This window comes from Pristis pectinata, chromosome 1 (genome assembly GCF_009764475.1).
Source record: "Pristis pectinata isolate sPriPec2 chromosome 1, sPriPec2.1.pri, whole genome shotgun sequence".
Lineage (NCBI taxonomy): Eukaryota > Metazoa > Chordata > Chondrichthyes > Rhinopristiformes > Pristidae > Pristis > Pristis pectinata.
Window position 1 is genome coordinate 34,972,848 of NC_067405.1, and position 288,358 is coordinate 35,261,205.

The window sequence follows — 288,358 nt, forward strand, 5'->3', positions numbered from 1 at the left end:
ACATAAATTATACATAATTTTTACAAGAAAGAACACAGTTAGAACAAGAAAAACAGAGTCCATTTTAGTGCAAAGTGATCAAAGTGGTCATAGTGTTGCTAAACTGTAGTGATTGGGGTTTTGCTGGTTGGTTCAAGAACTGAATGGTTGAAGGGAAGTAGCTGTTCTTGAACCTGGTGGTGTGGGACTCCCTTTGATTACCTCCAAAATTAATTGGCATTTTAACTGCCACATTCCTATCACTGGCTTTGATTGTATGGGCAGGTGGCTTGGGGTGCAATATGTTAAAATTTCTCACAAGGCAAGGCAAGTCACAGTTTCAGCCTTACATTCATCCCTAGTAGAAATCAGAGCTCACTGGATGGACAGTGGAACTGATTTCTTCACTGCCCTGCTGTCTGTTGGAACTTGCTTGCTGATTGTAGTTTTCCTGGATCACCGCTTTGCATGAGTTACTGAGGCTACAACTTTAACAGCAGACAATCCTTCTACTCATGCCATCTTCCAGACATGCACATGACGTCAAGTGTTCAATGTGGACCACGTTATCCACCTTGATGATCTCCTCCTCTACACGTGGTCCTCATAGCCACAATCACTTATTCGTTACAGTGCAGAAGGAGGCCATTCAGCCCATCAAGTCCATGACAGCTTCCAGCAGAACAATCTCATCGATTCCATTCCCCTTCAGTCCTGTAACATATTCTCTCTCATTTGCAAATTAATTCACCTTTGGATTTTTTTGCCACTTAGCTACACCATGGGGTAATTTACAGTAGTCAATTAATCTACCAGCTCATCTTCAGGAAGTGAGAGGAAACCAGAGCACCCACCCAGCAGACACCCAAACAATCAGAAGTGGCATATGCAAACTCCATACAGACAGCACCCAAGGTCAGGATCTAACCCTGGTCCCTACAGCTGTAAGGTAGAATCACTAACTGCTGCTTTGCCATGCTGTCCACTATTACTATTCCTTAATCGTCAGTGCTCTGTGTTTTTTTTATATACTGCATATCACTATCTAGTTTTCACAGATTATCACTGGTGCTTGGTTCAAATCCTATTGTGGGTAATCAGCTGAGTATTTCACAGTGGAGTGTGTCCTCCTTGCTTTGTACAACAGCAAGCATTTTGGCACATTAACACACATCTATTTGGATGCTTTATGGCCTGCAGAATTAGCATACATGGTCATGCTGTTGTAACATGCAAGTTATAGTCCATGGTACAAACGTGTTAGGTTGTGTAAATATCAAACTTTAATAGTCCAAGATCTCCAGAGGTTTCCTCATAAGAGTCCATATATGTGTCCATATTTCCTTACAAAATAGGAGGCCATTAAGCCCATGAATTCTATGCTGAATGCCTGTAGAATTCTGCAGGTAATATTTATTTAAGTAAGCATACTTTTGTCAACATTACACTCTCCCTTCTTCCTCAGTTTGAAGACCGTTTTCTTTCTCTCTCTCTCTCTCTCTCTCTCTTTCTCTCACAATATGACCCCTGGTACTTCAGCATTTTTCTACGTAAAATTCTCCCCAATTATATCAACAGAAGTGCACAGACCAAAATTCATCTGCAGTGTGAATTTTCAACTTCGCTTGTCTGAAAAACTCTTAATCACAGAACAATTCGAGTTTATGAACCCTTTTCTTCTGAAACCATACTACATAAAGGGCCAACACTCAAATTGCATTCCGCATTTTCACTGAGGTCTGTGATCTCCTGCAACCTCAATGCCTTGACGACTTTGCCTGTGTAGGACAAGCTCATTGTCACTCCCAGTTTTCTAGCCTCAGGATCATTCCAGGCTGCTGCTGATCTCTGCCACAACTCACGGTTCGCTGGTCACTGCTGCATTAGGGAGGTCCCCCATGATCCATGCTCAAAAAGAGAAGACTTCATCTACTTCTCCTTCAGTTCTGCTTGGGAACAGGCAAAATAGCCATAGACATTCAGCTGCATTGCAGGCACCCACAAAGTGCAGGCATTCATTGACTGCTTACATATAGTATTGCTCCTTACAGTCAGGAGCACATGAATACGAGCCTGGCGAGTGTCTCTGGCCTCCATGCACAAATATGCCTCATGCAAGCATTGATCCTCATCAGTGTGTCCAGGTTCCATTGATCCTTGGGAGCACTCTCTCAATCCTTCCCATCATTGTTGCTTTCATTAGGTAGCAACATCCCCTCTGACTAGAAAAGTGCCGACAGCTGCAAAACTTGCAATAGGGCAACACTGCACACTAGATATCCTTGAAATAGAGGAAACACAAAATGATTCCTGCAATGTGGGTGAGGGGATTGTTCAGTGAGGAGAGATTAAGCAGACTGGTCCCAGAGCTCAGAAGAATAAGTGACTTCAATGAAGGCTTGACATGGTAGATGCAGGGATGTTTGCCCTGGCTGGCTGAATGTCACAAACTAGGGATCACTGTCGGAACCTGGATTGCAAAGTAAGAGGTCAGTCATTCAAAACTGAGATTGGAAGGAATTTCCTCCCTTTTGTATTGTGAATCTTTGGAATTTTCCACTGAAGAGGATCATGGAGCCTCAATTGTTGATTATAATCACGACAAACATTGATAGATTTTTTGGATATTAAGGGTTATTAATGGAATTGTAGTGCTGAGGTAAGATCAACCATTATCATATTGAATGGTGGAATGGGTGTAGGGGGATGAATGGCCCAGTCCTGCTTGGATTTCCAATGTTCTTATGATGGTCTGAAACTGATATAGTGCAGCAAATACATGGCAAAATCCAACAGTACTCTTCTGTGACAACTAAAGATCTCAGTCTTTATGGGGTTTTCACAGTGTTAGGGTGACCATTAACACTATTTTAACTCCATTAAAAAATAGTAAAGCCATTTCTGGACTCTTCTGTCAAATATTTGCTAGATCTTTTGAAGAAATGTATGAAGTCACATTTCCTTGGGTGGTTAGCCTGCGCTTACTTTTGCTGCCAAGAAGCTGTTACTTTGTGACTCTTCCTTGCAGAGTGAATTATCTGCGATTTGACAGATATTTAGAAAGCAAAAAAAAAGACAAAAGCTGACAGAATGTTATTTTTTCATAAATGTTAAAAGGCAGATAATCAATAATAATTTTAATCACAGATAGATACAATGAAAGGCTTAAGATACATATGCTCGAAGGGATGTTAATGATGCATATCAACAAGAGGAAGAGGAACCCTTCCAGATTGGCAATTAAACCAGTGCCTGGGAAACTACAATGTTCCCAGGCCAGGTCAATGCCAGAGGCCACAGGACCCTGTGTCTCGTGTTGTATGTTATTTTTCTATAAATATTTGAGTCTGTTCCCCAAATGCAACCTTAGCTTCAGTGTATTGAAACTGTTAAATTCAATGCTAAGTCCTGCTGACCGTAACATACCATCATTAAACGTTAACTTATTTCAATTTGTTTCCTTTTTGATCACACTTTGCGAACCTGGTTTACACTATGACTTCTCTGTCATGGTATTTAATGCAGCTAAATAAATTTGCCAAGACCACAGATTCATACCTTGCAGGTCTCTGCAATAAATGATTCAACTGGACTCAATCCTGCACCCATGAAGAATGGCAAGCAGCTTGCAAGCACAACTGCTGAGGGTGTTGTGAATGAATCTTTGATCTAAGGTTAAACCTTCCCAATTATAAGATTATGTAACACGAAGCAGGTGATGATACCATATGAAACTCCTGTGGTGGTGCAGACACCAGACTGCAAGGGAAGTCTCCAGCAGGCTTCTGGTGATCCTGTGGTTATCATTGTAAAGGTGATCTACTACACCAGCCAGATCATAGAGCCATAGAACCATACAGCACGGAAACAAGCTCTTTGGCCCAACTGGTCCGTGCTAACCAAGGTTCCTATCCAATCTAGTCCCATTTGCCAGTGTTTGACCCTGTTTGCATCTGATCATGAAGTTGACTCAGAATCCAAGGAAAGAAGGAATATCCTTTCTTCCCTCTATACATAGTACCCGATGTATGGTCGGAAAAGCAGTCAGGCTAAGGATCATGCAAGCTCACAAATGCGTGGCATTGGCTACAAATCTTCTCCTCAGTGTTGCAAACAATTTGGACATTCAGGAAATGAAAGGCCTCGTGATTTACATAGGACTCCAGGTTTACAAGGGGAGCCACCACTAATTGCAGTCTATCACCCCCTTAGTCTTTGGAAGCCAAACAATTCCCAGAATTCCATGTGCCCCTTATGTCTGATGGTCTCTGTTCCAAGATATACCTTTTTCCTTGAGTAAAGAGCATCAGTGACCACCTAAATGCTCATGATGCCTGTTTTATAGTTGGTGTGGCACATCAAGTGGAACAGTCACAGAAGACACAAGCACATGCATTGACAGTGCACCTCACCCAAAGTCACTGAGCAGAGTTTTTCCAGCCCTTGATTCTCCAAGCAATTTAAAAGCAGCAGTGCAGCATACTGCAAAAATGCATCAAATGACTGAGTAGCCTTGAGCAGTGTTATAAAAATATACTTCTTTATGAGTTCACAATCATGCTTCCAAAACAGAAAGCATGATCTTGTTTCAGCAACTAATACTCTAATTGAGTGTTGTATGACACATAGCATCACTCCATGCATGCTTTGCCAACCAAATACTTTACATGTACAAGGGAGTACAGTGTCCTGTAGTGCTGGGTTGAATTCTTCTAATTGCTCACTTTGTACAGAATGACCATGTTTCTGTGATGTACGTCTAACACCAACATTCAATTACGTAGTGCTGAGAAAACACAGCCCCAGGTGATCTAGTTACAAGGCAGACTTTCTAAGTAATGGGCCTATCAATATTTACGATGACCAGGTGCAGTTACTTTCGGTCAGCTGTAGTCTCATGTCAATAGCTGCAAGAGTACTGGAAAAGATGGGAATATTGCTGGGGTTATCATGAAGAGTGTCCAGTAGCAGCAGTAACAATAATCACTTCAAGCATAGCAGCACAATCCTGCATACCCGAACGAGTCAAGAGCAAAGCAGGTCTCATCACATGTGAGTGACTTTCAACAGGGTGGGCCAGTTAATGCTCAACCTGACCCACTGCCCACTTTTGGCTCCTGCTAATCCCATGGCTACGCATAACTTGCTGTGGCACCTGCAGGATCAGGTGTTCAGGGAACCTCCACTCTCTGGCTCTTCCGTAAAACAGAGAGGTGACTGTGGTTCTGCTCCCAGAGCAGCCTGTTATTCTCAGAGGCTTGTTTCAGGGAAAGCTGGGGGGCCAGATGTGAAGTGCATCCAGCCCCTCTGCTCAATACATTCCAGAGCCACCACTGCATGCAGTGGTGAGTCTAACGACAGAGCAGGAGATTAGATCCACCGGCACCCAACCTTCAACACATTTTGCAGGAACTGCCATCATAATAAAACACGACCCAACCCAATGTGACATAGGAGCAGAGTAAAGGAAGCTGCATATTAGCCACTGATCTACATCATCCAACACAGTAGGAAATGCAGGAAACCAACAGTGGCCTGTTTCTGGTTATGACACATTCAAAACTGCTGCGTGTGACACAAGCAGTATCAGAATGTTTGTTTTCCTAGTGGTCACCAAGCAATCCGAGATCCCAGAGAAGCTCTTACCTCAACCAGCAGCATGCTGGGCTGCCTGAAATATTCACAAAGCTAATGCTTCCTCCGTTGTTGACGCCGTGATCTCAATGTCATGCTCAATGGCCCATCACAAGATGATGTAGACACCTCCATGCATTCCACCATGCCTGCTTGCTGACAGACCGCCAGTGCTCTTAAGGCTGTTGATCCATAAAACGTATTGTTTTAATGTAGAATGTATTCACAAAGACTTCGTCTGTCCCCTTTGCAGGACAACTAGAAAGCAAGTTCCCCACCCTGCAAGCTGCTTCCTAAGCCATCCTTGTATTTGGCAATAAACTTTTAGTCTATCTTCTGAAGCACGAATTATGTCAATCTCAGCACTAGCGTATGCTAAACCATGGTAAAGTGGGGTTAGAACTTGGCAGCTTCTAATTTCTCAGCTTCTGGATGCTCTATCAATCTTTTTGTTATTTATTCCATTGTTGGGATATAGGCATTAGCCAGTGTTTATTGTACAACCCTAGATGCCCTTGAGAAAGCAGTGCTGAGCTACTTCTTTTTGAACAGATGCTGTCCCTGAGGTGAAAGTATGACCACGGTGTTTTTGGGTAAGGAGTTTAGGAATTCGACCTTTGAAAGGGAATAAAAAAGATTAGCATTTGGTTCAAAGGATAAAGAAAGATAGATGAATAGTTTCTGAAGGCATTGCAGTTTGTCAATCATCATGTTTCAAGGAGGAAGAATAGAATGTAAGGGCAAAGTCTATTGAGCTAATCCTAAAGCCATACTGCACCCCTAATACTGATCCATCTTTGTGAGCTCTGTCACATCTTACTCCTCAAAGGTGATCGCTAGTGATAGACAAAGAGGTACCTTGAGAATATAGAAAGTTGTGCTAGCTTAGCAGGTGGCAGAGTGTGCAGAGAAAGAAGTGATAGCAAGGATAAGAGGCATAGATCGAGTGGACAGTCAAGACTTTTTCCCAGTGCAACAATGGCTAACACAAGGGGACATAATTTTAAGGTGTTTGGAGGAAGGTATAAGGGGGGTGTCAGGGGTAAGTTTTTTCTCACACAGAGAGCGGTGGGTGCGTGGAACGCACTGCCTGCAGAGGTTGTGGAGGCAGATACATTAAGGGACAATTAAGAGACTCTTAGATATGACTGATAGAAAAACAGGGGGCTATGTGGGAGGGAAGGGTTAGATAGATCTTAGAGCAGGATGAAATGTCGGCACAACATTGTGGGCTGAAGGGCCTGTACCGTGCTGTAGTGTTCTATGTTCTATGACAGCAGAAAGTGCAGAACAAATCACTATTGCAAAAACAAACTACTGGAGGAACTCAGCAGGTCAGGCAAAATCTCTGGAGTGAGAGGAACAGCCAACATTTCAGGTCGAGACCGTGCATCAGGGCTGAGAATGTAGAAGGAAGGTAGATAGTATAGAGAGGTGAAAGGTTGGGGTGAAGCAGGGGCTACTGGTGATAGGTGGAGCCAGGTGAGGAGGGAGTGATAGGCAGATGGAACCAGGTAGGGGAGGGGGAGGGGTGAAATTTGGAGACAGCAGCTGGTGGGTGATGGGTGAAGACAGATAAGGAAAGAGACAATAAAGGGACAAATGGAACCAGGTTTGGGGGGGGGGGGGGGTGGAATTGTTGGAGGTAGAGGCTGGAGAGTGATAAGAGGCTTCAGATGCTGGAATCTGATAAGTAAGGAAGCCAATGAATGCCACCAGATAAGGGAGGGATGACAGGCAGATGGAACAAGATGGGGCAGAAGATAGGAAACCCAGTAGGTTAAGTGTGTAAGTGATCGGCAGATGGAACCAGTAGGGGGAGGGAAAAATCTAGGAGAATGGGCTGGGTGGGGAGGTGATTAGATTAAAGGGAGTGAGAGGATCAGAAGGAGAGAGAAAGGAACACAGGGGGTGCAGGTTACCTGAAACTGGAAAATTTAATGTTCATACTATTGGGTTGCAGACTACCCAGGAGGAATATGAAATGTTGTTCTAGTTTGTGTCCGGCCTCACTCTGGCAGTGGAGGAGGCTGGTGACAGACAGATCAGTGTGACAATGGGAAGGAGAATTGAAATGGAATGCAACTGAGAGCTCAATATGGTCATTGCAGACAGAGGCAGCTGTTCCTTAAAACAGTTGCCTGGTCTACCCTTGGTCTCGCGAGCATGACATGCAGAAGACGAGGTTGTAGGAGATGCATGTGAATCCACGTCTGAAAGGGCTGTTTAGGTTCCTGGGATGGTGGTGAGGAAGGAGGTGTAGGGGCATATGTTGAACTCCTATGGTTGCAGGGAAAATGCTGGGGACAGGGAGGGATGGATGGGTAGGGATGAGTGAACGAGGGAGTCATAGAGAGAGTGGCCCCTGTGGAAAGCAGAAAGGGGTGGGGAGGGGAAGATATAACTAGAGATGGGATCCCATTGCAGCTGGTAGAAATGACGAAGGATAAAAGGATGATGTGCTGGATGTGGAGACCAGTAGGTTGAAAGGTGAGGTCAAAGGTCTGGAAGAATTCCTAGAAATGGAGGAAATGCAAGTGAGGGCTCCACAACAACAGTAGACTAGTGTGCTACATTGCAAAGATTGCACTGACAGACCGCACACACTTTAGTTCACTAAAAATCCTGAATCAAAATGTGGCATTAGGAGCAGCGGGATATGGAATGGTGTACTGCAGTGACTGGTGGCGAGAGCTGATATTTGGGAGAGGGAAGGATTACAAGTGCTGGAGAACTGGAAATTGGGTACAACGGACTTTCACAGAGAATGATACAAGTAGAAATTACCTATCTTATCAATCTTGGTCAGGCAATTAAAATTCTTTTCCATGTATTAAAATCAGGTAAGTAAGACAGTTCTCACTCTCCTGAACTTCTTTTGCACCTGCATTCACTGATGCTATATATTTTCATAATACTCTTGTGTAATCACTTACCCTCAACTGCATTGCGTCACAAAACTTCTTTATGGCTTTTCTTCTGATGTATTTCTATGAGCAAATTACCTCAGAGTATATACGTTACAGGAATAAATAATTTCATCAGATTGTCGTCCTTGCAATGTATTGGTGAGATCTTTCCCCTCTGGCATTTATAATTTAATAAGTATCAAAGAATATCAGTTTTGAAACAATTAAAAGTGAATAAAGCCATAAATCTCAAAGTAGCTGTGGATCACAATAATAATATCAGAAAATGCTGGAAACACACTCAGATTAGGCAGCATCGGTGGAAAGAGAAACAGAGTTAATGTTTCAGGTCGAAGACCCTTCATTCAGTTTTTATTTCAAATTTCCAGCATCTGCAGACTTTGATTTTCAAGCACAAACAATAAATTGCTGAGAAGATTCTTTGTGACAACTCATATAGGAAGAAGACTTTAAGAATGATAAACCAGAGGTTTCAGAAAGCAGAATTTTTAAAATATATGCAACAATAGCTAACACGAGGGGACATAATTTTAAGGCAATTGGAGGAAGGTCTAAGGGGGATGTCAGGGGTAAGTTTTTTTTACACAGAGAGTGGTGGGTGGGTGGAATGCACTGCCTACAGAGGTTGTGGGGGCAGATACATTTAAAAGAGTCTTAGACTGACACATGAATGATAGAAAAATAGGGAGCTATGTGGCAGGGAAGGGTTAGATAGATCTTAGAACAGGATAAAATTTCGGCACAACATTGTGGGCCAAAGGGCCTGTACTGTGCTGTAGTGTTCTATGTTCTATATTCCCTATACCTGATAACACAGGAAATTTGGACAAAATAGAGTGGAATGCTTTACTTCAAATGCATCCTCAAGGAAAACATCTCATGCTTTACCGTCACAAAAGCATCTACTTGACTATTGGTTAGATAGACTGATTCACTTGCAGGTTCCCAAGAGCCTTGGTCATCAGAAGCACATATACTGAACAATCAGTATTCCTTTTGATGTAAATTAAGATTAAATGGCTTACCCATAATTTACTGATTTCATAGTAACTGCTATAGACACCAAATGGCATATTTCATTTGAATCATTTATTTCAAATTTTATGCATCAATTCCCTAAAGAAAAAAATGTTTTGCTCCCTCTCATTAATGAATATTTCAGTGCAGCTCTTCTAAACCAGTTTAACAAAATATAATTTTCTATTTTATGTATCTAATTAAGATGAACAGAGTTATGATAGAGGATTACTCAGTTCAATAACCATTTTAGAAATGTTGCTGATGATGCCTTGGAAACAGTGAAAAGATAATGTGGTAATGGAGAAAGCTAACCTGGAGACTTTTGCTTTCAGATTCCCATTTTGCACGACAGCATAAAAAAACACAGCACTTAACAATCTGATAAATCTTATATTTGAACTAAAAGAAAACCTGTTCATCTGATGTATTTCATTATTTGTCAGTAAAGCAATGCCCCCATAGAAGAATTTAACACAGACAGTGCTGCACTGCTATTTTCATCTGTTTTTGGTGATGCTTCAAAATATTGTCTACACGTTTCAGATTTATCAATTAAAAAATGTAGTTTTTATTTTAATTGGGCAATGTATAACCTGTCCAAATGTAGTTTCTGGCCCCCACTAACTTTCTTCTGCAGTGTTTAATTACTTGCTGTTGAGACATGGGAAGGAAGGAGTTAAGTTGAAAAAGGAGCAGTTGACACTTGGAGTAAAGGTGATGTGTAGGTGATTAAATTAAAAGCCCTCATCACCACAGCAATTGATTAAATGAGCAGCTTGAGAACTCAATTACCACAGCATGGAACTGTGAGTGGATAGGACTGCTGTGGACAGTAAGACCAAAAACTAAATATTGCACCATATAAGGCGATGTACAGCATTGTAACCAATTGCAGAGTTAAGAGAAATAGTGGGAGATTTGATTCAGCATGGTATTGTTTGACAAACTGCATCCTGCACTTTCTGCTTATTGCCCCATTGAAATAAAGGCAAAGCAAAAAGCAGGGACTGAGGTTGTCTGTCATTTTACAATTGTCTTCACCTTTCACCATTCCATCTTCCCAGCTTCTGGTTTCTGGCCAAGTGAGCTTTATTCTTCTATGGACCTTGACATTAATGGCCATTTGGGGTTATCATAGAGGTTATCACATCAAACGTTCACAAATTCATACTTCCAGCATCTGTCACTGCATAGCAGTCCAAAGTAGGAACCTTGGATGACTTAAGCCTCCGTACTGGAGTGGCTGGTGTCACTGAGGAAACCACGATTACTCTGAATGACACAATTTAATATAGCATCAGTTTTGATAGAGTTTGAACCCCCTTGGTCTCTTCAGCTCAGCTCACTCCATAAGCCCTCAAGAAGTAGGTTAAAATTTGCTGTTTAATGTACAAGTTAGTATTATACAGACAGTTAAAAATAATCAAACAAATTTTAACAATGGGTTGTTACCACATCAATGACAGTTTCCTTTCAGTGGGCATTTTTTTTATATTCAATTGATCACATTTAGCTTAATTGTAATGACACAGAAGGAGGCCATTCAGCCCATTGGGCCTATGCTAGCTCCCAGCAAAGCAATCCTCTCAGTCCCATTCACACTCTCCCTATTTCCCATACTCCTGCAACTTATTCTGTCTCACATGCCCATCAACTCCTCTTTGGTTCTTTTGCCTCTTACCTACATTAATGGACAACTTACAATGGCCAATTGATCAACCAACACCATTTTGGGAAGTTAGGAAAGAACATTCAGCAGAAACCCAAATGGTGACAGGGAGAATGTGTGAACTCCATGAAGACAGCACCCGAGCTCAGGATCAAACCCAGGTCCCTGAGACTGTGAGGCAGCAACACTAAACACTACTGGGCATTAGGTTACATGACATGTAAAGCTGAACTCATCTGCTAGTTTGCCTCATTAAGTCATTCAAGATGCTCTTTGCAAAATAGGCATTTGTTTATCTAAATAATTGAAATCTGCTCTTCAGATCACAATAAGGAATTTATTAAGTGGTTAGAAGTTATTTCTATTTATTTTTTACTTAAGTAATATGGGCTGTAAATTTGTGTTCCCAGTGACGACACCCGGGTGACAATTTACTTCTGATAACTAGGAATTGCCTGATTTATCGACTGTATGCAAGTTCAAGTCACACAGCAGGCTGACTAATAAAATATTTGTATGTGGTCAATAGCTGTGTTGGCTCTAATTTAGGATTTCCAGAGGCAATGTAAACTGTAGTGTCCTTGATTGGAGCAGAAATTAAGATGCTTCAACTTTTACAACTTCTAGATTAATAGAGGGTTTTTGACTAAGCATGCTGCAGGAATGTTTTACTTCTATGGAGAACCCTTGGCAAGAAGGATAGATGCAGTGAGACAGGACAGAATGTATGCTATCAGAAACATCAGAAATACATTGATCTGAATGCATTAGTTGAACCCCTCTGGAAGAAGCTATTAAAATAAAGCTAAAGAATATATTTCTCAGCCAAATAACTGCACCAATAACATGTGCCACACTTTTTTTAAATAGCATCTTTAGCATCTTACTCTTTTATTACTGCCAAATCCAACACTATCTGCTACTTTACTGCAGGCCTGTAAATGCTTACCATGCCTGATCATATTACAGCAATATTTTCATCTGAAACAAATATAAAATTTGCATCAGAAGCTTCTGTTTCATTGAAAGCTAAAATTTGCTTCCCACAACCAAGCCTCTAATGAAATCAAGCTGCACAAGATATGCTGGCTTACTGTACATCGCCATATGCTTGCTGCTACGTGTGCTCCTCAAACTTCCATTTATATAAAATAACACAAACGTTGTTGCATGTATTCAGCAGGGTAGGTGGCATCTGTGTAGAGAAAAAACAAATTAATGATTCAGTTTGATAATCTCTCCTCAGAACTGAGAAAAGTTAGATAGTGACCTGAAATGTTAACTTTATCGACTCCAAGCTGGTTTTACAGAATATCAAGCTCGACAAGGCTGCATTAGATTGGAATAATTGGCCTTTGTCAATTTCACAAAAGCCATCAGCCCCGTCGTCTGAGAAGTATTATAGAGAATCCTTCTCAGATTTGGCTGCCTCAGCAATTCATTACCTATCTACATCTGTGATGTGCTGTCGTGCAATCTGTGATCTTTCCATTCTGATAGAAGTTTATAAGATTATGAGGCACATACATAGAGTAGACAGCCGGTATCAGAATCAGGTTTATTATCACTGACGTGTCATGAAATTTGTTGTTTTGCAGCAGCAGTACAGTGCAAGACATAAAAATTACTATAAGTTACAAAAATAAATAAATAGTGCAAAAGAGGAATAACGAGGTAGTGTTCATGGGTACATGGACTGTTCAGAACTCTGATGGTGGAGGCCTGAAATGTTGAGTGTGGGTCTTCAGACACCTGTACCTCCTCCCTGATGGTAGTAACATGAAGAGGGCATGTCCCGGACGGTGAGGGTCCTTAATGATGGATCTTTTTCCCAGGGTCGAAACGTCTAATACTAGAGGGCATGCATTTAAGGTGAGAGGGGGTAAGTTCAAAGAAGTTGGTATTGGTATTGGTTTATTATTGTCACTTGTACCGAGGTACAGTGAAAAGCTTGTCTTACAAACCAATTGTACAGGTCAATTCATTACACAGTGCAGTTACATTGAGTCAGTACAAAGTGCATTGATGTAGTACAGGTAAAAACAGTAACAGTACAGAGTAAAGTGTCACAGCTACAGAGAAAGTGCAGGGCAATAAGGTGCAAGGTCACAACAAGGTAGATCGTGAGATCATAGTCCATCTCATTGTATAAAGGAACCGTTCAATAGTCTTATCACAGTGGGGTAGAAGCTGTCCTTAAGTCTGGTGGTACGTGCGACAAAGAGTTATTGAAGACCAAGATCTTAATCCCTGCACCAAGATGATGGCCTATGGACCAACAGTTGTTCCTATTCATTTGTGTGCTTTGGAGATGCAGATAACCAGTAGAAACACCTCAAGGCATTAGAGAAGTATCACCAACACCATCTCTTCAAAATACTCAGCTCAAAATCCACAGAACTGCATTGGAGGTCAGTCAGTCTTGACCTATGAAGAAGAATCCAGTCTAAAGTTAACAAAGGCATGGATGAGGTTTGAAGCAGAAGAGGGTTTGAGGTAGAGGAGTTAGGCAATGCTATAAACATGGAAATCAATGATTTGATGTATAGTTAGATTGATGTATACGGTTAGATCCCCAATTAATAGAGAACAATGGTGGGTACATGAAGTGAGTATGGCACAATTGGTGAGATATACAATAGGATGATGCCTCTCATATGAGTTTATTAAGCTTCTTCCAGCACTGCGTTCAGGTGCTTGAGGCCTACACTTTTGGAATTAACTTCAGCAGCTATCTGTACCGAACTCCATCACATTGTGTGTCTGGGAGTGGTGGGAGGTCCACTTCTGATGACACTGGATATATTGTTCTTTTCTATCTCCACCTCCAAGACCTTCAACATAGCACCTGAAAATCTGAAGGTCTTCCCTTGGCGGGTCTTCTTTCTCTACCGGGCCAGATTCAGTTGCAAAACAACTCCAACCAACTTTCTGTTAAGAGATGTGGACTGGTTAAAAGTAATGCTTGTTGCTAATGATGCATGAAGACAATGAAAAGTACTTGGATAAATGGCTCCTTGCAGCAACCATTATAATTAGCACGTTGCTCAAGTTATTATCCTGCCTTTATTCCACACAACAAACATAAGTTAAGCACGTATTTATAGCCTTTGGTGACCCTGTAGTCTTTGCACACCAAGCAATAGTAATCATTCCCCAAATTTGATTTCAGGTGTAGGCCTTTTAATTGAAACTGGGGGTGTTACAGGGAATGAGAGCAATTAGGTGGAATTTACTCACTATTAACAAATGTATCCTCATCTCTTTGAAACTGGCTTTGACTATCTATGCGTTTTAGGTAGCAGCCACTCCATTCCACTTAATTCCACACTACTATGGTTTAGCTGAAAACTCTAAACTCCAGCTTTAATCAAAGCAACAAATGGAATGCAACAGAGTCACAGGGAAGGCATTAGAAAATCTGATTCCCAAAGCCTGATATTCTGGTAACATGCTCTTATGTCATTAACCTTTTCCCTTTATCCATTACATGTTATCAATCTTGAAATTAAAACAACAATTGACCCAACATCACCTCCCATCCTTTATCTGCAGAAGTATTTCCTAATTTTCACCGCTGACAAGGTCTTGTTCTAATTTTTGGAAGCTGACCCAGAACTTCATTGGGGGTATGGGGAAAGAAGGAAAAATGCTGGGAGCTATATGGGGTGGTTGGGGAAACATTGTATTAGCTTTGATCCAGGCGAAGGACAGTGGGCTACAGTGAGGGGTCAGCCACTAGGGGAAGATCACAGGGTCAGCATGGTTTGTGGAGAGACTCTGTGCCAATGTGTAGAGAAGGATGGGAGAGGCACCTTGCCAGCATGGATGAAGATAGAGGAGGGATTTGCATTGGTTTCAGCATGGACATTAGGTGGAAAAGTAGGGTTCCTGCATGGACAGGAATCAATAGAGTACCCAGCATGGTCTTGGAAGAAGGGAGTACCAATATAGACCAGGAGTAGAACAGGGAACCAGCATGATCTGGGAAGCACTGAGTGCCAGGATGGACTGGAATCTTGAGTAGAGAAACATTTCATTCAGGCATGTTTCAAAATCCAAGGCCCATATGGCCTTAGATAGAAGCTTGAAGCCTGACGGTTTTCTCCAGCATTTCCTACTAAAGTGAGCAGTATGTTTTCAATCTTGGATAACCTAGGAAGAGCACCTGTCAGTTTTCTACAAACCCAGTTAGTAATTTTTGTAGCAATTTATCTTTGCTGTTTGGTTTACAATTTCTTTCCAGACCTCCATCTCATAACCTACCTCTTTTGGCTCTGCATCCTATTGATCGACTTCTTGCTTTGTTGCTGGACCCATTCAGATACTGGCTGACTGCTGACAAATGGCAGGAGGCTGGCCACTGGTGCCTGGCTTGAGTGTGAATGGTTGGCTGATTCTACTCCTGTTGCCTGACGATGAATGGATGGCATCCTGTGGCTGAAGGTTTGATAGTTAACTTCTTGTTGATAATGGTAGTTGGCTATAGTTTGGCTGGTCACAGGTTGGCAGGCCTACTTGGGGCTAGCAAGCTTGTTAGTTTTCCTGGTATGTCTGGCTCAGCTACTCTTTTAATATATATCCTCACAAGGTTTGGTTGGTTTGACTGTGTGATGTAAAATGAGCATTTTATTGCAGACTTAAATTACATACATAAAAATAGTATCTTTAAACACTGAAGAACGTATTGCCTAATATCAAACCTATCAGGGTCAGCATGCTGTCAGACTCTGCCACCCCACTCTTCTCAAAGCCCACACCATTGACTTAATAGTACAAGCATCTCTAAAATTACCTACTAGATAGTTGATTGCAATGTTGTAAACAAGTGAACAATTAGATTGTCAACTCTGGCAAGACTCCTGCTGCCTCAAAATGAAAGATGCAAGCGATATCCTATAATGGTACCAGCCTTGTCATTCTCTAAACTGTTGTTCAGAGACATAGTGCTCACAGACTCATACAGCATGGAAAGAGGTCCTTCAGTCCACCAAGTCTGTGCTGTCCATGAAGCACCCATTTACACTTATCTCACTGCATTTTCTTTCAACTTTCCCCAAGGTTCCACTACACACTAGGAGTAATTTTACTGCAGCCAATTGACCAACCAAAGTTGTGTTTTATTTTCCGTTCCAACAAAAAATATCTCTATTCTTGGTTGCAGAGGGGAGGCTGGATGTAAAATGTAAATGAAAAATGGCCCTGCAGAGAAATTCTCTATTGTCATAGCCTTCCTACTTTCCAGGTCAACCTCATTCATTTACTACCTCAATCACAGATGAAGACTGTAGCAGGAGCTTCCTTTCCGACCTTTGGTTTCCATTGCCCTTTTAACTTTTTGGGTATGGCAGAAGTTTTTATTTGCATTGCCATTTATTTGTTTATATAACTGAGTTCTCTTTTGGCAGTGGGAAACCCTCTGAGATGTGCAGGAAAATTGTTTGGAATCAGGTAGAATGATTCTATTGTTTCTAAAATAAACTTTATTCATAACAAATATATACAAGAACAGTGCATGACTCTCTTTACATTTATAATGTCATCCAATCTATGCATCCTAGTGTTATCAGTTACAGTGTTATTAACTAACATTTGTAATGTTAGTACATTCTATGTACAAAGCACCATTGCCACTCATGTGGCCTCTTTGGATGATCCACACTTCCATGTCAGATTGTACTGCAGAAAGGCTACAGGTAGCACAGCCTCCCAGAACCTCCTGTCCTCTATCATGGGGGTTTTAGACAACAGCGAGCTGGAGAGCCAGTCACCCTGGAAGACCTGACAGGACCTATCCGCGCCCTTGAGATGAATAAAACTCTTGGAAGCGATGGCTTATCAGCTGATTTGTACTTGACTCTGTGGGGCTGGCTGGGTCCAAATCTGCTGGAAGTATACAACACTATGCTTCTGGCTGGCAAAATGTCAGAATTCATGAGGAACAGCATTATCACCCTCATCTTCAAGCAGAAGAGGGAGAAGGCATGCATTAGGAACTGGAGACCCATCTCACCATTAAATATAGATTACAAGACCCTGTCCAAGGTCATTGTCAATCAGATTTGGAATCGGGTAGAGAGTTAAGAGTAAACAGAAGTCCACCCTCCAGTGGAGAGTTTTCCTTTCTTATTTCCAAGAAACAACCTACTGGATGCTTAAATAAGCCTGAGATTTGGAGACTGCAGCTTTCAATCAAATGCTGCACTGTTTGGTGAATATCCCTCTCGGGGCTGTCCAAAATGTGGTTCATTTTCTGAAGAACTGTAGCCAGATCTTAATCTACTTATCCTGACTCAGGTTTTTTTTTTTTTTCAAGGTCATATCCAAAGTAGACGGGTGGGAGGAGAGGCAGCATTTCATTTTGTATTGAGGCAAAAATCTTTAAGATTAAGTCCAAGTTTTTATCTCTGTTGGACTCACTCTGCTGCTGTTCATAGGTTTGATTCAATATCCCTGGTCTCTTCCTGGAGCCTACACACTTCACATACAGTTTGCAGCTTTTAAATCTCTTGGGTCTCTTGCTGCTCATGTCTTCAGTTATCATTTGGTGGGGGGAAGTAACCCAGATCACCTCTTATCCTATTTACCAGTAGCAAATTGTTAGGCAATCCAGAATTGATGGTAAATGTCTTAAGAGGCAAAGGCCTAAAAACTGAGGGTAACAGCCACCTTATCTGTGAATGACATTGGTATCCCTATGCTAAGGTTGGCTGCAGGTCTTATTAAGTAGGTGATCTCACTCTGTTACTGCCTTCCTGTAGAAAAGTACTCTTCAGTCTTAACAAGGTGATCAATGGCTGGTGCAGAGCATGCTAAGCACATACATACCTTTTATAAAAGGTATATATGTGCTTAGCATGCCTGTCCAAAAGATGACCACTTTTGGAGGGACACATTATATACACCCATACTGTATACATAATGTATACATCCCTCACTTTTAAAGTGCTCATTGATTACTGGGAGGTGGGGGAGAGGGGCAAATCCCTGCTGCACCTCATCCCCTCCTGCACACACCTCTGCAGGTAATAACGATACCATTGCATGAGTCTTGTGGATAGGCCACCCTATAATCATAAATTATAGCAATTTACATAATAGAAGGATATCATTTGGCTATCGTGTCCAGGCTAGACAAAAATGGAGGTGATATTCAAGTTACTTTCAGTTCTTCAGCTTTTGGTCCAGAGCCTTGTATGTAATGACTCTTATGTTCTCATTCAGCTGCTTTTTAAATATAACGACAGTTTCTGTCTCCACCACACTTTCAGACAATAAGTTCCAGACCCCCAGTACACTTCAGATTAAAAATTGCTTCCTCAGCTCCCTCTAACATTTCCACTAATTAACTTTAAAACTATATTCCCTAGTTATTGATCTTTCTGCCAAGGGAAGCAGATCCTTCCTTATTCACCCTGCCAGGATCTTTCATCATTTTGTAAACAAATAAATCTTTCTACAGTTTCCTTTGTTCCAAAGGGAATAATCTTAGCCTAGTCAATCTCCCCTCATAACTATAATTTTCCAGTCATGGCAATCTCCTCTACATCCTCTTTAATACTTTCACATCCTTGTAATACTAATTTTTTAAAAATCCTTTTCAATTAAATTCTAAAGTACACATTCAGTGCCTATCGTACTAGTAGTTAACACTCTGGATGAACTGTATGATAAATGTGCACAGTACAGAACATGCATGAAAACAAGAAAATATGAAGTTTCTGCACTGTAGATATTTTTTCATAGTATCATTGGAAAACTTTGACACAATCTGTAGGAGCACAGTTGGGAAGCAGCACAAGGACTCGTAGAGCTGTGCTTTACTGGAGCGTTGCAAGAGCAACATCTTTCCATTTTTGAGCTCCTGCCTGAAACTTGTATGCAAACAGAACCACAAGAATTTTAATCAACATTTTCAGATACCTGACGTTGTCACTGGAAAAAGTGAAAACTGTGAATCATAAACTAAATGCCATTATTTTAGGTTAAAACCATAAATGAAAAATAATTTTAACAATTAACTTTCAGATGCCTCATTACAAATAAACTGTTGGCTAAAGGTGATATATGTGTTACCAGTACGAAATCTAAACAGAATTTAGTAACAATCCTTATAACTCACACAAAATTTCTGCCTTTGAAATTGTGTTAAAACTTGCATTCAATATATGGTTTTTAGGCCACATGAATGAATAAAATGAATTGTGTCATGAATGAAAGACCTATGCATCTTACATAACTTCTTGAAGCAATAAAGGGCAGCACATGCTTCTGAAAATCCACGATGCACAGCAATGTCATAAGCAATAAGGAAAATTAAAGTGGAGGTTGCCAGTTAGATAGAAAAAAATTGCCTCTTCAGCAAAATTAACATGCCGTGGGAGCTTTGTGCTCCATTAGTGGCAAACACAACTATACTGCTTGTTTCCAAATGGATGGCATTACTAGGATAGGCATTATTTTAATGCAGACCAGATTTCTGATTTTAAGATAAGCCAATCTATTTAACTCTGGTCAATCATAATTTTCCTTTCAGTGTTCTTCAGAATGTAGGATTATAAATTTTGCAAGTTGTGTATTGAACAAGGAGGACCATCAAAGAATTATTACGGAGACACAAACTGTAGATGCTGGACATCTGGAACAACACGCAAAAAGCTGGAGGAACTCAGCAGATCAGGCAGCATCTATGGAGGGAAATGGACAGTCAATGTTTTGGGTTGAGACCTTTCTTCAGGACACAAAGGACACATTCTTAAAAGAATTATTAAATGGCTCCCTATTTCCTCTAGTGGATATATATCCAAGTGAAATTAATTCATTTGATTTTGCATTTTTCTTCAGCTAAATACAAATATAATCCGGTTTCCTTATACAAATATTATTACTGTGTTTATTATTATAGCTGCAGTACCTGCTAATAAGATCCATTTAAAATCATTTCTGCAAATCTGCACCACAGCCATTCACATAATACTTGTCAAAGGCTCCAAAAGTGTACTACATAAGGATCTAATTTTAATACTTTATAAAAAAAATTGGATAATTAATATTAGATTGTTAATTTCCACACTAAACATTAGTTCGAGATTGGAAATAAAACAGAGGGATGAATTTCTTTATGTGGTTGATATGGCAGCTATGTTCTGGTTATGATTTCACTACAACTAGCACACTAGTATTTGCTTCCATGGTGGAAGTGAATCTTCCACCACAAAGGGTCTTTAACTTGAAATATTAACTCTCTTTCTTTCAATGCTGCATGGCCTGCTGAGTGTTTCCAGCTTTTTCTGTATTTTACTTTTTCCACCTTGATGCCCCTACTAAATCTTTAAACACTAGGATATTCTTTGAATGGCATCAGTTTTTTTATTTAAGAAGTGCAGGAAGGTTAAAAATCTTCAGCTTGGCACTAATCTTTGCATAAAACCAAACTCAAATGCTTTAGTTGTAACTGTAAATTCCAGTATTTTGAAATGAGTTATTCTTTTGCTCTAGTCTATACTGATGTGACACAAGTTCATTTGTACTGTAATCTGTATTCACATGGAGGCCCCTGAACTTTCTATAGTAAGCATTAATGGTTTTCATTATCACATTGCACACAGCCCCTACAGCATGCAACCATTTCAACCAGTGCACATAAAAAAAAGCCAATGAACAGCTGTCAATCACTCTAAACTGTTTGAGCACTGTAGTAGTCCTCCTGGATCCAAAGAAAACATAATAATATTGCAATTAAATGTTCCACATTTATTTTCACTTTGTAATGTGAATATGTGCTGGTAATTTTGTTGTTCACTGTTCTACAGCTGAGACCTGGATATAGTTATAGGGGAACAGAGATGAGGTAAATACTTATGCAGATGACTTTTTGGGCCATCTTATATATGTTACCTCTCCATAAAGAATTTATATATGGTTATCCATTCATTGTTTCCAGCTGCTTTTTAAATGACTCCAGGGCTTTGCTTCCAACATTATCTATCTATTCCATCTGTGCGCTTACTCTTTGTGAGAAAAACTTATTGAAATCATTTATAGATCTACTTTTGGTCAGTTAAAAGTTCCTTTTATTTATTTCCTTAAAAGGCGAAGCAGGTTATTCCCTCTATTTTGACTGAAGCTCAGATTGGATTTGATGGTGTTCTTCTTTGTTGTTCTAGAAATTTGGTAGCTTGTAGTCAACAAGTTTTTAAATATCACTAGAGGAAACCTGAGTGACCCCAGGTTGGTATCCGTTGTCCGGCATGGGGTTAAAATAGACCTCATTGACTCACTTTTCAGCAATGTCACACTTGTGCCAAACTTAACTGTAACAAAGATGCAGCATTAAATTTCATTTACAATAATAATAGCAACAACACAAGTAGCATAAGGTGAATGCACCATTCTGAGAGCTCTGCACTTTTATAATTTGGAACATCTAACCTATCTGTATCTTACAAAGATTAGGCCTCAATCATTATTCAATATGAGCTCCTGAGAAATACAGGTTCTGTACGATCCATCTGCGGCTAACTAAGGAAATTAAGGATGGGATCAAATTGAAAATAAAAGATAAGATAAGATAAGATATCTTTTAGTCACATGTACATCGAAACACACAGTGAAATGTATCTTTGAGTAGAGTGTTCTGGGGCAGCCTGCAAGTGTCGCCACACTTCTGGCTCCAACATCCCACAACTTCCTAACCCAAATATCTTTGGAATGTGGGAGGAAACCCACCTAGTCGTGGGGAGAACATACAAACTCCTTACAGACAGCAGCCAGAATTGAACCCGGGTCGCTGACACTGTAATGGCGTTATGCTAACCGTTACACTGGTGTGCTTGCCCCCAAAGCATACGATGTTGTGAAGACTAGCAAAAGGCCAGAAGTCTGGGACTTTTAAGAAATCAACAAATGATGACTAAATTATATAAATTGGGAGAAAATAGACAATGAGAGTAAGTTAACTAGAAATGTGAAAACAAATAGTGGGAGCTACTAGAAAAGTAATAGCTAAGGTATACATTGGGCCCTTGGAGGAGGAGTCTGGGGACATAAAGAACAAATAATTTAAATGTCTTCATAGTAGAAGGCACTAAAAGAAAGAACATCTTGGAACAAAAGGGGCAAGAGAAATTATGATACTGATGATGCAGAGAAATGGTCCTAAACAAAATAATGGACTAAAGGCTGACAAGTATCTGGAACCTGTGAGTCTGCATCCTGGAGTCTTAAAAGAAGTGGCTGTAAAAAAACAATTGCATTGGCTGTGATCTTCTAAAATTCCCCAGATTCTCTAAAGAACCAAGCAGATTGGAAAACTGCAAACGTAATATCCTCAATGAAGAAAAGAGGGGTAAAGGCAGAAAACTATAGGCCAGTTAACCTGATATCTGTCATTGGGAAAATGCTGGAATTCATTTTTAACAAAGTAGTAGGTGGAGATTACTATATTGGGTGGACATATGGAGTGGGGGGAGGGGGGGGGGGGGAATGTCAACTCTGGTAATGGAATAAAGCCGAAAATGTAACAGATTCAAAAGTTCTGTAGCAGCAGTGGAGAAGAACAGAAATAGGCTATTTAGCTCCATATTCTCTATTCAATGAGATCTGGTACCTAACTCCATTTACTTGACTTTCCCCTTTTCTCTTAATCTATGAAAATTAAAAAAGAACAGTACAGCCTGGCAATCTGAAACAAAAAAACAGAAATGCAGGAAATACTCAGCAGGTCAGGCAGCATCTGTGGAAAGAGAAAGAGTTTCAGGTTGAAGATCTTTTGTCAGAACTGAAAAACAAAAAGTTACAGAAAAGGTAGAGAGGGGAATGGATAGGACAAAAGGAAAATTTGATTAGTTGAGGCCATGGTTGCTGTAGGAGTAGGTTGTTAATGGGGGCAGTTAGAAGATGATTAAGAAGAATGATGTGTTGCAAATCAGGGTGTACTAATGGAGAGGAAAAAAATGCTGAGCCAATTTCACAGATAATTTACAGCATAAATGGCCAGTTCTGATGCACACAAAGCAGGTGATTAAAAATTGAAAAATTCCAGAAGGCTGCAATGAGGCTAGATGGTAGATGATATGCTATTCCTCAAGCTTGCATTGGACTTTCTTGTAACACTGCAGGAGATCACGTTTAGGATAAAGTGGGATGGAAAATTTAAGTAATAAATAAGAGGAAGCCCAAGGTTGCCCTGTGGACTGAACACTAGTGCTCAGCAAAGCAGTCACCCAATTTACGTTTGGTTTCTACAAGGTAGATGAGACACTGTTGTGAGATTTAGAAAGCTAAAATGCAAGAAGCAGAGTCAACATGGTTTTAGGAAAGGGAAATCATGGTAAAACATTTATTAGAATTTTTTGAGGATGCAATGAACAGGACAGATAAAGGGGAACCAGTAGATGTAGTGTATTGGGATTTCCAGAAGGCATTTGATAACGTGTACCATAAAAGTCACCGCACAAGATAAGAGCTCAGGGCATGGGAAGGTAATATTTTATCTTATTTCATTTTATACTCATTCATGACACAGAAGGATACCATTCAGCCCATTAAGTCCAAGCCAGCTTCCAGAGGAACAATTCCATTAGTCATATTACCCTTCCCCTTATTTCCTTGTACTCCTGCCACTTAACCTCTCTTACACATGCCCATCAACTCCCCTCTGATTTTCTTCTTTTGCCATTAACCTACACAGAGAGTATGAGCTCAGTCTATTTAATCTCTCCTCCTATAACAACCTTCCTTCCTATGAATCAATCAGGTGAACCTTCATTGCATTCCCTTCCAAATACACTATTTCTTAAGAAGGGAGACCAGGCCTTTCACAATATTCGAAGGACAATCTCGCCAGGGGTCTGTAATTGCAACTGGGTATGTGTTCTCTTATATACAAATCCTCTTACAATAAAGGGCAAAAGACCCATTGCTTGCTTGGTTGTTTTCTGAACCTGCATGTTAACATTCAGTGAATCATGTATAAGGATATCCAGGACCCTTGGGACACCAATGCTTTTCAATTTCTCACCATTTAAGGAAAAAATCTGCCTTTCTATTTTTTCTATTAAAATGATGACCTCACATTTTTCCACATTATATTCCATCTGCCGCCTCCTTACCCAGTCACTTAACCCTAAGCCTACTTGCATCTTCTACACAGCTTCCACTGCCACCTAGTTTTGTTATTCCTTATTTGCATAAAGAATCATAGAGTTATACAGCACAGAAACAGGCCCTTCAACCCAACTTGTCCATGCCAAGCAAGTCGTCTACCTGATCTAGTCCCATGGCCTGCATTTGCCCCATATCCCTCTAAACCCTTCCTATCCATACACCTTCTAAGTGTCCTTTAGACACGATTGTACCCAGCTTTATGACTTCCTCTGGCAGCTCGTTCCATATACCCACCATCTTCTCTGAGAGAAAGTTGCCCCTCAGGTCCCCTTTAAATTTTTTCCCTCACCTTTAAAATTGTGCCCTCTAGTTTTAGACTCCCCTGCCAGGGAAAAAAGACTGTGACCATTCTCCTTATCTATGGCCCTCATGATTTTATATACCTCTATAAGGCACCCCTCAATCTCCTATGCTCCAGGGAAAAAGCCTCAGCCTATTCAGTTTCTCCTTATAACACAAGCCCTCCAGTCCTGGTAACATCCTTGGGAATTTTTTCTGCACCCTTTCCAGCTAATGACATTCTTCCGACAGCAAGGCGACCAGAACTGCGGCACACAATGCTCCAAGTGTAGTCTCACCATCATCTTGTACAGCTGTAACATGACCTCCCAACGCTTGTTGTGAGGTCATGTTGTGATCCATGTAGGGACCAACGCTTGTTGTGAGGTCATGTTGTGATCCATGTAGGGACTAACGCCATGGGCAGGAAAAGAGAGGAGGTCCTGCATAAGGAGTTCAGGGAGTTAGGTGCTAAGTTGAGGGGCAGGACATCCAGGGTAACAATCTCAGGATTGCTAACTGTGCCACATGCAAGTAAGGAGAGGAATAGGAAGATTAGGCAGATTAATACGTGACTGAGGGGATGGTGCGAGAGGGAGGGCTTCAGGTTTATGCATAATTTGGATTTGTTCCAGGGAAGATGGGATCTGTTCCAACGGGACGGTTTACATCTGAACTGGAGGGGTACTGACATTCTTGCAGGAAGGTTTGCTAATGCTGCTCGGGGGGGGGGGTTTAAACTAAATTTGCAGGGGGAGGGGATCCAGAATGAGAGAGAGGATAGCGAGATGGAGGGTAGAGGACAGGTAGGAACTACACAATTTTGGAACATTAATACAAATGGAGAGAGGAGAAATGGGTTAAAAATCCTATATCTGAATGCACGGAGTATCAGGAATAAGGTAGGCGAGCTTGAAGCTCAGATACGAATGGGTAAGTACGGTGTTGTTGGGATAACGGAGACATGGCTGCAGGGAGATCAGACCTGGGAAATGAATTTTCAAGGGTATACATGCTATCGTAAGGACAGGAAGGTGGGCAGAGGGGGTGGGGTGGCTCTGTTGGTGAGGAATGAGATTCAGTCCCTTGCAAGGGGGGATATTGAATCAGGAGAAGTAGAGTCAGTGTGGATAGAACTGAGGAACTGTAAGGGCAAAAAGACCCTAATGGGTGTTATCTACAGGCCTCCGAAAGGCGGCATGGATATTGGGTGCAAGCTGAATAGTGAGTTAATGTTGGCATGTGGCAAGGGTAATATCACAGTAGTTATGGGGGATTTCAATATGCAAGTGGACTGAGAAAATCAGGCTGGTACTGGACCCCAGGAAAGGGAGTTTATAGAGTGCCTCCGGGATGCATTGTTGGAGCAGCTGGTACGAGAGCAGACCAGGGAGAGGGCTATTCTGGATTTAGTGCTCTGTAATGAGCAGGATCTGATAAGAGAACTCGAAGTAAAGGAGCCATTGGGAGGTAGTGACCATAACATGATAAGTTTTTATCTGCAGTTGGAGAGGGAAAAGGGCAAATCAGAAGGGTCAATTTTGCAGTTGAACAAAGGAGACTATGGAGCCATGAGGGAGGAGCTGGCTAAAGTTGACTGGGCGGCATCCTAGCAGAATTGTCAGTGGAACAGCAATGGCAGGTATTCTTGGGAATAATGCACAAGGTGCAGGATCAGTTTATTCCCCAGAGAAGGAAAGACTCAAAGAGGGGAAAGGGGCCACCGTGGCTGACAAAGGAAGTCAGAGATAGCATTGTGTTAAAAAGGAAGAAGTATGGCAGAGCCAAGCTGAGTGGGAAGATAGAAGATTGGGAAATTTTTAAGGTGCAGCAGAATTTAACTAAAAAGGTAATTCGGGAAGAAAAAATGAGGTACAAAGGCAAGCTAGCCAGGAATATTAAGGAGGATAGCAAAAGCTTTTTTAGGTATGTGAAGGGAAAGAAGTTAGTCAGGAACAATGTTGGGCCCTTGAAGACCGAATCGGGTGAAATTATTACGGGACACAGGGAGATGGCAGTTGAATTTAAAAAGTACTTTGGATCTGTCTTCACGGGGGAAGACGTAAGAAATCTCCCAGAAGTGAGGATGGACAAAAGGCAGAGGGTGACAGAGGAACTGAAGTGGATTGACATTAGGAAAGAAATGGTGATGGATAGACTAATGGGGCTGAAGACTGACAAATCTCCAGGTCCAGATGGTCTGCATCCCAGGGTACTAAAGGAGGTGGCTCTAGAAATTGTGGATGCATTGGTGATCATTTTCCGATGTTCCTTAGATTCGGGGTCAGCTCCTGAGGATTGGAGAATGGCTAATGTTATCCCACTTTTTAAGAAAGGAGGGAGGGAGAAAACGGGGAACTATCGTCCAGTTAGCCTAACATCTGTGGTGGGGAAGATGCTAGAGTCCATTATTAAGGATGAAATAGCGGCATATTTGGATAGCAATGATAGGATTGGGTCGAGTCAACATGGATTTACCAAGGGCAAATCATGCTTGACTAATCTACTGGAGTTTTTTGAGGATGTAACCAGGAAAATAGATGAGGGAGATTCAGTGGATGTTGTATACCTCGACTTTCAGAAGGCATTTGATCAAGTGCCGCACAGGAGATTGGTGGGTAAAATTAGGGCTCATGGAATTGGGGGGCGGGTATTAACATGGATAGAAAACTGGTTGGCGGATAGGAAACAAAGGGTAGGGGTGAATGGATGTTTCTCAGAATGGCAGGCCATGACTAGTGGGGTGCCACAGGGCTCGGTGCTGGGACGGCAGCTGTTTACGATCTATGTTGATGATTTAGATGAAGGCATTGTGAATAACATTAGCAAGTTTGCTGATGATACAAAGTTGGGTGGCAGTACGACATGTGTAGAGGAAGTTAGGAGAATTCAAGGTGATTTGGATAGGTTGGGTAAGTGGGCAAATACTTGGCAGATGAAGTTTAATGTGGATAAGGTTATCCACTTTGGGAGCAGGAACAGGAAGGCGGATTATTATCTGAATGGTGTGGAGTTAGGTAAGGGGGAAATACAAAGGGATCTAGGAGTCCTTGTTCATCAGTCACTGAAAGTGAATGAGCAAGTGCAGCAGGCAGTGATGAAAGCTAATGGAATGTTGGCCTGTATTACAAGGGGAATTGAGTACAAAAGCAGAGAGATTCTTTTGCATTTGTACAGGGCCCTGGTGAGACCACTCCTGGAGTATTGTGTACAGTTTTGGTCTCCAGGGTTAAGGAAGGATATCCTGGCTATAGAGGGCGTGCAGCGTAGGTTTACGAGGTTAATTCCGGGGATGTCGGGACTGTCTTATGCTGAGAGGTTGGAGAGACTGGGATTGTACACGCTGGAATTGAGAAGATTGAGAGGGGATCTGATTGAAACATACAGGATTATTAAGGGATTGGACAAGATAGAGACAGGAAATATGTTCCAGATGTTGGGGAAGTCCAGGACCAGGGGGCATGATTTAAGAATAAGGGCTAGGCCATTTAGGACAGAGGTGAGGAAAAACTTCTTCTCCCAGAGGGTTGTGAATTTGTGGAATGCACTGCCTCAGAGGGCAGTGGAGGCCAATTCTCTGGGCACTTTCAAGAAGGAGCTAGATAGGTTTCTTATAGATAGGGGAATCAAGGGATATGGGGACAAGGCAGGAACAGGATATTGATTGTTGAGGATCAGCCATGATCTCAAAATGGCGGTGCAGACTCGAAGGGCCAAATGGTCTACTTCTGCTCCTATTGCCTATTGTACTCAGTGCTCTGACTGATGAAGGCAAGCATGCCAGCCGCCTTCTTCACCACTCTGTCTACCTGTATTGCCACTTTCAGGGAACTTCCTTGCTCTCTCTGTTCTACAATACTCTCCAGGACCCTACCATTTACTGTGCAAATCCTGAACTGGTTTAACTTACCAAAATGCAACACTTCACACTTGTCTGAGTTAAATTCCATCTGCCAATCTTTGGCCCATTTTCTCAGTTGATCTAGATCCTGCTGTGATCTTAGATAACGTCCTTCACTGTCCACTAAACCACCAATTTTGCTGTCATCCGCAAACTTACTAACAAACGATCTGCAAAGGGATTGACTATGGAAGTGGGTAATAGTTTGATAGTTGGAGTATAATGTGGAGAAAGACGAGGTTCCCAACTTTGTTTGCCTGAGTAGAAAAGCAGAAGATTGTTAAGTGAAGGGAGATTCCAGAATGGTGTGATGCAGAGGAATGTGGATGTCCTAGTACATGAAACACAGCAACTAGCAAGTAACAAGGAAGGCAAAGGAAATATTGGCCTTTATTGCAAAGAGAAAATAGAAAAGCCTTGCGCAGGGCAAGACTAAACTTGGGGTGTTGCGTACAGTTTTGGTTTTTTCATTTAAGGAAGTATGCACATGCTTTGGAGCCAGTTCAAACTGATAGCACAGTAGCACGGTTCGGAGGACTTCAGAGCAGCTAAGTGTTTTCTCTGGTTATCACTTTTATTAGGGTTTTTGGGTGTAAGGGTTAGTTTTTGTTAGGGTTTTTAGTGTAAGGTTTAGATTTTTTAATAAGTTTTTTAAGTAGTCGAGGGGGGGCTGGACTGCGCAGGCACGGCGCAGTCTGCTTAAAAAGGAAACAGCCTATAGATCGGGCAGCGTCAGAGCGGGCCGCGGAGCGAGTGGCAGCAGAGTGTTCTGGGCTTTGGCTTAAGGGGCTTCGGCGTGAAGGGGCAAGTAGCTGGTAAGTAGGTAAAGGCAAGGTTTAGCTTTTGGTCATTATAGATTTGTAGGTGGGACTAACTAGGGAAAAAAAAGGTAGTCAGATGGAGGACATGGTGGTGTGCTGCAGCTGTTTGATGTGGGAACTCGTGGACCTTGCTGCGGTCCAAGATGGCCACATCTGCAGTAAGTGCTTGAGGCTGGACGAACTTCGGCTCAGAGTTGATGAGCTGGAGTCGCAGCTACAAAAACTGCGCAGCATAAGGGAGGGAGAGAGTTATGTAGACACGGTGCATCAGGTGACAGTCACCCCCCTTAGGGTAGGTACATCTGTGGTTCAGGAGGCAGATAGAATGGTGACGGTCAGGGGAGGGAAGAGGAAGAAGAAGTCAGGCAGGCAGACAGGACAGAGAGCCCCGGAGGCTGTTCCCCTCAGTAACAAGTTTTCTGCCTTGGAAGCTGTTGAGGGGGATGACCTGCAGGGGCCTAGCTGCAGTTACCAGGTCTCTGGCACTGGGGCTGGTACTGCTGCTCAGAAGGGAAGGGTGGGAAAGAGACATGCGGTAGTGATAGGAGACTCGATAGTCAGGGAAACAGACAGGAGGTTCTGTGGCAGTGAGCATGAATCCCGGATGGTATGTTGCCTCCCAGGTGCCAGGGTCCAGGATGTCACTGATCGGGTCCACAGAATTCTTGAGTGGGAGGGAGAGCAGCCAGAAGTTGTGGTCCATATTGGCACCAATGACATAGGTAGGAAGGGGGATGAGGTCCTGAAGAGTGAGTTCAGGGAGCTAGGCAGAAAATTGAGGAACAGGACCTCAAGGGTAGCAATCTCGGGATTGCTGCCAGTGCCACGTGATAGTGAAGGTAGGAATAGAAGGAGGTGGCAGATAAATGTGTGGCTGAGAAGTTGGTGCAGGAGGGAGGGTTTTAGATTTCTGGATCATTGGGATCTCTTCTCGGGAAGGTGGGACCTGTACAGAGAGGACGGGTTACACCCGAACCAGAAGGGGGCCCATATCCTTGCGGCGAGATTTGCTAAGGTGGTACAGGAGGGTTTAAACTAGTTTGTGAGGGGGAAGGGAACCGGAGGAGTAGGTCAGAGGAAGAAGGGAATGGGGAAAAGTTAGATCAAACAGGTAGAGAGGCTTTGGGGAAGGAGAAGCAGAATACAGGCTGTAAAAGTAGTAAGGTAGATGGACTGAAGTGTGTTTACTTAAATGCAAGAAGTGTCAGGAATAAGGGGCATGAACTGAGGGCTTGGATAAGTATGGGGGACTCTGATATCGTGGCTATTACATAGACGTGGCTGACGTCAGGAGAGGAGTGGATATTGAATATTCCTGGTTTTCGGTGTTTTAAGAGGGATAGGGAAGGGGGGAGAAGAGGTGGAGGGGTGTCGATACTGGTCAGGGACACTGTTACGGCTGTGGAAAAGAGGGATGTTGTAGAAGGATCATCTCTAGAGTCCGTATGGGTGGAGTTAAGGAACAAGAAAGGAGCAGTTACTCTACTAGGAGTATTCTATAGGCCCCCCGGTAGCAGTAGAGATATAGAGGAGCAGATTGGCAGGCAGTGTTTGGAGAGAAACAGAAATAACAGGGTTGTTATAATGGGAGACTTCAACTTCCCAAATATAGACTGGAACCTGCTTAGTGCCAAAGGTTTAGATGGGACAGAATTTGTTAAATGTGTCCAGGAGGGATTCCTGACGCAGTATGTTGATGGGCCGACTAGAGGGAATGCCATGTTAGATCTAGTTTTAGGAAATGAACCGGGACAGGTGAAGGATCTATTGGTGGGTGAGCATTTGGGGGACAGTGACCATTGCTCCATAACCTTTAAAATTGTCATGGACAGGGACAGGTGCAGAGAGGACAAGAGGTTTTTCAATTGGGGAAGGGCGAACTATGAGGCTATAAGGAGAGAACTTGGGAGTGTAAATTGGGATGTCCTTTTTGAAGGAAAATGTACCATGGGGATGTGGTCGATATTCAGGGATCTTATGCAGGATGTTAGGGATAAATATGTCCCGGTGAGGCAGAGAAGGAATGGCAGGGTGAAGGAACCGTGGGTGACGAGAGAGGTGGAACGACTTGTTAGGGAGAAGAAGGTAACATACGTGAGGTATAAGCAGCAAGGTTCAGACAGGGCCCGTGAGGAATATAGGGTAGCGAGGAAGGAACTTAAGAAAGGGCTGAGGAGAGCTAGAAGGGGACATGATAAGGCTTTGGCTAGTAGGGTTAAGGAAAATCCCAAGGCCTTTTTCAAGTACGTGAAGGGTAGGAGGATGGCTAGGGTGAAGGTAGGTCCGATTAAGGACAAAGGTGGGAGAATTTGCCTGGAGGCGGCAGAAGTGGGAGAAGTTCTGAATGAGTACTTCTCTTCGGTATTCACCAGGGAGAGGGGTCTTGATGATGCGGGAGTGCTGGTAGGGGTAATGTTCTCGAGGTTGTTGATATCAAGAGAGAGGATGTGTTGAAGTTGTTAAATAATATTAAGACAGATAAATCTCTGGGGCCTGACGGGATTTTCCCCAGGCTGCTTCAAGAGGCTAGGGAGGAGATTGCTGAACCGCTGGTAAGGATCTTTGAGTCCTCGTTGTCTACGGGGGTGGTGCCGGAGGATTGGAGGATTGCGAATGTGGTCCCCTTGTTCAAAAAAGGTAATAGGGATAGGCCAGGGAATTATAGACCGGTGAGTCTCACGTCTGTGGTGGGTAAGCTGTTAGAAAGGATTCTAAGGGATAGGATTTATGAACACCTAGAGAATCATGGACTGATTAGGGTCAGCCAGCATGGCTTTGTGAAGGGAAGATCTTGCCTCACAAGCCTGATAGAGTTCTTTGAGGAGGTGACCAGGAAGATTGATGAGGGCAGTGTGGTGGATGTGGTTTACATGGATTTTAGTAAGGCATTTGATAAGGTTCCTCATGGTAGGCTTCTTCAGAAGGTCAGAGGCCAAGGGATCCAAGGAGGCTTGGCTGTGTGGATTAGGAATTGGCTTGCATGTAGAAAGCAGAGGGTTGTGGTGGAAGGAGTGCCCTCGGATTGGAAGGCAGTGACTAGTGGTGTCCCGCAGGGATCGGTTCTGGGACCTCTACTTTTTGTGATATTTATAGATGACTTAGATGAGGGGGTGGAGGGCTGGGTTAGTAAGTTTGCAGACGACACTAAGATAGGCGGTGTTGTGGATAGTGTGGAGGGCTGTCGGAGCTTACAGAGGGATATTGATAGGATGCAGAGCTGGGCTGACAAGTGGCAGATGGAGTTCAATCTGGAGAAGTGTGAGGTGGTACACTTTGGAAGGACAAACTCCAGGGCAGAGTACAGGGTAAACGGCAAGGTACTTGGCAGTGTGGAGGAGCAGAGGGATCTGGGGGTTCATATTCACAGTTCATTGAAAGTTGCCTCACAGGTGGAAAGAGCAGTTAAGAAGGCCAATGGGATGTTGGCTTTCACAAGTCGCGGGATTGAGTTTAAGAGCCGCGAGGTTATGATGCAGCTTTACAAAACTCTGGTTAGACCACACTTAGAGTACTGTGTTCAGTTCTGGTCGCCTCATTATAGGAAGGATGTGGAGGCATTGGAGAGGGTGCAGAGGAGATTTACCAGGATGCTGCCTGGATTGGAGGGTATTGAATATGAGGAGAGGCTTAAGGTGCTAGGGCTTTATTCACTGGAAAGGAGGATGAGAGGAGACATGATAGAGGTATATAAAATATTGAGAGGAATAGATAGAGTAGACAGCCAGCGCCTCCTTCCCAGGGCACCAATGCTCAAGACGAGAGGTCATGGCTTTAAGGTTATGGGTGGGAGGTTCAGGGGAGATGTCAGAGGGAGGTTTTTCACCCAGAGAGTGGTTGGTGCATGGAATGCACTGCCTGGGGTGGTGGTGGAGGCAGATACATTGAACAGGTTCAAGAGCTTGTTGGATAGGCATATGGAGGAACGTGAGATAGAGGGATATGCGGGAGGAAGGGGTTAGATAGTGTGAGGGTGGTCTGATGGACGGCACGACACAGTGGGCTGAAGGGCCTGTTTTGTGCTGTATGGTTCTATGGTTCTATGGTTCAAAGCTCCAACTTTACAGGTTCAATTCCAAACTCTGGTACTGTCCGTGTGGTGTTTGCATGATCTCCCTATGGCAGCATGGGTTTCCCCTGGTACTCTGGTTTCCTCCCACATCCCAAAGATGTGCAGGATGGTAGATTGTTTGGCCTTTAGTGTAGATAGCTAGTGAGAAAATCAGGCTGGTGTTAATGGGTACGTGAGAGAGAATAGATTATGGAGAAATAAGTAAGGAATGGGGTTGATATGATTGCTCTGAGAGCTGACACACATTCAATGGGCCTTTGCTTCAAGTAATAACTCCTTTATTCAAACTCTGTATAGGTGAGTGCTGCAGGTAACCCTACCCATCATAGCAAAACCACGTTAAAGCCTATTTTTGTTTTACTTTCTGCAAATTATGCAAGGCCAGTTTAGAGATCCATTCTAAAGATTGCTAATAGGACTTGTTCAGTGTGAGGGGCAGTGATAGGATCCCATACAACACACACACACACACACACACACACACACACACACACACACACACACACACACACACACACACACACACACACAATCAATGAGACCAATCCTATGGATGAATCCCATGGATATCCCGAGCAGCTTCCAGAGTTGGTACAAAACAGTCCTGGAATCTAGTATTGCTATTATCCATTATCTTAATGTATTCAGAAGCCAACACTGTCATAGACTTGTACTGCACCTTCTCCTCTCTTTCATGTAGTTCAGGTACACGAGGCAGTAACAACACACAATGTGACTGAACTCCTCGATTAACAGAGTTATGCTGCAGAGAGAAATAAAATCTGAAATTAGCAGATGGTTGAAGCTTCAAATCTGACTCACTAATAAGCCAGCTAAGTATTCAATGTGCTTGTTTGTTAAAAGAGGCCAAGTGGTCGTCATAGAGATGGCTGTCACTCTTCATTTCCATATGAACTACCTGCTTTAAATGCTTTCTAAATATGAAATACAGTGCTCTGTCAATACCTCATGTTATAATGAAGCTAACAAAATTAATGCAATGGGCAATCATAGCACGTATCAGTTCCTGCCCTCAAGAACAATTTTACTTTTTTGATCCAATAGTAGGCTGCAGGTTATAATTTATGTCAGGAATGAACGACTGGAGGTTGAGTGGGTCAGTATAGATCTAGTGTTCAATTGTTCTCTTGGCATCTGCACAACTTATGATGAACATGTGTGTAAGGACATTGTTTTAATGTGGGCAATGGTATTGAAATGACACTACAACAAAACATGTAACAAAATGCAAACCATAACGCAGACAGTCACACTGCTCTCTTGTATCATTCTCAGGAGGGACAAGCAAAGCTCCATGCCGTGTTCAGAAGCTTTTAACTATTGGTGAAATTTGTGTGGACAATGTGAATTCTCTTTAAATGTGAATTTTAACAACTCTTTGCACATCAGGTATGATTATGCTTAATTTATTAATTGTTAATTTCTCTTAAACAATCCACATTATATTACATATGAAGGAAAAGATAATCCTGCACAAATGTGAATGCGTATCATAACTAGTATTACTCTGTTCACTTAAGTTTCAAAAATGATTTAAAGTTAACACTAGCAATACCTCCTCTGTTACTAACACACATGACTGAAACTTCTGTGAAATAGTAAAATGTAAAATTGAACATTTAAAGTCATAGAGTCATACAGCACAAAATCAAGTCCTTCAGCCCAACTGGTCGATGCCGACCAATATGCTCATCCAAGCTACTCCCATTTGCCAGCATTTGGCCCATAATCTTCTAAACCTTTCCAATCCATGTACCTGTCCAATTGTCTTACGAAAGTTGTTATTGTACCTGCCTCAACCACTTCCTTTGGCAGCTGATTCCACAGATACCACCCTTTGTGTAAAAAAGTTCCCCCTCAAGTTCCTCTTAACTTTTTCCCCTCTCATCCTAAACCTATGCCCGCTAGTTCTTGACACCCTAACTCTGGGAAAAAGACTGAGTGCATTCACCCTATCTATGCCCCTCATGATTTTATACACCTCTATAAGATCACCTCTCAGTCTCCTGCGGTCTAATGAATAAAGTCCTAGGCTGTCCAACCTCTCCCTATAATTCAGTCCCTCAAGTTCTGACAGCATCCTTGCAAAGTTTTTCTGCACTCTTTCCAGCTAATATATGTTTCCTATAGCAGGACAACCAAAACTGAACACAATACTCCAAGTGTGGCCTCACCAGTCTCCTGTACAACTGCACCATGAACTTCCAACTTTTATACTCAATGCCCTGACTTATGAAGACCAGCATGCCAAAAGCTTCTTCACCACCCTGTCTACCTGTGACACCACTTTCAGTGAACCATGTACTTGTACTCCAAAGTCTCTCTGTTCTACAACACTCCCAGGGCCCTGTCGTTCACCGTGAAAGTCCTACCTGGATTTGACTTTCCAAAATGCAACACCTCACACTTATCTGAATTAAACTCCATTTGCCATTCCTTGGCCCACTTACTCAGCTGATCAAGATCCCCCTGTAATTTTTGATAACCTTCTTCATTGTCCACGATACCACCTATTTTAGTGTCATCTACAAACTTACTAACCATGCCTTGTACATTCTTATTCAACTTGTTGATATAGATGACAAACAACAATGGGCCCAGCACCGACCCAAGGCACACACCAGTCAGTGGCCTCCAGTCTGAGAAACAACCTTCCACCATCACCCTCTGTTTTCTACCATCAAGCCAATTGTGTATCCAATCAGCCAGCTCCCCCAGATTCCATGCGATACAACCTTCCAGAGCAGCCTACCATGTCAAAGGCCTTACTGAAGTCCATATAAACCATGTCTACCACCCTGCCCTCATTAACTTTCTTGGTCACCTCATCAAGAATCTCAGTCAGGTTTGTAAGAAATGATCTCCCACACACAAACCCATGCTGATTACCCCTAATCAACCCCCGTCTTTCCAGATGTACGTATATCATATCCCTCAAATTCCTCTCCAGTAACTTACCTACCACAGATGTTAGACTTAGTAGTTCCCAGGTTTTTCTTTGCTGTCCTTCTTAAATAAAGGCACAATATTCGCTACCCTCCGGTCTACCAGCACCTCACCCATGGCTAACGATGATGCAAATATCTCAGCCAGGGCTCCCACAATTTCTTCTCTAGATGCCCACAGTTATCTTGGATATACCTGGTCAGTCCCTGGAGATTTGTCTACCTTCATACCTTTTAAGACATCCTGCACCTCCTCTAGTGTAATGCGGACTATCCTCAAGACCTCCCTATTTACTTTTCCTAGTTCTGAAGTCTTTATGTCTTTCTCCACGGTAAAAACAGAGGAGAAATATTCATTAAGGACCTTGCCCGTCTCTTGCAGCTCCACACAAAGGTGTCCCATTTGGTCTTTGAGTGGCCCTATCCTCTCTCTAGTTTTTCCCTTCATATAATATCTCTTTGGATTTTCTTTAATTTTCTCTGCCATAGTCATCTCATGCCCCCTTTTTGCCCTCCTGATTTCCTTCTTGAGTACACTTATGCATTCCTTATACTCCTCCAGGGATCGACTTGATCCCAGCTGCCCTGTACCGAACCAATGCCTCCTTTTTTTTCCTGGCCAGCACCTCAATATCCCTCCATCATCCACGATTCCCTACCCCTACCAGCCTTGTCCTTCTCTCTAACAGGAACATGCAGACTCTGAGCTCTCACTATCTCACCTTTAAAAACCTCCCACTGCCTGTGGTCCCTTTGCCCACAAACAACCTACTCCCATCAACGTTTGCAAGCTCCTGTCTCATACCATCAAAATTTGCCTTGTCCCACTTTAGAACTTGAACCTGTGGACCAGTTCTGTACCTTTCCATAACTATTTACTTGGAACCTAATTAACTAAAATCTCAGCATTAATTTATTCATATTATATAATGTGCCGAGTAAAATAGAACACCTTAGGTTTTAGCACTTCTAAGTAATTATAAAACTTTATCCTTTAATGATCAGAATAATTTTTACAAATACTTATTTCTGCAATAAATTCAAAGAAGAAAGCGAGAAGTATCTCACCAACTTCCAACTTCCTCTTTGACAATCACCAATTTTTATTGATGCACCATAGAAAGCATCCTATCTGGATGCATCACGGCTTGGTATGGCAACTGCTCTGCCCAAGCCTGCAAGACACAGCCCAGCACATCATGGAAACCAGCCTCCCCCCCAGGGACTCTGTCTATACTTCTCACTGCCTTAGTGAAGCGGCCAGCATAATCAAAGACCCCACCCACTTGAGTCATTCTGTCTTCTCTCCTCTCCCATCAGGCAGATGATACAGGAGCCTGAGGTCACATACCACCAGGTTCAAAGACAGCTTCTATCCCAAGGTGATAGGACTTATACGATGAGAATGGACTCTTGACCTCACAATCTACTTTGTTTGACCTTGCACCTTATTGTCTACCTGCAATGCACTTCCCTGTAGCTGTGACACTTTACTCTGTATTCTGTTATTGTTTTTACCCTGTACTACCTCAATGCACTCTGCACTACCTCAATGCACTGTGTAATGAATTGATCTGTACAAATGGTATGCAAGGTAAGTTTTTCACTGTGCCTCGGTACAAGTTACAATAATAAACCAATACCAATATCTGAAGCTGAAGTCTAAACCAAAAATCTCACCTCAGTGGCAGCTTTTAAATCAGGTTGCTCTCTTATGGATAAGATATGCAAAGTTATCAGCTGACATCTAACTTTCACTGTCCTGAGAGTAGGTACCTTAGCCTGAGCCAATTTTCCAATGGTATAATTTCATCCGGAAACATTTACTTGCACAATCTAAACAGCGTAAAATGTCTTCTATCTGCAATTTGCACAAGAGAGAACAGGGACTAATGAAATCAATTTCTAGGCTTTCGCTGTCTGAAGTAGTATAATTTGATCATTGTTTCTAAAAAAAAATCAATTAATCTGTTATTAAAACAATCATATTTCAAATGAACAGTAAGTACATACAGAAACTTCTCAGGTCCACTGCAGGGGCATCTTCGTAGTACTCAACTGCAAAATTACTAAATTTTAACATCTATATCAGATCGTGTAGCTTGTGAGGGATATTTATAGAATTTTTTGGTCAGAACTTTGGGTGAAGGTGTAGCGACTCACCGCACCGGCATCGAACCGGCTCCCGACATCGTCGGAGGCCCCGATCCAAGATGGCGCAGGGCCCTCCTTCTTCCCCAGCGTTGGGCTGGGAAAGCCCGCACGTGGGAAGGTCGGGTGACCTGCGCGTGACGTCAGCACGGGCAGGTTTACGGCTATGAAAGGCACACTGCGCCCCGGTCGGCATTCGACCTCTGATTTTGAAACCAGCGACTCTGTGTCTTCATTTCGTAGTGTATAGCTAGCTGCTACAAAGGTATAATTCCCCTTGTGGTGATGCAGGGCATTTCCTAAGGATAAGGGGAGAGACTGAATATGAGAGGCCTACTCTTACTCAAGAATAATAGATCATATTGCAACATAAGAAGACAGGAGGATTGACAAGGCATTCTCGGTAAAGCTGCTTTCTTTGACAGATGAGTCTGGAACTACAGGTTATGTTTCAAAGCAAATGTTCATCTATTTTAGTCTTAAGTGAGGAGAACATTTTTTCATTCAGAGTACTACAAATCTTTAGCTACCTCTGCCTTCAAAGTGCTGTGGAGGCCTCAGTTGTTGAGTATACTGAAGGTTGTTGATATATTTTGTTTTTGCCTCACTGAAAATCAATGAATATCCAGATTGGACAAGGAGATCAACGAGATAGAGAATTACCAATAATCTTATTGAATGTCAGAACAAACTCAAGTGGTTTTCTCACCTACTCTTGATCATAATTCTTGCGTTCTCACGTAGCAGTCAGATAGTCTGCACATTGAACCAAGTTGTTTGAACACCAAACCACAATGAGACTAAAAGCTCTCAATAATGTCTGTGAAATTTTATGTATGTGTCAGCATCATGAGTACACTGTCTACAAATGATGACCAGAATAACCCATGATTTTTTGTTTTGAATGCTTAGAGATCATTGTTCATATTCAATGTGCTGTAAACTGCTCTTAATTGCCAGATGCAAACTAAGTCACAAAGTAAGTGATGATATTGTCCAGTCCTTTGTCACTTCATCACCCATGACTTTGCATGGCACACAATTCACAGCTCACAGGCCTGATAGAAGTTCATGATGTCATTCTTCATGGCGTATAAATATACCGCATCACGGGGGGAGATCTTCCTTTTATCTAGCATGTTGAGTCATTACTAAAATTGGTGCTTGGAGATAGATTATGCTATAAATTACCTGTGCTAGCTGTGAAATGCCCCACAAAGGCTTTGCCTATATTTCTGTTGCAGGTGGGTTGTACTTTGCCACTTTGGTCATTTCTTGCAACTAGCAGTAACAGTTTTATTAGATTATCAGTTGCAAGGGAGAGCTCCTCCTCCAGCGAAAAGGCTGAAGGGCACAGGGGCAAGGTTGCATGAAGTGCATGTTCCATCATACCCGATGTGTCTTCTTGGACTTTCAAACAGAAATGCTAAATGCAGAGGCATGGCAAGCATGTGTTTAACACTGACCCTTTCTGAAAGCAATTCCTTTAACAGACATCCACCAGAAAGGGCTGGAGTCTGTGAAGCAACTGCAGTGTGTGGTACACTTCATGTCTTATTTTAAGTTAACTGATCTGGATTCTGTGGCAGGCTGTGGATATGAGAGTTTTCTTTCACAGCTGTCTTCATTCATTCCCTGTTTTCATGATGTTTCAGTTCTGGGCGTTACAGTCTCTTGTTTTGTACATCGTGGAGGATTTTCATTTGGTCTCCTGCAGGGAATTTCACATCTATCTGCCTTTTCTTGGCATAAATCACGACTTCTTCTCTTTAATTGGATGGAAAGGCCCCTTGATAGTCTGAACTTTACCCACTGGAAATAAACACGATCCTGAGTGATATCCAAAGCCAGGGGTTTCCCATTTTCTATCCAAAATGCTGAGGCTCCATGATCGAAATTGTCTGGATAAAAAGGCTGTTAGCTTGTCCCGTTAGTATTAGAATGTTTCACAGAGTTCACACAATCCAAAAGTGTTTTCTTTCAAGCCCTTTCCCTAGTGCTGTTTTTGAAGTAGGTTCTATCTCCTTTACACACCTATCTTTTAATTTCCAATTTACCCTCTTTGGGAAAATGTCATATTGGTGGATAAAGAATGCCAAAGATTTGTTACTTGCCAGTCCCCTTTAACCTCCCCAGTGCAGTCAGTCTGTTATGAAGCATAGAGATTTGCTATTGACCAATGGTCTGCTCCAATTCATGCTTATTTCAGTGGCCTGTTGCTTTTTCATTAACATTTAGTATTTTTTTCCATTTCATTGTCTAGTTCAATGACAAGTGCATACAAAATCTATAATCACTGCACTGTTACAGACAGATGAAGGCCATTTTGCTCATTATATTTATGCCAGCTCTTTGAAGGAGCTAGACACTGATATTTCCCACTAACATTTCCAATATCCTTTAAAATAGTCTCTTAAAATATTTATCTACTTTGCATTAGGAGGCTATTATGGATTCCACTTTCAACATATTTGCCAGTAAAACTTTTTATGTGCTAAAAACTTTCTATGTAAAAGCAATTACCTAACATCCATTTTCTTTTGATTATAAAGCTTAAATCATAAGCGAGAGAAAATAACCTATTCTGATTTAACTGAGAGGTTATATACATTGGTAGGAAGAATACAAAAGCAGAGTATTATTTACGCGCAAGACTGTTGACCATTGTAAAGGAGAATGAAGTGCAGGAGGAAGGGTGTCTTACAGCATGGTTTTGATTAAACCATAGCTGGAGCACTATGTACAGTTTTGGTTTCCAATTTAGAGAAGAGGAGCCTAAGAATATGACGCATATGCACGTTTTCCATGCGTACACATAAAGCAGACAAATGGTTAGGTCGTGCCTGCAATCATTTTCAGGTAAGATCACATCTACCAGGAGGTTGGCCTGGACACAACAGTGTATGATTATTCTTCTGTCCTGGCACAAGTGACACTTTCCCAATGTTAGTCAAGCACATTATGATGTTGCAGGTCATGCACCAAACATTTCTTCCAGTTTCTTCCATAAATTGGGTGCAACCTACAATCATTTATCAAAACCTGCAGCACATCATGCAGGGATTGACAATGAGACTTTGATTAAAAGGTCTGCCCTCTGACATCAATGTTTTACAAGCAGCATCTGCCAGACTCAGTTTTCAAGGTTCAGGACAATGGAAACTTCATCACCGGTTGTTCCAGCACTGATTATAGCCTTGTTATACAAATCAAATTAGAGCTGCGAGATGTGATTTTCTTGGTCAACCTGCACCTCCCAGTGAACTGGGGCCACTTGCAATACTTGCTTGTGTTACGTACCAGCAACAATAGAAACACAAAGAGCCATGTATAAGTGTTAGAATCTACTTATTAATAACTACTTGTAATAATAAGAGAAATAAAAACATTAGATATTAAACATTGACCCCAAAAATAAACTCGAAGTGTGTGTGTGGGGCAAATTCCCAAACCCCAAGTCTAGGAATAGTTCTCAAAGTTCAGTTCAGTAAGTCATAAGGTAGAATGATGAGCAAAACCACAGTAGACTGCAGAGAGAATGTAGAGAGAATTTACAAAATCCACGAGTTCCACAATGGAACCCATACGACACCTCAATCGCTGATGATCTCCATTGCTTTGTTCTGAAGTATCTGCCACACCAAGGGCACTCAATTCGTGGCCGCCCACAGATATACCTGCTTTCCAGTACAGGTTAACGACAAAGTGGACTCCACAGATTGCTCCAAAAATCCATGCATGGATTGTATAGTGACAGTCACAGCTATTGTTCTTCATCCATAGATACAGAGACCGGCAGTCAGTCAGTCTCTCTCGGACTCTCAGACTCTCTGTGCAACAACCAGTACACTCCAGTCATCGTCTTGTCACCTTGCAGATAACACCACACACACACTACTCCACTACTGTCCAGGTACCTTAAAGGGACATTCACCAAGTAGCAACCTGGCTCATAACACTTGCAAGATTATTGTGTCCCCCTTCTCCCATGTCTTTTTCACGTCTATGGCAGCCTTTTATGCAGCTAATCCATTGCTTTCATGGTGATGGTACCTGTAAAATCTGACACAGCTCCTGATCAGTGGCGCAGCATTTCCCAAGCTCTTCATGCAGTTCCCATTATTACCAATAGGTCCTGTTCTGGCACATAATTCTCAGTGGATCATGTGCTTATTTGTGCTTCTAACATATTTTTTGTTTATATTTTGAAAGAGATTTCAGTTGGGCATCAGCATAGGGCACAACACATACTGCAACAAAAAATGGTGAAATCCAATTTCTATTCATATATACTTGTGGAGCCAGGGCAGTGAAAGTTATCTACACTCACTCCTGGGATGAGGAGAGATTGAGAGAAAGGGTCTGGCTGGAGTTTAGAAGAATAGGAGATCATAAAACACTCAAATAAGCATTGTTGCTGCACAGGAGGAGGCCATTTGCCCATCGAATCTGTGACAGTTCTGAGCAGAGCAACCCCATTTCTCTTTTCCCATGGTCCTGCAAATTATTCTTTTTCAAGTGCCTGTCCTATTCCTCTTTGAAGACAGTTTTATTCTGTTTCCACCAACCTCACTAGCAATGAATTCTGTATCCTAACCACTCTGACTAAAGAAAGTTTTCCTCATATCTCCCTTGATTCTTTTGCCCACAATTTTAAATGTGTGTCCCTCGGTCCTTGAAATACCCACTATTTGCAAGGACTTCCCTCTACTTACTGCCTCAACAGTTGTAATTTTGTATACTATTATCAAATCTCCTGTCAACTTTCTGCGCTTCAAGGGGAGCAATCCAAGCTTCTCCATTGTAACAAAGTGAAATCTCTCATGCCTGGAACCATTCTGATAAATCTTTCCTGTATCTTCTCTACATTCTTCCAGTATTTTGTACAGCTTAACAATAACATCCCTGATTCTGTACTCTATGCCTCCAGGACCCCACATGCTATACAGATTGTTCAATCAACATTTCAAGGATTTATTCATATGGCCACCCAGATCCATTTGTTCTAGCATACCCTTCAGAACTGTGCCATTATCTCTATATTGTCTCTCTTTATTCTTTCTGCCACAGTATATCAGAGCTCACTTCTCTGCATTAAATTTCATCTGTCATTGGTCTGCCCATTCAACCTACCTATCCATGTCTTCTTATGGAAATTAAATCCACCTCATTATCTACCACTTATCCACAATTTATGGCATCTCCACATTTTGGAATCTTGCCCTGAACACCCATACCCAAGTCATTAATATATATCAGTGAAGTGATCCCAGCACTGATTGCTGGGCAACACCACTGTCCACCATTCTCCAATGTGAAAGAAAACCATCCAGAGTGCAACCTTGATATAATGCAGTATCAAAGAACAATTTTGACACACATATTGTAAGCTACCCGCTTTATAAGTGAAACCCCTTTTTCTCTTTATATATATCATACAGTACCCAGATACACACACAGACACACACATGGGCGCACACACAGAATTGATTTCCCCAACGTTCATCATCTTTTCTCCACTCAAATTCTATTGCTGTATCCCATATCTACAATTTGTCAAACAGATCCCTTCTGCTGGATTGCTGATCCTTTCCCAGAATTTGTTACTTCTTCCTCAGTACTGTTGTTATCAGAGGGAATTTCTTAAACTAAAATCTTCTACATTATGCTTGGAATATTACTATCTCCGTGATGTGATCTTGGAATTGAAAAAAAAACACATCCATTTTCTGTGGGGAGTGGGTCCCATGAACACTGACTCTTCCTGGGATACAGTTCCACACACTGATAGATTCCACACACAATGACTCTCATTGGGTAACAGGTCTGCATACTTTGACTCACTGGAGGACAGGTCCTACAGACACCAATTCTCATAGCGCCATATTTGCCTATATTAGAATCCATTTACCACAAGCCTTCTGAATTGTTTAATTTCTCTTTATGAATCTACTACCTTCCAAAAATGTTAATAAAGCTAGACAACCTAACTACATATTCATCTCAGGAGACATGATAATAATTATAGCATATCCAAAACCATGGTATTAGAGATATGTTTTACAAAGTTTGCACTGCATTACTATACTTACTTTCTGTCCATAAGCCAACTATTTATCCAAATTGCTAGTGATCTTACAATTTCATGGGCCTCAATTTTGTTAACCAACCTTTTGTGTAGGACTTCATCAGATGAGAGCTTTGGTTAAACTTCATGGCCACTATTCAGTTCCATTGAAACAACACATTTAATGGGAATAGATCTATTATTGCCAGTTTAACATCATCATCCCTGAGATAAGATAAACTTCTACTTTCATGCCTCAACTTGATCAGTTTCCAAAATGTATGGCCTCAAATTTCCTTGAGGTACATTTAATCTGACATCCTGTAGCCAATCTACAAACATGTTTATATCAACCTTTACCACTGATGACCATTCCTTATCAGTGTGCCAGCTTCATATCTCTGTACCACGCCATTATTCTTGAGCCCAGATCATCAAAAGACCCCAAGGTGTCTTGACAGCCTGGATATGGGGAGGATGCTTCATTTGGTAGGAGATTCTAGAATCAGGGTTCAGTGCCTAAATTAAGGGGTCTCCCACTTAAGACAGATTTATCTCAGAAGAATTTTAGAACTTTCGTCCTCCAAGGGCAGTGGAAGCAGAATCTATGAATATTTTTAAAGCAGAGGTTGATGGATACTTAATCAGCAAAAGGGTGAAAACTTTATGTTGAATGTGGAGTTGAAGTTACTGTCAGATCAACCATGATCTTATAAGATGGTGGCAAAGGCTTAAAGGGCCATTTGGCTTACTCCCATTCCTAATGTGTGCGTTTGTATGGCTGTATATCATTGAGAAGAACAATGATTAATTTTTGAAGGATACCACTGTTTAAATTGTTCCAGTCTAAAAATCATTCATTAACCACAACCTAGTTTCTGTCCTTCAACTTGCTTCCTTTCCCTGATACCATACTTCCTTCAATAGTATCAACTAGATTTTATCAGCAAAGCTCCCCATGTGACACATTATCAAATGTCTTTTGAAAATACATATCCTCTGTTTTTCATTATCAATAAACTTTGTTATTTCCTTAATCAGTTAATTCATCAGATAACATATGTTAGTGAATGACCTCAGTTATTTTGGAACTAGTTTGCATACACATTAAAAAATACTTTTAACAAATGTTGAAGTAATGCTACACTGATTTTGCATCTTTCACAAAACCTGTCACTCAGTGAAATTAAATACTGTACCTTATAAAGTCAATGGAAACTAACTTGTATAGAAAAATTATTCCTTTTTTGACTAGTTACCAGAGGTCAAAACCTGGTTAATGCATGATTTATCATGGTCAGTCTCCATGGAACTAATTGCAGCTGCTGTTGAATTCCTGTTTGACATCTTCAAGGATGGCTATTAAAATGACTTAACACAAACTTTGCAAAACAACATACATGCCTGTGATATTCCCTCTAATTCTAAGCTGATCTTTGACCTGTTGAATGAGAAATATCAAGATGTATCATTAGAACTGCATTGTACTGCTTTACAGCAATGAAAGTGTGGATAAAAACGACATGATTATCCCCAAACCTGATGTGCTATTTCACTGGAGGTACAGTTGCTAAACATTTAGATTTACTTTCCTCTAACACCAAATAGTAATCATATGCTTAGGAGGTTTGCGCACAGAATCTAGTCCAGCAATGCCATCTTCCTTGTTGGGCAAAAAACAAATTGATTATACTCCACTGATTTCCTTTTTTGTGGAGCTTATCAAAAAGGGGAATTCTTCTTTCCTGTACCTTTGGTAGTTTATCCTCTTATGAAATATCAACAATGAAAAGTCCATGACCTGAAACATTGACTCGTTCCACAACCTCATGAGCTGCTGGGGGTTTCCAGCATTTTCTGGCTTTATGACCTCTGATGATTTTGCCAAAACTGAGGGGGTGTTTCTCTCTGCCATCAGCATACAAATTCTGAAAGCAAGTCTGAATAATACCAAAAATGGCTCTCTTTATTTTAATGACAGGAAGCAAACTTCTCAGATAAGCTGCCTACGCAGATTTTGTAATTTCAAAGCACTTGCTCTGCAAACCTGAATCCCTATAAGCATAAACAGAGGGCAGAGGGAATTAAGGAGCAGACTTCAGAAAATTCAATGAAATCACCCCTCTGTTTGCCTTCACAATAATGCCTACAGTAGACACCGGCCTGATTTTGACAATCTGACAGATTTGTGGATTATAAATTTATATTTCCTTTTCTCTCTCCTTTACAGTTAATGTAACTACATGATATGTAGAAAATACTGATATAATGTTGTCTATTTCAATGATCTAGATGATAATGTGGTAAATTGGATCAGCAAGTTTGAGGATGACACTAAGATTGGAGGTGTTGTGGAGAGCGAGGAAGGCTTTCAAAGCTTGCAGAGGGATCTGGACCAACTGGAAAAATGGGCCAGAAAATGGCAGATGGAATTTAATGCAGACAAGTGTGTGGTGTTGCATTTTGGAAGGACAAATCAAGGTAGGACATACACAGTAAATGGTAGGGCACTGAGGAATGCAGAGGAACAAAGGGATCTGGGAGTTCAGATACATAATTCCCTGAAAGTGGCGTCACAGGTGGACAGGGTTGTAAAGAAGGCTTTTGGCATCCTGGCATTCATAAATCAAAGTATTGAGTAGAGGAGTTGGGATGTTATGGTGAGGTTGTATAAGACATTGGCGAGGCCAAAGTTGGAGTATTGTGTGCAGTTCTGCTCACCTAACTATAGGAAGGATATCAGTAAGATTGAAAGAGTGCAGAGAAGATTTACTAGAATGTTGCCGGGTCTTCAGGAGTTGAGTTACAGAGAAAGATTGAACAGGTTAGGACTTTATTCCTTGGAGCGTAGAAGAATGAGGGGAGATCTGATAGAGGTTTACAAAGTTACAAGGGGTATAGTCAGTGTTAATGAGAGTAGGCTCTTTCCACCTAGATTAGGAGAGATAAGTATGAGAGGTCATGGCTTTAGGGTGAAAGGGGAAAGGTTTTGGGGGAACATTAGGGGGAACCTCTCCACTCAAAGAGTGGCGGGAGTGTGAAACAGGCTGCCATCTGATGTAGTAAATGCGGGGTCACTCCTAACTTTTAAGAATAAATTGGATAGATACATGGACAGGAGAGGTCTGGAGGGTTATGGACTGGGTGCAGGTAAATGGGACTAGTGGAATAACGTTTCGGCATGGACTAGAACGGCCGAATGGCCTGTTTCTGTGCTGTAGTGTTCTATGGTTCTGTAATGGTGCATTTTATATTCTTTATTACATTTTCTTGAATTTTAACACCTGTGGCAATTCTTCCATGGATTTTCAGATTACTGAATATCCTTCTAATTTTGTTTTTGATTACCATATTTCTGCACTTGCTATTACCTTATAATAATTACTCTTTAACCTCCACTGTACCTGTTCTATTCAGTAGTCTCTGAGAACTCACTTTGGACAGTATACACAATGGGAATTAAAAATGAAAAGATATGTAGAGATAAATAAATGCTCTGCACTCGAACCTGCAAGCTTGTCAAGAAAATGTAGAACCTATTTATTTTAATTATATGATTTGTATGTTCCATTAAAGGCCTAACAGATTTCAAAGCTATCATTAGTATGTGATTATAACCTATACAATGCCAACCTATTAAAAGAAAACTCCCTATGAAATGCCATTGACCTGATATGGCATAAGAGTTCGAACACAATGCAGACCAGTAGGAACCCATTGCATTTAGAAGATGACATTACTAGTAGTTTAATTATAATTAAGCCATGTAAAAGTCAGTTCCAGTTTCTCCTTGCCTTTATAATTCTTACATCTGTTTATGAAGAGACAAAATCATTTTCTTATTAATGGAGCTGGAATCCTGGAAATTTTGTTTCAACAAACTAATTCACTATAGTCAAATAAAAATATAAAAAGATTGCTTTTCTTGCACATTTTACATGTGTTTGAATGTAGTGTTACAATGGCTCAACTTTTTACAATCTAGATTAATGATGTTGGGACCAAGTGTGTTTTGACCAAGTGTATTGCTGACAAGAAAAAAATTGTGGAAAGCAAGTTATGAGGATGCAAAGAGTCTGCAAAGTAATATGGTTAGGTCAAGCAAGTGGGCAGAAATTTAGTACATGGAGTATAATGTGGAAAGATGAGAGGTTACCCACACTGAAAGGAAAAGACCCCACCCACCCGGGTCATTCTCTCTTCTCTCCTCTTCCATTGGGTAGAAGATACAGGAGCCTGAGGGCACGTACCACCAGACTTAAGGACAGTTTCTACCCCACTGTGATAAGACTATTGAATGGTTCCCTTATACGATGAGGTGGACTACGACCTCATGATCTACCTTGTTGTGACCTTGCACCCTATTGCACTGCACTTTCTCTGTAGCTGTGACACTGTACTCTGTACTGTAATTGCTTTTACCTGTACTACATCAATGCACTCTGTACTAACCCAATGTAACTGCACTGTGTAATGAATTGACCTGTACGATCGGTATGCAAGACAAGTTTTTCACTGTACCTCAGTACAAGTGACAATACTAAACCAATACCAATATTGTTTAAATGGAGAGAACAGGGAATGCTATTGTACAGAGGATCTGGATAAAGTGGTGTGCATGTATATCAGGTAATTAGGAAGGCAAATGGGATAGAATCAAGGAGTCATAGAGAGTTACGGCACAAAACAGGCCTTTTGTCCCAATGAGTCTGCACCTGCTATCAACCATCCATTTACATGAATCCTACATTAGTCCCATTTCTTTTTTTATTCTCCTCATATTCTCACCAACTCCCCTCGGATTCTACCTCCCACTTACTCATTAGGGGCAATTTACAGTGACCAATTAACCTGCCAGCCTGCACGTCTTTGGGATGTGGCAGGAAACTGGAGCACCTGGAGGAAAGCCACTCAGTCACTGGGAGAATGTGCAAACTCTACACAGACAGCGCCTGCTGTTATGATTGAACTTGGGTCTCTGGCACTATACCACCATATGTTGACTTTTAATGCAAAGTGGATGGAATGTATAACTAGAGATTTGCTACAGCCATAGAGGCCACTAGTAAGACCACACTTGGAAAACATCACAGTTTTGGTCTCCCTTTTTGAAAATAAACTTGCATATGTGGCAGTTTAAAGAAGGTTCACTGGGTTGATTTCTCAGATGAAGGAATTCTCCTCTGAGAATAGGTTGAGTTCTACTCATTGGAATTTAGAAACAGCAGAGATAATCTTTTTGAAAGGTAAGTTTCTGAGGTGGCTTAACAGGGTAAATTCTGAAAGGACATTGTCAGTACTGTGGGCATAGTTTCAGAGTAAGGGATCACCCAATTAAGGAGATGAAGAGTAATTTCTTTTCTCAGAGGGTTGTAAATCTTTGGAATCCTCAAACCAGAGGATTGTGGTGGCTGAATCATTGAATACATTCAAGGTCAAGATGGACAGATTTTTTGGCTTACCAGGAAATCAAGGGTCATCAGGGACAACTAGGAAAGTGGAGCTGAGAACAGGTCAGATCCATTGTGATATTTTAGAATGGTAGTGCAGGCTCAAAGGAATATATGCCCCACTTCTGTTTCTTATATGCTTATCTTTTTACATACATCACAGAATAATACAGCAGTATTAAAGACCAGAAACCTTTCTGAAAATCAACTTTCATGGCACATCATTAAGTCAATCGTACTAGTCTTTCTTATTACCAGATTCACATTAACAGATTGTTTTTCCATCTGGTAAGAGAAAAGCAAACTCATCTGGCTATTTCTGACTCATCAACTGATTAAAATATTGTGAAAAATACTAGTGAAATGTTATTATCTCTTCCCAAAAGCAGAGCTTTACTATTAACATTTTATATATCATATTTTGTCATTACAGTGAATATAACTTTCAAACAAACCTGAAATTGCTGAAACTGCTGTGACCATCAAGGCATATTGTAATGATTTATTGCTTTCTCCTTGGTTGATCCTGTTTATCCACCCATTGGAGCTGAAATTACTGGCCTGTTAACGCAATCTGGATGATGGGAACAATCGCTGCTCATGGTAGGTATGATGCCATCATGATAAAGGATTCCATCTTGTTTAAATTGCCTTACAAACTATTTGGAGTGTGTGAACACACCTACCAATTACAATGCAGATTGGAAGTACCTCAAAATTATTTCAGCTGTGTCCATCCAGTTAGTTAGTTAAAGGGATGATAAGAATGGTTAAATTGGTGAAATGCTATTTGCATAAATGTAAATTTCAGGCTATTAACTCATTAAGCTTTTTACATTAATTCCTGCAGCTAACTCAAACAGAATGTTAATGCTCGTTATTCTTCCATTCTACTTCTTTATGAATTCATTTATGCAACCTAGTGTCACTGATAAGGCCAGCATTTATGACCTTTCCTTATTTACCCTTGAGAAGGTGCTGGTGAGCTGTCCTTTTGAACCACAGCAGTCCTTCTGATGAAGGTATTCCCACAGTGCTGCTGGGGTGGGAATTCCAGGATCTACACCCAGCGATGATGAAGGTTTGGCTAGAGATTTCTAAGTCAGGATGGTGTGCCTACCTTGCAGCTTTTTGAAAAGATCTGTTCTTGCGCTATCTTGTGGGCGGCTTCTTGTTTTGAGTATTTATGGATTTGCTCTTAAAAGCAGTAACTGACCTGGAAACCTTATCTGATTCATTAACTTCCCTTATATCTTCAGTCAGGTTTTTCATTTCCCCTTATTTTTTCCCTGCTACCTTACTGGAGGAATGACAAACATTTAAATTTTCATTTTAATTTTCTATTTTATTGTATATGCTTCTTCAGTGAAGTTCTACACTATCACCAAAATGTAATTGTTCCTTTTGAATCAGAAGTATCAAAATGTGAAATGCAGCCAAGAGACATTGCTATAAATCTCAGAAATCTGTTGCTACCACATTTCCTCATCAGTCACTTAGTAATTTACAACTGATTATAACTCAATAATTTTGATTATAATATGTTGAGTATATATTAATTCTTATCAAAGTACATTTTATTTACTCACACAGCATTTTTAAGTATCATGTATATAGTTTTACAAAAAAGGTAACCTTAAGTGCATTGCCAGTGGCCAGATGCTGCCTGACCCATTGAGTTCCTCCACCAGCTCATTTTCTGCTCCAGATTCCAGCATCTGCAGTCTTGTGTCCCCAACCTTAAAGTGAAGCAGAAGCCTGCATGTGATACAGTGTTGCAGCAGTTAGTGCTGCTGCCTCACAGCTCCAGGAACCCGGGTTTGATAATGACCTTGGGTGCTGTCTGTGTAGAGTTTATATGTTCTCCCTGTGACTGTGTGGGTTTGTGGCAGGGTTTCAGTTTTCTCCCAGATCCCACTGCTGTACTGGGAGGTTAGTAGTTAAAAAAGAGTTAATGGACATCTGAGAGAGAATAACTTGCAGAAGTAGAGGGAAGGAAGGAAGACAGGATTAGGACTTCTGCGATTGCAATGTTGGGAGATGGCATAGGCCTAATGGGCTGAAAGGCCTACTTCTCAGTTGTCATTAGTAAACATATTCGGAAAATAAAAATACTTAAGCCATGTTAGTCTGACACCAAACTTTCAAGATAACTTGGGAGGCCACAAGTTGTCTACAAACAAACTCCTACTTTCTTTAGTGGACAGTTAGATTGAATGGTCAGGGAGAAAGACAGCTGCCTTTAAAGAGTCTAGGTGAGCAGAAAACACCTGGGCAATATTGCCACCTGTCATAAGCATCCACAGTTAATCGGCATTTAGACACATTGGTGATGAAGGAGATGTCTGCAATCTGCATTTGCTTTATTCCTGGCTGATGCTGTTCATCAGTTATTTTGTCAGTCACACATGAAATAAATGTCAGAAGCATTGGTTAATATAGCTATCTGCTTTATCTCCTTGCCCATTGAAAAACAACTTAAACCTATCCAGTTTCAAACACTTCTATTTTCCAATGGTCAGTTGACCATCTAGCCTGCAATTTATAAGATAAGATATCTTTATTAGTCATATGTACATTGAAACACACAGTGAAATGCATCTTTTGCATGGAGTGTTCTGGGGCAGCCCGCAAGTGTTGCCATGCTTCCGGCGCCAACGTAGCATGCCCACAATTTCCTGACCCGTACGTCTTTGGAATGTGGGAGGAAACTGGAGCACCCGGAGGAAACTCACACAGACACAGGGAGAACGTACAAACTCCTTACAGACAGCGGCTGGAATCGAACCCGTGTCACTGGCGCTGTAAAGCGTTATGCTACCCGTTACATTACCATGCCTGCCACTCTCCTTCTTTCTAACTTTCTATTCAACAGATCTCTATTAAGCATCGCGGGTGCTATGTCCTTAAGACCTTCCATCAGCTGAATAAGTATAGCTGTGTAAGGGTTTGCAGATGTCAATAGGAGGGATCCAATGTAATATGAAGTGCTTTATTATTTTGGTCTACTCAGAGTACTGGCATTTTGAACCATCAGGTCACCATAAAGAAAGCAACATATATTCGTGCTATTGACTGTTAATCAGATTTTCAAACAAAATGTTAAAGGTGGTGTCTGTATGTCTGTAGACATGCCTTTGAATGAGAAGGGAGGTAAGTAGAGTTAGTGCAGCTCTTGGGCAAGGCCTGTTTTTCAAGTTTCATTATTTCCTTTGTTATCCTGCGTGCCAAGATGACTAGGATGGCCAATGATTCCTGATTGCTACCACATACTGTGTCTGTTGCTCTGTATCAAATGACATCTTGTTCTGTGAATAGCATAGTAGTCTGGACATATTCTAGGTGAAGGAGAAGTGGACAATCACCATTATGCAGTTAAGTTGTGCTGCAATTATTTGTTCACAATCAGAATAAGATTTATTATCACTGACATATGTGGTGGAATTTGTTGTTCTGCGTTAGCAGTACAGTACAAGACAAATTACTATAGGTTACAAATAAATAAATAAATAGATGTTGCGAAAGAGGAATAATGAGGTAGAATTCATGGGTTCATGGACCATTCAGAAATCTGATGGCGGAGGGGAAGAAGCTGTTCCTGAAACATTGAGTGTGGTTCTTCAGGCTCCTGTACCTCCTCTTTAATGGTAATAAAGAGGGCATGTCCCAGATGGTGAGCGTCCTTAATGACAGATGCCACCTTCTCGAGGCACCACCTCTTGAAAATGTCCTCGGTGGTAGGGAGAGTTGTGCCCATGATGGAGCTGGCTGAGTCTACAACCCTCTTCAGCTTCTTTCGATTCTGCACATTGAAGCCTCCATATCAGACGGTGATGCAACCAGTCAGAACGCTCTCCACCGTACATCTGTAGAAATTTATGTTCTGTGAAACCCAATGAAAATGTGAATGTGGCAAGACTTTTAATTGTGGATCGCAACGTTTCTGACCCTACAGAGGATGTTATTAATGACACAGCTGTAAATGATTAAGGCTAGGAAATTGCCCAGGAGAAACTCCTGCAGCAATCTCTCTGCACAGAGTGCTCTCATTTATCCAGCATTACTCTGTAAACGGCAAGATGTTGCTAACATTTGCAGCAGAATACAGAAAAATTGTAGCCATAGTCACTTTAAGGTTTTCCTCCATCCTGATGCAGGGTTTCCATCCAAAATGTTGACAATTCCTTTCCCTCTCACAGATACTGCTTGACCCACTGTGTTCCTCCAGCAGATTGTATGTCCTTAATATGTCAGGCAAGAAGGGGCACCTACTGAAAGATCTTCTCCCTCTGCTTCATCCTCCAGCAATCTAACTCCCATTGCTTGGCCTCAGTTCTTTCTCCCACCCATGGCCAATTCTGAGATGAAAGTTGAGAAGACCTCCCTTGCTTGGAGTTAACCGGTTTGTGCACGTCTTTAAGTTACCAAAGAAGATAACTGAATATCAGCCAAACCACTCCTCAGTAGGCAAATGAAATTTTCAAAGTATGATAAAGGACTCAAAGTATGTAGAGTTGGACAACATTTAGAATAAATAGTTCAGCATCTAGTCAGTTTGTTATCCATTTAAATAATACTGGATGGGTGGGGGAAGTGGTGTGGTCCTTCATGCCCTTTAAGCCAATTCAGCAATGGGACTAGAGACCATGGGCTTCCCCTTTTCCTGTCTTCAGTCCTGAAGAAGGGTCCTGACCCAACATGTTGACCACCTGCTTTCTCCACGGATGCTGCCTGGCCTGCTGAGTTCCTCCAGCATCATCATGTTTTCATCAACCATGGGACATTAGAGAGGGCATATCTTGTACCATGAGAGGTGGAGCTCTGGTATCTATTCAACAATATGTCCCTTTGACATCATGAACTGTCTGCTCTGCTCACTCTGGCTGATATTGGGTGTAACTGTGCTAAACCCTTTACCAATATAGTGGCCAGCCTATTTTTGCATGCAATGTGCATCTCTTCATTATATAAAACACCATTTTAGAATCTTAAGGGACCTCACACTACCCAACAACAGGTCCTTTACAGCCTAATTCAGCCCAAGAAAATATGAACATGTCAACTGTTGGCACTACCCTTGCTGACAAGCTGCAGGATGAAACTACTATTCACGTTACAGAAGAAAACTATCTGGAAACAGGAAAATGTAAATTATCACTAATTACTCAACATGCTCGGCACAGCTTTGTGGGCCGAAGGGCCTGAATTGTGCTGTAGGTTTTCTGTGTTTCTAAATAATTGAATCAGAAAAACTGAACTTTTATTCTGTTGATAAGGGAAAAAAATGAAAGCAGAATCCAAATAGCTTGCATTGTGGCAGATACATCTCCAAGTGTCCTAGGCAGTCAATATAACAAGTGTATGAGTTTTGCTGTGAATTGTTCCAATAAGTGTTCCTTTTTCAGGTAGTGAGGGCTGTGACTTGGAGCGAGAATGGGGACTCTTGGTGCAAGAAGTGGGAGCCATATAAAGAGGTGAGTGACGGGACCCACGTCTTTTCAAGATATTTCCAGACAATATAAGAGGCACAGCTGTGAATTGTTAAGTGAAAATTGAATGGGAAATTAGCCCAGAGGCAACAACCAATAAAAAGAGGGTAGGGTCAAGTAGAGCAGCTATTGTTGCAGCGGACTAATGTTAGAGTGGGGAGCTGAGGCTTTGGCGAGAAGAGGCTAAAGTAAATTTCTTTCTTTGTCTATTAGTGCCTAGTTAAAGTGATATCAATGGATCCAGCATCAGTGGTGTGTTCTTCCTGTCAGATGTGGGAGATCTCAAGTCTCCCTGATAGCTATATCTGCAGGAGGTGCATCCAGCTGCAGCTCCTTACAGACTATCTTGGGAACTGGAGCTGCAGCTGGATGTCCTTTGGCTCATACGGGACAATGAGGAGGTGATAGGTAACAGCTACTGGGAGGTAGCCACACCTAAGTTGCAGGAGGCAGGTAGCTGAGTGACTGTCAGGAGAGGGGAAGGGGAATAGGCAACAGTGCGAAGTACCCCTGTGGCTGTTCCCCCTCAATAACAGTATACTGCTTTGGATACTGTTGGGGGGATGACCTACCAGGGGAAAGCTGCAGTGGTCAGGTCGCTGGAACTGAGTCTGGCTCTGTGGCTCAGAAGGGATGGTGAGAGGAGAGCAATAGTGATAAGGAACTATCGTTAGGGGAGCAGACAGGAGATTCTGTGGACATGGAAGAGACTCCTGTATGGTATGCTGCCTGCCAGGGTCAGGGACATCTCAGATTGGGTCCATGACATTCTGAAGGGGTGAGCAGCCAGAAGTTGTGGTACACTTTCCTACCAATGACGTAGATAGGAAAAAGGGTGAGATCCTGAAAAGTGAATATGGGGAACTAGGTAGGAAGCTGGAAAAACAGGACCTCAAGGGTAGTAGTGAGGGTAAGAATAGGTTGATTTGGCAGATGAATGTGTGGCTGAGAAATTGGGGAGGGGGAGGGAGGGAGGGGGGGCAGGGTTTCAGATTTGTGGATCATTGGGATCTCTTCTGGGGAAGGTATGACCCATACTAAAGGGATAGGTTACACCTGAACTGGAGGGGGACCAATATCCTTGCAGGCAGGTTTGCTAGAGCTGTTGTGGAGGGTTTAATCTAGTTTGGCAGAGGGATGGGAACCTGAGTGATAGGTCAGTGGATGGGGTAGTTGACGTGCAGATTGATGCAGCATGTAGAGAGACCATGAGGAAGGACAGGCAGTTGATAGAGCAAAATTGCAGTCAGTTGGATGGGCTGAAGTGTGTCTACGTTAATGCGAAAAGTATCAAGAACAAGGGTGATGAACTTGGAGCATGGTTCAGTACGTGGAACTAGGATGTGGTGGCCATTACAGAGACTTGGCTGTCGCAAGGGTTCAACAATGAGGTGGGGGAGTAGCTTTGCTGATCAGAGACTGGTATCACAGCTGTAGAAAGGATGTCCTGGAGGGATTGTCTACTGAGTCAGTGTGGGTGGAAGTCAGAAACAGGAAGGGAGTAATCACTCTATTGGGAGTATTCTATAGATGTACCCCCCACCCCCGCCCCTGCCCCCCCCATAGCAACAGAGACACTGAGGAACAGATCATGAGGCAGATTTTGGAAAGGTGCAAAAATAACAGGGTTGTTGTCATGGGTGATTTCAACTTCCCTGATATTGATTGGCACCTCCTTGGTGCAAAAGGTTTGAATGGGGTGGAATTTGTTAGGTGTCCAGGAAGGATTCCTGATGCAATGTCTAGACAGGCCGACTAGAGGAGAGGCCATTCTGGATCTGGTACTAGGCAATGAACCTGTCAGGTGTCAAATCTTTCAGTGGGTGAGCATTTGAGACAGTGACCACAACTCCCTGACCTTTATCCTTGCCTTGGAGAGGGATAGGAGCAGATGGTATGGGAAAGTATTTAACTGGGGGAGGGGGAACTATGATGCTATTAGGCAGGAACTTGGAAGTGTAAATTGGGAGGTGTACTCTGGGAAATGCACAATAGAAATGTGGAGATTGGTTAAAGATCAATTGCACGTGGTTCAGGATAAGTTTATCCCATTGAGACAGGAAAAGGACGGCAGGGGGAAGGAACCATGGTTGACAAGAGATGTGAAATATCTAGTGAAGAGGAAGAAAGAAGCTTAAGGTTTAGAAAGCAAGAATCAGACAGGGTTCTAGAGTTGCAAGGTAGCCAGGAAAGAGTTTAAGAATGGACTTAAGAGAGCTAGAAGGGGGCATCAGAAGGCCTTGGTGAGTAGGATTAAGGAAAACCCCAAGGTGTTCTACTTGTGAAGAACAGGAGGATGACTAGGATGAAGGTAGGACTGATTAGGGACTGAGGAGAAACATGCCTGGAGTCAGAGGAGGAGGTAGGGGAGGTCCTTTGCTTCAGTATTCACCTGTGAGAGAGACCTTGACATTTGTGAGGACAGTAAAACTGGCTGATAAGCTGAAATATCTCCATGTTAAGAAGGAGAATGTGCTGGAACTTTTGAAAAACATTGGGATAGATAAGTCTCTGGAGATGGACAGGATATATCCCAGGATACTACAGGAAGCGAGGGAAAGGATTTCTGAGCCCTTGGCAATTATCTTTGTATCCTCACTAACCACAGGAGTAGTAACAGATGGTTAGAGGGTGGCAACTATTCAAGAAAGGGAGTAGGGATAATCCTGGGAATTATAGACTGTGAGTCTTTCTTTAGTGGTGGGAAAATTATTGGGAAAGATTCTAAGGGACAGGATTTGTGAGCATTTGGAGAAGCATAGTCTGATTAGGGATATTCAACATGGCTTTGTGAGGGGCAGTCATGCCTCTCAAGCCTGATTGAATTCTTTGAGGATGTGACAAAACACATTGAGGGTAGAGCAGTGGATGTGGTGTATACGGCATTTGATAAGGTTCCCCATGATAGGCTCATTCAGAAGGTTGAGAGGCATGGGATCCAGGGCAACTTGGCTGTGTGCATTTGGAATTGGCTTGCCCATAAAAGGCAGAGGGTAGTTATAGATGGAGCGTATTCTGCCCCGAGATCAGTGACCAATGGTGTTCTGCAGGGATCTGTCTGAGACCCCTGCTCTTTATGAAGTTTATAAATGACTTAGACGAGCTAGTGGAAGGGTGGGTTTGTAAGTTGCAGATGACATGAAGGTTGGTGGTGTTGTGGTAGAAGGTTGCCAAAGGTTACAATGGGACATTGATAGGATGCAAAGCTGGGCTGAGAAGTGGCAGATGGAGTTCAACCTGGAAAAGTGTGAAGTGATACACTTTGGAAGGTTGAATTTGAAGGTAGTATACAGGGTTAATGGCAGTACTCTTAGCAGTGTGGAGGAACAGAGGGATCTTGGGATCCAAGTCCATAGATCCCTCAAAGTTGCCACACAAGTTGATAGTGTTAAGAAGGCATATGGAGCATTGGCCTGCATTAGTCAGGGGATTGAGTTCAAGAGCTGTGAGGTAATATTGCAGCTCTATAAACCCTGGTTATACTACACTTAGAGTATTGTGTTCAGTTCAGGTTGCCTCACCATAGGATGTGGATGCTTTAGAGGGTGCAGAGGAGATTTACCACGATGTTGCCTGGATTGGAGAGCATGTCTTATGAGGATAGGTTGAGTGAGCTGGGGCTCTTCTCTTTTGATCAAAGGAGGGTGAGAGGTCTCTTGATAAAGGTGTACAATATAAGAGGCATAAATCAAGTGGACAGTCAGACTTTCTTCCCCCACAGTGGAAATGGCTAACATGGGGGGGGGGGGGGGTGCATAATTTTAAGGTGATTGGAGGAAAATACAGAGGACATATCAGAGGTGAGTTATTTTACAGTGGTGGGTGCGTGGAACATGCTGCTAGGGGTGTTAGTAGAGGCAGATACATTGGGGACATTTCAGGGACTCTCAGGCACATGGATGATAGAAAAATGGAGGGTATGTGGGAGGGAATAGCTAGATTGATCTTGGAGTAGGTTAAAAGGTCAGCACAACATTCTGGGCCAAAGGGCCTGTACTGTACTGTACTGTAATGTTCTATGTTCTAAGTGACCTCAGCAAAATCCTGTAAGGAATATCAACACCCTGTAAAGGTTGAGTTTGCAAGTCTCACTTAACTCTGCAAACCTAACTCTGAGTTTGCAAGAATAAATGAAATTAGTTTTGTATTGCTGTAATTTTAAGATATCACATAAAATGAGCTGAATGTTCTCATATGTCTATTGGTTTTTTTAGTACTTGCCTACACAATTACATTACAGGTTCACTTGCATCTATATATGGGAATGAATCCATTGTCTTGATTTAAACCTTGCCAATTGACAGGAATGGCCCAGGAAGTGGATTATAACAGTGGGCATGCCAAGAAGTTGGATGTAAATGGTATTAAAGTGGTAGCATGGGCAGACCAAGTGATGTTTTAAGTCAGAATAGAGCAAAATTCTGAAGTGTGTAATGTGAGGTCATGATGGGTTAAAGAATGGATATTAAATTCTCAAAGGCCTTACTTTCGTGCACTGTCATGATGGATTGTGGGGGAAAACAATCAGATAAGTGCCTCAGCCTCAGATAGCTGTTATTTACTGTCAATAAAATGAGGCCTGAGAATTTAAATGGCTCAGCCCTTCTTCCTGCTGGTACTGGCAGTGAGTCACTCTCTGCTGCACTGACTCTCTCTCATTCTGCTCCTGCTTTGAGTTAAGATGTTTTAGATGAGAAATTGACAGCAAAAATGCTGGAAGAACCTATTTCATGAGAGATGCTTATCACTCTTAACAGTGCTGACAGCTCAAACATGGTATAAAGGCGACCTCTTGTGGCAATGCAACTTCATCTCTCTGCAGATAAACACCTTTATATAAAGGACTTCCTCTTCCCATCTCACTTTATCATATTCCTGCAAAAAAAAATTCCAAAGTACATCACTTCATTACATGAAGATAAAAAGATGGGGTCATAGTATTGATCAAAGAATACTGCTACAGCTTTGGAGAGGTGCTACCCCTTTATTATGCAGCTAGGAGGAACAAAAGCACTCTGAGTTACTAAGCAAAATCCTATTTATCCAGTGGAGCACTTTTGAGGGGACTAGAGAAGTCAAGGCAGTTGATGTCATATTTTAGGGGAGTGATGTAAGGACTCAACCCAAACGTTGATTACCCCTTTGCCTCCACAGATGCTGCTTGATCTGCTGAGTTCCTCCAGCAGTTTATTTGCTTGTTTTTCCAGTGACTGCATCCAATGGTCTGTTCAAAAAACATTCTGTGGTCAGTCACAAACCAACTTCTCAAAGTGGATTCTCAAATTGTATTTCCCTTTTGGAAAGACAATAGTCTTAGTGCCAGAATTTAGCACATGACTTTATAGAATCAAACCCTCAATTGTTAGACTTGTGCAGTAGATGTATGGCCCTTCAGTCCACCATGTCCATGCCAACCATCAAGTACCTATCTATACAAGTCCTATTTACCAGCATCTGGTCTGCAGCCTACCATGACTTGGTAATTCAAGTGCTTGTTAAGACTTTTTTTCAAAAGAGTACTTGCCTCGTCCTTCTCAAGCAGTGTTCCAGATTGCAACTGCCCCTTAGGTAAAAAGATTCTTCTCAGACCCTCTCTAAACGTTACTCTTCACCTTAAACCTATGCCCTCTGGTCCCAGACATTTCTGCCATGGGGGAAAGTTTCTTCCTCTCTGCCCTATCTATGCCCCTCATAATTTTGCACACCTCTGTCAGGTCCTCCCTCAGCATCCTCTGCTCCAAGGAAAACAATACAGCCTTTCCAATTTTCCCTCATAACTGAAACATTCCATCCCAGGCAATATCCTGGTGAATCACCTCTACGCCCTCTCCAGTTTAATTGCACAGAACAGTACAGCACAATACAGGTCCTTTGGCCCACAATGTTGTGCTGACCTTTAAATCTCACCTAAGACTATTTAACCCCTTCCTCCCACATATCCCTCTATTTTAAATTCCTCCATATGCTTATCTAGCAATCTTTTGAATTTGACCAATGTACCTGGCTCCATCACTGCCCTAGGCAGTGCATTCCATGCCCCAACCACTCTCTGGGTAAAAAAAACCTTCCTCTGATATCTCTCTTGAACTTCCCACCCATTATTTTAAAGCCGTGCCCTCTTGTATTGAGCATTGGTGCCCTGGGAAAGAGGCATCGGCTGTCCACTCTATCTATTCCTCTTAATATTTTGTACACCTTTATCATGTCTCCTCTCAACCTCCTCCTCTTCAAAGAATAAAGCCCTAGCTCCCTTAGTCTCTCCTCATAATGCATACTCTCTAAACCAGGCAGCATCCTGGTAAATCTCCTGTACACCCTTTCCAATGCTTCCACGTCCTATAATGAGGTGACCAGAACTGAACACAGTACTCCAAGTGTGGTCTAACCAGAGTTTTGTACAGCTGCACCATTACCTTGTGGCTCTTAAACTCAATCTCTCGATTTAAGAAAGCTTATGGTGTGTTAGCTTTCATAACTACCCTATCCACCTGTGAGGCAACTTTCAGGGATCTGTGGATATGGACCCCCAATCCCTCTGCTCCTTCACACTACCAAGAATCCTGCCATTAACTTTGTATTCTGCCTTGGAGTTTGTCCTTCCAAAGTGTACCACCTCACACTTCTCTGGATTGAACTCCATCTGCCACCTCTCAGCCCAGCTCTGCATCCTATCAATGTCCCTCTGCAATCTTCAACAATCCTCTACACTATCCTTCCTGTTGTCATACAGGTCCATGTTGGCTGCTGAACAAGTTCAAGCATATTGCATGTCACTCTCCAGAATTGATCCTGGCACACATCTTGGGCTTGAAAATGGGCTCAGAATGACCTAATTTCTAGATATTGCTTTTCTGCAGCAAGAATGAGAGAGATTAGAAGAAACATCGCCACCTAAAGGAGCTGCAGCATTATGCAGCACACCAATGGCCATTTTGGTTGTGGCCAGACACTCTTAAAGTCAGCAGCACCCAAGGTACTGAGTGCTACTGAATGGCCCTGCATAATGAAAGCCCTTTCCTTCCCATTGTGTTCCAGTATAGGTAAATCTAGAGACTGCTATGGGAGTGTTCACTGAAGAGAGAAACCAAGAGATGGACGGGAGGTTCTGGATCTGGGGGGGGGGGGGGGGGGGGGGGCTGGTCAGAGAATTGGTTGGCTGCAAATGAGTAGCGATTTAGCAATTATTGGAGGGGAGTGTATGGGTGCGCAGTCAAGGGACTGGTCAGGGTGTGATCTGTGGTGGTTGCAGGGAATCAGATTAGGTATACAGGACATCATGCCAAAATCTGCAGCTGAGAAGTATTCAGAAACAGTTATCAGTGGAGAGGATGGCAAAAGGTTTCAAAGGGGCATAGGCAGATTGGTGAAATGGGTAAATGAAATTTGATGCATTTTGGTAAGTAATATAAGAAATATAAACTAAGTGGAACAGCAGATGCTTTAAGGTATCAGGCTGTTTGCTGAAATATAGAATACTTGGCTATGTAATTGAGGCTTAGAATATAAGACAAGAAAGAAAATGAACTTTTAGAAATTACTGGTTAGGTACCAGACGAAATATTGTAGTAAATTCTTGGCATTGCTTGCAGTGGCAGAAGGGAAACTGGAAGACATATACTTAATGAAATTGGCCAAAGCATCAAAAACAAGAAAATTACATTACCATGCAACAAGCTACTATTATCTGGAATGAATTGCCTGAAAGAGTGGCTAGATCAGATTTACTACTTAAAAAAGCTAATTGGTAAATATTTGAAGGGATAAAACATTCAGGACTGAAGGGAATGAGGAGGGGACAGGATTAATTGGAAAGCTCTTTCAAAGAATTGACAAAAGCACCAAGGGCCAAAAGACCTCTTTCTGTGCCAAGGTGTGGAGGACCATTTGACCCATCTTAATTCATTCAACCAGAAAATATTAGCATTTCACCACTGTGGCATCACATTGTTTCCTTTAATCATTCCAAGTCTCTTATTTCCATTACCCTGTTAGAAATTTATTCTACATGTTGACCATCCATAGAATAAGAAAAATGTCTGCCCTAAAATTCTTTTACTCCCATAACTTAATTGAAATAAACACATGCAGCTTTCTCTGTATTAAATTAACACCATGTTTAGAACCAGCTCAGTTTTCAGCAGGAATGTGATATGTGCAATTGTAAATTTGTACAGTCTACACATTGTTTGTAAAATGACAAAGAAAAGCACTATTGGAGCACTTAGACGCAGGGTACAGCCAATTGGCCTCTATCTGTTAAAAGTATACCCATGAAATGGAAAACCAGCACTGGGCTTGTTTTAGTATTGCCCCTGATTATTTTGCTCCTCCTTCCAGGTGATCATGTTACTAAAAACAAAAGTTAATACCAATGTGCATGTTCTTGTTTATATGCAATATTTCTGTTGGCCTAAAGGAAGAGCAACAGACGGAACTAATAGCATGAAGGCTCAGTTTGAGATGTTGTTAAACCTTGCCTCCACTAGAGGTCAACGGAGTATAGAACATCGTAGCGGCTAGCTACACACTACGAAATGAAGACACAGTCGCCGGTTTCGAAATCAGAGGTGGAATGCCGACCAGGGCACGGTGCGCCTTTAATAGCCGAAAACTTCCCACGCTACAGTTCCCGCGCTGACGTCACGCGTGGTTCACCTGACCTTCCCGCGCGCAGGCTTTCCCAGCCCGACGCTGGGGAAGGAGGGCCCCACGCCATCTTGGATCAGGGCCTCCGACGACGTCGGGAGCCGGTTCGATGCCGGTGCAGTGAGTCGCTACAACATGTTATTAAACCAATACAAATAATTCCCAATGTTCATTCTTCTGTTGAAACAAGATTCCAAAGACCACCAGTTACCCAATATTTCATTGGCAACATATGTTTCCAGCATTCATTTTGCATTAAATTTTTGCTTTTTTTTATTTGACTTTTGCATGTTGCAATTGCAAGGATGGCAAAACTTATGTTGTTTGTCCATAAAACTTACAGATTTCAGTGTTTGTATGGTTTTTAAATGGTAATCTTGAAGCAGGTGCAGGTTGTATTGCATATTGAGATAAACTTGGAAATTTCCATGTCAGAGGAACTTGCATTGATTTTGAAGGTGACTAAACATATTTCAATAGGCCTTTGGCAATATAAGGAATGGTATGTACTTAAAGAATTTTTTCTTTATTTTTTTTCATGGATTTAATAAAAATATTGTAGAGTACATGCATCAAAAGAGTAAAAATACTACTGAATACATTGTCCTAAATCATATAGGATCATAATACTCTAAATTAATAATCACGTGTAATAGTTAATAAAGGAAAAATTGGAATATTTTATAAAAATCTACTTCCACTACCAAAAACTGAAGCTGTTTAAAAAAAACAAGGAAAAACCCTTGAAATGTAACAATGTCAGCCAATGTCTGTATTTTAGTCACCAAATCAAAGGTTTTGAAAATAATTCAATAAAGGTCCCCACAGGGTTTGAAAGTCTAAGTTAGATTCAAAAACTGAACAACAAATCTTCTCTAGATTCAGGTATGACATGACATCCCGCAACCATTGATCATGAGTAGGCGGAGTAACTTCCTTTCATTTAAGCAACACAGCTCTCCTGGCTATAAGAGAAATAAAAGCCAGAATGCGTAAATCAGAAGCCTTCAAAGTTATCTTTTTCTCCAATGATCCCAAATAATGCAGTCAAAGGATTAAGTTGAAAATTTATTTTGAAAAGTACAGAAAGTTTGAAAGACCTCCAACCAATATTTTTTAAGACTCTGACATGTCCAGAACATGTGAATTAAAGAAGCCTCTCCATTATTGCATTTGTCACAGTAAGGAGATATATCAGAATAAAAACGGGATAATTTATCTTTAGACAAGTGAACTCTATGGACCACTTTAAATTGAAGGAGAGAATAATGGGCACATAATGACGAAGTATTAACCAATTTAGAAATTTCATTCCAAGTTTCCTCAGAAATTGACATCTGCAAATCTTGTTCCCAAGTGTTTTTAATTTTACCTAGTGGCACCTTACTCATTCCTAGTAACCTGTCAGAAATGTTAGATATTGAGCCATCGTGAAAAAGTTTCATATTAAAGATTACATCTAATAAATTCTTATCAGGACTCATAGGAAAAGAATGTAATTGAGATTGAAGAAAATCTCGAATTTGTAAATATCGGAAAAATGTTTTTGGTAAATTATACTTGGTAGACAATTGTTCAAATGAAGAAAGGTTTCCTCGAACAAACAGATTCTGAAAACAAGTAATACCTAATTTGTCCCACTCTTTAAAAACTACATCAGTCATACAAGGTTTTAAAAAAAAATTAGAGAAAATGGGACTGGACAAAGAAAAACTCAATATACCAATATATTTTCTAAATTGTAACCAAATCCTCAAAACGTGTTTAACTACTAAATTATCTGTTAGTTTATTTAATGATAAAGGAAGTGAAGAACCAAGCAGAGAAATAATAAAAAAATTTAAGAGTTAGCTTCTGAAGAAACCCATACTGGACAAGCCTCATGATTAATGTAATGTAACCAAAACGTAACATTTCGTATATTGACTGCCCAGTAATAAAACCTAAAGTTAGGTAAGGCTAAATCTCTGTTCTTTTTAACCTTCTGAAGGTGAACTTTATTTAGTCTAGGATGTTTATTATTCCATATGTAGAAAGATATAATTGAATCAAGAGAGTCAAAGAAAGACCAAGGAATAAAAACAGGTAAAGCCTGAAATAAATACATGAATTTAGGTAAAATATTCATTTTAATAGCATTAATTTGGCCAATCAATGATATAGAAAGGGATGACTAACTTGATAAAATCCTTTTCACACAATGCAGTAAGGTGAAAAAAATTTCTTTAAATAAATGTTCATAATTTTTAGTAATTGACACCCCCAGATAGGTAAAATGATGTCTTACGAATGTTAATATCAAATGGTACCAGGTTATTCAGAGGAAAAAGTTCACTCTTGTGTAAGTTCAATTTGTATCCTGAAAAATGACTAAAGCAAGAAAGTAAAAAGCGTAGGAGGTAACGAGGCTTCAACATTAGATATAAAAAGTAATAAATCATCAACATATAATGAAACTTTATGGTTAATACCTCTTCTGGAGATACCAACGATACCTCTAGATTCTCAGAGAGAAATAGCCTAAGGTTCTAAGGCCAAATCAAAGAGCAAAGGGCTCAAAGGACATCCCTGTCTGGTTCCATGTTGAAGTTTAAAAGATTTAGAATTTTGAAAATTAGTAAGAACTCGAGCAGAAGTGGATAAAGTAATTTAATCCATTGGATAAAATCGGGCCCCAAAGTTAAATTTCTCTGAAGTTTTAAATAAGTAATTCCACGCAATCTGATCAAAAGCCTTCTCAGCATCTAGAGATCACACATTCCGATATTTCCTTAGAGGGAGAATAAATAATATTCAATAAATGACAAATATTAAAATGAGAATATTGATTTTTAATAAAACCAGTCTGATCATCAGATATAATTGAAGGTAAAATATTTTCCAATCTATGAGCTAGAACTTTAGATAAAATTTTAACATCCACATTAAGTAATGAAATTGGTCTGTATAAAGCACATTCCATTGGGTTCTTATTTTTCTTAAGAATGAGTGAAATAGAGGCTTCATAAAAAGATTGTGGTAATCTACCCAATTTAAAAGAATCTGAAAAAACAGCACATAAGTGAGGTATAAGCAAAGAGGAAAAGGCTTTATAGAATTCTCCAGGAAATCCATCAGGACCCAGAGTCTTTCCAGAATGTAAAGATTGCACAACCTCTGCAATTTCCTCATATGTAGTAGATTGATCCAACTGTTTTTGGTTTTCAGTAGAAAGTATAGGAATGTTTAATTGGTCAAAGAAATTATTCATTACAGTATTATCTTTAGGAAAATTAGAACTGTAAAGTTTAAAATAGAATTCTCCAGAAGTATCATTTATTTCTAAAAGATCAGTTGTTCTTTCACCATTGGCTTTTGAAATTTCTTTAATTTGCCGTCCAGCTCTGGGGATTTTTAATTGGTTAGCCAGTAACTTACCTGTTTTATCTCCATGAATATAAAATTGACTTATATCTTTTAAAAGCTGACTTTCCATTGGATATGTTAAAAGAGGATCATATTTAGTTTTAATTTCAACTCTCCTTTTATATAAAGCCGGATCTAGATCCAAAGTGTATTTTTGATCTAATAGTTTCAGTTGATTAACTAGATTGGCTCTTTCTCTGTTAGCTTTTTTCCTAATGCTTGCCGTATAAGAAATAATTTGACCTCTAAAGGCTTTTAAAGCATCCCAAACGATAAGACTAGAAATCTCTTCTGACTAATTCTCTTCAAAGAAAAGAGTAATTTGTTTCTCCATAAATTTTTAAATTTTTAATCAGATAATGAAATTAGGTTAAAACACAAATCTGTTTGTCTGAGGGAGCCCAGGGAGATTTAAAGATAGAAGCATGGGAGCATGATCTGAAAGAGCAATCTCTTTAGTCACAGGATCAAACTAATGGAATCATTTGATTATCAATAAAAAAAGTAGTCAATCCTGGAATATGGTGAACATGAGAGAAAAAAAGAATATTCCTTATCTTCTGGGTGCAAAAAAAAACAGGTGTCAATGACACCAGTTTTCATTAAAAACGATTGAAGAAATAAAGCTGATTTATTAGGAGCAGCTAATTTAGTGGATGACCTATCTAGTTTGGGATCTAACCAGCAATTTAAAATCTCCTCCTAACACCAAAGAGTAAAAATTCAAATCTGGTAGAAGTGGAAAAAAATCATTCAAGAAATCCTGGGTCATCCATATTTGGAGCATAAATATTATCCAATACCATTGGTCGATTTATTTTCCCTGATACTATAACAAAATGACCATTAGTATCAATTATTACCTTATGTTGATCAAATGAGACTGTCTTATCTGTAAGAATTGAAACCCCTCTAGATTTAGCTTGAAAAGAATGAAATTGGAGCCCATTCCATCGATTAATAAAAACGTGAAATAGCACAGTTACAAATGTGAGTTTCTTGTAAAAAAGATAGAGGCTTTTTTTTAATATAAGCAAAAATCTTATTTCACGTCAAAGGATGATTTAAGCCTTTCACATTAAAACTAAGTAAATTAATAACTCAATCCATTATAATATTTAAATGTAGGTAAAAAGAATGATGAACAAACCATTGGAATGTACCATCAAAAAGTACTACAGTAGAGTTCCAGATAAGGTAACTAAGCAATAGATTTGGCTGGCAGCCCAAAACAGCTTCCCAGGAACCCCACCACCCCCCCCCCCCAGCACCCAAAGAGAACAAGCCCTCTAGATTAGAGATGCATGAAGGCAGTTAAAGAGAACAACAAATACAAAAGAACAAGCTGGAACTTCAAGAAGCAGAGCACATCAGATACTGGAAATCTGAATAAAGAAGGGTCTCAACCCAAAACATTGACTGTCTATTTCCCTCCACAGATGCTGTCTGACCTGCTGAGCTCCTCCAACATCTTATTTGTTACTCCAGATTCCAGCATCTTCAGTGTCTTGTCTCCAAAATTAGCAGATCTATGGAGAAAGAAAAAAACATGAGGTAACAGTGGGATTTGGATGGAAATGGAAAGGGATATTGACTCTGGAAGCTCAGGATCACCTTTGCTGAACACACCATCACCCAACCTGCATTTGGATTCTCCAGTGTATTGGATATCACATCATGAGCACTAAATGCAATAAACTGGATTGAAGTAAGTGCTGCTTCACCTGGAAGAGCAGTTTGGGTCCCTATAAGATGGGAAAGGATTTGGTAAAATGGCAGCTGTTGCTCCTCTTGTCGTTATGTGGGGAAGTGATATGAGAAGGGAAGTCGATGGTGGAGATAGAAGTGCAAATCATGAAGTCACAAAAGGTGCAGTCTCTCTGAAAAGCTGGAAGGGAGGGGGAAGATGTGGCCAAGTGATGGCATCTCATATTGAAGATGGCAGTATTTAGAGGATGATCTGTTGAATGTGGAGGTTGGAGGTGAGGACCTCTTTGGCTGGAAGGAAAGTGGATGAGAATAGAACTCCAGGGAGTAGAGGAGATGCAGCTAAGGGACCTGTTAACTATGGTAGTGAAGAAATTGAGGATAAAGAAGAAAGACAGTTTAGAGGCACTGGTGTAGAAAGTCTCTCTTCAGAACACGTGATGGAGAAACTGGAAGAATGGGGCAGAGTCCTTGCAAAAAACAGGTTGGGATTTGGAACACTGGAGAAGGCCGTGGGAAATCTGTGGTTGTAATAGATGTTGGTCATAAGCTTATCCCTGAAGATGGTGATAGAGAAGTCAAGAAAGGGAAGAGTCAGAGATGGACCATGTAAAAGTGGGAGCAGTGTAAAGGTTGGCAGCAAAGTTAATGAAGTTTTGAGTTCTATGTGTAGGAAGCAGCACCAGTACAGTCATCAATATAATCAAGAGCTGGGATGATGGGGGGTATGTGTAGGATTGAGAAAGGACTATTCCAGCCATCCCAAAAAGAGGCCAGCACAGTTTGGGCCCATGTGAATTCCCATCGCTATATTTTTGATATGGAGAATTAAGTTGAAGTTGTTCAATGTGAGAATGAGTTTATTCAGGTGAATGAGTGTGGTGACGGAGGGGGATTGGGTTGGTCCATTGTTCAGAGAAGCTGTGAAAGTCTGTCACCCCACTCACGAGAAGGATGGAGATGTAGAGGGACTGGACACCCATGATGGTGAGTCAGTTGCAACCAGGAAAATGAAAGTGACAGTGGACATCAGATGTGTTATCAATGCATTTGGGAAAGGGGCTGGATAAGGGGAGAAAGAATATTATCAAGGTAGGAAAACATAAGCTGGGCTGTAGAGGCTCAGTCATTGTATTCGTTCAAAATGGAGATCAATAGATTTCAGGATATTAAAGGAGTTAAGGCAATATGGGGAAAGTGTTGGAAAATGATGCTGAAGTAAAGATCAGCTATGATAAATGGCACAGCAGGCTAGAAGGGCTGAATGGTATTTTCCTAATCTTATTTCTAATTTTCTTATGTTCCACCCATCATCTCTAAACAATTAAGACACAAATATCTGGCATGAATAAGTTATATCACAGTATACATTCCATACTGTACATCCTCTAAAGTGCAATGAGGTGAGTTTTACCAGGGCCCTTGGGGGCCAGGGTGAGTGGGCAGAACAGCAGGAAATGCCAATATTTGCCTCAGGCTCCTGAGTACTGATTCGGTCTACTTGTGTTATAAACTGGTCCTTGCCTCAATGCTTATTGTTTCCAACTTGAACTTTACCTGTCTGGTTTAGTTCACAAGGACTCTGAACTTTGTACAAAAGCAACATTCTGCAATGCTGGAAATCTGAAGTACAAACAAAAAATACTCAGCAAGTCATGTAGCTGCTCTGGAATGCAAAAACTGCATTAATAATTCAATATTTACTGTTTTCCTTTTTACATAACTTATCAGGAAATGCTAGAATATTTGATTTTTATAACTCTGAACTTTGTCCCTGATTGTAAGGTAACTCTCTCTCTTCTAAAGTGTCCAGGTTATACTGGCATTTCCCCCTCTTTTGAAATGTGATTGTTCCTCTCTTCCTGCCCCTCAGTTTATGTAGCACACTTCATGTCGAGCTGGTGAAGGTTCCGATTTGAATCATCAAGTGAGAATCCAAACCCCAACACAGGAGATAATCTTCTGGGGAGAGGGTAGAATTATGAAGTTCAGAAAAACTACAGAATTCAACATGTGACAAAGGCTGTTGACAGGAAATTGGGGGAGGTCCTGTTTTATGGAGTAGCTGATCCAGTTATGTTGAAGGATGGAGGCTATTTTTGAGCCTCATGGTTGAACCTCATGGTTGAACTGCAGTGTGGTACCTCTAAGAACTTTATCATGTGGCCTGGTTTCTGATATGTTGTTGTATCGGCTACAACAATTGAGTTAAGGAAACAAAGGTATAAGGGACAGGTTGGATAGGGTAGATTGGGTAACTACATAAAGGGGAATGACAATGGACAGGCAATGTTTATCATTTAAAGAAATAACATATCACTGGCATTCCATTTAGGATTAAAAATATAACACATTTGTCTAACCAACTGGAATTGAGGATATCTCCACTAGAGTAGATAAGGAAGAGCCAGTGGATGTCGTGTTTTGGATTTTCAGAAGGTTTTTGATAAGGCTCAACACAGGAGGTTGCTCGTGTCAATTGGGAGTTTGTTTTTTCTTAACTAAGTAGGAATAAACAGGTTGTCAGGCTGTGTCTAGTGGGTTACTGCAAGGATTTGTGCTTGGCCCCCAGTTATGTCAAGGATTTGGAGCATAAAACAATCTGTTGGAGGAAAGGTGGGTCAAGCAGCATCTGTGGGAGGAAAGGTATTGTCGATATTTCCAGTCAAAACCCTGCATTAGGACTGAGAAATGTTGACAATTCCTTTCCTCTCTCAGATGCTGCTCAGCCTGCTGAGTTCCTCCAGCAGCAGTTTTGTTGCTCCATATTTCAGCATCTGAGTCCCTTGTCTCCATATCAAGGATTTGGCTGAGTTTGACATAAAACTAAGTGGGGATGTGAGATGATGAGAAAGCAGAGGCTTCAAAGGGATATGGTTAAGCTGAGTGAGTGGAAGATGGAGTATGATGTGGAAAAATGTTAGGTTTGATTTTTTTTTAAAAAAAGCAAAATGCTGAGTATATTTGTTGAGGTGCAGGAGGCAATGTTGAGGTGCAGGAGGCAATGTTGAGGTGCAGGAGGCAATGTTGAGGTGCAGGAGGCAATGTTGAGGTGCAGGAGGCAATGTTGAGGTGCAGGAGGCAATGTTGGCCTTTATTGCAAGATGACTTGAGAATAAGAGTAGAAATCACTACAATTTTGCACTACATTTATATAGACAGCCTTGGTGAAACCACACCTAGTGTACTATGTCCAATATTGGTCTTAGAACATAGAACAGTACAGCACAGAGCAGGCCCTTTGGCCCACAATGTTGTGCCGACATAGCTATTCCCTCCTGCCTACAGAATGCCAATATCCCTCTATTTTCCTCTTTCATGTGCCCATCCAAGCCCTTCTTGAAAGCCCCAATGAGTTTGCCGCTATCACCTATTCTTACCTAAATAGGTATATACTTGCTATAGAGTGAGTTCAGTAAAGATTTACTAGACTGGTTCCTGGAAAGGGGTGTCTGACATACGAGGAGAAATATGAGAAGAACAATAGCCTAGGCCTCTGTTTTCCATTGTTTAGCAGAATAAGAGGGTATCTCATTGAAATCCACAATTATTTGTGGATTCAACAAGATAGATGCAGAAAGGATTTCTCCCCAGCTAAAGAGCTGAGGAACAGGATTTACAATCACAAAATAAGGGGACAGAAATAAGGAGAAACTTCTTACCTCGACAGATAGCAAATTTTTGTAATTCTCTACCCTAGGAGACTGTGGAGGTTCAGTCAGTGATGGCATTCAAAGAGATTGATAGGTTTCTGCATAAAGGAATCAAGGGATAGGGCAGGAAACTGACGTCTGAGAAAGATGAGCCATGGTTTTGCTGAATGTTGGAGAAGACTCAAGGAAACAAATTACTCATTCCTGCTTCCATTACTTGTATTTTGATGCAAAGCAAAGGGTTAGTAAAGATGAGGTAAATACAAATGTAAAAAATGAATTTATCAAAAAAGAAATCATAAGAACTTACAAAAAGGAGCTATCTTGTCCCACAACTCCATTGCACAGTTCAGTAAGATCATGGATGATCTGTGCCATAACTGTATCCGTCTTGGCTTCATAAATTTTATGCCTGTGGCTAGCAAAAATCCATCCATCTCCAATTAGAAATTATTGATTGGGCCTCCATCTTCTATTATTTGTGAGGAATTCCACATGTTTACCACCCTTTCAGTGTTGAAATGTTTCTTGATTTCTGCCATGACTATATGGACCTGATTTTAGGGTTAGATTTTAGATTCTCCTCACAACAGGTTAAAGTTTGCCCTCTACCCTATTGATTCCCCTCAAAACTCTAAAATAGTGAAGGAATAATTTACAAACTTTCTATATTTCATGAAACAAGTCTTAGAACATTAATAAAATTCTGGAAGGTCAACGTTTCAGTCTTTTCAAGCCCATTATATTCTTTCCAAGATAGAGTGCCCAGAACTTTACACAATACTTCCGATGAGGTCCAACCCGGCCTTATTACAGCTGTGTCCTCTCTAGACCTTCACTTTTCCTAGATAATAATTCAGATCTATTCTTTGATGATCCAAATGATTGACTTCATGCTTTTATAGGTTGAAATTCATCCATCACAATTTTTCCCATTCTCCTAATCTATCAAAGTCTTTCTGTAATTTTATGTCCCCATCGACAGCTCTTGCATCACCAAATTATGTATCATCGGCAAACTGCGCTACGTGGCTCTCTACTGCATTGTCTAAGCCACTGGCAATTAATGGTGTGAACCTTCCTCAGAAATGGCAGTGATTGGGAACATTAATTTCATACCTCTGCAGAATATCAGCCTTTATATTTAAAAGCAGAAGTACCAAACTTCTGCACAACTGTGATTTCTGATTATCATCCAATGTTGGATTCTTCATGGAGTCCAGAGGAGTTTGTGAACTTCCAAAGATCCCCCAACTCTTAATTCTGGCCATCTGTCTACTAAACATATAGTAAACTTGAACTGGCAGAGTAGCCCATTCATTTGCATGGAGAAGAGCAGCTGTGAAGCAGTGAGGCAACTATAATTTACACTTACATTATTTGACTGATTAATTTCAATGTATTTAACTGTTTGGTGTTTCAGTGATAAGTGCTTTATGTAATTTATGTTTATTTTAATGTTTTGAATATCAGACATTTGCAAACATTTAAACCTCTTTAAATCCATCATCAATTGCACTAGCATCATCTCACTGATCTTACCTGATGTTGACCACTCCATCATATTTGTGCCTGGACATTAAACAATAGTGTCCAAGTTTATTTTAGGGTACGTTACATGGGACTGACTCTCCGAACTTGCAGCACCGGACCAAATCTCTTAACTCACCTTTTAACTTTTCCCAAAAGAGCAGTCACCGTGAGATACATCTGGTGGTGCAATTCTGTCTAAAACGCCAAGATTTTTTTCATACATAATACCTGACTTCAAACTGGCATTGAAAACGTTCAAACTGACTGAGACAAACTCCCGTTAGATACAAACTTCTCAAGGATAAATGGTTCGGAGCTGTACCAGCCCTTTGGGAGCACCTTATAATTATTTCAGAACCGGTAATGGGTTAAAAACAAGGTTTCCCTGGGAAATTTCACCACAATATGATGTCACTGGTACTACCTGGAGGAAGAAACATCGTCAATGGCCTCATACTAACCTCATTGTAAACTGCATTAAAGCAGAGCCGTTTCATAATTTCAAGGTACTGCATCTGCAGAGCCTTTGCTCTTACTCGTTCCACAGCAGCCCGCACTGCTCAACAACAAAAGCACAGTACACACGTGAACTATCTAAGTGCCTCCTATATAGTTCAGCGGAGGCTTCTCGGATTGGCTCTGGCGAGTCACGTTACAAGTGTGTTGCCATTCTGCCGATGCGGAGCCGCTCCATTGTTTCGCTTCAGAGGCGGAAGATCTTTCCCTATTTCCAGCTGGGATTATTGTGTCAGTGTCGCTGCTTCTCTTCATGTGCACGCAGCGAAGTCTGGTAGAACAAGGGACAAAAAAAATTGCAACTGTCACGCTTTGCAAACTAATGCTTCTGCACAATTTTCTTTAAAGAAAGGCAAAGATCGGGTGAAAGGCAGACTGGATCAGCAGCTGGGAAGTCTGGGGCTTGCCTATACGTCGTGACCCAGCCCCTGTTCAACATTTGATCTTCAGGATTTTCTTCAAGGGGAGGGAAAGACAAAAAAAAAGTACGTAATGTCGATTAAGGCTCAGATACTTTTTATCTTTCAATGTTTCTATTTCTTTGGGTTGCTGCCATTTAAAATGTTATAGAGGAGGAAGGTTATTTATCCAGGGCTGCGTTGTTGCCGGTGACTCCTGGACGACTTGTCAAACTGGCCATCTGGTGCTAATGAAACTCACAGGTTTTAGTGCGTAAATGATTGGCAAGTGTGTCAAGCTGCCGAGGACGGAGAGACACCAATTCACCAAGTGATTAGGGAAGGGGTCAGATTAGCTTTATAGTTATAAACATGTTCTGATAAACTTGCTTTCAACGAAAAAAACCGAGATTAAGTGACGATAATGAAAAGGATGAAAGTTGAAGGCAAGGGAAAGGAATGAATCTTCCAGTGAACGTTTTTCTCCCCCAAAGCTTTTAAATACATGTTTAATTAATTGAGAGGCATATTCGCGTTACAAGTGCACGAGTTTGGAAAATATTTTCTTTGACATTATTTTAAAAATAACAAGCCGGCAGGGTGTTAAAGATATCTCGCGATTGAAAGCGCAAGATGTTTAAGGCGTAGACACAAAAAATTCTGCGTTTTGTATTAAGTGCGCCTGCAACCGGTTCGCATGCTTTGCTTCCTGGAATTAGGCAGCCTCGGCTTCACATGCCGTCTAACCTGCAGACTGGAGCTGGATATTCTGGGAATAATGCAGCTTTATTTTCAGTGCTGCAGCAGTATAATTAGTAGGGCGGTTTTATTTTTTTCTGCAGTATATTTTTTCTCAGTCCGGTGAAAGCATAAAAAGATTACCACGAGAACTGTATTTAGCTGGAAATTATCTTCAGTAATACCGAAGGCTTTAAAATTATGGTCCCTGCTTTATAAATGGACTGTTTTTAAAAACCTGGGATGCGGGCAATGGGACATTGGATTATTGCCATTACCTATTCATCTCTGCATTCTGTTGATACTGTGGCAGAATAAACTAATTGTAATTTGTATGATATGCTGTTAGCACTTAAATAGTTACACCATAATTAACTCCATTATTTTACATTTTTGATTTAAGACAAATGATAAAAGATTCATAAATGAATAGCAGCTGTGTTATTCATTAAGTATTAAATGAGATGAACTAAAAGTGCAGCTAATAAAAGAGTATTTCTTCATAATCTTAGCTTCCAAGCAGAAGCACACAATGTTTTTGTAACAATATCGAATTGTCCTCTGAGCTGGTATGAGCCTTTTGACTCGAATTGCAACTTTGTTAATCAGGTAAATGTGTTTTAAGTAAGCATGCTCTTCATTTCTACCACCCTTGTAGTTCATGTTAAACATGCCTCTGAGCAAATTACAATGTATGTTTCTGACTAATATATGAGTTTCAGTGCTTTGAAATTTGATGTTTGGTTTCTATTTTGACATTGATTATAACATTAAATATCTTAGAGTAGGTTATGAGAATTGACTTGTATGATGAGATCATTCATGCTTGCATTAATTTTTGGCAATGCCTGTAATATAATTGAGAAGTAGAATGAATGATCTGATAGAATGCATTGCAACAAAATATGGATCCAAAATGTAATTTAATTGCTTTCCATTCACCTGAATGTGATGCTGTTGAATTGTTGAGCTGGCTTTTAAAGTGAGTGCAAGAAGGCAATTTGTTGATTACCATTCTGTCAGTGCAGGAAAAAAAGGCCTGGTTCTGCTTAGTGCCTTCTCTTAATAACTGAAAGGAGAGCAGGAGCTTAAACATGCAGGAAATTGTAATCTTGAGGCACCATCTTAATATTTGTAATTTTTTTGAAAAACTTTATTTATTTCATAATTACTCTCTCCTGTTATTTACAGATGTTTGGAACTCAAAGGTACACAGGAAAGGTTTAGAGGGATTTGGGCCAAACATGGGCATATGGAACTAGCTTAGATGGAAATCTTGGTCGGCATGGAGCAGTTGGGCCAAAGGACCTGTCTTCTTGCTGTATGACTTTGACTCTAACTGTTTATTAGTTACTGTGGTAGCACTTTTTTGCATCATGTAGTTGCTTATTATTCTAATGTGGATTTTTATTGTGCACTTTTTACATGAAGCAGATATACTATTAATGATCTTAATTAGCAACTAATCTTAATATACTAGTAGTGATCTTTGAGTAATGTCTGACAATTAAGGTCAGAAGATGTCTTTCTATTTGTAGAAACTACAGGTTCAGACATGGAAGTCAAAGACAAAGGTTTATAAAGGATTACATGAAAATCTTGGACAACATCATAGAACACACATTTTTCTATAGATCACACTTTAGGCATTAACTTTCTAGTTCATTCTGTTCCACCTTCAAATTGTGCTTTTCTCTTCTTGCATATTACTTCACATACATTGTATAATCTTTATAAATTCTGTGCTAGTTAGTACCAGCCTTCATCATGGAGTATTGGCTATCCAAATATGTCATATTTTGGTCTCGGAAGCTAATAGAAACGTGTGTATCTAGGTTAAGCGAGGACTTTTGTACCCCATTGTGGTTGTACTACTGCAGGTAACAGTCTCTAAATATGTATGAAGTTGTGAGAGAGCTTAGAAGTAAACATAACCCTAACAAATGTGCATAGCATCTTGATCAGGTTGCATGTGATCCCTGTGAAGACTTCCGGCAAAATTCTGCGGGTCTTTAATTTTAAAAGTTTAATGAAAATGGATTCCTGCTTATAGTCCTGACCACCTAACAATAGCATGCGTATTTTCCAAAATTGTGTTTTGTTCAGAAAGTTGAATATGTAGTTTTGCTTTTGTAGACATTCCAAAGCATTCCTCTCCATGACCTCTGCATTCCAATTTTGCCCCCTACCTCTTGAAAGCCCAAAAGTTATTTGGTGCCTGGTGTTAGTGTTTTTATGCCAATGGCCCTTTTGACAGTAAAGACTGATACTTTGACCTTGTCTTTCTGTCCATGGTGTTCACTATAGCATATTAGGTTTCTGGTACTCTACAGCTGATGATGTAGTAGTGAGAAAGAATTTCTTTTTCGATTAACATTAGTATAGGGAATCTATGAACGAGCAAAATTGATGGGAGGAAAAGACCTGCACCATTTGCAGGCACTTTCCCCACTGATAATAAGGGTCCTAGGAGGTAAAGAGACAAAAATGCAGGTAGAGACATGTTACGCTGGACCAACAAAAGAAGGAAAAAAAAGAAATCCTTCAATCACCTTGTATGATATAACACGGTGCAGAAGATCACTGACTAGAAATTGTGCATGTGTTGTATGTGTAGAAAGCTATTTTGCACACATTAGACCACACTAGTGATCATTTCCAGGCTGATCAGTTGCCATCTGGAAATTAGCATGGATACTTCCTGGCTCAATTCACCTTAGCAAGCTTGACATCTCCCGGCATCAGATGCTAATCTAATGACTATCTGGTGTGTGGCAGCCATTTCCAGGTTTTCCAACATTAATTACTGTTAAAGTTACAACTTGCAACCAGTAAAATTCATAAAAGAACAAGGAGCAAGTCCCTTAGCAGAGTGGCAAAGAGATGCAACTTAAAAGTTCCCCACTGCTCCATCATTGTTTTGCTTTTGGTGTCCATTAGCCACTGTTCCCACTCATCAACAATGCTGGGTATCCCATTTTTAAAAAAAAGTAGTAGGCCATGTGTCCCCTCATGCATCCTGCCTTGGATTGTGGTTGACATGATCTTGGCCTTAGCTCCACTTCCCTGAGTGTTCCCCATACACCCGTGGACAAAAAATGTGTTTATCTCAGGCTTGAGTATATTCAATGATTTGGTCTCTACCACAGTCTGGACTAGAGAATTCCAAAGATTACCAATCCTCTGCCTTTTCAAGGGTGACCTTTTATCCTGGAACAGTGGTGTCTGCTCTCGATTTCCTCATGAAGCAAACATTCTCTCAGCATCCACCTTGGCAAGCCCACTCAGAATCCTGCATGTTTCAATAACTCACAGCAGCCCTGCAACGTAAGTCACTGCACTGAAATGTGCTGTGAACCCTGTCAGAGTGATATGCTGGTGCTTAGCAATGTGGAGGAACTCAACTTGTCAAGACGGTTAATGAGGGTGGGGGGATGGTAAACGTGCCCCACTCTCCCCAGGTGTTTGTCTCGCCTCCATAGCAGCCTTTTCTGTAGATGCAGAGAGGTTCTTAAAGCTCCAATAATGTTCCCATACTTAGTGGCAGCTGTGATCCCCGCAATCAATTGCCTTTGGGAACTATACACAATTCAGTAAATTCCACCCTAACTTTTATAACCTGGCAATGTAAACAGGATTACTCAATTCTAAAGAGACAAAAATAGATCACTGGGGTGCATATGCACAATTTGTTGGCAGTGACAGAAAGATTGAGAAAGTGATTTTAAAATGAAACGTAAATGCAATAGTGCTGAAGCAAGGAAGTCACGATGAACCTTCTGAGTTGAATCAGAGACCTGTGTAGCGTAGAAACAGGCCCTTCAGCACAACTCATTCATACCGACTGTGATGCCTATCTACGTTAATCCCATTTGCCCACATTAGGCCTCTATCCCCTACTCCTTTCTGATCCAAGTACCTGTCCAAATGTCTTTTAAATGTTAAATGTTTCCACCTCTACCACCTACTCTGGCAATTTGTTCCATATAACTACCACCCTCTCTATGATATAACATGCTCCTCATATCTTTAAATTTCTCCCTGCTCACCTTGAACCTATGCCCTCCAGTTTTAGGCTCTCCTACCTGGTGGGGGGGGGGGAGAGAGAGAATGGGGACTCTGAACAACTACCTTATGCCCCTCATCTTATAAACCTCTTAAAAAGGTCACCCCTCATTCTCCTACATTTCAGTGAGAACAAACTCAGCCTATCCATTCTCTCCTTATAACTGAAGCCCTCCATTCCAGACAACATGCTCGTGAATCTCTTCTGCAATCTTTCTGATGCTACCACCTATTTTGTGTAGTGTGGCATCCAGAGCTGTACACAATTTTCCAATTGCAGCCTAACCCAGGTTTAGTACAGCTGCAACATGACGTCCCAAATCTTGTAATCAATGCTTCAGCCTATGAAGTCCTGCATGCCAAGTGCCTTCTTTACTACCTTTCTTACAAACAATGGTTCAGCCATAACTGAGGCATTTACTGAAATAATTCCATGGAAGAGTGACTTAAATTATGTGGATAGACTGGAAAAGTTGGTTGGTTTCCTGGAAACAGAAGGCTGTGAATATTTAAAACCATGAACAGTATAGGCAGAGTATATGTGGATAAGCTGTTCCCATCTGCAGAGGAGTCAAGTAGTAGGAACTGGGATTGAAAATGACTGACAAAGAGAACAAAGTCAAAAGAGTTGTACAGCACAGAAACAGGCCCTTTGGCCCAACTTGTCCATGCCAACCAAAGTGCCTGCCTGAGCTATTCCCATTTGCTGGCATTTGGCCCATATCTCTCAAACCCTATGTACCTGTTTAAATGTCTTTGGAATGTTATCATTGTACCTGCCTCTACCACTTGCTCTGGCAGCTTGTTCCACATACCAGCTGCCTTCTGTGTGGGTGGGGGGAAATGTTGCTTCTCAGATACCCCTTAAATCTTTCCCCTGTCACCTTAAACTTCTGCCCTCTAGTTTCAGACTCCCCTACTCTTTCGGGGGGGGGGGGGGGGGGGGGGGGGGGCGGTGGAGGGGTGGAACTGTGACCATTTACCTTTTTGCCTCTCGTGATTTTTGTATACCTCCATAAGTCACCCCTCAGCTTCCTACACTCCAGGGGGAAAAAGCCCCAGCCTATCCAGTGTCTCCTTGTAACTCAAGCCCTCCTGTCCTGGTACCACCTTTGTGAATCATTTCTGCACCCTTTCTAACTTAATGACATCCTTCCTATAGCTAGGCAACTAGAACCACACACAGTACTCCAAGTGTGCTCTCACCAACATCTTGTACAGTTGCAACATGATGTCCCAGCTCTTGTACTCAATGCCCTGACTGATAAAGGGACGTGGGCCTAAAGGCTATCTTCTTTGCCCTGTCTGTGTCGCCACTTTCAGGGAACTATGTATTTGTACGCCTAGGTCTCTGTTCTGCAGTACTCTCCAGGGCTCTGCCACTTACTGTGCAAGTCCTGCCCTGGTTTAACTTGCCAGAATGCAACACCTTCCACTTGTTTGAATTAAATTCCATCTATCATTCCTTGCTCTACTTTCCCAGTTGATCTAGATTCTGTTATAATCTTAGATAACCTCTTCACTGTGCACTATTCCACCAATTTTGTTATCATCCGCAAACATGCTAACCATGCCAACTACATTCTCTTTCAAATCCTTAATATAACTGACGAATAACAGTGGACCCAGCACTGATCCCTGCGGCACACTGCTGGTCACAGGCCCCCATACTGATAAACAACCCTCCACCACCACCACCCACTGACTTCTTCCAGCAATCCTTCTTTGTATCCAGTTGGGCAGCTCGCCCTCAATCGCATGTGATCTAACCTTCTGGACCAGCCTATCATGTGGGACTTTGTCAAAGACCTTGCTAAAGTCCATGTAGACATTGTCTACTGCCCTGCCCTCGTCAATCCTCTTGGTCACCTCTTCAAAAAAAAAACGGAATGAAATTCGTGAGACATGTTTACCCACGCAGAAAGCCATGTCGACTATCCCTAATCAGTCCTTGCCTTTCCAACCTGTATCTCAGGATTCCCTCCAGTAACTTTCCCATCACTGTTAGACTCAGCAGCCTGTAGTTCCCTGGCTTGTCTTTGCAGCCCTTCTTCAATAAAGGCAAAACATTAGCCACCCTCCAGTCTTTTGGTTCCTCATCCATGGCTAATGATGAAATATCTCTCCCAGAGCACCAGCAATCTCTTCCCTAGCTTCCAACAATCTCCTAGGATATACTTGGTCAGGCCCCAGAGATTTATCCATCTTTATGCACTTTAAGATGCTAATGCTAAGTGACATGAGGAAAAATATTTTTACAGGGATGGGTAGTTGTGGGGGTGAGTTCATTTATGACATTCAGACAGGAACTGAATGAGTATTTGAAAAGAGAATTTTCAAGGCTCTTGGGGGGGGGCGCATGGGAATGGCATGAGTTGAATTGCTTTTACAAACCCAGCATGGGATGAGCCAAATGGTCCCCTTCAGTACTGTGACCATTCTGATTTCCTCCAATTCCTCCATTTGTTATATAGCCATCTGATTAGATGTGAGAACTACATCCAGCACGAGTTTGCCACGAAAGGGTGATATTGCAATTTCCAGGCACATATGTCCATATATACATTTACTACCAGAGGTTAGTACACTATTAAACTGCTTGCTTTTGATAAAATATGATCTCTGCCTCAGCCAAGAACTGATTGAGGTTTATGTTGAAGGCCTGCAGAAATAAGAACAAACCAAGGAAGGTGATAGCAAGTTGGGCGGCTCAAATCCTGGTCAAAAGATGAGGTTTAAAAGAGAGAGTAGTGGAGAGCTTCAGAAGGGACATCAAAGGTCTGGGAAACAAAACACAAGAGGCAAAGTTGAAGAAAATGCCACAGGGAGAGCATTTACTGACATAATTCCAAGGATGAGGGTCTTAAATTATGTGGGCAAACTGGAAGGGTTGAGGCCATGAAGAGATTTCCCCATGGGGATGAGAATTTTTGATTGGTAAACCATGGAGCAGTATGGAGTACAGAATGACAGTCTCAAAGCAGTGTGGGTTTGGATACAGACAGTTCTGAATGAACAAGGTTATGGAGGTGGAAGATGGCAGATAGGTCAGCTGGGTATTGGAGGGAACAAAAGCAGGTGAGTTGAGCCAGAGAGGGAAATGGTCATTATGGGGGTCAAGGGTCAGTTAAGGTGCTGAGCTTTTAGATTTTATTAATAACAAAATATTGCTAATCATTGAAAGATGTTTGTATCTGTTTGAGTGTGTTTGCACTGTATATTTGCATTTGTGATTGGTTGTGAATTCTGGTCTATTGAAATTGTCATGCCAAGCATCACTCTGGGTTGTCACATTTGGGAAGTGATAACAGCAATGCTTCTCTTAATGCTGAGGGATTTAAATGTTTGGTATCTTGTACTGTCTGTTGCCATTAACCTTTTTTAGTAAATGTACTGCAGCATGCCCATCCCACTACTATGCTCAGGATTTAGGCTGCGTGAAACCTGATTAACTGCAGAGTCTCTGCTCTGCAGTTTTGAAAACCTCCAATAATGCCAGCAGGACGCCTAAACATATATTGCCATCCTTCTTCAGCTGTTCAGTAATTCTTGCAAAAAACTGTGATTGATTGGTCTGTGAAGAGTACATGTGGTACAGATGGGAAAGCTTTCAATGCGTGCTAATTAATGAGGTCAGGTTTACATCTTCTGGATGAGCCATTTTATACAATCATGTAGACTAGAAGTGTGTAGAGACATTTTGTATTCATCATGAAAAGCCGGCACAATGAAGACAGCAGTATTGTTAAAGTAGTAAAAAGGGAAATAAAAATATGCTGTAAAATTTCATGTAAATGTAATACTGCAAATTTTGTTGAAAATTAATGACCATGTTATGGAAGTAATACAGCAGATTGCTTAACAAGTACAGCACTTTTGAGATGATCGTAAAGAATGTATCTAATGTGTGATGACTTCCAGGACGAGAACCTTTTTAGCAATTGACATTTCCCAGGAGAGTGAAGAAAATGTCAGGAATTTTCTGACTGGCTTGAATATTGTGGCAAGTGTGGTACTGCACAAGGAGTTTAACTGTTGGTAAGATGTAAATATATAACTAATTCACTGCATTGGTCCATGTTTTCCTGGGAAGAATGCCTCCCAAAATGTTTCACAACTACAGCTGCTAAGTCAGTTGCATAGTGGAAGAGGTTCAAGCTTGGCCAGAAATGTAAATTCTTTGATACCAAATTGTTTTTGTTTTGTAAGTCTGAACTATGTTGCTAAAAAGCTCCCATTGCAGCAGTTTGTGGGATAATGTTAGATTATCACTAGCAATTTGTTTCATTATTTTTACATCCTTCATGATTCATTCTCCCTTTTGCATTGTTTACATAGTGTCCAATTTTAATATTTTTAATAATTAAAATGACTAACAATAACCAACTCCATTCTGTTTCAGTCATCCCAATTTTAATTCATGCCTGGTTCATATTGAAAAATGCATTAAGAGGATGTACCTAACAAATTAAAGTTGTGTCATCCGATCACTTAAAAATCTCTGGCGTAAAATGCTGCATGATGATAAGGGGTTTAGATTATAATACAAATCAGTGGCTTTTTATTCATGGTTCAATCTATTGAACATGGTCTGTCATGGAAGGAAAACTACTTTTATACCAGGTGTAAATTAGAGTTAACTGAGGAGCACAAATGATTGCAGACATTTAACTCTTGGCATTACCCGGGCTCCGCAGTCATCTGCCTTCTGTTACAGACTCGATGGCTAGGCTTTTGTGTATGTGCTTAGGCAGGCAGGCGTGATTAAACTGAGGAAAATGCTATGAGCTCTCAAAAGATGACTTGAGTTTTAAAAGTCTTAATCCAATTTTGAATATATTTGGTGAGGTTGTAAATCTGGTAAGATGCCCAGTTACTGTGTGCAGGTGTTACTTCTGGTATAGGTTTCTTTTTCAATATTTTGTAATTGTTCTGACTTTGTAGCTAATCCCTGATATGTTTATTATTTTAACAATTTTGCAAATTGTATATCATCTCCAGATATGTCCTTTTTATCTTGCTTTCATTCCTGGTTTGAGTTCACTTTCTGATCGGTTCCTTGGGGACTGCTTATTTAATATTTTAAATGTAACTGCTGAAATAGTTCATTTAAAACAAAGTACTTTGCTGTAATATACTATGGAGAAGAGGTTGGATTTATTTGGTTTCTTGACCAGCATTAAGCCCAATGCTTGGTGCTAAATTCCAGAAATGTTATACAAAATCAATTCAGAATTCAATGCATTTCAACAATATTCTGCTCGGATTAATGGAAGCTCTAAAGCCTCTTAATTAAGCAATCATTCTTTTTCCCTACCACAATGACTGCTAAGCTATTATTTGTTTACTGAGTCTTCCCAGTGTCTGCTCATCTGTACATTGGCTTCTGTTTTAAAATGATATTGAGCAGATCTGTTTTTTTCCAAATTGGCTTTATAGATTTATTATTGAGTGTATATTTGCAAAATCCAAAGCAAGAGATGCAACGTTCCAGTAATCTTTTTTAAAATATAGCCCTGTTAACATCTAATGAATGCCAACTGCATAATTATCTTCCCAGTATTTTTTAAATCAAAGAATTCTGAACTTAATTGCAACATTATGTCAAGGGCATGGCCTGGAATAAAGACAAAGCTTATGCTATGTAAAAAAAAAACACAAATCATCATTTTTATTTGTAAAGCAAATTAAATTAAGTTAAACCTTGGGGGTGGGGGAGGGGGGCGGTGGAAAACAAGTTAAGCCTTCCCTGCACTTTTTTTCATCAGTTATCTTCTACTATATTTGTAATGTTTGTGTGGCTGGGAGGGAATATATTTTGCGTTTTATTCAGTAGAATAGAATTGCAGAACGAGACCTGCTTTATATATCTGATGTTCATTATGCAGATTTAATAATTGCACATCATTAACATTGATTTTACTAAAAAATAAACTGCAGGGATTGCTGGGAGAATGTTTCTAAACAAATGTCCTTTAAATTCGTGTAATTTTTCCAGCCATTGTACTATTCATTTAGTCAGTTGTTTGTTCAAACTGCAATGCTGCATTGGGTAAAATCATTACAAGTGGAGGTTAGTTGAATCAGTATTTAATAATTTTATATTCCTGTTTTCATTCAACATATTTCATTGTGGTATTGTTTGAACAAGGTCAGTTTGTTGTTTCAATCCTCCTTAACACTGAACAGCATTATAATAGCTTGAACTAAAATGAAACTTACCTCGTTGTTATTGTTCCAAATTGTTTCAAGAACTTTATCTGTAAATGCTATAGGGCTGGAATGTCACCTTTTCTTGACAGCAAGGTTGTAGGTCAGTGCATAGTGTAATTAAATGACATTTGCTGTAATTTATCAAAAAATCTATTGTCAATAAAGTTAGTTGAATAGGGGAGTTGATAGTATAGATGCATAATAACATATATTCAGACTTTTATAGGAATTTTTGAGTTTTCATTGTTTTACTTTGGTAAGTACAGAATAAAGTGTAGAAATATAAGGAATCAGACATCATAGTGCCATTTTTGTTTGAAAAAGGGCTAATGCTGCTTGCAGCATTTAGTTTTGTCCTAAACATAATTTTTTGGGATCTAGTCTACTAAAGTGAGAGGTCAATTTCATAAATGCATTCTTTTCAGTTGTATTGTGCATGCTTGATGTAGAATTAACATGAATGGCATTGTATTATTTCTGCTGTTCCAACATAAGTGCAGTCAGCACTTGGCATTAAGCCAACAAGGCATTTGAAGAAAGTAGAATAAGGTTCTATGTGAAGTGGGGAGGCTTGGTCCTTGGACTGGAGCCGTGGTATTTTTTTTGTCTATAATACCCACTGCACGAATAAAGTAAATTAGCAGTAGAAAATATTGAAAAAGATTATCAATAGCTTCAAAGCCAATACATTTATGTATGAAGAGACAACTAATTAATGATTTTTTTTATTCATCCATTTCAAGTTTAAAAAATACTTGCAGAAAGTGCAAAAGATTAATGCTGGGATGACCAGCTAGAAAGATGTTAGAAAAGAAGTAAAACAAAAATGTAGGTGACCAAAGGAAACTACAAATATAATAAATTTTCAAGAAATACAAAAATATTTGAATTCTACAGACTCAGAATTAACAAGTGAAGAACCAAGAATGGACACAGCACTAAGGACAAACTGTAAAAGATATATTCACAGGTCCTGACAAAAATATGTAATGGATCCATACAAGTAGTTCTGCTATAATTGTGCGTTTCCATAACGCAAATTGGTTATAATGTGATTGATGGATCAGAGGACACAATTTGCATTACACGGGCCGCATTGGTTTATAGCGTGATCGTGATTGGAGAAATCCTTTTCAAAATCTGTGCTTGGAAGACAACTACAGCCTGTTCTGCTATAACACAACTTTCTAATAATGCAACTATCACCTTCAAGCAGAACTCCCTATACTTAACTAGGTAAACTGACATCTGAGGAAGAGCTCACACCTGAGAATGAAAAAATGGCATTGAAGGTGAATAGAAGGGAAATGGTTAATAATTAATTAAACTGGTAGGAGATGGGTTTGCAGAGGCAACCGTTCCGCATATAGAAATTAATTAGAAAAGAGGACAATGTCAGAGAACTGGTCGCAGTTAATGTTATTCCTATATTTAAAGAAGTGGGACAGAGAGTCCATGGAACTGTAGGCTTGTTGGCTTAATATCAGGAAAAATAAGAGCTGAAGATAAAATGAAAATAGCTAAAAATTAAAAATTTAATCATTGGTATACATTCAAAAAGGTAGGGCCAATCTTATTGAAATCTTTGAAGAAATAGCTGAAAGAATAGGAGGGTATGTGTAAATTATTCTATATTTTAATATTCAATGGACCTTCAATAAAATACTGTATGTAGACTCATTAAGGTCAAACAGCACGTGGAACTGGGATCACAGCAGAATCAATGCCAACCTGTATATAAAACAGACAATGGAAACTGGGGGTTGAGGTCATAGACACAAGATAGGAAACTGTTCCACTGGGATTGGTGCTGGGATCGCAGTTATTCCTACTTTGCATTCACGATTTGCACTGAAAAAAAATTCAGAAAAATACGAGTTTTAAAATTTGCAGATGGCAAATAACATTGGTGCGAATAGTTAATGTGGAGAAACATACGCAGCAAAATGCATAACCCTGTAAAATGGACTTGTTGGCATAGTAATTCAAATAAGATGTGAGGTCATCACTTTGAAGACAGACTAAGGCGGCCTTGTACTACTTGAATAATGAGTCTTAAGTGATATACAGGAGCTAAGGGAATGCAGTAATTGCCAAATCACAAACTGCAATTTACTGTCTGAAATGTGTTGTTTTTAATAGTATTATAGGAAGGACAATTCTGTATTCCGCAAAAAGTCTCAACCATTGGGAGATTGCTCTAGGTAGTTTGTTTTGGAGTCCAGTGGAGATCTTTTGTGGGGGGGGGGGGGGGGTGTAAATCATGGAGCTTCTATTGCCTGGTATGAAGGTTGTGCATTTGTCAGCATGCTGATGGGATTGCTAATGGTTACCACTGCAGTGTAAACTTTTTGCAGAATAAGCTGGGGTTTGGCTGAGCTGTAGAAACTTGGGATTTTGAAGAACATAGAAACAGTACAGTACAGCACAGTAGAGGTCTTTCGGCCCACAATGTTGTGCCGACTTATATAAACCTTATCCCCATTCATCTATCCCCCCCTCTACTTCACCCCCCATAACCGTCTATTTTTCTTTCTTCCATGTGCCATCTAAGAGTCTCTTAAATGACCCTATCATATCGCCCTACCACCAGCCCTGGGCAGTGCTTCCAGGCACTCACCACTGTTTTTCTAAAAAAAAATTATCTGCCTCAGACATCTCCCCTGAACTTTGCTCCACACAACCTTAAATGGGTGACCTCTGGTACTGGTCATTCCTACCCTGGGGAAAAGATGCTGGCTGTCTAGAAGACGGAAGAGATGATTGTGGACTGTTTTACTGTTGGTTATAATCTATTATAGTCTTTCTGGTGGCTATTAATGGAAGAGAGGCAATAGGATTGTGTGGAGCATGTTGCAAGATCTATCAGTACCAGGTGGAGATGATTCATGCCCAATAGCATTGGTTTATGACCTAATATCTGCAGAATTAACTTAATTTGTTATTGGTGCCCAGTCTATTTCACTGTTTCTGTCTATCTTTGAGTCTATCTCATGTCGATGTTCTTTTCTCTCCCCCTTTCTCATAAGTGTCTGTAATTAGAATTTTACCATCTTTTATAGATGGAACATTAATTAGTGGCTTTTTATTTACTTTTAAATTCAACTTATGTGCTTATGCAAGACTCCGTGTGTCTAATTCTTTACTCAGAGCCGGCATAGATTTAGTAGGCCAACTGGCCTCTTTCTGTGCTGTAACAGTTATATAACTCTGAGTTCATGGGATATGTTTAAGAACCAACTAAAGTTACAACAGATGTATAATCAGAGCAGCCTGTCCCAATTTCTATTTCTCTAACCACACACAAGCACACGGCAATTAAACGTCTATGGGCACATAAAAGGGATGATAGTAAACTTACTGCTCATTTTGCATCTGACAATTTTATGTCAGTCAGTGGAAAGGAATATTGGGTGAGATGTAGATTTGCTATTGTCCGAATTAGTACCCCCATTGAAGATGAATTTTAATGCAAAATTGATTGCATGTTTACACAAACGCAAATGAATATAGTTTATCATGTAAAAACAAGAAAACCAGTTTTATCTAGAAGTTTGTAATTTATCTACCTTCCTGCTACTGACCTATTTTAGGAAATCGTGCACACTGCAAATATTGGATACCCAGCTGAATTATTTGCATTCCAGGCAATATCCTCATGTTTGTCTTTTGTGGGACTAAGGAAATTTTAAATCCTTCAGTGAAGCTTTTAAAAAATTGTGCAAAATTATCAACAAACAACTGTAATCATGATATTATGATGCACTTTATAGTTTGATTTTCTATTCAGTTTTGTTTAAAAAGCTCTTTTATGTTAGCATAGAGACACCAAAATGTTGGGCTTTTATTTCAAATGCTTGAAGGCATGTGGAAAAATTTACATTCAAAGATATTCCTAATCCAACATAAATGTTTATACATGGATTTTACAGTATTAAAAGTGCAACAGAAGAGGTGGTTGTGGACTGAAATATTATCTTATTCATAAACGGGAAATTTTTCCTATAGGGAAGGAGCATTCAATTTAGTCTTCCACTTTGCACTCACTAAGAGCTTTGCACTAAGCTAAAGAAGTACCAACATTAATTGGAGGAGAAAAAATCTTGTTACTGTTCAGTTCTTTTTTGTAAACTAAAGTTACTGCAGGATTTCTTTTGGAAACTTAATTACCATAACAGAGGCGGTAATACAATTTAGTTCAATCTATCAATATAAACCTATTATTTCTGCAATATTATTGTTTCATGAGTTGCATCCCAATTCTCATTGGTAAGCTAAAATATGTATCCTTGTATTGTACACATCAAGATCCTTATCATACTCTAGGCAGTGTCTGTGTATTTAAATCAAGAAGCAAATCAATCAATATGAGTTCAGTCACTCGAGACTGCAGAATGAAGAGATTATTTATTGGGAGAACTCGGTTATTTTTATGTTATAACAGTTGCACATCAAAGAAAAGTGACACTACCCTAACAATTATTTTAGGACAAAATCAACAATAGAACATCACCATTGTATGATTCTGCTCTTTTATTGAAAGAAAACTGTTACAGGAAGCCCCTAATAAACCTATTTTATTTATGTTTATTTGATAAAGGAAGTACACAAACATGCTTGTACTAGTGTGCCCCTCACTATTACATAGTTGTCTTATGACTCCCAAAGGTAATGTTGTATGGAGAGTTCATTATAATTTGCATATGTATGAATAAGCTCTCAGAATCACCAAGTGATCCTTCAGAATTCAAAACAGCAATTTTAAAGAAAGCTAATATTTCATCAAGCTCTACCTTCTGCACTGCTTCTGCTATGAAGCTGCCTTTGAACAGACTGGTGGTTCTTTATTATTAAAATTTATTCATCTTTAAACCTTGTTGCTATGTTCGCTACTTAGCCAGGAGGTTGAGGTGCTTTGGACTGTGATATCCATAAGACTAATATTAATGACACACAATAATGTAGATTGCTGCAATCCCCTTCCTTAAATTATTTAATAAAGATCCCCTGATAAATAAAGTTTTGTGGAAAAATAAGGTGGTCCCAAAACAAAATGTTCACTGCAGTCTAAGATGAATAATTAAAAAAAAATTGAAAATGCTTTCTTTAATTTCACAGCACTTCAACCATAAGTTTATTAACAACCAATATTAATTTGTAAACCAGAATGATAACATGGAGAAAGAAGAGAGCCAAACGAGAGAAAAAGCATTATGGCAAAAATGTGCAAAAAAAGAGAAACGACTGATGGGAACATGAACACAACCTGTCCATTGGTTCACTCGAGCCATTCAATGATATGGCTGATTATGTGTTTTTTGTTTGCTCCTTTGACCTGTCTTTTCCTCTTATCTCAGAATAGCTTTTGATATCAAAGATCAATCCATCATGGGTTTAAATATATCAATTGACTGGCCTGCAATTTTTGTTTGTGGAAGAGGGTGCCAAGTCTCAATCACATTTTGTCTAGAACTTTTCCTTGGCTTGATGTTCCTGAATAGCTATTCTCTAATCTGTAGAGCATGGTTCCTTGTTCTCAACTCCCCAATCAGAAATTACGTTTATCTACTCTACCGGTTTCCCTCAAAATCTGGAAAACCTCAACCAAACATGTTAACGTTCTAAATGGCAGGACTTGCAATCCCATTTTCTGTGATCTCTCCTTATAATTTAACCTCTGAAGCTTAGGTAGATTTAGCCCACATTATTGTCCTTCAAAGATCAATTTATCCTTTCCTACATGTGGTGTCCAGAACTGCTTGTAGCATTCCAGCTGTGGTCTAACCCTAGGTTTGCATACATTAGCATAACTTCTCTTTGCATTGCAATCATTCAATTAGCTTCACTGATTATCTTCAGGTGTCCATCATATTTTAATCTGTTTATTGGATGTGAGCTCTCAAATCTCTGTGGATCTGCATTGCTTCTAGCTTTTTGCCGTTTATAAATTGTTCTCTCCTCCAGGTCGAAAGAGGATGGCCTCAAAATCACCTGATTGAAATACGTTTTTCATAATTTTGCTCATTCACTCTTTCCATTACTTTCTTCTTGTAATTTAATCCTTCCATAGACACCACTTGCAGTGTAGCCTATCATTGTGTCATCAGCAGATTTGAATACATGGCTTTCCATCCAAGTGTTAAATTTCTGAAGCTGTGGAAAATGTGTAACAGTTGTGGCCCAGCTACAGATAGTCCTCAGACCCTTCTGGTCAAATCCCGCCAATTTGAATTCATTCTCATTAACCATACTTTGTCTCCTGGTCTTTACTAGTTTCCCAGCCAGCTCAATAAATTCCCTTTGGTCTTTAGCAAAGAGTCTTGTATGAAGAACTTTATACAAATAGCATTCACTTGCCTTTGCTTTAGTCACTTTTCTTCTATAATAGAACATATCAGATTTACAGAGTATGGCCTAGTCTTTATAAATTCACATTGTCACTCTTTCTAACTGTAATCTATTTCTTCTGTACGTTTACCAAGATGTGAAGTATGTCCCATGACTAATCACAGACTTTTATTCATTGGACTATGTAACCAGCTTCTCCGTGTACTCTCCCATGGCAAAACAGCATGCCTCGGCATTGTGGCTATGCATTTTGATCAGGGCTGTCCTCTGTACGTATCCTTGACAACACAAAATAGTACTCCCATAACAGCTGCATTTGAATCTTCAATTTTAATTTTGTTAACCCTTTTTTAAAACTTAATGATGCTGACCAAAACTTTGCCCGACTCCAATGTTGATCTAAATGAAACATTCTACAGTTCATAATTGCATTTGTTTTCCAACTACTTGCTCTCAAAATTACTAGAAAACAGTATAGGCATGTGCATTTATTATTTTTCCTTTCCATTTTAGACAATAATAATAAAAAATCTAAAGAATTTATGAAATAAAATACCTGCAATTATATAGAAGGATCAAATCAAATTTACCAGCAGTTAACTAAACTTTAATATTGGCTGAGATTTTGTGGTCTCCAATGAGCTGACAGTGCTGACCATTGTCCCTGATTAAATCTTCCTCCTTGTTTTGAATCATCCTGTACAAAACAGAACAAGATTTTTCCGTGGTGTCCTCTTGTGTGCCATAGTTTCCTGCTTCCATAGAAGTAACATCACAAGGCAGTCAAGTCCACACCCACCCCAAAAAATAACACAAACCGGCAGATATTCATTTCTTGCAAATGTTTAAATATGCTTAAACTATTTTCAAAACATTTTATAAACATTTTAAAAAATAATTGTTAAATTAACAAGCCATTGGAATTTTTTTTTTGTAAATCTTTTCTAAGTTAACAAGCTCCAGTTTCCCCTGGTTTGCAAACATTCACTTAATGAATCTTCACTACATCAAAGGGTTTTATTTAATTTAGTTTGTCATTTAACAAAAGTTTTGATCAGCACAGCAAAGGGTGGGGAACACATTTGGAGACTTTTTCAAACATTGGCTTCTGAAAACCAATAACATTTAATTCTCCTTTTAATTGGGATAAAGAGAAGGAACCAGCAAAATAAGCTACTTAAAATGGGGGGAGAAAAGTCTTGAGCACCTGCGCTCTTGCATCTGGCAACAATGGCCATTGGATAAACAACTTTGAAGTTTGTACTTGTCAAAGTAAGTATGGTTTGCTTACGACTTACAGGGAGGATGCTGATTAGCTTCTGACTTCTTTTCTCCACCTATGGCAGCTGGTATCCCCCATAAATGCTGAGGGTTTACTGCACCTCCTGCTATATATATACTTTTGCACACTGAAGGGTTCTTTAGGAACCTTACCCCTTTGATAATCAGGGAGACCAGTATTTAGAATCTGCTTCCTGGTTTTCCTCTTATTTCTTCCTTTTTTTTTCCTCCATGGGGGCACTCAGTTTGCAGTAGACCATTAGTTATTTTGGTTAACCCAAGTTCACGTGGCCTGATTGATCTCCATGTTGTTCAATAAAGGAGACATCAGCGCAGCAATGTAAAGAAATGCTGAATCAGTGTCCACAACTGTGGGCTTTTCTCATTAAAGCATACATGTGTGGAAATCTTGAAGCTGTAGTTGGTCTCACAGAGAACTGAAGGTAAACACCAGTTGTACCACCATCAATATGATTACAAAATCTGGGCCATTATACAGCACCTGTGGTGGCCACCTTTTAAGGTGGGACACATAGGAACAACAGATGGTGAGAGAGCAGCAGCACTAGGGCATTATCACAAAGGCTTAATTCAGAACCAGCAAAAACTCATTGTGGAATGAAAAGACTTCTGAGATTTCCAGGTACACAAACAGATGATGCAAACACTAGTGAGAATATATCCAGAAATGGCAAAGGGCCAAGAAGAAGAGGAAAAATAACTTATACACCATAGGCAGGAGATTTGTTTAAAGGTCATCTTTAAAAATAGTATATTTATTTGGTCTTTCTTAATTCATATCATTGACATGGATCTCTAAATACCTAATTGCAATTGGTCCTTGGCCACTTGCACTAAATATTCTAAATGGTGGATGTAGCATGTTCTTTCCAGCTTTGAAATTGGATCATAATGACCTTAGGAACAGAATTTCAGAAGCAAAATACAACATTAATGTACTTCTGTTTTGTTCTTTGAGGATGATTTTCCTGTGTTATGCAAAATATTTGCATGAATCTAATAATGCATGTGCTTAATGCTTTGAATTCTGGGTCAGTCTTCTGATTAAACCATGTGCTAGCAATTCCAGTTGTGTACAGTTGCCTGACTGTGTGTGTATATATACTGAAGATATTTTTACTTCAGGCATATTTCTAGGCAGCTCCTGCACTCTTGATTGTTTCTTTAGGTTATGCTGGCCTGCTTTAATTCAAATAGAGTAGTTCATGTTCCTTTCTGTTCCTCTTAGATGAAAAACAGAACTCGAGTACCATACCAGGAATAAACAAAATATGCTGACTGAAGGGGATCAAGTTTCATGGATAATTGAGGTGACTTTGTTGTTCTGTGTTTATAAAAACTAAACATTGTAAAGAAGTATGGGATTGAATTACACTATAATCTGTCTTGCAGATTTAACACTATAGTGAGTGACAAGGTGCTTTGCAAAGAGAACATGCTAAGCAAAGCTACTTAGGATAATCAGAGATCTTTCCAAACTCCATTCAGTAAAGTGATTTTTTTCCCCATCAGTGATGGATAATAAAGTCATGGTTTGGGTGTAGCTTTCCTTGGCTTGTGCCCTTTATTCTTTTTCTGTTACTGGTAATTTCTGTTACTGGTAATACACAGGCAAAGTAGATCACTACTTTGACAAGAGATTCCAGTTGCAGTAGTTAGGAATGGATGTTGCAAAACAATTATGAACGATGTATATTTACCCTTAATCTGGCCATTACATTATCAGTTCAATGTACAACTACTCACTGCAAAATTTTAGTATATTTCATTATAATTCTTGAACCATGCTTGGCTTTAGAAGAAAATGGAATTATCTTAATACAACAGAATTGGAGGGACCAGTAGTTTTAGTTGCAAAATCATCTGGATTTTTTTATATATAATATCACATTCAAGTGAGACATTGATATGGTTACTATACATTGCTATTACTGTTACTTCTTGTGGCTAGGAAGCTGCAAATGTAACAAATCTGTTCTGTTACATAGAACATTACAGCACAGTACAGGCCCTTCGGCCCACAATATTGTGCTGACCTTTTAACTTACTCTAAGACCAATCTAACCATTCCCTTCCACATAGCCCTCCATTTTTCTGTTATCCATATGCCTATCTAGGAGTCTCTTAAATGTCCCTAATGTATCTGCCTCTACCAGCACCCCTGGCAGCGCGTTCCACACACCCACCCTGATATCACCCCCCTGCCGTACTTTCCTCCAATCACCTTAAAATTATGCCCCCTCGTGTTAGCCATTTTCACCCTGGGAAAAAGTCTCTGGCTGTCCACTCGATCTATGCGTTTTTATCATCTTGTACACCTCTATCAGGTCACCTCTCATCCTCCTTTGCTCCAAAGAGAAAAGCCCTAGCTCGCTCAACCTATCCTCATAAGACATTACTTATTTACAGTGATTTTTCTGATAGAAATTTAATAGGAGCCTGAAGCTGAAAGTCTCGAACCAGAATGGAGAAAAAAAAATGATGATACTTTTACAGAGGACACACATGCATTAACAGTTGCATAGGCAGAAAGACCTGGATTTTGCTGTCAGCATTTAGCATCAAAACTCCATGAAATGAGCAACATCTTCAGGATACCTGCCTATGCATGGTTTAGTGCTCAAATCCCAAAATGGCAGCAGTGGTTCAGTGCTTCTCTGCAAGCCACACTGTTTGCAATCTTTGACAATGGAATCAAGAGAAATCATTTGAATTTTCATAAATTTTAATCTATTTGCAACTAGTTCTGTTGCAAATTACCTTTTTTAAAAGTGCTCTGTTGCATGAGGTCTGCGAGTTGTTAATGGTGTATGAAGCCATGATTTCTGTTTGGCCTGCTCTCTTAAATCCTAAGTGTTAATGATCTTGATATTATTTCCTCTTAAACATTTGACAATATAATGGATGTTAAAATATTTCCAGCTTCTGCTTTATTTATTTGTACATGCTCAGATCTTTAGTACTCTGAAATAGGTTTTATAAGTTAAAATTGTACATTTACCTTCCTGCTTTAGCATCTATGAGAATTCTTTAATGTAATTGGCTTCCAAGTTGGCTTGACGTCATTTCAGTAGGAGCCAATAGAAGGGGAGATCTTGTCACCGAAAAGGTCACTAGATCCTCGTGAGGGAAGTTTTCTTGGGTCAGAGGTGAGCAGTATTGTTTCATTGCCAATTGCAAGATCTAGGCCATGGAAGATATTTATTAGTGTTAACTAAAACACAGTACAAAGCTCTCTTGCTTGCTCAGCAGCTTTAATCAATGTGGTACCTAAGTCACACAAATAAACCAAGGCATCACGTTTGGCTACTGGTCAGTTCTGAGTTAGCTGACAATCAGCAATTACGCTCAGCATCCCATTTTCTGTGACAAGAATTTATTTGCACACAGCAAAATCTCACAAGCTGCAATGAGATGATTGACCTGTTAACCTATTTTTAGTGTTGCCAGTTAAGTGATGAATCCTGGCCTGACACCAGGGGAACTGCATAGTTTTCTTTGAGTTTTGGCAACTGTCCGCCTAAACTGAGGATCAGTGTGTTTGTTTAATATGTTGCTAAAAGAATGGTACATCTGAAACCACAATGTTCCTTTTAGATGGACAATATCACATTTTTGTTCCCAGGTCATGGAGGGAGGCTTGAGTCTACAACTTTCTCACTTGAGCTATAAGCTCATTACCAAATGAACCAAAATAATACTAAGTGATTTACTGCCAAGTGATCCAAATCAGAATGGAATTTAACAACTTAAAGCAGTACAGCACAGGAAAAGGCCCTTCAGCCCATGATATCTGTCAACCTAGATGCTAAATTAAACTAATCCCATCTGCCTGCACATGATCTATATCCTTCCATTCCCTGCATGTTCACGTGTCTGTCTAAGTGTCTCTTAAATGGCACTATCTACTTCCACCAGCTCCCCTGGCAGTGTGTTCCAAGCACCTACTGCTCTGTGTCTTCAGAAAAAAACTTGCCTCATAAATCTCCTTTAAACTTTCCCCTCTGGCCCCCCCCCCCCCCCCCCCAAAGCTATGTCCCCTGATATTTGACATTTCCACCCTGGGAAAAGTCTCTGACCATCAACCCTATCTATGTCTGTCATTTTTATGTACTTCAATCAGGTCACCCCTCAGCCTCCGATGCTCCAGAGAAAATAATCCAAGTTTGCCCAACCTCTCCTTATAGTTTATACTCTCCAATCCAGGTAACATCCTGGTAAACATCTTCTGCACCCTCTCCAAAACATTCGCAAAGCAGCAAAATTATTCAGAATCACTTGTCGTCATTATTATTATATCTTAATGTGCCACTTACTGTTTACTTGGGTAATTACAAATAAATAGTTGTAGAACAACTTATCCCCAGTCAGTAGCTTCAGTGGACTGAATTCTACAGGCAGAGTATAATGCAGTGATGTGACTTCATAGCATTTTTTTAATGATGCATCAGGGATAAATTTGTTAAGTTCATGTATTTGTTATACCAGATTTTATTGTGTAACCTTTTTTTGATGTGACTTGAATTGTTTTATATCATTATGGCTTTGATAAATCTGAAGAATAGTAAGTTTTTGTAATCCACCCTAGTAATTATTTCTATTTGTGTTATTATCCATTAGTAGCAAGAATTTACTATTGTGTAACAAGTGAATCTTGTTAAGCCCATGTTTTTAAAAACAAAAATGAAGTATGACATTAAAGCTGCCAAGTTTAGTTTCTAAAACCTAACCACTTATTGTTCAATTCTGTTTCAAAGTGGCTTGTATTTCGAAAGGAAGCCTTAACCTTTTGCAGAATAAGTTATCTGAGACCCACCACAAGAACCTTGGCCTCGGTCTGTCGGACCTTCCCTTTGTCCTATCCATCTCACCATCACCTTTTCTGTAACTTGAAACTGACTTCTTACTTTTCTACTTTTGATGAGGGGTCATCAAAATATTAACTTTTATTCCTTTTATTACATACAAATCTTCCATCTCATCACCCACCACAACCGGTACATGAACATCAATCCCACTCCCCTCTCTAGTCTTCGGACTCTATCCACTTCAACTGACAGTGGCTGCTTTCTTTGATTCTGAAATATAAGGTTCTTCACACTCCAGACATGTAAAAGGGCTGAGCAGTTGTTAGGAAATGTGAAGCTATTACAATATCTCAGTCATGATAACCTATCTCACTGTCATTTGCCCAGTGGTCCTTGGTTAATGTAATGCTCTCGGGCTCCTGATCCAAAAACAGTTTAATTTTCTGCACTTGCCATGAAATTAGAGCAATGGACTTTAGTATCTGAACCTTGGTTAGGTATGGTCGACTGGTTTCTTGTGTTGCTGTGTTAGTTCCTCGAGCACAGATATTGTCTCATGATAAATGGTTGTTCAACATCTTGCAATACCCATGCAGGAACCTCTGAGAGACATAATCTTCATCAGTGATTTTATACATGTTGTCAAAGTGATGATATTCTCTTTGACACAAACTTCAATTGTGTGCTGAACTTCCAATTTGAAAAACAAGTAATGACTAAATAAATAAGGAAATATACACTGAATTGGACAGAGAGCATTATTTATCCTGCTGAGAAGATAAAGTCAATAACTATCATGAACTAATTAATAGGGATGTTACTCACTTCTACTCCAAAAGGATCATACACTGTTCAGTTATGTTGATTTTACTGCTTGATTTGTTAATTATGTGTCTTCATTACTGTAGGAGTGGTGGGTGGGGGGGGGGAGAACCAAGAAGATATTTTTGATACATATTCATCACAGTTTTATTTTGTGTATCATCAATCACTTTGCATGCTCAAGAAGAACATGCAAATATTATGTTGTATTTAACTGACAGTTAGTTTTGAAGCAATAGATTAATGTGCCTATTCTAAATAAGAAAACCTGCTAAAGAATAGCAATTCTCAAAATGCTTGGCCTTATTTGTCTAGGATCAGTGGCTTTATTGTTTTGCAAGCTTATTTCATCAAAAGGAATATTGTGAGGTTCTATTGCCCACTCCATGGTCAATCCTCCTCCTTTATACATGGCAGCTGGAACTCGCACAGGTCACTGGATTCATGGCATAGCTTGCCTGATGCTGGAGTCCACCTGGTGGAACATTGGAAAGCTTGCAGTGGAGCTGACAAAGCATCTGCAGGATTTCAGTTGCAGAGGCATTTGCATTCCGTCTTGGGCCCAACACATTGATGCAATCACGAAGAAAGCATGCCAGCAGCTCTACTTCATTAGGAGTTTGAGGAGATTTGGTGTATCACCAAAGACTCTTGCAAATTTCTACAGATGCACCCTTAGCACCCGGGACATGCCCTCCTCACATTACTACCATTAGGGAGGAGGTACAGGAGCCTGAAGACCCACACTCAAAGTTTCAGAAACACATGCTTCCCCTCCGCCAGATTTCTGAATGGTCCATGAACAAAACCTCATTATTCCTCTTTTGCACTATTTATTTTTGTAACTTGCAATTTTAATGTCTTTATGTCTTGCATTGTACTGCTGTGACAAAACAAATTTCACCACATATGTCAGTGATAATAAATCTGATTCTGATTCTTCATGCTCCAGGCAAATGGAGTACTTTCATTTTCCTGCTCATTCTCTGTAGTCTTACCTCAAAAAATGCAATCAATTCTTTATGAAAATCTGCAATTAAATCTAATTTCATCAACTTTTCAGACAGTACATTCCACATGATGACAAATGGCAGTGGTGTATTAATGCAGAGGTTGTCACTGGTAAATTGGTTTATTATTGTCACATGTACCAAGGTACAGTGAGAAACTTGTCTTGCCTACTGTTCATACAGATCAATTAATCACAACAGTAAATTGAGATAATACAAGGTAAAATAACAGAATGCAGAATAAAATGTAACAGTTACAGAGAAAATGCAGTGCAGGTAGACAATAAGGTGCAAGGTCATAATGAGGTAGATTGTGAGGTCAAGAGTCCCCCTTATTGTACTAGGGGACTGTTCAAAAGTTTTATAACAACAGGATAGAAGCTGTCCTTGAGCCTGGTGGTACATGCTTTCAGGATTTTGTATCTTCTGCCTGATGGGAAGGGGGAGAAGAGAAAATGTCTGGGGTGGGTGGGGTCTATGATTATGTTGGCTGCTTTACCGATGTAGTGAGAAGTGTAGGCAGAGTCCATGGAGGAGAGGCTGGTTTCTGTGAACTGCTGAGCTGTATCCACAACTCTCTGCAGCTTTTTATGGTCACGGGCAGAGCAGTTGCCATACCAAGCCGTGATACATCCATATAGAATGCTTTCTATGGTGAATTGATAAAAATGAGTGAGGGTCAACGGGGACATGCCAAATTTCTTTAGCCTCCTGAAGTAGAGGTGCTCATGAGCTTTCTTGGCTGTGGCATTTATGTGGTTGGACCAGGACAGGCTATTGGTGATGTTCACTTTTAGGAACTCTAAGCTCTCGACCTCGGCACCATTGATGTAGACAGGAGCATGTGCATGGCCCCACTTCTTGAAGTCAGTGACCAGCTCTTTTGTTTTGCTGACATTGAGGGAAAGGCTGTTGCCATGACACCAGGTCACTAGGCTCTCAATCGCCTTCCTGTACTCCAATCCATTGTTATTTGAGTTACAGCCCACTATGGTGGTGTCATCTGCAAACTTGTAGATGGAATTAGAGTAGAATTTGGCCACCCAGTTCTGAGTGTATAGGAGTAGAGTAGGGAGCTGAGGATGCAGCCTTGTGGGGCATCAGTGTTGAGAATAATCATGGCAGAGGTGTTGTTGCCTATTCTTGCTGATTGCAGTCTGTTGGTCAGGAAGTCAATGATCCAGTTGCAAAGGGAGGTGTTGAGTCTCAGAGTTTGGAGACGTTTGCTTAGAATTATAGTATTGAAGGTGGAGCTGTAGTCAATAAACAATAGACTAGCATCTCAAAAGGTCTGGACTTTTGATTCAGCTATTTGAGTTTAAATTGCACCATTGCAGCTGAGGAATTTAAATTCAGTTAAATGTAATGAAAAGCTAGTGTTGGTAATGGTGGCTAAAAGTCACTGTTTAGACATAAAAATCCATCTGGTTTGCTTACGTCTTTTATAGAAGGTCACCTGCTGCCTTTATCGTATTTGATTTGTGAATGACTCCAGGCTTGTAACTGCCTGAGGGAAAACTTATAAAGTTCAAAGAGCTGATTAAGCCAGTAACATCCACATCCCTTGTATGAATTAAACAAAGAAATATTCTGTGTAAAAGAAATTCTTATCTCTGTTTCTTTTGCCCAACAAAATCTGGTTGCTGTTGCACCTGAGGCATAGATGGAGTCGTATAGCATGGAAACAAGCCCTTCAGCCCATCAAGTATATGCTGATCATCAAGTACCCATTTACACTCATCCTATTTTATTCCCAAATTTCCATTAATTTTCCCAAATTCTACCACTCATCTGGAGCAATTTAGTGTCCTATTAATCGACCATCCCCCACGTCTTTGGGATGTGGGAGCACCCAGAGAGGCATGCAGGCATAGACAGCAGCAGAGATCAGGATTAAACCAGGGTCACTGGTTCAGTAAGGTAGCACTGGCTACTAGTTGCACTGCTGTTCATTAATCTAACAACTATTTAGCTTAACCCTAATCCTAACTTTTCATGATGATGAATATTTTGATTTAATCTTCCTTAATTTATCCTCTAAAGAGAATAATGCTTGCTTCTTTAGTCTCTTGTGTATTTCTAACCATACTGCTAAATTTCTTCTGGACCCATTAGGTTTTAATATCTTTGCCAAGTATGGTGCCAGAAAATGAACCCAATCCTTTAGCATTTTGATGCCACCAGCCAAAGAGTACAACAGTAGACAGAGTTAGAACAGTCCTTAACCTCATTCATTTGCCTTCTTCCCATGTTCCTTTGTCCACCAATTGAATTAAATGTTGATTGCTGACATTTTTGCTGCCTCAACTAATTTTTGAAGTGAATTTCCCAGCCTAACAACTCCACAAGATACATTCTTGTTCTTTTTGTTGTCAATCTCTTGCATTTAATATTGAGTCTGTAGCTACTTAATTTTTGCCTCTCAACCACTGAAAGCAACCTTCTTCTATCTACCTTGTCCCACTTTTATAACTGTAGATAATCTATCCTTTCACTCTAATTGTTTTCTTTGAACAATAAAACCCAATTTGTTTTTCTTTAGGTGGATGCATGATAAGTTTCTGTATGAGTTGTGTCATAAGAAGTAGGCTAATTTATGTTAAATTGAGTGTTCATATGAGCCAAATATCTCATTGTTAGAGGATCAGATAAGTTGAGATATAATTTATATACAATTACAATTCAATTTTGTTTCTGCAGATTAATATACAATTATTCTTCCATGACTATATAAGTATAGAAAAGAATTCACTTTATCAATCACAAGGCCTGGTTAATTTGTAAAAATATTATAAACTTATTCAATCTAATGTTCTTCAGCAGCAGACATTAACAGTGCAGTGAGAAGGAAAGTTCATTAGCTTTATTAATATCAGGGCTTCTAAGTACCCAGCAGTTTGATAAAATGAAGTGATCTTTGTGGATAATTTGTTAAACTATTATTGAGTTGACAAAAACTTTTTCTATATTTTTTTCCATATTCAGAAGTAATTTACAGTTTGAATGTAATTAAAATTACAGGTAGTTATAAAAAATAGAAAATGCTGGAAAAACTTAGCAGGTCAGACAGTATCTCTCTGGATAGAGAAACAGTTCATGTTCCAGATCTGGAACCCTTCATCAGAACTGAGAATAGGAGCTACAAGTTAGTGTAGATAGCAGAGAAGGTGGGGGCAGGTGATGGGTGGAACAAATTTCTAATAAGGTGAAATAATGTAATGGATAAGGTGTAATATTGTAGTCTGGTCTACTGGGACATGCCAAATTATTACAAATGAAAGCAAATTGTTGGGGGAGGGGTGGCAGACAAAAGTAGCCAGTCCTAATTCAAACAGAACTAAAGAGCAGGTTACCTAAAGCTGGAGGATTCAATATTGAGTTCTGCAGGGTTGCAAAAGCCCAGATGAAAGGTGGGGTTTTGTTTTTTGAGCTTGAGTTGGACTTTGGTGCAGAGGCCACAAATAGGGAGGTCAGAGTGGGATGGTGAAGTTAAGTGGTAGGCAACTGGAATTGCAGGGTCACCACTGATGACTAAACATGCTGCACAAAGTGATCACCCAATCTGTGATCAGTTTCTCTGGTACAGAGGATGCTGCATTGTGTGCAGTGCAGGAGTTTGGAAGAAATACAAGTGAATTACTGCCTTACCTGGAAAGACTGTTTGGGTTCCTGGGTGGTGAGAAGGGAAGAGGTGAAAGGACAGGTATTGCATGAGAGAAGTATCTTGTGATAGGAAGTAGTAGGCAGGAATGAAAAAGCAGACCAGGGAGACGTGAAGGGAGGGATCCCTTTGAAATGCTGAAAGGTAAGGGGAATGTGTGTCTGGTGGTGGAATCTCATTGGAGGAGGTGAAATTTGTGAAGGATGATGCATTGAATGCAAAGGCTAGTGGGGTGGCAGGTAAAGACCATGGGAACTTTATCCTCCTCCTGTCCAGGAGAAGTGGTGAGGACTGAAGTGTGGGAAATGGATGAGATACCGTCAGGGTCTCTATCCACTATGGTAGAGGGAAAACCATGGTTAAGGATGAAGAAAGGTATTTTGGAATCATTCATAGAACATAGAACTGTGTAGCACAGGAACAGGGCCTTCAGCGCACAATGTCTTATGCCAACCACAAAGTCAACTCAAACTAATCCCACTCGCCTGTACATGATCCATTTTCCTCCATGTTTATATGCCTGTCTAAATGCCATTTAAACACCACTATCATGTTTGCTTCCACCACCACCTCTGTAAGTGCATTCCAGGCACCTGTGTATATAAAACAAAATATGCCTTGTAAATCTTCTTTAAACTTTCCTCTTCTCGCTTTTAATGCTATGCCTTCTTGTATCTGACGTTTCCACCCTGGAAAAAAGACTCTGACTCTCTATCCTATCTATGCCTTTCATAATTTTATATGCTTCTGTCATGTCTCCCCTCAGTCTCTGACACTTCTAGAGACAACAAACCAAGTTTGTCCAACCTTTCTTTATAGTTAATACTCCTGGCAACATCCTGGTGAACCTCTTCTGTACCCTCTCCAAAGCCTCCACATCCTTCCTGTAATGCGGTGACCAGAACTGCACACAATACTCCAAATGTGGCCTAACTGAAGTTTCAGACAGCTGCTACATGACTTTTATACTCAATGCACTGGCCAATAAAGGCAAGCATGCCATTTGCTGCCTTTGCCACTTTCAGGGAACACCCCACAATCCCTCAATGCTCCAAAGGGCCCTGCCATTTACTGCATACTTCCCCCTTTCATTTGACCTCCCAAAATAGAGCACCTCATATTTGTCCAGATTAAATTCCATTTGTTATTTCTCTGCCCATATCTACAACTGATAACTTGTTGTATCATTTGACAACTATGTCCACTATCTACAGCTCCACTAATTTTTGTTATCTGCAAACTGATTTTTTTTTACAATAAACATTCTCATTTTAAAATGGATACTATGTTCACAATATTATGCATTTTTGCATTATATTTGTGATCTATCATATCTAATTTCACTTCTTTATGAGCCCTCTGAGATGTGGCGCAGGAAGAAGTCATTTGGACTGTGCCATTTCTTTGGTAAAGCCAGCCAATAAGTCACACCACCTTGCTCTATAACCATAGCTCTGTACAATTTTCCCTTAAGCATTCATCAAGTTGCTCTTTGTAACTTGCTACTGGGTCAGATTGTACTTGATCTGACTTGCATGTATTGCTTAACACCACCAACCCTTAATCTAACAACAGATTTAAGTTATGGCAGTTAATTCAAATGTAAAATTTTAAAAATGCATAGCTTTTCAATCCAGGCCACGGATTCCTTTCAAATCAATAGGGTCATACTGGAAATGGCAGCCAAGGCTTGTGTAGAGCTGAGCTGATGGACAGGAAGTGTATCTGGCCCCTCAGCTCAGCACAACTGAACTCCGCCTTGGATTCGCTGCTGTCTGGCAGCTGGGCAGAACATTGCACATGCTGGGGTCTCACTTGCAGAACACCCCTGACTTCTGCTTTACTTCACAAAAGCTTGGAAGCCAGAAATGCACTGACCCTTGCCTTGCAGATAGTATTCCAGATTTCCTTTCACAATACTTGAAGACAGTGCTTATAATTGTCACTATCCTCTAAGATTATTCCAATTTAACTTGACTCCATCGCGGGTTTGAATTTGTCTCTGAGGTAATGTACTCAAATTCATGAAAGTTTAGTCATCAGATTCTTAAACAGAAAATGAGTTACAATATGTCTAATCTTAAATGAGATTATAGAAATCTGTTACTTCAAAGTATTAATAAGATGCAGTAAAATGAAATTACTGCAATAATTGTCACATTCCCTACCTCATGAGGGCCAGACACATAAATAACGCTGCCTAAATTCCACAATTAGTGTCAATAGGTTAATATAGTTTGTGCTTAAGTTTCTCAACAATTTGGCAACGCTGTTGAAAATAATCAAGGTCGTAAATCTCAGCAAGGTCGTCACCAAGGTCTTGGGGAAAAGGTCTGTCTCATTGAAGATGAGTGTACTATAACTGCATATTCAGGTGGATCCATGAAATTTCCCAGTCTTGGAGTTGCAAAGACAATCGGGTGTAATATCACTTGGTGGGATGACTGATTTACTCTGAGCATAACGGCTTTTGTCTGTTCAACAAAAATTTTAAATTAGTCTGTTTAGAAACATCATAAGGAACATATGGATATTATATTGCATAATTATGATATGTTGACTGCATTATTTTACATCCCAAAATATAACCAGTGCTAAAAGGTTGGCAAACACTGATTTTAAACCTCTGTTACTAAATCAATAACAATAAATTGCTTTGTGAAGAATGACTAGACTGGCATTGACTCATCTGCCCCCATGGACCTCTGCAGTCTAACTGTCTGTTTACTGAAATTAAAACTTCTTTTTGTAACTCCTATCTATATATAGAAATTTATTACAAGGCAGTTCCCTAGACACATTGCTAATTTGCACAGCTCAAGTGGCTGATAACATTAATCACTAGTGGAGATTACTTTTGATTGCATAACCATTTGAAGATGTTATTGCATCTGCTGCACTAAACTGGTACAGTACTACGCACACACACAGTCTATGATCATTTGACTTTGCACTCACAAAAAATTGATGAATAGTAGCATTCAACATTTTTGAAACCAGTTTCCAATGTTAAACACTTGAATCTTTGAAGAGTTGGTCTCAATATCTATTGTGATAACAAAATGGACATCTTGTTTATCTTGTAAGTTAATAAGAGTCCACCATAATAGTGTTTGGTATGCACCAGTATGTCGGCATTAGAAGTAAGTCTACTTGTATGAAGCAAACAATATGAAATCATGCTTTTGGGACCATTGCATCATTGTTATTTATACATGTGATATTTTCTGTACCTTGAAAAGCATAATTTAAAAGTAGAATGATTTAGTATATTTTTACAAAATGACTATCTGAGAATTAATTTTTAAAATCATAAATTCCAATTTAAGTTAGATGGAGACTAATGTGATTCAAATCTGCAGAAATCTGTTTTTAATGTAATAACCAGATAATTGTTTAAAGTAATTGACTGTTATATGTCAAAGCACTTAAAATGAAGTTTGTGGTGCTTTGAAAACACTTAAAGAATATTTCAAAATATAGAGGTGGACCTGCACCTTAAAATATTTTTAAGATGAGATACCTTTATTAGTCACATGTACATTGAAACACAGTGAACTGCATCATTTGCGTAGAGTATTCTGGGGGCAGCCCGCAAGTGTCGCCGTGCTTCCGGTGCCAAAATAGCATGGCCACAACTCCTAACCCATACATCTTTGGAATGTGGGAGGAAACCAGAGCACCCAGAGGAAACCCACACAGACATGGGGAGAATGTACAAATTCCTTACAGGCAGTGGCCAGAATTGAACCTGGGTCGCTGGCACTGTAAAGCGTTACACTAACCACTACACTACAGGTGCCTGTTGGAATTAGAACTTGCTTTAAAACTCATCAGTGTGTTTTTGTGGCTATTATAAACACCAGAGCTGCAAAGTGTAGGTGCAAGTCTGGATAATGATCTCAGGAACTTTGCTGCTGGAGCAGGTTCAATGGCCAAAATATTGAAACTACACTTGTCCTTGTCCATATATTCAGTCAATGAATTCAATGCACAATGTGATTCCTGTGCTTGTTTTTTTTTTTGAGGACTGGCCAGGTTAGCATCCAATAATGTATACATTTTCTCAAATTCTCGGACTAAATGTTATTGCCCTGAAACATAAACTGTTTCTCTCTCCATGATGCCACCTGATTTTGTTACGTACCAGCAACAAAAGAAGCACACCGAGTCATGTATAAGTGTTAGAAACTATTTTATTAATAACTACTTATAAGAAAAATAAAAGTAAGAATGTTAGAAGTAAAAATGTTAGATATTAAACATGAACCCCTCTTCCCCCCCCCCCCCCCCCCCCCCCCCCCCAAAACGAAACTCAAAGTGTGTGTGCGTGTGTGGCAAATTCCCAAACTCCAAGTTCAGGAATAGTTCTCAAAGTTCAGTTCAGCAAGCCATAAGGTGAAACGTGAGCAAAGGCTTTTGCAAAACCACTGTTGACTGAAGAGAAAATATAGAGAGAGAATAGAGACATTACGAAATCCAAATGTTCCACGATGGAACCCATACAACACTTCTGTCACTGATGATCTCCACTGCTTTGTTCCAAAGTATCTGCCACCCCGAAAGGCATTTGAGACATGGCCGTCCACACAAATACCTATTTCCCGCTACAGGTTAACGACAAAGTGGACTCCACTGGATTATTCCAAAAATCCATACGTGGATTGTAGTGACAGACACAGTTATTGTTTTTCATCCATCGATACAGAGACCAACAGGCAGTGTATTTCTTTCTCCTATCTCTCCTTCCTGACTGAACCAAAATGTCAGCATGTCGTTATCTCCTGTTGTTGTCGTAATAATGCCACATACACAACCGTACTATGCCTTAAAGGGGCATTCACTAAATAGTAACCTAATCCGTAACACCTCCCACCTAAAAGAAAAATTTTGATCTGCAAGAGCAAAATTTTTTAACCGCACATATTATTAGTAAAGAAATGTGTTAATAATCATTCTACACAATTACAGAATATCAGATTAGTAAAGATACATTTTTCCCATTTAACAGCGGGAAAGGTCATTGCTGATTGCCTTGCATGTGACTTATCACATGTTCATACTTCCATTTTATCCATTCTCAAACATTTTGAAATTTCAAAATTAATTGCCTTGCTTGTTGACCTTGTTGATATTGGAAATGTTCCAATTCAGTTTCAGTGTTTCTCAATTCAGTTTTGTTTACCAGTTTTGCAAATTCAATGTTTGGTCTAAACTGACCCTCATCAGACACAACTTACGCGTTTTCAATGGTAAGAGAATTGGCTATAGCTGCGTCTTTCTCAAAACAAAGGCTTTCAATCTGGCAAGCTTTTTGCGTTCGGTTTTTAAGTTTCTGACCATAGTCCAACAAATTCAAAGGCATCTCCTCATTAACCCATTGTTCCCCTAGCCATTTTGAACTTCCTCTTTCTTGATGTCCACACACGTTCAAAAGGACTGAATCCTAAGGACTCCTGCATTAACTCTCTCACTGCAAACAAAAGCAAATGATCTCCTTCATCCCAATCCTATGTCAATGGGCTAACACAGTCTACAATCACCTTCGAAAAGGGTTCACCAGAAACAGGAATAGGCTGCAAAGGAGCCACAGGGGAACTTAAATTAGGTTTACCTACCATCTAAACACTTGAAAGTGCTTTTTCTCTCAATTCATAAGCTCAGAGTCTTTAGTCTGCTCCACTATAAATTCTTTCCTGGACAGAGACAAATCTTTATATTCAGGCCCAACACAAGGATTTTGATCCTCCAGTGAAGACAGAAAAGTCTCAGACAAGTCATCATAACTTTCATCCTGTTTAGGGCTGTCACAGGGAACAAAATCAGGCTGCACAGGACTATCGGCCTTGGCTAATTCTTTAGCCCTGGCTTTAACAGAACTCCTTCGCTTCATTGCTAACTCATGCTGCCACTGTTTCTCCTTCTCCTCGAACTCCAGCTCCATCTTCCTCATTTCTATCTGAGCATTTATCTTCCTTTGCTCTGCCTCAGCCTCAAACATCAGCTGAGTTTGTTCTTGTTCAGCCTCTATCTTTGCCAGCTGCACCTGGGCCTCAGAAATCACTGGTTCACTCCCAGGAAGCTGTTTTAACACCTCCTCAAACACCTTCTCCTCCGCATAATGGCCAGCTATCAGTCTCTGAATATCTGCCTTTCTCATAGATTTCGTTACTGCTTCAAGATTTAGCTCTGCAGCAATTTTCACCAAATCAGGCTTCCTCATCTCCTGCAATCCTCCAGGGGTTGGCGTTTTCAAAAATGTATCCATTGTTGCTAGTTTCCACACACACAAACCGATTTAAAAGAATTTTATCAGACCGACCACAATCAACCAATAAGACCCCAATTTGTTCAAACCCAGACCTCTCATACCAGTCTTGAGTTCGATATCAGACCACCCTCGTCGATTTTGGGATCAAATCCCGGATGAGCCCCCAATTTTGTTATGTACTAGCAACAAAAGAAACACACCGAGTCATGTACAAGTGTTAGAAACTATTATTAATAACTACTTATGATAAGAAAAAAGTAAAAATGTTAGATATTAAACATTAACCCCCAAAACTAAACTCGAAGAGTGTGTGTGTGGCAAATTCCCAAACTCCAAGTTCAGGAATAGTTCTCAAAGTTCAGTTCAGCAAGCCATAAGGTGAAACGTGAGCAAAGGCTTTTGCAAAACCACTGTTGACTGAAGAGAAAATGTAGAGAGAGAATAGAGACATTATGAAATCCAAATGTTCCACGATAGAACCCATATGACACCTCCGTCACTGATGATCTCCACTGCTTTGTTCCAAAGTATCTGCCACCCCGAAAGGCATTTGAGACATGGCCATCCACACAAATACCTGTTTCCCACTACAGGTTAACGACAAAGTGAACTCCACTGGATTACTCCAAAAATCCATACGTGGATTGTAATGACAGACACAGTTATTGTTTTTCATGCATCGATACAGAGACCAGCAGGCAGTGTCTCTCTTTCTCCTGTCTCTCCTTCCTGACTGAACCAAAACATCAGCACGTCGTTATCTCCTGTTGTTGTTGTAATAACATCACTCTCACACACACACACACACACACACACACACACACACACACACCCCTGTACTATGTCTTAAAGGGACATTCACCAAATAGTAACCTAATCTGTAACAACCTACTGAGTGTTTCTGTCATTTTCAGCTTTAGTTTTGGGTTTGCACCATTTGCAGTTTTTTTTTGCTGGTTGGACCTTTTCTCAACCCTGATCTCTCCTTACAGAAGATAGACTTCGTGGGTTCTGGGGCAGTAAATTTTGTTTCAGTAATTATTTTAGATTTTTCTCCATTAGTGGTGCATTGAAATAACTTTAAATGACTTGATGCTTCACAGCAAAAATGTGCATAAATTGGTAGAAAATTAAACATCTGGGATCATGGCTTTTGTATTCTGTGACGAGGTATGAATGATTCGTACAAGATAAACATTTATTGCCCTCGGGGAAATAGTGAGCCATCTTCCTGGTGGGAGATGTGGCATTGGCAATGTCATTGATCATCATTTATACTTCAAAGTTGATCTCGTCTTTTAAAAATAAGATGAATTTGAGTAATTAGTGTGTCAATATTTGCAAGGCATTTTCATACAGAAATTAGGAACATTTGAAATGGAAATGGGAGCAAGTCACATCATCTCGTCAACATGCCATTCCTGTCATTTAGAACATGACTGATATTTGTCCCGAACTACTCATCACCAACCAATCCCCAAATCGCTTAAATTTCATTAGAGTCTGAAAATGCATTGCCCACAGATTTGAGTAAACACAACAGCAGGAATTTACAGCATTCTGCTGTAGAGAATTTAAAGATCCTCAGTGCTTTGAATGAAGGAATTTCTCCACATCTCAGCCCTAAAGGCCCAACTCATTATATTGAGACTGTGCCTCCATAACCAGGGAAAACAAATTCTGGGCATCTACCATGTTGTGCTTCTGTCAAATCTTAAAACTGCTACTTTTGTCTCAACAAAATATTTATGTGATGAAATGTCAAGAACAAAAACCCAGATAAAAAGAAATGATTTGAAATAAAAATGAAATTTGCAGCAGCATAATTGCTTATTTGTTGTTCAGAAGCTAATCTTTCTGATTTGCAGTGCTTGTATCACATTTTTTATTTTTTACTACAGTTCTTAGAAATAATGTGCTCACACTTTGAGTTACATGTGTTTTTGTAGGTTTTCTGTACAGTTGGAATTATATTGTAGAATATGGATTTGGTGTAATGAATAATCATGTTGTTATAGATTTCTCCAGGCAGTTAAATAAAGTTGGAAATGAAACAGGCAATGTGGGAACCTGTGTCAATATGTTCAATGGCATAATACCAGTCAAATTAAATTAGGGATAAGGTTACTAAGGGATGAGAAATGTGATACTGAAATTGCAGTGTTAATGAATGGATACTTTGCCTCTGTTTTCTCTGAAGAGGAAACAGTAGGAGTTAAGATTAATATTTTAATGATTAAAATAAAGGAAGCAGATATAGACAAACTAACCAAGCATAAGAAGAACCTGACTTTGGGTGTTTGGATCTGATGTAGCTGCAAATATTCAAAGCAACAGGGAAGGGAGAGCTGATGCTTTAGAATCTACACATAAAAATTAATTTGAAAAGGGAAATCCCTGAAAGCTGCTGAACTCCAAGTGAAAGTTTGCATTCCATAACTATAACAACAAGAAATTGCCATCAGATTTCTGAATGGTCCATGAACACTACTTTGTTATTCCTCTATTGCACTATTTATTTATTTTTGTAACTTATAGTAATTTTAATGTCTTTGTCTTGCACTGTACTGATGCCGTAAAACAACAAATTTCACAACAAATGTCAGTGATAATAAACCTTATTCTGATTATTTAGTGCTTTTTAATGTGACAAAATATTCCAAACTCTTCAGTAGAATGTAAATCAAAACTTGGCACTGAACTAAAAATTAATCTTATCTAGAAACTTTTTAGACTGAATATTTTGACATCATTGATACTATAATCTTTGCAAAAAAAGAACAACTAGGGCAGGGAGCAAGTAGGAGCATCACTGAAAATGTGCTGGTAGGTAGGTGGTGCAAGACTAAATTAATTATGTCTAAATCAGGGTCAGACCCATTCCATTTTCTAGGTTGCTCCTCATTAAGAAGTGTTAAGCAAAAGATATAGTATCCCTACTATAGAGGGATATAGTAGCCTCTATATCCCACAGGCTACTTACAGGTTAAGAAGTGAGAAATTCTCAAGAGCCTGTACCAGTTTAATGGTTGTGGCCGAACCGGAAAGCCAATAATCTTTTTGGCCAGTCTAAAAGTCACTTTGTAATATAAACAGAAGTAGGGGCTAGCATTGGAGAATTATTTCCTGGAACTATTCACTATGGATAATGTGATGCCAGGAATCTTCCCAGGATCTTCTGTTTTATTTACCTCTATGTAGAGAAAACTAATAGATTCTCAAGATGTAACAGGATATATTATATAATTTGTGTATTAATTTTTTTTGAGAGGTTGTTCAAAACACTCTCTTAAAATCTGAATTGTATTATTCTCCGTGTGTAAGGGGTAGTTGAAAGGCTGAGGAAGCAACCAGAACAGGTGTTTGCGCATAAGGCCTTTGCATTGTTTATAGTATTGAGTGTCACCTCAACATTGCGTAAGACATCTTGGTCAAATTTTAACCAAGTTCACAGCCACTGTTTCCTCATCAAACTCAGACATCCTTTCAATAACGCGGCAAGCTGGAAAAGATCCTTTCATTCTTCCACAGGCCTCTTGTCAGTGATTTTTTTTGTCCTTCAAGAACTCTGCAACAGCTTTCATGGTTTTGGCAGAAAGCCTTTAAAACTGCCATAGCTTTTTTGCAGCTGATGGCTTTGCAGTTTATTACTGACACAAGCAGCAGCTGTGTGCCACAGGAAATACAGGAAGAAAGACAAAGTGTATCAGAGCAGCCAAATAAAATTAACATATTGTTAAATGAGCCCTTCTTCCCATCCTGTCAATATTTTATGAATCGCTGCATCTGAGCATCGAATCTGCACATGGAGCTCTCATGACTTAATCGAATGTTTCTTTTCACAATATGATTGTACTGCCCCAGTGAGGAATATTTGGGTCTTCTCCCAAATCTCCACCATCCTATGATGGTGAAATCCAACCAATGTCATACCTGGCAGCTATGAACCACTCCTTCGCTCTCGCAAGTAGCCTCCAGCTGCCTGACATTCTGTTCAGCCACCGATTGGCCAGGTGCCAGTACCTGCTGGTTTAGAGCATGTAAATAAACCAGGACATTAAAACCGAGTTCCCCAGGGTTAAAATTCCACAGGCCTTCTGTGTTTTGGCACTTTCCCTGTTCCCCACCCACCTTTCAAAGTGGAGAAGAAAATGCATGTGATATTTATATTCAATAAAATGCATAATGTTTCATTGCAAATGAAGTTTTATCTTATTCCTATGTATTGTGAGAGCAGAAAAGTGGAACATCAGCAGAAGGCAAGTCAAACATTGAACATTTGGCTGTGGAGGATGCAGGGTGGGAGGTCTGTTTGTGGGAGTTGAACTGGGCCTGGATTTACTGTTGGGGAATGTATGCCTATTCTCTTAACTTACAAACATTATTGGATTCAGTTTCATCCAGCTGTTCATCTGTCACTTCAGATGCCTAGAAAACCTGGCAGTATTAAATGATGAACTGGAATAAAATTTAAGGGACACTGCCTCAAATTATTTTGTCACCTCTCCCTCTTCGCAAAGTAATCATTCATGCTCTCACAAGCCCCTCAACCTGCCTGCCTTGATGTTGGAATAGAATGGAGGCAAGGAGTGTATTTGTCTGTAACACCCCACAGTAAGGGATGAAACATCTGCTGTCAATAGCTGTAATTATCTGGTATGTGAAAATGAATGGAGGAAAACTGGCTCCAAATATGTAGCGAAATATGTACCCCCTACATGTTTGATCAAGATTTTTTTGTACTTCTATAATTTTAATCTCTCCATGGCTTTATCTGTTATGATCCCAATTCTGGAACTTCCGATGGAAAAAATAAATCTCCCAACTTCTCTGTTGTTCTCTGCCCCCCCCCCCCCATCCCTTTAATGTGTTCCTTGCAATCCATCTCTTTGACCAGGCCTAGTCTAATATCCCCTTCAATAATTTGGTGGCAGATTTTATTCCCTGAAGTACCTTGGTCAATATACTTCCTTAAAGGGGCTGTATAAATGTGAATATTTGGTATAATTTAATTGATTAGGCAATTTCAATTATTCATAAGATTTGTAATTATTAAATTAATTAATTGAATGGTGAGAAGTCACAATTTTGATGTAGCTATATTTAAATGATTCTGCAGATGAACATAAGTTGGAACCAGTATTTCAAATATCCAGAATACAATAAAACTATTAGGCTTTAGGTCATTGGGAGCTTCCTCTAAATCTACTAATTGTAAGTCCAACATTGCAGAATTACTGTGTGGATAAGCAAGAGCTGATGATGTGGGGTTATGCCTGCAGTTATCTGCATGCTCAATATTACTGTGCCATTTTCATGACATTGATTTGGCAAAAGGAGATGCTGACAACAGAATTCTTTCTTGGAGGAAAGGACTGAAAATGAGAGTACGAGAAGGAGAGGCAGCTTGCACTGCTGTCACTCATCTCCTAGCAACTGGTTACAGAGCAACGTGAACAAAGCTGGCAATAGGCTGCCTGGCTACACTCTCTGCCAATGAAAGGTGTTCACTTGGACATGAGGGTCAAAAAAGGGGGGACAGTATACATCTAATAAATAGGGGAAAGTAATCTATTTTTAAATGCTTTAAAAGAATCATTCTTGCATAATTACAATAAGAATTCGATGGACCTGTGGTTTCTCTTTTCTGAATTGCCTCTTTCAGATGTCCTTTCTCTTTCACATGTGTTGCTGTCAGTCAGAGGCAAATAATTCTCTTCGAGCATCCACAGTATATGTTGCTATCAGGAAGGCATTTCATCGTCCCGGGCTGAATTTGAATAAGGACAGGCATCTGCAACATATTAATGTAAGAAGTGTCTAAAGATACGTGAATTGAGACACAAAAAAATCATGACATAATAAGCTGAAGAAAGCATAGGGGAAATGATGGAAATCTTAATGCTGCATGAAAACTTCTGGGGAAATGCATTAAGAGTCTGAATATCAGAGAGGAGGTAATCTTGGGGGGAGGGGGAGAAGTCTTGCATTTATATAGCACTGTTCATGTCCCTATCAGCTAGCCCCAAATATTTTGCAGTCAATGCCAATTCTAAGATGTAATATAGGAAACATGGCAGCCAATTTGTACAAAGGTAGTGCCGACAAACAGCAATGTTACAATAAGGGTTAATTTCCAGTAGTGTTGATTAAAGGTTGGTATTGTCCAGGATACTAGGGGTAGCTCCATGCTGTCTTCTGAAATAACCTCACAGAATGAGAGCAGGCGAGGACTTGGTTTAATATCCCATCTGAAAGACTGCATCTCCAGTAGTATCGCATTTCCTCAGTAACGCATTGGAGTATCACTCGAGATCCTTGTGCTTAAACATCTGGAATGGATTTTTAGACCGAAAGTACTGATGCAAGAGTGCAAATGAGATTAATGGCAATGTAGAGGTGGTCAGCCAACATAGAATATTCTCTTTAATAATTATATCTGCTGGCAAGGAGCAAGCAAGGATGGTGCTTAAAACCAGGAGGAAATAAATGATGAGATTTGAGGGGCTCAATATTCATCAGGTCTCAGGTAGGCAATGATCGCAGTTTTTCCTCTTACACTGGGAGAGTTAGGTTGTGATAGAAATGTACATTTTGGTGTTAGATGGCAAAGCAAGACAGTCATGTGTATTACAATACACAGTGAACTGTCTGATATTATCTTTCAACTTAATTTTTCTGCTAGCAATTGAAGAGTTTTTTACTCGGCTATAGATCTGAGAGCCATGATTGAGTGAATGGTTCACATTTCTCTGTCATGTATTGATCAAATGCACATTTCTATCTGTACAATAAAGATGAGCCACATCATTGCTTTCAGATCCCACCAGTTGTTAGAAATTATTGTTGGCAGTATGGCCAGACACATGCTTTGCACATTTATGTGGTTTTCCTTTGTCTATTACTTTAATGTGAGCATTAAGCTGTTTATTTGAATAGATTAAATCCTCTGCTAAATCATAGAAAGAAGATTTTCAAGCGCATTTGTTTGCTAGTGTTAGCAACAGCTAATTTCTATGCTGGAAGCTCATCTTTCATGGTCATCTGTCCAGATGGTGCTTCATACAATTAGGAAAATACCCTTAAAGGCTTTTACTATTGATGGTCCCAATATTGTACTGAAAAAATTATGACATATGGGTAAATGTATGTTTTTTTATGTCACAGTAAAAGATTAATTTGCTGGGAACAAATCATTTTGCTCTTAGCCCATCAAAGATGAACAGCAGAACAATGTACAGTTAAAAACTTTGTTGCGTCGGAGTGACTCTGTTGGCAACGATTGTGATGTTGCTCAAGAACACCAACAAAGGTTTTAGTGATGTGGAGAAATTAGGGTTGTTCTCCTTCGAGCAGAGAAGGTTGAGAGATTTGATAAGATGTTCAACATTATGGATGTTTTTTCTAATCAAACAATTTGTACTGTTGAATAGCTTCTGGACTCTGCCCCAGTTGTTCCTGGGGGGCAGATTTTAATCTACACCATGAGGTGGAAAACTGTTTTTCACAGGTCATCTCCATATAGTTTATCACGAAGAAGAAAAACACTATGATGCTGGAGGAACTCAGCAGGCCAGGCAGCATCCGTGGAGAAAAGCAGGCGGTCAACGTTTCGGGTCAGGACCCTTCTTCAAGACTGAAGATAGGAAAAGGGGAAGCCCAATATACAGTGTAGGAGGGAAAAGCAGAGCAGTGATAGGTGGACAAAAGCGGGGAGGTGGGGTGGGGACAAGGCAGTGGTAGGTAGATGCAGGTAAGAGATAGTGATAGGCAGGTGCAGGGGAGGGCAGAGCAGATCCACCAGAGGATGGGTCAAAGGTAAGGAGGGAAAAGGGGGTTGAAAAAAGAGAGAGAGGCTAGGAAAGGGAAGAAAAGAAGAGGCATGGTTGGGGGAGAGGATGGGGGGTGGAATTACTTAAAGTGGGAGAATTCAATGTTCATACTGATCGGCTGCAAGGTTTCAAGATGGAAAATGAGGTGCTGTTCCTCCAGTTTGCACTTGGAATTCTCCTGGCAGTGGAGGAGGCTGAGGACTAGCACACCTGTGATAGTGTGGGAGGGGGAGTTCAAGCAACGGGTAACGGGGAGATGCAGATCACTGTTACGGGCGGAGCACAGGTGTTCTGCAAAATGATCACCTAGTCTGCGTTTGGTCTCGCCAATGTAGAGGAGGCCACACTTGGAGCATAGAATGCAGTAGATGATATTAAGGGAGGTGCAGGTGAATCTCTGTCTCACCTGAAAGGACTGTTTGGGTCCCTGGATGGAGGTGGTGTAGGGGCAGGTGTGCACCTATGGTGGGGGCAGTAGAAAGTTCCTGGGGTGGGAGTGGGTGAGGAGTGAACTAGGGAATCGCGGAGAGAGTGGTCCCTGCAAAAGGCAGAAAGGGGTGGGGAGGGGGAAGGTATGCTTGGTAGTGTGGTCCTGTTGGAGATGGGGGAAGTGGTGGAGAATGATGATATAGGCTGGTAGGATGAAATGTGAGGACAAGAGGGACCCTATCCCTGTTGGGTTTGGGGGTGGGGGTGAGAGCAGAGGTGCGAGAAATGGCAGAGATACACGTATGAGCTCTCTCGACTACAGTAGGGCGGAAGCCACGGTTAGTAAAGAAGATAGACATCTCGGATGTTCTGGAGTGGAAAGCCTCATCGTGGGAGCAGATGCGGCGGAGGTGGAGAAATTGAGAAAAAGGGATAGCATCCTTGCAAGAGACAGGGTGGGAGGAGCTGTAATCAAGGTAGCTGTGGGCATCAGTGGGTTTGTAGAAGATGCCAGTGGATAAGGAATCTCCTGAGATGGAGACGGAAAGATCGAGGAAGGAGAGGGAGGTTCAATTTATGAAACTGTGGAGTTCCACATGGGTGCAAGAGGTGGCACCAGTGCAGTCGTTGATATAGCGGAGAAAGAGTTGAGGAATGGGGCTGAAGTAGGCTTGGAACCAAGACCGTTCAATGTAGCCAATGAAGAGGCAGGGATAGCTGGGGCCCATGTGAGTACCCATAGCTACGCCCTTGGTCTGTAGAAAGTGAGAGGAGTCGAAAGTGAAGCTGTTTAGGGTGAGGACAAATTCAGCCAGGCGGAGGAGAGTGTTAGTGGAAGGGGAATGGTTCTGTCTCTGGTCAAGAAAGAAGCAGGGTGTGGTGAGGCCGTCGTGATGGGGGAATGGAGGTATATAGGGACCGGACAGCCATTGTGCATGCCGGAAAATTTAAAGTTATGGAAGAATTGCAGAGCGTGTGATGTGTCATGGGATTGGACCAGGTGGACAGGATAGTGTCCAGGTACAAGGATACGAGCTCTGTGGGGCAAGAGCATGTGGAGATAATAGGTCTGCAGGGACAGTCCATCTTGTGGATTTTGGGGAGGAGATAGAAGCGGGCAGTTCTAGGTTGCGGGACTATCATGTTGGTAGTTGTTGGGGGGAGATCTCCCGAGGGGATGAGGTCAGTGATGGTGTGGGAGATAATGTCCTGGTAGTCCTTGGTAGGGTCAGTCCTTGGCCTCCTCCGCTGCCAGGAAAGTTCCAAGCGCAAACTGGAGGAGCAGCACCTCGTTTTCCATCTTGGAACCTTGCAACCTAACGGCATGAACATTGAATTCTCCCATTTTAAGTAATCCCCCCAACTCCCAACCCATGCCTCTTCTTCCCTTTCCTAGCCTATCTGTCTTTTTTCTGTCCCCCCCTTTTTTCCTCCTTATCTTTGACCCATTCCCCCCCAATGGTTCCGCTCTCCCCTCCTCCCCTGCATATGCCTATCACTATCTCTTACCTGCATCTACCTATCACCACCTTGTGCCCACCCCCCCTCCCCCTTTTTGCCCACCTATCACTGCTCTGCTTTTCCCTCCTATATATTGGGCCTCCCGTTTTCCTATCTTCAGTCCTGAGGAAGGGTACTGACCCGAAATGTTGATCGCCTGCTCTTCTCCATGGATGCTGCCTGGCCTGCTGAGCTCCTCCAGCATCATAGTGTTTCTCATGTAGATTCCATAATCTGCAGTCCTTTGTTTCTATAGTTTATCATGTCCTGTTTTCCTTGCTGTTGAAACCAATTGGTCAGAGTATGTGGTGGTGGCCAATTTGCAAAGCTGGTTTTTTGCCTGTGCCCAAAAGAAGATTAGTTCTTAATAATCTACAGAACTAATCAAAGCATTGGGGGAAATATGTAGCATTTCTTTAAAGTATGATATAAGAACCAGCAGGGAGAAAGCTGGTCTTTTGATACTTGTGGTCTCTCATCCTCTGGCAAGCAATTTCCAATTTTTTTTTAGAGGATTTTCAATTTAGCCAAGAACTGACCAATATAGACCAATCAGATTTCAGAATATCAATAAACTTTTGACTGCCTTAGTTAGTTCACTTTATTAGTTCCTGTGATATGCAATGTATTTTCAAATATTACTGCTAAAGCCTATTTCAGTACATCTTGAATAATTAAAATGTAATTAAATTCCATTCAAAGGAGATGAGTGGAAAGTGCCCGTTCTGGTTATGCTTCTGTGGATTCAAATCAATCCACAGGACTTTTCAATGGTTTTTGCCCCTCTATTGCAATAGTGTTCTTCACTAAAACTAGAACAGCAACATGCTTTTTGTTTTGTTCATTTTTTAAGAGTCTGGGTGTTGCTGCCAAAGCAAACATTTAGTGCCCAGACTTACCTTGATGTTCTTTTATGTCACCTTGTGCTGTAAAGCAAATCATTTTGCTCTTATCCTACCAAAAAGGGGAATGTACAAGTGTCTGTACACTTTGTAGATGGTGCACAGTGCAGTGGTGGAGGAGTGACTGTTCAGGGTTCTTTATGAGGCGCAAATCAAGCGGACTGCTTCGTCCTGGATGGTTTTGAGCTTCATGAGAGTTGTTGGAGCTCATTCAGGCAAAAAGAGACAATTCCATCTCACTTCTGACTTGAGTCTTCTAAATGGTGGAAAGTCTTTGGGGGTGTCAAGAGGTGAGTTACGCCAGCAGGATTTGCTCCTAGGGCCATGATTTTTATGTAGTTGTTCTCACTGAGTTTCTAGTCAGTGATAACCCTCCAGTAGGGGACTCAGTGATGGTAATGCCATTGATTATTAAGTGTAGATGGTTAGACTCTCTCTTGTTGGGGAAGGTAATTGTCTAGATCTTTTGTGACATGAATATTACTTGTCACTAGTGTGCCCATGCCTGAACATTGTCTAAATTTGCTATATGCAGGCGTGGACTGCTTCATTTGCTGAGGAGTTGTAAGTGGCATTGAACATTGTTTAGTCATCAACGAATATCTCCACTTATGACCTTTATAGGGGATGAAAGATCATGGTAAAGTAGCTGAAGATAAGGCTGGGATGATTGACCTCCAATAACAAGAGCCATTTTCCTTTGTGTAGGATATGACTTTAGTTGTGGGAGCATTTTCTTCTTGATGCCACACTCAACCAAATACTGCCTTGAAGTCATGGTCAATTACACTCACCTCGCCTCTGGAGTCTGTCTCTTTGGTCTATGTTTGGACCAAAGTTCTGATGAGGTCCAGAGATGAGGAGTCCTGGTAAAAACCCAAACTGGGCACTGGGGAGCAGATTATCAGAGAGCAAGTGCTGCTTGATAGCATTATTTGATTATATCTTCCATCACTTTGCTGTTGATTGGGTGGTAATTAGCCAGATTGGATTTGTCATACTCTTTGTGAACAGAATGTACCTGGGCAATTTTCCAAATTGCCAGTTGAATGCCAAATTCTACCTTGGACTACATTTCCCTCAACTTGCACTGGTGTCATTTTGTTATTTTCTTGTTTATTGTGTCACGTAAATTATGTATAATTCATGTTAATTTGTTTACATAATTTATGTTTGATACTGATGATAAAATAATATTTATTGATCACTCATAGCATTACTTCAGTTGCCTGTCTTAGTACTTTTACATATGGGAATGCTTTGGGTTGGTGTTTTTTTTATGGATATATGATCCAGGTGCATGTACACAGTTAAAATGTTTTAAATAGTTATGTGGCATAGATCTCAGGTAAGTAGCAGAAACTGAATGCTGGCTGCAGAGTAATTATACTTTCATAGGTTAAAACGCACACCCTTTGTGTTGCATGTATCTGAAAGATGGCACCTCCGACGAAGCAGTTCTCACTCACTCACCTAGAATGTTGTGTTCAAACCTCTGGAGTGTTATTTGAACCCACTAACCACTGGCCACTGATTCAGAGATGAGAGCATCATGGCTGACACCATCTCACTATTGTTGCATCCTGCATTCAATTTATACATGTGGCCATTTTTTGTAAAACTTTTACTTTATAGTTTGGACGTAGGAAGTCCATCCTCAGTTCTCTCAATAATATGATTCCAGATGATAGGGAGAATTATGTTCTCAAATCATCTGTATGGATGGCAGGCAAAACTAAGTTTTTCACTGTATCTTGGTACATATGACAATAATAAACCAATACCAATCTCTAATTTTGCCAAAAGGAGAAAACTTGTTGACTAAGTGTTCAAGTTATTGAGAAATGGAATTACTTGAGTTTTTGTATATAAAATTGAGGCTGTTGTGTCTGTAGGGTGGTAGTTAAATGTTGGTACTTGTGTTACTAGCTTCTGAAGCAATGCTGTTTCAGAGATGAGTAGTGAGAACAAATGTAGCTATTGTTAAGTTACTGTTGAGATATTCTATAACAGTGCAATTTGATATTTTCAGCCACTCACGGTGATGCTGTATTTTCTAATGATTATTACTCATTGATGTGATGCATTGAAGAACATGCATAAAAGAAATATTTGTTTTGGGTGTCTGTGATATACCACGTAGGGGTTATCACTTCCTACAGTCTTTTTATGGCAGAACTTCTATACATGTGTTTTTTTTGGTATTGTAATGTCAGTAGATAACATTGACCTTTCATGCCTTTGTTTTGGACATCATAGAATCTCTTACTTTTTCTTTATTTTTCATTTTGTTATTTTGTAGATTTGAATTTATTTCTCTTCTGTGTTTATTTAACCTATCATACAGTTTATCCTATTCCTTCATTTCACCTTTACTATTAATGCAGCTGATGCCTGTCCTTGAGATTAACTGCGGTTGTTTCAGAATCATAAGAGAATAAGAACAAAAGGAAAAGGAGCAGTAGTAAGTCAATGACCCCTCGTTCCTGTTCTGTCAATCAATAAATTCATGGCCAATTGAGTCCTGGCCTTAACATTTTCCCGCTCTGTGCCCAACACCCTTTGACTCCTGAATTGTTCAAATGACAGTGCCTTAACTATTTTCAATGACTCCTCCTTCACAGTTCTTAGGGGTAGGAAATTTACAACTCTGCAAGAATAAATTCCTCTTCGATCATAGCTGGGTGATCCCTTATTTTGAAATTATGCCCCCTAGTTTCAGACACCTCCCCTAGCAAAAACATCCTCTTAAGCATCCACCCCGTCAATCCCCCTTTGAATCTTATATGGTTCAAGAAGATCACCTCTCATTCTTCTATACTATATGAGTATACAGGTGACCCTTGTGTAACAGCAGTTCAGGTAATGGAAATCTGCCTGTACAGAATGCACAAATCACTACTCAAATATTTGGGATATGGAATTAAAATTCACTCTCACGGAATTTGTGTGGAAGAGAAAAGTAAATGGAAATAAACATAGAATTTATTTTTTTCAATGTGGATTTCTTGATGCATGTGCAGATGACGCAGCTTTGCTCCCAACACAAGGATATCTTTCCTTAAATATGGAGATCAAAACTGTATGCCAGGTGACCAAAATCTGGATTATTATCATTGAACATTGGGCTTTAATAATCATCTAATTGCAGGAAAATAAGTTCTAAAAAATTAAAAGCTATATTGGTGTGGAAAATGATGAAATAAAACTATTGCAATATTTGAAAGAAATCCTGACTCTTATGTTATTTAATTTTTAATACAATTACATCAGTTCTGTAAAGCTGCAAATTATCTTTCCTCCTGGAGTTGTATTGCACCTGAGGTAAAGAAAATCCCTCTGCTACCCAAGCTGTGCAACAGGAATTCAAAAATTGCAAGATTTCAAAATGGCTTGCCCTCAATAAATTTTAGAATTATGACTATGTACATCGGGAATGAGCAACTTTGGAGCAATTTAACTAGATTTATTCATCCTAATTTAAGAAAAATATCTAAAGTATTTAATTCAAAAATACAGCAGTCTTTAAAAAAATGAGTTGAATGTGACATCACATTGGAAGTTTTTGAAATTATGGAGATTGATCTGTTGAATGTGGAGCTGTGGAGGAGGTGGGATTGCATCCTTGTTCTGGATGAAAGGAGCGGGAATGAAAGTAGAAGTGTGCAAAATGAAACGAACCAGGTTGGGAGTGTTGTCAGCCATGGTAGAGTCATTGTGTTATACAGCACAGAAACAGGCCCTTTGGTCTAACTTGTCCATGCCAACCAAGGTGCCTTCTCGAGCAAGTTCCATTTGATTACATTTGGCCTATATCTAATATATTTGGCTGCAAAACAACAAATTTCATATCATATAAGTCAGTGATAACAATTCTGATTCTGATCCCTCTAAACCTTTCCTATCCATAAACCTCCCAAATGTCTTTTAAACTTTGTGGTAGACCTGCCTCTACTACTACTCCTGGCTGCATGTTCCATATACACGCCACACTCTGTGTGGTGAAACTTACCCCTCAAATCCCCTTTAAATTGTTCCCGTCTCACCTTAAACCTATGCCCTCTAGTTTTAGTCTCCTCTACCCAGGGGAAAACACTGTCACAATCCACCTTATGTATGCCCCTTATGATTTTATAAACCTCTATAAGGTCATCCCTCAGCCCCCTTCACTCCAGGAAAAATAGTCCCAGCCTATCCAGTCTCTTCTAATAACTCAGACCCTCCAGTGTTGGGAAAATCCTTGTGAATCTTTTCTGCACCCTCTCTAGCTTAATCATATCTTGGAGGGGAACCCATAGTTGAGATCCAAGGAGGACACATTGGGGTGCTGCCAATTTATTTATTAAAACACTTAACTGAGAGTTTCCAATAAGAAAAGGGTACCAGGCCATAAAGGAGGACATTACGGTGACCATTTCATCAAAAAGATGCAATTTAAGAAGGTTTTTGTTGAGATTTACCCACTGTAGTGAATACTTAGGTATGTATTTTACATGAACTGAACATATTTGAAATGAAGTTGGTCAAATAGTCTGGAAGAGAAAGGGGAATGAATACTGATTTTGTTTATTCATTTCCAGCAGTGTTTCTGTGTCACAGTTGCCTGCATCTAATAACAAAATAGATAGAACAGAATGGATGAGTCACACTAAAAGACATGCTTGTGTATAACAGTACATTTGTGAAAGGAGCTTTAGCTTTTCATTGTTCCCACCTATTGATTACAAGCAGTTAGGGTGGCTGTAAAAAATCATTTATCCTCGATCTGTGTTTTTTTAAAGCTGTCAAAGTATTCTCCTATTTCATCTATTAGCAGACAGTGTTGAATCACAGAAAATTACTGAACAGCACCTCAGTGTTTCTGTAGTCCTAGTTAAAAGAAAATTAATACATGCTCAGGATTTTTATATTTTTTAATGAGACAATGCCAATACCATCTGATCTATGTTTCTGATGGATTTTTATCCTCATTAGCTTGTTATCTTTTATCACAAGATATTTAATAAACACTTGGAACATTAGACCAGTTAATGTTGATATTAAAAAGTTGCCACAATTCTGACATTAGACTGCAGCAAGAATATATTATTAAGTGCTAATGATACAACATTTTTCCACAGAGTATCAATATATTGCTGCTTCTATCTTTTTTACCCACCATATGCAAAATGAACTGTATTTGTGGTATAGATTTATGGTAAATTGCATATATACAATATAGTTCCAGCATTTCCAGACAAAATGCTGGAAATACCCAGCTCTGTGTGTGCCATCTTGAATGCATGTCTCCTCCCAAAATTCAATTTTCATTTTTCCATCAAGTTTATTAAGGGCAATCTTTTTTTTCTTTTAGCTAATTCTAATTACTTTATTTTAATCCAGATATTTAACACCTTTAAAGGCTTCAAATTGTTCTGGGCCACAAATGCTTGACAATACTTTGCCTGGGTTAGCTGCAAAACCCTTTTATTGAAATATATATTATATTGGTCACTCTCCTGACTTTCAGCACACATTCACTCTCAATACAATTGTGAAATATAATACTTAAGACCGCCACGGGTTTTACCCCAATTCTGTCTCAGAATGTTTCCCATAAGATCCCAACACTTATGTCTCTCTTTAGTTTAACTGACTCTTCTAATGCTAACAATATTCTTTTTATTCACTACAATAACACTTTTATCTTTTAACTTCATCCTCCATTCTAATATTTTTAATTGCAAAGTTCAATCCAAAATACATAGTAAGCAATATCACGAGTTTCCATTTCTCTTCCTCTTCTGCCGTGCATTTTCTTTCAAGGAGACTACCTCATATTAAATATTTTTGATCAATAAACTTGTATGCCTAATTTCAGTTTTACCACACATGCTTTCTCTCATCTGTGTTTTTCTTTTTCAATATTCTTAGTTTTAGCAATTAGTTCCACTTTTAGATTCTACTTGTCCTATTTATTACTCTATATCATTCTGCAATTTGAAGTACTGTTTTAACATTCTGCAATTTTACAATTTTGTAAACAAAAAATACCTTCAGCTCTTTGGTCAATTTCTCTTCATGCCTCCATTCATTCGGTTCTCTCCTCACTTTTCTAAAGTATATCCCATTCCAATCTAATGTAATGATTTGTGTGCCTAAAGATGCATCTGTTGTTGGTGTCAGTAAACAGACTATACAGTCATATCACATTGTGTTTCACTGAAGTTGGTGGAATGGATTTCGAAGGTAAAGACTGTATGTGCTGGCATGACTATAGAGTGTGTTGAATGATACTGACGGATGATGATTTTTTTTGTTGTTAGTCATTTTTATTTAATCTTGCACTTTATCATGTTAATCCACTAGATTACTTTCATTATTTGTTCCTGGAAAAATTAAGACCTCTCCACATGAAGACATGCAAACATGCGGTTCAAGGAATCCCTTCTCGTCCCTATCGCAGAATGGATGGTTAAAATTTCCCAGAACAATATATTTGTATCCTGATCTTTCTAGAGATTTCTTCTTCCATTTCCTTTCCAATAAATGGGGTCTCTTCTGCATTAGGGAATCCAATTGCATACCCTGAGTTTCCAGTTGGCTGCCTCTTTACTTCTCCATTCCACTTCCAGTTTGGCTTCTCTGGCCCTGATTTCTTATGCTGCTCTGTTAAAGCAGAGTGTAACCTCTAAAAACAGCACCTCACTCCAACAGTTATCTGGACTTGATGATGAGTTCGACAATTTCAGTTATTCAGCAGTCTTAGCTTTTGCATTTCACATTTCCTGCATTCATAATTTTCTTACTTCAGATGATTGTTTACTTCTCCACACCTACCTTTCACTACTCACCGATCCTTTTACTGTCTTCTATCACCCTGCACTGTTTTTTAATCTCCTCTTCTCTCCACCTATTATGGATCTTCATTTATTTTCTCTCCTCCCCTCCCTTCCCTCTCCCCTTGCATCTTAAATCCTGTTTTATCTCTAATTATTCCCAGTTCTGATTGGTCTGAAACATTAACAATGTTTCACTGTCCACAAGTGCTGGCTGACCTGTGTATTTCTGTTTTATTTCAGGTTTCCAGCATATACTTTGTTATTCTATTCCTTTCTACATCAGCAGTCCCTGTAGACTTATTTTCTGACCATTCTGCACTTGTGTACATTGCACCTTGTCCCTTTGTTATTTTGTAAAACCAGTAAATACTTCCTGGCAGAGAAACCACAAGGGATCAGAGCAAGAAGAATAAGACACCATATGGCTGCACCTGTTCAGATCCATACGCTTTCCATACACTGGAGGGTGATTCATAGGTGGGTTCTGCATGTAGTAAGTCAGCATATGGAATGCAGTCAGGCCACAAGGATTGTCCGTGTGCTTGCTTCCCCGAAGATAGGGTGAAACACCATTTTTGGCCCAGAGAACTCAAAATGAGGGCAGTGATGGAGCAACGGTTACACAAATGCAATGCGTACGCAAAGACAAATGAGAGTGGACGTGGAAATATGTGGGACATTGTCTGGCCAGTCCAAGAGCCTTGTGGGATGTCAAGGTGGATGGGGAGTCCTGCTGCAATCCCATGGAGGTGTCTACAGAGCATGGAGCTTATCCTTTTCAGCATGGAAGTAATGGCCAGTTCCATATCAACACTTGTGAGTAGGAACAGTAAGAAATGGCTGAGATTACAGTTTCCACAGCAGAAGCTATCCAACATATGAATGTTGGAGTGGAAGATCTGACCTCTACTGCACAAGCTCAGTCTCCTACCAGTGAGGTTCTGAATCCATTGTTGTCCGAGTCTTTGAGCTATGCTGGTATTCCTGTGATCTGGGTTCCAGTAGATAGATAAGCCAACTGATACCTCATCTCTGTTGTGTGCCATTAAAATTGTCTGTCCCTTGTCAAGATCCACACAGTTTTTATGCCCCATCACAGAGCAATTAGTGGGATTTCTATGATACACATAGCCATTGACCAGATCAACGTGGCACAGTAGTAACCTGTCATTGATTGTTCCTTGCAGTGGCGTGACCTTCCTGCAGATTGTCTGTTTAGCTGAGTGGGTTCTTCAAATGAACTGTAGGGGTGTTAGACACAACTAGGCAGCATGTCCAGAGAGATCTTCTCTTCATCATCTTCAGTGACCACACCTTCCCTTAATGAAAGGACATTTAGGGCAAGGGATCTATAAGTGAACCAAAAACACTTCCTCTCCTGAATGTACTTTGAATATTTTAATTCTGGAAGTTATAGCAGTGGCCAACAGGCATTTCTGGGCCTTGGCAACTCCAGTGTCTGGAGGGAGGAGAGAACAGATTCAGCGAGAAGTCTCCATTCATGATGTAGGAGGAGCAGGCGTGCTCCCCCTGGCTATCTAAACTAACCTCCCCACACCAATTTGGAATCAAATCCTGCCAAAGTCGGGGATTGAACCTACCCGCTCCTGTGGTCTGCTTCAGAGTCTGTCCCACCCAGGTGAAAGCCAAGTCTGGTAATCAAGTTGACTTCTGGCCAGGAAACCTGTGAAGCATAAAACATGCAGGCTGTTGAGTTAAAACTCCACAGCATGCAGGGAAAGACCGATCTCCAGGTTTCCTGTCCAGAAATCCACACTCCAGTTTGTTAATTCCACTCTCTCAGTGAACTAGTCAAATTGTTCACTACTACTGAAAAACATTTTCATTCTTTTTATATTCTTAATGGGGCTGGGATTTGATTTAAACAATGACTCTGATTATGCCACCATGTCACAAACTAACATTCCCTCTCAATCTAATTGCTTCAATTCAAATACTGAGACCTGATGAGACTATGTTACTCTAGTCAGAGCCAAAATAAAGAAATCTGTACTGCAGCCATTAAATTTCAGTCAGCCAACAATAACTGATGTCTCTAATAAGCTGTAGCGTAATGACTGGGGTAAGATACTATATCTTGATTGGTACTTGCACATTAATTTCAGCGTTTGTATCTTTGGCGTTTGAAATGAAAGCTGCCCCCTTATTTATTGTGTTGTCATGAAGTGATACTAACACCAGACCTAGATGGCTTTCTTTGCCAGCCTATTTTTCAAAAGCAAAACCTGGCAGTAGCTCGTTTGCTGTGGAGAGCAGCTGGTACCGTATTAATTGCAGTATGAACTTGTGGGTGCAAACTGGATGAATGCCATGAAACAAACTAGTATAAACTGTTAGATCTGAATCCCCAGTTTTGTCAGGTTGCAAAACTATGGCATGCTTCAAGCTGATCTGGAGCATAAATGGACTTGGATAAGATTACAATTGTACTCATCTTGGAACATGTTGCTTTCAATTGGCTCCAATATTACACATGTTTATGTAGCTTAAGACTGGAAACTAAGTCAGGCCATTTACTCCACCACTCCAGAGTCTTAAATCAATACACACAGCTCCATGATGCTTAGACAACAGTAGTAATACTGCAGCCAACTGTTCCATTTGTAATTTGCACTCAGCTAAATATTTAGTCATATTTTCATTTCTTTTATTAGTTTATAGTGACTCCTAGGAGAAACTAACACTAACAGATTCCAACTTCTTAAACTATAGTTAATTTTTTGGCTGTATTAAAATCTTATCAATGCATATGTGGCTTCAGTTTCAGTAGTGCACTGAATTATAACAGGGTATGCAAGCCCAGAAAGTGTGCCAAGTGATAGCTAACCCTCTTTTACCAAAACAATAAAGTATACACATCTTATGAGAATGAAGATTTTAATTGTGATAAAGAACAGTTAAGGAAAGATAAAGATTTGGATTTCAAAATCATGTACCAGGACCTGATTTTAAAAAAATCATTTGCTTTCATCTTTCTTTTAATTTAGGAAATTATATTCAGAAAATAGTTGAATGACTCTAAACTTGGATGACTTTCAACTGGAATAGAGAAAAGCTGGAATAGTGTTTGATGTGTAATATGGGAACAGTATATAATAGGTTATTTTAGCTCCTTGAATTGGTGAAGTTTTGTGATTTGTTACACTGAAGCAAAGATGTAGAGGTGACAAATCTGTTGTGCAGTATACGGTGTTCTAATTTTATTGTTGTAAAGATTTTGTCGCGGTTCGAAAAACTTTGTTGCAGAATGTAAGATACAAAGTAAAGTCACATTATTTTCTATCACTGTAAACTAAGCTGTCTGTTGCTGAGTGGGATAGGTTAATTTAGATCAATGGAAATCGTCATCTGAGGTGAATTAGTTTGCCTCCCTTCCTCTGTCATTTTATAAGGTTTTTGCCCGTTTTATTTCAAAGATCGGATCTGATATGAAATCCAGTCTCTCAGTTCTAAAGTATCTTGATTTTAACCCTCACAGCCCGCTAGAATAGTGCGTGGCAGGAATTAAGGTTTGTCCAGGCCAACTCATAGGATTCCATTGTTTTGGATTTCCAACTGCTGCAGTGTTTTGCTTCAACCTGTCAGCCAGTTATCTTGCCTTTTTCACTCAGCTCTATCACCTTCACTGGCTGTCCTGTGCTACAGGCACGCAGGGCCTGCTTCACATTCAGAAGGCACAATTATTTCATTTTTACTGCAGCTTGATTATAACTTTGAGCATAGGCAGGGTCTGCACAGTTCAAGACACAGTGGGATGTGATGGCTGACTGTAAGATGTGAAAATAAGTTTTGCCAATGACTTTTTTGAAGTCCCTTGCAGGCTGGAGGGAGCAGATTGTCTCTGCAGGCACAACCCCCTGACCCTGGCTCTCCTTCCAAGTCTTTAGCCAGTGTTGAGGTTGTGTCAAATTTGTGTCTTTGGATTCTAGTCATCCTGAGTGCCCTCATCTAACTTCCAGTTGAATTACCATTTCTTGGCTGACCCTGGGGCACATACCACCTCAACTGCAGGTTGATAGTCTGCAGTTAAAGTGGTGTTTGCCTCTCGCTGAGCCCCCCATGAGGTTTCCCTCCTGCCCCCAAGCCAAACTTTCCTAAGTTCGCAGCCTAATAAGAGCTGTGTCTCCCTGTTGGTTCTTTCATCATGATGACTTGGACAGATGCTATATATCTGACATGGCGTATCTCTGTTCAAAGGGAAACTGTTAAATTAAGTGTTTAATGTTTCCCAATAATGTTCAGGTTAACTTAATTAATCTCAGCCTTCAGATCATAGCAACCCTCACATACGAGAATGATGAAATTTTACTGCTTTAGCTTAAATTAAAATGGGAAGAAGTGAAATTCCATGGTTTAAATTGCTGCAATCATCTGGAATTGTTTCATAACTTTTATCTTCTTAAAATGAAATTATTTTAGTGTATGCACCAGCAGAGTGTGAAAGCCAGGTGCTATTTGTGTGCATAGTTTACATTAGTGTGCCTGAACAGGTTTTTATTACTTTGGAAGGTTTCAATTAGAGTGGTTAGAACAGATGGTGAGTATTATGCAAGTGATCAAGGGGGATGATACAGAGGGCTGGATGTACAGCTGGTAGGAGGAACAATATACTGATTGCATTTTGTTTTGGAGGTGGAGTTGAGCTTGGCTATAAATCCTCCTTTAGTTTATATTGGCAGTTGTCCACAACTGAATTAACAGAAGTCTTAGACAGATTTCACCCACACCGGTTTGGAATGTGCAATTTCATTGATTTACAGTAATGGATAAAAGTTGGGTATTATTAAATTTTGGAGTAAGATAATCCTTTTTGCTTCTACAAAATATTAAAACTGGTATAAATACAAATTTCTAGCCACTATCCTACTGTTTGAAAACAGGGTTTTGATTTGTAATTTATATGACCATGGTATTAATGTTCAACTGGTGTGTGCTGACCAGAAGTACATTATACAGCTTTGTCAATGATGCTTTTATTTTATGTCAGTCATTCACCCTCCCACCATTTGCCCTCGTGCAACAATTTAGTGGCTAGTTGCCTAGTGACAGAGCTATCTTCTATAAATTGGGGCTGGATTGAGGTGACTTTTGTTGGTGGTTCTGATTAGATTTGCTGGCATTCAAAAGTTGAAACATGAAGTCTAGTGGGAGGGTTGTAGGAAAGGGAAGGAGGATGGGGATGGGGGAGAGAGGGAAGTGGGAGTGATGCTAAGGGTTGCTGAGATTCTGCAACATCATTCAGGGAAATTGCCTTTTTAACCATTGGACCAGGTCCAGAATTCAAAACCCCATTGATTTCAACAGGGTTCGTAGGGCACAATTTAGTATGCAAAGGGAGAGGTAGATTTGCCTTTCAAGTTATTATTGTAACTTAATTATCCATAAGTCCATTGCATGTTTCAGATAACCATTTTTAGTGATTTTTATTTAACTATTTACTTTAATGTTATTATCTTTAAACATCTCAGTAATGCCCAAGATATTTAAGAATTATTAAAATTAATAACAATTCTCACAGCTCACAAAGCCCCACCCCTAGCTCTGCCATCAGTCAAATGCTGTCAAGAGTGTTTCAGAGGTGGGGCACAATTAAGATAAGTGCAGCCATGTACATATGGTGGGCAGGGTTCCAGGGAGGACTGAGCCTGAATGACCCGAATGTTGTGGGGGTAACGTATGGAACACTGCAGGAGAAGGGTGAACAGCATGATGAGGAAGGTGATACCAATGAATTGTTAGATAATGAAGAAGCAGGAGAATTTCAACAATTGTTCGTATCAAGAGTTATTCAGTAACAGTTCACTGGAAAAATCTGTGTTAACTGACGCAGCAGAGGTTCTGAGGGGTGGTGGGGACTAGCAATAAAGATCTCTCGAGCTTGATGTGCCCATGGGTTGCATGTGGTGCATCAGAGGCACAGCTGAATAAAAAATATTCAATGAACAAACCCAAATTCTCATTCACCAGCTGTCCACGTGTTATCTTCCCTTTGTTGTTGACCATGACATTATCCATCTGACCTCAATGCAAAATTAAAAGCCAGCACAAAATAAACTTTCCAAACCAAAGCAACATTGCCTTACCAAAATTTTTGATTTTATTTATTTTGGTTGAAATTATAAAGAAACAGATAATTAATTTCATAAATCCAAAGTAAAGTCAAAGTTGAGTTTATTTCCATATGCACAGGTGCAATGAAAAATTTACTTACAGCAGCATCACAGGCACATAGCATCATATAAGCAGTATTCGCAAGAAAAAACATAAATTAAGCACAAATTATATGCAATTTTTACAAGAAAGAACACAATTAGAACAAAAAAAATCAAAGTCCATTTTAGTGCAAAGTGATCAAAGTGGTTATAGTGCTGCTAACCTGCAGTGATTAGGGTTTTGTCGGTTGGTTCAAGAACCAAGTGGTTCAAGGGAAGTAGCTGTTCTTGAAACCTGGTGGTGTGGGACTTTAGGCTTCTGTACCTCCTGCCTAATGGTAGCTGTGAAAAGATGGCATGGCCCAGATGGTGGGGATCTTTGATGATGGATGCTGCCTTCTTGATGCAGCGTCTCCAGTAGATACTACCAGTGGTGGGGAGGGATGTACCTGTGGTGTATTGGGCTGAGTCCACTACTCTCTGCAGCTTCTTACGTTCCTGTGCATGCAAATTGCCATACCAGACCATGATGCAACCAGTCAGGATCCTTTCAATAGTACATTGTAGAAGTTTGTTAGAGTGTTCAGTGACAAGCCGAACCTCCTTAACCTCCTAAGAAAGTAGAGAAGCTGGTGCACTTTCCTCATGATTGCATCTCTCTGCTGGGCCCAGGACAGGTCATCCGATATGTTAACACCCAGGAATTTAAAGCTGTTGGTTGTAAATAACTGAATTAAATTATTTTTTAATTATTGTTTAAATTACATTATTTATCTCCAATTAAAATGTAGGCTGATGCTTCAGTGTATAACAGAGTGCTATATTGTCAGAGGTGCCATATTTCAGATAAGACATTAAACGATCTACAGTGTTAGGTGGTTATAAAAAAAATTCCTAAGGTACTACTTCCAAAAAGACCAAGAGTATTGTGCCCACTCTCTTAGCCAATATTCTTCTCTGATTTGGCAGCCCAGAATAAACAGATTTTCTAGTTATTATTGTTGCACAAATTAGTTGCAATGTTTCCTACATTATAACAGTACTTCACAAATATTTCTTAAGATGTAAAACATCTTTGGACGTGCAGAGGTCATGAAAGGCATTTTCTAATGCAGGCCCTTGGTTTTTCTCCTTTTATTTGTCTTTGCCAACATGTATCCCTCAGCATCACTGTCAAACAGTGGCTAATTGATCAATTATCACATTATCACTGGGGTCCTTTGCATTCATCAGTATGTATATTTTCCTGCAGGAGAGCAGTGATTATACAAAATATTTCCCAGTAATCATGAATCTTTTTGGGACTTTCTGAGAATGGAAAACATTGCTCTGTTTATAACATATGTATTTCCTTTTTATTTCAAGAGGCAAAATGCTATGGACTACATTGAAAATAATGCTGCACCTCGTAATTACATTTAAAATCTTACATTAAGTTGTACATACTAAACAGAAAAAGCAGAAACTATTTTTAGAGTTTAATATTCTTAACAGGCATTTAGAGTGCATGGTACTGATTGTATATCTGCACAGTTTCTTAATATACTTCAATTCCAGAATGGACGTGTGTTGAATGTTTTTTGTACGATCACATTTCAATTCTTTTCCATTATTTTGTATTTGTGCCTCTTCAGCTGCTTCACTTTTTAATAATTGATCATTAAAATAGCATCTATATAAAAAAAAATGTTTAACCACCTAACTAAAGTTTAACTTTGTCTCTTATTTTCAGCTTTAGCGCAGATACTGCAGTAAGCAAGTTTTTGATTGGTGATAAAAATAGTTTTATCATTTTTGATTATCTCACAATTAAAATACATTGGCATGAAGGTAATAGGTTCCTATCTGAATGATACAGTACGACCAATATTTACTTATGTTCCAAAGACAAAAGCAAAATGTTCCAAGGAGAAACATCCATTTGGCTAGTAGCTATTGCCTGCATCCTTTTGTTTGAGTCAAGGAAGGGATCAATAATGCTCGCTCTCTAAATCTGCACAGCAATATGTAGTGTGGAAGCAAAATTCCTTTTGATACTTGCAGCTACATTGGCACCAAATAGCAGTAAAAGGGATTCATATTATACCTGTTTAGGCTTGTATTTTAATTACAATGTTAAGTTGACCTGTATCCAAATGAAAGGCTGATTCATTTTCTTTTAGTAAATTAGGTGATCATATTTAATTTAACTTATACTAACCAGGATAAAATTAAACTGTTGTCTTGTTATACCTTTTTCAATTTGAATCAATTTGTGTACTTTCTATACAAAAATACCAGGAATTGATTTTAGCATAATGAGAGAGCATCTTAAACCAACAGAACTCTTCCCAGCTAATTGTGTTCCACACCATTGGGCATTTGCCTTTCAGGTGAAACAACAATGAATTAACATTAAACCCAAAACCCAGTCACATGTTGCCATAAAAATTACTGGAGGAACTAATCATCCAGGTATAATCCTGAATGTGAACATCACCATTGGTGGTAATCCAACATCAACAGTTTTAATAGAATGAATCAAATATATTACCATGTTGGGCAGTATGTCAAATTTGGGGGAAAAAAACAAACAGAAACATTGTTTAGTTTTGAAGGGAAGAGACAAAAGTTGGAGGTAGGAGGGGTGACTGAAAAGGATTCAAATATATTATCCAGTTCAAATTAGCCAATGAGTCCACTGCTAAATATTCCAGCTTTCAGTCACATGTCACCTTTTTCTCCTTTTCAAAGAGCAGCTTGTTAGTTTTTGAACCTGTTTATAACCTCATTTTCTTTATTATTTGTTCAGTTTTTCCACAGTAAGTGATGAATTCTACCTGCTGCTTTCTTATCCATTTTTTTTCCTTGTACAAGAATATACATAGAGGCAAGAGTAGGCCATTTCACCTCTTGTGCATGCCCTGCCATTTAGTAAAATCATGACTGATCTTTTAATTGCCCTTTGATTTCCAAAGAGCAAATGGACCATATCCACTGTTTCCTTGTTGTTTATTCTACTGGTTAAAACATTCAAAAAATTCAGGTTTGTCAAATGTGACTTCCCTTTCATACATTCATGTTGACGATGCCTAATCCAGTTTTTAAATTCAAAGTGCTTATAGTTTCCAGTATTTTCCAAACTGCTAATGTCAGGCTATCTAGTCTATTGTTCCCTATTTTCTCCTTCATTGCCTTTCTTTAATATTGGTGTTTCACTTGCTACATTTCATTGTGTGGGAATCTTTCTAGACACAATGCTTTTTTTTACTCCAAATGATAGCCTGTGCATCCACTGTCTCTGTAGACACCTCTTTCAACACCTTGGGCTGCAGGTCATCAGGTCCTTGGAATTTATCAGCTTTCAGTTCTATTAATTTCTCCAATAGTATTTTATGTGAATGTTAATTTGTTTCCTCTTGTTCTCCACTATTTTCAGGAGGTTTCCTTCTCCAAAAAAGCAGATGCAAAATATCTTTTTTTTATTTTCAATGCCATTTCTTTATTCCCAATATAATTTTTCCTGTCTCAGTCTATAATAGAGTCATATTAACTGTTGTTAATAGTTTCCTTTCTGCAAATCTATGGAAGCTTTCAAATTTTTTTTGTTAGACAACTCTTGTACTATTTTCCTTTCCTTATCAATTTCATGATGTTCCTTTCTTGAATTTGAATATTTTCCTCATCCTCAGACTTACTGCTGTTTATGTCAACCTTTATAAACCATTTCCCATGAAGTAAAAATGTCATTTACATCTCTTGTTAGCCACAACTAAATCACTTTTGTTATTGGGAGCTCATGCCTTGGAGAGATATATATTTGTGTAAACTATATATTAATTCTTCAAATATCAGTCATTGTTTGTTTACTGTCACACCTTTTAATGTAGTTTCTCATTTTACAAAGCCAAATCACGCCTCGTACCTTTGTATTCCTTTATTTAGATATCGAACCCTGGTTTTAGATTGAACTAACTCACTTCCGGTCATGATAAAACATTTTATCATAGTATGATCACTCTTCCCTGAAGGCCACTGTCTAACATTGTTAATTAACATTTCTCAATGCATAATATTATAAATAAAATCATCTATTCCCTTGTTGGTTTCTTAACATACTCATCCAGAAAAACCATCTCTTGTATACTCTTTAAATTCATCCTCCATACTATTGCTGCTAATTTGGATTGCCCAATTTATATGAAGATTAAAATCCGCCATGAATATTGCATTACCCTTGTTACATGCTCCTCTGATTTTGTTATTCATGCTATGCCCTACATTACCATTACTGCTTTTTAACTCCACCCAAACCGATTCGACTCCTTGCTTTTCCAAATAAAGATCCTTTCTCTCTAGACTCTTTATCTCATCCTTTATTCTCAAGGCTGTCCCTCTTTTTTCCATTTATCTATCTTTTCTAAACTTTAAGAATCCTAGCATATTTAATTTACATTCTTGCTTGTTTTACATTCATGTCTTTGTTATGTTTATTAGGTCACACTTTTACTTCTATTAATGCCATTAATTCCTCTATCTGTTATGAATGCCATGTGTATTCAGATGATGAGGCTCAAATTTGTCCTTTTTCTAACTATTTTTTCGCCAGTTCTGATTTTGTTTGTGTGTTATTTTCATTGTCAAAGCTTTTTTAAGCCTTCAGCTTTTAAATCTGATTTGTGATTAAATAATCATTGCTTATGGATGAACAATATAAATATATACTGTCTGTACATGTAAATCAATAAATGTAAAAACACCTCAATGTTCCTGTGCAGAATATTTCCTTGTAATTGAAATATGCTGTGTGCCATAGATGGTTAGGTATTCAGTATTATGTATAAAGCCAGGAAGCTCTATAGTTACATTTCTTTATCTTTGCAACAAAAGAAACATTAAATATTGATCCATGTTACGAGTGTGTTTTTATTTGAATTGCGTATGTGTGAGATCTTTAGTTCCTAAAGGATATCTTAAAACATATTTCAGTTTCATGATTTTGGATGACTGGGCATTCCAGATACGAGAGGCAAAGTCCTAGCAAAGTTGATAAATATCACCCATTGGTATCTGGAGTCCACAATAAAAAAGAATGATTAAATTGTGCACAAAAATAGTACACCTTATGCTGCAGCATGACAGTTGATGCTGGTTCTTCGATGTGTTCAGGTTCAATTCATCAATTGCTCCATTCAGGATGTGTTGGCTTCTATGTGGCTGCAGGTATTAGTATCCATGACTAAACTAAAGAGTCCTAGAGATTCATATTCTTTCATCTGATGTCTCTTTTTTCCAAAGTAAATAGACCTTCACCAAAGGTTATAATCAAGGTGTGTCAGCAGAATGTTAATACCATTGCCATGTGCATTAGACTTTAGCCATGCTATAAAACACTAAAGCTCTTCTGACCATTCAGTAAGTGGTTTGCAGGTTCAGAATGCTTACCAAGCTGAAATGATAAATGATGTGTCAGAACCAACAATTTCAACAAAATGCACACCATCTTCATGGTATTGGCAGTGCATTGTGTTGCCTAGCAACCAATAGATGTCACTGTCTCAGCTTAAGAAAAAAAATGCATTTTTATTTGATTTTGCTCTAGATGCTGGGTACCAGACTTTCAGGTATTTATCTTTAAACCAGAAAAAGAAATAAAATGTATTTACCTGCATAAATTTATCAATGTACAACATCAGTTGAAAGGAGTAATCCAAGGTTTAGTAATAATATTTCCTCTCTTTCAAACCATGTAATAGTTTGGCTGTTACATCAGAAATAGTCTTTTATATATTCATAATTCACCAATATTAAATTAAAATTGATGGTGAATCTGCCTACAACACATTACTAGAGGGTACCGGGATTAACTGAATGGAAGAATACAAGAATAACAGTTAAAGGATATCAAAAGCAATTAAACAGCATCTCACAGAGAGTTGATCACACCATGCCAATTAATACTTATTTTCTTTTTTTTAAAGACTACCTTTCAAGACAGATCTGCAACAAAATGATGTCAGTTTAATTATCTAGCAGCAATAAACTTCACACCAATATATATTCAGTGTTGTAATTTTTAATTAATATCATTGATCAATCCTTTGAGTTAATCTAAATAATGTTCCCAGTTCCATATACAATGATGAGATTGGTCAACTTGTAGGACACATTTATAGTTAAGGCTGAGGTAAAATGTTGTAATTTATGCGTGCTATAAAAATTTTAAATTGATTAGGGTTTTCCATTGTATGGCAATTATCTTTGATAAAACACAATTCATATCCTCTTCAATAACACATTCATTTCCATTAGCCTGGGAACTTTTAAAAAAAAACAAGTACACATTGTAAGTTAGCCATTTTCTTGCCAATACTAGTTGAGGCACTGCATAGCATGAAGTGCTCTCACTTTGGCTGTGTGAGGATTAAACAGCTTTGACTTTTTGAATTGTATCAGTTGGTAGATAAAATTTTCCAGGACCATTTTGAAATCTGCTGACTGTTACTGACCATTATTAAACAAGGGCACATTGCTGAGACCATTTATAACCACTCCTGTGACAGTGCATAACCCTTTATTGGTTTGATTTTGAATTATGGATGGTTTTTCCCTTTCTATTTTGTCTTTCTCTGGTACCTGGAGAAATATAAATTAAATTCTGCTTTGCTGATATGAGAATGAGAAAAGGAACAAGGGCTGTTGCACAAAGCCATACTTTTTGAAGCCATTAAATAGAGTGCTGCAAGAAAGTGTAAACAATGTAAACTGCACAGAGGGAATGTCTTAAGTTATGCTTTTTCAGATGTTTGTATTGTATGTGCAATAATTATATCGTAAGACTTGAATAAACTTTATAAAATCTAAAGAAACTCTTGTTTAGAAATGGGATGATGTTGCGCTGGTTTTAAGTGCAGCCCTTCTTAAAAATATATTTTTTCCCCTGTGAATTTCAAAATCACAGACACTGCATGACAATTGTGTGGTTCATGTAATTCAACCTGCAGTAACATCAGGTACTTGGCATCCACCATGAACCACATGTTTCAAGCATTAGCTAAAATTAGGTTATGCTTTTCAGATTTGGAAAAGTCATTGGACACCCACAGAGGGAGAGAGAGTAAATGTTTAGGGTGATTCATGGGTTTCCAGTCCAGTGAGCTGCTTCCAAACCTAACTGGAATGGTCTGAAACTCCAGTGAGGGGCAAAGCTTCAGATGACTCTGCCTCTTGCTTAAAGGAAATAAAAAGCTTTTCCAACAGCTAGTGTCCTAATGGAGTTTCAATGCTGGCTGATACTTCCAGACTGGAAATGATGTGCTCCAGACTTCACACTGATTCCGATGAGAGTTTAGAGATGAACTCCCCCATGCTTCTTGACATCTATTGCACTCTATCAGACAGACTGAACAATGAGTAACATACCAAACACATTTTTACCTGCATCTGCATCAGCCTTCCTATGTACAGGACCATCATCCGAGTCCTCCAGAGCAGTGTGCTCAGTTCCTCCAGGGAATCCCTCTTGCTTAAGTGTAGCCTGCTGGTAGCTGGTGCCTCTCCACATGATGTGTGCACCTTTAATCCAGCTACTTCAGCCATTGTGGTGTCAGTATCTAAGCTGATGATTTATGACATAAGTCATAATGATTTAGTGGTTCAGATTGTTCACTGCCTGGAGATTACCCAAACTCCCTTGTTATCTGCCCTAAAAGCCCTTGTACTTGGGAGTGGGTCTCTGGATGCAGTCTTTTACTGGGAAGTCAACTGCCACCTGATTGGCTGAGGGCTGGGCATCTTTGAGTGTAATTGTCTTTGCTCAGAATTGCCATGACTCTGAAACAGTGAATGTCTCTGATAACCCATGACATTCACAGACATTCAAAAGCACTCAAAAAATGAAAGCTTTTAAAATAAAATTCTTTATGTAGAACGTAAAACACTAGAGCACAATCAAAATCAATTGTGTAAAATTTTAGTCAATTCAATTAAATATAAAGGAAATTAACTTGTGCACTTTTTGTCCTAAGTGCTTTAAGATATGTGGAAGTTTATGATTCCCTGCTACATTTCCTGCAGATTCCAGTGATGGAACATGTGTCATGTAGTCAGCATCAGCTGAGTAGAAGTTCAGCTCTTCCACCTTTGCCTGGGAGTCCAGAACCTCCACCCAGACAACTGGGTAAATGTGAGCAGCTACAACAGAGCTGCCAGCTGCTAAGCAGACCATCTGCCCCACAAGTGAGTTCCCCCATCTCTGCTGCCGCCTACTTCTCCTCTGCAGGTTAGTACTCCTGTGCAGAATGGCGGCAGTATCAAAACTGCAGTGATAACAACAAAAAGAAGAGAATGTTACCATGGTTATTGGATGGTGCTGTTGGGCAGAGAGTCCGGGATGCAGACACACTCTGTCTTGTAGCTTCACGAGACTGAGTGAGTGAAAGGTGGAAGTATCTCCCTCCTGTCTCTTTTTTCTCCTTTACCCTTTTCTCTTTCTCTCTTTCTGCATCTATACACGTGTCAGACTGCCGGGAAGGATTAAGGCAATGAGGAAATGGAGAAATGGTGGATTAAGCAAGTGAATTGAAGTGTGAGGGATGTAAGGGTTGAAACTGATTGTATTTGAAGGCAGCTTAAGTGAGGTAAAATTCAAAGTGTCAAAGTACTTACCTTGAAATATCTTACAGAGATATGAAGTTTATTGTGGCACAGCTCTCTGATGGAGGAAAAATTTGTCTTTGAGCTTTGTTCTGATGCCACTTCCTGTTGTGTTCTGCTCATTCTTGTACTCCCAACACAGAGGACAAGCCTCCTGTGCTCTACCTTATCCACCAGGATGCCAAGGGCCAAATCTGACGATTGGAGAATTCATCCCCTCCCTGAATAGCATGTCTTTCACATCGCACATTTAGTCAGTGGTTTATTGAAACGTGCCATTTTAGGGACAATTAGCACTGGATTGGGCTAGCTTGCAGGTGCTATTGAAATAATAATCATCAGAACCTGTGTGTTTTATTCTGTAGGTCAGTTTTGCATCTTGATTGTCTTGCTTTTCCAAATTGCATTGTGTAAAAGGATACGTCTTAACTGGGTAGCTCAGTTCAATTCCTAGGAAGTGGATTCATGTGAAGCAGTAGCTCCCCATCACATTTGTAGAATTTTAGCCTATTTTTCTTTGTGTTACTCTTCATCATTGATTAGTAGAAATGTAAAGGAGATTGGGGATAGTTTGGACCTTGGACAACAGTCAAACTATTTTTGCGAATAAAACCTGGCAGTGCAGATGATTGTGTATCTGCAATGAAACCAGATGGTAGTGAGTTTAATCACCAGGGCTACCAATCACTTGGGGTTGCCAGCATCTGCTTGTGAGTTAGCATCTGCTGAAGAGAGGGAATGCTGTGCCAGACCGCTCCCTCCAGAGTGAGAGAAGGAATAACATAATGGCACTGTGAATTCCAAAAGCTTCAACTGTCAGTTAATGAGGAACTGCATAGTTCACATTTGTAATGTGGCTTCTTACCAAGGGCATTATGACATCTATTGAATTATGGCATGGGCTCCTTACAGTGAAACTAAAAGTACAATCTATCATTGTTGAGGCAAATAAAATGATTCCAAAGTGTTTGCTAATTGATGCTTAATCTTAAAAGTGTTGAAAATTTCACTAATATTCATTTGTCAGAATTCATAAGAAATATCAAAGTTGATTAATTCCAACTCCTCATTCATGCCTCCTTTTCAAATGAGTCCATTTGTTAACCTGTTCTTGTGATGGTCTTTGTGTAATAGATTCCACTAATGGGTGAACATTATGTTTCTTAGAGGGTGTAAGCAAATGGGATTTGTTCATTAGTTTTGGACGATAGGGGAACTTGGCCAAGAATACACTGGAATTACTGATTTTATAGGTAAAAAAGGTGGGGATCAGGCTTTCCAGAGGGAGTTGAGCCAAGGCAGAGAGGAGTTGGGTGGGATTGCAGGATCAGAAATAAGTATTCTGAGTGAAGTTGGCAACACATGGCTCAAAACTCAGAAATGACACCAACAGAGAGAAAAGTTGATCCAGTCACTAAATAACTTAATTTGTGACTGGGATTGAAGAGGATGAATTCCCCCCCCCCCCCCCCCCCCCCCACTATTTAAATGGGGAAAAATTCTTGCTCATCCAGCAGTCAGTTTAGATTTAGTGGAGAGGTTGAGAAAGGTGGTGGTGTGGTTGATCAGGGTATCGTCATCTGTGTTTTCAGATAAGAAGGATTGTTGACAGTGAGGAGGATAGTCATAGGTTATAAAAAGATATTGATAAAATGGCAGAACAATGACAGATGGAATTTAATCCTGATGAGTGTGACGTGATACACTTTGGATGGGCTAATAAGGCTAGGATATACACAATGAATGGTTGGACCATAGGGAGTATTGAGGAACAGGGGGACCTTGGTGTACAAGTCCAAGGATCCTTGAAGGTGGCAACCCAGGTAGATAAGGTGGTGAAGAGGGTATATGAGATACTTCTCTTCATTAGGTGGGACATGGAAGATAAGAGCAGGGTGATTAACTTCCTAAAACATTAGCTGGAGTACTGTGTACAGTTCTGGTCATGATTGTACTAGAGAGAGTATAGAGGAGGTTCACCAGGATCTTGTCTGGGACGAAGGAGAAGGAGAGACTTGATAGGCTGAGTTTGTTTTCTTTTGAGCAGAGGGACCTAAGAGGGTATCTAATCGAGGTTTACAAAATAGAGGCATAGATAAGGTAGATAGCAGGAAGCATCCGATAGTAGAGGTATCTGAGACTAAAGGTCATAGGTTTAAGTAAGGGGTAAGAGGTTTAGAGGGATCTGAGGAAGAACCTTTCACCCAGAGGCTAGCTGGAATCTGGAATGCACTATCTGTGTGGAGGCAGATACTCTCACATTTAAGAAATATCTAGATGAGCACTTAAGTTGCCAAGACATATAAGGCTGCAGACAAAGTGCTGGTAACTGGGATTAGTATGGATAGATATTTGATGGTTTTCATAGACATAGTGAGCCAAAGGGCCTGTTTCTCTGCTATATGACAACGATATTGCATTAGAACAGCATGTAACCTTGAGAAATCTAATGGGCCAAAGGTAGATCCTTGAATATTGAAGAGAAAATATCGTTGGTGATTCTTTGACAATGGCAAAACAGCTGAAAAGCAAACTAAATGAGTGAAATCCCATTGGTCAAAAAGAAACCTACTTTTTATTCTGAATTCTTTCATTTGTATGCTTCTGAAAATCTCAGACCTTTGTTGGAAATCCTACTGTACTTCAGCATCCTTTAGCACATCCACAATACTTCAGTGCTATTACCAAAAAAAACATACATGTCTGTTTAACTTACTATAAACCTTAAAGACCTACAACTGTGATCTGCCTGTAGGTTGCACATTTCATACTATCAGCTAACCTTCACCATGAACATCACTTACCCTAAGTGGTTATTACTCTTGACCTGTTCACTCCCCACAGGGAAACCAAATTCAACCCTCATTTTTAAATCTCGATTTGCCATTAAGGGTTTTTCCTGTTCCTCAAATGCTATGTAGCAAATTGTAGGCTTGGCAGATAATGGGTACTTTAAAACAGATTTGTAAGGACACAGTGGAAAATAAAACAGCTAAAGTAGCAGATAAATAATATTGTCAAAGCTTGAGATGTACTTACAAAGCAATCTGATCACTGCTTATCCAAAAAAGCTTAAATGTGGCAACATGTCAGCTAATACTTAAATTATTATTTTAGGAATGACAAAGAGCAGAAGAATGAAAGCAGAAGAAATCGAGAACTAACCAGGAAATCTTAGTGAGATTCAAATTATTCAGGTTTTCAAGGTGAGTACATATTCAAGAAATAGTAATGATATCCACTTTGAATTGCAAGTGAGTTGCTGTGATTATTCAGGTGAATCACTTTGGTTGGGATATTAAAATTTCAAGGTGCATCTGCCTTCAGTGAAGATAGCTTACCCAAATTCTTCTTAGGGTTCATCTGTGGTATGTTCCTGGCTCTCACGCTGCAACCAGAATGTCAACAGGATTTCCCTTCCTGACTGGTGGGCTCCTTGTGGTGACAGGAATCCCATTGGAGTACCTTTCCCTGCATGTTAAGTGGCCTTCATTCCAAGAAGATATTTTGGGAACACAATAGATTCAGTGAGACAGGCTACCCTCTGCTACAGTGAGAAAATCCATCCCATTGTCTTGAGAAGTTGAACACAGATGGATCTCAAAGGTAATTGATAAGTTTCACTATATTGTGGTTTAAGAATTATACAAAGATTAGCATTCAGTTGGCACTGGATCTGCAAGGATATTACAATTCCATTTAGTAAATCTAAACCTAGCAGCTCATAGTCTGGCTGTCATCTGGAAAAATTATGTGAAGAATGTTGATCATAAGGACAGGCCAATATTTAGGGACTGAATTTCCCTATTGATTGGAAGAACATGATTGGGAATGCTTTATATGTTTACAAGTAGATTGTCTTGACATGGCAGTCTTAGTGATGTTTTGTAAAGAGATGAAACAGTTTGAGATCTTTGTCAATTTGATAGTAGACTATGAATTGTTGTTTGTTCTTCATCGCTTTGGGAGGTTAATGTTGTAGGTAATGTAATGCTAACCACTTAGCGCAGTCAGTTTGTTTTAGGAGCATATAGGGCAATGAAACATGGCTTAATTAAATTATTTTTTTGAGAAAGAGTTGTTAAATTTGAATGCATTATGCTTTGGCAGCTTAAAAGGTCACAAATCAGGCACCTACCTGATTTACAAGATAAAATATTTAATTTAAATTCACCATAGTGCCATGTTGCTTCCCTCAGCAACTCTCAGTCTTTTATACAGTATACAATATGTGCAGTACGTCAAAGCTTTGCCTGTGGGAACAACCCAGATTTCTGGCAGTAAGAATAACCCCTCATTATGGCAAGCAGAAAGCAAAAGAAAACTGAAGGCAAAGCACATCTTTAAAGTCATTGTTTTCTTTATATATAATATTGTAATCTGTTATGTGTCTAACAAGATTTACAATCACTGAGTATTTCTTAGGCTTTTTGTTAATTAGAAATGGTTCAGGAACTCCTTCTGTAAACAATTCCCTTTTAACTGCCAATAGATTTTTGCATAACATGAAAGTGCTTTTAGATGAAGAAATGAGATATTTGTGAAGTAATTTTTAAAATCTTTCCTATGCTATATCTGATTACTTCACTTCAGTGTTTTTTAAATAAATCTATAACGTTAGCAAGTTTGCAGACGACACAAAGATAGATGGTGTTGTGGATAGTGTGGAGGGCTGTTGAAACTTACAGAGGGATATTGATAGGAGGCAGAGCTGGGCTGGGAAGTGGCAGATGGAGTTCAATCCGGAGAAGTGTGAGGTGGTACACTTTGGAAGGACTAACTCCAAGGCAGAGTACAAGGTTAATGGCAGGATTCTGGGGATTGTGGAGAAGCAGATGGATCTGGGGGTTCATATCCACATATCACTGAAAGTTGCCTCACAGGTGGATAGGGTCGTTAAGAAAGCTTATGGGATGTTAGCTTTCATAGTCATGGGATCGAGTTTAAGAGCCGCAAAGTAATGATGCAGCTTTACAAAACACTGGTTAGACCACACTTGGAGTACTGTGTCCAATTCTGGTCACCTCATTATAGAAAGGATGTGGAGGTGTTGGAAAGGGTGCAGAGGAGATTTACCAAGATGCTGCCATGGATTAGAGAGTATGGATTATGAGGAGAGACTAAAGGAGCTAGGGCTTTACTCATTGGAGAGAAGGAGGATGAGAGGAGACATGATAGAGGTGTACAAAATATTAAGAGGAATAGATAGAGTAGACAGCCAGCGCCTCTTTTCCACGGCACCAGTGCTCAATACAAGAGGGCATGGCTTTAAAGTAATGGGTGGGAAGTTCAAGGGAGATGTCAGAGGGAGGTTTTTCACCCAGAGGGTGGTTGGGGCATGGAATGTGCTGCCTGGGGAGGTGATGGAGGCTGATACGTTGGTTAAGTTCAAGAGATTGATAGATAAGCATATGGAGGAATTTAAATTAGAGGGATATGTGGGAGGAAGGGGTTAGGTCTTAGGCGTGGTTTGAAGGTCGTCACAACATGGTGGGCTGAAGGGCCTGTATTGTGCTATATTGTTCTATGGTTCTATGGTATAGTTCTATAAAGGTCCATGTTCTGGTTCTTAATGAATAAAAACAACTGAGATTTTATTACCACTGAGAATGTAAACAGAAGAAAAAATATTAAGCAAAGTGATCAAATGGAATAAATACATTCTGTACAAAGAATTATCATTATTTTAATAAATGAGCTTCCTGATCTTAGTAAAAGCTTTGCTATGGTTGATAGAGAAGTTTAAGCAATGATATGATGAGCTTGTTCTTTGTATGATAGACACTAATATAATGTGGCATGGAACTATACTTTGCAAACTTGACTGTAATTATTTTGAAAAACAGAAAAAAATGAAACGTGCTGGAAATCTGAAATAAAAACAGAAAATGCTGTGGGAAGAGAAACAGAGAACGTTTCAGATCAAAGGCAATTCAGAGAGGGGAAAAGAGGATAACCTGTAAACAAAGTTATCTGGTCACTGAATGGGAGGCGTTAGAAAGTGAGAACATAGACAAAAGGATGCAGGAGTTGCAAAGTGCAGAGAAGGGAGATGTGCCCAGCAGATCAGACAGGGCGTGTCCTCCACTCGCAGAAGAGGAAAAAGAAGAAAAAAGTAGCAAACAGGCAGTGCCACCATCTCAGATCGACTATACAGACAGAAATCAAGTTACCTGAAGTTGTTGAGTTCAATATTGCCCAGAAGGCTGCAATGTGCCCAGATGGAAGATGAAGTGCTGTTTGTCATGTTTGCATTGGCCCACGTTGTGAAAGTACAGGAAAGAGGCCACAGACCAATAGGTCTGAGTGGGAGTGAGAAGTAGAATTAAAGTTTGTATTTTCTCACCAAGAAAACAAAGAAAAGTGCTTATTTCCTGCTGTGATTGCTTTTAATTTTGGTTAGTCTTGAGCCTAAATAAATCACAGATCAAATGTGCAATAATTTTGAATTATGTTGGCCAGTTTGACTCATGTTTGATACTCTAAAGTCTGAAACAAAATTGTTTGTGCACCATGGTGAGGAAGCAGGCAAATTTACAAGAACCCATAATTTCCGAGTAATATGACACTGTGCAAATGTTATATCTACTGTCAGCCAGTGCAAATATCCTGTAAAAAATGTTAGATAGTCTGGGTAAATTAGATGCATGATATTCCTGTTCTGTATGCAGAACATCTTCAACGTTTTGTGTACTGTAGAAATCTGCTATTCAGATGATATGGTTGATACAGTACATGTAATGAAAACCCAGTGTATCAGCAATCTGCTGATTAGAATAACTATGTGTAAGCAATAAGGAACTCCTAACACCCCATTTAAATTATGGTACTGTCATCAAAAGATTGCACAACTGAAATTTACAACTTTCTGGTAATTTTTCTTACAGAATCTTGAATAATGATCCCCGCAGTTAATAAATAAATTAATCACCCATTCTACTTAAAGCTGTTCTCTTAAGAATCCATGTGGTTCCAAGTATAACCATGTAAAGCTGATTTTATAAAATTTTCCTTCAGCAGCTGAGGCTCCACGCTGGGTGTATGCATTTGTAACATCAATTCTATAATGATTATGGATTCTAAAGTGATAAAAATGTAAATGTCTGAAGAGAAGCATGCAAACTATTTATTCTTACTTTAGTTATATTCCAGTTTTGTCTTATCTAGAGTCATAGAAAGATACAGCACAGAAACAGGCCCTTCAGCCCACCAAGTCCACGGTGACTGTCAACCACCCAGTTACACTAATCTTACATGAATCCTTGTTTTTTATTCTCCCCACATTTTAATCAACTCCCTCTAGATTCTACCACTCAACTACATACATACTGGGGATAATTTACAATTGGTAGCCAATTAACCTACCAACCTGGACACCTTTGGAACGTAGGAGGAAATCCATGAGGTTACAGGGAGAATGTGCCAACTCCACACGGGCAGTATCCAAAGTCAGGATCAAACCCGGTTCTCTAGCATTGTGCGGCAGCAGCCTTATTAGCTGTGCCACTGTGCCATCTTTGGACAAGTGTTGGACTAAAGCCTTGGGTCAGACAGAGCGAAGGGAAATTTGTATGCTTTGGTGAGGAGCACTTGACTCTGCATGGGAACATCACCTTGTTCATTATTCAACTTGATGCATACTGAGCTGGAAAGTCTAATTATTTTGCAGATTTACTAAAGGAACATCTTATGCTTGAGGCATAAGTAAATATGTTGCCAAAAATTCTGAGCTTAGTAGCAGAACATTCATTTTTTTTTGCTATTGCCAATGGTGAATCCATTAACAATTTTGGTGTGGCAGAGAGAAATCTGAATGGTTATCAAAAGTAAATCACCCCACACCAACCTGTGCACAGGGTAGTAGAGGGGTTAAACTTTGCATCCAGGACTAAAAGCAACAAAATTTAAGGGGGAGTCTGAGGACAGATCACAACATGCACTTTCTAGTTAGTCTGGCAAAATTCAAAGCAAACAGAATACCATCAAAGTAGCCCCTCTCTCACACATCTGCAAATACTGTACCATGATTCATAGAGCACAGAAATGAGCCCTATCTTCTCAACTAGTCCATGCTGATGATGATGCCCATTTATGCTAATCCCATTTGCCTGCATTCAGCACGTATCCCTCTACGCCTTTCCTATACAAATACCTGTTTAAGTGCAACACACGGAAAATGCTGGAGGAACTCAGCAGGTCAGGCAGAAATGTCGACTGTTTATTTCCCTCCATAGATCCTGCTGACCTGCTGAGTTCCTCCAGCATTTTGTGTGTGTTGCTCCAGATTCCAGCATCTGCAGAATCTCTTGTGTCGCGTTTTAAATGTTGTCTCAGTTGGGATGGAAACATGCACCAGTTCTCAACTGAAATGCACTTTTGTGCAAGGCTGCTGTGCCAGCACTATCAGGTTATCACTATTAGGGTTTTCTGTTCCTCCATTAAGTCATATGTTACGAACCAGCAACAAAAGAGACACACCGAGTCATGTATCAGTGTTAAAAACTATTTTATTAATAACTAATGATAATAAGAAAAATAAAAGTAAAAATATTAGAATGTTAGAAGTAAAAATGTTAGATCTTAAACATTAACCCCAAAATCTAAACTCCGTGTGTGTCAAATTCCCAAACTCCAAGTCCAGGAATAGTTCTCAAAGTTCAGTTCAGTAAGCCGTAAGGTGAAACGTGAGCAAAGGCTTCTTGAAAACCACTGTTGACTGAAGACAAAACGTAGAGAGAAAATAGAGAGTAATTACGAAATCCAAATGTTCCACTTTTGGAACCCAAACGACACCTCAGTGTCTACTCAGCAGTGACTATTCCACTGCATCTTCCTCGGCCCGAAAGGCTCTTGAATCGTGGCCGTCCACACTGATACCTGTTTCCTTCTACAGGTCAACAACAAAGTGAACTCCACTGCTTTGTTCCGAAGTATCTGCCATCCCGAAAGGCATCCGAGATGTGGCTGTCCACACAAATACCCATTTCCTTCTACAGGTTCACGACAAAGTGGACTCCACTGGATTATTCCAGAAATCCATACGTGGATTGTACTGACAGACACAGTTACTGTTTTTCATCCATCGATAGAGACTAGCAGGCTTCTCTCTCTCTCTCTCTCTCTCTCTCTCTCTCTCTCTCTCTCTCTCTCTCTCTCTCTCTCTCTCTCCCTCTCCCTCTCCCTCTCTCTCTCTCTCTCTCCCTCTCTCTCTCTCTCCCTCTCTCTCTCCCTCTCTCTCTCTCCCTCTCTCTCTCTCCCTCTCTCTCTCTCCCTCTCTCTCTCCCTCTCTCCCTCTCTCTCTCACCCTCCCTCACCCTCCCTCCCCCCCCCCAACTGACTGCTTCAAAAACGTCATTATGTCCTTTATCTTCTGTTGTCGTAACCATACACACACACACACACACACACTATGCTCTATCTTAAAGGGACATTCACCAATAGTAACCTAGTCCATAACACACAGAGTCGTACAACACAGAAGTGGACCAATCAGCCCACCACATCTACATTCATCCTTTATGCCTATCTAACACCAATCCCATTTGCCTACATTCAGTCTGTATCCTTCTATGCCTTGCCAGTGCTTGTCCAAAGGCCTCTGAAATGTAGTAATTGTATCTGATTCCACCACTACCTCTGGCAGCTCACTCCAGATTTCAGCCACTCTCTAAACTATGAAAATGGCACCAAGTTAGTACATCAGCCATGATCTTGATGAAAAGCAAGGCAGGCAATTGGGCTGAATGGCCTACACATGCTCCCTTATGTTTTTTATGAGATTACTTTGGGCTTGAAATAAGAATCAATGTTTTGGAATTGATGCAGGGATTAGGGAGTCGTTAGTGGTGAATGAAGAGTAATGCTGTGGTCCAATAAAGAGTGGATTGGAAACGTAAAACAAGGCAGTTGATGGGGAGGCTTTAGGGTAGGGTATGAGTCGGAAAGTAATTAGATAAAAAGGGATGCCAAGCCAAAGAAAGAGATGATAAACTGATTCTTTTTTAAAAAAAATGCACCATCTGCCAAATGGTGTTAGCCAAGTGTCTGTTAAATTTTAACATGGAACCTGGTGAATCATTAGAGCCAAAGCTGGATATTTTTTTGTATCTGGTTCTTAAATTCTTTGGTTACCAAGCAAGATGAATACTTGAATAATGGGACTATTTACCATTCTGTATCTGTTTTAAAGGGAAGAACTTTCATGTATTTTAGGAGAGGAAATCTCATCTTATGGATCTAAAGAAAATGTAGACGTTTGTGAAGAATTTTTGTCCTTCTTTGTAGCATATTCTCTGATAAAGTTAAAGATGCAGTGCCCTGAGAAGTGCAATATGCATGTTCATTCGCACATCAATTTTTTATGCTTTTTGCAACTTAGCTGGCATAACATTGTACATCATTTAATGGGCCTAACATTTTATTTCTACATCAATTTACCTATATGTCAAAGCAGATAGATTTACCAAACAGCCAGTGCAGGTCAATGGACTCTCAAAGTCTCTATCTGACTTGCATCATTTATGATTCAGTAGAAATTGCACCCTGTTTTAAAAAGTTGATTTAAACTGGCTTAATTTACCTTTACTGTGCACAATTAAAGGTCAAATCATTTCCTCAACCTTTTGTTTGGATGCCTATTTCAAAAAGATGTCAATCTCAAATTATAACGAGTACTTGTAACTAACATAAGGCAGCCAACTTCTTTCAAACTATTTTCTGGCTCCATTAGTAATTTTCAGGTCTGTCATATGCAGTCTGTAGTGATTTAAGTGTTTGAGTGACTGCTGTTAAAAATGGCTGGCTGTTAACTTGACAGTCCCTTGCTACCTCTTTCCCCTACTTCCAATAAGAACAACCTACATTTCAGTGCGCATATTTGAGTGAAGTTGGTCTCTTCAGTTGTACTGAGAGGACTGATTTTAACTATTCAACCCTCCCCCACTCATTGGATCTTAAAAGACTTATTTAGGGCTATGATTCAGACCTAAGGCATAGGGAAGCAGGATCCTAATTAGAAAACATTCTCCAATGATCTCATACTGGCTGCCACTGCACTTAACTTGATTTCCTGATTACCCACACTAACAAAACCTACTAGAACTGGTATCCAAGAATTTGTGAAGCAGTTAGAAGGGGCTTTCAGCTTCGTCTCACAGGAACATGCTGACACCTTCCTGCTTGTATCACCAGGACAATTTCCAGTGCACAGATCGTGACTTTCTTATATTGTTGCTTCACCATCCTTTAGTCTCTCCACTCATCTTCACTCTGCCCGTGACCGCAAGCAACTGCAGAGAGTTGTGGACACAGCTCAGCAGACAACAGAAACCAGCCTTCCCTCCATGCACTCTGTCTGCACTTCTCGCTGCCTCGGTAAAGCAGCCAACATAAACAAAGGCCCCACTCACCTCACATATTCTCTCTTCTCCCCTCTCCCAACGGGCAGAAGATACAAAATCCTGAAAGCACATACCACCAGGCTCAAGGACAGCTTCTGTCCCGCTATTATAAGACTATTGAATGGTTCCCTAGTACGGTAAGGTGGACTCTTGACCTCATGATCTACCTCGTTATGACCTTGCACCTTACTGTCTACCTGCACTGCACTTTCTCTGCAGCTGTAACACTTTATTCTGCATTCTGTCTTGTTTTATCTTGTACTACCTCAATGCACTGTTGTAATGAATTGATCTGTACGAACGGTATGCAAGACAAATTTTTCACTGTACCTCGGTACATGTGACAATAATAAACCAATTTAATATAATGAGAGCCATTCTTGGGGCTTTCTTCTGAGAGGCATACTGTGTGGAGGGCAAACTATATCTTCACCAGTCACCACCACCAGCATCTGAATTCTGAAGATAGTAGATGAAGTACTAGACAGTTGCTAAATTCAGTGCACAGGGTCTACCAGTCATGCATCATTTTCCTAGGTCAAGCTGAGGATCAACTTGAGAAGAATCAGTGCCTCTCCAGCTGATCGCAGTCCTTTGAAACATCCTTCATCAGAACCTCTGGGCTTATAGATCATGCCATGCCCATGTCACCATCCAGGCTGCAATTCACAGCTTTTCCAGAGCTGAGCAATATATCACCTTCTCTCCAACAAGACTTTGCAGTGGGGGGTGCATTCTTTCATGAAGGGCGTGTTCAAATACATAAGCTGATAAAAGATCTGGACCTCAGAGCAACAGCACAACATCAGAAAGGATTAGCAATAACTAGTGGGCAGCTCCAGGAATATCAGGCCAGTCTATGTTTAGTACCAGGCAGTTGCCACTTTAGTTGCAAAAGCTGTAACATGCTGCTGTTAAGTGACATTGAGAGTAAGATGACAGGGTACACTTAGGAGGAAGGGATACCCCATGCAAATCTGGCTGCTGATCCTCTTCATAACCCCACCACACATTGACAGCTTAGGAAAGTAAAGGACTTGCATGAGTATAATACCTTTAACAACCTCATGGTGTCCTGAAGTGCCTTACAGCTAGTGAAGTAACTTGTAAGTTGGGGAAATGTTACAGTTAATCTGTATACACCAAAGTCCCACCAACATCAATGTTGTGTGACTAGATACACTCAAGTCTTGTTGACTGCGTGCTCAGCACGCACTGGGGTATTAGTCTGAATTATCTGCCGTTGAGTAACTGGTGTGGGGATGGAATCACTGACCTGCTGACAGAGGCAAGAGGGCTAAAACTGGGTTAAATCCGACAAGCAAGTGAAGACCAGTTGCAATCAAAATGGCAACAGGGGCACAATGGAGAGCCCTTTTGCACAGACGATATAATTGTTTGAGAAACGGTTTAAATATGTGAATAGCTCAAGAGTCCCTGCAACATATCTGTACTGACTATGAGAGAACAATACACAGCCTGGGAGGAAACCAATAAATCCATAATACCTGTGCTGGCTCTTTAGTCAAGCTGTTAGTCCTACTTCCCTATTCTTCACTCGTACCCCTACATATTTTGTTAGTCAGGGATTTATTCACTTTCCTTTTGAATGTTACTTGTGAACTTGCTTCAGCGCTCTTTCAGGCACTGCAGTTCGAACCACAACATTTTACTTAAAGTTGTTGTCTCCTTTCATCTCTGATTCTCTTACTGATCACCATCTGTTGTATTGACTGTTTCTATGAGGGCTTCACTGCCATGACACCCTATCCAGCATGGATTGCATAATAGTGGTGGCATGCAAGGTTAATGGGTGGCACAGTGGTGCCATTTATAGCTCCAGTGACCCCGGTTCAATCCTGACCACCAGCCACCACCCCCCCCCCGGTGCAGCTTGTGTGGAGTTTGTAAGTTCTCCCTGTGGCTGCGTGGGTTTCCTCCAGATGCATTTCAGAGACATGCAAGTTGGTAGGCTAAATAACTATAGTTGCCTCTCAGCAGGAGAATCTAGAGGGGAGTTGATGGGATTGTGAGGAAAATAAAATTGGATTCGGGTAGGATTAGTGTAAAAATGGCTGTTTGATGGTCAGTGTGAACTCACTGGGCCAAAGGACATGTTTCTGCATTGCATCTCTCAAGGAATTCACTAAAGAAACAAAGCAAATCTCCTGTCAGCAATACAACTGATATTTCTTAGCACCTTTTCCAATACATTATTCAAATGTCTGCATAGCCCTGGAACTTACTTCCCACATCTTGGGCTTTGAAGACCTATTTCCATTCACCCCACATAGAGGTATTTGCTGTGCTTTTTCTGCAATTAATGGAGCAATTGTCACCCTGTCCACAGACCCCTCTAGCTCACTATCTGTTCCACAGTGAACACCCATGTCTTCAGAGTGGTAGCGAGGGGTGAAACATTTGGTGTTGCATCCTTTAGTGGGATTGTTTTCGTCTTTGGTCTGTTCTTTTACATGCGCCTTTTGAAAGGAGAAAGGTAGGAATTCAGATATCCTTGTAATCACATTGAAACATACAACAATCTTGCAGCACAGCACCATACATGGGTGAAAGATGTTTCCTTTGGCTGGGATGTCTAGAACGAAGGTTCAAGGGCTCAAAATAAGGAGTTAGGCATTCAGGTAAATTGGTTTATTATTGTCACATGTACCGAGGTACAGTGAAAAGCTTTGTTTTACATGCCATCCATACAGATGATTTCATTACAACAGTACATTGAAGTAATTCATCATAGAATCTAGATTTAAAGCAGTAGGATGATTATAATAGAAGTAATGAGTAGATATGCAGAGAGCAACTTGCAACGAGTTGCCACAAAGATGACAAAAAATATCTTCACCCAGATGGGAATGAATACTTAGAATTTTCCACCCAAGAAGGCTGTGGATACTCAGTCATGAGTCACTGAGTAGTTTCAAGAAAGAGGTTGTTAGACTTTTAAATATTAAGGGAATCAATAGATGCGAGGTTCGTGCAGGGAAGTGGTGTTGAGATAAAAGATCATTCATGGTCCTAATGACTGGTGAAGCAGGCACGATGAGCCAAACGGCCCACTCCTGCTCGTATGTCCTGATGTTTTTGGAAGGTGCACCTGGTTGAGTGACAGCGAAGAATATTGAAGGTTCCAAGGCTTGCTGAGGTAGAAGAAGGATTGCACATAGTTTGTAGAACACATGGGAAGAAGGCAAAGGGAGATGTGAGTATGTTTGGAATGAGCAACAGAGGCATCAGTCCCCTTGTGATGTTGAGGGTGATTAAGAGAAGGTCCAAATTTAAATATGGTTAACTGAATCTTCTGCTGCAAAAGTTAGAGGGTTGAAGAACCTGCCTTTGTTAGTATTGTGAAACATTTGTTGCCCAGGAGCTGGGGATGGTGCTGCCTGGACTTGCTTTGCAGTCTTTTTCTTCTGGACTTACTGTGCAGTGCTCGAATGTGGGAGAACAGTACTTGCTTTCTGGCCTTTGCATCCTCCGCTAGACCCTCCAGGAATGTACTGAGAAATTAAAAGCAACAGCTCTTCCATTGTGAAAGATGCAAAGAGGAATGTAATTTCACATGATGAGGAGCAACATTTCTTTAAGTCAAATCGCAGACTGTGCCAAGGGTTGTGTGGGTCATATGGGTAAGCTGCCCAGATGTGCATAGGATTTTGAAGGGAGCCCATCCTTCTAAAGTTAATAATGGTTCAGAGCTAAAATTGCCTGGCCTTCATACAGATACGTCATGAGGGATCTTTCAGTCCTCTCTAATACTTGTACACCCAATACTAGCCCCATGTAAAATATTGGCCTTTACCTGTTTAATTAGAAGTGAAAATGAAGAGTCAAGTTATTTAGTGCAGAAAACTGTGGGTAGAACATAGAACAGTACAGCAGAGGAACAGGCCATTTGGCCCACCATGTCTGCGCTGACCAAATTGCCAGTCTAGCTAATCCCTTCTGCCTGCACATGGTCTGTATTCCTGCCTGTTCACGTGTCTGTCTAAATGCCCCTTTAAATGTTGCTGTGGCATCTGCTTCACCACCTTTCTGGAAGCATGTTCCAGGCATCCACCACTTTCCCCCTCTCAATTAAACCTATGCCCTCTAGTATTTGACATTTCCACCCTGGGTTAAAGGACGCTGACCATCTACTCTATTTATAACACTCACAATTTTACATACTTGTATCAGGTTGCCCTTCAGTGTCCAATGCTCTAGAAAACAATCCTAGTTTGTCCAACCTCTCCTTATAGGTAATAGACTTCAATCCAGGCAACATTGTAGTGAACCTCCTTTGTATGTTTTCCATAATCTCCATATCCTTTAGTGTGGTAATAAAAACTGCACACAAATGTGGGTAACCAAAGTTTTATACAGCTGCAATATGCTGAGCCAACTTTTATACTTCGGATCTGAATGAATACACCACAGCCGTCACCGACTTCATCAAGACCTATGTGGACGAGAGTGTGCCTTCGAGAACATACCGAGTCTTCCCAAACCAGAAGCCCTGGATGAACCAGGAAATTCGCACTCTGCTACATCTGTGGCATTCAAGATAGGCGATCCAGAATCATACAAGAAGCCTGGGCACTACCTATGGAAGGCCATTGTGAGAGTGAAAAGGCAATTCCGAGTGAAGCCAAAGACATAATCGGACACAGGACAGCTGTGGCAAGGTTTACATGCCATTACTTCCTATAAGGCAAACCTAACAGCGTAAGTGGCAGTGATGCTTCACTCTCCGACGAGGTCAATGTCTTTTATATACACTTTGAAAGGGAGAATAATACTACACCTATGCGAATCCCCACAGCATCTGGTGACCCTGTGGTCTCTGTCTTAGAGGCTGATGTCAAAACATCCTTCAAGAGGGTGAGCCCTCACAAGGCGTCAGGCCCCGATGGTGCACCTGGCTGGGTACTGAAAACCGGTGCTGACCAACTGGCTGGAGTGTTCAAGGACTTCAACCTCTTCATCTTCAACATCTTCAACCTCTCGTGGCTGTGATTTGTAATTTATAATAATTTTATGTCTTTGCACTGTACTGCTGCCGCAAAGCAACAAATTTCATGTCGTGTACGTCAGTGATAATAAATGTGATTCTGATTCTGACCAATGAAGGGACCAGGGAGCTATGGACTTGCACCCCAAGATCCCTCTGTACATCAATGCTACAAAGGGTCCTGCTATTTACTGTACTCTTTCATCTTTCATTTGATCTCCCAAAATGCCGCACCTCATACTTGTCTGGATTAAACTCCATCTGTTATTTCTCTGCCCAGGTTTCCAACTGATCTATATCCTGCTATATCCTTTGGCAACCTTCTTCACTATCCACATCTCCAGTTTTTGTGTCATTTGCAATACTATGTTTTCTTTCTGTTTTCTATTTGTAATAAACTCAAACATGCTCCTTAAGTTTATATTCGGATATCAGAAATAAGGAAGGAAGCTTGTGCAAGTGACTTCATTTCAAATTTATGTAAATGTTAGTGCTTGGTTTGTGTTCTAATAGCATAGCTTCAGGATTTTGCCACAAGGAATTCTCTGGAGATGTGCCTGACTGAAGTATTGACACCGAATGATAGGATATCTTGCAAGGTTGCAGTTTAGTGAGAGTGAGGAAATTGATTACAAAATGCTGATAAATCAATTTTATTTCAATAGTCACTTCTGAGAAATGTCTGGCAGTGGTAAGTACTTTGTGTATTCAGGATATAATGGATTGAAGGACAATTTTAAGTATTTTAATCCTACTTTCACCTTCATAACTGAAAAACACCATACAACACCTTACACAGTTGCAGTATGGTAATGCAGTGGTTAACACTGCTGTCTCACGACTCCAGATACCTGGATTCAATCCTGACCTCCACCTCTGGCGTTTTCTGTGTTAAGATTGCACATACTGTGACACATGGGTTTCCCCATGGGTGCTCCAGTTTCTCCCTCATGCCAAATATGCCCTGGGTTTATGGGTTAATTAGCTGTTGTAAATTACCCCAAGTGTTGTTGGATGTAAAGAGAATTGGAGGGGGAGGAAGAGTTGATGGGGATGTGAGGAGAAGAATGAGACTAGTACAGAGGGGTGCTTAATAGACAGAGCAGAACGTGGTGGGTTTAAGGGCCTGATTCTGTGCTGTGTGACTTTAACAATGCATTCTAATTTTAATCATGCTGTGAATGGTACAGAATCCAGCTTTTGTATTGCTTTGTTAACCGGGTTTTTGCTAGCAGTATCTGAAGCACTGCTCTGCTTTCTTCTTAAAGGTGGAATAGGTTGGAACTTTATTCCCTGGAGTACAGAAGAATGAGGGGAGATCTTATAGAAGTACACAAAATAATGAGGGGTATAGCTTTTCTCCCCTCAGGTTGGGTGAGACTAGAACTAGAAGACATAAGTTTAGGGTGAAAGGTGAAATATCTAAGGGGAATCTGAGGGGGATCTATTTCACTCAGAGGGTGGTGCGAGTGTGGAATGAGCTGCCAGCAGAAGTGGTGAATGCGGGTTCAATTGTAACATTTAAGAGAAGTTTGGATGGGTACATGAATGAGAGAGGTATGGAGGGCTATGGTCAGGGTGTGGGTAGGTGGGACTAGGCAGAAAACCAGGCTGGTATGGACCAGATGGGCCAAAGGCCCTGTTTCTTTACTGCATTGTTCTATGACTCTACTCTGTGATTTTAGGTTAATATTGTATAGTTCAGTAACTGGGAAGGAATTTTGAAGAAAAGGGGAATTGTAAAAAAAAGTATGGGAAAGTAGAAAAATACTGTTTGAAAAAGATGTTGCTATTAACCTTGATAAAGAGAACACTTTGTTACTTTTACATAAGCAGATGGGAAGTTCTATTAGATTTTACTTATTTTTCATTGGAGGTCATGTTAAGTCATGCATCAGTATGTAGCTGCATGGGATACTTTTGATAACTTTGCCCTCTCTTTATGCTCTAGGACAGAGGTTTTCAACCTGTGGTCCGCGGACCCCTGGGGGTCTGCAGCAGGTTGCCAGGGGGTCCGAGAGCAAGCCAAGAAAAAAATGGAAAAGCAACCTGTTACAAAGACGTAGCTTACTTGCTTGCTTCAGTTTTCCACTATTCAGAAAATCGGCCATATCTATTCTATCTGTTATAGGCGACAATCTTAGGGACTTAGACGATGTTCCCTTCTGGTAAGCTGCTGCTTAATATTCGATTTGTGTAGTCAGAGTAGTCAGTAGTGTTCACTACTCACTACTATTCTGTTGTGCACTGCAGTGTTAACGAGACTGAGTGATGTTGTTGGTGTGCCTTAATAATATTGCTTACTTACCGTGCATTTACACCACAGTGACGTCACTGTTAAACGAAAAGTGCACAAGCATGTAAATTTTAGATTAGTTTTGATAATTTTGTTTATCAGTAATAGTAATTAAACTGTCCAGCGTGTATTGCTGAGTATGGAGAAATTTCTGAAGAGAAAAGCTGACTGGAAACTGGAAGATTCTGATGATGAAGGGGATAAGGGTGACGGAAAGAGAAAACAACGTAAGTACGATCCAGAATACATTTCATATGGCTTTATCGCAGTGGAGACAAATGCGGACCAACCTCTCTGTGTTGTGTGTTTGCAAACACTGTCCAACGATGCAATGAAACCAGCGAAATTGAAGCGCCATTTAACAACAGTGCATCCAGATATTGCCAGTAAGCTAAAGGAATATTTTGAGCAGCAAGAGGAGCTGTATCTCAAGCAGAAAGGCAAAATGACAGCCTGCGCCACTGTAAATGAGAAGGCTCTTCGCGCATCATATTTGGTAGCATTATGAATAGCACGTTCCAGAAAGCCTCACACAATTGGAGAAGAGCTTATACTGCCTGCAGCAGTAGATATGTGCGAAGTTGTATTGGGAAAAGAATCCAGTCAAAAGCTGAAAGCCATTCCACTGTCTGATAACACAGTAAGCAGAAGAATTGGCGATATGGCGGAAGATATACAGAGCCAGCTGTTGGCACGTCTTCAGCAAGTCAGATTTGCGATTCAGCTCGATGAAAGTACTGATGCTAGTGCTGCGCGGTTGTTGGTTTATGTTCGATGTTGCTGGGAAGGAGAGGCTTTGGAATACTTTTTGTTTTGCAAGGCGCTCCCAGGCCGTACAACTGGTGAAGAACTTTCTTGTGTGCTTGACACTTTTTTTGTACAATTGGCATTGGCGTGGACACAGTGTATTGGAGTATGCACGGATGGTGCTGCCGCAATGACGGGATGGAAGTCGGGTCTAGTCGCACGAGTGAAAGAAGTAGCTCCACATGTAGCAGCAACCCACCGCATGATTCACCGTGAGGCTTTGGCTGCAAAGGATATGGATGAAAATCTTGCAGATGTATTTTCCATGTGCATTAAAATCGTTAACTTTATCAAAGCCAGGCCACTCAATCATCGTTTGTTTGAAAATATATGCTGTGAAATGGAAGCCGAGCATAAGCATTTGTTGCTACATACAGAAGTCAGATGGCTGTCACGAGGCCGCATTGTGCAACGTGCATATGAATTGTGAGATGAACTCATTTTTCTAAATGAGCATAACGGATCATTGGCACAGTTCTTGACAGATGAGACGTGTGTTGCCAGATTAGCTTACCTTGCAGTTATTTTCAACATTTTGAACAGCTTAAATCTATCATTGCAAGGACCTGGCTCAAATGTTCTGAAAACGCATGACAAAATCGATGCCTTCCAGAAAAAACTCTGTATCTGGAAGGGAAGATGCGAGCAAGGTGCCTATGATATGTTTCCATTGCTGGCTGACTTTCTGACAGTGAACGAGACTAAGACAGAGGCCATTGCGAGCATCGTTTTGAACCATATTCAACAGCTGTCACATTATTTCCATGAGTATCTTGGCAACGATGACACGAGCATGTTTGATTGGATTCGAAATCCGTTTGAATGCATGCTTACTGATTTAACTGGATGTGAACAAGAAGAATTGGCTGAACTGTCATCTGACAGGACTTTGTGCTTGCAGTTCAACCGAGTGTCACTGTTGTCATTCTGGATAGCATGTTCCCAGGAGTATCCACTGCTGTCCGGCAAAGCCGTCAATGTTCTGTTACCATTTGCAACCACTTACTTGTGTGAAATAGCATTTTCTGCAGTCACTGCCATGAAAACCAAATACAGACCAAGAATGAATATTGAGGATGACATACGTGTATGTTTGTCGCATATACCACCATGTTTGGACAAACTTTGCAGTGCAAAACAGGCACAACCTTCACATAGAACTGAACACTGAAAGACACCGCTGGTAATTATCGGTGATTGAAATAGTCACTATTTCAATAGGGCCTATGTGCAGTAATTTAAGTGTTGTATGCATGAATTATCGATTGTTTGATTTTGTGGGCCTTGGGGGTCCGCCATCTAAAAAGGACATGTTCTGGGGGGATGCAGCATGAAAAAGGTTGAAAACCGCTGCTCTAGGGAACTGGCTTTTGGCCAGCACTTGCTCTGGAAGGCATGCAATAGATGTGCATTTAAGGAAATCTAAATGAAGTGTAGACTTCTTTTATGCAGCATCCTTAAAAATTAATTATATTTTTTCAAGTAATATGTGTTACATACAAATTAATTGGATGAAATATGGAACAAAAGTTATAAATGCTGAATTAAAAAATGCTTCCATTTCTTTATTCTAACGTAATATAAAATTCTGCGTGCTAATGGACAAATCCCTTGGGGCAAGTATATAATGGCAGATCAAAATGCATTTTCAGTCAGTCTAAGGAAGAAGTTAATTGTCGATACTTCTAATTTTGTATACTATGCTGCCTGCTAATTGACATATGACTCATTTTAATTGCCACATGCAGACTGAACAACTCCAAACATGCAATTTTAGAATCGGTGAAAACAAGTTTGTTGGCATTAGAAGCCAGCATCTTTTTTTACCAGTGCCTCTGGCCTTTTTGCTAGGGATGCAAAACATGAAGTATTTTTACCCATGGGAATTATGGCATTGTGTTTAAATGCATTTCCTAACCAGCCAGCCAAACATGTAGATGACGAAAGCTTTGATCTATGGAATGATATAATGTTCTACTTTTGGCACAATGTTAACAAATATTTTCAGCATTCGAACTGCACAAAATAATTATTCTATTTAGAGATTCTAATGTCCTACTTATGTAAAACAATGTGCTCAGTTACATGATACAGAAGCAAGTGGAAGCACATATTTAACAACTACTGAAATGTGATTTAATTCACATGTTTAACTTTAAAAAGATGCAGTGGAGTTTTCTGTTGCTGGTGATATGATAATCAAGGCATGTTTTTCACCCGTCCTGCTTCAGAAATGAAGCAGGTAATATATTTGTGATTATGTAGTAAACCATCAGACCTTAAAAGTATGTCAAAGATTCTTCAGCATTTCTGACAAATTAAAATTGAAACAGCTCAAAGGTGGAAGGTATTGCAGTGCTGTCACAACTTAATCCTCAGTCTGTATTAAATTACATGATCTTGGCTGGGGAAATAGTTGGGGCACAACAACTGGTTTCAATATCCCTAGGCTAGAGACAGGAAAAGCAGGCAGCAAACTTTCTCTTGATTGTTATTCAATGGTTTTCACTGGAATGTCTGCCATTAAGTACATTAGAAAAAAGCTTGAATGTGACACACAAGACCAAATAGCCTGCTGACTTCAGACATGAAGAATTTATCTCAGGTGTTCTAGAGCTTAAGACGTGGTATCCCAGTAAATGTTGAGGCCTCAAGAAGAAGAGGGAAACGTTTAAAAAAAAGTGTGGAATATTGGAAAAAATGGAAACGTGATCATAATTTTATGTAAGGAAACTGTATTGTATTCTGTAAGTATATTGCAGGGTCAGTTTTTCCAAGAGCTGAGCTTATTTATTAAAGTGGATGCCATAAACTCTGCCTGTGTGTATGTATAGTTATAATGACAATCTATTATAATAGACAGTCTAAATCTATGAAGAGACACTGTAGCTTATGAAGCTGTGCTTATTGCTTAGAATGAGACAAGGAAATGCATGTCTCAGAAAACCCTATCTGGCCTGATGATTTTGTCTGAAGAGTCATTCTGTTTTTCTTCTATGCAAGGTGTATTCTTGGCTTTGGATAATTGTTTAATAATGAAATGTAATGATAAACACATTGTTCCAATGAAATCACAACCATGTCAAGAAAACCTTTTGCAGATTCAAAAGCATGTCAGTCTATATTTTGAAATATTTTTAAAGGTCAATTGCATATGGTAATTGTAGCAACTGCTTTTTTCCAGCTTAGTGCAAAAGGTTTTTTGTGCAAAAGTCCAAATAGATTAAATATAACGGCATAAGCTTTAGGATTTAGAACAGGCTAAATAAATAGAACATTTTATAATTAAATTTGAAGGGAGGGAGGAACTGAGGAATACTCCAATAACTAGGGTACTGCGTAAATTGTAGCTGAGGGTTGAAGTTGCCAGGTACTGACAGACTTCATCCTTGGGTCTTAAAATAAGTGCTTAGTGATATAGTTGATGTATTTCTTTAAATTTTCCAAACTTTCCCTGGATTCAGGAAAGACTCCTTAAGACTAAGAAGGAGATAATGTAACTCCCATATTTAAATAAGGAGTGAAACAGAATGCAGGAAAATGTAGCCAGGAAAAAAACACCAAAAAATGCTGGAAATACTCAGCAGGTTAGGCAGCATCTGCAGAAAGGGAAACCTTTGCTGGTCTTCGACCTGAAATGTTAACTCTGTTTCTTTTTCAAAAGACAAAGATATGGCAGATGAAGTATAATGTAGGGAAAATGTGAAGTTGTCCATTTTGGCAGGAAACTGAAAAAGATGCATTTCATCTAAATAGTAAATGCAGACACCTGAGTTGCAGAGAGATCTGGGCATCCTGGTGCATGATTTGCAAAATCCTAGTGTGCAGGTACAGCAAATAATAAGGAAAGCCAACAGAATGTTGTCATTTATTGTAAGGGAAATTGAATACAAAGGTATGAGTCCTTTAGTTATCAAGAATTTCAGTAATAATGTTGTATCGGTTTATTATTGTCACATGTACTGAGATACAATGAAAAGCTTTTGTTTGCATGCCATCCAGACAGATCATTCCATACATGAGTACATCGAGGTAGTAAAAAGACAAACAGAATGCAGAATATAGTGTCACCATTATAGAGAAAATACAGTACAGATAAACAAATAAAGTGCAAGGCTCACGACGAGGTAGATTGGGAGATCAACTGTTCATCTCTAGCATATGAGAGGTCCATTCAAGAGTCTGTTAACAGTGGGATACAAGCTGTCCTTGAGCCTTTTAGTACATGTTCTCAAGCTTCTGTATCTTCTGCCTGATGGGAGAGGGGAGAAGAGAGAATGACCGGGGTGAAGGGGAATCCTTAATTACGTTGGCTGCTTTCTAGAGGCAGCAGGAAATGTAGAAGGAGTCATTGGAGGGGAGGCTGGTTTGCCTGATGGACTGGGCTGCCTTCACAACTTTCTGCAATTTCTTGCAGTTTTGGGCAGAGCAATTGCAATACAAAGCTGTGATGCGTCTGGATAGGATACTTTCTATGGTGCATCTGTAAAAATTGGTCAGCTTCATCAGGACCTGCTGGATTTCCTTGGCCTTCTGTGGAAGTAGAGGCGCTGGGGTACTTTCTTGGTGTGTAGCATCCACATGTCTGGACCAGTGCAAATTCTTGGTGCTATTTTTACCTTGGAACTTGAAGCTCTCAACCATCTCCACCTCAGCACAGTTGATGCAGACAGGGGAGTGTGGTCTACCCCGCTTCCTGAAGTCAGTGACCAGCTCCTTTGTTTTGCTGTCATTGAGGGAAAGGTTGTTGTCTTGACGCCATACCACTAGGCTCTCCGTCTCCTTCCTGTACTCCGTTTCATAATTGTTTGAGATCCAGCCCACTACAATGTGCCATGGTAGGTAACTTGCACTGGGTTGAGGTTACCTGGGAGGCTGGAGTTGATGTGTACCGTGACCAGCCTCTCAAAGCACTTCATGCTGATGGATGTAAGAGCCACCAGGCGGTAGTCATTAAGGCACGTTACCTTATTTTTCTTTGTTACCGGTATGATAGAGGTTTCATGAAGCAGGGGGGAACCTCAGATTGGAATAGGGAGAGGTTAAAGATGTCTGCGAATACTCCATCCAGCTGGTTCACGCAGAAGTATATAGTATTATTGATGGAAGGATGTTAATGCACTGGGAGTTTTTCAGTAGTATTTACAAGAATGATACTTGGAGTAGGTGGGTAGCCTTCGAAGGAAAGATTGGCCAGGCTAGGCTATATCTGCTGGAGTTTAGAAGGGTGAGAGGTATCTTAGTTTAAATATAAGTTCCCAAGAGATGCATGTGGAGAGAATGTTTCCTTTTGTGAGAAAGTCTAGAAATATGGGTCACTGTTTAAAGATAAGGGGTCATCCATTAAGATGGAGTTAAGTAGAATTTTTTTCTCTCTCAGTCTTTGGACTCACTTCCTCAAAGTGTACTTGAAGCATCTTTGAATATTTTTAATAATGAGATTCTTGATAAACAAGGGGCTGAAAAATGACTGCAGGTAGATGGGTATGCAGAGCTGAGACTGCAATCAGATTAGTCATGATCTTATTGAATAGTGGAGCAGGCCTTCAGGTGTCGTGACCTACTACTCCTAATTTGTACTTTTTAAAAATGTATATTTCCTTATGAGAGAGAAGAAGGTCATTCAGTTCATGAAGACTGCACCAGTCCTCAGAGCAATCTAATTAATCTCATTCCAGCACTTATTTCCTTAAAACCTATTCTCTTTTGATAGGCATTAACTGCCCTTTAATTCTCCTACCACACACCACACGTGGTGATTTACAGTAGCCAATTAATCTCCCAACCTGCATCCCTTTGGGATGTTGGGGGTGGGGGGGGGGGGGGGAACTGGAAAACAGAAACAAAATAAATAAAAATAAATGGTTTAACCTACCTTTTAATCTTAATCTCCAGGCCAGGAATCCCCACTCAAATGGATGGGACCTCCGAATCTATGCTAGGGTAGGATGGGAAAGTGGGATGCGAAATGCAAAAGGTAGATACTCTGGAGTAGTGCTGGGGAACCCCAGCGTGTTCGCGCTCCACCCTTGGATTCCAAGAGTTCAGCAATGGAGTGGTGTGACAGGTGCATCAGAGATTGCTACCACTATCCAAATTGACCCTTGTAATTGAAAGTTGCCATTTCCGAAATGCATTTTGTTGATGTGATCATATCCTAGGACTACTGGTCATACCCTAGGAATACTATTCCAATATCAGAAAAATCTCATCTAATCTTTTCAGGCAAGCAGATATGCATGCTCCTGGAGATCGATATCGGGAAAAAAAGGAATCCAGATGTGCTGTGGAGGGGCTGGTGGTCTTTGATGATAGTTACAGGATGCAATCCAGATGTAAAACATATTGGCTTCTTCGCAACCCATATAATTGTTTTCTACTATTTGTTTGCCACCATATTGCCATTCTTCAGCCGAGGTGGGAAAATACAGAGTGATCCAAGTTACTAATACTGTTCTTGAGCCTGTTGCTGGGAGGCACACAAGGGTAAGTTCTCTCTGAATGCTCCTCTGGTATGGAATGTGTTGTGTTTTCATCTGACCATTGCTGTTGGTGCAATACCTGAGTCTGGGAGAATCAGATGCCTTGCACATAACTTTAAAATGCAGAAGAATATAAATTTTATTACTAATATTTTATAGCTTCATATTTCACCTAATTGATCAGTACATGGAATTACAACCCGATACAGAATTTTCAAGTTTATCTGTGGGATGCATTCTGTTGCTCCTTTTAGGCTTTACAGTGAGAGAGTTACAAGTACTTCCTCTGTAAATGGAAGAAAATTCTCCTCAGATGTTCATTATATAAACTAAAATAATGAGCGGATAAAATTATTAAAATTAAAGATTAGTGGGTGAGAGGTGACACAAACAATGTGCTGCATTGCAGTAATCTAGCTTGAAGTTTCATGATTTTTTTTTTGCAGAACCAAATAAAAGCACTTGAAACAGCAGAAAACAAACATTATAGAAAGTTATGCCTGTGTACTGATCCATTCGTGAGAATAGATACATATTTTATCTGATATATATAAAAGAAATCTCTGCCTGATACAGAGATAACCTGAATTGTATGTCTGCATTCCAATAACTGGCTCTGTTTGAAATATTACAATATTGTTTTTATATTATTATATTAACAAGAACATGTCTAGTTCAAACCTGTCATCGTCATACAAATAAGCAACTAATCATGTAAATTAACACCTCATTTAAATTGTTGCACATTTTATATTGGGAGTTTTTTTATCTGATGTTTTCTATTCATTGTTGTTGGCTCTTGAAGGGGATTAGAATGTGGACAGATGTTTAGAGCCACAGGTGTAATGCTTTATATTACTCTGTATTTCTCCAGTGTGTTACACACCACTAGATTGAGCATATGCACAAAATGATGCTTGCCCTCCCCCCCCCCCCCGTAATCTCATCCTTTATAACATGCACCTTGTTACTCCAATGTTTGACTGATCACCTTCATTCTTGATTGTTAGAAAGTTAAAGAGATCTGTGGAAATATTGGCTCCTGAGTGTTAAAGTGTTTTAGAATCACCTTCAATAGAGCCACACACACACACATGTGCCATAAACAGCAGATGGAGCCTGCTGCCCCTTCTTTGAATTTCCTTGTGCTGCAAAGTGAAGATCACCCTGTATATGCATTAGCCCATATATCTGAGGTACAATGGATTGACCTGCCCTCAGACCATGAACATATGAGTCTCCAGGAACTATCGCTGTTGTTATTTGATATCTTGTGCCTGTACGTCATAGCAACAGATTAATATATATATAGAAACGTAAATCATTTTACCATACCAACACATCGTGGTGACAAGAGAATTAATGTTATTAAAAGTTTGTATTTCTTTTCCTGTCAAATATTTTGAAATATTAAATCATATATCACTAACTTTAAGTTTATTTTCATATCTTAAATTATTTCAAGTTGTATACCAGTACCATTTTTATATAATTTCATAGTTTTGTCCATCCACATATAGATGTTGAAGTGAGTTATTTCAGATTTATTAACTAGATAAAATGATTGATTTAGAAGTTATATTTGGTTTTGCACCTAGCAGGACACGTCTCTGAGAACATGATCCTGTGGTGAGGAATTGGTATTACAATAGGGATTACATAGTTAATAGAAATAGGCGATATAGAAATAAAACTGGAATTACTGCACATTTTGCTGATTGTTTCAGAAGATTTATCAGAAAGCATCCTTGCAGAATGGAAATGTTAGCCTATTTCTCTCTCAATGGACGCTGCCTGATATGTAGAGTATTTCAGTCCAGGCCTGGTCTGAAGTGCAAGAGATGAAATAAAATCCTTCTTGAGCTGATCAAGCCTGTAAGAAGGAAAATTGTAAACTTTGTGGAACTCGCATGAAGTCTCAATTTTCCTGTGCAGTTACATAGAACAATACAGCAAAGGAACAGTCTCTTCTGCTCGTGATGTTGTGCCGAACTAACTAAACTAGTAGTTAAATGCCTAACCAAACTAATCCCTACTGCCTACACAATGTCCATATGCCTCCATTTTCTGCATATTCACATGCATATCTAGGAGCTTCTTAAACGCCTCTATCTTATTTGCCTCCGCCTCCACCTCCACCCTATGCAGTGCATTCCAGGCTTTAAAAGTCTTGCCACTAACAGTGTACTGTCCCTTTACATTTCATCTCCCAAAGTGCAACACCTCACATTTGGCCAGATTAAACTCCATCTGCCATTTCTCTGCCCATATCTGCAACTGACCTACAGTATATCCTGCTGTATCCTTTGGCAATCTTCTACACTATCCACAACACCACCAATCTCAGTTGATTCTTTAATGAAGTTGATTCATGCAGTGTACAAAAACGTTACTCCACACCAACAAATTTCTAGGCCAATATCTTTAAAATTATATCATTTTTTAAAATGTGCAACTCTGATGCAAAATCTGTGGTGAATTAGAAGAAAGCTGCTGACAAGGATCCAGTGTACTTTATTAATGTGGATTCCCCTTTATCGATAATAATTTCATTCTGACATCAGCTTTACAGTATCTCTGGCGTACAGCATCAATGATGTCATGAAGCGGGATGAGCAGCTAATCACATTGAGGAGTTCTTAGGTTCGGTGAACGAAATGTAAAAAAGCTTTAATGTTTGCAAATATTTTAAACATTTTACAGAGAATAAAATTAGTATTGGGCATCTACATTAGATCAAGGTAGAATCTGAAATTGCACAAGAAATGTTTCAAAGCAATATTTTTAAATTATTTTAGAAACGACAGAGCTTTGAAATAATTATTCTAAGAGAATAAATACTGCTCAATGTGTTAGGTACTTTTATTGGACAGAGTGGTACTCCATTAAAGTAATTAGTTTATTACTATCACGTACCAAGATACAGTGAAAAACTTTGTTTTGCATGCCATCCATACAGATCATTTCAAAACATAAATACATTGAGGTAGTAAAGAGGGAAGAGCAATAACAGAATGCAGAATATAGTGTTACAGTTACAGAGAAAGTGCAATGCAGGTAGACAATAAGGTGCAAGGCCATAACAAGGTAGATGGTGGGGTCAAAAGTTCAACTTTATCCTACAAAAGGTCCATTCCAGAGGTTTATAACAGCGGGATAGAAGCTGTCCTTGAGCCTGGTGGTGCGCGCTTTCAAGCGTTTGTATCTTCTGCCTGGTGGAAAGGGGAAGAAGAAAGAATGACTGGGCTGGAAAGGGTCTTTGATTACGTCGGCTGCTTTCCCGAGGCAGCGGCAAGTGTAGACAGAGTCCATGGAGGGGAGGTTGGTTTTCATTGATGGACTGAGCTGTGTCCACAACTCTGCAATTTCTTGCAGTCTTGGGCAGAGCAGTTGCCATACCAAGCAGTGATGCATCTGGATAGGATGCTTTTTGTGGTATTAAATATTAAATTACATCTCATTCAACAAGGCGTAATATTTTCAAGGAAAAACTCAGCAAGTCAGACAGCATCTGTGGAAGGAGCAACAGTTAATATTTCAGGCATGAGACCGTTCATCAGAACTCTGTAAGGTTAACTGTTTCTCTTTCCACAGATTCTGCCTTACCTACTGAGTTTTTCCGGCATTTTCTGCTTTTATTTCAGATTTCAAGCATCTGCAGATATTTTATTTTTCATAATATTTTCAAGAGTTTTTAGCACACGAATGGCATATAAAAAGTTGAGGTTCTTTTCAATAATTTCCAAACCTGCAGCACTTCATTGGTACCTCCGTGGAACAGTGGAGCATCACCAACAGCAGCCTCTGCATTTCCTTGCCTAACCACATACTTGCAGGCTTCAAATGTTTCACAGTACGTTAGCAGCAAAGACCAATTATTTACCTATATTACACCCATCCCCAAATCCTGGAAATTATTTCAGATTTGATGGCATGAGATGTAACTCTGGGAAAAATACTTTTTGATCCTTCTCTGCAAAAATCACCTGAATCCATTGGTAGGTTGAGTGAACCATCATCGGCCTCCTCTCCCAGGCCTGAATCCCCTGCTTCGAGAATCTGATTACATTCAGCTAACTCCAATGAGTAGGCCATATTGTTTGCATGTCTGGCACCAGACTCCAAAAGCTGGCACTTTACTTTGAGTTTCCTCATGGCAAGAGATTGCCAGGGCAGAGGAATCACTTCAAGGACATTCTTAAAGCGTCCTTGAAAAATATAACATTCTCACTGACCAGTGGGATTCCCTGGCCTTTGACTGCTAGAAATGGATATCCAGAATTGCACTAAAGATATCGAATCTCTTTGTTGTCAGCACAAAGAAACCCATTGTAAACAATGGAGTACACCATCTCCCTTCCTACCTACCCAGCCATGCACCACATAAAGCACCACCTGCCCAGTCTGTGGCAGAGTGCACAGGCCTCACGTGGGCTTCATCATTCACCATAGAATCCACTGTACTAGAGTGGAAGTAAGGGATTGCTGAAAAAGAACATGGCTTTCCATGGTGAAAGGATTATCTGGTTATCGTTAAGGTTTATCACACCTATTTTTTATTTTAACTTACAGTAGTAGAATGTTTTCTAATATTAATGAAACACACTATGATGCTAGATGAACTCAGCAGGCCAGGCAGCATCTGTGGAGAAAAGCAGGTGGTCAACGTTTCGGATCAGGACCCTTCCTCAGGACTGAAGATAGGAAAAGTCTGAGGTGTTGCATTTTGGAAGGACAAATCAAGGGAGGACATACACAGTAAATGGTAGGGCACTGAGGAGTGCGGAGGAACAAAGGGATCTGGGAGTTCAGATACATAATTCCCTGAAAGTAGAGTCACAGGTAGACAGGGTTGTAAAAAAAGGCTTTTGGCATCCTGGCATTTATAAATCAAAGTATTGAGTATAGGAGTTGGAATGTTTTGGTGAGGTTGTATAAGTCATTGGTGAGACCAAATTTAGAATATTGTGTGCAGTTCTGGTCGCTGAACTACAGGAGGGATGTCAGTAAGATTGAAAGAGTACAGAGGAGATTTACTAGAATGTTGCTGGGTCTTCAGGAGTTGAGTTACAGGGAAAGATTGAGCATGTTAGGACTTTATTCCTTGGAGCGGAGAAGAATGAGGGGAGATATGATAGAGGTTTACAAAATGATGAGGGGCATAGACAGTTAATGCAAGTAGGCTCTTTCCACCTAGATTAGGAGAGATAAGTACGAGAGGACATGGCTTTAGGGTGAAAGGGGAAAGGTTTAGGGGGAACATTAGAGGGAACTTCTTCACTCAAAGAGTGGTGGGAGTGTGGAATGGGCTGCTATCTGATGTGGTAAATGCGGGCTCGCTCTTAACTTTTAAGAGTAAATTGGATAGATACATGGACGAGAGAGGTCTGGAGGGGTATGGGCTGGGGGCAGGTAAATGAGACTAGCAGAATAATGTTTCGGCACAGACTAGAAGGGCCGAATGGCCTGTTTTCTGTGCTGTAGTTTTCTGTGGTTCTATGGTTCTAAAAGGGGATGCCCAATATATAGGAGGGGAAAAGCAGAGCAGTGATTGGTGGACAAAAGAGGGGGGTCGGGGTGGGCACAGGGTGGTGATAGGTAGATGCAGGTAAGAGATAGTGATAGGCCGGTGCGGGGGAGGAGGGGAGAGCAGATCCAACAGGGGATGGGTCAAAGGTAAGGAGAGAAAGGACAAAAAAGGGGTAGAAAAAAGAGAGATAGGTGAGGAAAGGGAAGAAAAGAAGCGTGGTTTGGGGGGGGGGGGAGTGTGGGGGAGGGGTGTAAGTTCCTCTAGCATCATAGTGTTTATCATCTAGGTTCCAGCATCTGCAGTCCTTTGTTTCTCTATTTTCTAATATTTTCCGGTGTTTAGTGAGCTGAGGTAAAACAACCACATTCCAACCTTTAGATAGGATGATGAAATAGCAAAGTTAATGGAGGAATGAGGCAACCTGGACAGCAATTTTTTGACTATTATATTTAAATTTGTCTGAGCAATTGTTGAATATTGCTGTTCAATTTATACTTTAATAATAGTGAGCACTCATAGCCTCATAATTTTAACTACAACAAAATCCAGCCCATTACATTTAACACTTATTTATTTTTAGGTTGCTCCTAAAAGTCATGAATAGTTGAGCCCTGAACAGTGCAGGGCACAAGTCTCACATACTTCCAATTAGAGAACGTGCACATTTCTCTACTCTCCATCTCCAGACACTCAGCCAATTTCCTAACCAGGTCAATAATCTGCCTTTAGTTTCATGAGTCTCAGCTTTAGCTAACAGCCTTTTACGGAGAGACTTGTCAAAAGCCTTCCGGAAATCTAAATAAATAACATCCCTTGATAGACTCCATTACTTTAGTCAGAAATTCAATAAGGTTCATCAAGCATGACCTCCATTTTTTTAAATCTATGCTGGCCTTCTCTTATCCTCTGACATCTTCAAGGTATTTGGTCACTTCATCATTAATCATAGACTAGAGTATTTTCCTAACAACAGTTGTAAGAGTAGTCTGTAGTTTGTCGATATGCATCTCTCAATTATCTATGTAGACTTATCTGTGGTATTCCAACCTGTAGATTCCTAAATTAAGAGACTTTTGACTGATCATAAGTATAGCCTATACAATTTCCTGGGAATGGAAACCATCTAGTCCTGCATATTTATTGCTCTTGCTGTTACTTCTGATACTCATGACTGCTACTTTTGTTGAGTAAATTATGGTATTTTCTTGTCATGATTCAGTATTTACTTTCTTTCAAAATCCTGCATGCTGTCTTCTTTCTCTATTGTAAATATTGTTGCAAAGTAATTTTTCAATACTGGCTAATTCCTTCCTTTACAAAACCACCACAATCGGTTTCCAAAGGACTCACCATATAACTTCAGGCTAGCATATTTTTTCTCAATATCATTATAACAAATTCCAATAAATTCATTATCCAAGCTATTATGCACATTCGCCTTCTCCCCTTTACTTTTTCCCTGTTCTCAATATATTGACGTTTTATGCATCCTAGCTCATGCGAAAAGACTAAAATTTATAGCACTGTTCACAATCTCCAAGCCCACCATCGCACCTTATAACTTCCGAAAACTACCCTTAAGGTCTTGTAAATAGCTCTCACTTGAAATATGTTAGTGACCAAATAATCTGCTTTGTTCATTATGTTGATAAAGGAATAAACATTGGCCAGGAAACTGAGGACAAACTCACTCTTCAAAAGATTGCCAGGGGATCTTTTATGTCCTCTTGATTAAACAGACAGACTCCAGTTTAACACATCATTTGAAAAAGGGAATCTCAAGGAATGAAGCAAGGTAGGAATGAATTCCGAGAGTATTGCACCGGAATAACAAGTTGGTATTTCTGTCCAGGTCGCTGGTGTGGAACTTAATTCACAACCACCTGATTCAGAAAAAAGAGTGCTGCTCACTTTTGATTGTCATTCAACTTGAGAGAATTTGGTATAAATGTGTAAAACATTAGGAAAACCGGAACATACGTAGATCATTTAGCTCCTTTCTTCTATTTTTCAACATGAATGTGACTGATCTGTGATTCGGCTCTAAATAGGGAATTAACGTTTCTAATATTGGAATAGGTTGCAAACCACCCAGCCCCACGATATAGGCAGGCTGTCTGGGAGGTGGAGGGTCATGGAGAGGGAAGGATGCACTCACAAGCTTATGTTTGAAGTTTGGTGTTTTAACTCCTGAGCATCTGAACGTGACTGATCAGCTTACCAATCAAATTCAGTGTAAAGCCCTGACAGGCTGGCAAATAGTGATGGAGGTTCAGGTGGCAGGGGGTGATAGGCATCAAAGGAAGATTCACTGGCAAGCAGGCAAATCATGGGAGACTAAGTTGAGATGCTATTGTCTATGTGGGTCTCTGCGCTTTTTTAATTCCTCGTGGATGGTGTACTTGTCACCTTGCTAGCTGCAGAGCTGGATTTACCAGGAAAACCAATCTAGCTTTACTGATTATGCAGAGGCAAAAGTGTGGTCAGTGCCCCATTAAACTTTGACCATATTCATTCATGAGACACCCACTGAATCAGGTGGTCATGTTTTCCATGGCTTAACTGGTGTATAAATAGAAACAGAAAGGAACAGCTCCATCCCATTGAGTAGAAAGAGTTCAAATTTCCTTAGTAAATGAATAGAGTTTCCTATGTTCAGGTATGGCAATGATTTGCTAGATCATGGATGTTACAGACAGTGTCTTACAGTATAAAAGTCTCTGCTTTAGTGTATAAAGTACACAAATAAAGCAATAAGTTCTCAATATCCTAATCAACATCTCTGGAGGGAGAAAGAGAGTTAATGTTTCAGTTCAATGATCTACTTTTTAATACATAATTCAGAATTTATATTTCAGTCTCAAATTGTACAAAGCTTACTGTATATATACTCCCATTTTCATTCAATTGAACTGATTAAGTAAAAAATTAAAATAATTTAGTCTTCACACAATTAATCAAAATAAAATCTTTTCCTGGTTGTTTGATTAATCAGCTTCAAATATATCTTAAAAGTATACAGAATGCCTGGCAGAATCTGGGCCTCATAGTTATTCTTAGGTGCACAAGAGTAATTTTGCAGTTTAAATTAAATTCTGAAAGTGATCTCATAGATCTTCTGGGTGAAGGCTACGGTATGCTAATCATGTGCTTATTATGCGCATTACTGATTTCATAGGCTTCAAGCATAACAAACTAAACCATGGAACTGCAGGGCTTTCTGCAATTACATTAGAATTTTTTTTACTCAGATTCATCTTTTTTTCATCCTTGTGCATGCCTTGACACCTGCTGGGATATTGTATTACAGTTGGCAGGTACCTTGGGTACTTTGCCCAAATGCTGGTCTTCATCTGTGAGTCTTACAGTGCAGGCGGACTATTTAAATACAGGAAAACTATTCAATTGTAACAGCATCAGAACTGAGCCTAGTTTAATTCTCATGAAATAATCACCCAAATTTTCCAGCAGGAAGTGAATAAGTGATCTTTTACTTAGGCTCAGGGATTGTGAGACTGTTAATAGACATTCCAGCTGAGGTCAGCTAATACAACACAGACCAAGAATTAAATGGGGGAGTCACTTTTATCCTAGTGACTTCTGTTATTGGAGCTGAGATTTCATCTTCTAACCAAATATCAAATGATCACAGTAAAGTATAATCCTAAAGAATATAATAGAGAGAAATCCCCACTGGTTACCTATTACCTTATTTCACCATTTTATATATGCTGTACTGCCGAGAAGGTGAATATATAACCTGTGGCCCTCAGTGCCCCTCTAAAAATGCCCAGGGGAAGCAGAACTAGGGAAACTTAGCTAATTGTTCCCATTGGCTAGAAATGCTTCAGCTAGAAGACCAACAAAAAGAAGTCTTAAAAAATGCAAAATCTCTCTGAAAGCTTAAGATAAAAGTTAAAATTTAAATGAATTCAGCTGACAGTGGCATTCTTATACATCATACATTTCACCTTAATAAGATAATTTAACAAAGAAAGGCTTTTATAAAAGCAAAATGTTGACATATTTCTTTTGCTGTTGAACACTACTACTATAAGCTGACACTCATCTTTTTCCCTACCACCACAGCCCCTTGCCTACTAGAGATTCTGTGGGTCAATGCACACCAAAAGAAGCCTGTACCATTTATTCAGGTGAAATAATGGCTGAACTCTGGTTGTGATATGGTCGTATTTTTCCCTGAGCTGTTGAAAATATCCCCAGGCAGTGGAACACTGGCATGCCTGGCTGTTTCAGACATTCCTCCCATGTGATTGCACAGGGAGTCTGAGTCAGACTGGAGCTATTCAGGCAGCAGAAGCTAATGAGCCTTTGTAGAGTGTGCTGCTGTTGTCATTAAACAATAAAAGCATATGGTGCTAGTATTTCTCTCTGTGCCGGGGAGCATAACGGTTTCAGATCTGAGGAGGTGCCTGTGGTGCTGAATGAATGCAAGTTACACAAGGTACTGTACATCTCTTATTATATGGTAAAGCAAATGATGTTACTAAAGACCAGTAGAAGTCACAATGCGGTTTGCTACCTGCAGCAACTGTTACGCAGTATTGAAGAGTCAAATTGAAGGAAACATTGTGCTTTGCAATTTAGATTTATCTCAATGCAAACAATGTTACGTTAGCATCAAAATATTGTTAATTAGGTTGTAGCGTTTCTGCACCAGTAGTACATTAGAAAGTAGACAATCAGTATGTACTAGGTATCATGAAAATGATACCATATATTGCACATTCTATGCAAGTTTGGCAGTGCATAATGGATCGATAGATTCCCTCACATTTCAAATTCTGCGTGCAACTCTGCTCTTGCAGTGTTTTAGCATCCAAGCCTAGGGGAAAATGCTATGAGTCATTATTTGTACTCATCATGGCATACAGTATGTATGTCTATTTATTTCATTAGCTGTGGACTGATGAGGTGGCATTTTGTCACAGCTCTCCTGCATTGTAAGAACAGTGTTATTACCCTGCCTGATATTACCATTCTCCTGTTTAGAAATCAAAGGCTCACTTCAATTTACTTAACTCCATTATACAGATTCTACAAACCAGTTATTATTAAAAGACACCATGCAGTTAACTTGGAAACATTTTAAATATAATGGAAACTGTTGAATCCCTCATTAATTTTCTGAAGACTTGCAATTGAAATGTTTTACCATAAATAATGTAAACAAAGGAAATGACCATGAGAGGAATACATCATAAGACATTTTAAGGATTTTACCCTCGTGTTCACGAACTGTGCTTATATTGCCTCAGTTAGAAATACTTGCTTAAAGATAGTGTTTTACACAGCTCACAACGTTATGTCTAGTCTCTTGATAGAGAAGCACCATGTGACCACATATTTATGCAGTTTATAAGACTGCCCAGTTTCAGCTCTGTAACCATTTGACACATTGCTGCATCAGCTTAACCACTGCTGAAATCCTCACCTCTGCCTTCCTTAGCTCTAAAACTTCTCTATTGCTCTGTTCTCTCTCCCTTTCTTTAAGTGGCTCCTTAAAGACAGTTTCTCCTAATACACCTTTGCATGGCTCAGTGAATGGTTTGGTTTGATAACTACCCTGTGATGTATCTTGGGATAATAAAAGATAATTATTGCAGCTATATAAATAGAAATTGTTGTTGTTTGTCATGTTTTTGAGATCAGATTTAAAGCCATGACATTTGTAACTATTGTGTAAATTGAGGGTGAAGAAGTCACATGTTTATGCTTAGCATCTGAAACACTGAATGAGTTAAGATCATCAGCGACAGTTCAAATCCTGTGAAGGGAGTATTAAAAAAAAATGTATTAATCAGTATTTTTTCAAACTAATAATATTTGAAGTGTAAAATACAATTTCATGCAAACTAGCATCCTTAAGTATTTGTTGTGTATTTAAAACTTCCTTATAATTTTCTGTCTGAAATGCAGTGATCAAGATAACCAGTAATTGTCAGTCATCTTGGGAATAACTTAATGATTATAAAGCAGACCCAAAGGATTCATTCATCTTAATGATCCCATTTTAAAGCAATAGCACGACTTTAAAAACATAATAATGTGCACCTTTGTCTCTCTAGTGACACTATTTAAATTCCATTTTTGTGAAAACCAGCCAATTGTGTCTTGTTTCATATTGGCTGAAATGATATGCTAGGTAGAGAAGATACAACCATTAATGCCACAACATGTGATACCTTGGGAACAGAGACCTGGATGTCGGAAGAACTATATATTTGTCGTGCTCAGACTGCCTGAGATGGCACTGTATCTTGAGAGAAATCTTCCATTGGTCCTGAAATTGCAGGTTGTCTGCACCCTAGGCTACAATGCTTCCTCCAGCATAGTTCCAGCACAGACTTCCATTGGGAACTGACTCCAAGCACATCAGCAAAGTGCAGGGTGTCACAGAGCCTCTCCCAGCATAAGCGGACAGCATCACTGACAAAAACATTTACAGCAATGAAGCCCCTGCACCAGATTTGCCTGCTGCCAAATCTATTGCCTAAGTGATTTTAAATGTTTATGAACGTTGTTTGCATTAAAAATCACTCAGAACCTGTCAAAAGTTAAAAATGTTAACGTATTAAATTTCTTAAAGGTTCTCAAGTCAAAAGACTGAAAACATACACACTTAAAATAATGAAAACTTTTAAACAATTTTATTCAAATTCAATAAAAGGCTTTTCTTCCCTTCCTCCCTGCAGTTGATTTCTTCCATTCACTTCAATGGCCCTTGTGCTTGCACCAGGTTAACCAGCCATGGGTTGAGCAGGTGAATTTCCCATTCAGAGAGCTGGGAGATCTGCAGGAGGGCATCTTACTTTGTCCACAATAGAGCACTGCTGGCAATCTGCAGAGTAGACTGCGCTGCAGCCTCCACTTGGGAAATGCCTAGTTATTGGCATATCTGCCAGGAATCTATAACAGATCTCAGTGGAAGATTTGCCTCCCTTGTCCAATACTCCCTTAGAAATACCTATTTGAAAAGATTAACAGATTTTGGACAAGTTATAGGATTAATGGTTAACACCAATAATATCAATTAAGGAATATTATGCTATTAAGATGATTTGCTTTCAACAATTCGGGCAGCTGTCACCTTTGTCAGAATTTTCACCCTTTGAGCTTAACTTCACTGTTTCAAACATCAAAACAAAATGTGTAGAAAACAATTTAATGAGAAGAACTTGTAACCTGGTACTTAAAAGTAGAAATTTGGCCCTTAGGCTGTGTAGTTAATAACATATTTTACAGATATATGGGATTCTTCACAATTAGTTGTTCTGCTTGAATATTTCATGGAAAATGCTGCATGGTCATGTTCGGTATCTTACTTTGCACTTGTAACTAGAACTTGAATTATTTAAATTCAAAAGTGATGTATGTCCAATGCAAGTCAGTGTTTTCTGTGGAAGCAGTACACCCTGGAGTAGCTTGGCTTCATCATATCCTAGTGGTTGTGATATGTTTAACATTTTATAATAATTGAGCATTTAAAAAAAAATCAAATACTGAGCAGCATTGAACTTAATCACTATTTCTGTTTTGCATCCAAGCATGGTGTTGATCCTGATGTGGTTTGATGTGGCATCTGTAACATATGATGACATTGTTATTTCTTCTTTGGTGTGTTCCTTATAACAGCAGTGTTGTCATGTATTTCTAGAACCCTGGCCATATGCATGGATGATTCCTTTGATATGTCTGTTAGGTATTTGCTTAGTGATGTGATTGTTGCACACATAATGATCAATCACTGGTGTTATATTATTGCAAGAATGAACTGTAATCTATATTGTAAGTGCAAATATACTAGTTAATATTACTGCATCCATACTGGTGCATTATATTCTGGACAGGAGATGCACATTGTAGCTCTTGGCAGTACATGGCATCTAGTCTGAAAATAAACACAATATTTGATTCTTAAAGTATAATTAAAAAACACAGCTCTGGGAACAAGAGCTAACATGGTGGCAGTGGTCTAGTGACTAAAATTCCTTGTTACATGAATGATGTGAATGCTGAATTTAGTTTTTTTCTTAATAAAGGAAGATATCAACGTTAATGTTGTTGATTCCATAAACTGAGTGTGTGAAAGACTCCAAGAGATAGAGCAAAAAGAGTAATAGCAAACCTACCAAATAGATGAACTCAATTGTGATGAGAGAAAAGTCTAATACATGCGTAGAGACAAAAGAATTGAATCGAACAATTGAAAGAACCATGACCCAAGTGCAACTCTGTAGGAGATCACACCGGCACTGGCCGGCCAAGATTTCTAGAATGCCAGAAATTAGTACTGGAACATGAAACTTAATGTGGAATCTTATTTATGAGACTTAACACATCACTTGGATGATAGGTGTTCCTTTTGGCAGAGTAAGCCTAGCTGGGCAGCAGCTAGTAGTACTGCTGTCTCACAGCTCAGCGATCCAGATTCAGTTCTGACCTCTGATGCTGTCTGTGTGGAGATTGTGCATCCTCCCTGTGACCGTGTGGGTTTCCCCCAAGTGCACTGGTTTCCTTCCACATCCCAAAGATGTGCAGATTGGTAGGTAATTAACCACTGTAAATTGCCCATGTTGTGTAGGTGGGTGGTAGAACTTTGGGAGAGTTGATGGGAATGCAAGGAGAATAACGCAAGGGATTAGTGTAAATGGGTACCTAGGGGGACTCAGTAGGCTGAAAGATCTGTTTCTGTGCTGTATGACTCTGTGACTAATCAATTACATAAAATCTTTCATTAGTCACAAGCTGGAACAGATAGAAGCAGAAGGCAGGCAATGAGGACAAAGGAGAGAGTAAACAAATCAATGCTGGGAGTTTTGGATGCAGTTGCTGAAAATATGAAGTAAAAGACAACGCTGGAAATACCCCGCAGGTCAGGCAGCACCAGTGGAGAGAGAAAAACTAAGTTATAATTTACTGGTAACTAAGTTTTAGGTTGATGACCTTTCGGCAGAACTGGCCATTCTGATGCAACTAGAGATCCTGGTTGTCTTAAATAGTTGAATTCTATATTGAGTCCTGAAAGTTGTAACTAGCCTATTAAGAAGATTAATGATATTCCTCAAGCTCATGTGGGGCCTTGTTGGAACTTTTTAGAGAGCACAGATGGAGAAGACAGAATGGGAGTGTAATCCTTCCAGAGTTGCTGCATGATCTGCTGAGTGTTACCTGTGTTTCCTCTTTTTATTTTAGATTTCCAGCGTCTACAATTTTTGTATTTTTCAATGACTGTTAACCAATGAATATCTACAGAATAACTTGGACCATCTTAAAGCTCAGTATAAAATATCGTTAACAATTTGACATCAGGGACATTATTGGAAAGGCAGATGATTTGCACACCACAATGTAAAATCAATTCAAAAACCTGCAAGAAATAAAAACAATTGTCCTGGAAATTTCATGACCATAATAATTTCAATGAAATTTGTGCTTCTAAATTATAGTATGGTGGGTGGATTTATCTCATTCTCATAAACTATGAGTTAATAGACACATTATTCACCATGTCAAAATACTTGATTGGTATCCAATACCAATCAATACATCATGATTCCTCTTACAGCCAAAACTCAAACTGCAAAGTAATAAAATGAGATCTATTAAGCCTACCAAAAGTGAATAATATCACAGCAATAAAACACTGTTATATTTTACAAAAAATTATGGAGATGAAGAGGTATTTATTCTCCATTTACATGTACAATGTTTTGGCAAATTCCAGGTGCAAAGTAGCTATACAGTGCAAAGGAGCTGTTGGGTTTGTCTCCTTAGGAACCAAGGTATTTTTAATTATTGTGGGTTGCATGAATCATATTGAGTTTTAAATTGCAAATTAAGGAATATCTATGATCGCAATGGATTAGTGGTAATAGGCATTTAGCTTCATAACCAAGAGGATAACTGGTAACACTCAATAATTGACCCAGTGTGGCGACTCACCGTCTAGTCGGGCGAACCGGCTCGGCAGTCGGGTCGCGCGGCGTCGGAGCTACGAGGCCCAAGATGGCGGCGGGCCTCGTCTTTCCAAGCAACGGGGAGAACCCGCGCGCGGGAAAGTCCTGATGACGTAGGACTTACGTCATTGCCGGTTTTTTTGGGCGGGAGTTTTCTCCCTTAAAGGGCCCGCACAAGGCAGGAAAATAAACCAGTTCTGTTTGGCAATCCTCCGAGTAGAGTCTTGTTTTATTCCGCGGTAGCAACCGCTACATTGGTGACCCCGACGGTCCAAACGGCTTTTGGACCCGCGAAATGGACGACAGCGCAGCAGCCAACGCAGTGGCCCTCAAGCTGCCCACCTTTTGGACACTTCGGCCCAGCGTCTGGTTTGACCAGGCCGAAGCGCAATTCCACCTTCGGCAGATCACCTCCGACTCCACGAAGTACTACCATGTGGTTAGCTCTCTGGACCAGGAGACAGCCGCCCAGGTTGGAGACTTCATCCAGTCGCCTCCGGAGGAAGATAAGTACCCGGCTTTCAAAGATCTTTTGATCCGGACCTTCGGCCTCTCCCGTCGTGAGCGCGCCACCCGCCTGCTTCATCTGGATGGCCTGGGGGACAGATCCCCATCCGCCCTAATGAATGAGATGCTGGCATTGGCCGAGGGACACAAGCCATGCCTGATGTTCGAACAGGCCTTCCTCGAACAGCTCCCCGATGACATCCACTTGTTGTTAGCCGACGCCGACTTCAGCAACCCCCGTGAGGTGGCCGCCCGGGCAGATGTCCTGTGGAGGGCCAAGCGCGAGGAGCGGTTCGTCCGTCAGTCAAATCACCAGGCCGCGAGCCCAACGCCTGCCTCGCCCGGCCCCAGCAACCGAGCAGCCACGCCCCAGGAACGCAGACGACGACACGGGTGACCAGCTGTGCTTCTACCATCAGAGGTGGGGTGCGGAGGCCCGTCGATGCCGCCCACCCTGCAAGTTTCAGGGAAACGCCAGGGCCAGCCGCCGCTGATGGCTACGGCGGCTGGCCGCCGACAGAGCCTCCTCTTCGTTCAGGACAAGAAATCTGGACGGCATTTCCTCGTTGATACTGGAGCGGAGGTCAGTATTTTGCCCCCGACAGGCCGCGACACTCGTGACAGGCCACCAGGTCCTCTACTCAATGCCGCCAACGGTACAACGATACGGTCTTTCGGCACCCGTACGCTTCAATTACACTTTGGCGGCAGCCGTTTTACCTGGACCTTTACCCTTGCCACCGTCGCCCGACCACTCCTAGGAGCCGATTTCCTTCGGGCCCACAACCTGTTAGTCGACCTGCGAAGGAAGCGGTTAGTCCACTCTAGCACTCTCTGGACCTATCCCCTAGGAGAAATCAGCCCACCAGCCCCGCGCCTGGACTCCATTACCCTTTCTGGCGACGATTTCGCCAAGCTCCTAGCCGAATTCCCATCGATTTTGGCACCTTCGTTTACAAATTCTCGGCCCACACATGGGGTACGACACCACATCATTACCACAGGGCCACCCCTTCATGCCCGAGCACAACGATTACCTCCAGACAAGCTCCGCCTGGCAAAGGAAGAGTTCCATCACATGGAGGAGCTGGGGATTGTTCGCAGGTCAGACAGCCCCTGGGCCTCCCCCCTGCACATGGTCCCCAAAGCCACCGGAGGGTGGAGGCCCTGCGGCGACTACCGCAGGCTGAATGACGCCACCACCCCGGACCGCTATCCCATCCCTCACATCCAGGACTTCGCAGCGAACTTACACGGGGCCCGCATCTTTTCCAAAGTGGACCTCGTTAGGGGATACCACCAAATCCCGGTCCATCCGGATGACGTCCCCAAAACTGCGATTATCACCCCATTCGGCCTGTTCGAATTCCTTCGGATGCCGTTCGGCCTTAAGAACGCCGCGCAGACCTTCCAGCGGCTGATGGACGCGGTAGGCCGAGACCTGGACTTCGTGTTCATTTACTTGGACGACATACTGATCGCCAGCCGTAACCGCCAGGAACACCTTTCCCACCTCCGCCAGCTGTATTCCCGCCTCCGCAATTTCGGCCTCACGATTAACCCGTCCAAGTGCCAATTCGGACTTGACTCTATCGATTTCCTCGGCCACAAAATCACCAGCGACGGGGCAACACCCCTACCCGCCAAGGTGGATGCTATCTGCCATTTTGCCCGCCCCGACACAGTCAAAGGCCTACAGGAATTCCTTGGGATGGTCAACTTTTACCAATCGTTCATCCCTGCAGCAGCCCGTATCATGCGCCCTCTGTTCTCGCTGCTGGCTGGTAAGGGCAAGGACATCACCTGGACCGACGAGGCTGCGGCTGCTTTCGTTAAGGCCAAAGACGCCCTGGCAGACGCCACGATGCTGGTACACCCTAGGACTGACGTCCCGACTGCCCTCACGGTAGACGCGTCCAACACCGCGGTGGGTGGGGTACTGGAACAGCTACTCGAAGGCCGCTGGCAACCCTTGGCATTTTTCAGCAAACACCTTAGACCGCCCGAACTGAAGTACAGCGCTTTTGATCGGGAACTTCTAGCGCTGTATCTGGCGGTCCGGCATTTCCGATACTTTCTAGAAGGCAGGCCTTTCACCGCTTTCACCGATCATAAGCCTCTGTCCTTTGCCTTCCCCAAAGTCTCCGATCCCTGGTCAGCTCGTCAGCAGAGACATTTATCCTACATTTCCGAGTTCACAACTGACATCCAACATGTCTCCGGAAAGGATAATGTTGTTGCTGATGCACTTTCCAGACCAACCATCCACAACCTATCCTTGGGTGTCGACTACACGGCCCTGGCTGACGCACAGCAAGCCGACGACGAACTGCCCAGCTACAGAACCGCAGTCTCGGGTCTGCAGCTCTGAGATTTCTTGGTTGGTCCAGGTCAGCGGACCCTACTTTGCGACGTTGCGACTGGTCAGCCCCACCCTATTGTCCCTGCAGCCTGGCGGAGACGCGTTTTTGACTCGGTACATGGGTTGGCACACCCGTCCATCAGATCTACTGTCTGACTGGTCGCCAGCAAGTTTGTCTGGCATGGCCTGCGCAAACAGGTCAGTGAGTGGGCCAGGACTTGTCTGCACTGCCAGACGTCAAAAATCCAGCGACACACCAAGGTCCCACCACAGCAGTTCGAGCCTACCCGTAGGAGGTTCGACCACATACACGTCGACCTCGTGGGCCCTCTGCCGGTTTCAAGAGGAGCCCGGTACCTCCTTACCATCGTGGACCGGTTCACGAGGTGGCCTGAGGCAACCCCCCTGACTGACATCACAACTGATTCCTGCGCCCGAGCACTGCTCACAACTTGGGTCTCACGTTTTGGCGTTCCGGCCCACATCACTTCAGACAGAGGCACCCAATTCACTTCCAGTCTCTGGGCTGCATTAGCGAACCTGCTAGGGACGCAGCTGCACACCACCACGGCCTACCATCCTCAATCAAACGGGTTGGTGGAACGTTTTTACCGCCATCTAAAATCGGCCTTGATGGCCCGCCTGAAGGGTCCTAACTGGGTTGACGAGCTGCCTTGGGTCCTGCTCGGCATACGCACTGCCCCCAAAGAAGACCTCCGCACTTCGTCAGCTGAGCTTGTATACGGGGCGCCACTAGTTGTCCCCGGGGATTTCATACCTGCCCTTCAGGACCAAGGGGAACAACCCCCAGCAGTTCTACAAAGACTGCGCGAGAAGCTTGGCGCCTTGGCCCCGATTCCCACCTCATGGCACGGTCAAGCCCCATCCTGCCAGCCCAAGGAACTACGGGACTGTAAGTTTGTTTTCGTTCGCAGGGGCACACCTCGGGCGCCATTGCAACGACCATATGAGGGACCGTTCCGAGTCATACGGAATAACGGATCCACTTTTATTTTGGACATTGGAGGCAGGGAACAGGTTTTCACGGCGGACCGCCTCAAACCGGCCCATTTGGATCTGCAACAGCCTGTCGAGGTTGCCACACCACGACGCAGAGGCCGCCCCCCTAAGCGGCAGCTGGCACAGCCCACGGACCTTGGGGACTGTCTCGCCGGTTCTGGGGGGGGGTTGTGTGGCGACTCACCGTCTAGTCGGGCGAACCGGCTCGGCAGTCGGGTCGCGCGGCGTCGGAGCGACGAGGCCCAAGATGGCGGCGGGCCTCGTCTTTCCGAGCGACGGGGAGAACCCGCGCGCGTGTAAGTCCTGATGACGTAGGACTTACGTCATTGCCGGTTTTTTTGGGCGGGAGTTTTTCTCCCTTAAAGGGCCTGCACAAGGCGGGAAAATAAACCAGTTCTGTTTGGCAATCCTCCGAGTAGAGTCTTGTTTTATTCCGCGGTAGCAACCGCTACACCAGGAATGTTTCATTTTTTATTAGGTATAACCAACAGAATTATTCTTGCTTCCCCTCAAATAAAACTCTAGCCCAGTGCCGCCTATTCAATCTTTAGTGGTTACAGTGTCTCCCTCCACATTGCCAGCCAGCATAAGGTCAACTAATTTCCTATGGTCCCAGTATCAGATCAGGTTAACAAGGCATGGACCTCAAATGGTGCAGAGCTTATGGCAACACTAACGGTTGAGTTTAGGATGATACTTCCTCCTCACCGCCTGTTTTGCAATCACTGTAAGCAGTGAATGAATGTTCTAAAGCAGAGAAATGTGATCCAGTTTCAGCTGCCAACCCTCAAAACAAACTTTGAACTGCAGATAGCATCACTCATTGCATGTCATGCTGCAAAGGTTCGAACATGCCTGACTTTGCTGGGTCAGATTTTGTGAAGTACGTGATTCTTGCAGATTTTTACAATTTACTTGCAAAAGCATTGAAATTCAACTGCACTTTGAATAGAACTGTGTGATTCAATTTCAAGGCATTAGTGTCCAGATCCGAGTTCATTCAAACAGCTTGTATGCAGTTTAAATGCAGTTGTGTCCCTGCCCCTATTATTGTGATCGCATGCTCCATCATACCACCTAAGTTTTGCAGCAGTTTTTCAGGCAAATCCGTAGTGAGACCCTAGTCCTGGGCAAGGTTGAACAATATGTGGCATAATTCTGTAGCTTTTCTGAACTATACTTGGGCAGTTTGAATGGACACACTTCACCCAAGCTTAAGCAACCCATAAAATCATGTTTGTTCTGGCTGATGTGTGTCTGGCTCCAGCTTTACTGTGTATCTTGCATCTTTTTAAGTTTATCCTTTCTTTTAAGGAATTGCCATTTGATTGGCTTAGAATGAAAACATTATGGGAATCCATGGGAGGCAATTTTTGAAGAGTTATTTTCCAGGGTTGATCACATTTTAATGTAGAATGCTCTGTTCTTTTGTGTGGGCCATGGGGTTATATATGGCTGTATTTCAAAATGATATATTGTACCTCAAGTTGTCAACTGTTTTATATTGCTGCACCGTGTGTTTATAACTGGTCTTGTGGTGGAAGGAAGACTCTTCTTGGGAGTTCCTAATCACTGTATAACTCAACAAAATTAGGAAAATTGTGATTTAAGCAAAGTTTTTGAATCCAGTTCCCACACTGGAACTGGCTAACTTGACAAGTAATAAACAAGTATAACCTTCCTGAGGGAGGGAGACCAGACTCTGGGTGTGACCTCAACAGGGATCTCTGTCATTTCAGTGATGGAGGGCAAAGACAGTTGCCTGAAATAATGCCACCACCCACAGCTTCCCCTGCAAGTTGCACATTATCCTGACTTGGAAATAAATCACCAGTCTTTCATGATTGCTCGGTATTAATCCTGCAGCTCCCTCCCTCACAGACAGTGAGGATACCTTCACCAGAAGAAAGGCAGCGGTTCAGCACCACCTTCTCCAGAGAAGTTATGGATGGGCTATAAATGCTGGTCTTGTCAGTGACACAGATCCTGAAAAATTAATAGATAAAAATTGCAAGATGGTCATGTTATCCATGGGGAAGGATTGTTGGGCAGTTTGTCCGTGGGTGAACAATGGTGAGGCAGTTTGTCCATGCTGAGGCTGAGTGTGGCTGGTTGTCAGTAGTGGCAGAGGGTGGAGAAGATTGTCCATGGTGGTCGAGGCTGGGTAGGTTTCCCATGATAAGGGACGGTGAGGAAGGTTACCCATGGTAATGGCAGGGAAAATTGTCCACAGTGCCAGTGAGGAATTGTTGGGAAGTTTGCCCTTGGTGATAGGTCGTTGGGCAGCTTTTCCATGCTGAGGCTGAGTACAGCAAGTTGTTGATATTGGCAGAGGGTGGAGGAGATTGTCCATAGTGGAGGAGGCTGGGCAGATTTTCCACGATGAGGGAGGGTGAGGCAGGTTATCCATGATGATGCAGGGGGCATTGTCCAGAGTGACAGTGTGTGCAGGAAGGTGGCTTTGCAGAAAAGAGAGGTTTAAAGGATCCGTGAGGTACCGTGGGAAGAGGTCTGGAGAGGAGCTGGAACAGTCTCTTACTGGAGCCAGCAGCTCTTGCCTCCCTTTCATTGCTGGATTTCCTGACCTCTGGGTGACCCACACAGCAGCAGGAAGTATTAAATTACTTTTAAAATTGTTTTAATGATATGCCCAGATCCATAGTGGATCTGCTCTGGACAATGGACAACCTGATATCTGCTGGCAAAAAAGAGGCAACTAAAAGATGAAAAAAAGTTTAGGATCACTTTTCATTCGAGAATTAAACTTCCACCATTGCCTGAAGCCTTTCCACCCAGAAATAGTAAATAATTGTTGATTGGTGACAAAAACCAAAGGAACAAAAATTGAAGATGTCGGCTGCGTCAGTACACTGCAAGTCCCCTGTGGCCAAATGGTATATCACAGATAAAGTACCTCTTCTCCTCAGGCACTCCTCAAAGTCCAGGGACTACATCTGTTGTCATAGATTTGATTTTTAGGGTTATTCATTCTCATTATTGAAGAATTAGGTAAATGTATGAAAAAGTAATAAGGGTGGAAAAATATCCACAAAGTGGACTAAAGTGCATTGTTACAAAGCAAAGCCACCAGTTGTGTATATACGTGACAATTTAATTGTTACTTTTGCACTCAAATTCTTAAGTTCTGAGACCTTGGCTCAAATACAGTTTATACTAATGGAGATTCATTTAATATAGCCCTTATTGTTTACAGCCTAACAATTTACCATTTCAGCAGTTCATTTAATATGTTAAATATATTTATGTTATTTCTTAAATCAGACTAGCTTTAAAGCAGGCAGCAGATTTCATCATAATAGTTTGGTGTTGGACAGATTTGGTTAAAAATATCCCACAGCATGTGGAATAGCATTGAGCATGCTTGTTAAAATCTGTGAAGAAATGCAAACGATTATGTTCTCCTTATTATTCCTAATAATCAATTGCATGCATTAAATTTGTTGTAATACAGGTTGGATGTTGTACCATGGTTGAAGGAGAAAATTTAAAAATACATTCCCATTGTAGTGGAAGTATATCCTGAAATAGCTCAAATAATCAAGTTATTATCCACATACTTCAACAAGTTGTTCAAGTAGCAGGTTTGGTCAATGGAAGTTAATTTCTGAAATTGCTGCACATTCAGAACATTCCAAAGATGCCACCTGTGGATTTATGTGATTGCAAACAATAAAAGACGTCTGAGGGCTTAAACTAAGCATTTAATCCATATACTTGCTTCCAATAAAGTTTGGATTAATTTTCATTTTATTTTGCAACTTAGAAGCACATTAGCATTTTAACTATCTTACTGAGGTCTGGAATGGCTGTTGGTTGAATAGTAAGTTAAAATCAAAAGAATAGCTGCAGAAATATTCATTTAATTTTTTGCACGACTTGGTACTTTTCCATTTGCAACACCCTGTATGAATAATATGTGTTCATAATATTCACTTACTGACCAGACGTGGGATCAAGTTAAGTGTGAATAATTAAACGAAACCCACACTTTTAGGAATTGCAAATATTAATCCTCTTTCATGTATCAACACAACATACTTTTAAACCCCCAAAACAATGCCATTCCTAGGAGTGCATAGAAAAAAAACACTAATTTTAAAGAGCTGTAATTTTCTGCACAGGGAATCAAGTGGATGTGTAGCTTGTACAATCATACTACTGATCTGTATATTTAACTGTTTTTGATCTTGCTGATTGTGGAATCTGAAACTAGAATAACAGATTAAGTTAAGTGCTACCTTATACTACCATACGATTGCCTCATTTACACATCTGAAAAATAGATGGCACCAAAGCAAATCTATTATTTTGAAGACAATCTTGGCTAGGTTATTTATAGGTTGGTGCAGTATTAATTGCTTTTATTGCTGTAGATAGCAGTTCGCACATTGCAGTTATTATCTGTGATGGGTTGTGATATTTTGTCTTATTTAATTCAAAACGAGATATTATTCAACTTACTATGCAATTTGTTACAGTTGCTGTAAATAACTTAAAAGCACCATGAGCGGAATTTTGAAGCGCAAGTTTGAAGATGTTGAAGGAACCTCACCATGCTCTTCTGTAAGGGAGTCAGATGATGAAGTCTCTGGGAGCGAGAGTGCCGAGAGTGGTGACAGTGTCAACCCATCCACTTCCAGCCATTTTACTCGTAAGTATATTTTTAAATGTTCCATGTCAAAACTGCCAGTGTCCTTTGCATCCCATGAGCCAATAATTAATATTCCAGAATTTGTAGTCAATGATGAACAAGCAGCATTTGTGGTTCATTTGACTTTCAGTGGTTCATCAGACTGTCTGTAGGCCTTTGCACTGGAAAGCAGTTATTAGATACCTGAAGCGGCATGGCATACTTCACAGGGAATCCAGAAACTGTGTGAAAAAAGCAAACATCACATAATGGGTAAGGATTCTAACTAAGCCACGCAGAGCATAAACTAGGAAGTGTCAGTTAAAATATTTGATTAAATGCAAGATCCACTGGCCAAAGTGAAATACAGAGAAAAGAAAGATGAAATCAAGAAAGAGAGCCAAGGCATAACACAAAGGAAGACAGGAAAGAAATAATATTTTTTTTCAATGTTTGAAATCACCAACAGTACTTAAAACTTGAAGAAATGAGACTCTATACTTTGACAATGATCTTTAGATGAGAAATGACAATTATAAAGCTGCAAATGCTAAAAATCTGAAATAAAAACACAAAACACTGGAAACAATCTACAAATGCTGCCTGGACTTGTTGAAAGGTCTTCATCTTGAAACTTTAATTTTATTTCTCATTCTCCAGATGTTGTCTAACTTGCTGGATGTTTCTATTTTTATTTTACATGAGAGGTTGTTATTAAAAACTAGCATGCTATTAATGTTTCACTTCCAATGAAATGGACAAGCCAAACTCTGATGTATTTAGTAAATATCTGTGGGTAAATATCATCAATTTACATCCTTCTGTGTGTACTTCAGTAATTGTGCAGATGTTGGAAGTTCCAGTTTGACTTGCTCCTTAATAGCACTGAGAGCTGATAGCAATACCATTTTCTTAGTGCAAAGCTCAAGCTATCATTTTCATACCTGAGTGTTCTGGGATTTCTGAAAGAGTTGAATTCACTTCACTTTCCTGCTGCTTTCTGCTCTGCCAGTGAACTTCCTTCCAACTTAAGGACAAAAGTGGGAATATTCCATAATGATTAACCGATGTTCACTTCCATTTGCAGCTCTGTGGAAAATGAAGCAATTCACACTTAAACAGAGCATGACCTAGATAGTAATTAATTATGGGCTTATAAGTGACAAGTAACATTTATATCACACTAGTACCAGGCAATGACCATCTCCAACAAGAAAAAGTCTAATTACCTGCTCTTAACATTCAAGCACATTACCATCACCAAATCTCTTTCTATCAATATCTTATGGGTCAACGTTGACCAGAGTTTCAAAACGGACCAGCAACACACATACTGAATTTCCTAGAACAAGCCAGAGACTGGGCATCCTGCAGCAGGTTACTCATTTCCAGACACCCCAAGATCTTTCCATCATCTGTGAAGCAGAAGTCAAGAGTGTGATGCAGTACTCTCACTTACCTGAATGCATCCAAGTCCAACAACAGTCAGGAAAATCAACACCATCCAGGACAAAGCTGCCTATCCAAAACCATTACTTTTCACTTTTTATGCCAGTGGAGTGTACAGTCTATAAAATGCACCGCAGTTACACTAATATCACGTCCCAAACCTGTGACTCTACTACCAAGACAGACAAACATAATTGTACTCAATCATTATAGTTTGATTCCATACAAATCTCTTGAGTCCTCTGACATTAGCTGAGGGATGGCAAAGCTAACTAAATGTTTTCTTTATTTATGGATCCCAAATTTCTCTGCCATATGCCACCCCTCACTGACATCATGTGAAATCACAGCACTAGTTTCCACACATAGGCTGACAGTAATCAGCTCTAGCTCATCACCACTCTCCATTATCCTGGACTATAAAACTGCTTCTTTATCATCCTGTGATGGATAAGCAGAGGTTTCCTGTACAGAAATACTGGGAATATTGAAGCCATTACAATTTGTGCCCATCTCAAATCCTGTTCATCATTGGTAGCTCCCATTTTCTTTATCTCACTGGCATGTCCTGCTCTCTTTGGGATTAGAGGGTGCACAGGTGGGTGGTTGATATGACCACAACAATTATGCCCTGAATGTCCACCTCCACTGGCACAACGTAACATCAGCCATATGAGATGTGTGGCGCCTTTTCCCATCCATCACCCACTGAAAAGCAAACTCACTGTTTGGGAACTGATACTTCAGTTACATTCATAGCTAGTGATCACATTTTAAAGATTGCCCTTTTTGTGTGACTTTGCTTTTAGTGCAGTTTCTATAAGTAGTCAAGCAATAGGGATTCACGTTACATATGCAAATGTTGAATTATATTTTGTACACATTAGAAAACGGCTCTCATATGGCCCTGGTTAATCCTTGCCAGACCCTTGTGCAATTAGGTATTGTATCATTTACGCATTTTTTTAGCCATGTATTAAGACTAATTAAAGTTACCATACCAAATTAAAACAATTGTAATGATGTAACATTTCTGCACCCTTCATCCTGGCTATCTAGGCCTTGAAATTAAACTAAAGGCATATATTCGACCAAATCTGTAAATATTCATTTGAGAGCAGATGAAATTTTACCCTAAAAATTAACTTACTGGCCAATGAGACATAAGGTTTAGATAATGGGTGTAACTGAGGTCATATTCACTCAGTATTCTTTTTAATAATAGCATTGCTAAATTAATAAAGTTCACTGAATTAAGATTTTCTTTTGAGGGATACAAATACTTATATCAATCAATATATTTGCATGAAATTACATTTTTATTCATTCCTGGTACAATATTCTTAAATAAAATACATTTATGTGTAGATATCGGATGATGATTTAATGGTAGTATAGTGCATATTAAATTATGAAATAGGAGCATATGTTATCAGCATTCTGTGCTCATAGCATAGTGCTGAGTGGATGCTCCAGTCACCTATGTTTGGTTTATTAAACAGTATTAAAAGAAAATTTTTCACCTTTTTCATTTTTAATAGTTCTTTCAACTTAAGATAATTTTATTTCACTTTTCATTCCGCTTAAATCTTTCTTGGTGTATTTTCAGTTCTAGTTATTTTGTTTTAGTGCAATTATCTTTGTTTAGTCTCTTGCTTTTGAGTGGAGACTTCTGTTCCCTGCCTCACCCCCACTCTCAGTACTATGGCTGTCGTATGTCCCCGAAATAAGTGATCAGCACCAGAAGCGTGCAGAATTTGGTCTTAACTGGTTTGAGCATCCCACATAAAATCGACCAATTATTGGTCAAAGGTCCTGAGACATTTGACAGATGATCCTTAAAGGCACCAATGGAGGTTGCTGACTAAAGGTTTAGAATGTTTCCATAATTTTTCCTACAGAAGTGCTGCGGTTGTTCCAAGCTCATGCTCACTGCCCACCCCTACCACTTTGCCTCTTCCTCCAGTCACAAATGAGCTGTCCAAAATGTTTAAGACCACACATTGTTCATTTACTCTGGTTTCACGTGAATGAAACAACTGACCTGTTTCAGTAGGACTTCATGAGGACATGTCTAGGTGGGAATGCCTTCTCGGTTTCTTTCCAAGTCACAAACCACCTTGATTTAGAAATACATTCCCATTCTTTCATCATCATTTGAACTCCCTACTAAACAGCATTAAAGCAGTACCTTCACCATAAAGACTGTGGCAGTTCAAGAAGGTGATCACCTCAATCTTCAGATCTACATTTAAGGACAGGAAATAAACATTAGCTTCCCCAGAAATATCCGTATCCTGTAAGTGGACAAATATAAGTGGGAGTTGGTAAGAAAAGTAAGAGTTTTGTTTTAAATGTTATGTGAGGGTTTTCAATTGACTTTTAAAAAGTTCTCTAACACAGGCCTTGTCTGTCTAATATTAAAACTGTAAATCTAGATTTTGTGTTGATTATTGGAAAGGTTTGAATTTTAGCTTGCACATCTTGTAGTTATTTAAGAAAATTGATTTAGATGAAGTACCAGATATTTTTATGAAAGACTAAAAGCCCTTTATGCTTCCATAATTGATGTGATTGCGGATATTGGTACAAAAATGAAGTTTTTGAATGCTTCAGTATATTTTCACGAGCCCATCTGTCATTGCTGCATTGCTAATAATTAATTCCTTAGAAATATGCATGAAACATAAAAGCTCAGATGAATTAGCCATCAGTATCAAAAATATTCAAACACCTCTCAGTTCATGTCCTGCTTAGCAATTTACTTGTTCTATGATGATCACCATTTTAAGAATAGTTGCTAATTTACCGCAGTTCCCTGCCATACTGCTGGTCCAGAAGGGAAATTAAACCCATTGTTAAGAAGCAAAATAATACCTTTCTAACAGATTGCTTCATTTGTTTTTTTTTGTAAATGCTGTCTGTCAGTGTGAAATGGACGTATAAAATCTCCAGTTTCTCACACCATTATAGTTCCAGTGCCTCTGTGGCGAGACGCTGAATTTGAGCATTCCTGAAGCCTTTTATCATGCAGTTCTGAACAGTTGGTTCTCATGGATATTGGCCGAGGTCTGACAGCAGGTTACTTAGTCACAGCTGGCATATAACCAACCTTAAATAAAAGACACAAGAACAGGAAGTTGTTGTAAAAACATGAGCTACATCCCACATATAAACTAATGTGCTGGCCAGCATGCACCTTTACGTGTTTTGTGGTAGAAGTGTTTTGTGTTTTCCATTGTCTTTCAAGTCTGGAGTAATCACTTAAAAACTGATATAAACCTATTTTTTTCAAATGACTACCAATACAGTAATTGAAAGATTTTGTAGACCCACAATAATGTGTGGATTACATTGGGAAACTATAAAGCCCACATTAATGTTGGATTCTTAACCAGGAATTCTGATAATAGCACCACCTGATATTTGTACTTGTGCTTTCCTTGGTAATGAGATTGTGGCTCTTTGCTGGAATATCCATGGGAGGAGGGAGAGTGAAATGATTTTTCAACAAGTAATACATGGGTGATGAGGTACAATTGTCAAATCACTAACTCAATTCTCTTTAGAAAAATCATCAGTCAGTTAGTTAAAGTTATCCCACTAACAGCATCAGGAAAAGTCACTTTTGAATTCACATTAATTTAGCTCAGGATTTACAAAATCCCTGTAAAATTTGTAACCGTGGAGCACATTTGAAGTATTATCTTTGATGTCTGTCAGCTAGTCTTTTTCTAAGTAAGCAGATGTGTTACACTTGTTTTAACCAAGCTTTTGGCATGTTCCTTTTTTTTGTATGGCTGAGGCAATATTAGAAAGTGCTTACGTTTTGGAGGTCAGCCAGAATTCATGCTTGCCAGATGTTAGTTCTTGAGGTCTCCTCCTTGTTTTAAAGATATTTTTATGCCTCTGTAAAGATTTCTACTTCCATTTCTTCAATACATACATAATGGAGAAAGAGACAAATTGTTCAGAATGAATAAATATCTTTTTTCCACTTTTTATTTTTCAGCAAAATTGCAAAAGCAAAAAGTAACCCAATGTGATAGCTATGGTTCATACCTTAAGAAATTCAACACTGGTCTTAAATGATGAAGTAACAGATTATCATAATAGAACATATAAAAACCTGATATTTTTTCACTATATTATTTCACAAGTACTATAATTTTGAATACTGTACAGGAGAGCTGTTGGAAAGTACATCAACTAATTTTATGAACCTCAGAATATGTTTGAATGATTGGATATATTACAGGATTTGAGATAAATTGATAGATTGATGCTGGCATGCAGTTATCAACCTTACATGAAGCAGAGTATTCTTCATATATTTAAGTAATTGGTGTGCAGCCACATCAATCAAATTAAACCTACAGTACAGTTTTAACAAGAAGAGGAAAATTTGGTCATCTGGACAATTAAATGCTGGCTCAGCCCATGATGCCCACATGAATATATGAAAAAAACCTGGGATTGAATCTGGTTGGCAAATTACAAGAAAATATAACTGCTCACTTGGCTAAAGATGACAGCTGGGTTTGCCCAAAGCCCCACCTGACAGATTTAACAAATCAACAAGTTATTTCGGGGTCAGTAGTAGCAGCTGATTTTAAAATCCAATGTAAAGTATCCAAACCACTTTTTTTGTTGAAATTTTTTGTTGTCGATGCAAAAACTAGGAGAATGTCTGTTTTCATGCTTTCTTACAACAGGCAGATAATAATGCACCTTCAAAGGCTTTGCTGAAATCCATGTAGCAATCTTCTTTGTTATCTCTTCAAAAAAACTCAATTAGATTTGTGAGACACGTTTTCCCATACACATTCTGACTATCCCTTATCGGTACTTGCCTTCCCAAATGCTGGTAGATTCTGTCCCTCAGATCCCCTCCAGTAACTTTCCCCCCACTTATGTTAGGCTCACCAGCCTGTAGATCTCTGACTTGTTCTCGTAGCCCTTCTTAGAGAATGGCACAATATTAATCATCCTCCAGTATTCCGGTACCTCATCCGTGGCTAACAATGATGCAAATATTTCTGGCAGGGTTCCTGCTATTTATTCCCTAAATTCCCACAATGTCCTAAGATACACTTGATCAGGTCACAGGGATTTATCCACCTTTATGTGGTTTAAGACTGCCAGAACCTCCTCTCATGTAATGTGAATATCTTCCAATATATCACTACTCATCTCCCTTAATTCCTTAGCTTCCATAACCTTTTCCAGGGTAAATACGAATGAGAACTATTCACTTAACACCTCACCCATCTCCTGTGGCTCCACACATAGACGACCACATTGACCCTTAAGAGGACCTATTCTTCTCCGAGATACCCTTTTGTACTTAATATACTTGTCGAATCTCTAGGATTTTTACAGTAGTCTTGATTAGATGTTATCAAACTGAGACAGCATTGGAACTTTTTTTTGGCATCAAGGCTTTTTACACTCTTTCCACCCCCTTTCACCCTTCAGGCTCAGACTGAGCCAAAGATCATTCCTTTTTGGAATCTCACTCAGTTAGAGGCCTTTCCTCATTCAGTGGTGTCGGTGTGCTGAGAATGCCAGTGGACCCCGAGTCGCTGGAAGAGGAGGCTACCTGCTGAAACGAAGGCTGGGAAATTCAGTTCCAGGGTGTGGTGAAAGATCGACTCCACCTGTGAGTCAACAGTGGGAAGGTTAGCTATTCTGTGACTGGTGAGGGACTCTAAAAATCTGCTTACCTTCTGACATGAAACAATGGTAAGTAATGACAGTTACAACAGTAACTCCTTTTTGCCGGTTAGACATTCTGGCCCATTAGTTTTAACGGGTGATGGTTCATTGTGGCTTTATTGCGTTGGTACAATATGCTCATAGGATCATAGTTATATAGCATGGAAATGGACCTTTTGGTCCAATGTCCATGCTGACCAAGATGCCTACCTGAACTTTTCTTATTTGCCTGCGTTTGGTCTAGATCCTGCTAAACCTTTCCTATCCATGTACACATACCTTGTCAAAACTCCTCAGTAGATGAAAGTGTGCTGGTTGTATTATGGTGTGACCCTTTAAAGGATATTTCAATACTTGCTGAGATTAAAAGCTATGAGGAAAGGTACTATTAACATGGAAAATTCAGCCACCAACCCCTGCTATTTCTGAAAGTGCCCTTAATGAACTTTACAATTCTCTTCATTAGAGCTTTTTAAAATGGTGCTAGGGTGACAGTTAATGCTGATTTAAAACTGGCAAAGTACAGGTGAATTTCTAAGCTGATAACTTTAAATCATTCGAAACTGCACTCAAGTAAATTAAGCTTATCGAAATATATAGTTGCACTTGCATCTAAATTCTGGTCACATTTCCAGTAGATTTTGTTGAATACAAAGAGGCAGAAATGCAGGTATTAAAGTTGTAGAATTCCTGGGCTTATGTATGAACTATTGGACCAATCTTGTGTTAATATGATGAAGGTTTATATCTCAAAAAGTAATCATGCACTGCACCCCAAGTATTTTATAAGTTTAACCAAAAATTATAGGAGTAACTATAAACATAAAATCTTTCCAAAGCTACCTACATAAATGCTCCTGCATTCATGGAACTTTCTTTTCTGCCATCTCATAAAAGGTGTATAAAGTTTTAAAAAAGACAAAATTCAAAGGTATCATGAACTGTGCTTAATGCATACTTGCATCTTTTTTGCAAAATAAAAGCCTTGCACCATGAATAGATGCAAGCACAATAGCACAGAATAATAAAAGTGCACAGAATTTCAGCCAACGGAAAGCTAATGCTGTATCTACTCTTCCACAGTCAACATTACTTTGTATGAGTACCTTCCCTTCAAATATATAGGAATGTATAAACACTAATAGCCATTGTAACCAGTTTCTGTTGACAAAATTGTTGATGGGAATGTTGATACATTTTTGAGAAATTTATTATACATTTGACCCACTAGAGGATCACTAAGCATCCTTATCCTTAAAATGGATATTTTCAACTTCCCTGAACTCTTATTTTTTGGATACTTCCCAAATGTAATCAGTCTCCAGGGCCTAATAGAAGCAGCTATTTTTCATTACGTATCAACAGACTGTACCAGCTTGTAAGTAGTGAATTCTAGTTGTGTCTGGTCCTATCTATTCATGATTCTTGTAAAACAATACATGTGTAAGTTAGGCATAGATAATGTGCTATCCCCTTGGCTAGGAACACTGGGATACTCTACATCAAGTAAGTGGAGTGCTGACTGATTTTTTTTCTCCTCTGTAGACTGAGGACACTGTGGAAATGATATGGCCAATTACCCTCCTGGACTAAAAGTACAACAGATAGTCCATTTCATCCACTAAGTCGCAAACATATATATAGCATTTACCACAGTTTTAGATAATCCCCTAAGAGTATGTGCTGCCAATTTAATAATGTTAAACTTTGCCCACAACTTGTCTCAGGTTTTCAAAACAAATACTTCTTTCATCAATTGTGGTTAATGAGTGGAAAATAGTGTCTGAACTAATTTACCTTTGTACACTTCCAGCATCATCTATTCTGAAAAGGGAGAAGCGGATGAGGACAAAGAATGTTCGCTTTGACTATGTGACTGTGTATTACTTCACACGGAGACAGGGCTTCACCAGTGTTCCCAGCCAGGGGGGCAGCACACTGGGTATGTCCAACCGACACAAGTGTGTACGACAATACACACTTGGGGAATTTGCACTGGAACAAGAGAGACTCCATGGGGAGATGCTGAAAGAGCATCTGAAGGAGGAAAAGCTGAATTCATTAAAACTGAAGGTATGATGACTTCTTTATACATTAAAACTCAAATAATATGGCATCTGGTTGTTCAGAAATCCTGATGGTCCAGCATCTAGCTCATTTGGAGCCCTGGCTAATGAATGAAAGTAAACCTTGTGTTCAGCCAGAGCCAGAGATCTGGAGTACTCGTCTGTTTCTCACTTTTAAACTCACCAGGTTCACTGGAAAATTTATTATACCACTGTGTGCGCAACATGTTACAAAAGTGAAATAAAAGTATGTTTGGATACTAATCGGAACAATGTCCAGACCAAAGCCCCAAAGGTGCCGGATTATCAGAATGTCATTATATATCCCTATTTGAAATATATGTAGTGGTGGTGAAGTCGTATAGTTTGTGGAGATCGCATGTTTAAAACCATGAAGGATTATTTGCAAGTGAATATTGGAGTGGTCTCCTCTTACATTTTGCAGAATTTTTAAACTTAACGTGCAATTCATGGACCCAAATCTACATTAACAGAACAACCAATACACCTTGATTTAATCAAAAGTCCTGTTACCAATCTCAAACAACACTGATCTGCAACCAGCTTTGTCTCACTTGGTTGATCAGAGCAGTAACCAGTTGAGGAGACAACTTGATTACACTTCTTTAGGTACATCCTTGGATCAGCATCATAGTGCGCACATTGACTGCAGCCCCTCAACTGGTGTATTTTTATTTAATCATTTTTTGGTATCTTTGCATTGCTGGCAAGGAGAGAACTTGATGTCCATCCTAATTACCTTTGAAGGTAGCGGTGGGCCACCTTTCCCTGAACGTATTCCCACTAAGCTGTTGGGTAAGGAGTTCCAGGAGTGGACATATAAGGGCAGTGATACATTTCTAAGGATGGTGTGCAACTTGGAAGGAATCTGTAACTTGGAAGTGTTCCCAAGCAGCCTTCTGCCCTTGCTGTTTTTGGTGGTGGACCTCACAGGTTTGGGAAGTGCTGTCGAAGTAGCCTGAGTAACTGCAGTGTATTTTTGTAGATGGTGTGTACTACAGCCACTGTGTGCCAATTACAGAGAAAGTGGATGTTTAGAGTGATGAATGGAGTGCCAATCAAGTGGGCTGCTTTCATCCAGGCAGACCAGCAGAGAGTATTCCATCATCTGATTAGTGCATTGTAAATGGTGGAAGGGTCTCCTTTTATTTTGTTTCTGTTATTTGAGATGTAGGTAAAAGCTCAAGGAAGATCTTCTTCAATTTCTTTCGCTTTCTCCAAGTCAAAGGTATAGCTCTGGAAATTCACATGGGGCCAAACTATGCCTGCCTTTTCACTGCATACATGCATTATCCACCTTTACTTTAAATACTTCTGATGATCCACCTTCCGACATCCTCGTTTTAGTTCTGTTTATGTTGCCTCCTTCAGCTCTTTCTCCATTCCCTCCTTTCTCCCTGGCAGTTGGGGACCACTTTGGCTTTAGTGACCATAATTCTGTTAGTTTTAAGATAGTGATGGAAAAGGATAGGACAGGTCCACTAGGGCAGGGCTAATTTGGGAGGGAATTAGGCAGGATTTACAGAGGTCGATTGGGTGAGCCTGTTTGAAGGGAAAGGAACAAATAGTGAGTGGGAGGCTTTTAAGAGTGTGATATCAGGAGTCCAGGAGCAGCATGTTCTGTTAGGGTGAAGGGTAAACCTGGCAAGTTTGGGGAACCTTGGCTGACGAGATATATAGAGGTTCTGGTTAAGAAAAAGGAGGAAGCATATATTGGGTTCAGGAGGTCAGGGACAAGTGAATCTCTTGACGACTATAAGAAGATTAAGAATTAAGAGGGAAATCAAGAAAGTAAAGAGAGGGTATGAGATTGATCTGGCAGGTAAGGTTAAGGAAAATCCCAAGAGGTTCTACAGCTATATTAAGAGTAAAAGGGTGGGTCAGGAGAGATTAGGTCCCCTTAGAGACCAGCAGGGCCTCCTATGTCTCAAGCCACAGGAGATGGGTGGGATTTTTAACGAATATTTCTCCTTGGTGTTTACTGAGGAGAAAATCGTGGTTGCTCAAGAGATAAGGGAAACAAGTAGAGATATTTTGGAGGACATTCATATTACCAGGGAGGAGGAATTTGCAGCCTTACAGTGCATTAAGGTGGAGAAATCCCCAGAGCCTGACCGAGTGCATCCTTGGACTTAGTGGGAAGCCAGAGGAGAAATTGTGAAGGCCCTTGCGGAGATATTTACTTCATCGTTAGACACTGCTGAAGTTCCCAAAGACTGGAAGGTCGCCCTGCCATTTAATATGATTATCGTTCATTTATGCTGGCCTCAACTCCGCTTCTCCATAACCCTCTATTCCTCGATCTATCAAATATTTATCCATCTCCACTTTAAATACTTCTAATACTCCAGCTTCTGCCAGGGGCAGACAATCCCAGGGATATCGAAGAAACTAAATATAGATTGGATAACTGCTTTGCAGAACTCCTCAGTCCACAAAGACAACCAAGAACTTGAACCTGTTACTTTAATTCTCAGTCTCACTCCTACTTTTGACTTCTGGCTTCTACTTTCTATGCAGTTCCAACAATGCCTAATGTAAACACGAAGAACAATAATCATCTTCTGCCTGGGCACATTGCGGTCCTCAGGACTTAATATTGAATTTAACAAATTCTCTCTCTTTCCACAGATATAGTTGTACCTTCCTGTTTCAATTTGTATCACTTTCCCCTTTTGTCTCTTTTTTTTAAAAAAAAAGTAATGGTTATCTTAACAACTTTGCTCTGCACCTTATCTCAGACATTCCTTCTGTACTCTACACCACACCCCTCTCTCCAACTGAAAACATGCTTAATTTCTCACTTATCCAGCTCCAGTCCAGAGGCAGAATTTGACCCAGAATTACCTGAACTAATAATTAGGATTTGACAGTAAGCAGGGAGCACCACCAGTTCACCGCTGACATTAGGAAGAGTTTGTAACTTGTTTCAGAAAAATTCACCCATTGGAAACAGCTGGGTGCTGCCAGAATCCTTTCAGATGAGGCAAGAAAAAAGTCCCACCCACATCGAGCCCCACTCTCATTCTGTTCCTTATTTTTGAAGCATAATATTGATAACCCTACTGTCTAAATGCACCTCCTCCATTGCATTCACCCCTCATTCCACCAGTATGATTTCTTTTTGTTGATGCTAGCACCAGTGTCGATGTCAAATATTGATGCTACCCTTCATTTGCAAACTTGGCACTTTTCAATCTAAAAACAAAATCACAAAAAAAAGCTGTAATCTGCATTTACATCTCTTAGAATTCAATTTGATATTCATCCACCCCATTTCCTGATCATCAACAGATAATGACCTCTGAACAATGTTTATAAAAGGAACTCTGAACTGAAAACATGAAATGAATGCAATTCTGGATGGTCCGATGGTTTTTGCCATCATGATGTTAACGTCTCAATGTAGATGTTGCCACTCTGTCTACTTGTTTCTGCTTCTCCTTTGTCCCTAACAATTTCCAACCTGAATATATCCTTAATTGGATAATGGCCTGTTGAGCCTCTTTCTGTATCAGCAGTCAACAGGATTATATATATGCATTGTAGGATGGTTCATTGTTAATGCATTCATTTTGCTTTTATGTCCAATGCTATCATAGCAGCTGCACATTTCCATTGATACTGAATTTCACAAGCAATGTATGAAGTCCAAGCACCTGTATATTGTGCATTTAAGGGAATGCACAGGATTCTCAATTCAGCAGCAAACATAATTAAAATTAAATACTATTGATAATTAAAGACAAATCAACACCCAGGTGAGTTTGGTAGCCTGGTAGTTATGGAACTGGTCAGGAATCCAGAAATTGTGATTTTGATTACATTGTTTCTGCACTGTCCATATAAAAGAGCTACTGAGTCCAAATCCCACTTTTGAGCTCTGATTGTATTTGCAAATCAAATGCTCACATTTTAAAACGTGACGACGGTTTCTGCCTCCATTGCCTTTTGGGGAGTGAGTTCTAGAAACTTGTTACTCTTTGGGTGAAAGCATATTTCCTCAACTCTCCTCTAATTCTTTAATATTTTATATTTGTGCCTCCTCTCTACTGAAGGAAATAGATTTTTCCTATTCTCCCAATCTGGGCACCTCATTATCTAAAATTTACCCCATCCACTCTCCTTTCCTCAACATCCTGCTCTTCTGTGCCCTGGCCGATGTACACCTTGCTACCTTCAAGTGATTTAAGGTAAAGTAAAAATCCCAAATAACTGAGACTTGGAATCTATGAACATTCTGCTTTTGTAACATTCTACAACCATGATGCTTTTGATAAGCATTGGGCAGATACAAGGTTCAAAGTAGTAACCACAGTTTTAAATCATTGCAGTTCCAAAAGCAACTAATTGCTGATTGTTATGTCATTAGTCTGATCTATAAATATGGTTTATTTTATTTGACATATTTTAAAAAGCTCTTTGCTATGGTATATTACATTAAAACTTTGCTTTGAGACCAATACCAAGTCAAAAGTATAATCTGTTGATGCATTCTTCTCATTGTTGGCAAAACCTGTGCACCTTTCGTTAAATGAAAAGTATTGGGAAGATAATTATCAAAGCAAAAATGATTTATTTTTACTAGTTCCCTCCTCCCTTCCCAGATAATTACTGGTGAACCAAATCATCAAGAGTTCTACAGAATTAACCGCAGGGTGAGGTCAGTGACATTGTCATTCTGAAGCAAGAGACCACACACTGATAGAACCAAGTGCAAGATATGAAATGTGCTTATAATTAAACCTAATTTCTTACAGCTTTGAAAAGCATTGTTTGTATTTCCTGCTGTAGAGTATTCCAAAAATGTCTTCACTCCTATTAAAAGGCATGTCATGTTGATTCATACATCATTCCAGCACTTTCTGACCATGGATAGTGTTCCCAGAACTCATAGGATGCTGATTTCTTGAGATTGACGATGATATTAAAGATGTACCTGTGTTACTCATGTTAATGTACATTTAACACATGGAGGCAGCAGAATAGTCTTCAAGAGAAGTATTTGCCAAGCCACTTATTCATTTCTAAGCAATGATGTATTGTGGTAAGATGAGTTCTTAATTATTAACAAGTTATCACATAATGAAAACTTACAGATGTAACAACACAAACAGGCCATTCAGCCCAAACACAGAGACAGTAGACCTCATGAGAGAAATGGTCCATGTTAACATTTATCTTCCAATTGAGCAGATAGATTTCTAATCATAATGATTCAATCAATTCACATATTCTTCTTCATTCACACACCCAATCTTGAAAGTAGTCTTCTCCTATCTACCCTATCCAGTCCCTGAATAATTTTTAAAAATTTCTATCATAAAACCCAGTTAGATTTTGCTTTTCATTTGTTTCGTTTCCTCAATTAAGCAGCAGCCCAGTAAATATACATTGTGCCCTCTTAAAGCTTTAGCAATCTTCCTTCTTTGTGATATCTCCATGCTAGACCCAAAACATTAAGTTGGCTTCTCTTTCTAAAGATGCTGGCTAGCCTGTTGTATATTTCCGCCACTTTCTGTTTTCATTTAACATTCCACTCATCCCAGTGTTTTGCTTTGATTCTCATGATGATGGTTGTGGTTTTACCGTTTCAACTGATAGCCTTTACATGATGACCCATAAAAATGCACTACTTTAGAAATTTCATGCATTGAATAGATGTTGCTTAAGTTTATATGATTCACTTAACTTCAAAACCTATCCCAAGTGAAGTTTTACTTAACAAGGATTGGTTAGATGTCATTAAATCAAATCACCTTTTTCATTGCAGCTAACAAAAAATGGAACAGTGGAATCTGAAGAGGCCAATACACTCACATTAGATGACATTTCTGATGATGACATTGATTTAGACAACACCGAAGTAGATGACTATTTCTTCCTACAACCATTGCCAACTAAAAAGAGAAGGGCTTTGTTACGGGCTTCTGGTGTTAAAAAGATTGATGGAGAAGAAAAACATGAGCTCCGTGCAATTCGAGTATCCAGGGAAGATTGTGGCTGTGATTGTCGAATATATTGTGATCCTGAACTTTGTGCTTGTAGTCAAGCAGGAATTAAATGCCAGGTAAGCAGATGGCTTGTTATGTATAAAAACACTGGATTTGAAATATATTTTTGGGATTTCCTGTTCACGATACAAACATTTTTGTCAGGTCATCCAAATCAAATGAACTCTTGTTCCTTCACCCCCAGTCTGGCTCAGTATACTTCTTATCTGCTGACTTCATAGAGAAAATAATATGTTTTGCCTTGTACCTTTGTTACAAACATTATTTCACTTTGTGAGCTACATGTGCAGCACAATGATACTGCTAGTGGAGCTGCTGTCTCACAGATCCAGCGATCTGGGTTCAATCTTGACCTCTGGTGCTGTCTGTGTGGCATTTGCACGTTCTCCCTGTGACCATGCAGGTTTTCTCCAGGTGTCCCAGTTTCTTCAGGGTGTTCTGGTATCCTTGTATGTCCCAACGACATGCAGGTTCATTAGCCTCTGTAAATTGCCCCTAGTGTGTAGGTGAGTGGTAGAATCTCAGGAGAGTTTAAGGGATTCGGGGAGAATAAAATGGAATTAGTGTAGGATTAGTGTCGCTTCATGGTTGCAGGGACTTTGGTTGGCCATAGGGCTTGTTTTCGTGTTGAATGACTATGGAGAAGTGGAATTACTGACAGGCCTTTTTTTTGGTAAACAATTTATAAAAAGTGGCCCCTGCAGTGCTTTCAATGTGTTTTTTTTAAACTGGCATATATTTTACAATTGTATTGATGAAAAATCCATCAGCCTTTGCTATCATTAAAACATGAAATTGACAGGACCTTCACGACAGATGGAGTTAAACAGAGAAATCCTGAAGATGCTTTCAGCGATTTCCTGCTTTTTCACAGATATGCTGGTTTTCAACCAGCTGCAGAATAATACCCAGAAAACAATCAAAAGAAACGTTTGAGTTGATCTCATCGTAAAATGTTTTGAAAGTGTTATATTTCACTGTATGAGGTGTGAGTTTTTAAAATGCATAAAATCATTATTGCTTAACAATTCAGCAATTTTAAATAATGTACGTGTATTTCAAATATTTCAGAATATAGTGAACGCTTTTTCTTCTAAAACATCTACCAGTGATAGCTCCCGCTCCTAAATTTATCTAATATATGTTCCAAATTTTATTTAAAATTCTGTAAAATGTTTAATATGTTAGTCAAACATTTTGCTTTTCACATCTTTTGCTGCCTTATGAAATTTCCCAATTACATTTGGCTCTTCAGCCTCACTGTTGCTGGATGCCAATGATGTATTTGAACTGAAGACAGACATGAGTAAAGGGAAAGTCCAAGCCATGGAGATAGTTAACTCCTTGTTGACAGCTAAGGTCATTGGTGAACACAGTTGCTTTGCCTCTGATTGCAAAGGTCAAGTTATTAACATTACTTAAGGTGAAAAGACAATCTTTATATTTATTATGCATCCTGTGAAGTTGTTTCTTCCACAACACTGACCTGTTTTTTTTTCCTCATTAAGATAGATGAGAAAAAGCATTTGAGAGTGGGGTTTCATTGTTCAGTACAGAATACTATGAAACTAGGAAAACACTAAGCATTAGCCACTCTAGGGTACAACATCAACATGTTTTTTGGTCCCCTGGGATGGAACCTGTAGCCCATGCATAATAATTGATCTATGCCATTTTCCCTAGGTGGACCGTATGTCTTTCCCATGTGGATGCACAAAAGAAGGGTGCAGTAATACAGCAGGCAGGATTGAGTTCAATCCTATAAGGGTACGGACACACTTTTTGCACACAATAATGAAGCTGGAGTTGGAAAAAAATCAGCAGCAGCTTGGAATAGAGAATGGTTTCTCAGGAGACGTGAATGCCCATGCTGGCCATCTGGTGGCGAGCCAGCAGCCCCATGAATATTCTGTTGCAGAAAGCTTTGATATTGAAAATGAACCAGAAACGGCAGTGATGCACTTACAGTCAGCAGAGGAGCTGGATTGGCAAGCAGAAGATGAGGAGGAGGAGGAGGACGATGACGGGAGCAGTCTGTGTAGTGGCGTCACAGACTCCAGCATTCAGAGCTTGGCAGCCAGCGAGTCGGATGAAGAGGCAGACGGCAAAGTATTGGGTGCCCCTGTCGTAGCACAAACTGAAGCTGTTTCCCTTCCTTCTGTATTATGTTATGCTGATGGTACTTCTGTGCACGACAGCTCACCACCAGAAGCTGCCTCTTATTACACTAACTCGTCAACATTGTATTATCAGATAGAGTGTAATGCTGCTGCTGCTACCACTACTGCTACTACCAGCACCACAACTGCTGCTACGGATTGTGGCAATGAGCCTTTCTGTGTAGAAGCCACCTTAACTTCAAACTACACGGAGAGGAGTCAGGAGACTGGAGCACTTACTTTGGTGCCTTATGGCTCAGCTACAGATCAATACATTGAGTACACACAGCAGCCAGAGGGAAACTTTACTAGTGCTCACTATCCCATTACAACACCCTCCGTGATAGTTTGTTGTCCCTCAGCACATGAAAACAATGCTCAGTGTAACAGTTTATATTCTGAGCAACAACCTAGCCACTCTCGAGCAGAGCTACAAAGCTATTTAAATAACCACGTGCAAGATGACTATGTTGCAGCTTCAAATGGGGATGTTTATGCACCCAAGCAGGTACTGGAAAATACCATCATCCTCCCAGAGGGCAGCGCATTGTTAGAAGAGACTATCAAAACATCAGTAGTGGAAACTGTGTTTGTTTAGTTTGCTCAGTTGCTGTATGCTTTGTCCCTTACTACAGTTTACACCAGTTATTCAGAATGGGAAAGAGTATGACTTAATAGTTTACAATTTTAACAGTCATCACCTTTAGTACGACTGATCAGTAACAGTGATTAATACCACTAGATTTCAGTGGTTTAAAGACGGCAAAATGTAATCGGAAACAAGTTTCATGCATAGCTGTGAAACACTGCATTAAACATTGTGATTTAATGTAAGCCATTCAAGTCACTAATAATTTATTTGACTTTCAAAAGCATTTTAACTGTTAAATAAGCATCACTGATGAAGGACACCAAGGCATCCAGACTGAATATTCCCTCTTGGCTTTTAGTCAATGTGACAATCTCAAAAAATTTAAATAAGGTCCCTGTTTTCAACAAAAACGTGGAAAAAAAAACCTATTTATGTACTGTACATGTGAAAATTGTGAAAATAATTTTGTTTCATCTGTGAATTTATTTATGCCAGTTAGTGTGCAATTATGTGAAGTATATGTTAAATATTTCTCTTTGATTAATGACAAGGGAAACAGATAATCCAATTCATGGTAACAGCAAAGATTGTTTGAAATGATGTAGGCCTCATTTTCACTTAAGGAGTTATTTTGAATTGATTATGTAGACAGCTCTTTCTTTGCTGTGTTTTCATTTAGTACTCAATAGAATTGTAAAGGCAGAACAGCTGGCACAAAAGCTAAAGTCTAAGTGTCTCTTAAACGTGTGGGAACTTTCCCAAAACACAATCTTCCATTTCAGCTTATAGCATGTGCCATTGAGCTGTTGAATGAGAAATCCTGTATTGCCACATGACCACTGACCATATCACACATATATAACACATTAATAACTTCTGTGAAAACACACAGAAGTGGTAGTGGAGGAAATCTATTCATGTTATCGCTGATCACTAAAGGAGTACATCACTTCTGTTAAGCAAACTAAAGTGAAATCTTTACTACAGAAGAAAGGTTGTGCTCTTTATATTTACTGTGCTGTTTTTCCAGTTAAGGTTCAATATTTTTTAAGAAAGGGAATCAAAATCTTTTATCAGGCAACATGTTTCTATTTTATGTCACTCCACTGTGATTTATAATTTATTAACAGTGTAAATAGTACTGCCAGTGTCTTCTAAATGCATGAAACAGTCCACAAAATGGAATAGTGCAGAAATTCAGATTTAGCAAGATAAAATTTCTCAAGAAGCAGTCCATGCAATGTTTGATCAAGTTGTGGCTTTTCAAATGACATTCCAGGAAAACACCATTTACTTTAATTCACAAATTCCCTTAAGGGAGTAATAGTGCTTATGAAGTGGGAAGAAAATACTCAGGCAACCCTGGGGAAGGTCATTTGTTACGAGAGCCTCATTTTAACACTCCATTATATGGTTCCTGATATCTTTTGACAGCAATCAGAGGGTGTGAAGTTATGCCTGAGGTGAGGAAAGTAAATCCTTTCTTGGTAACAAGTTCATTTCACACAATGCATCTTACTTTAAATTCTGCTCCTATTTAGCTGTTACCTTGATGAATAAAAACTTGGATTTCAGATTTGTAATTTAACAAAAATACTGAAAGGTTCAAAAGTCAAAGTATGATTTTACTTTTCAAAATAGTCAGTCAAACACTTTAAATTCTGTCCAGTTAACAAACATTACAGCTATTAGAGGAATTATAACTAAATATCTAGAAGCCAAATTCTTACCTGCACAAGTTGGAGCTTTGTCATTAATCTTGAAATTTATTTCAAGTCTGGCAATATAAACAAAATACAATCATAAATGTTCATTATTTGTAGCATGCATTATGCTCATATAAGCAGCGAACAACTTGCTATCTCCAGTCAGCTGGAATAAATATTCAGAATTTCAATCAGCAATGCTTAACATTTAAAACCCAAACTCAGCTGAAGTCTACTAGTTGTAAATTCCAAATCTGATATTTTAGATATCAACTATTCGATTAGCTTATATTTTAAAAAAAGAGGCCAAAATTAATGTAACTATTTGAATAGTTTTTTTTTTAAATACAGCTTTGAGAAGGCAAACCAAATTTAATTTTCAGTATTCTTTATAATGCAACTAAGAAAACAAAAGTACATTGCTGGTTAAGCTAGTCAACTCTTAGAATCACACATTTTGAAACATGGCGATCAACCTGTAAAGAGAACTGCAGTTGTACATGCTATTGACATGGTTAAATTAAGGCAAATCTTCCATTGTCCTAAAATTGGTAGTTAGGTGCCTGACCCAGGCCATGCTGTTGGTCTGTGAGTGACATTTTCTTCTGGGAGTTCAACTCCCAAAACTTGAGCCTGGCCAAAAGGCTGTCTCAGCACAGATAGCTGAACGCAGTTCCTGAACAGCTTTGATAGCTGCTGGGGTCTCAATTCCACCAATTACCTGCCTGAGCTAAATTAGAGCCCCTGCTCTAATTTTTGGATGGCTTTACATCAACACTCAGTAAAAATTATGACTTGCTGAATAAAAAAAATTCTTAAAATGTAATTTCCTTTTAGCATTTAACATTACAAACAATCCATCTCCCACCAACTGTTACCTCCCATTCATTTGAATGGAAACTGCTGTATATGTGCTGGCATAAAACTGACAGACTCAGCAGGCAAATTCCTCATCCCACAAATTGGGAATCAGATTGAACTTTGTTCTGCCCCAGTGGACTCACTGTCACAGCACAGGAACAGCCACAGCAGAGCAGAAGATACCAATACATACATGTTGGCATATCATTGCTGGAAACTTAGAATTCCAGAGGGAAACCTGGGTAAGGCCGAAAAAAATCTGCCCCCTCAATGCATCTAGAATTGTAGATAAAATTGGAGATTCCATTCATAGATATGATATTCCATTAGCTTAACATCCAACATATGCAACTAATATTTAAACATTATACTTTGATAGAACTTAAGGATTTAAACATTCTTTACCTTTCAAATTGTGTGTACTTTGCATGCACTTCCTTCGGCAACATCAAGATTGCAGCTTTTCTTTTTAAATAAACAACTCACTTGGTATTCTTCCAGACAAGTACCTATATACTGTAGTATTTACAAAAAAAATCACGTCATCCTTAGTTCAATAACATTTGAGACATTTAAAAAAACTAGAAAAGATTCATTACCAAACTGAATGATTGATTTAATTCCTGTAAAAGCACCCTGATAAGCTACTGGTGTTAGATGATGTTGCCCTACATAAATAGAGTTTACCTTTTTAAGTTTGTAGTGGACTTAGGAGCAGGGCACATAAACAAGAGCTATTAGTGAATAATTTAATTAGTCAATAGATCCAGGGATACTAGTGATTTCACATAAGATTATTGCAATTAAGTTTTCTTTTTCAAGGCTTTGAATATCAGGAATCACTCAAAGCACTGGGTCTTAAACTAACAGTATTTTGTTCAGTATACTGAGGCCATTTGAATACTATAAGTGAAAGGTGTAGAAAAATTCATGTTGTTCCAATTGGTGGTGATGACACAAGCTGTAATCATATATAAATCACAAACTGTTCATCCTTTTATCTTATATGATCAAGAATAATTGTACAATAATTCAAAGAGGAAGAAAATTGAGAAAAGATAGTTTCACATATGCTATTAAAAAATGAATTTTTTAGGCCAAAATGGATGTAAGTTTATACAACAGCTGATACTTTTCAAACAGACCGCTGTTCCAAGACTAATTTTTGGACACTACTTCATATTTTGCATAACTAAAGGAATTAAAATACCACATGAAATTTTACAACTTTAGTTGTTTCATCTAGGATCCTACCATACAGGCAATACTTTGCATTGCTGTTTTCGAAAACTCTGGATATTACAATTTATACAGTCTACCCATGATCCCAGTTGTGCCAAAAGAGAAGGTAGGCTACAATATTACACAATCCCAAGAACTGAATTCAAGCTGGGTCTTGTATATTGTAATAAAATTTTTTCACAGTAGCTGTATACTTGGTAGTATTTATCTGTTCAGTATTTATTATGAATGATAATGCAGACATTTGATGTATTTATTGTGGTTTGTTGCAACAGTATATTGCAAATTCAAATTTTACTGTAATTTTTTTGTTGCTAGTACATTAGTGCTAGTTGTTATGGCTGTACTGTATTATATGAGCTTTAGTTTTCTGATGTCGATTTGTTTGTATTCCAGCTATTGCAAGGTGCAGGCTTGATATTTGTCCAATTAACTTGCATCTTTGGGACCTGTAAAAATTGGACAATGTATTGTTTCAGAAGTTCGTTGTCTTCTTTGCACATACAGCTGTTGCTTATAGATGGTCAGAATGTGAAAAATCTATGTTTTAATTATTCTACATTGCTGTAGGAAATGAGGCCAAAATACAGTACTGAATGAATTTCCATCATTCCCATCTGGTACTCTTTTTTGCACACATTGTCAGAAAATCATTTATGGGCAAACATATTCGAGTCGATAATAAACACATGTAGAACATCTTACAGTTTATATGTTGGTAGATCATAAGTGCAGCTGCCCCTCTTTTTCCATTCCCTCCACTAATGCAAAACTAACATGACAGAGAAATGATGAACAGGTAATTAAAAGCTTGGTCAAATAGGCAGATTTTAAACACAAGAACAGGAGGAGGTCTTTAACCCTTCAATCCCCTTCCACCATGAGATTATGACTGATCCAATTTTGTGCCTTATCCCTGACTATCTTTTGATTATCAAAAATCTCTCAGTTGCAGCTGTAGCATTGTTCAGAGTAAAGAATGGAGCTCATCAGCAAATGGCATTAACTGTCACAAGCGTTCCAAGCATCTAGTATCATTTGTTCATGGAAGTGTTACCTCACCTTACTGGCCTGGTTCTACTGTTTAGGCTAGGTCATCCAGTCTTAAACTCACTAATAGAAAACTGTTTCTTTCCACCTTCCCAGTTCTCCTACAGACTGTGAAAAGGTTGATCAACCTTTTACCTTCTAAATTCCAGTGAGACAATGCTAGCTTCTACAATGATATAAAGATGAGTATTCTATCATCTTCAGTAATATAATGATCTATACATCCCCAATCTCTTTCGTTTTCTATCTTTTCACTTTTTAAAATGCTTTGATCTGTCTTTTTTTAAGGTTCTAAGTGGATGCCTTCACAATTATCAGCATTGAAATTCATTTGTGCCATTAGTTCTCTGGTCATCATTTAAACAATTAATACAATAAATAGTTGAGGCACAAGCACAGATCCCAACAGGAGATCAGTCACATCTTGACAATTAGGGTGCCTTTAGGTATCTCTGCTGCACAGCCTATTTCCTAAATTGACCAATAATTTTCCTTCTGTTCCATGGGCTTTAGGCTTGGCTCTCAATATAAGAAGTTTAGTGAATGTTTCCTTCAAGTCCAGATAAATAACATTAAAAGATTTTGTCCTATTAATTAAATTAATGAGCTCTTCAAAAATATTAAATCAGGTTGGCCTAATATAATCTACCTTTCGTACATCTCTGCTTTCTCTTTCTGATCAGTTGAAAACTTTAAAAGCCATCAATCACATTATCCCTAATGATGAACTCTGGTAACTTCACAAAATATAATAGGATAACTTTTGTACGTACTGAGGTAAAAGGAAGAGTTCCTGAATTGGGAGACTGTGCAAGAATGTACCTGGGCACCTACAATTACCTCATCTACTTTCAGGAATGAAAATAACTTGCATTTCGTACTAATACAGCCATGCAAATTGCTTACTGGCACAATCGTATTGCCAACATCATATCAGCCACTATAAGCACACCATGCTGGTCTTACTTACTTACTGTCACATCTGCTCACTTCATTTAAAAACGCTGGGAAGACAACCTGATCCCAGAAATCAACAACTTTCTTGTATATTATTACTGCTATCTTGCTTAATAAGAGTGAATTGTTCAAGTCACAGAGGCATAACTCATGCTCTTCAGCTCACCAGGTCCATACCAACCACCAATCTACCCAAATCCTACATTCCCATAAAGCCCCCTTCCCCCCACCCCAGATTCTACCTCTCACCTGCACACTACCTGCATATATCTGAGATGCAGAGGAAACAAGAGCACTCTGAGGAAACACACAGGGAGAACATGCAAACTTGACACAGATAGCACCAGAGGTCAGGTCTCTGGCACAGAGGCAGTGGCTCTGCTAGCTGTGCCACACTGTAATTTTATGTTTCCTTGGTACGTCCAAAATGTTCTACAATAAATACCAATGCAAAATACATTCAATTACATTGCCCAGACTCTCTGCTCACAGAGTTTGCCTGCCTGCATATCCTATACTGAATGCCGAGGGCAGAAATGACCTGACCACCGTTCCACCCCCCCACCCCAACCAAGATTTCCACAAAGCAGAGCAGGCTCAGAGTGACCAGACCTCAGGAGGCTCCATTCCACAAAGTCCTTTGGCAAACCCATCACTCAAGATTTTGAACTGGGTTTAAATGTTTGATAGTCTCAGACATTAAAAAACTCATTGTTTCATTTAATATCAAGTATTTACAAAACAACTATGTATACCATAAAATATGGAAGAAAAGACTTCAGTGGTAGAGTCCAGCAGTAGAGGAGGAGGTTAGGTAGATCAGCATCTGATCTTCAGGTCATTTTGAATTTCCATGTTTCACTGTGCACACTTTAAATAATTTCCAGAATGAGATGAACCTGAAGAGCTGACAACCATTCCCAACGGAACTACTGTTAGTCAATCTACTGGAACTGGTAAAGCTGACTATTTTGTTAGTTTCATTATATTATACATTTTCAAACCCATGTCACTTTTGATCTCTTTTTCTTAACCCCACTCCATGTTAGAAAAATAATATTCTTATTCCTTAATCACAAGTGATTATATATCACATTAAATACTTCTGTGAACAATTCCTACTGAAGCTTTGAGTTACCCTTTAACGATATTCCCAGCTTGTAGTGGCCATTCTGCATCTCTTCCCATTTTTGGCAATCGTCCCTTCATCAAGAATTCTGGTACCTGCATTTCCCTTTCAAATACTGCATTGATCTTGATCATATTTTGATTATCATTAACTAAATTCGGCTTTCAGGTATATTTAGCTCAGCACTCATCATAAAATCTACTATGCTTTGCTCCATTGGTGGTTGCAACGTACTGTTACAGTTTAATTACAAAAAATTACTCAGGCTAATCCCATCTTCCAGTACTTGTCTGCAGTCTTGATGGCCTTGCAATTCAATATTTTTCAGAAATGAGATAATCTGCTTATCGTAATTTAAAAGTCTCCTATTGGGTACAAACTCAACTACATCTATATATTCTGCTACTTCACACCCACTGCCAGGGGGCCACACACAATCCCACAACATTCAGAATTCCTTTTCCATTTCTTAACTCTCTCAATAGCATTTCCTAGCCAGCTTCTCTCTCATCTCCCTCCTATTGTTGAAGTAATTTCATTCTGAATTGGAAGAATTGCTTTTCTCCTTCCACCACTTTTGCCCCATCTTTACCCTGATTTAATAATAAGGTATGCCAATTTCCCAGTGCTGGCCACCTCAGGAATGACTACCATTGTGTACTTTTAACTTGGATTTGGCAGTAAATGTCAGTGGATTTACATACTATGCATTTGTATGAGGGACACTTATTTAGAGCCCCTTTGTTGAAAAGAATTAAGGCTTTCTCAGTTCATCTGATCAAACACTGCTCAATGTATTTTTACCTCATGAAGGTACAAAAGTGTCCAAAGAAAGAAAATAAAGAAGGATAATAGCTCCAACATTATCTAATTCATTCAAAGTGCAATTCGCTTCATTGCAAAAATATCTTGAAAGTCTTGTTATAACTGTTGTCTACAGCTTCTCAAAGACTACCACTTAATGTGATAACTTACTCTGGGCAGTACACTTATGGAAAGAGAAACAGAATTAATGAAATTTTCAGATTGAAGGCACTTCATCCAAACCTGTCAGAACCCTGATGACTTTGACTTGAAAAGTAATTTTGATTCTCTTCCACACGTGTGGCCTGACATGCTGTTACCAGCATTTTACACTTTTATTTGAACCAAGTGAGTATTTGACTGGAGAGAAAGGTCAAATACAAGTTTCTGGAAACCCAAACACATTCTTAACCAATGCCCATCCAAATTATTTTATTGTGATCAGCAGCAGCAACTCCTAGGTTTTCCTTCTAATAAGTAATTCACAATCACAGGTAAAATTCAGACATTCATGGTGATGCCAACAACTAAAAAAAATCTTTTACATTTCCCAGTCCTCTGTCCATTGCTGTGCAAGTGATGACACTTTGATGTTGAGGTTTACTGTCCAAGTCACCCTTTCAGAAATGAGTTTCAATTCTCACTACTCAGTGAAACAAATCTTTCCTCAATCCCTCTCGAATCCTTCTACAAATGGCCTTAAGTTTATGTACCTTAAATTTTTATCTCTCAGGGAATAGGCTCCTTCCCTGTTCACTCTCTTAGCCTCTCAATTTCATACACATATAAAATCCGCCCTTGGATTTTGTTCTGAGGATAGCAATCTTAGCCAAGCCACTCATAACTAAAATATTATCCCTGCCAACATCTTCAGATCTCCTCTGAACCTTCTCTAATGTCATCACATCCTTCCTGTAATGTGGTGACCAGAATTATTACACAATGTTCTAGCTGGGGCTTAATGTTCTATAAAGTTCCAACATGAATTACCTACTCACAACCAACAATAGCAAGTTTGCCAAATGCCATTCCACGTACCCATTTAGGAAAATCTCTGGTTTTCCCTTATGCAACACATTCAAGTATTTCTGAAATAGTTCCATTCTTTTTCCCATTAGTCCTATCCGTGAATTGAATGCTCAGCATGAAAGCCTTTACACATTTGAACATTTTTTTGTTTACCAGTTTGGATTCACGTTACATTGCTTTGCTGTCAAGATACAAATTACACATACAAGTTACCAGTTATAGCAGTTCTTTCACCATCTCTTCCTCCAAGATTACTTCTCAAATACTTAATTTCTTCCTTCATTATTTTGAAACATGAACCTCATTGTCAAAGGCAGTATTTTCCAACCTTAGGTACTCAACAGTGCTTTTGGTGGGGTGTTCTAAGATTCAGACCCAGTGACGATCAATGACTGGTGATGTATTTCCAAGTCAGGATGGTGAGCAACTTGGAGGGAACTTGCAAGAGATTCCATATGCCCATTGACTTTGTCCTGATTTGCAATAAAGGTCATGGACTGATTAGGGACAGCCAGCATGGCTTTGAGAAGGGAAGATCTTGCCTCACAAGCCTGATATAGTTCTTTGAGGAGGTGACCAGGAAGATTGATGAGGTAGTGTGGTGGATGTGGTCTATATGGATTTAGTAAGGCGTTTGATAAGGTTCCTCATGGTAGGCTTCTTCAGAAGGTCAGAGGCCAAGGATCCAGGGAAGCTTGGCTGTGTGGATTAGGAATTGGCTTGCCTGTAGAAAGCAGAGGGTTGTGGTGGAAGGAGTGCCCTCGGATTGGAGGGCATTGATAGTGGTGTCCCGCAGGGATCGGTTCTGGGACCTCTACTTTTTGTGATATTTATAGATGACTTAGATGAGGGAGTGGAAGGCTGGGTTAGTAAGTGCGCGGACGACACTAAGATCGGCGGTGTTGTGGAATAGTGTGGAGGGCTGTCGGAGCTTACAGAGGGATATTGATAGGATGCAGAGCTGAGCTGGCAAGTGGCAAATGGAGTTCAATCTGGAGAAGTGTGAGGTGGTACACTTTGGAAGGACAAACTCCAGGGCAGAGTACAGGGTAAATGGCAAGGTACTTGGCAGTGTAGAGGAGCAGGGATCTGGGGGTTCATATTCACAGTTCACTGAAAGTTGCCTCACAGGTGGATAGAGCAGTTAAGAAGGCCTATGGGATGTTAGCTTTCATAAGTTGGGATTGAGTTTAAGAGCCGCGAAGTGATGATGCAGCTTTACAAAACTCTAGTTAGACCACACTTAGAGTACTGTGTTCAGTCCTGGTCACCGCATTATAGGAAGGATGTGGAGGCGTTGGAGATGGTGCAGAGGAGATTTACCAGGATGCTGCCTGGATTAGAGCGTATGGAATATGAGGAAAGGCTTAAGGTGCTAGGGCTCTATTCACTGGAAAGGAGGAGGATGAGAGGAGACATGATAGAGGTATATAAGATGTTGAGAGGAATAGATAGACAGCCAGCGCCTCCTTCCCAGGGCACCAATGCTCAAGACGAGAGGTCATGGCTTTAAGGTTATGGGTGGGAGGTTCAGGGGAGATGTCAGGGGAGGTTTTTCACCCGGAGAGTGGTTGGTGCATGGAATACACTGCCTGGGGTGGTGGTGGAAGGCAGATACACTGGACAGGTTCAAGAGTTTGTTGGATAGGCATATGGAGGAATGTGAGAGAGGGATATGTGGGAGGAAAGGGTTAGATAGTATGAGGGTGGTTGATGGACGGCACAACATGGTGGGCCGAAGGGCCCGTTTTGTGCTGTATGGTTCTATGGTTTGGGAATTGCAGTTGGATTGGTATAGGTAAATAACTGACATGCATTTTACTGACTTATTACAACACAGAAGGAAACCATATGGCCCACGTTGGCTCTCTGCAGAGCAATCCCATTCCCGTATTTCCCTGTAGCCCTGCAACTCATTCTCTCTCACCTGCTTATCAAATCCTCATATTTTTATTTAATCTGCCACTTAGCTGCACTAGGGGTAATTTACAGTAACCAATTAACCTGCCTATCAATGCGTTTCTAGGATGTGAGAGGAAACCACCGCAACTGATATGTCATCAATAGGGAGAATGTTCAAACTCCACACAGACAGCTGACAAGGTCAGGATCGAACCTGGATCAGAGGAGTGGAGAGGCACCAGTATTAACTGATGTGTCACCTGCTGCTGTATCACAAAAACAAAGGAGCAGGAGGCCATTCGGCCCATCAACTGTGCTCCACTACTTCACCATGAGCTAGACGATTCCCACCTAGCCTCAATTCCCAGCCTTTTCCCCATATCCCCATGTTTGATTTAGTTGTAGGGGAGGGTTTAAACTGATCTGGCAGGGGGATGGAAACCAGGATGTTAGGTTACAAGATGCTAAGGTAAAGGAGGGAGTTTATAGAAACAAGTCCAATGAGGATGGCAAGAAGGACAGGCAAGTGAGAAGTCAGGATAATTTGCTGAATAATAGAAGTACAACAAGTCAGGATGTTAGGATACAGAATGTTAGGATAGGGGATGAGGTATATAGGAACACGTCTAAGGTAGTATGTAGCGAAGATGGTAAGAAGGATAGACAGGTGGAAAGCCAGGATAATCTGCTGAACAACAGAAGTACAACAAAATTAATAGCAGATACCGGACTAAACGTACTATATTTAAATGCACGTAGCATTAGGAATAAAGTAGATGACCTAGTGGCACAACTACAGGTTAATAAATACGACATTGTGGCAATCACCGAGTCATGGCTTTATGACAGATGTGATTGGGAACTGAATGTCCAGGGGTACACAGTGTATAGGAAGGATAGGCGGGTAGGCAGAGGGGGAGGTGTGGCCATGATGGTTAGTAGTGATATAAAATCGATAGAAAGGAAGGATATTGGGTCAGAGGAGGTGGAATCCCTTATGGGTGGAGCTAAGGAATAGCAAGGGTAAAAGGACAATAGTAGCAGTCATATATAGCCCCCTAATAGCAGTCAGCAAGTGGACGATAAGTTGCAGTTTGAGATAGAAAAAGCATGCCAGAGTGACAATGTGAAGATAATTATGGGGGATTTTAACATGAAGGTGGACTGGGAAATCCAGAATGGCGGTAGTACTCAGGAGAGGGAGTTTGTGGAATGTCTAAGGGACGTTTTTCTAGAGCAACTTGTTGAAGAGCCCACCAGGGGATCGGCTGTTTTGGACTGGGTGCTGTGTAATGAACCGGAGGTGATTAGGGAACTAAAGGTAAAGGAACCACTGGGAACCAGTGATCACAATATGATTCGAGTTCTGTTTCAAGTTTGAGAAGGAGAAACTGATAACTGGTGTATCGATATTTCAGTGGAACAAAGGAAATTACAATGGTATGAGAGAGGAGTTGGCCCTAATTGATTGGAAGAGTAAGCTGGCTGGAGGGACGGCAGAGGAGAAATGGAAGGAATTTCTACAGGAAATAAGGAAATTGCAGGATAGATATATTCCAAGAAAAAAAAAAGGTTTTTTAATGGAAAAAAGGCACAAATGTGGATAACGAGAGAGGTGAAGGCTAAAATAAAAGCAAAAGGGGCGGCGTACAAAGAAGCAAAAATAAGTGGGAAAACAGAAGACTGGGAAGCTTTTAAAAACCTGCAGAGAGAAACTAAGAAGGTCATCAGGAAAGAAAAGATGAATTATGAAAGGAAGTTGGCGGATAACATTCGAAAGGATACTAAGAGTTTTTTTAAATACATAAGGTGTAAAAGAGAGACACGGGTTGATATAGGACCAATTGATAACGGTGCAGGAGCTATTATAATGGACGATAGAGAGATGGCAGAGGATAATTTAATGAATATTTTGCATCGGTCTTCACCGTGGAGGACATCAGCAATGTGCCAGTTAGTCAGGAGTCTCACGAAATGGAATTGAGTTCAGTTAAGATTACTAGAGAGAAGGTGCTAGGAAAACTAAATGGACTAAAGACTGATGTCTCCCAGACCGGATGAGGTGCATCCCCGGGTTCTGAAGGAGGTGGCTTTAGAGATAGCGGAGGCATTGGCAATAATTTTCCAGAAATCGATAGATTCCGGCGTGGTTCCGGAGGACTGGAGGGTCGCAAATGTAGTTCCGTTGTATAAGAAAGGTGGGAGGCAGCATAAAGGAAATTACAGACCTATTAGTCTGACGTCAGTGGTGGGAAAGTTATTGGAATCTATCCTCAAAGACAGGGTTACGGAATACCTTGAGGCGCAGGGCAGGATAGGTCCTAGCCAACATGGTTTTGTGAAGGGAAGATCCTGCCTGATCCACCTATTGGAGTTTTTTGAAGAAATCACAGGTAAGGTGGATAAGGGAGAGGCCGGTAGATGTTGTGTATTTAGACTTTCAAAAGGCCTTTGATAAGGTGCCTCACAAGAGACTGATTAAGATGAGAGGTCATGGAATTACAGGTAGGATAACAGAATGGGTGGAGCATTGGCTGGTTGACAGGAAGCAAAGAGTGGAAATAAAAGGATCTCGTTGTGGTTGGTTACCGGTTACTAGTGGTATGCCGCAGGGGTCGGTGTTGGGACCGCTCCTTTTTACCTTGTACATTAACGATTTGGATGAGGAATAAATGGTTTCGTGGCTAAGTTTGCAGATGACACCAAGATAGGGGGAGGAGTAGGGAGTATTGAAGAGATAGGAAGGTTGCAGAGGGACCTAGACAGTTTAGGAGAATGGGCAAGGAAATGGCAGATGAGATTCAATGTAGGGAAATGTGCAGTTGTACACTTTAGAAGCAGAAATAAGCGGGCAGATATTATCTAGGAGGAGAGAAAATCCAAAGCACGGAAGTACAAGGGGACTTGGGGGTACTCGTGCAGGATACCTTAAAGGTTAACCACCAGGTCGGATCGGTGGTAAAGAAAGCAAATGCTATGTTGGCATTCATTTCGAGAGGTATAGTGTATAAAAGTAAGGAAGTGTTGATGAGGCTCTATGGGGCACTAGTGAGGCCTCATTTGGAATATTGTGCGCCATTTTGGGCCCACATCTTAGGAAGGATGTGTTGACGTTGGAGAGGGTTCAGAGGAGATTTACGAGGATGATTCCAGGAATGAAAGGGCTTACGTATGAGGAGCGTTTGTCAGCTCTTGGACTGTACTCGCTGGAGTACAGAAGAATGAGAGGGGACCTCATAGCGACATTTAAAATATTGATAGGAAAGGACAGAGTAAATGTGGCTAGGCTGTTTCCCTTGGTGGGTGAGTCCAGGACCAGAGGGCACAATCTTAGAATTAGAGGGTACAGTTTCAAAACAGAGATGACGAAAAAATTTCTTTAGCCAGAGGGTGGTGAATTTGTGGAACTCCTTGCCACGTACAGCAGTGGAGGCCAGATCAGTGGGGGCATTCAAGGAGGAGATAGATAGATATCTAAATAGTCAGGATATCAAAGGATATGGGGATAAGGCCGGTAATTGGGATTAGAATAGTTTTTTTTTTCTTCTTCTTCTTCTTCCCCCCATTCCCCATTTCTCATTTCTATTTCCCTTTCCTGGAACAGACTCGATGGGCCGAATAGCCTGCTTCTGCTCCCTTGTCTTGTGATCTTGTGATCCCTTGATACCTTGACTAATTAGATACCTATCAATCTCCTCCTTAAACACCCCCAATGATCGGGCCTCCACAGCTGTATATGGCAACAAATTCCATAAGTCCACGACCCTCTGGCTAAAGAAATTTCTCCTCATTTCTGTTCTAAGTGGGTACCCTTTAATTCTAAGACTGTGCCCTCTAGTCCTGGACTCACCCACCAAAGGAAACAAACTTCACCACATCTACTCTGTCCAGTCCTTTCAACATTCGAAATGTTTCCATGAGGTCCCCTCTCCATTCTTCTGTATGGTACCACTGCAACCCCTGTACATTGGTGGTGGAGTGGATGAACGTTTAGGGTGGTGATAATCAGTGCACTGCTTTGTCCTGGATGGTCTTGAGCTATTCAGCTCCTGTACTATACTCCTTCATTCAAAAGGATCATGTGATATGCCTCATCATCATATCCCTTAAATCTTCTGGAATCTAGAAATGTATCAATCCCTATTTGAATAAAGAATTCTGAAGGTTCACCACCTTTGGCCTGTGAACAAATTTCTCCTCATTTTAGGTGTATCCTTATTTTAAGACTATCGTCCCTACTTGTAGACTCCTTAGACATGGGAAGCATCCTCCTGCATAAACATTGAGTTATCAAAGAATTTTGTGTTCAATGAAGTGAATTCACATTTATCCAAACCATAGAGAATAGAGACCCAGCCTTCTCAACCTAACCCGAGATGACAGGCCCGCTATCTCAGGAACCAGTATGATGAATATTCACTACACTCACACTACAGCAAGATGATCCTTCTTGTTAAAGCCAAGAAGAGTTTACACAATAGTTCACAAGCAGTCTCAAAGGCCTATGTAATAGTATTAGGACACCTTTACTCTCTTAGTCAAATACTCTTGCAATAAAAGGCTGTGTACCATTTAGCTTCCTAACAACCGACTGCATCAGTGTGTGTGCTTTCTGTATGCTAGGACATCAAAGTTCCCTTTGAACATCAATATTTCACAGTAACTCACCATTTAAAAAAATACCACTTTAGGTTTCCTCTACCAAAATGGAGAGCCTCATGTTTTTCCACATTGTGCTCTGCCACATTGCTGCCCTGCTTGTTCATATCTCCTTGAAGCCTATTCACATTCCCATATAGTCTTGTGTCATCAACAAACAAGAAATGTTATAGTAGGTCCCTTCAGCCAAATTGTTGATATACATTGTGATTAGTTAGCCCAAGCACTCCACTACTCAGAGTCCGCCAAGCTAGGGAGGACCTGTTTGCTACTCCTTTTCATTTTCTTTATAATAATCAATTTGTAAGCCGCACTATTACCTCTCTCCCTTCCCAACAACCATCTAATTCTGATATCTTTGTCATTTGTAAATTTAGTTACTCCATCACTGGTGGTTATCCCTTCCTCTGCCAGAACATTGGGCTCTGGAATTCCATGCTTAAACTTTTTGGCCTCTTCCTCATGTTTCTACTTCAAGACAGCCCTTAAACCTACTCCAACCAAGCTTTTGATCATTTACCATATCTCCTTTGGCTGCATCATATTTTAATTGATGTTTGCTGTTCTACTCCTTTTAATTTTCATCTTTGTCACTTTTATATATTATTGCTTAAAGTCCAAATAATGTTTACCTTCACTCAATCATTAATCTTTGGAAAGCAATAACTTTGCCTTAACTGCTGCTGTGGTTGGAATCAGCTGCGTCAGCTCAGGCTGACGGTTGAACTGAGACATTCCAGTTGTGGGTTATAACAGATTACTTCATTTTTCCAAGTAGTTCACCGGAGTACTGTCTCTACTATACTACAGGAATGATGCAATGGCATCAGGGAGGGTGGAGAGAGATTTACATGGATGTTGAAAGCCTCTCTAAACCGGATTACAAATTGGAAAAGGCATGTTCCTCAAGGCGAAATGTCTCTGAAGCTTTTTATCATGTAATAAGCAATATAATAATCAGATTGAGACATCTATTTCACTCTTTATAGATACTGCCTAACCTGTTGAGATTTAGACCTTGCCATAATAATCCACTTACTTTACATCATAGCTAGAAAATGGAGCTAGAAATTTGAAACTGTTACAAAAATAAATGTCATTTGTAATATTTAAAAGCTAAATTCAAATATTATTACATATCCATTTCAATCAAAAGATCTTGATTAATTACTTATTTTCCCATTTCTTGCTCACTGAAACAAAGCTGTCTGGACCTTTAAATGCACATCCCACAGGAAAAACAATGTATTTTAGCTTCTGAAAGTACAACTTCTGAATGACAATTTCATGCACTGATGCAAACTCAAAATATTGAAATGAGTAGTAGGAATGTTAAAAACAATGTGTTAATATCTGAATTAATTAGAACCATTAATTCAATGCTAAATCATGCATGGAAAGCAAAATTTTAAAAAAGGACAGAAAGGCAGCATTATGAGAAAAATAAAAGAAAAATTTAAGACATGAAAATATTGAAATCTGAAGGAATGCTAACTCAATGGTTAAATTCATTCTCAAAGTGGTTATTTCGTAGTAATTGAGATTTCTGCTGTTTAAAGTTTATAAATTGGAAGGTGAACACTAACTTATTCAGTGTATATAAAGGCTGTGTATCATGCAAGCAGCACAATTTCATGTGCTTACATGCACTTGTCCCAAAAAGGCATGAACATATGCAATAGAAGCAGGTCACTATGCCCTTGAGTCTAGTTTGCCATTCCATAAGATCAACTGCTATGGTTGTTTGTCTCAACTCCACATCCCTCCTAATCCCCATAGCCATCCCTTTCCTCTACGTCTAAAAGACTTCGAGGAGGACTGGACAATTTGGACAGCAACATCCTAACTTCTGTGGCTCCAGCTTTCACAAGTCAGGGCAAAGAGGAGATATATCTGACCTCCTTTGGGAGGAAAAAGATATTGCTCCTGTGGGAATCCAATAACTGCAGATACCTGTTTAATCCTCAGCTTCCTGTTGACTGCCACTTTAATTCTCCATCCCACTCTGACTCATCTGTCTGTGACCTCCTGTTATATCAAGGTGTTGTGCAAGCTTGAAGAACTATGCCTCATCTTCAGTACAAATTGCAGCTTTCAAGACTCCATATTGAATTCAACAGGTTTCCAGTAACTCACCCCTGTTTCTATCAGAACTGACCGGTTCTGCCACGTGTCATCCCATTTGTAAAATTGGTTCAGTTTCCCTCCCTCCAAGCATGAACATAGCTGACCTACATAGCATTCGCTACAGCTCTGTATTTTGAAGCTTTACGTTCCTTCACTTGTGTCATCTCTCTCTGTGACTGCCCTCATTAATCCAACAACCAGGTCATTCATCCAAAGCTACCCTGACCTCACCCTATCTGTTCATCCTTCACCCTCTGCAACTTAAAACTAACTTGCTTTCACTCTTTCCAAGTTCTGATAAAGAGTCTTCAACCTGAAATATTTACTGTATTTCAGATGCTGCCTGACCTGAGTGTTTCCAGCATTTTCTGTTTCTTTTTACAGTGCCAGAATTGTAAATCAGTAAACCTACACAAAGAGAGATATATTTCATAGTACTTGGATGTTCAGGGTATCCAAGCATTAGCTACATTTGTCGTTCTTGGTAATGTCAGCTCAAGGATTTTCCTTGTGATGAGAAGGAATTTGTTGAGTGGTTGTCAAATGTTTCTTGCAAGGTGCACATTGCAGGCACTCGGTCAGTGTTGGACTGCAGTGAAACCTCAGGGCAATTCACAGCTGTCAATGCAGCAGGCAGCTTTGTGCTGAATGAGAAAGAATTTTTTTTACTGTTTGTATAAGCACTGTAAAGCAAAGTCGGAGCTAATTAGACCATTAACCATCTGCCACAGTCAATCACTTCTTCGTCCTTCCATTTTTGAAATTTGTCATTTTCAAATATTTATCTATTGTTTTATGCAATAGCATAGTAGTTTTCTATGCTGAAAGTGCTATACGTGTATATTGCCATGGTGAATATTATAGATTACAGTACAGCAATGACAAAGCAACAGAATAGTGTATTATAATATGTTCCATTCGCACAGCACATCAAGGTTGATGGAGTATATTACTTTTAGAACAATATTGTAAGATAACTGTTCTACTCCTGTTATTGAATTGCTCGGTGCATCTTGGTGTATATCTATCAGGTAGCAGATCAATTTTGCTTTGGACCTTTTAAACTGTGTACATAGAACAGTACAGCACAGGAACAGACCCTTCAGTCCACGAAGTCTCTGCTGACTACAGTGTGCAATACTGTGTTGAATATATATATATATTCACTATATAATACAATTACAAAATGTTCATGAATTTACAATTATCCTTTCTCATCCATGAAAGGAAGACAGCACAAACAAATGAAGTTATCTATATTTAACCTGTATATTTACTGATGGAACAGCCTCAATAATTAATGTTACAAAAAGCCTTACTTCAGAACAACCTTCATTAATTTTCAAATTTAGGTTATTTAAGTGAACATGCACAAAATTATCATCAAACTGACATATAAAACGACCAGTTTTAACTCAAATGCACTTTTGGATTAACATTTGTACAATACAGCAGCTTTAAACAGGACCCTCATTATAATGGCATCTAAATATTCCAGCATGCAGATTAACAAAACAAATCCAACATTTACCTGAAAAATACTTCCACATTCTCAGCACACCACATTTCCCTTCATATTGTCATAACAATCTATGGGTTGAAAGTATGGCTTTGCCATATCAAAAGGCCACCTGCAAATGTAGGTGATCTGCAAATAGAAGCAAAGGGACAATATTTACACAATAGCACTTACTTCCCAGCCTTTCCTCAAACTTATCTTTCAGACTGCAAAGAACTACAAACTAGCCAGTCAGTGGGAGAAGAGTGAAGAGAGTCAATCTATCTCCTCAATTTAAACACGTAGCCATCATCGGAGGTACTGGCATTTTGCGTAATTGAAAGATTACCCTGAGTGGTGGGATTAACATGCAGTGATTCACAGGGCATGCATAGTCTGTAGCCAAGGAACAAGGTAAGGATTGTGCAACTTCCAGCTCCCTGGAGCAATAGTAGGTGCTCGCAATTTGGTGAGGACAGGTGCACTAAAAGGTCATGCAAGTTCTGCTCGAGAGGATTTGGATGAACTACAGAAGGGTTTGGATACATACAATTAGGTGCTTAGTGCAAATGCAGACTAGCCAGAAGACCTATGTGCGAAGAACATGAGGGAATCCATCACCAAGTTGATATAGGGCTTTCACAGAATTGGAGCTTATCCCTTACAACTCAGAAATAGTGAGCAACTTAATGAGCTTATCAGCCCAACCACAAAGCTTGTACCTGGTGTTCCAACTTTCATTATGACACACAAACAAACTGGGAAAATTCAAGATGCTCTTAGTGCAAACATTGACATCTGTCACACAAGCTCAGATTACTATCATAAGCTTCTGGATAGTATTCTTGGAAGGGAATCCAAGGTGTCACAGTAGTACAGCAACTTATTCTCCAATGTTTTCCCAGGATCACTAAGGCACAAGCCTCAGGGAAGTGGAAGCACAGCTCCACGGACTACAACTCTTGTCCTTTCCTCAGGATGGCAGTCTGCATGCTCCCATCTCTTCTTTCCCCACCCCCCCCCAATACACTCTACAGTGTTCCGCAAAATAACTGAACTGCATAAACAACTTATTTATAATTCATAATCACTCATTAATTTTATGAAACCCAGCAAACAAAATAAACAAGTTTTATTGGCTGGAGCATCCGATTCACCGATTGGCAGTCATAAGAGTAACTGCTGGTACCTGCTATCATTTTGGAATAGAAGATAGGGAGCAAGGCTGGAGTCTGCAGTGGGAAATATCAAGGGGACAATACAGTATTGATCTTTAGTCTCCATTGGAGGTTGGAAATGGCATTTTTATGCATATGAAGTGTGTAAAGATTGGCTAGTTTAATGATTTATACCCAAATGCAAGTACATGGAACAGGCAAATAAGGATACTTGGAAATATGGTATTCCAGCTATTAGAAAACATGATCAAAAGTGACAGTACTAGCAGTTTAACGCTACTGCTTACAGGGTTTTCAAATAAGAAGAAAGGGGATTAAAAAAAAGTGGGTGCCAAAATTTGTTCAAAAATAACCACAGCTGGATGATGCATGTTAGAAGGATCACTAAGTGAGGCTATATAGGTTGGATTAAAGAACCAAAAAAAGATAGAGGATCAGAATCAGGTTTATTATCACTGACACGTCATGAAATTTGTTGTTTTGGGGCAGCAGTACGGTGCAAGACAAAGATTGTTACAAGTTACAAAAATAAATAAATAGTGCAAAAAGAGGAATAACGAGGTAGTGTCATCAAGCATCAGAAATCCGATGGCGAAGGGAAGAAAACTATTTTCAAAACGTTAAGTGTGGGTCTCAGGCTCCTGTATCTCCTCCCCAATGGTAGTAATGCGAAGAGGGCTTGTCCCAGATGGTGAGGGTCCTAAGTGATGGATGTCACCTTCTTGCGGCACCGCCTCCTGAAGATGTCCTCAACAGCGGGCAGGGTTGTGCCCGTGATGGAGCTGGCTGAGTCTACAACCCTCTGCAACCTCTTGAGAGCCTCCATACCAGGTGGTGATGCAACCAGGCAGAATGCTCTCCACCGTACATCTGTAGGGAATTTCCCAGAGTCTCTGGTGACATACCAAATCTCCTCAAACTCCTAATGAAGTAGAGCTGCTGGCATGCCTTCTTCATGATTGCATCGATGTGTTGGACTCAACAATGCTCTCCACCACACAGATGTACGGTGGAGAGCATTCTGACTGGTTGCATCACCGCCTGGGATGCAGGCTCACAAGAGGGTTGTAGACTCTGAGATGTTGACGCCCAGGAACTTGAAGCTGCTCACCCTTTCCACCACTGATCCATGAGGATTGGTGTGTGTTCTCGGGATTTCCCCTTTCTGAAGTCCACAATCAATTCCTTGGTCTTGCTGATGCTGAGAGCAAGGTTGTTGTTGCGACACCACTCAAACCAGCTGATCTATCTCACCTCCCGTACGCCGCCTCATCGCCATCTGAGATTCTGCCAACAACAGTGGTGTCATTGGCGAATTTATAGATGGTGTTTGAGCTGTGCCTAGCCATAGAGTCATGAGTGTAGGAAGAGCAGTGAGTGAGCAGTGGATATTATTGGCTTCAAGATGTTTGGAGGAGATAGAAGAACACATTTCCAACATATCCAAAAGAACTTTCAGTTACTCTAATATCAATAAGCACACAGTCAGTATAAAAGATAGAGAGCAAAATTCTCAAATTACATTCTGGAAAACAATTTAGCTAATGTATAACAATCCCAACAAGAGGAGAGGGCAATTCTGAATTCAGCTTTAGGGAACAAAACTGAGCAGGTGGAAGGAGCATTAGTAAAAGTGGCAGTGATCATAATTCAGCGAGATTAGCATCATTATAGAAAAGGACAAAGATAAAATAGAAGCAAAGGTTTAAATCAGCACAAAATCAATTTTACTAGATTGAGAAGCAATTTATATATAGTGGGCTAGAAAAAGCTACCTGAAAGCAAATCATTCTAATATGGCTGCCTTCATTAAAAGAAATGTTCAGTTTGATTGTACTTTGAACAATAATACATGGAGCAAGAAGAAAAACCCACAGATACTACATAATGGGAAAGAGGAGAGATACTGGGGAAAGTACAGCGAAAGTTGCAGTAGAGGGAGTTAAAACTGTACCCACAAACTAAATGGAAAAGTTGTCTTGAGCACTTCATACTTGAGGTTGCAAGCAGAGGAGAAGGAGGGGGAAAGATGGTTAAGGAAACAACTGGGAAGAGAGTAAAGCCAGGAATTACTCTTACATTCCAGGATTACCTTGGCGGGGGCGATCTATTTTTGGCAGAGAAACAGAACTTGACATTGCTTTGTGATACATCCAGATCAGGCGATGAATGAGCATGTCTGCTGTGTATCATAAAGGTTCATGAACATGTTAGCATACTGTACATATTTAAATTTTTTACCCAACAATGTGGTAATGAGTTAGTGTAGAAGTGATTGAAATAGATGCATATGATTCTTCATTCAGAAATTTATTGTGAAATAGCATTTAAAGATTCTATGCATTAGTTTCCTATAGTACAAAGACAGCGTTAGAATGTGCAGCCTCCTTTTAAGCATACCAAGTCATTATTAACTAATCCAGATTGGAAGTCCTCCAGAAAGAAATCCACATTGCAGTGTGATCCCTTACCCCAGTGAAAAATGATCAACCTACCTATAGCTTCCATTCAATCAACAACAAAAGACATAAATATGCCAAAAATCAAGACATTGCCATTATGTTTTTTCACCCACTTAATTGCTCTGGAAAAGGGCAATACTGCACTGAAAAGATGCATTTTGAATTTAGTGAATGCAAATTTTTCCACAAAATGTTTAGTTTTGAATAAAAAAAAAACAGGGAATGAAATTAACAAAACCTTACACATAAAAAGTTACAAAAATCTGGGAAATTTACCTGGAGTTGGTATGAAGATGATGCTGAAGGTGTACAGGAATCAAAGATAGCTCCAAAAAGACATTGCTAAAAATTCTGTAAACAAAATTGAAAAACGTGAAATGAGGAAGAAAAACAATAAAAATACATTCATGGCTAAAACCACCAGAGAATAAAGGAGATCATTAATAACAATAATTATAAGAACATGTCTAGACACAAATATTTCCAGCAAGTAAAAGTTGATTAAAATTTCACTTCTCTGAAGTTCTGTTTTTCTGGAAGCTAAAAATCAGTCAGAATTTCTTAGTGGTTCAAAACTGAAAGAATAAAAATATATTAATTCAACCACTCATCCAGAAAACCTGAGGAAGAAAACAAAATAATTCGGATTCAAACTTGTTATTGTTCAAGAACATATTAATCTCACACCAGACTTTCTATAAAAACTCAAATTGATTTTTTTGTTTAAATTGTGAATTACGAGCGTAAACTCTGGAAAAATTACAAAATTTTGTAGCTAGCAAACAAAATTAGAGTCACTGAATGAATCCCACAAATATGTGCAGCTTTTGGACAAGCAATGTTGTAATAAATCTTTTAATATTTTTAAAAATTAAAATTTGATAGAAAAACACAAGTATAATATACCCTATAATTGAACAGGAAGTACCTTCCAAAAATTCTAACAAGTCATCTAAAAGTTTCATGCTACATCACAGTAAACAGAAACAATTCAGCCAAATTTAAATCATGTCAAACCAGAGTCACTTGATGTAATAGCATTGCACCTATTACTGGTTTAGTTATACAGAAGCCCAGATTAATGATCTGGAAATAAAATTTCTAATCGCACTAAGACGACTGAGGAATCTTAAACTTTGTTGAATGAATATGGAATAATAAGACTGCTTTCATAAAATTAGTGAATATTGTTAACATTTATCTGAATCAATTATTTTCCTTTATGTGAAAAGCTGTTGTTCTTATCTGCCCTACCCAATGTGAAATCCAGAAGCAAATCAGTGTGGTTGAATTTACTTGCACTTCGAAATGTCCTATAGCACCTGCAATAAAGTACAGAAATAAAACCAGACATATTGATTAGGTCACTAGGAATTAGAAAAACAAACTGGAAGAGTAGACCCTAACTTTAATGCAGAATCATTCCTTTTAGCAAACATACAGGCAGTCCCCAGGTTATGACAGGGTTCCATTCCCAAAAACTGTAACTGTTTGCAAGTTGGAAATGAACAAAAACTGTTGTAAATGAACAGAAACAGCTATGATGGAAGAGCGAGCAGGTGTGGGAAGAGCGGGTGCCAGTGAGTAAGCCAGTCTGCTCAATGCTCCCAGATCTGTTTGGCTTGACACAGCCCCCAATTGCTGCAGCTTGTGGGAAAGTGCGGGGGGGGGGGGGGGTTTCACAACAATCAGAATAATCCAGTGAATTACAGCAACTTCATATTCAATTGGCAAAGTGACTGAAGATATCACCAATAATCAAGTCACAATTCAGGGTGATCAAATACTCTCTGCTCACTTGGAAGAATACGGATCCTCCAGAACAGATGTGAGACATTGCATGCAGAAATACTCATTCCAATCCAGCAGAAGATGCCTGAAGATCCATCCCCATCAATCCCACTGGTCTCCCAGACACTCGTTTCTTCGTATGGGCTTTCTATAAGTTGTGTGTTCATAACCTGGAGAGGACTTGTATCAGATTCTTCCATTGACATCCACAGGTATAGACTCATCAGAGATGGCAGCAAATCAATATATGGTCACTCATGAGTGGCCTTGGCAGTCCTCCAGAACAGATGAAATCTATTAGCATCAAGTTAAACCACTGACAAAAAGCAACACTAATTGGATTATGCATCTTAGCCTCCTTGTGAGATGACCGTCATTACAGAAGTCCATCTGCAACTAATTTGATTCACTTTACATGATATGAAGAAACAGCCAAATGCCCAGGAAGCAGCAATGGCCATGAACTCCAGCAATATCTGTCGCTGTGTCCCAAATAGCCACATATCTTGCCAAGATGCCTCTGTGCAACTTTAACACTGCATCTAGGTGACAAAGTGGAAAATTGCTAAGCTGGGTGTTGTTCACAAAAATCAGAATAATCCAGTGAATTACAGCAACTTCACATTCAATTGGCAAAGTGACTGAAGATATCACCAATAATCAAGTCACAATTCAGGGTGATCAAATACTCTCTGCTCACTTGGAAGAATACAGATCCAAAATACAAAAATCCTGACATTATCCAAAGCTGCTTACTTAATTGGCAATCTGTCCATCATTCTAAACATTCACTCCTCTTTCATCATAACTCTGTCCAATATGTCTATCATCAAGATGTATTGAAATAAGTAATTAAGGGAACATCTTTACATCTACGGATTCTACCACGAAGGAGAACAATGTCTACAAGTATGCAAGTAACCACTTCTAAATCACAAACCATCCTTACTGGGAAATAAATCAGTATTCCTTCCTCATTACTTGGGAAAAATCATTCAGCTCCTTACCCAATGATTTATTTCCTTCACCAATGGAGTTTAAAGATAGAGAATGACACAGGAGTAGAGAACAGTTTAATTAATGCAACATTAGATTAGGGCTAGGGAGGAAGAGAAAGTCCAGATTCAGAGAAAAAATAATTATAAAAAGGTTTTAAATTTTCTTTCTAAGAAAGAATTTATAAAATGCAGGAATGAAGAGTGAACAATGGCTTTCCTCAAAGCCAGGGAGTTTAATTGGCATTCCATTAACATTTACCACTTTGGTTAAAAGAATACTTATACCGTAATTAATTGCCCTAACTGTGTGCAGCATGTTTAATGAGAAGGTATGCACAAAAGCAGCTAGTTCTTCAAAATAACAGGGCATTTCAGGGATTGATACTTTTTTTTTGTAGCAAGAGAGAAGTGGTATTTATCAAATCAGCAAGTACACAATTTGTTGCAGCTCTTTCAAAATCCAAAGTCAGTGATCAGTTTGCCATAAATAAAGACGTGTACTGTTAACTCACCATGTCTTTCAGCAAGATTTGGCAAATTTTACAAATTATATAAAAGTTAATAATTGCAGTGCTTTGTAAAAAATATACAAAACATTGTAAAAACATTTTCCTCAATCCATAGAGCTGGATGATCATAGCACTAGTGATGTGTATTCTGCTTGAATTCTGCCCTCTTGGCATTCCTTCATTTACATTTTGAAGTATGTACCAAAACAATATTAAAAATGTTCTCAGAAAATTGCTCAGGTCCCTTGGTCTTGCACATTTCCACGGCATAACCCAGTCTTTCTGTGATCCTTTATCCTCCAGGCAACTAGACCAAAGAGCAGTGTGACATATTTAGAAGTATGACATATTCAGTGTTTGCAGACAATTTAAATCCATTTAACCAGCCTTGAAGGAATAGACTTATCAAGTATCCTGCTGTCATTTTTAATTTGTACTCAAATATATTGCACTTGATTCCTATTGGATCACCAGAGTCGGGCACAATTGGAGCACATGGGATTTGCTGTCCTGAAACTTCATAAGACTTGTATTGGAAAGTTCCAATTACACTCATTGACTATTTAATTATTCAGTAGGGCTATTTAAAACTGTCAAATATCTGCAAATTGACATTTTCTCTGTTCACATTTTAGGAAAATACTCATTTGATTCAGAATTTCTCAAAGGTTAACAGAAATGGATAGATGCTCTTAAAAACCTCAACCTTGACTGTTCAGCGTAACTAAAAGTACCAAATGAATGTTACTTTCTGCAGGGAAAACTTGGAATTTCTTTGTAAATTATTAAGAATGCTTGTGACACCGTCAACTTTGAAAACTTCTGAGCAGTGCCTTAACTCTGGAAAATACATGCCTTGAATCACAGCTTTTGCTGAAGAAATACATTTAACAGTTCCTGTAAAGTGATATATAAATGTTGCTTCTTTGTCATCTCCTTACAAGATGACAGCCAGTAAACAGAAGATCTCATTTTATTTCTAGGCTTAATTTGAACTAAAAGCACCAGTTAATTCCCTATTTTTCTTTATCTTCTCAGCTCTTCTATTGCATCATTACTGTCAGTTAATGACATGTAGTTAAAAAATAGTAAAACACACAGAAGCAATGAATTGCCTATCTCCCACTAAAAATTTAACCCTTAATTTGTAGGTTCCTGTAGTGCTCTCCAGCATCCCCCTCCCCACCCCTAATTCTCAAGCACTTCCAAGTAATCTCTGCTAATGAGTAAACTTAATTGCAGAGGCTTTTATTGATCAAGTTATTTGGCAGGCAAAATGAAGCCCCAAAAGAAAGAGCTTTGTACTTACTTAATAGGGAGCAGAATAATCATGTTCCCCAACTAGTTGAAACAAAATTTACATCCAGGTTATATGTGCATCATTGTTCCCTACATATTGGCTCCAGTTTGTAGTTTAACACCTTGACCACCTTTTTACCAACACCAGATGTGGGAAGATGGAAAATAAAACAATGAAAACCATTTACATACCTTCCCTGTAATCCAGAATTCTACTTTCATCCTTCACCAAGACCTGCAATTTTACACCCACTTAGGACCAATTCCTCACTAGAATACCATTCCACATCCTTGTTTTTTCTCCAATTGTTCATATGTGATCCAAGTATCATTGGAAATGAATCTTGGACTAAAACTGAAAATTAACATACTTTATTGGAAGCAGAACTGAAAAAAATTATAAAAAGCAGAACTTGAAAAAAAATTATAAACTCTCAGTAGAGAATTAATTAATATTATACCAAAGACATTTTTATCACCTTCGCACAAAAAATATTTGCAACCAAATTTCCTTAATTGAAAGCAATTTTAACATATCTCAATATCAAAATTGGGAAAGCTTTAAGATGAACTAGCAGCAATACCCACCTGGTGGTATTAAAGTTAGAAATGTCCTCAAGGCACAAAGATGAAATAATGGATGGTTTAAGAAAATGAAGGAGACATCTTATAACCTCTTTCTGTATTTATTCTTTTAAATAGAGCTCTTTCTTGATCCAATGAAGGGAAAAAATCTTCTCAGTACATACCAAAATAACTCCCAAAAATACATACAGCAGTAAAGTCCTCAAGTTAATTACTTTTCAAAGTAAGCTGAATTTATCCTGCTATTTATTCACCTATTAAATGTTACCAGCATACACAATCACCAATTCTGTAAAGTAAAATCTCACATTCCCTAAATTCATGTTGAACATTGGAATAGAAAAATTACAAGTTGATTAAAAGTGTCCATTGCAATAAGAGAATATATAGGAAGATAACCCTAGCACCATCTAATACATTCAAGTGCAATTTGCTTTATTACAAATTTTAAAAATGTCTTGAAAAATTCCTGTTACAAAGACTTGCATGTTTTTGTGCCTTTCAAGTCTGTGTGAATGCTTCCCGACTTTGATACAAAATTTGCACTTAATCTTCATTGGTTCAGGTGCTGGATTGTCTGTTAGCTGAAAATCCACTTTTGGTATTGATCAGAAGGATTGCAGGGCACCAGGTTGGGCGTTTCACCTCTTGCACTTAAACACTTATTTGAAACTTGATTATAAGCAGCATCTCCTGTAACACAAAACAATGTACAAATATAAACATCTTTCTCTTATTTGGTAAGGATAAACCTAATCTATTTGGAACTACATTCTAGACCAATGCCTGCTGAATATAGTGAAGATTTAAACCACTGTATTCTGACTACTTCACAATCTGTTCCCTAGGCATTGATGCAATTCCACTTCCTGATATCTATCTGAAACCAAAGTAAGCCAGTCACAACCTCAGCTTCACATTTAACTCCAGGATGGGCTTCAGACCACATACACATACCATCATTCAGGATGCACTTTCCCATATTTCATCATCCCCTTTCACATGGCTAACTCAAACTGAATGTTTGCAGTCAGTCAAGTAAACAATTTAATGTCGGAGGATATGAATTATGTGGTATTTCACTGTCAAATTTATTGTTATTCTGTGGTCCATAATTTGATTTGAGTTGCATCCTCCAGGTGCTACAGTTTCCTCCCACATTCCAAAGGTGTACAGGTTAGGAAGTTGTGGGCATGTTATGTTGGCGCCGGAAGCGTGGCAGCACTTGTGGGCTGCCCCCAGAAACATTCTATGCAAAGATGCATTTGGTATGGTATTGGTTTATTATGTCACTTGTACTGAGGTACAGTGAAAAACTTGTCTTACAAACCGATCTTACAGGTCAATTCATTACACAGTGCAGTTACATCAAGTTAGTCAGAGTGCATTGATGTAGTACAGGTAAAAAAATAACAGTAGAGTGTCACAGCTACAGAGAAAGTGCAGTGCAACAAGGTGCAAGGTCGCAACAAGGTAGATTGTGAGGTCATAGGTCATAGTCCATCTCATTGTATAAAGGAACTGTTCAATAGTCTTATCACTGTGGGGTAGAAGCTGTCCTTAAGTCTGGTGGCATGTGCCCTCAGGCATCTGTATCTTCTACCAATGACAGAGTCCAAGGAGGGGAGACTGGTGACGTGATGCGCTGGGCTGTGTCCACAACTCTCTGCAGATTCTTGCAGTCTTGGGCAGAGCAGTTGCCGTACCAAACCGCGATATATCCAGATAGGATGCTTTTCTATGGTGCATCGGTAAAATTTGGTGAGAGTCAAAGGGGACAAACCAAGTTTCTTTAGCCTCCTGAGGAAGTAGAGGCACTGGTGAGCTTTTCTTGGCCATGGCATCCACGTGGTTTGTCCAGGACAGGTGTTGGTGATGTTCACCTCCCAGGAACTTGAAGCTGTCAACCCTCTCGACCTCAGCACCATTGATGTAGACAGGTGCTTGTACACTGACCCCTTTCCTGAAGTCAATGACCAGCTCTTTAGTTTTGTTGACATTGAGGGAAAAGTTGTTGTCATGACACCATTCCATCAAGCTCTCTATCTCCTTCCTGTACTCCGATTCATCACTGTTTGAGATGCAGCCTACAATGGTTAGTATCATCTGCAAACTTGTAGATTGAGGAGTTAGAGCAGAATCTGGCCACACGGTGTGTTTCACTGTGTGTTTTGATGTACATGTGACTAATAAAGATATCTTATTCTCCAGAATTACTCTGATGCCACTTGTGAATTACCTCATCTGGATCCAATTTAGACCCTGCCTTGTTTTACACAGCAGGTCAGAACAAGATGGATTTACTGTTTGGTCAGAGATTAGACTAAATTCTCATTTCAAATCATGGTTTCATTTACACTTCCCTCCCAGTGCTGCATACATGTTTGCAACGCACAAAGGCTTAGGCACAGATCTACAAAAGCTTCTTGGAGACCTGTTGATGAGCTAATAGAGATTTAATCTATGAAACAGGGATGTCCGGATATTGTATTTCATACAGATGACCTCTCCATCTACAGCTTCAGCACAGTAAATCTCTGAGCAATAGTGGTAAATGTTGAATTGGTGTAGATTTTAGAAGGTATTGCAGTAGTTAGCCAGATATCCACACATTTGGAATGAGTTCCAGCAACCCAGAGGGATGCAGAGTATTTCTGCCACTGTAAAGAATAATGCCATCAATTAATATTAGACCCAATTTAGTTCATCTGCTGCAGAATTCTTCTTCTACAAATTGATTTCCTCTAAGCTGGACTATTCCAAAGTAAATGTGGTTAACTTCCTTCATCCTCCACTTTGGAAACAAAATCATCCAGAACCTAGCTCTCGGCATCCCAACTTGTAAATAAATCCCATTTATTCTTTATACTTGATGATCTACTCTAAGTGCTGTTAAGCAATGTCTCCACTTTAAAATACTCCTTTGTTTTCAACTCAACAAATAGTCTCCAATCTCTTCAAGCCCAACTATCCATTAAAACCTGTGCCCCTTCCCATCTAGCTCCCTGATCATCTGAGAATTTAGTTACCCCAACACTGGTGATCATGCTTTTATCTGGCAAAGCACTGGACCCTGGAATTACCTGCTTAAAGTGTTCTGCTTTTCTACATCATGTTCCTTCTTTTAAGATGCTCTTTAAAGCCTATGGCTGACTAAGCAACCTTCTATCATAGTATGTTTCATGTGGCTGCTCACTTGATGACATTTTCATGACACACTTTGGGATATGTTGCTACTTTAAAAAGGTACCATACAAGTACTAATAGTTATTGTTAAATTATCTTGCTTGGGCAATTATGCTCCATTCCAGTTTCCTTTTTGCCCATTTAATGTATCTTTTCAGGTTTTTACCATTGGGCATCTTAAACACTTACTACATTCATACCACTGTCAATGTTGTTGCTTTTTTTGATCCCTAGACCTAAGCACCTAGTGTTTAGATCTCCACTCTTCAAGTTATTCATTTTTGCGATCTGATAGTTGCACCTAACTGCTGCCCTGACTAGGATCAGCTGCATCAGCTCATACTTCTATTTGAACTAGGGCTTTTCCTGTTATATAGGCTGTACTACAACAAATATCTTCGTTTTTTTTTTTCCCTATTTAATCATTAAGGGCCTCTTAGATTTGACATTCAAAGATGCATATTATGCTCCTATTATTCAAAACAAAAGTAATATCCCATATGCTTTACAACATAGCTGGAGAGCTAGAAGTCATTTGAAAAAGTTTGCTGCACAATAAACTTTTAACATAACAATTTTAAAACTAATTTCAAAATATATCACATATGAATTACAAATCTGTAAATTGATCACCTTAAGTTCCCACTTCTGCTCTGCTGAAACAAAGCTGTTCGAATTTTTGTATGCACATCCCTCAAGAAAAGCAATGTTGTTTAAGTTATGAATACATAATCCTTCCGGATATTATGACGAATTTCATTTAATGAGGTATATTCAAAGTACTGAAAGAATAACAAGAACCAATGAGCTACTGCACATTCATTAAGTAATTTAAAGCAAACAAAGTTCACATATTCTTACTATTAGTTGAATTACTCTAAAATTAAAAAAACCCTCAATTTCAAGTTACACAATAAGATTTGTGCCTATGTCCATCATGACTTAGGGTTGCATTTTTAAATATAGTCACAAAAATAGCAGAAATTTCAGATTATTCAGCCCCTCTTAACTACTCTGCCGTTCATATTACTTCAGCACCCCTTTTCTGCACTAACACCATATCATTCGAATCCCTCGACATCTCAAGACCTATCAATCTTAGTCTTGAATATAGTGTCTAAGCTTCCACAGATCTCTTGGGTAGAGAATTCCAAAGCTTCACTGGCCTCTAGGTGAAGAAATTTCTCCACATATCTGACCTGAAGGACTAACACCTTAGTTCAAGACCCTGATCTCTGGCTCAAGACACCAGTCAGAGAAAACATCAACACCACATCTACGCTGTGAAGCCATAAGAATTTTGAATGTTTCAATGAAATCACTTCCAGAGCATAGACCCAGTCTAACTATTCCTCATAACACAAACACCGTCTCAGAACTAAACCTACCAAACAATTGCTTTACTCCTTCTAATGCAAGTACATCCTTCCTTAGGAAGGGAAACCAGGCATGTACACAATATTCCAGATGCAGTCTCACCAGGACCATATATAATTGAAATAAGATACCTATACACTAGTACTTAAATCCTCTCACAATAAAGACCAACATACCATTTGCCTTCCAAGTTGCTTGCTGTACCTACGTATTAATCTTCATTGATTTATGTACAAGGACAATCAGGACTCTGAACATCAACCTCTCACCATTTAAAAAAAATTCTACCAAAGTGGACGACCTTGCATTTCTATTATATTCCACCTTCCATGTCCTTACCCATTCTCGTTACCAGTTAATAATATCCTGAAGCCTCTCAATATCATCCTCACAGCCCACACTGCCATCCAACTTTTTAATTATGAATGTTGGATACATTACACTTGATTTCATCAATTAAATCACTGATGTAGATTGTAAACGATGGGGCCCCAGCACCAATCCCTCTGGCAATCCAGTAGTCAAAGCCTCCCAACACAATAATGACCATTAATTCCTACTGTTTTCTCGGTAATAACTAATGTTCAATCCACTCAACTATATTACCCCAATACCATCATTTTAAGTAATAATTTCATGTGACACACCTTACCTAAGGCCTTTCAAAATGCATCACTTCCACTGGTTCTTGTTTATCTATTCTGCTAATTATGACCTCAAACCACTAAAAGATTAGTTAATCAGATTAGCCTTCAGAAATCATGTTGACTTTACCTAATCTGACTATTATTTGTTACCACTTTCTTAATAACAGATCCTAGCATTTTCCCCAACTATTGATGTCAGAACAACTGGTCCGTAGTTTCCAGTTTCAACAACTCAGATGAATCAAAGGGGGAAGTTCTGCTGAAGGGATACAAGCAGCTAGGGTGCAAAATAAAAAGTAGAACCACAAATGATGATACATTTCTGGATCACAATCTAAACCAAAATCAAATTGGCATTTGCAGAATAATATGATTTTCCTCCAAATCCTACTGGTCTAAAATTGATGAATTACACAGGTTCACACTTTTGCTAAATAACTGTTTATAAAACTTTGGCACAAAGGAAATGAAGCACAACAGCATTTGATACTGCTTAATGAGTATTTGTAACATTTTTGGCTTTTGACTATTTCTCTAGCATACAAACACAGTAAAAGATAAAAAGATAAAAAGAATAAAAAGTGGTAAAGAATACAAGTTTTTGCATTATCAGAGAGTTAAGTGGCATAGAAAGCAAACAGGCCTGGAGTTTTGCTGCCACATAGATAATGATTTGATATTCTATAGAATAACCAAGCCATAATTTCTCCAAAGCTACCCAACATTGAATCAATATATTTAATACATTTGATTTTATTACCTGGTTTCCTCCAAGACCATGGCATGTATACATTATTAGGTGTTTTCCACCTAGATTGTTTTCTCCAGCATCAAGACAGGTTCCAGAACCTGCATTTTTAATCTGAAATTGAAGGCAAGGTGGGGTGGGAAGAAAATTAGTTACTCATTGTAGAACCAGAACTAGATATTGATCAACTGAACAAAGCTTTGTAAATTACTTTTTATATTAATAGAACAGAGCTTTTAGTTCAGAAGGTTAAATATTAACTGACTTAGCATAATTTATATTTTGGTTGAAGACATTTAATTGAAGATTGCAGACATGAAGGTGTGATCCAGTAAAGTGTAAAAATCAGGTTTTCAAATAATTGATTGTTCACGCATAATATTAGGAAGATAGAAATGTTAAGTAAGCCAATAATTTAAAGGAATTCCAAATCTCAAGTGCCCAAAATGCAACCAAAAACCCAGCAAAATAATTCTTGTATAATCAAAAATTAATTTGCAATATGCTTAATATAAAGTACTTACTGCACCAAAATGTTGAGGAGACAGCTCAGGTGTGAATACCTCTGGGTAAACATTCTTCAGATACCAAGTGAAGTTCTTACATTGCAAACGTTGTTTCAACTCAAGCCTTTCGGTAATGTCTCCATAAGTTTTCTGTTTAAAAAAACCAAATAGTTATTGTGAACACTGACTATCTGAATAGTCTTCCTGTCACATTAACTAAAGAGCCCAAGACCAATAAAAGAATGTTCTTTAGATAAACTGGTCCTTTTTGAAAATTGCTAGATTAACCAATTCCTTAACAGCTTTTCCTCCCAAGTATTCTCAGTACACTAATATAAATTTATGTTCCCTGAAGATAACATGAAATAAAAAGCACTTTGAATGATTTCTTATTCAGTAATTATTCAAGTTGCATAATGTACTACTTTTGAACAATGGATGGATGCAAAAAAAAAGCTTCTTTTTGTTTGGTTCAACCATATAACATTGTAATCACTCTTTGATCCATGGAAATTCTCAAAATTGTCTACACTTTTGACTAATATTGAGTAATAATGCTAATATAATATTGGTGGGTTAATAAATGTGATGGATGTACAGGAACAAATACTTAAAATTGTCCTTCCCCCTTAACCTTTCTCAACATCTTGGAAGTATGTGGGAAATAAAAGTAGTTTTATTTATTGCGATTATAAATAAGATGGTACAAAATGGAGCATCTCTTGTGCCAAAAATATAGCCCATTTTGGTATTTTTAGGTTCTAGTTAGATCAGTCTCTTGTAATTAAATTTTGTAAATAAATTGAATAAAAGGAGGTAAATTTTCAGAACTTTTAATCATGGTCCATGGGCAACTAGATAAAAAGCTAGTTAGTTTGTAGGTACAACTGGAGCATACAATACTTCTTTTAATAATTGTGCACATCTTATCCAGATTGGTAACGTCTAATAATATTTTCACCATGTAGAAATGAATTAGGTTCTAGGCCAAAGTTTCTTTTTTCTGACATGTAAGAAACAAAAAGGAAAATACTGAAAATGCTGAAAATCTGAGATAAAAACAAAATGCTAGAAATATTCAAGTCAGACAGCATTTCAGGAGAGAGAAAACAGTCAAGGTTTCAGATCGATAACCTTTCCAATGGAGGGAAATCAGCAAAGTACATCTATTCTGCATTTCTCTCTCTGCCGATGGTGCACAACTTGCTGAAAATTTGTAGCATTTCCGAGTTTTAACATTTGGAAAGAACATTGCTCAAGTCAGTTGCTCAATTATCTCCAAACTGCCAGCCCAAACTGACACAAGGAGTTGTCATCCACCTCCACACTGATGTTACAAAACAAACAAAATGTTTTTCTTAAATTACATCTAACATATTGAAATAACAAGGTCTTCCAATACAGATGAAAGCTCAGTTTTCTTCATTTTCCCAAAACAACATTGGTTTGTTATACATTTTAAAAGCAGAAACACACAGCAACTGTGGAAGAATAGCTTAGATCAGAATCTACAAAATAATCATCTCTAGATTTCTGCTTTGTGCTATTCCTAAAATAAAAAGCAGACGAGTTGGATATTATTGGATTGGTTTAACCAGTATCAATTCATGCCAAGTAATCGCATTGAGGAATACATGGAAACAAACAACGATGCAGTTTATAAAACAGACTAGGCCTTGGTTGAAAACAATTCAGATCAAATGTTCAACAATGAACAAAGTGATCACGTTTAATGAATTCAAAGGGCACACAACTCAGGTGAGGATTCAACACAATTTTCCTCAATAAATTGAGAGTTAAATTGTGCTTGTGAACTTCACCTTGCAGGAGTCAGGGCTTGCAGCGAGAGATTTGAAAAGAAGCGAGTCTCTGTGCTTGTGCTTGGAAGTTTTACTTCGGGGGGGGGGGGGGGGGGGGGGCAAACACTAAGGCAAGGTGAGGGTAGGTTTTTTTTTCCCTGTCTCTATTTTCCCTCAAAGCTTTTTAGTCATAGCAGGTGAGCTCAGACCTGTGTCATGCTCCTCCTGTGCAATGTAGGAAATCAGGGAGGCTGCCAATATCCCTGATGACTGTATGCAGGAAGTGTATCCAGCTGCAGCTCCTGACAGACAGCATGATGGCACTGGAGCTGCGCATGGATTCACTTTGGAACATCTGCAATGCTGAGAATGTTGTGAATAATGTGTTCAGTGAGTTGGTCACACTGCAGTTTAAAGGCCCAGGGAAAGATAGGGAATGGGTGACCAATGGGCAGAGCAGTAAGAGGAAGGTAGTGCAGGAGTCCTGTGTTCATCTCCCTCCAAAACAGACATACTGCTTTGGATACTGTTGGGGGAGATGGCTCATTGGGGGAAGGCAGCCGTAGCCAGGATCATGGCATCGTGAGTAGCCCTGCTGCACAGGGGGGCAGGAAAAAGAATGGCAGAGCTGTAGTGGTAGGGGATTCAATGGTAAGGGAAATAGACAGGAGCTTCTGTGGCTGAAAGCAGGGCTCCCAGTTGGCGTGTTGCCTCCCGGGTGCAAGGGTCAAGGACGTCTCAGAGTGGCTGCAGGGCATTCTGGAAGGGGAGGGTGAACTGCCAGTTGTCGTGGTGCATGTAGCTACCAATGATAGGGAAGAAAGTGGTATGAGGTCCTACAAGCTGTATTTGGGAAGCTAGGAGATAGATTTAAAAAGTAGGGCCTCAAAAGGTGGTAACCTCAGGATTATTACGTGTGCCCTGTGTTAGTCAGTGTAGGAATAGCAGTATAGTTAGGTAGAGGAGCCTCCTTGAGGAGACTCGATGAGCCAGATAGCCTACTCCCGTTTCTTATGTTCTTGAATGTGAGCAATCTTATCCCAAGGCTAACACTTTCCAAAGTAATGAAGTTTCACAAATATGGCAGGATAATCTGATATTCATAAAGCAATTAATTCATTCTAAACCATACAAAACAATTCCCCATCATTGCAAACAATGATTTTAAAATATGGCCATAAAAATTACATCTAAAAAGTGTATTTAAAAAAAAACACAACAGGCAACTTGACTTTACCCATCACAACTTAAGTCAGGTAGATCTTCTACCCAAACTGGTGTTCCAACAGGCTTTGGACTGCAATTAAAAAAAAACAAGAATTGCCCAAAAATCAATTGGTGCTCTCCTAGGCATATTAAGCAGATAGCTATTGGCAGGTCAATGAACATTGAGCATCTGCTGCTGGGAACTTCAGTACTACGTGATGCCCAAGCATTGGGTGCTTCTGAACAACTAGCCAGGTGTCTTTCACTGAAGGTCCTTTTGCATGATCCATTGCTGACTGATGAATAGAAATGATCAGACAAGAATCTGAGGATAGCAGTCAGGACTTATAGTTAGAAGTACAACATTGCTGGTTGGTAGGGTGGGGGATTGGGTTGGCAGCATGAATAAAAAGGAAAGTAATTGTGGCCAGTTGGATATTAGATGAAATCAGAAGCTGAGAGCCCATTGGGGAGATGGATAAGTATCTAAACAGAGTCTTGAATAGGGTTCCCAACACGAACCTAGAATCTGCTCAGGCAGCATCTGCTTGTCATCCTGAAGCAGGTTTCACCGATTCCTGCTTCTGCACAAGCAACCCACTAACACGACAGGGCATGGATGCAAACACACTGCACACTGCATTGTGTTGAGGTCCTCCATGCATTACCATGTTTCATGCACAGAGGACCAGAATAAAAACTGATCATTGTACAACTAGCATTGTTCCTGACTTTGTTATTTGATTTTTCATTAAAATGAGATTGAAAAGATTCTGTTGCTACTCAATCTAGATACAGGATTTTGGAGGGAGAGTCTGAGTGTGGGGAGGCAGCAGGAGATCCATCATAATAGGCGAGAATGTGCAAGAGTCCTTGGTTACTGATGCTTGAAAAATGAAACAATATTGAGGAAGACTGAAAAGCTGAGATTTTGAGAGTTTGGTGTCCCCCAGATGGAAAGTCTAAAACTTGGGGTCACTGTCTCCAGATGAAGGATTCAGATGCAGAGAAATTTCTTCACTTGGTGAGCTGAGAATCATTGGAATTATCTATACCAGAGTGAGGTATTTACTCAGCTGATGAAGAATTGCAAATTAGAATTAATAATATCTGGAACATTAAAGGAATCAGGGATATGGGAAAAGAATAGGAAAATGGAGATGTAGAAGTTAATTTCTCAAAAATTACATAATTTTGTTCTGCTGTGAGATTTGCAATTCATTTGTGTTTCTTTTAAAATTGTTTCTATTCCTCCAATAAACAGAACTACAGCAAAGGAGGCAGCTGCTCATCCCATCCTTCTGGTGCCAAATCTTTGAAACAATTAATGCAACTTCTAAGATCATGGGCAATGTAGCAGTTTCTGCTGAAAGCTACATGAACATTTGATGATTTAGTTTTACAGCCTCTGGAGTCTCCATTCTTGTGAGCAACGTATGATGCAAAAGGTTCTTTTAATGGCTCCAATACCAAAAAGCACATAATATACATGTTAATATCCAAATTGAGTAGCAGCAAAATTTTTTCAATGCAAAGAACCAGCAGAGTTGTGGACACAGCTCAGCACATCACAGAAACCAGCTTCCCCTCCATGGACTGTGTCTACACTTCTCACTGCCTCAGTAAAGCACCCAACATAATCAAAGACCCCACCCACCCCAGATATTCTCTTTTCTCCCCCCTCCCATCATGCAGAAGATACAAAAGCCTGAAAGCACTTACCAGCAGGCTCAAGGACTGCTTTTATCCTGCTGTTATGACTAATGAATGGTCCCCTAGTACAGTAAAATGGACTCGAACTCACAATCTACCTCATTATGACCTTGCACCCTATTGGCTGCCTGCACTTTCTCTGTAACTCTTTATTCTGCATTCTGTTATTGCTTTCCCTTGTACTACCTCAATGCACTGATGTGATAACTATCTGCATGGATGACATGCAGAAGATTTTCACTGTATCCCAGTACATGTGACAAGAATAAAGCAATTTACTAATTTTCTTACTGAGTAAGATAAAATGAGATTTAAACTTGGCATTTTCAGTTTGCCAGAATTAAGCCACTCAACTTCAGACATAGAATCATCCATTAATATTGCATGTCGAAAGCTGCCAATTTCCAAAGAATGACCTAGTTGTATTTGTTGAATTATCTTGTATTCTGTATATTACAAACATTTGATAATTCATTTCTATAGACAGATATGAACAATATGGACAAGCAATCCATTGTTTTTCTTAAAAAGGATCCAAAGATAGTTCATGTGGTATGAGAAGTACCATCAAAACAATTTTTTTTGGTTAGTGGAAGTAACAGAACAGTAACTACTTTAATACTTGGATAAGAACTCAAAAAGCTCATAAACAATGTTCTAATATGACTCAAGGACAAGCAGCAAAATAAAAGATTTAAATTAACATGCAATGTTTTATTCAATCTAAAGTTATGAACACACACAGGGAGGCAAAAGGTTGGGGGGGGGGGGGGAAGAGTAAATGGAAGATGGGATTAAACAAACTGATCACAATGGAGAAAAGATACGAATAACAAACCACACATGTAACCCACCCTAAATGAAATAGTATCCCTGCTGGCAATCTGCAGAGTGATATGGCATTAGATCACATTCACACTTTTCTACCTTGAAAAATGTGCAATTGCAACCAGTCATTTAATCTGGGAAACAAGAGGGAAAAGTGAAGCAATTAAGGAAAACAAATGAGGAATATCAAATCCTTTGGACAACCAAATTCAATGTATCCAAGCACTGATACACAATTTAAATAATATGAAAGTGGATCATTCATTGCATGTCACCAAGTGGTAAAGTCATTCCTAACTAGTTCTTGCCCATGCTTTGCCATTTCTTTTCCCAAAATTTCCTCCTTCTTTCCACTTCCTTTATCTGCTTATTTAAACTATTCAACTTCTCCCCCTCCATCCACTCCATTCAAAGGTTACATTCAGTTGGAAATTAGACTCGTTAGTATATTTAAGAAAATATTAATCACACAAAACAGATTTGCTTCATGCCCATTGCTGGTCGAAGTACTTCCCATCAGGAAATTGGACCAGGTTCTTCTTGCAGCAATCCACCCCAACACAGGTTTCATTTTCTGTTGTATTTCTCACATGCCATGATGCCAAAGTGTGTGGTTTGTTTTAATGACAAGAGATTAGATCAAAAGGTCACAACTTGCAATCTTTGTAATTTACTTGCATTAAAAACGAGGAGTGCATCATGCTCAAAGCAGCAAATCCTTCACGATTCAAAAGGGGCATTGCTGGGATGTGATCATTACTGAACCACTTTTTACTGCAAACTTTATCGTGTTAACAATTGCTGTCAACATAACACCTGGTCTGATCATGGCCCCCAGCTTAATCCTAGCTCAATCATGGCATTTGCCCTTTGACTATCTACCTTATCTATGGCTGTCTTACTTTTATACACTTCTATCAGGTCACTCATCAGCCTCCAACATTCCAGAGAAAACAATGTACGTTTGACCAACCTTGTACCTAACACACTCAGATCCACGCAACATCCTGGTAAACCTTTTCTGTACCCGCAAGGTCCAGACTTATTATTCATAACTGTTAGAACTGCTTTTGAACCCTCTCCAAAGCATCCATATCTTTCCTATAATGCGGTGACCAGAACTGCACACAATACTCAAAATGTGGCTTAATCAAAGTTCTGTATAGCTGCAATATGACTTGCCAATTTTTATACTAAATGCCCTAACCAATAAAGGCAAGTATGCCATACGCCATCTTTACCACCCTATCTACTTGTGTTGCCACTGTCAGGGAGCTATGGGCTTGCAATCCAAGAACTCTCTGTACATCAGTGCTTCTCAGGATCCTGCCACTTACTATATACTTTCAACTTACATTTGACCTCCTAGAGTGCAACAGCTCGCACTTACCTGGATTAAATTCCATCTGCCATTTCCCTGTCCACATTTCCAACTGATCTGCATCCTGCTGTATCCTTTGACAACCATCCTCACTATCCACGACTCCACCAATGTGTAGTCTGCACATTGCAAACTTATTAATCATCCCACCTACATTTTCATCCAGAGGTCCCAGCACTTCTCCCTGCAGAACATCACTGGTCACAGACATCCTGTCAGAATTACACACCCCTCCACCACCACATTCTTCAATAGCCAGGCCAATTTTGAATCCAATCTACCATGCCTCCATGGATCCCATATGCCTTAAAACTCTTCCTCATCCTCCTCTCCTACATCCCTGTGACCCCCGCCACTCCACCCCCTATTTTTCTCACCTTCCAAAATACCCCGTTTTCCTTAACCACCCCCTATCTGCTGGCATATGAAGGGCCTTGTGGTGAGACCTCATTCCAAGTACATGAATACAAATGCTGCTGGGACCCTAACAATGGCCATCAAGTTTTAACATCTCTAAAAAGGGAATACACCACAGTGACATCTTAAAGCAAGGATGGCCAAATTTCAGGACTTTGAGACTTCAGACTTCGCATTAACCCTCCTTGCAGCACCCAATTAGTGCATCAATAAAATCTTATCTAATTTCTAGGCAACTCTCTTCAGGAGAAGAGGGCAAAAGCTTAGGGCCCTTGCAAACTGTTTTCTGTCCTTCCTGCACTCCCCAACCAGTCTACTTCAAAGACTATTTACACAAAGCTCACCGTCCTTGTGAGCTTCCTATAAAATTAGATGAGGAAAGACAGTCTCTATTTGTGATAATTTTTTAACTGCCGACAACTGTTAACAGTTTTGCCAAAACAAAATACAATTTGATCTTGAGAGATCAACCTGAAATGTGAACTGCTAAGTATTTCCAATATTTTGTGTTTTATTTCAGCTTCACATAAAGAATCAAATTCAAGAGCAAAGCATCTGTCTCACACACACACAGGTTGATGCAATTATTTTTTTTTAAAAAGTTTATAAACCCTAAATATTACAACAAATACACCGAATATAGGAACAAAGCCTTCAGGTATTTCCACAGTATAAACAAAGAGATACAGCTTGTAGTTTTTCTTCAAAATATTTGGAAACATAAACAATGCTGTCCAACAAAAACTATCATGTTGGTTGGTTGAACTGTGCATTGTCAGACTTGCCTTCAATCAACAGTGCAAATTTTAGCACCAAGCAGCTTTGCAAATAAGGTTCGACTTGTTTTCCCCAAATTTGAGCAATGCTGAATATATTTAAAAAACCAATAGCAGACAATGTCATAGGCAATTTAATAGTGCAGTTCTCAAATGAGAACATTTAAGGCAGTAGTAAATATCAATTACCTAATCTTTTACTGATGATTCAGAAATGTGGAAGAACTTGTTAGTTCCATTCAAATTTACTAGTGGAATTTCATATTTTGAGAGGCTGAGACAAATGGTAGCTGGAAATTTAGAAATAAATTTGGTCTGCAAATTAGAATTAAATTCCTTCATAAATAGGTTAAAATTCAAGAACTACAAAACAACCCTTTGGGAATACTTTTAGCACTCACTGCAACTATCCAAAGTGGCACTCATCATCATCATCATCTCAAGGGTGGTCAAGTTAGTGAATTTTTTTTTACATTAATGTCCAAATCCCATGAATTTTCCTAGATTTTTCTGAAATCCTTTTAATGTTCTTATTAAGATGTATGGGGATCAAGCTTAAAAGTACTACAATATGACTCGTGGCCATGATGGTACAGAATACAAACAACCCACTGAAATTCATTTGGCAGCAGTTATGCACTAGTTTGAAGTTTAAAATGTTGATAAAAACTGAGCAGATTTCAAAAACAGACCTAAAACATTACTGCTGTGATCCACACTTATCCCAGTATAAATAAAATCAAATTTCTGAAAATACACTGGCAAGATGGTACCTTAGTAATGACTTTCATCAGGACTGTGATGCAGAGAAAAAGTAATGAAGGTGAACAAGGCAAAGAGAAAATAAAATTCAGGAAAGAAAACAAAAACAGAAGAAGTTCAAGGTGGATGTTTGTAAAAGAGGAGCAGTAAGTTAGATTCTATAATGTTTTGCTTTTGAGTTAATTCTCTATGGTCTTCAAGTGCAATAAACTTTCAAAGCAATGTCAAACGAGTCATTTTGTTAACATGTACAATTGAAAATAGGTGCATTGAACATTTCTTCTACCCATTTAATTTGAAAATCTTCAAAATTCTAAACTCAAAAACTACAAACAATTGCTAGTTCAGTCTTTTAGCTGCTATAATTTAACAAATTATGCATGTGCTCATTTTCACAATTCCACCTACCTCTTTGAACATCTTCATTGCCTGACTATTTCGTCTGTAAAATATCTGTTTGTAGTCATCCATCCATACTTCTGCCAGGCGTACCAAATTACGGGCTATCACTTGAGTACCTTTGGGGAAAGTATGGGGGCTTTTGGTGCGAAAGACATGACCTACGACAGAACATGGCAGAATTTCTAATTGTCCACCACATAGCCATACCTATGAGTAAAAAAAGGAATAAAAGGACACTAACATATTAATGAACAAATTAAGCAGTTAAATCAACACTAGCAAGAAACAGCTGATAAGTAAATTATCCGTTTATGAAGTAATTGTTTCAAAATGACCATCATCCTGCCCAGTTGAGAACTTATGCTGAGAATCAGAAAAACAATGTCTTCACAACCATTTGCTTGTAAGCATGGTATAAGTGATATGCTTCAATATAACTTTACTGCAGCAGAGAGATGTGGCTCTTCTTCATAGCCAAAAACTTTGCTACTAGTTTTCATGCAGATTTCTACAGCAGTACGGTGGAGAGCATTCTGTCTGGTTGCATCACCACCTAGTATGGAGGCTCCAATGTGCAGGATCAAAAGAGGTTACAGAGGGTTATAGACTCAGACAGCTCCATCACGGGCACAACCCTCCCCACCATCAAGGACATTTTCAACAGGTGGTGCCTCAAGAAGGCAGCATCCATCATTAAGGACCCTCATCACCCAGGACGTGCCTGCTTCACGTTACTACCATTGGGGAGGAGGTAAGGAGCCCAAAGACCCATACTCAACGTTTCAGGAACAGCTTCTTCCCCTCCACCATCAGATTTCTGAATGGTCTATGAACACTACCTCATTACTCCTCTATTGCATTATTTATGTTTGTAACTTATGGCAATTTTTATGTCTTTATGTCTTGCACTGCACTGCTGCTTCAAAACAACAAATTTCACGACATGTCAGTGATAATAAACCTGATTCTGATAACCCCAATAAAATGGAAGCTACAAGTACACATGGAACAAAAAACACACATTTAAAATCTAGACCAGCAAATGCAACAACTTAATGACCAAACAACCAATATGTTTTTAGTCAACCTTTCTTAAAAGCTCCAAGTCTCTGTCAACTGCTTTCTGAATATGCTACTGTGAAGCACCATGGCATATTTCCATTGGGATATGTTAAAGGGTACTAAACTACAAAACGCATATTAACATTTGAAATTTTAAAAATTACATGCTGAATTAACATTACTAAATTGAAGTAGGCAGGCACAAAGACATCCTGCATGCCTGTAGCTCCATAAAAAGTTACAAGAACAGAACTTATTTCATTAATCTCCACCAAATTACAACTGCCCCACACGAAGGCTTTGTTATTTTCAACTAGCACCACTACCATTTATGAAATTCACTCTCTCCTGAAAACTAAATGCTGAAAAAGCTCATTCAGCGTCTGTGGTCTCCATCAATTATAGGCCTTCCCCTTTTCGTTGCCTGTTTCTTCCTCTAAAGTTTAAAAACAAGTTTCATCTCTAACTTTGCCCAGTTCTGATGAAAGCTCATCAACCTGAGAGTTTAACTCTGCTTCCCTCTCCACAGATGCTGCTTGGCCCGAGAATTTAAAGTATCCACCTTTTTTTGAGATAGAAAAGAGAAAGAAAGACTGGATTTGGTTGTTAACATTTGACATTGTCACCCCCCAGGAATCATTCCTCTCATTAACACAGGAGTAAGAAAAATTCAATCTTTCTCAAATATCAATTTAATACTGATGAACTGTAATTGTGCGAGTTGTACAAGTATCAATGGCTCAACTTTCTACTGCGTTTATTAAAACTTGGATGAATTAGGAAACGCCAGTGAAGTGAACTGCTGACAATGACAAAAAGCGTTGTAAGCTATTTAAATGGATGCCCAAAATTAAAGTTTGCAAAGTGAATTGGCAATGCAATGAAGAAAGAACTTTGCTGTAGGCAAAAAGACAAATTGAAACCTAAAAATGGATTGAACCATCTACCTTCTCAATTATGAAAATCCACAGTAAGAAATAGGAGTAGGTTATATAGCACCCTCAGTTGTGCTCCACCATTCAACCAGACCACCGCTAATCTAATCCGATCTTGGCTTCAGCTTTTTTCTGCCTGTTCCCCGTAACCCTTGACTCCCTTATGTTCCCAAACTTAAAATGTTAACTGTTTTCATTCCACAGATGGTGCCTGGCTACAGAGTTCTTCCAGCATTTCTGTTTTTGCTTCAGGTTCTAGCATCTGCAGTTTTATTTTCTTGGGCTATACCTTCTTTAGACAAGAAGAATGCGAGATCTCATTAAAACATGCAAAATTCTCAAGAACCTTGACAGGGTAGATGCAGAGTTAATGTTTCTGCTGAAGTAAGTGTCAAGGTAGCGTAACGGTATTATAGTGCCAACGACCTGGGTTCAATTCCGGCCACCGTCTGTAAGGACGTTCTCCCCATGTCTGCGTGGGTTTCCTCTGGGTGCTCCAGTTTCCTCCCACATTCCAAAGACATACAGGTTAGGAGCTGTGGGCATGCTATGTTGGCGACAGAAGCTTGGTGACACTTGTGGGCTGCCCCAAGAACACTATGAAAAGATGCATTTCACTGTGTGTTTTGATGTACATGGGGTCAGTTTCAAAATAATGAGTGGGCCGTTTAAGACAGATGAGAAGAAACTTCTTCTTCACCTAGAGGTTCGTGAATCTTTGGAATTCTCCACAGGACTGGGGAAGCTTGGTTGAAAAACATTAACAACAGAGACTTACAGATGTTTAGATATTAAAGGGATCAAGTGAAATGTTGTTAGTGCAGCAAAATGACACTGAAATAGAGGATCAACCATGACCTCATTGAATGGCAGAGTAGAAATGATGGCTGAATGGTCTACTCTTGCTTCTATCTCTTAAATTTTCTTTCTTTCTAATGGAGCTTCAGGTCTATCATTTCCAGAATAAACAAGTCCAGACCACTATTCAATAACCTGGAGAGAATCATTGAAAGGTCACAGCCTTTGCTCCAGCACATGCAGGTACCATCTGATGTCTGAGTGCTGCAGTATTAATTCTCAACTTTTGCCATTCAGGCTCAGTTACCGTCATCATGGCTCTGGATTCCACTGTTTGCAAAGGGTTTGAGGGTACTATTTATTCCAGCAATGTCGTCCATCACTTGCTGGACCAGCCAAATTCCAACTTTAGATCAATGGCTCCAAAGAATACAAATCTTTTTCTTAGGATGATAGAGTTCATGATTTAACCCTGCCATTCTGACCATGTCCTTGTAATTGCCAGTAAGCAAGCCAATCCATTTATAGCAAGATGGTACAGCCCAAAGCCAACAACCCAGGTAATAGAGTTCAGGAACACCTTATGGCCATCTGCAAACTTCTCTACTCCAGAAGAGTCTGCTACAACGAGGAGGGTAGTGGTTAGAAGTAGGCAAATACATGCCCATGTAAGATAGGCACAAATAAGGTGCACAGCAGGGGTGGGGGTGGGGGGAGGCGTGGGTAGGGAAAAAGGGAAACAAATGGTTCTGGGTAGAAGTAGTATGAAGATTTTTGGAATGTTGGTTTGATGGCTCTGGAAGATGACACTGGAATGATCAGCAATAGAGTGGCAAAAAGATAATATTTTCATAAAGCAGATTTCTCCTTATTAGTTATTTTCTGCTGGCTAACATTTGTTACGTGGTGCACACTGTAGGCACTGGGTAAATGCTGGCCTGCAGTAGAATCCCAGGGTAATTCATTGCAGGAGGTGGCTGTGTGCTGAAAGAGGTATAACATCCTTTAGTGCTTCAAGAAGCATTTTAAAACAGTCAACCTTAGACCATTATACCCATACCAGAGGCAATCACTTCAAATGGCTCCCCTTCCTTTCAATTATGAAATATGTTCTTCATAAGTACTTCTCCACTTATTTTTTGTGCAGGAGCATACATCAGTCCGTTTAAAAAAGCTAGGCATACATTGTCATGGTGATAATAAATTACATTACAATGGGAAACCAATGCCATAATTCCTTGAAATATGCCCTGTGCACATGTCGGACAAAGGTTAATGTAGTACATTTCATTGAGCAGTATAAAGGTCACATATCAAGTTTGTTTTATACCTATTAGTTTGAGTCTTGTGTGCAATGCACATGGCTATCTTCAATGAATACAATGCAATTAAATTCATGAATACTTTTAACTTTCCTTTCTCGTACACGGAAAGGAGATAAAAAAGAAAGCTGTTCATATTTAACAAAAGCTGAACACTTGCACGTGCATAAATCATCCTAATATAAAGCATTGAATTTAATTTAGTGACATATTTTGTGAGAGAGAGAGAGTGAGAGTGAGAGTGAGTGTAAATAAAACATATTTAAAACACAACAGCAAAAATGTTATATATAAATATAAAAAAAACAGCAAAAATTATATATAAATAATTTTTGCTGCTGGGATGCTTTGACAATTATCTCAAAAGTTCAAATTTAACTTGACTGACTGAACACAGTCCCAGTGTTAAGAACTATGGCAAGCCTTGCCACACAACCTCAGAACAGACTTACTGAACAAAATTAAATAGTGAACATAAACAAATTCTTCACAAACACCCATATTAAGTCCCCAGTTTTATGCTTCCATGTTTCCAGATTCAAATTATACAAATACAGCAGCTTTTAAGATTGAATGGCATCATAAGGCTTCTAAATATTCCAATTTGAGAATTTCATGCATAACATCAAAATAAAACAAACCAAATGCTTACCCTGAAAGACATTTCTATGTTCTCACCACCCCATATTTCCATCTGATCATCATAAGCACCTATGAGTTCAAAATATTGCTTGGAGATAGCAAATAGCCCACCAGCAAATGTCGGTGACCTGCAAAATAAGGGAAAGAACCAATATCTTACACATCTCTTTTGCTATACTTTCCAGAATTCAGGGAGTCTCTTGTCCAAAAAAAAATTAACTGACAAAGTATCGTCTAATTCATGCTCAACTTCTTGCAAAATTAGACCACAGCTCAAGTACAGTCCACCATTCTGGTCATCACACTGGAGAAAAGGAGAAGATGGCACTGAAGAGTACAGACGTGATTTATGAGAACTTTATCAGGGATGGAGAATTATAGATGCAAGAGATTGCCTAAATTGGAGTTAGCTTCTTTGGAACAAAAGGAAACAGAATGTAAAATGAAGAGAAAGGTCTGCAAGAGAGTAAACAACAGAGACCCATTTCCACTTGTCAGTAATGAGCCAACACAGATTTAAATGAAGTGACTGAAGGATTAGAAAGGAGTTGAAGAAAAAAAAAACGACCTCATTCAGGGAGTAAAAGGGTCTGGAACTCATTGCCTGAAAGGTTGATGGAGCTATTTTTTTTTTAAAAAATAAAGTATTTGAATAAGCACTCGAAAAAGTCACACCAATGGGCATTAAGCCAAGTGTTGAGAATTACAATTTTTGGTTGGCATGGACATGAGCCAAATGGTTTCCTTCTGCATCATCAATGTTTATGGTTCTATGATGTAGTTGTTGGATTGCACTCATAGTACAAAATTAAGATTGAATGTACATTTTGAACATTTTAAACTTACTTTATAGGATAAGTTTCATCTTTTCTCCTTTTTTTCTCATGATCAGGAAGAGATTCCCATCCAAATGACAGACTCCAATCAAAGTTACCCCTGTTATGATTTTGTCCATATGGATTTGGTTTCATCACTTCAAAAGTTTTGAGATCGATGTTGGAGATATCAGGGCTCACTACAGCAGTGTAATTCTCAGCAATCCTGTTCAGCAATGGCTCCAACCAACCATTGAAACATTCACCTGTGGAAAAATTTTTTGATGTATTAGTGACTGCGCTTTATTGATTCTAGATAAAATACTCAGCTGAATGTATGCAATTCCAATTGACTTACCATAGTTTACATTTTTAAGCAATCTCAGAATGCTATGGCAAGAAATCAATTTTTAGCTCCAAGCAGCTTCAATTATTTCTTTCTTTACAATATTTTTATTAACTCCATGAAAAAAGCGTACATGCATCAAAAAAGTAAAAATACTACTGAATACATTGTATTGTCGTACTTAGGATTACAATATTCTAAATCAATAATCATATATAGTAGTTAGTTAATAAGGAAAGAAAAAAATTGAAATATTTTATTACAAAAAAAAATCTACCCCCACTACCAAAACCCGAAGCTGATAGATAGAAGAAACAGCAAGGAAAAACCTTAAAAAACATAAGTGTCAGCCAATATCTGCATTTTAGTCCCCAAATCAGAGATTTTAAAAATAATTCAAAAAGGGTCCCCACAGGGTTTGAAAGTCTAAGTTAGATTCAAAAACTGAACAATGAATCTTCTCTAGATTCAAGTATGACATAACATCCCATAACCATTGAACATGCGTAGGTGGAGTAGCTTCCTTCCATTTAAGCAATACTGCTATCCTGGCTATAAAAGCCAGAATATGTAAATCAGAAGCCTTCAAAGTTATATCTTTTTCTCCAACAATCCCAAATAGTGCAGTCAAAGGATTAAGTTTAAAATTTATTTTAAAAAGTACAGAAAAGGTATGAAAGACCTCTGTCCGATATTTTTTAAGACTGACAAGTCCAAAACATGTGAATTAAGGAAGCCACCCCGTTACTGCATTTATCACAGTAAGGAGATATATCAGAATAAAAACGGGATAGTTTATCTTTAGACAAGTGAGCTCTATGGACAACTTTAAATTGAAGGAAAGAGTGACAAGCACATGATGGAGTATTTCTTGACAAGCCAGCTATTAAAAGTTCTCCTTTTCTTCTGCAGATATTACTTTAGCATTACATCCTTCCTTTCCAGATGACAAACAACTTCAACTCTCACAAAACTGGTATCAATAAATAAAACACATCTTACTATATGGAAAGGTACAAATTGTTTGGGGAAATGACAAATAAACTTTCAGTAAAATACTCTCATCACATCCATTGTTTTTGTTAAATCGGATTGAGAGAAACAAGGTTAAAAAAAATCTCATTTAACTGCTTTCACTTAGGCTCTCTCTGATATTGTAAAACTTAAACCAGTCCAAGTTACTTAAAAGTGTGAAATCTAATTGAAGTAAACAAACTCTCAAGCTATTTTTCTCAGGTCTAATAGCTTATGCCTTGATTCTTTATCTTTTTCCCCCCAAATAGCTTCCATAGGATCAAAACTGGTCAACTTACAGTGTGCATCCAAGAAGGTCAAGACCTCTCCTGTGGCCACTGAGGCTCCCAGCAATCTTGCTGTAATTAATCCCTTCCTTTCCAATTGCCGAACAACTTTAACTATTTGAAATGGCTTCACATAGTTATCTAATTCTTCTTTTAAGTAATCTGCAGATAGAAGTATTTTGTTAACCTACAGTTCAACTGCACCTACTTTAATGAACATCAGCTGGAATAAAAAGTAAAGAATTAACTACAATAGAACAAAGTCATTCATTCCATATGCAAAGTTGTCCCTTCATGAATACAAGTACACAAAAACATCTAGTTGATTTAAATCAATGTAATTCCAGGATATTGCTCATTGTCTTAATAGATGCAATTAAATCATAATGAAGGAGAATCTCAGGATATTCACTCTAAATTGATATACAGTAAAACATTTAAGCCCAATTTTCTAATACATACTTGAATGCTGATATTTCAATGACTCTTAAGTATTTAAAGTGAATTTGAAGACTTATGAAATGTTAATCAAAAATTACTGTTATTCACCCATTTTCAGGATATTTTCAGATTTAAAAAAATAGATATAGGAAGTTTGTCAATTTTCATTAAATGTGCAACTACTTCTTTTGTACGGCTCATTACTTCAGTAGAGCAACAATTATAATTTTATATTTAAGATGCTGAAGCTAGATAATTGTATCTAGCATGACAGAGTGTATTAGCCCCTTCTTATTAAAGTATTACATAGAGAGTAGTTTGTGCTGCATTGTCTGCTCCTGATCACCACAGCCATATAATGGGGAAGTTCTTAAATCACAACCAATGTCATCAACTGGGCCATTAGTTAACAGTTCTCAGAGCATTAACCAAAGTCACCACAGGACTGCCACTGCACAAGATAGTACACACAAAAAAATATGGGTAATAAGGCTCAGACTCACCATCCGTACTTGCATCATCAACCAGAATTATCTCTTTTAAAACCATAGCAGGCGATGTATGCATTACACTGAAAACAGTTCTAAGCAGTGTAGACCAAGCTTCATTGTGGAACACTATAATTACACTTGTAGTGGGCATGGAAGGACATCTTTTAAACTTCTGCTCAATGCATCTGGACAAAAAACAAACACTAAGGATTTTATAGAGTTGAAATTCATGAAAAATGTTATTATTCTTGAGCCAAAGGGCCATCACCCAACTTAACCCTTAACTTCTGCACGTAATAGAACTTAAGGATAAATATTTCATCCTTGATTTAGGAGGGCATTTGTTCTGAAGTTGTACATGCCATACCTACATTTTATAAACACAGCAAAGTTAGTCTGTATCCAAATATCCCCCTTTCTAAATGCAAAAGTACTGTGGTATAACTAAAGTTCATCACTATGATAAGAATGTGAAGTATTTAGTATTGCTTTTCATGGCTTTAAAAAATGTGGTAAGCAATTGGATCAATATATAGTTTTACAGGACTTAATTAGAAATGAAACATGTGGTGTACACAATAACTGAACTGCATGAACAATTCTGAATTATAGAAACATAGAAAAAAACTACAACACAATTCAGGCCCTTCGGCCCACAAAGCTGTGCCAAACATGTCCCTACCCTAGAAATTACTAGGCTTACCCATAGCCCTCTATTTTTCCTCAGCTCCATGTACCTATCCAACAGTCTCTTAAAAGACCCTATCATATCCGCCTCCACCACCGTTGCCAGCAGCCCATTCCATGCACTCACCACTGAGTAAAAAACTCACCACGGACATCTCCCCTATACCTACTCCCCAGCACCTTAAACCTATGTCCTCTTGTGGCCACCATTTCAGACCTGGGGAAAAGCCTCTATCTACCCGATCAATACCTCTCATCATCTTATATACCTCTTATCAGGTCCCCCCTCATCCTCCGTCGCTCCAAGGAGAAAAGGCCGAGTTCCCTCAACCTACTTTCATAAGGCATGCTTCGCATTCCAGGCAGCATCCTAGTAAATCTCCTCTGCACCCTCTCTATGGCTTCCACATCCTTCCTGTAGTGAGGCAACCAGAACTGAGCACAGTACTCCAAGTGGGGTCTGACCAGGGACCTATATAGCTGCAACAATACCTCTCGGCTCCTAAATTCAATTCCCTGATTGATGAAGGACAGTACACCATATGCCTTCTTAACCACAGGGTCAACCTGCGCAGCCGCTTTGAGCGTCCTATGGACTCGGACCCCAAGATCCCTCTGATCCTCCACACTGCCAAGAGTCCTACCATTAAGACTATATTCTGCCATCATATTTGACCTATCAAAATGAACCACTTTTTAATAATTTAAAGGAAATGAAATAGACATTTGCTTATTTGGACTACTGTAAACATTTTCACATTTAAAACAAAATAATCCCAAAATGGGAACTCAATTATTGTAATGTGTGAAATCATTTAAATAGGAGTAATTAGCAGTTTAGATTAGATATCCAACTCCAGAGAGAATTAGAAAACTGTTAAAGCATGGAAGGAGGTCATTTCACCCACTGAACCCAAGCAAGCCCTCTGCAAGACCTAACTAGCCAATACAAAACTCCTAAATTTTGATGAAAGGTCTAGAACCTGAAATATTTTTTTCTTTTTTGACAGTGCTGACCTGATGGGTGTTTCCAGCATATTTTGCTTTTACTTCAGTTTCCAGCATCTTCACTTTTTCTTTTGGATTCCCATCTGCCTGCCCCCTCCCCAATCCCCAACCATAATCCCACAATTTCTCATCCCTTAAACATTTATCCCTTTTGAAAGCAATATTTGTATCAATTTCTACCAATCTTCCTGGCAGCAAATTCCAAACTGTAACTACTCACAGTAGGAATATTACTTTTCATGCTACTGCTTTCAATCTGTATTCTACTGTTCAAAACCTTACCATTGATAGCGACTATTATTCTTTCTCCATTATGCCTATATCCTTCAGGATACTGAACATACGAAATTGTCTTTCAAATTTCAGTGCTCCATGAGACAACCTCATCTATCCATGTAACTGAAGTCTAAACTCAACCTAACCAACATGCTAATAAATCTTTTCTACACCTTGTTCTATCTTCACATGATCCCATGTGCACTGACCAGAAATGGATCCAACTGAGGTCCAACATAAGCATCACCTTGCTTTGTATTCCTGATATCAAGTCCAGGATGTCATAACCTTTTTGAAAAGATTCTCCTTCCTTCCCCCTCCCCTCCCCCACCATTTATCCTCCCAAAGATCAGTGCATGTATAGGTCTTAGTTTTTACATCCCCTCAGAATGCTTCCATTTATATTATATAGACTTTCTTTATTCTTTATACTAAAATGCTTTCTCATTCACATTTCATGTACACATCTTTATTCTGGTTCTAGATTCTATGATAATTTAATACTTAAGTTGTTTTGATTTTAAGTTATTAATACCAATAATAAGGTTAAAAGTAATTATCACTGCATATTGGAATGCAAGCATACTCAGGTGGCCTTGTGTCAGGTCCAAGATCTCTATGTAAAGAAATTCGGTCACTTGCAAAAGCATTGAAGCAGTGTTTCTCATTTCCTCGATCTTTTTCTTTCTGTTCCTCTGGAGACAGGTTATCAGTGTGATATGGCTTTCCTCCAGCTCCAGGAGCATTCGGATCCTGAGGTGGCCGCTCCATGAAGGATTTCAGTTCTGCTGCTGTATAATATCCAGGCAAACAGGTTTTTTTGAAGTTTAAAGACTCTTGCTCTCTGACAGGGGCTCCTATCTGCATTTTTGGAATTGCATCTTTTAAATTGTTCACTGCTCCCATCATCATGTGCAGAACTTTGTCTTTTTTCACTGCCATTTCTTTCAGCCATGGCTCTTGTGTAGCGGTCCCAACTACTTCCCTATGCATCAGAAATAAAAACGTGATGAACACAAGAGCTGCAAGAATGAGTTTCCAATGCAAGTAACGTCGTCTTAAGAGCCTTCGAATTGGAGGCATCCTTATTTTTAAAATTCACTCCAGAAATGCTGTTTCAAAGTTTAGAAGAATATTCAGCTCCCTGAAGCAAAGAGACCACTGAAATGTTCATGAAGTGTTAAAATCTTAAAACCTGAAAAATAAAAAGTCAAATCATTGTTATACAAGATAGGCACATTCCCAATGCTGGATATCTTCCCCTAATTTTTCCAAGATTGAAATGCAAGCCACAAATCTGAAAATTCACCAGTAAGACAAAATGGTGAAAACTCTTAAGCAACCCTTCATTATCTGCAAAGTGGCAGGCAGGGAGCTGCAGCAAAACAAAAAAAAATGGGACCCTCAGAGCTAAAGGACAAAGAACCACTGTAACAGGATGGTAGAAAGGGAACTTTCTTCATATTGCTCCTTCACCATCCATTATTCCCTTAGCTGCAAGAGAAGCTTTTAATTTCTTGACAGTGTTCAATAGATGAGTAACAAAATTCCTTTTTGCTATAAATTGTTCTTAAGAAAGATTCAGTTTCCTTGCATTATGCAAATACAAGCATTTGAAAAGCACAATCATCAGCCACTCCTACAAAGTGCATCACAACAGCATTTTTGGGTTAAACATTTGAACAGCATGATTCATGCACTGTGTGCATACAAATTAATGCAGTTACAGTTATTTATTCTAAGGCTTGTATTTGCACAGTAACTAGAGTATCAAAAAGAAATCATGTAAATGCATAGTCATTCATAGTTATGGTATCCAGAAGGCACAACTCCTTTAGACCAACATGAAATAACATATGCAAATAGCAGCGTGAAAATAAGCTATTTGGCCCAACTGGGCAAGGTTGCTTTTCATCAGGTGTGCATTGTTTTAAGGCAAAAAAAAGATTAATAGTTATCACTGTGTCTTCAGTTCAGGAACTCCCATACTTTGGTTACAAGATTAATTAGAGGTCCAACCACCCTACCCTTCACTCTTCTAATAACTGTATGGGAAAAAAAACAGCTTGATGAGGGAGGGAAGAGAAGAAAAACCTAATGGGGCATGTCCAGTAGATTGATTCTTAGGTCGACAATCAAACATAGTATGGCCCAGATTTCAAGTATTGTTATTCAGAGCTGACAAGTCTACGTGCAAGACCCCTTGATATTCAATTTTGTATTTTTCCATTATTTCAAGATACTTTCTCAGTGCTTTGTTAGATCAACAGGAATAATATTGGAGAGGGAGGACAACATAAATCACTAGCTCACACTTTCCCATTTCAGCATTCCACCCACATGCTCCTGACATAGGTTGACTCAGAGCTCCAAGAACAAACTTTGTTCATTCCATGAAAGAAAAAAAATCTGCTTCAAAGTGTTACATAAATCCAGTTGACATTGTACTTCCAGGAATTTATTCTGCCACAATACTTCCCTGAATCCAGTTTATAATATTAATTGATCTCTTCTCTACTTTCCTCTAAATTAAAACATTAACAATATTACATCTGTATTTTACATTCAAACAAATGTCTTCAAGGAAATAAATGTTTTAAAAATGTAAAAATGATTCTGCATTTCCTACTGCCCGTCATGAAACTGGAGTATTAATGATTATGCGCAGATCTTAGTATTAGCAACAACAATTGTGCCAGTCAGGCACAGTATTTTAGATTAAACTAGAGCATACTATTGAATCAGAATACAAGACATTATAAAATTTATAGGAGTCAATTTGTGTAGACCGATGTTCTTTCTTTACTATTAGTTGAAACTTTCCAAATTGGAAAGTCAGTTCAAATTGAAAATCCTTTTTGACAGACAGAAGACAATTAAGCCTAGGACATCTTAACGAGGAACTCATGCTGTAACATCCTGGGCTATGATAACTGCCACCCTTCCCCCGCCCACAGTAACAATCGTGACTCCAGCGACAGTGGGCACTGGGAGCTCACCTTCAATTCAACTGACATGAGTCTTATTAGTCCTGTCTCGCAGTGGCTGCCTTGACGGCTTCCTCGATGTTGAGCTACACTCCATTTAATCACATCAGAATCCTAACTATAGTGCAAGTCCAGATTAACAGCATGGTGCAACCTACTTTAAACTATATGTACCCGTCTTGTGAAAGTGTGTGAGCGAGTGCATGTGTATTTTGTTTTCCTAAAAGTTTGTTTCTTAAAGCAAAGTTTGTTTCTTAAGGCAGTAAGTGTCAGCTTACCCAATGTGCTGAATTCTGGAGGTGCCGTACTAACTTGTGGGTGAATGACTGATAAGCCACCGCAGAAATCCTGGGCACAGTCTCGCTCTCTGGATAACTGGACTTGGAATCAGCTCAAAGGAAATCTGGAGCAGCTCTTCAATGACTCGCCGCTCATTGGAGTGACTGGATTCTTCCTCCACGCAGCAAGTCATTAGATAGTTATCAAACTCGCCAGTGACCGAGGGCGAAGCTTTCACAGGCCAGCAGGATCTGCCTTGACCCGCAGCCCACCCCCCCCTGCCTCCTCCCGGCGCGGCAGCGTAGAACCCTGCCCGGGATCACTCCACCGCCTCTCAGCACAAACTTCCGCCTCGTTGGAAACAGGTGTGTACATTCAGGTGGGCGCGGGCCCGGATGCACATGCCCAACCCAGCGACTCCAGGTGCAGCTGCTCCCTGTGCAGGAGATTTAAAGGGCCCGCGCCTGCAGGCGGCCACGCCGTCCAATCGCTCCCAACTTTATCCCCACCCGTGCAACGCTGAAGTAAACCCGCATTTGCACCGCTCAAGTGTTCCCAAAATTCGTTACGAATCGCAGAACACATTTATTAAAGTGAATAATATCAATATTTAAGAAAACGGGTTGGGCAGCGTCTGAGGAGGGAAATGTCGAAGTCCACCAATGGCGAACATTTGTCAGAAGTCAAAAGGAGAAGCTGATGGGCAAATGAGGAGGGAACAATTTGCAGGGCGGTTCAAGGGAATTTGCTGCACCAGGAGCTGGCAATGATCCCCTGTTACTTACATGAAATGGGGAAAAATAAGAGGTAAGCAAACTGACAGATAAACAATTTTTAAAGTATAAAGAAAGAGAAGAAAAATGGAAGGTCTGTGAAGGGATAAATTGCAGGAGAGATTAATTGACAAAAAGCAATGAGGGTACAAGGAGAAAGGAGGAGGTTATGGATATTACTATGAATTTCTGGGGTACCTGGTCCAATTCAATGCTGAACAGACTCACTGGCAAATATATAAGAAGTTCTACAATGTTTTGTGAAGTGGCTAAGGGAAGTACACATAAAAAAATACAGTTTATTCATCCAGGTTGAACTATGAATTCAATTAGTTTCACTTCAAAGCATTCTATTGGGCAAAGAACAAGTAAAGATGCTTTTTAACTTATTTACATTGGTAATGCAGTGTTATTTCAGGGTAACAGTAATGACAAAAATACCTTAAATATAAAAGAATCTTTCAGGAGATCTTGAGGATCCACAACTACAATTGCTCTCTGGACAAACGCATCGCATCACATTAACTCTGTTTCTCTGTCCACAGTTGCTGCCTAACCAGCTAGAGATTTCCGCATTCTCTCTTATTTCAATTGTCCATAAGGCCTTTGCACTTTTTTTTCTATTTTGTTCATACTGGGCATTTCTGGTAAGACCAGCATTTGTTGTCCATTCCTAATTACCTCTCGAGAAGGTGGTGGTGCGTTGGTTGTTTGGCCATTTCAGAGGGCATGCTAACTACACGAGTGAGGGCAATGATGAGGAGGAGATGGATCTAGAGCCAGAGATAGGCCAGACCAGGTTAGGATGGCTGATTTCCTCCCTGATGGAGATTAGTGAGCCTGATGGGTTTTTAATGTCACCATTCCTAAGACCAGATAATGCTATTTTTCCAAGTTCCAGATGATTAACTAAATTTAAATTCCATAGCTACCTTGGTGGGATTTGAACATGGGTCTCAAGTCTCTATATTGCGTATCAGGTAACTTAACCACTGCTCTGTTGGAGTTTAAGGAGAAGGCAGAAGAAGAGAGTTTGCCACATTTTATTGTTGCATTCTAGAATGATCCTTCAACAGTCAGCAAATTTGGCAGTCAAGAACATAGCTTGGAGTGTTTTAGTTAATCTAATCAGGCCCTAAAGATACTTGCAGGGTATAGTAACCGAGGATGCTCTGGTGGGAGAACCTTCACAGGGGCGAATATTCCAAGCAGTAGCATTAACAGTCACAGGAGAAAAATGGTAAATGTGAAATTGATGGTCACCTTACCATGAAATACCAGAGCAGGACAATAAATATTTCAGCCTAGAAGTGTGAAACTCTCGCCAGGAACTGGACTGGCTTAATTGACTGATCAGTAGGCTGATCAGTCGCAGCAGCAGGGCTAGTGTTGTAAACTAATGACAGTTTCTTTGATTTAACCAATTGGGAAACAAAAACGTGACACAGCAGCAGAGGTTCTACATGTAAAGTTTTGAATCCAGGAAAATGGAAGCTAGATTTGAGAAACTGATCCAGTGCTCATTTAATATTTAAAATGACTCAGCAGCAGAGTTATGCTGAGTTTTATACTGGAGGAAATATTTGCACAGGTCTGTTAGCAGCCAGGAACTCTGAAGGCAGTGAACTAGGATTGTTGTCAATAAGAGCACTATGATAACAAAGGACACACACAGAGTTGGGGCCTCCACACAGAGTTGGGGCCTCTGCCCAGGTAAACCTTCAGCTTTAAAATGTAGACTAGAAGAGAAAGGACAAAAAGTACCAAGGATAGAGCTGCAGAGGAATGAAGCTCAGTATGAAGCTGACTGTCCAGGAACCATCTTGTGAATTCAAAGCAAGTTTGTTTTTTTTAAATTTTTTTTTATTTACAGTATGGTAACAGGCCCTTCTGGCCCAATGAGTCCGCGCCGCCCATTTTAAAACCAAATTAACCTACCCATACGTCTTTGGAATGTGGGAGGAAACCAGAGCACCCAGAGGAAACCCACGCAGACACGGGAGAACGTACAAACTCCTTACAGACAGCGACAGGAATCGAACCCCGATCGCTGGCGCTGTAATAGCATCGCGCTAACCGCTACGCTACCGTGACTACTTTTAAATCTGAACCAACAGTATTCATGTTGAAATACTGCATTCAAACAACTGGAAATACAAATCCAATCTCTCTAAAGTGTCTAAAAGACAACCATCCACTTTCAAAGTTCAAAAATACTGCATTTCCAAACTTGCATTAACAGAATAATAAAACTCCTTGGATTTTAGGCCTGTGGAAAGAAACCCTAGTTTCAATTCCTTGCTGTCATATCTCAAATCTGAATATGAAGAAATTACACATCAATATCATTTGAACATGTACTATCCAGAGACAACTGGGGAATATGTGCCTTTAGTCGCTGCTGGTAAGTTGGAAGAGTATCTATTCCAGGAATTTTAGAAGATGTGTGCAACCAGTGGCCAATAACCCCCACCCATCAGTCACTCAGAATCAAAGACTGAGAGCTTCCCCGATAGCTTATATCTACCTCAACCAGAGCTAGGAATAATGCTCAAAATGTTATTATGTCTTGAAATGTATTAAAAATCCATCTTTAAAATCCTTCCTGTAAGAATTGTTCTTATTGTTATGTAAATCAATCCATGATAAAAAAGATCCTAAAAAACTCTGACATTTTATCTTGTCAACATTTACTTGCTTTCTTTCAGTCACGATATCAATACAATTTACAAATCATTTTTATTTTAGTAAAGACAAAAATAATAACCAGGCAAATGTTAATTTAATCTCAGCACGAGAAATAATTATTCAACATAAAGTAATAATGATGTCCTAATCTATAAACATGCCAATTTGTTTTGTTAGTTGCTTCCAATGAGAAAAGTGCATCATCAAATTTGTAAGTGTGTAGGTCTGAACCTCAATGAAATCAAGAGAGATTAGTTTAGCATCACCTTCAAATAGTAATATATTTTTAAAGCACAAGTTTAATCATAGGTCTCATTCAGTTGATGTTCTTGTTAAGAACAATTTAGCTGCATTCTATGATGGGATATAATGATATAAGAAAGAGACAAAGAGACTCAATAGTAAGATGAAGCATCATATCTGGGGGAAAAGAAAAGAGGACCTGGACAGCCCTGTATTTTAAGTTAACATCTTCCATGAAACAGCTCAAAATTTTAAGGAATAAATTAATAAACTGTCAGGCATGATGTTTGTTCAGTTGCCAAATGGGGTATAACAGGAAGGCACAAGGCAAAATGGTTGAAGATTAACCAAACAGGATCCAGGAAGTTCACCATTAAATATTAGAGGTTTATCCAAATTAGAAATGTAAAGGGAAGGACTTCAAACTTAGTTCAGCAGTAGAAGTGTGAAAATAATAAATTCATTGGAACTAACAATTTGAATTGCAATTAAGCAAAAAAAAGGCAAAACTTTTTCAAGGTAAGCATTCTTGGAAGAGAAGCAGTATCTGATTTTTGAATTTTTTTTTAAATTCACTAGCTTCTAGAATAGGGATTAAACAATATTACTAAGCAAACATACTGAAAATGCCTATGTTTCTCTAACCATGGATGCAAGCTAATCTGCTGAATGATTACAGTATCTTATGTCTGTATTATAAATTATAATTAAATTCTTGTAACAATATTTGGACAAAACAAACAAGTTAGAGCTACCTATCACTACAAGTTTTGCTGAAACAAGTAGAATGGGTTCAATCAGAAAATGGCAATTAATTCAAAATACAGGGACAGAAATTTTTCAAAAGGAAAAAAGGGAGGAGGAACTGTACCATGAATCTTGAAACTCCCCAAATAGATAAAGTGACTTGTGAACACAATGGGGGAAAGAAAGCACAATGAGTCAGAACTTGGTGCCAGCAAAGAACTGGCTGTGCTCACAGCTGTGCTATGTATCAACTGAAGTAACTTCAGTTATTAAGTTTATATATCATCACTGCCCTCCTCCCTCAGACTCTTGGGTCACCCTTGACAATTTATCAGTAGCTTCTTCCACTGAAAGTCAGCAGACTTTGACCAGCTGCACGATAACTACTTGGGAACAATGTACAGAAGTAAGAAGTAAAGGCACACAGAAAACAGGAAGTATATATTACAAGTTGATGGTTGTTTGGTTTTTGTGATGTATGGAACTGTAAATGCAGCTTAATATGGTATGGTTTTGTTCAAACATACACAGAGATGAGGAGCCACAGAGGGAATTTAAGATGGAGACAGTAGATCAATGATTTCAGGAGAATTATTTTTTGGAATGCAGCTGAATTAACTGTTCTCCAATTCCCTGTTTGGCTTTCCTCCTCCTCATCATCCTGTTGCCCAGCTGCTCAACAGCTGATCCTGCAGTACTGCCAGCTTATGTATGAAGCAGCAAGCCACTACATGTTTGGACATTCTTTCCACACTGCATTGGAGGACACCTCCAGATCAGTCTTGGCAGGAAAAACATTGCTCAGGGCATCAATTGATACTAGATGCTGCTGAATAATTCTTATTATATGACCTTTCCACACTAAAAAGGATGATCATGAAGTGGTCACAGCAGCCAAAGAGTAGTTAGGCCTTCACACCAAGCAGTGACCTGTTGATTTGGTGTGTTCAAAGATCAAGGGCACAGCAGATTGCCTTGGAATAAAATCATCTTGGCTGTTCCTTGTGCATCTCAAATCAACCCAGCTATAGTTGCAGACTAGCTATGAATTAACCAAGTAGAATCTCTGATGGTTCATATAGATCTCCATATGCTGTTGTGAAGCCTTCAAGATTATAAGATATCTTTATTAGTCACATGTACATCAAAACACAGTGAAATGCAGGGATTACTCCTTGCACTATCAGGGTGTCCTTGCACATGTTACTGGTTGTGCTCTCAAGAAGGGATGGGCTGAACTCAACTCCCCTGTAGTTCACTGACTCAGTGACCTGACTGATGTGGCAGTATGCAACAAATTTGAGACGCTGCAAAAGTTCATTGCTACAGCCGAAATGAACAGAAATTGAGGGCACCATGACCTTGACTGCAACTGACAAGCTGAATCTGGCCAACCTCTTGTGTAGATTTTGTCACGAACCAGCAACAAAAGAAACACACTGAGCATGATTCAGTGTTAAAAACTTTTATTAATCACTACTTATGACCATACGTAAAATAAAAGTAAAAATGTTAGTATGTTAGAATTCAAAAATGTTAAACCTTGAACGTTAACCCCAAAACTAAACTCTTTGTGTGTGTGTGTGACAAAGTCCCAAACTCCAAGTTCAGGAATGGTTCTTAAAGTTCAGTTCCGCAAGCCATAAGGTGAAACATGAGCAAGGGCTTCTTCAACAACCACCGTTGTCTGAAGATAAGACGTAGATGTAGAGAAACAGAGAGAGAGTAATTACAAAGTCCAAATGTTCCACGATGGAACCCAAACGACACTTCAGTGTTTACTCGGTAGTGACTTCCTCACCCCGAAAAGCATCCGAATCGTGGTCGTCCACACACAAATACCTGTTTCCTTCTACAGGTCAGCAACAAAGTGAACTGCACCGGATTACTTCCAACTTCCATACATGGATTTCAGTGGCAAACACAGTTATTGTTTCTCATCCATCGATAGAGAAAACTAGCAGGCTGGTGTCTCTCTCCCTTCTCTCTCTCTTCTTCTGACTTCTTCAACAACGTCATTACGTCCTTTATCTTCTATTGACGTAAGCACGCCACACACACACACACACACACACACACACACACACACACACACACACACTCTATCTAAAAGGGACATTCACTGAGTCTGTAACAATTTCAATGACCATTGCCTTTTCAGGTGCAGTCTTCCAAGTCATAGCTTCGCAGTTAGCTGTATAAGTGAGAACTGGTCGTTAACCATCCTCTGTAGATGGGGCTTCCTTCTGGGGGCCCCTTACAACTGCTCCCTCTTCTATTCCAGCAGGTTGCCACACTCAGTAGGCCCACATCTTATTCTCCCTTTCATGATCTGCCTTCAGTGGCATGGTCACTAAAGCCCACTGGACGTCGCCAATATGATCTGGCTGAAGGTGCCAATCAAGATTTTACTGCCTTATCACTACTAAAGGATAACATTTCATTCTAACCAACCAGTTCTTATACAATTACCTTTTTAATGATATATATAAAGTCACATAATATGAGAAGCTCACCACGGTTGCTTTAGAGGAATCATGTACTTCCTATGCAAAGCACCGGGTGCCAATGCTAGAAAGCATGCGTCTTTATTAAATGGGACCAATGACTAAAGCAACAGTAATAATTTACATCATTGAACAAAAAAGTTTATTTAAATTACTATAAACAAGTTTGTTTAGTGGTAAAAGGACTATCATCTCAAGGCACTGGCAAAATACTACCAATGCTGTCTCTACAAAATCCTCCAAATTCACTAGAAGGATAAGCAAACTCATTTCAGTGATCCCTCTCAGCCCCACATCCCCAGCACTGAGACCCTTGTTGCTCTCAGTGCAGTACAATCAGCTAGCCAAATCATTTACATGACTGAAACCAGACTCCCAAAACAGCCACTCCATGTTGTGGAAGGAGGGTACCAGGTGGACAGAGAAAAAGATTCATGGTTATATTCAAAACTTTTTTCTGACGTAGTGCAAATTCCCACTGACTCCTGGGAACCACTGGGCCGTGACCACTCAAAGTGAAGGAGCATTCAGGATGGTATTGAGCACCTTGAGGCAATGAATCAGGAGCACACAGAAGCTCTGCATAAACAGTGGAAGGAACACACAATCTCACAAACCATCCACCTGGTTGCCCCATCAGCTGATCCTGCTCCATCTATAGAAGCATCAATGGTTCCCATATTAGCTATCTCAGAACCCACAAAACTGAGGTGGAAGCAAGTCATCCTCGATCCTGAGGTACTGCCTAAGAAGAGTGACAAAAAGGGAGTTGAAGGGCACAAGACAAAGTAAGTTTCAGGGTACAGGAAATTAGGAAGGAGAATGTTTGATGGGATTGCTCTGCTGGAAGGTGGCATAGCCCTGACTGGCAGAATTTCCTCCCTCTGCATCATAATGAGTGTCCTTTCTTAGTCTTTTGCCAAACCAATAACCCAGTTTCAGGTTCTATCTCAGCAAACACACCATCATCCCCAGCTCCTGGGAGCAAGTCATCTGTTAACCCTGTCCCTCATCCAGTAACATTTGAAAGCACCTTTCTGCCATGGATAAGATTTGCAAGCCCATTTATTGATATATTTTATATTTCTCCCTGAATATCACCCTGCTTTTGGCTCCTACTCAATATACGCATGTCCTTTTTTGTTGTTGCATCCTATTCTCCTAAGGCAATTATATGAATAATTTCTCAGTTCTGCCAATGTTATTTTTTACTCTCCCATATTCATTGTGTTGTTGACCCTCTACTGCAACAAAATTCCAAGTCTTGCAAAAGAAGTTAGTTTAACACTTCTCTTGGTATAAAACAAAACATAGTTCAATCAAGTGAGGGCAATGCCCTTAACTTTTTCACTCTCACTATCTCCAGTGGGAAATGTCACAGTAGAAGAAGAAAGCTTTCCCCAAAGTTCATCCCCACTTCTCAATGAGACAGAAATTTGGAAATTTAGAAGGAAGGAAAGTTCATTGAAAACAGTCACCTCCTCTCTGAACTCTGGGATTAAGCTCAACTGAGAAAGAAGAAGCAATGGAGATGAAGATAGTCACTTCAAACCTGGAGATACAAGAGACGGCAGATGTTGGAATCTAGAGCAAAAAACAAGTTGCTGGTGGAACTGAGCAGGTCAGGCAGCATATGTGGAGGGAAATGGACAGTTGACATTTGGGTCAAGACCCAATTCAGATGAAGGATCTTGACTCTAAACATTGACTGTCCTTTTCCCTCCTCAGATGCTGCCTGACCCACTGAGTTCTACCAACAGCTCGTCATTTCAAACCTGTCTGCTGAAGTTGAAAATATAAAGCAGTTGAAGTTTACTGTCAGTCTTTCATCACTGAGTTAATAGTGTAGACCCAGAAAGGGGATAGAACTATCCCATGTACAGTATACAAGTACAGTGTACCCCCACAGTATGGCAGTTCAGGTAACAGAAATAAACACAAAGTGCAAAAGAAACAGAGAAACAAAGGACTGCAGATTGTTACGGACTCTGTGAATATCCCTTTAAGATAGAGTAGTTGTGTGTGTGTGTGTGTGTGTGTGTGTGTGTGTGTGTGTGTGTGGCGTGCTTATGTCAACAGAAGATAAAGGACGTAATGACGTTGTTGAAGAGGTCAGTCGAAGTCAGTCAGAGAGAGAGAGAGAGAGAAGGGAGAGAGACACGAGCCTGCTAGTTTCTCTATCGATGGATGTGAAACAATAACTGTGTCTGTCACTGCAATCCACATATGGAAATTGGAAGTAATCAGGTGGAGTTCACTTTGTTGCTGACCTGTAGAAGGAAACAGGTATTTGTGTGGACGACCACGAGTCGGACGCTTTTCGGGGTGAGGAAGTCACTACCGAGTAAACACTGAGGTGTCGTTTGGGTTCCATCGTGGAACATTTGGATTTCGTAATTACTCTCTACATCTACATCTTATCTTCAGACAATGGTGGTTGTTGAAGAAGCCTTTGCTCATGTTTCACCTTATGGCTTGCGGAACTGAACTTTAAGAACCATTCCTGGACTTGGAGTTTTGGACTTTGCCACACATACACGAAGACTTTAGTAGTTTGGGGTTAATGTTCAAATTTAACATTTTTACTTCTAACATACTAACATTTTTACTTTTATTTTTCTTATTATCATAAGTGGTGATTAATAAAATAGTTTTTAAACACTGAATCATGACTCAGTGTGTTTCTTTTGTTGCTGGTTCGTAACAAAATTGGGGGCTCGTCCGGGATCGTTCCCCAGATTGACAAGATTCGTCCGGGATAGTTCCCCAGATTAACGAGTGTCGTCCGGGATACAATCCAAAAATTGACGAGGGAGGTCTGTGTTTGAACAAATTGGGGTCTTAGTGGACGACTGATTGTGGTCGGTCTGATAAATTCTTTTTAATTGGCTTGTGTGTGTGGAAACCAGAAACAATGGATACCTTTTTGAAAAAACCACCCCTGGAGGATTGCAGGGGATAAGGAAGCCTGATTTGGTGAAAATTGCTGCAGAGCTACATCTTGAGGCAGTAACACGATTTATGAGAAAGGCAGATATTCAGAGACTGATAGCTGGCAATTATGTGGAAAAGGTGGTGTTTGAGGAGGAGGTGTTAAAACAGTTTCCTGGCAGTGAACCAGCGATTTCTGAGGCACAGGTGCAGCTGGCAAAGATAGGGGCCAAACGAAGAGTTAGAGGCTGAACGGGAACTAACTCAGTTGAAGTTTGAGGCTGAGGCTGAGGCTGAGGAAAGGAAGGCCCAGATGGAATTGAGGAGGATGGAGCTGGATAGGGAGGAGAAGGAAAAACAGTGGCAGCATGAGTTCAAAATGAAGCAAAAGAGTTTGGAATCTGATTCTGATGATGGTTTTTTAGCCAGCAGGGAGGTTCGATTAGTCCCTCCTTTTGAGGAAGATCAGGTTGATCAGTATTTCCAGCATTTTGAAAAGGTTGCTGTGAGTTCAAACTGGCCAAAGGAAGGATGGGCTCTTATGTTACAGAGTGTAATTAAAGGTAAAGCTCAAAAAGCTTATTCTGCTTTGTCTGTTGAGGATGCAGCTGATTATACAAAGGTAAAACAAGCTATATTGAAGGCCTATGAATTGGTACCTGAAGCTTATAGACAAAAATTTAGAGACTTGAAGAAATCTGCAGATCAGACGTACATGGAATTTGCCAATGGAAAGAGAATATGTTTTGAAAGATGGTGCATGGCTAAAAATGTAGTTGGGGATTATGATAAATTGGCAGAATTCATGTTAGTGGAAGACTTTAAAAGATGTGTTCCAGCTGAAATAACAACATATTTAAATGAAAAGGAGGTGGAAACATTACAAGAAACTGCTAGGTTGGCAGATGATTATGTTTTAACCCATAAATCCAAATGGGAACCACCTAAAACCTTTCAAAAGAGTTATAAGGACAATCCAGGTAAACCGGAGATTAAATTGGGAGGTAATCAAAAAGGGAAGGATGAAAAGAAGCCAGTGCTGGAGAAACCTGTTGAGCGTACTTGTTATTACTGTAAGAAACCTGACCATGTGATAGCTAATTGTGCCCTTCTGAAGAAAAGGAAGGAAGCCGTGCCCAATGCTTGCTTTCAGGTAATTAAAAATCAAAAAGATTTAGGACATGTTGTTAAAGATCAGTCCTTGCCAGAGATAAAGGCTGAAAAATTGGAGGAGGTGAGAAAGGAATTCCGTTCTTATGTATCAGAGGGTTTTGTTTCACTGAATGATGGGTCACCCCAGGTGCCAGTGAAAATCCTTAGAGATACTGGGGCTTGCCAATCTCTCTTGCTGGACAGTGTTTTAAATTTTGGTGAAGAAACAGACACTGGTGAGGTAAATCTAGTGCGAGGTGTTACAGGTGACACCATGTCTGTCCCGTTGCACAAGGTGATTTTAAAGTCAAAGTTCGTAGAAGGACCTGTCAAGATAAGGATACGACCTAGTTTACCAGTGGAAGGAGTTTCTTTGTTATTGGGGAATGACCTTGTGGATGGAGAATTTGTCCCTGTGGTACGGTTAACGACCAAACCAAGGATTGATGAGTCTGAGGATGATCCAGATGTTTACCCATCCTGTGCGGTGACTCGAGCTAGGGCTAAAGAATTAGCCAAGCCGGCAGTCCTGTGCAGCCTGATGTGGTTCCCTGTGACAGTCCTAAACAGGAAGAAAATTATGATGACTTGTCTGAGACTTTTCTGTCTTCACTGGAGGATCAAAATCCTTGTAGTGAGCCTGAATTTAAAGATTTGTCTTTGTCGAGGAAAGAATTTATGGTGGAACAAACGAAAGACCCTGAGCTTACAGAATTGAAAGAAAAAGCACTCTCATGTGATGAGATTGAAAAAGTGCCAATTGGATATTATGTCAAAAATGGAGTGTTAATGAGGAAATGGAGACCTCCTCATGTTCCTGTTAATGAGGAATGGGAAGTTATTCATCAGGTTGTGGTTCCAAAAGTTTATAGGAATGAGATTTTAAATCTGGCCCATAGTATGCTTTTGGGTGGTCATTTTGGTGTGAATAAAACTGTAAGGAAGATCTTGAAACAATTCTATTGGCCTGGTTTGAGAAAAGATGTGGTGATGTTTTGTCGAACCTGTCACACATGTCAGATGGTAGGTAAACCAAATCAAAAACCCCGTGGCTCCGTTGAAACCTATTCTTGCTTTTGGTGAACCCTTTTCGAAGGTGATTGTGGACTGTGTTGGCCCATTACCAAAGTCTAAGGCTGGAAATCAGTATTTGTTAACCATCATGTGTGCAACTTCTAGATTTCCAGAGGCAATACCCCTTAGAAATATTAAGGCCAAGACTGTGTCAAAGGCTCTTTTAAAATTTTTTTACTTTGGTTGGTTTGCCAAAAGAAATCCAATCTGATCAAGGCAGTAAGCTTATGTCTAATTTATTCCAACAACTAGTCTATGAGCTGGGAGCAAAGCAGATTGTATCATCTGCATATCACCCAGAATCTCAAGGAACTCTGGAGAGATTTCATTCTACTCTCAAAAATATGCTGAAGACATATTGCTTTGAAAACACAAAGGATTGGGACAAGGGTGTTCATTTACTTTTGTTTGCCATTAGAGAATCAATACAGGAGTCATTAGGATTTAGTCCGTTTGAGCTTGTACTTGGACATCGGGTGAGAGGACCTTTAGAATTGTTAAGAGAATAATGGGTTAATGAGGAAGTGCATTTAAGTCTGTTGGACTATGTCCAAAAGTTTGAAACTCGGTTGGAGAGAGTCTGCCAGCTGGCAAGAGAGAATTTGAAAACCAGCCAGATAAGAATGAGGACATGTTTTGACAGACGTGCTCGGCCTAGGACATTTGCAGTGGGACAAAAGGTGTTAGTATTTTTCCCTAGCTGGTTCGTAACAAGATGCTGGAATCTAGATGAAAAGAAAGATGCTGGAGGAATTCAGCAGGTCAGGCAGCACCCATGGAGAAAAACAGACAGAAAGACATCCACCTGTTTTCCTCCATGGATGCTGCCTGATCTGCTGAGTTCCTCCAGCAACTTCTTTTTTCATGCCAAAGAAGCAACAAATTTAGTCAGTTTTTGTCAAGCATTCCTGTTATGGAAAAGCATGATGCAGATGGTTTTCTAGGAATGCAACCCCTCTGTAATGTGGGGGTGAACTGTACATCTTTAAGTACTCAGTGCATCTTGAGATATGAAATAAAAAAAACTTGAAATACTGCAAATCAGAAATAAAAATAGAAGAAGGCCGAATCATTCAGCTGATCAGGCAGCATCTGTGGAAACAGGAACAGAGTTAACTTTTCAGGTCAAAGTCCCTTGTCCAGGACTCTTCAACCTAAAATGGTAATTCTGTTTCACGTATCTAGTGGTGTTATCTTTAATTCATTATAAATCAGGCGCACACACACATTAGTTGAGAGTTACTGCCTCCAAGTGCTCCGGTTTCCTCCCACATTCCAAGGATGTACAAGTTAGGAAGTTGTGGGCATGATATGTTGGCACCGGATGCATGGCAACACTTGCGGGCTGCCCCCAGAGCACTCTACGCAAAAAAAGATGCATTTCACTGTGTGTTTTGATGTACATGTAACTAATAAAGATATCTTCAGTACAGAATATTCTATTGATAGGTCTACCTCCACTGTCCATCTTTGCAAGCAGCAATGCAAAAGAGCCTGTAGAGACTACACTGGCATTAGTTGGGGATATTGATGCTTGAGGAAATAGCAGAAGAGTGATCCAGTACAAAGAAAATAGAGAACAGGGTTTTCTAAGAAGAGCAAGGTGAGAGTAGGCAGTGAGTGTCACAGCTCCATGGACCTGGGATTAATCCCGACCTTGATGCTATCTGTGTGGAGTTTCCACACTTTCTTTGCAACTGCGTGACTTCCACTGCATGGTTCAGTTTTCTTCCATATCCCAGGGAAGTTCTGGTAAGTTAGTTAGCTGGAATAAATTCATCCATAGTGTACCATAAAGAATCAGAAGGGAGTTAATGGATAAGTGTGAAAGAGAATAAGTTGCAGGAGTACAGGGAAACGAAGAGAAGGGAACTGGGACTAATGGGATTGCTTCCCTGAGAGCTTTAATGGCCTTAACAGGCCCAATGGCCTCCTACTGTATTAATCTAACAATGTGGCAGATATACTACTGAGCTTTAAGACTTATGAGTGGTCCTGGCCATTTTCTCAGTAGAAATGCTCCTGAGGCTGAAGAATACAAAAGTGGTCCCAAGCAGGACACTGAAAAGAAAAACACAGCTGCACGTTAGGAGGAAAGCAATACTGTTGCTACTGGCAAGGCCAGAAACATTTGAGACATTGGCAAGTCTGCTGGCACCACGAGGAAATATGAAAATATTGAAGAGACGTTTTAATCGAGTGCTGTCATAAATTTTCAAGAGATACAAGCTTGGCATGTGCAGGAGAACTGGCTGCTACATACATGGCTAGGCAAAATTTCCAGGCCTTTTTAGATTGCTCACGGTGTAGGCTGGTGAATTGAGGGTGAAACTACTTGGTATTGTATCAAAGCAATACTTTGGTGAAAGGAACAAATGCACAGAATCACAACATCTGCACACTAACTTACTGCCATTCAAATAAACCAAGACAACTTTTGAGGCTGGGTAAAATTAGATCCTCTTGTGGCTCCATACAATTGGATCTTACATGTGGATAACAAAGACAGGAGAAGGGAAATGGACAGGGAAAGGTAGAGTTAAGGGAGCTCACAGAAATGAAAAAAGACAGTAAGGAATATGTGGATTGAGGTGGAAATATGAGAATAAAGAGATGCAATCTCAAAGGAGGTAGAACATTCTACCAGTGGAAGGTGCATGGTGTAAGGTCTATAGATTATTTGGTGTCACTGTTAGCAAAGGAAAAAGAAGAGGTAAAACTATCAGTGGAACATCTTTCATTGAAGGCAGTAACTTTCAACTAATGGCAGGATTTGATAAAACAATGTTTCAGAAGTCATACCACATAATACACCACATTGCTCCCTCTTAAAACAGTTAAAAAAAACAACTGTATAAACCAACAATTATTTACATACTTAAAAGTTCAAACAATTTACATTAATACACAATTTCAAGTCTGTTTCTCAATCTCACAGTAGGATCCACATGATCGTATTCATTATACTACCATTTTCCATAACTATTATGGAAATGCAGCCTTCAACTTTGTCAGTGTTTGCTAGCTGAAGACCTTTTGGTGCCTCCGAGTGGCTCCTGGATCTCCTCACTATACAATGCTGTGACCTTTCCAGAAACATAGTATGTCAGTATGGGTGACTTGATTTAATCTATACCCTTGTTCATTGGTATAAGTCCACAGCTTGCATACATGATCAAGTTAGGATTCTAAAATTCTAGGACTATTGTATCTGTTAAAACAGCAGTGACTTAGCAGAGATTGCTGGTTTTGAGTTCAGAGATATTAATTGCTCTCTCTCTTATGGAATGATAATAGGAAGACTATTTTCAAGAATGTCCAGTACCTGGAATTTTTGAGCTTGACTATGATAAACTGGTGATATCATCACCCTGAGACAAAATCCAATCATATCCCTTATCCTTTTGTATTTCAATTGTAGCTACTAAATGTTACAAAGAACTTGGCTTTGGATTTTGCTGTACTAAATTTTTGTCAAGTCATTCTTGAAAATGATAAGTGTAAATAAACCATTTATTTTTGCTTTGTTATTTGCAAAGGATCAATTAAGCAACATGGATGCTAGATAAAATAGTTTCCAATTCTTGACAATGAATTTTAAACAGCTAACATTTGAGAGAATCATACTGAACAATGTTTTTTTTTACTTTTCTAAGCACTAAGCAGTAGTAATTTCCACTAAAGTTTTGGAAAGATACATCTCTCATCCCTAATGCAATTAACAATCCAATTGCAAACAGATTATTCTTCATAGGATGAATGTGAAAATGAAAAAGGCATTCTAGTAGGCATCTAAATTTATCATTCACATCATTTAATTTTAACCAGCAGCAGCCAAAGTGAAAATGGAGCACTGCCTGTGCATTTTCAGTGATTGTATCCAAGCAACAGTTTGGTGAAAGAGACGAATGCACAGGTCCATGACATTTGCATTCTAACTTGTCGCTATTCAAACAAATAAGGACAACTATTCAGGTCAAAAAAGGTTTCAGATTGGAGAGCAACAGGGAGAAAGAAAAGGGGGAGAGATAAATGGGAAGGGGGTAGGGTGAGGCAGGACACAAGGGTGGTCACAGAAGTGAAAAACGAAGAACTGCATGGATTGAAATGGAAATAGGAGGAAAAAGATGCACCATCGCAAGAGAAGGAAGACTTAAAACTCTTTGAGGTGAGGGGGAAATAATGTAGAGTTCATAGGATCTCATGCTTTACTGCTTGCAGAATCAAATAGCAGATGGAGCTGTCAACAGAACAGTGAAGGCAATAACTATCCACTAACAGCAATGTCAGGTACCCCAGTGTATCAGAGGGCATATCATATTCTACTCAGTTTTAGAAGGCACATTAACCTGCTTCCACCTTTTAATTTAAAAAATATCCATACAACTAATTGCATAAAGTTATATTATCAGCTAACTATTTACATACAATTGGAGATTTCAATCAACTACAAATTCATTTAATCACTTGAACTCTGTTTACTTAACTCTCTTCACTGCAAGCTACACTTGATATCTCTCAAATTTTCACTCCAGGCGCTATTGATTCCAATGGATCACTTCAGAAAGGCCTCATGCATATCTGGTCTCCTATTCTGGCTGCAGTCAGTGCTTCAACAAGGCTAACTACATACAATAACTGAATATGTTGTATGATACAACACACACAAAATGCTGGAGGAACTCAGCAGGTCAGGCAGCATCTATGGAGGGAAATAAACAGATGATATTTTGGGTCGAGACCCTTCATCAGGACATGATCCTGATGAAGGGTCTCGACCTGAAACATTGACTGTTTATTTCCCTCCATAGGAGCTGCCCAACCTGCTGAGTTCCTCCAGCATTTTGTGTGAGTTGCTCCAGATTCCAGCATCTGCAGAATCTCTTGTGCCTACACTGTATGATATATTTGTTGACTACCCTCTTCCTGACAACACTTGCATACACCAAACCAATCACATAAAACCTAGAGTCTTTAACCTTGTGTTATCAACTACCATGGTATATATTGCATTTGGTCCATTACAGGCCATCCCTAGGTAACAAACAAATTCTGTTTTTACAGCTGTCCATAAGTTGAGTTTGTGCTTAAGTCAGAAAATACACAAAAATTACCATACTTCCAGAGTATTGTAATGAATGGCATCAAAAGCACATAAAACTGATAAAAAAGAACAATTATTAAAAGTGGAGAGAGAGAGAGGAAACTAGTTCTGCTGTCTGTAGGAACTAACGTATGTATATACTGTATGTTGCACATTTGAATGTAATTATATTATGGGAGCTCAGTCATACTTGGAGGTGTCTATAAGTCAAGCGTCGATAACCCAGGGATGGCCTGTATCGCGACTTCAGTCACAACAATCTCTTTGGTCATCTCTTAAGACTCTTCACCTTGAGCTTCTGCATTCATACCATTTGCCTTCCATTACTTCTCTAACTGCCTATAAACTCCAGATGTTTCCTCATTTCTGCTGATCAATTCTGAAGTCTCAAAGTTCTGAATCTTAACTGTACTCACTGAATTTACCCTATGTTGTTGGTAAATTTACCTGGCAGGTTAAGCAATTAGCTAACTCCGAGCCCATTTACCCAAGATGGCTGTGGAGGCTCAGTTGCTGAGTAAATTCAAGACAAAGGTCAATATATTTTTAGATATTAAGTAAATTAAGGGATAAGGGATTGATGCAGGAAAATAACATCAAAGTAAAAGATTAGCTATGATCTTACTGAGTGGTGGAGCAGATACAAGGGGTAAAATGGCCTAATCCTGCTTCAGTTCCTTATTTTGTTGTGTACCAAAGTTACTGACTCGATTCCAGGAGAGGCGAATACATATTCTCACTTCCAAAGAGCCCAGTGACCACAATGATTATGCAAGTCAATGCTCCATATTGTGGCAGAAGTAATGATGTGCTATTTGTTGTTTAGCATCCAGGAAGAAACACAAAATGTAGAGGCAGAAGTAGTTCATTTGACTGTCTGAGTCCACTCTGCCATTCGACAAGATCATGGCTGATCTTCTACTTCAACACTTTCCCCACATTCGTTGATTCATCCAATTTTATTACCATTGACTGAGCCTTCACAGTTCTCTGGTACAGAATTCCAAAGGTTCAACACTAGGTGACAAGCATTTAATGCTCACCACATTAGTGGACACTGGTCCATAAACTGTGCACCCAAAGACAATCCATCTGTAACTTGACACTGAGGGAGGATGTCTTTCAAGGAGAAATTGATTGTTTGGGCTATGCTGACTGGAGTTTGGAAGAATGAAACAAACAAGGTTTTGAAAGGAATGGACAATGTAGATACTGAAAGGCTTTTGACTCAGGCTGGTCCACTGCTGATAGAGGACATTTCTCCTCCTCTCTGTTGAGTGAGAATCTGAGTCCTGTGTTGTGTTGTGCCTTCCAGTTTGCAACATAGTTCCACTTCAAGGGACACAGACTGGCTTTATGCAATGTAAGCTAGCTTAAAATGATCGTCCTGATGCCTGGCAGTGGCAATAATTTACATGTGGATGTGGAGGCAGACTATGATGTATGTTGTAGCAGCATGAGTGTCAGTCCATGCTCTGGAAAAGATAGCAGGTGGGAGCTGCCTTTTCCAATGTGTTACACTGTCTGATTTTCATTACTACAGTCATAACTAGGATGATTTCAGTTTTCATCGATGTAAAAGGTGCCAATGTCTTTTATGTCTCGTTTGTATCCAGTTCAAGGCTGTGAATATTGTGTGGAATGTCTGGTCCTGGTTGAAGTTCCATAGGGTCAGTCATAAAGTCTTTGTGCTGAATGTTGTCATGGGTGCATTGAGATCTCCATTATTCCTCACCGTTAAACTGATCAGTGGCATCTCTCCCACAGTGGTTTCCTTGATTTGATCCATGATCTTAGCATGCCTTCCCTCCTTCACAGACTTACAGTTGGTCCATTAGGAGATGAAGGCTTCCCTCCTAATAATCTAGGGAACAATGTCATGAGTGTTGGGAGCCAATTGATGACCATTTACTTTAGTACTCCAGTAAAATCACCCACGGTCATGTTTAATTTCACATCTGCTGTCTCACAGTAACAACTGATTATGTATATGGGACCAAATTACTCCACAATTGAGCACCCAAAGGACAAAGCAACCATTTGAAAGATCCCAAAAGGTTCCCATGAGATTTTACAGAAGGCTTGTGCAAGTTTTCGCCTTTTACCTCATCTTGAACAATACTTTGGCACTGATTTATAGGGAGCAAAATAGCAACCACCGCAAGTGTTCCCATCAAGTTTCTTTTTTGAAGTTCTGTGTAATCACATTAAAGAAAACAATTGCTGTCTCTTGGCAATCTTTAAGTTCAAATTGCTTGAACTTCTGGTAGGCACTCAGAAAACTGTGCCCTCCCACCATCCAGGACACAGTGTAGTTCAAGAAACTGGAGACTGAAACCATGATAATTAGTTGGCAGAACAAACCAGGTATATTACCAGGGAAGGTTAATTTGCACATTGTGATTCCAGCATTAACCACTTTAGCCACCAAACATTTTAGCTAGCAATAAGATAATAGTGTATATTCTTTTCAAGGACTGTTTGAAGTGAAAAAGCAATGATTTACATCGGCACAGTCAATATATAGTGTATCAAGATTCAATTCCTTTTTTTTGTGTTCAATCCTAGCTAGATATATAACTACTACACAAATTTGATGTTCAGAATAGTAAGGAACTTTCTGTTTGTGGAATTAGGCTTAGGCATATACAAAACTTATGATGTTGATTTCAAGAAGCAAATAAAAAATTCAGAATCCTGAACATTTGAATATAATTTGACTTAACCCTATATGTTTTATGGCAATTGAATGATCAGTTGGCAGTACAGCCTTGATCTATTTTGGAACTCTCCGTAGCCAGTTACAGTAAATACCAGTTTGCTGTATTCTTTTGAATTCCATAACTATTGTGGACTATTTACTCCAAAATTATTTCAAAGCACATTTATTTTTGAAGGAAATTCAGCAATGGCTCCAATGGTGTTAAACGAGTGATATGACAAATTAATCTTCAGTGACAACACTAAAGCACAATTTCCAGTGCTGCAAGATTAATAATTGTAATTTGTAGAATAGCTGTCTTTTAATATATCTGACAGTGGTGCTCTTACACATTTCCAATTTCTCCTGAAATGTTTAAAGTTTGTATACAACTTGCCTATCTGACTATAGCAATCAACAACTGTATGGATATATTAAAAAATGGTTTAATTGTATGCCCTCAAAAATCTTAAA

The 288,358-nt window shown here is 39.7% G+C and overlaps 2 protein-coding genes across 5 annotated transcripts; one reads left to right on the forward strand and one right to left on the reverse strand.

Annotated features, from left to right (window-relative positions):
• The first annotated feature begins 75,222 nt into the window (after positions 1–75,222).
• csrnp3 (cysteine-serine-rich nuclear protein 3) lies at positions 75,223–215,528 on the forward strand. 4 transcript variants are annotated; one of them, XM_052027594.1, is made up of 8 exons: positions 75,223–75,537; positions 95,345–95,426; positions 146,097–146,185; positions 161,338–161,554; positions 192,870–193,042; positions 202,002–202,261; positions 208,049–208,345; positions 209,973–215,528. In XM_052027594.1, exons 5-8 carry the CDS (start codon positions 192,895–192,897, stop codon positions 211,044–211,046), a joined length of 1,779 nt encoding a protein of 592 aa, XP_051883554.1. In that variant the 5' UTR covers positions 75,223–75,537; positions 95,345–95,426; positions 146,097–146,185; positions 161,338–161,554; positions 192,870–192,894; the 3' UTR covers positions 211,047–215,528. The 4 variants fall into 4 exon arrangements, with proteins under 4 accessions (XP_051883554.1, XP_051883536.1, XP_051883563.1 ...); XM_052027576.1 differs by lacking the exon at positions 161,338–161,554; XM_052027603.1 differs by lacking the exons at positions 146,097–146,185; positions 161,338–161,554.
• A 23,427-nt stretch (positions 215,529–238,955) lies between these two features.
• galnt3 (UDP-N-acetyl-alpha-D-galactosamine:polypeptide N-acetylgalactosaminyltransferase 3 (GalNAc-T3)) lies at positions 238,956–268,270 on the reverse strand. Its single transcript, XM_052027766.1, is given in 12 exon segments — positions 238,956–239,556; positions 242,646–242,746; positions 242,749–242,794; positions 244,797–244,898; positions 245,309–245,440; positions 254,581–254,781; positions 259,344–259,461; positions 260,180–260,414; positions 261,808–261,957; positions 262,740–262,912; positions 265,285–265,893; positions 267,964–268,270. Coding segments are annotated over 11 exon segments (1,905 nt in total). The 5' UTR covers positions 265,782–265,893; positions 267,964–268,270; the 3' UTR covers positions 238,956–239,406.
• Positions 268,271–288,358: the final 20,088 nt, after the last annotated feature.

Excerpts from the sequence above, each read along its gene's own strand:
- csrnp3 (XM_052027594.1), top strand. The coding sequence starts at position 192,895 with ATGAGCGGAATTTTGAAGCGCAAGTTTGAAGATGTTGAAGGAACCTCA. Across the intron at positions 193,043-202,001 it reads CACTTCCAGCCATTTTACTC|CATCATCTATTCTGAAAAGG; the intron begins GTAAGTATATTT and ends GTACACTTCCAG. Across the intron at positions 208,346-209,972 it reads AAGCAGGAATTAAATGCCAG|GTGGACCGTATGTCTTTCCC; the intron begins GTAAGCAGATGG and ends CATTTTCCCTAG.